This window comes from Manis javanica, chromosome 4 (assembly GCF_040802235.1).
Source record: "Manis javanica isolate MJ-LG chromosome 4, MJ_LKY, whole genome shotgun sequence".
In the NCBI taxonomy this organism is placed as follows: domain Eukaryota; kingdom Metazoa; phylum Chordata; class Mammalia; order Pholidota; family Manidae; genus Manis; species Manis javanica.
In genome coordinates this window covers 8,659,920-8,897,783 of record NC_133159.1, presented here as the reverse complement: position 1 = coordinate 8,897,783, position 237,864 = coordinate 8,659,920, and the positions used below count along the sequence as shown (strand labels likewise).

Sequence of the window (237,864 nt, the reverse complement as noted above, 5' to 3'; positions counted from 1 at the left end):
CCAAGTGGGAACAGAGGAGGCCCCCTTAACTGTCTGGGTTAAAATGCTTTGATTCCAGGTAGCCTACTAGTGACTAGGCCAACCCAACCCATAGAGGCATTTTTGTTTTTAACTTTCTTGACGATGTTTAGGAATCAGGAGAATTCACCTTAAAATCCAGATTTCCAGTTTTTCTTTCAAAACTACAATGTCTGGCAATACTGGGCCAGCATTCCTTGGTGACAGTTGGGCTGGAGGAACTTCCTAGGATGCCCAAGTTCCCACCCACCAGCCCACTGACGCAGTAGGTCAGCATAGCGGGAAGCCTCTAAAATGGTGCCCAAGAATCCCCACTGCCAACTGGGCTCCGAGGGTGCCACGACTCAGTGCTGAGACCCCTGACTCCTGAAGGCCAGCCGTGAGAGATGAAGATGAAGGTGAAAATGCTAATGGTGGTAAATCTCCTGGGAGCTGGTTCTGAGCCAAGCACTTTGCATGGATGGTCTCGCAGAAACCACACAATCACCCTATGTTGGGGGAACTGCTGTGAGCCCCATTTTACAGATGAGCAAGCTGAGACTCAGAGAGGTTAAGTCGCTCATTTATAAGGCCCACACACCCAGAGAATGGAACAGCAGGGATGTGAGCCCAAGATCACAGTGTCCACACCCCCAGGTTCTGCCCTGCCTCCCCAGCCTGGGCTCTGTCCTGTGGGGCACCATCACTGGACTGTGTGCTGGAGGACACAGAATCTGGTTCTCCCTGAAGGACCCTGGCCTCCCCTCACCCTCAGTGCCCCTGACCCAGTTCCTGACTCACTCTGCCAGCAGGAGTGCCAGTGGCGCAGGGCACCTCGCACCAGTCTCCGCCATTGCCCTGAGCCCACTGCTCCGCCTTGTACCACTGCACCCACCGCTGCCGCCACAAGCCCAGTGCAGCCCTGCAGCTCCAACCCCAGGCCCAGTAGGCAGCCTGCTCTCTCTGGGCCCCTCTGTAGCCCAGAAGGATGCTGGGAAGGGGAATGTCTGCCCTGAGGGTGGTCACTGCCACCCCAGGCCAGCCCAACCCTCCCCTCCCCTAGCAGCAGAAAGGGGCTTGAGGTTACTCCTGTTTCCATCACGGGAGAGGGTGGGTTGATGGGGGCTGAACATTTCAAATGCTACTCTGAGGATCACAGTGACAGGTGGTGGGGATAAGATGGGACCTCAATGTCAAGTCCTGTGCTCAGCCACCAGTGATAAACATTGCTATGAACTGAGTGTTTACTATGTGCCAGGCACTCTGCTGGTATTACTTGCCCTGACCTTGTTGATTTCCACTGGAGCACACAAATCGGGAAATAGGGACAAGGACAGCTTGTAACCCAGGCAGAATGACTCTTAAGCATTGTGCTATGAATGAATAAATGAATGAGCCCAGCTGTGAATCTCTGAGAAGAAAGATAAGCCTGCAGGGCAGTGTGGGAGGGTAGGAGGAGCTGAGAGGGTCTGAGTCTGGAACCAACTCACTGGGCAGGAGGTGGGAGCCCTCTGGGATGCAGACCCCCGGTGGGGGGGGTGCTGCTGGAGGCCTGGGGAAGGAGGTGCGGAGCTCTGGATTCCCTGGGCCCTCTCCTCCCGCCTGCCCCCGGTGCATCCGCACGCCTAGCCCTCGCCTGCTCCAGTGAGCTGCAGGGTGTGCTGTGGCCCCGCCAGGCTTCCCCTCCCGGCTGCTGTGTGGCAGAGGTGGTCCTGGCACTGTCTGATGGGGTGCCTGGATCCCTCACCCTCAAGTCCACCCTCTCAGGCACACCCCAGAAGAAGGAGCCGGAAGAAGGGGCAGGAAAGAGAGCTGAGCTGGGAGGGTGCCACCTTGTGCCAAACACAGGCTGGAGCACTGCCTCCCAAACTGGCCACACACTAGGACCACTGGGGGCTCTAAGAAATACCCATGCCCCCTGGGATCACACACCCGGAGATTCTGATTTAATGGTCTGGGTGGCCTGGGCTGCCAGACTTTTCCAAAGCTCCCAGAGTGACCTGTGATCAGCTAAGGCCGAGACCACTGTGCTGCCTGTATCACCTGGCTGATCCCTGTCACATTCCCTGGGTGGGTGGGGGCCACACAGCTGATGAGGGCTGGGGCTGGTCCCCAGGCCCAAGGACCCCAGCAAGAGACCACATGTAAAACCACACCAGTTCTTCTGCTTCTGCTCAGTTATAATTATAGGCTGATATCTGGCAGAACTCCAAACAGTAGAAGACCTGGGATCCAAACAGTCCTTTCCGTCCCTAGGGCAGCCCGGGCTTGCTGCAACGAAGAATCAACTGTGTTCCGATGCCCAAAGGCCAGAGGATGAATCGGGAGTGCGACGGCTGCGTTCTGAAGGATCCTGGTGAACTGACTTTCCCTGGAGTTCCAGGGGTGAGGTTAAAGAGACTGAGGGTCCAAGTGGACCAGGTGGGTGTGAGATGATGGATGCAAGTATGTGGCTTTCAAGGACAGAATTCTTAACCCTGCCTATGCCTCTTGACATCCCTCACCGGCCCCTCCCCTCGCCCGCAGCCTTGGGCCTGGCTCTGAATCCCAGCGATGAGGCTTGTGTGAAAGAAACACCAGGAAGCTCTCATTACGGGGATCTTCTTGCTCCTGATTCAGAGTGTGATTTAGAGCAAGCTGCTCAGTCCCTCTGAGCCTCAGTTTCTCTAGCTGTATAGTGAGGCAGATGGGGACAGAGGGATAAGTGACTCCTTCACTTCTTCATTTATAGTATCTACCCCGAGCCTGTGCCATGCCAGGCACCTACCTGCAAGGGGCTGGGAGACATGGTTCCTGCCACCAGGAGGCTCCCACCCAGGGAGGAGATGGGCAAGCGGTGGTTCCAGATTCCCGGGAGGGAGATGAGCATGAAACCAGCCTCCTGATGGTTCCAGCCATTTGGGTAGAGCTCTGTGTCTGGGCCCCGGCCGCCCACGGCTCCCACGGCTCTCTGCTCAATCACTGTCGCAGTGCCCCTGCACCATCCCCTGGCCCCATACCTGCTGGGGCCACACGGAGGAGCAGGGCATGACCCACTGCCTATGGGACACCCCTCCCGTGCACCCTGTGCCCCCACGCCTACAGGACACCCCTCCCAGTGCACCCTGTGCTCCCACGCCTACAGGCCTAACCCCAGGTCACATGCTCACGGCCACCTACTCAGCCCACGGGTGCATCGGTGTCCTCCAGAGCAGCAGTGCCCGGAGGCCTTGTTCCCCTGGCAGCAGCTGGGCCTGGGCTGTGGCCCTCCAGGAACTGAGCTGCAGGTGGCCACATTCCCTGAGAAGCAATCAAGGAATAAATCAACAACATCCCCAGGGGCTTCCCTCTGCTTAAAGCCACTGGTGGCTGCTGCCTCAGGGCCTCTTGGGGCCTCTCCCCAAACAGGTACTGCCCCCTCCCACAGCCTCCAAACCCTCTCCTCCAGGTCATGTCAAAGATCCCATCTTCCCCATCAGGTTTTGGGGGCAGAGGCTGCATGTTCCCCACAGACCAGGAGCTTCCCAGAAGCAGGGACCACATCCCTTCTGGGTGGAAGATGGAATGAAGTCTCTTGCCTTGAGAATCTCACAAATGGGGGTAAGGATGGGGCCCAGCCAAGGCCTGCCTGCTCCAGGGATCCTCCCCAGATCCTCCCAGGCCAATCAGCCTGTAACCCTAGAAAGCTCCCAATCCATCGCCTTCCATCACAATTCATGTGGGGCCCGCTGCAGGAGCCTGAGGGGCACCATTTGCTGGGGTGGGCGGGACGGGGAGCCCCACAGCTCAACACCCACTCACCTTCCTTCTGCCAGGGGAGGGACAGCTGGGTCTCCTTTGCCCCATTTGAGGCCCGGAGCTGCTTCGTCCGCACCCACTGTTGCAGGCATATCTTCAGGGTCCCTGCCCAGTGGTCAGCCAGGTGGTCCCGGTGCAGGGCTCCTCTTTGCACAAACTGCTGCCAGGCCCCAAAACACCTGGGAGGACCGAGAGAAAGAGCTGGTGCTACAGTAGCAACTGCAGCCCCAGCCGCCTGCCTCATGCCAGACACACCACTGAGTCCTTGGGCAGGTGACTTCCCCTCTTGGAGCCTCGGTTTTCTCATGTGTAAAATGGGGCTGCAGTAAGGATGGCATGCCACCTGCTCAGGCCACAACACCATCACCTCTGGGTGCCTGGATGGCCTCAGCAGCCTCCCACCTGGCCTCCCGCACTCACTCTTGGCCCCCCCCTCCAGCCAGTTCCTCCTCAGTTACAGAGTTATTTCCTTTTTCAAATCTCAAATCAAATCATCTTACTCCCCCACTGAGATCTCCCAGTGGCAGTCCTCTTGCTGTTGTTATGATAAAATTTCAACTCCTCCCCACAATCTGCAAGACTGTGTATGACCTGGCCCCTCACATCCCTTTCCAATGTCATCTTAAACCTGCCTGGGCCTATACCCCGTGCTAACAGGGCTCCAATTCGACCATAGTGCTTTGAGTTTTCCACCCATTACAGGGTCTTTGCACATGCTGTCGCCTCTGCCTGGTGCCCTCCTGTCTGCTTCCTCTGTTGGTCAACCATACCCTCTTCACACTTCCACCGAACCATGGTCTAGGTCAGCTCCATTTGTTCAAAGTTCTTACAGAAAACTACCCCAGGGGGATGCAATCGGAAAGAGGCAGACCTTAGGAAACTACTGGACAAGCAACTCTTCAATGGATAAATTGCAAGGAAAACAGAAATAGAGGGAAGGTCGTAACATAAAGAGACTTAATGACTTATCAGACAGTCACAACAGGTGGACCTTATTTAATCCTCAAACAAGCTATAACGAAATACATTCTTGTAAAACACTGGAAATTTGCTGACCAGGTATTCATTGATATTAAGGAATTGCTCATCTTTTAGGTGTGATCACAGCATTGTGGTTATGTTGTTTAAAAGAACCCTTACCTTTAAAAGAGATGCTATAGAAATATTTATGGATGGAATGGTATGATGTACGGGATTTGCCTTAAAATAATGTGGAGGGGGAAATAGTTGTATAGATGAAATGGGTTTTCTCAGGAGGTGATCTTCTTGAAGCTGGATAATGGGGACACTGGGGTTTATATCCTCTTTTACTTTTGTGTAAGATTTAAATGCCCCATAATAAAAAGTTAGTAGAAACAAGGAAAACAAAACAAGGGGAAAAAAACCTCATAGATGTATGATCTGTGTTCCTTCCCTTTGCAACACTCAGCTTGGGCAGTATTTGCAAATGCCTTTTGTGATGGCTCATCTCCTCTGCCCTCTCCCAGGCCTTGGTTTCCTTGAGGGCAGGCAGGAGCTGGCACTAAGCTTGGCTCATAACCAAATCCCAGCCCCGGGGCAGTTTCTTAGGCTCTCAGCAAACGGCAGCTGTTTTCCCTTATTTTCATCGTTGTTTCAATACTACAAGGAGTCAGAACCAATTTAAAGGGCATCTCCCAGCTGCATCCCACCCTCACTTCAGGGCAGAGGTTCCCCACACCCACATCCTTCCACGCCCCCTACCTGCAGAGCCAGGCTCGCTGGGGCCGGATGTCCAGTGGGGCCATGCAGGCTGCATGTGCAGCATGACGGCACCAGGCCTGTCAGCGCCTCCGCGTCCTCCGAGCCCTCAGTGTGGCCCTCAGAGCCTCTCCTGCCGGGCCCACCGCCTCTGATGGCACTCCAGGAGGAAGGCTGGAAAGGGAAGGAGCAAGAAAAAGGGGTTGGCGGAGGGGAGGCTCAGGACAGGGGAAGCCTGGGATGCCAGGCTGTGTCACTCCCCATTCCTGGGCCTCAGTTTCCCCATGAGTGAGTGATGTTTAAAGGACCTGACACTCAAACTTCTGCTGGGCCTGTACCCTCGTCAATGGCACACAAATTCAGGCTGTGCACCTCTCATCCTGTGTGCCCTCAAGTTGGCCATGTAATTTCTCCGTGCTTCAGTTTCCCATCAGTAAAATGGGCACAATGCCTTGCCTAGGTCACTGTGGAGCTCAGTGGGATCATGTCTGGGAAGTTGCCAGAGTAGATGCTCAATAAACGATCGCTCGGGACCCCTTGCCCTCTGCGGGGGCTTGGGCCCTGACCAGCTCCGTCTCCCCTGCTTTCCCAGCGCCCCACAGCTCATCGACGAGTTGTTGCAGGGCATGCTGGGTCTGGACTCCCCCGACTCCTCCATCTGGTCTGGGCCTAGAATGTGATGGAGTCAGCCGGGCACCCATCTCCCCGCCTCAGACTTCCTGGACTGAGAGTGAAGCTGCTCAGAGAGAATCTGATGCCTGGGCCGCGGGAGAATGCATGGTCCCGCCCTGCCCACCCCAGCCTGAGGCAGGTGCTGCCCATCCACAGGAGCAAGGGGCACGGAGCCACCCCTGTTCCCTTCCAGACAGTTCATTATATTCCTGATTCTATACTTGATTTGGGGAGGGGGTCCTGCTTTCACATTGTTCTCTTCAGTACTATTATTTGGATTTTTACAACAAACACATATTAAGATAGATATTATTTAAATAATTATTTTAGATGTATTTGCCTAATTTAAAAATAAGAACAAAAACAATGCATTGCTATAGTTGAAAATTGAGGAGGTGAAGAAGAAAATAGCCAACTGTAATCCCACTGGTCCAGAAATAAGTGTTATTTGCATTTTAGTATTTTTTTGGAGGAAATACTTATTTTTATTTTTAAGAGTAACACACATAACATGACATTTACAATCTTAACCATTTTTAGGTGAAGAGTTTAGTTGTAGTAATTTGTAATTTATACTGTTGTGCAATATTTTAGTATTTTTCCTCCTGGTCCTTTTTCTATGCATTGTTTAACATGCATAGAAAAAAATGTTTTAGCTACTATTTTTTTATCCTCCTTTTCTTTCCATTTAATACTATCATAACCATTTTTCCCTATCATTAAAACCTCTATGCAAATACCCATAAAACTACATCCAGGAAGGAGGATACATGGGGAGAAGGGTGAAACTTTCAACTATTTTGAATGTTTTTTCAAACCAAGCATCCATTTGTGTTATAGAAATAACACCAATAATGATATTGAAATGAAAAACAAAGAAAAAAAAGAACGGGGAGAATTTTTAAAGTCTTGTATCGAATAGTTGTCAAATGTTTATCACATGGTTAAATGTTACTTTTCTCACTCCCTGTTGGGCATTCAAGCTGCTGGGAAGTTTTGACAAGTATAAGTAATGCTGTGATGGACACTTTGCATGAGTCTTTGTCCACAACTGCGGTTACACCCTCATTCCTGTGGGGGGCAGGGGCAGTGGGGGACGCGGAGGCAGGAAGAGGGTGAGGGAAGGCCGCCAGCACTGCGCAGGCCACACTGGCCAGCCTGGGCTGTCCCAGACTACCTGTTTCTCCAGGCGGGATCCTCCACTGGCTTCCTTCCTGGGGTGCCTCGGCCTTGGCCTCCCCCAGAGGATGGGGGTCCTGGCCCAGCCTGGATGTGGGGCTACCCTTGTTTCTGCTGCAAAGGCAGATTTCTCCACTGGGTCAGTAGAGAAGGGCAAGAGGGATGCTGGGTGCAGCCTCAAATGTACCCCGAGAGGGGCACCAGGAAAGGGCAGGGACAGGAGTCAAACATTCTGTCAGAGTCCAGAGCCTGGGGCTGTAACCATTAGACTGCCCTGCCTCTTCGGGAATGGAGAAATGAATGGAGAGATGGGGCCCAAGAGGCAGGGCTTTCCTTGGGAGGCGCGACCTGGAGCTGGGCCCCCCTGGAGCCCTTCTTGCCCAAGGAGGGAGAAACACAGGCGTGCCCTTCCAGGCCTGGTACACAAACCACTAGTAAAAAATAGCAACTTCTATGGTAGAGAGCTTGTTATGTGCTAGGCAGGGTTCTGAGGTGCTTATATTTATTAATTCAACCTCACAACAACCCTGAGATGTACTATTATTGTCCCATTCTAGAGCTAGAGATTAAGGCACAGAGAGGTTAGGTGACTTGCCTAAGGCTACACAGTGAGAAAGTGTGAACAAAGGAAAGTAGCAGAGGCAGGATTTGAACTCAGGAAGAGCTGGTTCAGGCATCTGGGCTGAATACCACCAGCTCTACTGCTGATCACTCAGGGGGTAAACTCATGCCCTGGAAGAACCTCCTGTCTAGACAAAACAGCCCTTCATCCCTCCCCATGGACCAAACTGGAGGCTGCTGACCTTATGGAAGCTCTGGGCCAGCAGGGCCTGAGTGTGTCGCCCCCATGCCACCTCCAGCTGGGCCTCCCGGGGCCACAGTGCCCAGGGCAGCACCTGCTGGCAGCCCAGCACTGCTGCCGTTGATGCGGCCCACTGCCCCAGTGTCAAGTGCCTCCAGGCTCTGAAACATCTGGACAGCCGCTGCTGGCTGGGGACAGACCAGTGCCGATCGGGGGTGGGCCTGGCCCCTCAGCCCTGGGAGCAGCTGGGCGCTCGGCACCCCATCACCTTTCTGACCTTGATGAGGGTGCAGAAGGACAGACCAGCTGCAGATGGGAAGCACGTCCCGCTGTTGAGGCTAGCCTAGGGGATCCCAGCCAGGAAAGCTCCGAGAGGCCGGAGCACGCCCCACCGGACTGCAGCGAGCTCAGGGCAGCCACAGAGGTTTAAGATCCCAAGCAGTCTCCATGTTCCTGTCCTTGGTGCCCAGAGGCCCCCTGTTTCCCTGCAGGGACAGTGTGAAGGAGTTTCCGTTTCCCCTAAATCCTGCACGAATCTGCCATCAAGGCCTTCTCTTTATCAGGGCCTCGTCCCCATTCACCCAGGCAAATGCGACAGGTGCCGTCCTAGGAGTAAGGCCTCGCCTGGCTCTCCTGGGCTCCCGGCTCCCGATGTTTGGGGCTTTGTTCTTAGAAAGCAAAAGGACATGACACAGTTCTCAGGCTGAGAAGCAAGCAGGACAGGACCGCCCCTGCCACACCTGCCTGCCCAAGGCCTGCCTTTCTGGGAGAAGAGGGCTGACAGGGTAGTGACGGCCAGCTTGCAGTGAGAATTCTGGGGAGGGAAGAACGGGGGCCCTGCAGCCACCCAGGTCCCACCCCAGCCTCCTCTGGCCCGTACCTGCAGGGCACTCCTCGCTGGGGCTGTGTCTGGGGGACCGGAAGCCATCCTCTCTTCCTCCCCGCTGACCTGCTCCTGCGGGGCCACCGCCCCTCCTCGCTGTCCAGGTAGGACACCCGGGGCTGCACTAGAGCAGGCTGAAGAGCGGAGTCTGGCCTCCCTGCTACTCGCCCCTTGAGGGAGCTGGGGGTCCCCCACTGTCCTCTGCCATACATAGGCCCTGGGGAACAGTTCTCTCCTCACCTCAGGTCAAGGAAATCCCCAGCCAGCACCCCCAAAATGGTCTCTGCCATGTGGGCTTGCTGCTCGCCTGAGGATGTGACAGACCAGCGCGTCCCCCTGGTGTCTCTGGGAAATCCACAGTTTCCCTGACACCTCGGGGGTGTTTCTTCCGCTTGTGCCAGGAAGCAAGTACCAACTGGCTGGGTGGGGGGTGGGCAGTGAGTGCCTGGCTATTGCTGGTTCAGGGGTCCTGCTGCACAGGGCCGGGGGGTTCCCAGGATGCCTGGCACCCAAGATAGACTACCTGGTGCTCCAGGTGCCACACAGAGGCCAGGAGCCAGTGGATGGCAGCTTGGGATGGGGCCCACGCCTGGCTCTGGGCAGGCCCTGCCAGGTCCTCCAGGGTGAGGGGCTCCCCCACAAGCCTGGAGGCCCCGCTCTCCAGGCCACACCATGATCTGGGGCCTGGCTGTGTGTGCCTGTCAAGAGGGGCAAAGCATGCAGAGGGCTTGAAGTCTGGGCAGAGCGTATCTGTGACCAGCAGCCAGGACTGTCTCAGTCTAGAGGATGTGTAAGCCAGGGGCCCTTGGGGTAGGGGGCTTCCCTGGTGCATTGGATGGGGCCAGAGGCTTTCCTGAAGCTCTGAGCAGAGGCTGGGGCTGGTGTGACTTCCATCCCTGGCCAAGCTGGTCTCCCTATGTTCAGGTTACTCTGCTGGGCAGCGACCTCTTGGGCTTTCTCCCGGGGCCTCTTGGCCGGGGTCTTCAGGTTGCTCTGCTGCCAGAAACCCGAGCTGAGCAGCCGGCCAGTCATGTCCTTCAGGGTGGGGTTCAGGCCAGGGCCGGGGCTGGCCAGGTTGGTCTGGACTCGGCAGTGCTCCTGGCACAGCACTGCTCCTGGGGAAGGGGTGAGAGCAGGCCCTCCCCTCTCGGCCTGGCACACAGGCACCCACTGGCCATGTCCACTGACCAGGCTAACAGGCAGGCTCTTCAGGAATCTCTGTTGTGGTAAATGGAGGAAAGACAGTCATGCCCTGGGGGAGGACTTGGTGGTCAGTGCTTGGGCGGGACAGGTGCGGCCAATCAGGACACAGAGGGAAGGGACCAGGCCCTGGGCTGGAGGGAGCCAGGATTCCCCTGGGGGACAGAGGGGCCTGGAGCAGAGCAGAGCAAGGGTCTGCCTGGGTGCCTGGCTGCATGGGGCAGGGAAAGGGCAGGGGCAGGGAGGAGGGTAGATGGAGGCAGGGAGACAGTGATGATGCTGCTGAGGGGGTCGCAAGTGAGAGGTGACAGGCTGGACTTGGGGTGGCAGGGAGGGCAGGGACAAAGAGACAGACTCGGATCTGCTGGGGAGGTGGAGGCTTAGAAGGGGGCGGAGGCAAGAGGAGGGAGAGGGAACACTCTGATTTCCAACTCGAGCAAAGACGGGTGGAGGGCAGCAGCTGGGGGTGAGGGCAGGACCCCACGTACCAAACAGCCAACAGTGAGCTGCTCTAGGGAGCGTGGGGCGGGACTCAGGGCCCCTTCCTTCCCCCCAGTCTCCCCACCCCCAAGGCCATTTCACAGCGGGAGGCAAGACTTCCTGGGCGCTGGCAGAATGCCTGGGAGGACTACCAGGTAGAGTGGCCATAAAAGTTGCCTCCCTTGTCGATAGGAACTAAAGCTCAGAGAGGTCAAGCAACTTGCCCCATGGTCACACAGCTAGAATGAGGAGAAACTAGCAAGTGAATCAGAATCTGGCTTTGTTCTTGGGCTGCCTCCACCCTTGGCTGGTTCAGCTCTGTGGCCTTCTTGAAGCCTCAGGTGCCCGGGCAGGGAGGTTCCTCAGCTATTCCCTCTGGCACAGACTGACTATGGGGTCCCCTTCTTAGCCAGGGGGCCCAGCCAGGCCCACTCCTGGCCTCTCCTCTTCCTGACCTCACTTCCTGCCTTCCTGACCTTCCCCTGGGCCCCAGGCCAGGAAGACTATGTCTTGGCCCCGCAGGCCCTATATAGTTAATCTGTGGGATTAAGGACACTGGGCTGGGACCTAGAGGGGCTGGAGTTCCGCCTCCTCTGACCCAGATTCACAAAGCCTCTTGTCTGGCCTCAGGGGTGCCACAGGTCGGCGGGGCACATGCTCCCTGTGGCTGGCACGAGGTCTCAGCTCCACGGGCTCCCGAGCAAAGCCAGGGCGGCAGCATCCTTGGTCCACACCACAGCCAGCGGCGTGGCCGGTTTGCCTGGACAGGCTCTGAGGAGCAAGGACAGGGCGCCCCGGTTCCCCCAGGCCATCTCCCAGCCCTGGTGCCCATCCCCACCCAGCATCCCTGGTTCCCTGGGACCTAGCCCCAGATGTCCTGGTTGGCCTCCTGGGGCTCCCTCCCTGCCCCCCAGAGCACCCCTTTCCCTGGGGATTTTCTCATGTGTCCAGAGCCTGCTCCATCAGTGACTACAGGCCACTCTGTGGACCTGCCTCCCGGCAGCCCTGTCCAGGGCGCTGAGGAGCAGTAGGGCTCTTTGCTCCCCAAGGTCACCCCCACTGGCTGCCTCCCTCCGCTCTAAAGCACACCAGCCCTCAGCTCCAGGCAGACGCTGAAGAAGTCCAGGTCATGTTCCCTCATTCCTGGAAGAGTTCAGCTCCTGGCTCACCGCCATTGTCTCCATCACACAGCTGTCTAAATCCGCAGTGATGTCACCACTCAGATGGCTGACCCCTCCCACTGAGGGGCCTTGACCTCCTTCCCTCCCACCATCTTGCCCTTTGCCCCACCTCAGCCAGCTGCTCCCCAGTCCCCCTAGACTTTGCATTCTAAGTCACTGTATCCCCTCCACAATTTCAGCTTCAGGGCCCACCCCCACCTTTCCAGAACACTCCATCAAGTGCCCCAATCCCAACAATCTTTCCCCCAGGTGGACCCCCATTCTTTGCCCCTGCCACCCTTGGTCTCTTGCCCGGGGTGTCTCTCTCCCCTCCCTGCACAGTCTGCCACCAGCCCAGTCGGCGCCCCCGCAGCGCACCATCAGCCCCTGGCTGGCTTACAGAGGTTTTCTCCCTATAGCCGCTCTGACCTTGGTCCAGATCTACCACCATCAATCTCCTGTGGGCGCAAAAGGCTGCTGGACAGTCAGACCCTAGTCCCTGTCCCCTCCCTCCTAGATGCTAATTCACCAGTTCTGTCCTCAGACCTCTGCCATCTCTTCTCTGCTCATGCCCTCCAACAAACCCAGCTCCCTATTTCACTCACAAAATAGGGCAATCAGAAGGGAAATCCCTCAAGCTCCCCCCGATTCCCCCCAGCTTCCTGCCCATAGTGTGGTCCCACCTCTCCTCCATTCCATGTGGTCCCATCCCCAGCCTGATCTGGGGGCCATCCGTGACCCAAGGCTCACCCCTGGCCTCTGACGTGCCACTCCGGGAATCATGAAAAGCACCCATGACCCCACGGCCCCACAGCGGACTCAGCCCCGCACCAGGACGCAGCTTGGGGAGGCAGGCTATGAAGTGTCAGGGTGTCCCTGCTCCAGACGTCCCCTCCCCCGTCATCAACACTTCCCCCTGCTTCACTGGGCCATTCCCAGCAGCACCTAAGCAGGTGGACAGTTCTCCATCTTTAAAAAACACAAAGCAAGACCACCAGACCGAGCCAGATCAAACCAAACCACTTGGGCCTCCAGGCCCCAGGCCATTTGCCCCCTTCTCCACACACCAAACCCCAATTCCTCCCCTACCTCCAGCTCTGCAGACCTCAGTGCAACTAGGGTCTCCTACCACCACCCACACAAAGCTGCGTTCCTCAGGGTGACCACCGAGATGCCCTGGCCAGTTCCCAGCCCCGAGTTTCCTTGCAGTAACGGCAGCAGGACTGTGGACATGACCTGGTCCCCCTTTGAGCCCTTGCTCCCCTGACTCCAGGATGAACCAAACTACAACGGAGTCACTTATGTCAAGGACAAAAGGGAGCCAGTCGATAGGCACAAAGAAGAGACTTAACCTAACCTTACAGGAATGTTCAGCTCCTCTCAGAAATCAGGAGAGGACACCAGCCAGTCCCTAAACGCCAAGTCCGTCCGTGCCATCTCTGGACTTCCTGTCCCCCTGACTCAGCTACCCGGACCCAAATACGAAGGGAGACTGCTGGGCAACCAATCAGCTGAAAAAGCCAAACGCTCCTGCATCTGTCCCATAAAAACCCCTTAGTCGGTAAGCAACTCAGAACTCCTTGCTGCTACAGCCTGGAGTGTCCAGCTTGCAGGTCAAAAGCCTTGCAATGTGCCCATCCTCCTGCTTTGTTTTATTCCATTGGCAGAGTTTTTGCCCCGGGTTTCCTTCCAGCCTTTTCCGTCTCCTCTGCTGGTTGCTCCTCTGCTCCCGGCTCCTAGTGATGGAGGCCCCAGCGCCCAGCCTCACCCCCATGCCCTCACCCCGGGTGATCTTCCTTCAGACACTCCTGATGCTGACTCCTATCTTCCCTCCTCTGGGAATGGTGGCTCCAGCCTCCCGGTGGCTCAGGGGACAATCCTGGAGCCACCCTGACTCCCCATTCCCTCACACCGCATGTGAACCCCATCTGTTCTGCCTTCCTCCGAAGAGATCCAGAACGTGACCCCAACTCACCACCTCCATCCCCACCACCCAGGTCAAGTGACCATCACTTCTCGCCTCCTAACAGGACTCCTCACTTCTGCCCTGGTCCCTACACCCGACAGCCTACTCCCCACAGAGGCCAGAGTGTCCCTATGAACACTGAAATCAGAACATAACCTGACTCAACTCAAACACCTCCAAAGCACCCCCAGCCCACTCAGCCACAACTGCAGCCCTAGATCAGCCTGTTATGTAAATGAGTTATATTGGAACCCAGCTGGGGCTACTCGTCTACAGTTTGTCCAGGGCTGCTATCTCACGGCAGCTTCCTCCTTAAAAAGGCAGAGCCGTTGCTGCAGAGGCCCTATGGCCCACAAAGCCTGAAGTATTTAATCTCTAGCCTTTAAGAAAGTTTGCTGACCCTTGCCCTCCGCTACCTGGTCCCTGGTTACTTTACTGACCTCACTCCTACTTCTCTTCCTGCTCCAAACACACCAGCGTCCTCGCTCTTCTTCAAAAATGCTGAGGGGTCCCAGCCTCAGGGCCTTTGCACTTGCTGTTCCCTCTGCCTGGAACTCTGTCTCCCTTTCTCCCTATTCCCTTCCCGTCCCGCCTCAGGCAGCACAGGCGCCCTTCCCTGACCCTCTTCTCTCCCTGCCTGATTTTTCTCCAGGACTTATTCCACCTACCAGACAGAAGGAATGAGTTGCTTTCCTCCCTCTAGTGGACTCTGAGCCGCTGTCTCTTTATTCCCTGCTGTGTTTGGACTAGTCCCTGCCGTGTAACAGGGGCTTGGACACCCTCACACGGATGCCTGGACCATGGTGAGCATGTCTGCTGTTACTTTACCTGCACCACGGCCCTGAGAATTAGGTCCCTTGTTTTAGAAATGAGAAAACTGGAACTTAAAGAGGCTTAAACGGGAGGTGCAGAGGGGTCACCCAGGGACTGACTGCACAGCACATGCTCCTAACCAGGACCACCCCGACCCCCTCTCTTTCCAAAGGAGGCTTGAGACAGCTCACTCCACAGTAGCCCTTCCTACCCCAGTGCCCCCCAGCCCATCTACCTGCTCCTCGTTCCCCACCTCTGTCTGCCCCCTGCCCACTTCACCCCCATCCCTGTGCAGCTAAGGACATCAGAGCCTCCCTCCTCTTCCCACCGAAAGAATTGGCGGTCAGTTTTCCCGCCCTGCGGACCTGTCCACTCTCGGGTGTTCCGTCACTTAGTCAGTTTGAACCTGGAGGGAACCTTGGTGCGGACCGCTAACGACCAGGCAGGTGGGGTGGGGGGAAGTCAGAGAACAGCGCCCCGTGTCCCGCAGCGTCCTGAGTGGGGCCGGCGTGGGTAGCTGCGCGGAGCTGCAGGGTGGAGGCGGGGGCGTCCGCCGCAGTGCACGGTCCTCCGCGCGGGTTCTGGCCTGGCGCCGCGCCTGCGCCTGCGGTGGTGGCCCTCTGCCTTGTGCAAACTTCTTGCACCTGCAAGGTGCGCAGAGGTCTGCCGGCCTTCAGGTCGCTCGGAAACTGGCCATGATCCGCCCCGTCCACTCCTCTCCTTGCAGTCCGCTTGGCCCAGCCACACTTCCCTCTAGGCATTTCCCACCGGCAAGTCTTTGCCCTTGCTGTTCCCCACCGAGCCCCTGCTGTGCCCTGCCCTTTCCTTCCTCTGTCCAGGTGGCTTGCATTCTCCCTTCCAAACCCCCGCCCGAAGAGGGAAGAGCACTGTGCCCAGAGTCAGGCCGGGGCTCAACATCGGTTCTGCTGCTGTGTGACCTTGGGCAAGTTCCTAACTTCTCAGAACCTCAGGCTTCCCATCTGTCAAAGTGGGTGGTAACACCTCTTCTACTATCTCATTGGGTTGACAATGAGAGTTTAACCAATAAAGGCCAAAGAGCCTTTTAAATTCTAAAGCAATTCTTGAAGAAGGGGTTAATTATTACTTCTTTAAGCCAATGTGTCTAACATCTCCTAAACCTGGTGGATTGACCCTTTTGTTATTTATGTCTTGGCCCTTTTTTGTCTCTAGTGATACTTTTTGCTTTAAGGCCCTCTTGGTCTGATACTAAGAGAGCTACACCAGCTCTAGTTGGGTAGTTATTCGCCTGGTTTAACTTTTTCAACCTTTTGCTTTCAGCCCTCTTGTGTCCATATATTGTACATGTGTCTTTCAAACACAATATGGCTGGAAAAATCTAAATCTAAAAAATCACCTGCAAATGTATGACTATGACATATTTATATAAACCATCTCATATTGGGGCTTGCTAATGGTCAGACTTCATGTTTCCTTTTTCTTTTGTCTTTTCTAGAACTGATCAAGGCTTCCCTCCTGCCTTCAGATCTCCTGCTGGCTTGGAAATAACAGTCTATTTCTGTTCTTGCAGTGGTTATCCAAGACATTTTAATACGTATACTTAATTTGACAAAGTCTAAAGTTAATCCAGTGTTTACCCTCCTTTCAGACAAAAAAGGGCTTTATAGCACTTTGTGTCTGGTCAGCTCCTCCCTAAATACATCATTGTCTGGAACACTGAGTAAGCCACATGTTCCCTCTTTCCTTTGTGTACATCAGATCTTCCTTATGGAAAAATTTCCTTCTTCCACTTCCACAAAAAGATTCTTCAGACGTTTCTGTATCAAAGGTCTGTTGGTGACCAACTTTATTGTCATTTCTCCGAATATGTCTTTATTTCACTCTGATTGCTGAAACGTAAATCGCTAGACCTAATTTTAGGCTGACGATTTTTCTCACTACTTTGAAGGTATCGTTCCTCTGTGTTCTCTGATTTCTTTTGAGGCATCAGTTGCTAGTGTAATTGTCATTCCTTTTAGAACATTATCTTTTCTACCTGGCTGCTTTGGAGATCTTAATGTTTGTCTTTGAGATTCTGCAGTTTTCGTTTTTCCATTCATCCCACACCTTTTCTGAATGAAGCACCTATTCTTTTTTACTGGGTGCCAACCCTGTTCTAGGTGCTGAAGGCACAGTAACAGAGCTCCACTGTGAGGATATAAATGTGCATGTCTCCTTTATTCTGTGTGATGATTGCTTAGCTTCCTCAGTTTGGAGTTTGGTGGGTCTCTTTTTAGGAAACTTCTCTGCAGTTGGTCCTTTGGATGACCGTCTCCTGGCTCTTTTTGCTGCATTCTGAGTAATTCCTTCAAATTTGTCTTCAAGGCTACGGATTCTCTTTTCCAGTGTGTCTATTTTATGAATTAACTGATTTCTAATTTCTTATTTCAGTCACTGCGTCTTTCATTTGTAGGAGTCCTATTTATTTTCTTTTATCTTTACCTGGCATCCCAGTCTTCACACTGTCACATCCTGGCTCTAAAATCCAGAAGTCTCTGGGTGCCCTTGTCCAAGTCTTCTCTTTCTGGGCCTCTGTCCTGAGCTGTAAAATAAAGAGGATCTAGGACATCAGTTTTTCACGTTGTGCCCTGGGGTCCTGTCTTAGAGCAGCGGTGGTGCTGGGAGGCCTCATTGGATTAGCCCTGTTTTATATACTGGATATGATTTCTTTGGAACCAAGAGTTTGAAATAAAATATTTTTCAAACCACTGGGCTAGGGGAGCTCTAAGCTCCTTTCAAATTCAGATCTGTAATTCTGAATTTAGAGCTCCTATATGATAATGTGTGTGGGGTTGTTTTTTTTTTTGTTTTTTTTGGGGGGGTGAAAGGGTTATTCCCAACTTTATTCCCAGGTGACAGGTCATCCCTAAAGTCCCGTTCACTCAGAGTGAGTCTGCATGCAGCAAGTCAGTCTCTGCCTCTGAGCCTCTCAGCCTGTGCAGCCATCCTCTGGGCCTGTCTGTCCACACAGCCATCCTCTGGGCCCCTCTGTCCACACAGCTGTCCTCTGGGCCTCTCTGCATAGTCGTCCCACACAGCCATCTTCTGGGCCTCTGTCCTCAGCGCTGCCACCACTCCAGCCTCTGCTCGGCTCTCCTGCAGCCTTGCATATGATAATGTTTTATAACAACCCACTGACTCTGGAATTTCTGCCGATAGTCTCCCGACGGGCAGCTGTGAACACAAGTCCCCGAGATCCGGAGAGCCAGACGCTCGGAGTTCTGCTGCTACCAGTGAGGAAAGCCTCTTTTATTGTCTGACAATTTTTCAATCTTTTGAAAACTTGTAGAAAACATTCAGTAAATGTTTATAGAATTAATTATAAATGAATACATGAAGGGGTGGTGACAGACTGGTGATGGGGTTCAGGACACGCTACCTCCAAAACCTCAGCATTTTAAATATCTGAACCCAAAGGAACTTGAGGAAATGGAAACAGGAAAGTCACTCTGACACTCCCCACCGCTGCCCTCCTTTCCTGAAACAAGTCATACATCTCCTGTGTGAAAGGTGCCCTCCTGTACTGGGAGGAAAGAAGTTCTTATCACCGGAGACAGAGAAGTTACGGCCAGGAAATCTGTATAAACAGACCTGTTAACTAGCCCTTATCTTCCTAGTTATTCTCTACCATTTACTACTCCTAGCCCAAACCCCCTTTGTCTTGTCAGCTCTTCACAAAGTTGCCGGTTATTTGTCTAAAAGATATAAAAGCTTCCTGAGCTGGTCAATTGGTCAGGTCTTCATTCTTTTGTGAGGCTCCCATAGACCAATAAGAATTCAATAAAATGCACGTCCTTTTCTCCCATCAACCTTTGTCAGTTCAAATTTCAGGGCCCAGCCAGCGACCCCAGGAGGGTTGAAGAAAACTTCTTCTTCCCCTGCTCTGGTAGCCCCTTCCCTCCCTCTGAATAATTAACATGATGACACAGGTAATGAGGCCTAATACTTATTAAACCCTTGTTGTGCATTCCAGACCTCACTCATCTCTCAGCAGGCACTTTTATTACCCCCCTTTTATAGATGTAGAAATGGAGGCACCATGAGGCTGAGACCGTCCAGTCTCTTACACAGCCAGTCACAAGGTACCCCTGGGATTTAACCAAGTGGTTTGGAAGGAGGCTGTGAGATTTGGGGTTTCCCGACTGTTCTGGAGACCGTAAGGACAGGCCTGAGGCGGCTGGCTCTGGTCCAGTTTGGGCCAACAGCGACTTCCCCCCAGGGCAATGTCTCTGGCTTCATCTGGAGTTTTGTGAAAACAAGAAATACAGGATTTGTAAACTAGACAAGTGGCTTTAGCCTTCACCAGTAGGGGACCAGATCCAAGAGGAATTGGCTCATGTGGTTGACAGTTTCTAGAATGTCAGACACTATAGACTAAAACATAGACTATTTCCAAGTTCCCACAGAAGCTGGCCTTTTTAAAAGACCACAGTGCTGGGAAGGTCTGGTGGGAAGCCCTGCTACTTCAAGTGTGGCCGGTCAGGACTGAGCTCTGGCCTTTCTTTGAATCTGGGCTCCCTCCCAGTCAGTGGGAGCTCCAGCCTCCAGCTGTTCAGCCCCAAAGCCTTGCAATCAGAGTTCTCTTTTTCTCCTACATTCAGTCTGTGAGCAAATCCTGCTGCTCTGCTTTCAAAACGTATCCAAGAGCTGCCCTGTTGGGAACAGCAGGCTCCTGCATGCGGTCTTTCAGCTCCCCTCCCTACGTAACAGTGAGCCTTAGGCCTGGAATACTGCCCCTCTTGCCTTCCATCTTGCTCTTTTGTTCTGGCGAAGCATGTGCATCATACGGCACTTGGCCAGTGTGCCATTACTGTATCTGTCCTCCTTGGGGCAGGGACAGTGCCCTTCCACTGTGGCACAAGAGGGCTGAGAGTAAGCAAACCGCCCTGTTACAGCTACTGGGAGAGACCACTAGCCATGAGGGATGGACGCCCCCAGCTGAAGCTGGTCTTGCTATCTCTTCTCGACATGATTAAAACATCATCCATCCGGTGCTTGACCATGTTGTTTTCCTTGGATCCTCAGATACCAAGATGCAGTGGGCAGAAGTGCCAGGAGTCCCCCCCTGGGACTGATAACCAGTGCATAGTGTTCTGCTCAACACGACCGCCTGTCACCGCCCCCCCACCTCCACCTCCCAGGCTGAGCCACCAACACTGTCCTTCCGGAACCTAAGTCAGACCACGTCCCACTGCCCAGGGCCCTCCAGTGGCTCCCATTCCCTTAGGAAAGGACGAAGTCCTCAAAATGACCTACTAACCCTGCACCATCTGGGCCTGCTGCCTTCCTGACCTCAGTCCTTCTTCCCTCCCTCGGCTCCAGCTACTCTGGCCTCCTGACTATGTTCCCAAGCAGGCCAGGCAGGCATATGCCCACTTAGGTCTTCCTACAAGCTGCTCTCTGCCTTCAGCGTCTCATGGGAAAGGAAATCTCCAGATATTAGGGGCTTTTTGTCTCTGCTCTGGTATCTCCAGCACCTAGAACACCGCCTAGCTTCCATCACCTCTAGACTGCTTGTTGAATGAATTTTATTAGTTCTCCTTATGAGACCTGCTGTGTGGAAAGGGGGCAGCCATCCTGGTGGCCCCCTCAGTTTCTATGTACCTCTGATGGCCCTCTCCTTACAGGATGGCCCTTGGGGTCCTGGAGCCACTTTGCACGGTCAAGAAGCCAGGGTAGCCTGGAAGTTTAAGTCACCATCCCCCCAACCCCAGAACCCCTTGGCCAATGGCCAAGAAAGCCCAGCTCACTTGCTTTGTACCAAGCCACACACTTCATTTCAGGGTCTGCTTCTGGGGAACCCCACCTAAGACAGGGACCTTCCTCTGCCCCTACCCCCAAGATCCTATCAGACTTGGGGGTCTGGGTCTATGAGGGACAGGGTCTCTGAATATACTACCCCCTCTGCTTGGCACAGGCTCTATTCTCCATCCCCCTACCGCACCTCTCCCTTTTCACTCCCCTTGGAATCTGACATGTTCACGACAGAGATGCAAGAACACACGCACCACATGCCTCCCAAATGCCAGGAACTGTATATATAAACAAGGGAACCGGAACATGAGTTTTAGGTTCATTCCCAAAGGCCACACCCCTCACCTACCCAAGGCCACCACAATCACAAATTTGACATGTTCTTCCAGTCCACACTTCGTATTTTACCGTATATACACCCATGAACGATATGTGGCATTGCTGTGAGGTTCCTAAATTCACACTAACACTCTCATTGTACACTCTGCAGTCTGCTTTGTGACATTTATCGCAACATTGATAGAAATAGGTCTGGTTTATTCACTTGAACTGCTGAACAGTGTTCCATAGAAGGAATGTATCATGGAGTATTCGCATATCCCCTTCTGAAGGGCTGTTTCTGCTTTCCACAGCTGCAGCCACCCAGCCTCCCCCGGCCCCAGAGCACCAGACCCTTCCCAAAGGCCTGTGTTCTCTTATTTCAGGGCTCCGCTCTCCTCACAGAGGACTCGTAACATCCGTCCCCCGACAGCAGGCACTGGAGCTCACTCCTGCACCCCTAGGCTCTGGTCCAGCAGTGGCAGGTTCTCAGCCTCTCTGGAGAGTTGGATACAGGAGGATGGTGGGGGCTGTGCCCATGGCCTTGACCTCTTCATGCTGGAGTCAAGCCAGGATGGCCTGGGAAAGCCCAGACACCTGCGGTTCAGTAGTCAGTGGGCTAGGGCCCTGGCCATGGGACCTTCAGAACCCTGAACAGGTGTCAGTTCCAGTCAGCCCTGAGGCCAGACACAGGGTCCGCCAGGAAGAGGATGTCTCTTGCCTACTGACCAACACACTTAACAACTTTGCTGTCATTTAGGGACCCCTTCAGAGGGGTCAGGCCCTGTGTATTTCATTTACATCATCCTCTGGGCAGACATCAGCTCTTCTCCAAAGACACTGTGGTCAGAGGTTGAGCTGTCCACGGCCACATGGCCATGCAGAGCAGGATCCAAGCAAATACCCTGGTTCAGTGACATGGACACCCACCTGACATTCTGAACAGCACCCCCGCCCTGCTGGGGCCTCGCCCCGGCAGAGCTGAGTGCAGAGCAGGCCCAGCTGGTCCCGAGCCCCTGCTTCCTTCTGCCACAGCAGAATGGGCAGCTAAGCCCAGGCTCCCTGGGGATTCCAAGGAGCAATATTCCCAGGAATGGCAGGTCTGGACCCCAGCGCAGCCGGGAGATTAAGCATGGCTCAAAACACACCCAGCTACAGAATTCCCCAAACTTTAATGCATGGCTCTGAGAGGGGCCGGTAGAGGCCGAGGTGGGTCTCAGGTGCTGCAGAAACTCCTGCCTCCAGCCCCGGGGTCGTCAGGCAACAAGAAGCACAGGGACCCACCCACACACCAGAGGGCTCCCAGGCTGAGCAAAGCTCTCAGAGCTTTTGCGAGGGGAGATGAACAAACCAGGCCTGGGGCAGGGGCTGGGGCAGGGGGTGTCACTGGCCCTCAGAGGCCTGACCCTGCATTGAGCAGCTAAGGGTGGAGGGGAGGAAGGAGGCCATGGATCCCAGCCTGGGACCAGTGGGGTACTCTGAAGGGAGGGGAGGCCTCAGGAAGTTTGGCACAGGTGTGCCCAGGGCTCCTGGCCTCTCAGGTTCTTGATTCACGAAGCCCCTGAGATGGGGAACAGGAGGACACGTGCCATGTTAGGTCTGAGAAAGGGGGTCAGGAACCCCTCTAACACATGTCCAAGGCACAAGGAAAGCGATGCAGCCTGGGCCTCCACAGCAGTTTGTCAAACTGGCCCCTGGGTGCGGCTGAAGTGGGGCTGGCTTCAGTACCCATAGGGGGCATGACCCTTGCCCTCTGAGCTTGCAAAGGGGTCTGTGGGTACCTCTGGGGGGTCAATCGTCTGGTAGGCACTGCGCTCCTGTGAAGATCCAAGAAAACCTGGGGGGCAAGGGAGATGGAGGGGAAGAAAAATGAAGGGTGAGGACTCAGGATATTCTACTGAGTCTAAGCCAAGATTCACCTACCACCCACCAGTAAGGCCAGAGCTGGGCATCTGGGCACCCAGGACAGTGAGGGTGGCAGCAGCCCCAGGCAATAAGCCTTTAGCATGCATTTTTCACTCAATCCTCCCCAAACCCTGTACAACAGGTATTTTTATTGCCTCCACTTAACAGATGAGAAAACTGAGGGTCAAAGAGGTGAAATGACTTGCCTGGGCTTGAAGCTGAGGACACAAGGACTCAAACACAGGAGCACGTGCCCAAAGCTAGTGCTCTTAGCCATTGGCTCTGCGTGTCCCCAGTTTGACTCTGATGCCCAGGCCGGGCCCACAGGCTCCTCCCCAGCTCTTCCCCCAGGCAGACAGACGCTGTGCTACTGTACCCAGAAGGCCCAGAGCTGGGCACAGTGACAGAGAGCTGGGGGCAGGTGCAAAGCAGGCAAAGGGCTCTCAGTGCCCACATTCCTCACTGCCATCTTTTCTCTGCACATTTGTCTTATGATCCTGAATAAGTCTTGCAGGCTCTGGGCCTCAATTTTCTCATCTGTCCAATGGGAGGAACGCTGCTGGCTCCCTGTACACCAGGACAGACCTGGGCAGTGCTGAGGATGGTTGGGCAGGTGGGCAGCCCCAGGCCACTCCTGCCCGTGGCCCAGCTGCTCCCCAAGGTGGGTCGTGGGCCACTCTGGGCCTCTTCTCAGGAGGGAAAGGCAGATGACCACAGCCCGCCTCCCCACCTCTCTCAGGAGAGAGAGATAAAAGGAAATAATTTGTATCAGAGAGAGCAGGAAAAACGGTTCAGCCACTGTTGGGAGGGCACAGCTCCTATGGGGAGTGGGCCGGTCAGCAGGGAAAGCACCTGTGGGCCAGTGCTGTCTTTGGCCAAGGTTCCCATGGTCCATGCCAGCAACACTGCTCCCCTGGCACCCAGGCTCCCATGGCAGGAGAGGGGAGCTCTAGGGGTAGGGCTGGCAGGAGCCAAGAGGAGAAGGTGGGCCTGCAGGTACCCCGTTGCCTCAAGAGTACAGATTGCCCAGAGCTGCTGTGGACCTGGATCACAGCCCCAGCAGCATCCGTGCCCAGGCTGAGGGGTGACCTGCCTGCCACCCCCAACTCTGCCTGTAGCCTGGTGCCAGCAAAAAGGCTGCAGGGGCCTGGGACAGTCAGCAGACCACTGGGCTCCTACAGCAGAGACCAGAAGCTGGCACACCTTGTGTGGTGCTAAGAGCCTATGCCATGCTGCACCCTGTACTTTGAGCCCTCGTTGGGGCAAGGTTGGCTCAATGGGGCAGGGGCTGTGGGTCAGGCAAGACACGGGCAGAGGAGACGTGGGAGGTGGCAGTTGCCAGCACCTGGCCCCGTGAGGGGTGTGGGAAGCTGGCCGGAGGTGGTGGCCTCACCAGTGTAGAGCAGCTCACCCCCGCGCTCCCGGTACATGTGGTAGACGAGGCAGCAGGAGAAGGGCTTGAGCAGCAGGCTGAGGATGGCCATACCGGCACTGAAGCGCCCCGTGTCAGAGAGGCTGTCCCGCGGGTAGAAGATGCTGATGTGGATGATGTCCAAGAAGATGGTGGTCGCCAAGCCACCCAGAAACTGCAAGACAGGCCCCGCCCAGGGCCCGCTTGTCATCAGAGGTAAGCACACACTGGTGGCCCACCACACCGCATGGTCTCCAGCCAGATACCCCAGAGCAGAAGCTCCTCTGTGCCCTGCTGCACCCTGGGGCTTGCTGGAAATCAGATCAGTGCACAGGCCGGCCCCTGTGCCTGAGGCTCCTGACCGGGGACTACCAGGCAGGGAGCAGGACTCGGGGGCCCAGGGCTGGACCCAGCCCACCGGCCCCACCAGAGCCCCCAGCCACCACTCTTCTCCTGTTACCCTGAGGCCATGATGGGGTGCAGGAAGGGGTTCCAGAACTTCCAAGATGGAAAGTCCCCTGGAGGTTCACCCACTCTACCACGACCACCGGGAAAATCCCTCCTCAGTCATCCAGGGCGCTCACTGCCCTGAGGGGCTCGGGGGTGCTGGGAGCTCCCCCGTGGGAGATCCTGTAGGGCTGTGTCCACTCTGACTCCCAAGTAGTACAGGTCCCTCTTCCCGGGCCTCCCTACTAAAGGTGGGTTATTGGGTACATGCTCCACTGTCCTCAGGGAGGGGCCACTGGTAGCCCCCACCTCATGCCTTTCCTGGGGAAGACAGTGAGCAGGCTCTGGGCTCTCAGAGCCAGGCAAGCAGAGAAGCAGGCCAGGCTAGGGGAGATTTGGACTGGTAGCCTGAATGGGCTTATTTAATTGACAAGGCTTTAGAAAATGGAAAACATACGCATGAGGAAGAAAGAGGAGACTGGGATGGGCGAGGTGAAGACAGAGCGGGGGTCATGGGTCACCCTGAAGTCAGCTCCCCAGTCGCCCCCAGCTCACCATACTGACGGCGTCAATGGAGTCCCGCTGAGCAACAGCCCACACGCCCAGGGCCAGGATAGTGAAGTTGGCCCAGACATAGGGGCCCGAGAACACCATGCAGCCCCTGTGGGAAGAGGCACCCAAGTCAAGTCACAGGGTGACAGGCCCTGAGGCACCCACCCCCTCCCGCAGGTCACCTCCCTCATGTTCCCGGGTCTCAGTGCCCCTCTGAGAAAAGGCCACAGTCTGCCAGGCCACTGGGCACTGGTCTCCTCCCCAGGTGCGTACCAGGAATGTCAGCAAATCTCACTGGCTCTAGTTCCCAAAGAGATCCTGCAGCTGGCCAAAATGCAGGTCCCAACCTTTCCTTTCCTGCCAGGATTTATGGCCGCCTCTGCCCACTGACCTCTCTATTCCTCTCCTGCCCCCTCCAGGCCATTCTCTAAACAGCAGGCAGTAAGGCAAACCAAGTGGTGTCGCCCTGCTGGAAATCCTTCAAGTCTTCCTTTCCACTTGGAATAAAATACACTCTTCCCCATGGCCGAAGGGGCCCTGCAGGATCTGGCCCGTGACACAGTCGCCCCTTTACTTCACAGCTACTGCTCATGCTCTTTCTTCTACCTTGAACACTCGGCCCCTATTTGTCATTTAAGTCTTAGCTCAAATGTTAACTCCTTCCCTGACCACCAATTTTAAGTACAGGCATATCTCAGAGATATTGTGGGTTCAGTCCCAGACCACCACAATAAAGTGAATGCCACAATAAAGTGAGTCAAATTTTTTGGTTTCCCAGTCAATATAAAAGTCATGTTTACACTATAAAGTATACAATAGCATTGTCTTAAAAAAAAGATGTACATACCTTAATTAATAAATATTTTATTGCTAAAGAGTGCTGACCATTTTCTGAGTCATAACCTTTTTGCTTGTGGAGGGTCTTGCCTCCATGTTGGCAGCTGCTGACTGATCGGGCGGTGGGTGCTGAAGGCTGGGGTGGTCTTGGCCATTTCTAAGAATAACAAAGCAATGAAGTCGCCACATTGATAGGCTCCTCCTTTCATGAGCGATTTCCTTGTAGCACGCAAGGCTGTTTGGTAGCATTTTACCCACAGAACTTCTTGTGAAATAGAATCGATCCTCTCAAACCCTGCTGTTCCTTCCTCCACTCAGTTTATGGAATATTCTAAATCCTTTGTGGTCATCTCAGCAGTCTACACAGCATCTTCACTAGGAGGAGATCCCATCTCAAGAAGCCACCTTCTTTGCTCATCTGTAAGAAGCAACATTAAAGTTTCATCGTAAGATTGCAGCAATTTAGTCCCATCTCCAGGCTCACTTTTGAATCTAGTTCTCTGGCTCTCTCCACTACCATCTGCAGTGACTTCCTCTTTTGAGTTCTTGAACTCCTCAAAGTCATCCAAACTCCTCTTAATGTTGATATTTTGACCCCTTTCCGTGAATCCCGAATATTCTTTAATGGCATCTGGAAGGTGAGCCATTTCCAGGTTTTCAATTTACTTGACCAGATCCATCAGAGGAGTCACGATCTGTAGCAGCTATATAGCCTTATGAAATGAATTTCTGAAATAAGACTTGAAAGTTAAAATTACTCCTTGATCCATGCGCCGCAGAATGGATGCTGTGTCAGCAGGCGTGAAAACATTAATCTCATCCATCTCCTCCAGAGCTCTTGGGTGATCAGGTGCACTGTCAAAGAGCAATAATATTTTGAAAACAATCTTTTTTTCTGAGCAGTAGGTCTCTGTGGGATCTTACACTATTCAGTAAACGATGTTATAAGTAGATGTGCTGTCATCCTGGCTTTGTTGTTCTGTTGATAGAGCACAAGCAGAGCAGATTTACCATAATTCTTAACAGCCTTAGAATTTTCAGAATGGTCAGTAAGCACTGGCTGCAATTCAAAGTCACAACTGTATTACCCCTAACGAGAGTGTCTGGGGCAGCTTTGAAGCCAGGCATTGACTTCTCCTCTCCAGCTATGGAAGTCCTAGATGGCATCTTCTTCCAACAGAAGGCTGTTCCATCTACATTGAAAATCTGTTGTTCAGGGCAGCCACCTTCATCTCGGTAGATCTGGGTGACCTGCTGCAGCTTCTCCGTCAGCACTTTTCATCTTCCACTTGTATGTTATGGAGACGCTTCTTTCCCAGACCTCATGAACCAGCCGCTGCTGGCTTCCAACTTTTCTTCTGCAGCTTCCTCATCTCTTTCACACTTCACAGAATTGAAGGCAGGGCCTTACTCTGGATTAGGCTTTGGCTTAAGGGAATGTTGTTACTGGTTTGATCTTCTCTCCAGAACACTGAACTGTCTCCATATCTGTAATAAGGCTGTTTTGCTTTCTAATCATTCATGAGCTCACTGAAGTACCATTTTTAATGTTCTTCAAGAACTTTTTCTTTGCGTTCACGACTTGGCTAACTGTTCCGTTCAAGAAACCTGACTTTTGGCCTATCTTGGCTTTCGATATGCCTTCCTCACTTACCTTAATTATTTCTAGCTTTTGACTTAAAGCGAGAAATACAGGAGTCTTCCTTTCACTTGAACACTTAGAGGCCACAGTCGGATTACTAATGGGCCTAATTTCAATACTGTTGTGTCTCAGGGAATAGGGAGGCCTGAGCAGAGGGAGAGAGACGGCGGGTTGGCAGGTCGGTGGTGCAGTCAGACACACCCCTAAGTTTGCCGCCTTACTGGGTGTGGTGCATGGCATCCCCAATTTCAATAGTAACATCAAAGATCACTGATCACAGATCACATAACGAATACAGTAACAATGAAAAAGGTTGAAACTTTCCAAGAATTACTCAAATGTAATAGTGACATGAAGTGAGCAAATGCTATTGGAAAATGGTGCCAAGAGAGTTGCTGGATGCAGGGTTGCCACAACCTTCAATTTGTTAAAAAAAAAAAACAAAAAACAGTATCTACAAAGCACAATACAGGGAAGAGCAATAAAATGAGGTCTGCCTATATTACCTTGTCACTTTCTAACACAATGCCCACCTCATTTTATTTTTTAGGATCTTGCTGCTAATATGCTTACTTATTTGCCAACCCTATGAAAGTAGGAGTTAACACAGAGCTCTAACTAGTACCTGGCCCAGGTCTAAGGTTTTAAGTTAACTCGTGTATTTATGTTAACAACTCTAGGAAAAAAGCACTGTTATTATCCTTTTACAGATGAAGAAACTGAGGCATAGAGAGGGCAAATAATTGCCTAAGGCCACACAGCTGCTAAGTGGTGGAGCTGGGATTGGAACTCAGGCAGTCTGGCTCCAGAGGTCATGCTCTTACCCACGATATTCACTGGGCCTAGACCGCCCTGGCATGCGTGGGGTGCTTCATAAAATTTAAAATTTGGAATAAAAAACTCTAAAGTGCACCATACAGAAAACATGTGCAGAGGAGTTAAGTGTAGAGTGTAACTAGGCCCAGTAGTCTTTGAATAAGTAATCTCGTTTTTGGTTTTAAGAAAGCAACTGCTGCGGCCCCAGCCCAGACTTACCAACTCAGAATCTTGGGGAGTGTGACTGAGAAATCTGTATTTTGACCTTACTTCCCAAGACCAATAACTATGACTATCACTGTGAACACTACTCACACCCATTTATATGTGCACTGCCCTTCAAGTCTACAAAATGCACACGTGAGCGCTCGATGGCCCCAATCTTGGTTTGGCGGAGAAATCTCCCCAGAAGCTCAACCATTAAAATAGACAGTAATAAAGAAACTCAGTCCTGCAATCCTCGCGCCTCCCTTGGGGTGGGCCCTGGGCAGTATCTGACGGGCACTCCTCCATCACAGTTCTGGAAGCTGAGCCGTCCTTACAACCATCTTACAGATGAAAACCAAGGCCTTGAGAAGAGGAGTCACCTGCTCAAGATGACCCAGGTGGAACCTGGCAGCGCCAGGACCTGACCAGGGTCTTGTCTGAATCCTGAGTCTGCCGTCTCTGGGCAGGGGTGTTGCAAGAGGGAGGGTCCACCCCTAAGTGCGAGTCACCCCATGTCTTGGGTTCATAGTGCGTTTACTTGCTGAGCCGCTGGTCTAACCCACAGAAGGTGCTCAGTCTTGTGCATGGCAGCTGGACCCTCTCAGTAAATGTTACTGGCTATTACAGTTTCTAAGGCAAGCTTTCACCTTCTAGTGACCTTACTAGGTAAGTGGGCGGGTCAGTAATGCACTCATTCTAGAGAGGAGAAGATGACTCAGGGAGTTGAAGGGACTCACCTAAGATCACAGAATCCTATCTGATGTCCACCCGCAGCTGCCTCAGGGAACCTAGCTTGGTATGTGAGGCCGGCCCCCTGGCTTCAACACACAGACATCCCAGATGCAAAGGCCTTGGGGAGGAACCAGAGTTGGTTAAGCCCCAGAGCAACTTGGGAAGTGTCTGGAGAAGCCAAGCTGTGGGCACTGCCCGGGGCCAGCCACCTCCTCCAGGATGAGGGCTTGAAGCTCCTACGAGGCATGGATGGCAAAGGCCTCTGGGAACTACCCTCTGCCATTCTTGGAAGCTTGCTGAGGACGCTCTCAACAAAAGTGCTGTTTAGTTTTGGAACTGGCCAGGAGACAGTGGACAAGACCCCATAGACATGGGCAAGATGCTGGAGACACGTGGACTCAGATGAATTGGACACCCATTGAGTCACTCACCAGGTCGTCAGCAGCCAGTGAATCAGGAGGATCACCTGTGGTACAAAATGGGGGGAAGGGGAAAGGCAGATCTGTAAATGCGACCACCATGGTGGGGGGGGAGCTTTTGCATCCAGGAAACACAGGAAGCCCCTGCCTAGCACCCAAGAGGGCTTCACAAAAGTCTGCTGAAAAGAAACCCCAGCAACAGTGAGTGAACCAGGGCTGCGGGAGGACAAGCACGGGCCAGGGGAGCTGCCGCGTCACTCCTCACTGCTCCTTGGCACGCAGCTGGCACCCATACCCCTTCCTGCTTCCAGAGACAGGAGGCTCCTCTGGGGAACCTGGGAATCTATTCGGAATCAGAGAACAGGGGTGGGGCTCAAAGGAGTCTGATTTCTTGGGACACAGCAACTGGGTGCTGTGCGGGGCAGAGAGGGTGCCTGGTGCATCAGAGCGGCGGGGGAGCAGCCCAGATGGCAGGAGGGGAAGAGCAAGGGAAGGTGCATTGCCTACTAGGAACCTAAAAGCACTGAGGGAAGCCAGTGGGGGCTTTTCTGCAAGGAAGTTTCACAGTATGACTTATGTTAAGAAAAAGAAATCCCTCTGGCTTTTTTCTAGATTTCTACCCCCTTCCACCCTTTTTACTGCCCCAAATGTCCTTTAAACAACAGTCTCCTTTACTGGAACTAGTCTCAACTCCTGGTAATCAAAAGGCCCTGCTTGGAAAACAAATGAGGCAGGAAAGAGCAGATGCTATGTGGAGGGCAGGGCAGCTGTCAGCTTCTAACAGAGGAGGGAAGTCAGGCGCTGGTGCTGAAGGATAAGCAGGGGTCGGCCAGGCAGAGGGGAAGGAGAGCAAGGTGTTCCAGAGTGGGTGCTGGAAACGCAGGCGGGGAGGCAGAAGCCAGAGCCCTGAGGAGGAGGGGGGTGGGGCACTGACACTTCGGGGGGTGGGGCAGCAGCTTTGGTGGGGCCCCGCGGTCCATGGGGCCCTTGGAGTTTACTCAAAGAATGGAGGGGTCAAGCTGGGAGGGGGATGCTGAGAGCCTGGGACGGGGGCAGCACACAAGGCCCAGAGGACAAGGGCAGAAGGAGAGGTTGCCACCTGCAGTGAGGGACTGGCTGAGGAGGGAAAAGCACTTCTAGAAGTTACTACACACCTACTGTGTGCCAGACCCTGTGCCAAACACCTCACATGACCTTCTCTGGGCCTCATAACAGCCTCTGAAACAGATCCACTATCATTCCCATTTTACAGATGAGAAAACTAGGCTCAGAGGTCCATCAAGGTGATCAAGATTCCACCGACGGCAAGCGGCCAAACTAGAATCGAAACTAAGTCTGGCTCCAGAATCGCGCTCCTTCCTGATCTTTATGCTCTGGGCCTTGGGCTCGCGACAAATGAACAAACCTGGACATTTTGCACACGTGGTGGGAGATGAAATCTGGAGCAGTTGGCTGGGGTACCCTCCCCCCAGTGCCCAGTGTGAGTGAACCAAAAGGGTCTGGCTGTAAAGCCCAAGAGAAACTCGAAGGCCAGGCAAACAGTTCTGTGATGACCACTGTGCCGGGCTTCACGGAGGTCCTGAGACTGAGAAGGCGGAGTCTGTGCAAGCAGAAGGCTGGCTCAAGAAGGAGTCTTTGAGGTCATCTACCTCGACTTGTTTTTGAGCGCTTCCTATGTGTCGGGCACCATCCTACGTACTTTCTGTGTATGAATGCATTTAATCCTTACAATCCTCTGAGGTTTCATTTCATAGGTGAGAAAACTGAGGCTCAGAAGTAAGTCGCTTGTCTGTGGTCATACAGCTGGTTCAGCGGCAGAGCCAGGATTCAACCCCAACCATTAGCCAAGCGTTGTCTGACCTCTCTGGATCTCGGGTGTGTGTGCTCTCCCCATTACAAAGATGGGGAAACTGAGGCACAGGAGGCCTAGCTTTCCATGGATTTCTTTTCCCCGAGGCTTAAGAGAAGCGAAAGAGTGGTGCTAAGTTTCTTAAATAAGCAGAGTGTAGCCAGGCACCGACCCTGAGGATCTGACAGTGAGCACAGGTAGCGCCACCCTGCCAGCCCAGAACTTTTATCTAGCACAGACACTCGCTAATCAGACAATCACCTTAGGAATGAGGGATCCGAGGAGACGCCCATTCTGAAGGAAAGTTACAGCCAAGGGAAAGGAACCTCATTCTCTAAGACGGTTGGGTGGGGGAGTGGGATGGTCAGGAGGCTTCTCTGAGGACATGGAAGCAGTGAGCAGGGAGCTCACTAGGGGCAGAAGAAAGAAGAGTAGTTTCAGTCAGAAGGGTCTGTAGCAGAAGGGAGCATGGAACATTCTGGAAACTGAAAAGCACCCAGTGTGTCTGGAATAGAAGATAAGAAGATAGTGGAGGCAGGACAGGAAGCTGGAGGATGGGCAGAGTGGGCCTGGTGGGGGTTTGGAGAATTCTGACCTTTGTCCTAAGAGCCAACCATGGTCCCCTCTAACAAGAAACCCTGCTCACAGAGGGTAGGGGCCTGAAAAGGCCACCTGTGACCAGCCACAGTGGCCCTGGCTTTTAGACTAAGGGAAGACACCAAGGAAGGAGGCACAGGGGAAGCATCTCCCATCACCACCTTCCTCCTGACAATCAACACCTAATCCTTCCCACTGCTGGCTTCTGTTCAGTCCTCACGTCCAAGTGCCTTGGTGTCCACATCTAGACTGTGCACACAGTAGGTCTTTAACAGATGGGAGCTTCCTGGCCCTGCAGCGACCTGCTTTACTACTGTAAGATGAAAGGGGGCCGCTTGGGAGGGCAGCTGATCCACAGGGAAGCCTATGGGGACACCACCGTGTATAACGTGTGCGATAAAGTCTCTTCCTAGAGCCAGAAAGGCCTGTAACGTGGACTGAGCACCTGGCTGAGGTCCAAAACGATGCCCTCTCTTGTGAGAAGAAAAGAGTAATACCTGGAAACACTTCAGGTTTTCAAAAGACATGAAGTCCCCTCCATGACATCGCTTTTGTTTTATAATTATTTAGGAAACGTAGCACCTTTTGATCATTGCGCTTAAGCCCCTGGGAAAAGAAACACATGGGAAGCTCCGTTTCCCATCTTTGTACTGGGGGGCACACCCACTCATGGCCAGGGGGGCCCAATGTCCAGGGAAGCTCCAACCAGAAGCTGAGCCAAACCGGCCTTCCTGACAGGCCTGGAGGAGGAGCAGTGACTCATCTCAGCAAGAGAGAGCCGCCTGCCCACTCTGGGGGAGGTTTCCGGGAACCAAGGGGACACACTGGACTTTTAGGTACCGTGTTACAGAATGAGGGAGGAAGGGGCCAGGATCTGAGGATGTGCCTGGGCAGCTCGACCTTTCCCAGCAGGGCAGAAGCAGAGACCTGAGCTCCTGGACTACATAGTGCCTGGCCCAGAGGGCTGTCTGGCGCTTTCCCAGACAGTGTCCAATGTGTCAGAAGCCCAGGAAGGGAGGGCCAATGGGCCAAGGCAGCAAGGGGTCCTAGGGTGCTGGATCGGGGATGGGAGACCTAGGTTCTTGTCCAGCAATCATGTCCCTTTGTGTCTGAGCCCCAGGTTCCTTCTCGGTGAAATGGAGGCAATACCTAAACCCGTATGTCCCAAGGGGGGCGCCTCAACCACAGCGAGACAGGCATCTGACAGTTACCATGTGTATTCACTGGATAACTGTCAGCACTCGGTGGAACAGGTGTCCTGTCACAGCATTAACAGCAGCTACTGCTACTGATGAGGACCTGCCTGCCATATGTCTACATTGCCCCAAATGAACGCTTGGCTCACGCCATCCCTGCAACAGTATGGGGGAGAGTATCAGCCCTCTTTTACTTATGAAGGAAATGAAGCTGTGAGAGATTAAGTAACTGGCACAAATTGTAACACATAAACAAGAGAGTCCAGATGCAAATCTTAGAATCAGTCTATCTGGTCTGGGTTTCTACACTAATAAACATGTAATGCTACACCACCTCCTGGACCACTGGAACCTCCTCTTATCACCCTAGAAGGTTGGGTTTATCTTTTTACAGTGAGGAAATTGATGCTCAGAGAGGTTAAGAAACCTGCTGAAGGTTACACAGCTAATAAGTAGCAAAGCCTGGCCTTGAATACAGGTCTGCCTGGCCCCAAGAGCTGTGCTCTGGCCCTACTGCTACTGTCAGGATCCAAAAGAGCAAGGGAAGGGTGGATGGAAATGAGGAGGTTTGACCTGGAGAAGGGAAGGCTAAGGGGAAACCAAGGGGTCATGTGGACCAGGAGCTGGACCCTTTGTTTGCCACTGGAGAGCCCATGGGGTAGTGGCAGGGGAAGAAATGGAACTTCCCGTACAGGTGGTGAACTGACCTGAGGTCAACACACAGATCAATATATGGAATATATTCCCACCAGTCCTAGGCAAACAGTCAGTGGCCTGTTATGTGAGGCAGTGAAATCCCTGAGGGCGGCTGAAGCTAAGGGACCCCGGTCAGGAATGCCATGGATGGGAGGCAGAGTCAGGCAGTGGCTAACTGCACAGGCTCTGGAGCCAAATATGGGGAGCTGATCCTGGCTCCATGATGTGTGACCTTGGGCAAGTCACCTGACTTCTCGGACCTGTTGCTTTTTCTTCTGTAAAGTAAGGACAATAATGCCCATTTTAGAGAGTTGTTGTGTGGATCTACTAGGAGAGGGAGATGGAGGGGTGTGTGAAACTATCTATACAGTGTCAGCCTCGATACGTGGCCGTCCACATTACTATTAGGAAGTTGGCTTCCTGAGTTTTTAACCCTAATGCTATGCTACTCCCTGGACCCTCCTCCCAAGGGTCTTTTCTCTTAAGATTTCATGTTTCCAAGTCTAAGCCTTTCTAAGCTTGTTGCAGTGCCATTCCTCTAGCTCAGGACTTGCCTCATGGATAGGTTAGGGACTGCCCCTTGTGCAAAGGGTCTGGGGCAGATGGCACCATTGCCCACTCTGGCTGGGCTGGGCACAAGCAGGCATTCAGTTGATGCCCAAGAAATATCTGGGGAGTGGGGAGGGAGTGCAGGATCATGGAGTAAAGTTCCCCAGCTCTCAAGGGGCTGTGACTTCAGAACATCCTACTTAAGTGACTTACGGAGTCAACAGCTGCCCTCCATAGGGTGACCAGATTTAACAACAAAAATACTGAATATCCAGTTAATTTTAAATTTCAGATAATGAATAACTTGTCAGTATGTCCCAATATTTTAAAGACATATTTATCTTAAAAAACTATTCATTGTCGATCTGAAATTCAAATTCAACTGTATGTCTTGCATGCTACCTGGCAACCCTAGCCCCTTGGGGCCTCCTGGCACTTACAGTCTGTGACTGGTAGCAGCTGATACCCTTGGAAACATGGGTCTCATTTCCCAAATCAAGGGAAGAACCAGCTGTTTCATTCTGGGCACTGAAAGCCAGCACAGTGCACACCTGTGGCTCTCCTTGGCCCATAAAGTTGCTCAAAAAAAGCCCCAAACAGACTACACACTTCCAGTGGACATAAACTGTCAAGGCAGTAACCAGCCCTAACTAACTGGTGGCCAGGAAAGGACATGGCTTTGAAGTCTGACCCCGGTGGGTTCAAATCCTGACTCTGCCACTTAATCCCTGTGGAACTTTGGCAAGTTACTTCCCTGACCTGAGCCGAAGCTTGCTCATCTGTAAAATGATGACAGTATCAGCTTTCTCAGAAGGCTGTTGTGATTAAAGCCTGGCACACCACAAATGCCCCATGAGTAAAAGCTCTCTGCCCTCGATTCTTGCAGCCTTGTCCCTCACCTGATTCTTAGCAATTATTTTAGACAAATCTCTAATCAGAGGAAAGGCAGTCAGCATTCACCCCCAACTGCCTGGACAGAGTGAGTATTGATACCAAAAAAGCTTAGTTGCCTTCATGTAAGTTTCTTCTACGCTTAAACACTCAAACCCAGGCCCTTGCTCCAGCCATCTCTCCCCTGCGGTGTTGACTGCAGGGTTCAGAGAGGTTTGTCCAATCAAGTGTGAGTAAGGGAAATCTGCCTAGGTGAAGTCAGAGCATCAGAGCACAGACCACATCTGATAATCCAAATACGGAGGGTGTGTTGTTTTGTACTCATTTCTCTCCAGGCTCCTTTCCTACTGGACACCACGTGTGCTAAATGCTTTGTCACACATGAGTAAGAGGGCATTTCTGGACGAGTCTCAAAGGAGCCAGCACCCAGACCCAAAAGGCAGGTTTGGTCCAAGGTTCACACCTTCCTAGACCAAAGCGAAATGCTGCAGCCCCGGGTCACAAACAGCCAAGAAGCACAGCAAGCTGGGGGTGGGCGGGGAGAAAAAGCAGCAGCTGCTGGCGCCCTAAGGAGCTGAGGATAGGGCTCAGGAAGTGAAGACACTGGGAAGCTCAGCAGTGCTTTCCTAAGAGCGCAAAGGTGGGGTTTTCTGCTTTTAAGCAGCTTCTGCAGGAGTTCATGTTTCTTATGAAATACGGACGGGGGGCTTAAAAACGTTGGAAAACCACTTGTCTGGGAACATCTGATTTTCTTAACCTGATTTACCAACAGAAGAGGCTGCCAGGGCGGAGCTGGGAGTCCAGGTGAAAGGTGCAGCCCCTCTCCCTCGGTGGGCGGGGCGTGTCCTGATTTTAGGTCCCTCGGGCCCCTGCCCGGCTGCCGTGCCTTCCCCTTCCTCCAGGGCAATTTTGGGAGCTCAGGCCGAAGCCACCCCCGGGGCCGCCTCCCCGCCGGAAGGCTCAGCCCTCTCCCCTCCCTGCGGGGCCTTTTCCTCTCCCCCTCTCCCTGCTGGGGTCGTCGGCTCACCTCCTCCGCACCTGGATGCGAGCCTTCCCCTTCTCCCTCCCCCCTCCTCTTTCCCCAAAGTCTCGCTCCTCTCACCTCTAAGATCCACCTTCAAAAAAACCAAACGCCCAACACACTCCGCGAGGCCCGCCCCACCCCGCGCCCGCCCGCCCGTCGCCACCTTCAAGTTCACGGCGGGCAGCTCCATCCCGACGCCGGCGGAGGGTACCGGCGCCACAGCCGCGGGGGCTCCTGGGCTCGCCGCACGGGAAACGAACTGGCCCGGCCCCGCCCTGCCCGCGGCGGCCGCGCCAATCCCAGCCGGGCTCGCGTCCACATGAGGCGGGTCTTGTGACCGAGGCCCGGTTGCTAGGAGACGGCGCCTCCTGCAGGCTCCCAGCCCCGGGGCGCCCAGGCTGTGGCCGTGGGCGGCTGGAGAACGTCTAGGGTTTGTGTCGCAAAGGGCGCGCTGTCTTGCTTGGTTACTATCCCAGGAGGTGGATTGATGGGACCACCTGCAAGGAGCAAACTTGGGGGAACGTCCCGGTGCAAACAGCGGAGGTGGCAACCACTGCTATCTCCTCCCTGAAGACACCTTCTTTCCTCCCTCCTTCCCGTGTTCAAGTGGAGACATTACCGCCACCCACCTCACAGGATCCTTGTGGGGAGATAAATGAACCAATTCATGTTTTTGAGAAAGCAATTACGCAGGACTTTTGCAATAGGGGTACTGCAACAGGGGAGAGAGATTAAGCTCAACTCTGAATCCAGCAAGGACAGGAGGGCATTTAGAGCCATGGCACAAAGTGACGGGTCAGTGGATGGAAAATACTAAGAGGAGACACGGAGGCTCTTGCTAAACGATCCTACAGGATTCTACCTAAAGGCAGGCGAAGGACTTAGACATCAACGTGGGGGATGGGAACTCAATCAGTTAAGAAGGAGGATCAGATGTCAAGGGTGGTGGATTCCGCTGAACGGACTTAGCAGGAATTCTTGCTAAGACTGAGCTATGCAGGCCCAGGAAGGAAGGGTGGGCACAGAAGGCCAGGTCCGGTCGAGAAGAGGCCTCCGAGAAGCTTAACTAAAGTTTAGCCACGGATAGGTCCTTGTCAGGGCAAAGTGCCTAGAACGGTGCCTGCCACTTAGTAAGAGGGGCAATACACATATCATATGGGTATTATCGACAGGGGAGGGGCCTCCTGACTGGTGCTCACTTGAGTCTACTTACCAAAAGCTTCAGAAACATATAGTTGGAAAACCTAGAGGACACACCCGTGTCCAGAAGGAAGAAGACTGGAGAAGAAAAAGATTCTATCGAAACACTGTCTGCCCCCCACTTATGTATGAAAGCACCTGAGGAAGGCCTGGCATTTCTCACTGTTGGCCGCCCTCCCCCTGCCAATAAACAAGGTCGATTATTCTCACTACCTCCACCCTCTCCCCAGCCCCATCCTTCACCAGAGAAACCTTCCGTATGGAGTACACCAGCTTTCATTCAGAGTCCCCTGGCTGAGGGTCGCCTTGGGGTCTTCTGAGCGCTGTTCTCGTTTCCAGGAGAGAAAGCACATGGGACCCTGTGACAATGCTTGCAGGGGACAGTGTGGGTAGTGTTCTGAGAGTGTATCAGGACACTACTCTCTCCAGCTACTAAGAAAGGATTTTTCTGGATGGACAAGGGAGGGGACTTTTGCAGGGCTGCCAGGCCCACTGGCTTTAACAACATTTGGAGACACGGCCCTCTGGCCCAGGAGACAGCAACTCAACATTTGCCACTTTGAGAGCTGAGAAGTCTTTGAAACCAGCCAACTGGCTACATCCGGTTTGATGTAGATTCGGGGTTGATGTAGATTTGGGGCTGAGAGCAGAGGGGACTAACTCTATTCCAGAGCCACAGGAGTTTGAGTCCTGGCTTCGCCAGCTCATGGTTGAACTTGGGCAGGTTGCTTTGACTCTTGTGATTCAGTTTTCTCATCTGTAAAATGATGATAATAATAGTGTATTTCTTAAAGTGTTAGGATTTGTTAACACATGATGAAAAGCATTTAAAACAGTGCCTGGTAGACACCAAGCACTAAATCAGGATTGACTACGATTGTTATTGTTATTAGTTCATTATTGTTAATTAATTATTATCAGAGTACCTAGAAAAGAGTAATCCTTCAATAAGTGTGGGTATTACAACATCATTCTTTTATTATTATTTATCAACTTCCTTCTAAGAAACAATCCCATCCACCTCAGACTCTAGAGGCATTTTATCCAAGCTCGTAGGTGTATAACAACACCGGGATCACCTTGTAAGCAGACAATGCAAAACAGCTCCTAGGATTGGAGCTGACATTTATTCAGTAGTTATTGTGTGAAAAGCCATCCCCAGGAAAAGTTCATGACAACCCCACGGTGTAGGCTCCTTTCTTATCTTTATTTACAGTAAAATGATTGAGGTTTAGAGAAGTTAAAAGGATTGTCACATCACTGGTTTGTATGACGTTGCGCTGGAGGCTGGGGAGGTCTGGCTCTAGGATCCTGACGTTTAGCGGCTTAGCTCCAGGGAAATACAGGCCAGACTGAGAGGTAAAGGAATGAGTGAGGTGAGGAGGCGAAGACAGATCGGAGGCAGGTGAAGCATAAGGCTGGGTCTGTGGAGTGTCCCTGCAGCTCACACAGTGACAGTGCTTTCATCCCCACCAGCTGGGGCTAGAGGCACGAGAGAGGGGGCGCAAGACCTAGCTAGGGGGGTTGGGGGGTTGCCCCAAGGGACAAAGGAAAATGAAACTATTCTCAAAGGAGCCAGAGTTCCATGACCCAGTCCTGACTATGTAAGGACAAATGGACCCCCACAACGCATGTTCCACGTGGCTTTGGGGGGCCCTATTTTTAGTGAATACGCTTGTGGAATTTAAGTTTAAACTTTTCGTGGCCCTCACCAATCCTGTCTGCCTCAGCCAAGTTTTATCTTTGTACCTTCCCCCGAAGAAACTGATATGCAGAATAGATTCATTCATTCATTCATTCACTCATTCAGGGAATAATTGAGCACCTACTTGGGTAAATACCTAGGAGCAGAACATATGGGCAGGCATATAATAATTAACTTCTTAAAAATTACCAAACTGTTTTCCAAAATGACTGTAGCATCCTCTTTAATTTTCTTCATAACATTTATCAATATCTGAAGATACTGTCCTATTGATTTACTTGTTTACCTGTTTACCGTCTATCCCCTACACTAGACCGTAAGTCCTAGGAGGGTCCCCCGTCCTCAGCACTTAGCCTCATGCCTGGTGCATTGTAGGTGCTCAGGGAACAAGCCAACACACACCAGCTAAACAAATATGTGTGCACCTCTTCCTCCCATCCCAGGCACCCGGAAGACCGGCCACCCCACCCTCTGCTCGTCCCCAGGGTGCCGTAACAGCCCAGGCTCTGCCCAGGAAGTCACTCACTCGGTGCCGTTGGTTATGCAGTTAGCTGATGAAGCAACCACAGTTCTTTCCTTCCCACAGTTGCTCGGTCCTTTAGGTGAAAGGGTTTTTTGGATCCCCCCACTTGCCTCCTTCTAGCAAAGTGATTTGGGCAAATTTTTAGCCATGCTGTGTCTCGGAGTGATTGTGGGGACCGTGTGAGATAATGTACATAGCACGCCTGGCACTTCTTACATGCTCAGCAAGCAAATTGCTGCCCTGTTGCTATGAAAAGTACACTGCTTCTTTCGTGCCTCTCAGTGTCTTCTGACCCACGATAAATGTCTGGGGAACTGAAGTGGCAGGGAAAGATTCCCCTCTGACGGAGCGAAGATGCCCACACCCCTTTCCCACTAGCACATTTGTTTTGGTGACTAGTCCAAACAAAGAGGTACTGATTCTGAAATATTTGTCTCAATGGCACAGAATTCAAACATAACAGCATCCATGACCAACTTTTATGCGCCCCAGTTAGGCTCCTTGAATACTCCCCCTCAAGCCTTAAAATTCAGCAGTAATTCTTAATGTTCCTTTTGCTTTACTACCTCATCGGGTTCCTATGAAAATTACTGCTGGGTAAGCCCCATCCTGGCAAGGCCTCACCAGACCTTTAGTGATATAACCCAGTCCCTGTAGAGCCCCATGTGCTCAACTCAGGCATCAGAGAACACAGAACACCCTACGGAACTCTTGGCGAGCATAGAAAAGGCAGGAAGGAAATTGCCTGTGTCCCACTGTGTTCCAGGAAACAGCAGTTGTGTTAGGCACCAGCCAGAGAGAAAGTGGACAAAGAGGCTGGAAGACAAAGTCAGTCAAAGTCAGTCCCCCGCCCCAAAAGCGCCTTTCTAACTCTGTCCCATGGCATTTTCTTCTTTCTCCCTATCCGTTGTACACTAGCAATCCTCTTTACCATTATTTGTGTGTGTGCACGTGCATGCATGTGGCACCTGTGCATGCGTGTGCACGCAGGCCCTCAACGTGTGTGGCTGCTTCTCACCTCCCTCTGCCTGTCTTGGTTCTGTTCCATTTCTTTCTGGGTTCAGGCTGCAGCCTCCTGCCCTCTGTCAGGCCTCCCATCTCTGCATATGGCTGGTTTGGAATACCAAGGGAGGCATCTGAGGGCTGCGGCTGTGCCTTACTGACAGCTGAGAGACACAAACAAGGGCAGCTGTGGCCGCTGAGCCCTGGCGCCCTAGATGCCTGTCTGCTCCGGGGTTTATCTCGGTGTTGGCTTTCATCCTCTTCTGCTGTGCCAGCTCAGTGCCGCTGGCTTTTGTGATCAGCTCTGAAGCAGGCTCTGTGAGGTGCCACCTTGCTTGCTGGGGGCAGTAAGGGAACCTGTGCCCACGCAGGGGAAGAGAGGAGAATGAGGAAGCAGAGGGTGGAGTCACGGGTTCCGCCAATTGGGAATAATCCTGGCCCCTTGCACCCAAGGGCCTCCGGGTGGAGGGCCTCAGGGTGAGTGTGTGACCCAGGCAGCCCAGGGCTGGGGCCTGCCCAACAGAGCTCCTGAGCTACCCAACCCTGACAGCAGCCTTGGTGATCCTGGTATCAGGGACCAGCTCCCAGCAGGTACACAGTAAGTGCTTGAAGGGCAATGTGAGGTTGGTGGACATAATCAGGTTTTGGATTCAGAGAGTTGGGTGGGCTCCTGGCCCTGCCACTAAGTAGCTACACCATTTGGACAAGTGGCCTTTATTTTTCAGTGCCTCAGTTTCCTCCTCTGCAAAATGGGCTCAACAACTTCTGGCTGCACAAGAGGATGGGTGCCTCTTGCAGTGGGCACAGCTCAATCAATGGAGGCCAGGGCTGTGTTTGGACGAATATATTCCCTCTCCAAACCTGTGTTTTGCTCTGTGTCGAGCACTGAGGACACAGAGATAGTTTAGGACCACAATGTGCAGAGCTACCAATGTGGCCTGCCCTGACCAGTCACCAGTGTGGAAGGAGCCCAGTTTCCTGCCCTGGTCCCCCAGGCACAAATATGCGGATTTCAGGATATATCATTGTGGGGGAAGGGGCACTGAAGGGAAAGGGGCACCTCTGTTTAGCTGCTTGCTTTCCCAGTCACGTGTCCATCACATCACCCTCCCCCACCTGGACTACACACTTGTCTAGGCACACCAGGTTAGGTGTGCCCACATACATGACAGACGGTGGCCTCAGCTGCCACCTGACACTGAAGCTGCAAAGGAGTGGGGAGGCCCAGAGATGCATGACATGCCACAGACAACTGCCACATGCCCGGCGCCGTGCTGCAGGACTGGGGGGCCGAGCTTGTGAAGCCCCCCATGGTGGTCTGCTTTCTGTGTCAGCTTGGCCAGCTGTAGCACCTGAGGATTTACTCCCACGCCAATCGAGGTGCTGCTGCGAAGGCACTGTGCAAATTTGGCCAACGTCTACACGCAGCTGACATCAAGGAAAGGCGGTTATGCTCAAGAATGTGGGAGGGCCACATCTGATCAGTTGAAGGCCTTACAAGCAAAAACTGAGGTCTCAGAAAAGGATAGTCTCGAGATTGCAGTCAAGTTCTGCCTGAGTTCCTGGCCTGCTGGCCTGCTCTACAGGTTGCAGACCTGCTGGCCCTGACAATAGTGTGAGCCAGCTCCTTGATGTGAATCTATGCAAATACATGTTTAAGAAGAAATAGATGACTATATAGACATTTAAAAATATATAAATGTAAATATCCTATTGGTTCATTTTTTCTGGAGAACTCTGGCGGGTACACCCCTGATCCAGCCGCTGGACACCCTGAGGTCAGCACCCAGGTCGCCAGTATGGAAAGCCGAAATCCCTGGGGTCTTGGGTTCGACGGGTCTCGACCCATCGCTTCAGCACAGCTCTGACTCTCGTTAGTAGAAGTGGGTTTGAGTTGACATCCCAGGACAGAAGGGGTTTTTATTTATTATTTTTATTTTGGTATCATTAATATACAATCACATGAGCAACATTGTGGTTACTAGATTCCCCCCATTATCAAGTCAGAAGGGGTTTTTAGAAGCCCAGCTTGCCTTTCTGCAACCATGACCCAGGGGTCAGCAGCACAGATTAAGGGGTGGCAAACTGCAGACCATGGGCAGATCCAGCCTGCTGCCCTTTCCCATAAAAGGAGTTTTACTGGAACACAGCTATGTTCAATCATTTGTGGAATCATCCACTTCCGTGTTGTCTGTGGCTGCTTTTGCACGACAGTGGCAGAGCTGAGCAGTTGGGACAAAGAGGGGGACCATCTGGGCTTGATTCCTCAGAACCATCCCAGTGAAAGATTCATCAGCTACCAGGGGCCTGAGCAGGGGGGCAGTTCTAAGGAAGGTTTCATGCAGCAGTTCTCAGACCTGGATGGGGGACTTATCAAACATGCAGATTCCCAAGCCCACCCTGGCAGATCCTGAGACAGGGTTCCGAATCCTGAGATCCTGAGGCTGGGAATCTCAGGCCCACATTTTAGGAACCCTGGATTTAGGGAGCTTGTCCATCAGGCTGCAGGGGCACAGAGATTCCTGCAGGGACACCAGGCCCTTACTTGCATCTCATGTCTGTGATTACCCAGCTCCCATGGGAATCTGGACCCTGCTTTGGCTTTAGGATGCAGAGACACTTAGGATAAGAGTCACACAGCACAGCTTTGCTCCTATCAGCAGGCCTTGCAGGGCCTGGTCAACAGAGACAGGCAGTGCTGACCAGAGCTGCCACTGAGAGAAGAGACAAGCCAGGCCCGCCCTCACAGTTCACACCCCTTCCCAAGATGGCATCTGAGCCTGCCCAGGCCCAGCTTCGGGAAGTGGCAATTTTTTCTTCCCCTTCCTGCTGAAGCTGGCATTTGCTTTTCCCTGCACTTGGCCACCCAGGCTGGAATAAGGTTGCCAGAGGCTGGCCTGCCGTGACCAGCTTTGTAATCTCTTTGGGACCTTAGCTGCTGCAACCCTAAAATAGGGAGGGAGATCTATACGGAACTCCCACCAGGCGGTCTGGTTAAAGGACCACGTTGAGGTCCCAGTGAGGGCAGAGACCCTGTCTGCCTGTTTACTGCTTAGCTTAGAGCAAATGCTCCATTAGAGCAAACAGTGTGGAGTGAATGAGAAGGGGCAGCAGACATACTAGGCTGAGAGTCCCCTTCAAATGCCCAGAAAACTGCTCGCTGCCTGCACAGACAAACTAACTCCTGGCAAGGCAGAGAGACACCAGAAGTCAGCATATTAACTGTCTTCTCTTTATTTACAGCTCAAGAGAGTGCATGCAACACGCCATCACAGGACCACAAGGGCGTAGCACCTCTCTCCTCCCTGTTGCCCCCACACTTCAAAGAGGAACCACAACCCCCCAGGGAAGTTCCTAAGAGTCAGAAAACACGACAGTAGAGTGCCCCAGGCCCCGGGGCTCCACCTGGTTTCCTCTAAAAATAAAGAGCAGCTCCAGCCCAGGAGGCAGGACCTCAGAGCCCACACATTTGTCACTGCTGGCCATTAATTAGGCAAACTGGATCTCAGATTTGCCATTTCACACCCAAATGCAAGTGCCCCCAAATCACCCAAATGGCCCTGACTATTCAAAGTTTCAGTTGCCCTATCTGTGTTCTAGACCTGTGCCTCTCAAACTTTATTGTGCACAAGAATGGCCGGGAGAACTTGTTAAAACCCAGGTGGCTGGGCCCCACATGCTGAGATTCTGGCTCAGCAGGTCCGGGGTGGGGCCTAGGATCCCACAGTTTCCACCAAGCTCCCAGGTGGTGCCATGCTGCTGGTGCAGGACCACACTGTAGGGAGGGACCAGGAAGCTTCTCTCACCCAAAGGAGGCCAAGGATCCTATATCAGACCATCCATCTTGACTTAGGATTCAGAAAATACACTCCCTGCAATGTAAGCTCCTGGTTCTGCAGGCTTCCAATTCCTGCTGCCCCTATCCCATCAAACACACACACACACACACACACACACACACACACACACACACACACACACACACACACACATGCATGCACGCACGCACGCACTCCTGTCTCCCATGAGAGAAAAGATCACAAAGGAGGTGATGGTGCCCTATCCCAGCCCCACAAAACCCCCAGTGAGAAGCCTAAATGGCTTGCTTTTCTGGCTCTTTCCACTGTCTCTCAGCACCCATTTTTCCTTGCTTCTGTTTTATAAACATCTTCCTTACAGGTTACATATATGTTTACCATCTTTCCCACTGCAAATCGAATCTCATTCCAGGAAGTGTGTACCTAACATTCCAAAGTTAAAGTTTATTCGATGTGTTGAATATGGCTTAAAGTAAGGATACTCCTGCAGCGTCCCCACGGGTGGAAGGAGTTGTGGCTCTGGGATCTGACCTGGGGTTCAGTCACTGCTCAAGGGTTAAGCGGAGCTGTCATTTCCCCCTGAGGCTTGGCTCTCATGACCTCGGGCCCTCAGCCCACTCTCAGCAGGCTCACTGTGGCATCACCAGATAAATCCCAGAAAGGCAGCCCCGTGGGAACCTCAGGTATCGGGACTGTGGGGGGTGGGATGGCATAAGAGTCTCGCAGAAGGAATGCAGAAGGGCACAGGTGACTGTCCCAGCCACTATTGGTTTCCACTTGGTTTCCTGCTCAGCTCTGCCCGGGGTTTTATTTTTAGGAACTCATGAATCTTCTATTGCAAAGCCACTTTCACTTCCAGCTCTGACTCAGTCTCCAGAATGTGTACTTGCTGCCACGGGGTGGGTCCTGAGCAGTTTTCCAAACCTCTCTTGACCACAGAACCCCACCCTCTTTTTTCTAATGGAGCATCTCATGGCTACGGTGTTCCAGATGACACAGTCTGGACAAGGAGCCTGAATAAGACCTTGAAAATGATCTTTCAATATGTGATGGATCCATTGTCAAAAGAACAGAACACCTACTAAAATTATCCTAGAAAATAAAGGAGCTAATGCTGGGGCCTTATATGTGCCAGGCACTGTTCTAAAGGATTTTGTTTATTTCTAGCAGCATGCCTATGCTGGAAGAGTTATTATCCCCATTTTATGGATGGAGAAACTAAGAGTCAGAAACCTTAACTTTCCCAAGGTCACCATGGTGGTGAGAGGTGGAGCAGGCCATTTGTCACCAGCTGTGTTCCATGGTCAGATGAGGCAGAGTCCTTGGGCTCAGCTGTACATCAGAGTCAGCTTTGAAAACACATAAAGCCCAGATATAATCCAGACCAATTAAAGTAGGATCTTTGAGACTGGGCCCAGGCATCGGTTAATCTTTGAAAGATTGTTCTAATGTGCAGCCAAGGTAGAGCAGAGCAGGGGATCGCAAACCCTGGCCATTGGCCCAAATTCAACCCACAGCCTGCTTTTGTGTAGTCTGCAAGTTAAGAGGGTTTTTACATTTTAAAATGTGTTTTAGAACATCAGAAGAGGAATAGTAGTTTGCGACATGTGACAATTATATGAAATTCAAATCTCAGTGTCCCTAAATAGTTTATTGGAACACAGCCTAACCTATTTCTGTGGCCTTTTATGGTAAAAGTTTGCTGAACCCTGGATCAGAAGAGATAGGTTTCTGTACTAGCAAAAGAAACTGAAGTTAGACCTAAGGGAGAACTTCCCGGCAGAGAGGTTTGTTAAACACTGAGGGGGACTTGGGATCCCTAACTCCAGCATTAAGAGGATTCTACCCTCTCTGCTTTGCAAATGCAAACCAGAGGTATTTAGGGCAAAGAGACAGGTCCTGAATTTCTAATCATGCAACTCCCCTGATAGGGAATGATAGCTCTGGGGGCCTTTTAGCTTTGCCTGACCTTTTGTTTTCCATTGCTGATGCCCCAGGGCCATCCTAACTGCTGCCCCCTCCCCGGCCCCATAAACAGTGCTGGGTTCCCTGCCTGCGGCCACCTTCTCAGGGTTCTATCAGGGTCTCCAATCAGCCGCCCCCTGTGAGGCTCACAGAGCCTGGGTGTTGTTGTCCGATCTCAAACTGACAAAACTGCAGGCAGTTTGATTTCCAAACAGCCACTTTGATCTTTTTCAGTTCCCCTGCCCCACCCCTCAGATTCCCATGCCCGTTGAACCTGAACAGGGAGAAAAGAGAAAGAGTATTTGGTTTATCTGAGATCCCTCTGCTTTCCTTGGTGCCAGACCCCTGACCCCTACTGATTCTCCCAGGGGAGTAAACAGCCCTGGCATCCTGTGGGCATGGTTCCTCCACAGGTGTCCAGCCAGCCAGGAATTTGGATGGGGAAGGCTTTTGTCATTTGCAACTTGGTTTGCCCTGGACCGGAGCCCGGTGGGCAGATCTAAGAGGCTCTCCTGAGATGGCCCGTAAAGCCAGACTGGCTGGGAGAGATGTTCTGTGTGGGCATCATGGGTCTGGCCTGTTTAGGGGGTGCAGCGGGAGCAGTTGGCTCCAGACAGCACCTCAGCCTCAGAAGTGCCCCAACTCCCCAGTGGGCTGTGTTGCAGAAGTGTGGGACTGTGTGTGAGTGTGCTCCAGGGATGGTTGGTGGGAGGCCCGGGAACCACTAAGACAGTATGCAAAGGGGTGCACATAACTTTTGAATCTGTGCTTGTATTACATTCTCCAAGGGCATGAACTAAAGAACCCCTAAAGCTAAAGAAACCCCTAGGTTAGAAGCTATCAGGACAACTCCAAAGTGCGTGTCCCAGGACGGTGCTAACAGGGCCCTAGAAACAGAAGGAACAGCATTATTGATCCCCTCAAGCATGTCTTATCTCACAATAGCAACTCCCAGAGGGCAAGGCCAGCCCTCCCAAATCATGCCTTACAAGCAAGCAGGTGCTTAATGCGCGTATTGTTTTGTTTTTAAGATGATACACCTTTACCCTGGGAACTTGGAGAACAGTCAGTAATTGCAGCCTTCACCACAGAGAACGGAGCTACTGGGCAGCATCTCTCGCTCGAGGAAGGTTGCAGAGAACCTGGAACAAGCCCTTGGTTGTGGAGAAGCAGGGATGTGGGCCATGGAGCCTGAAAGGCTGGGCCCAGGTTCGGATCCCAGCTCCAGGCTTCACTCCCTAGACCAGGGTGCTCTCACTAGGGGCCCCACAAGCAGAATCAGCGAGCCCCAGGAGCTTGTTAGAAATGCAGAAGCAACTGAGTCGGCATCTGCCTTTTAACCAGATCCCAGGGATTCTTACACAGGTTAAGGTTTTGAGAAACATTGATCTGAGACCTTGGACAAGTCATATAACTAACCCTGCCTCAGTTTCCTCACCTGTAAAATGGTGATAACGCCTACCTTAAAAGGTCATTGTGATAAGTAAATGAGAAACATACGCCAAAGCCATGCGTTTAGCACAGTGCGTGGTACATAGGAGGTGTTATGAATTCATCTCCTGCCCTTGGGTTTCCCTCCTCTCAGGGAGTTTCCATTTCTTTCCCACTCAGAAATCTCTTCGTGTTTAAGCTTGCATCCGTTGTAGTGCTGTTGTCGGACAGTAGAGGGCACTCTCGACCTTGCCATCGGGGCACGGGGAGGCGCAGGCCAGGCGGTGGTGGGCGCGGGTGGGCTGCTGCTGGGCTCCTGGGTTTAGGGCAGCGGGGCTCCCGTTCCCGGCTGCGTGTGCTGGGCCTGGGGCTGCAGCCTCAGTCATCTGGTCCACCATCTGAGCGCCCCCAACCCACTGCTAGTTGCAAGCAAACTGCCCGGTTTCTCCAAACCTCCCGCTCAGTCCCCAGGCCGGCGGGGAGGCGCCTCGCGTGGGCCGCTAGACGTTGATGAAGGATCCCTGGTCGCCGTTGGCCGTCTCGGGCTCCACGCAGCGCCCCTTCCTCCGCGTGACCCTGCGGTTCCGGTGGAATTTGGCGTAGCAGCGGAGCCCTGAGCCAGAGAGGCAAAGGGGTCAGGGTGCGAGCGGCCAGTCCCCTCCCCCGCTCGCCCCCATTCCTGCACCCCCTCTCACCACCACCCCCTTCTTTGTTCGGCCCTGCAACCAGTCCAGCCTCCGCACAGCAGCCTGAACGGGCTTGAAAAGGAGAATGATCAGAGGGAGGGAGGAAGGATGAGCAGCTGGAGCACAGGGATAACGGGCCGAGAGACGATTCTGCGGGATGCTGTGATGGGGGATACGTGTCACTGTGCGTCTATCAAAACCCACAGAATGCACAACCCAAGGACTGAGCCCTAATGTAAACGATGGGCTCTAGTTAATGATAATCGTCAGTACTGGGTCCTCGATTTCAGCGTGTACCACACTCAGGCAGGGTGATGTTCGGGAAACAGCGCGGGGGAGGGGAGGGTATCCGCGAACTCTTATTTTCTGTGCAGTTTTTCTGCAGACCTAAAACTGCTCTAAAAAATAGTCTATTAGAAAAAATTAAAAAAAAAATTTTTGCCCTCCCTTATAAAGCCTCCTACTGTTCCCCACTGTACTCAGACGAAATCTAAACTTCCTGCTCTGGCTTACAAGACCCTGTGGGATCTAGACCTGCCTCCCGCCTGCACTCTTCACCTCCCACTGTCCCCACCCTCTGACCCCAGCCCCACCCACGCTTCTTACCTTTCCTCTTCTCCTCAGCCATGTCCTGCCTCAGGACCTCTGCACTGCGCTGTTCTCTCAGCCAGAAATCCCTTCCCCAAGCTCTTCCCTAGCTGGCTCCTTCAAGGCCTTGGGGTCTCAAAGAGCCCCTCCCTGACCACGGTGATTAAAGTAGGTGTGGCCCTCGGGGCTTGCCAGTGGGAGGGTTTCCTGGCTGCACCTCTGCCGTGGCCTCAGACATGCCCTGAGATACAGGGGTGGACACATTGTTCATTTATGGCCACAGAAGGCCACATCCCCCTGATGGTGCAGGAGATACCGGTGCGGCCTCAGCAATCCTTACATTTCAGGTCAGGAGGGACCACAGGGAGAGAGGACGTTGATAATTTAAGATCAACTATGTGACTGTCAATAGAACACAGGCATGTGGGTGAAGTTTGTCCTCAGGAGCCTCACACCTGGGTCGCTGGGCTTTTAGACCTGTGGCCACATGAACGGCACTTGGGAGGTGCAGGGTATTTATAAGTAGGAGCAGTTGGTAGCCGAGGAAGCCATTCTGGAACCCTCCAGAACCCAGGCAGGCCCTGGCTGCTGCACGTCAGCCCTGGACCCTATGTTCAACGCTTCAGGATTTGTCAGAAGTCCTCAGGACTCCTGGTCCTCAAGAGGATCCTTGGAGTCACCTAGAGCCCTCTGGTGTGGCATCTTGGTGACGGCCTCCTCCTGGAACATCTTTAATGAGCTGCCTGAGTTGTTATTTACACTCTTTTTTCTGGAGCCTGAGTCTCCAGGGAGAAAGCAGGAGTTGTGGTGGGACCGGCCAGAAGGAGAGGAATCAGAGGAAATGAGTGAATGGGGCACGGGATGCAGGCAGGGCTTTTGGAGCTGGGAGAGCGGTCCTCCCCCCGCCCCCCTACCTGAGGCCCAGGGGAGGGAGGAAGGATTCCTGGGCAGAGGCACCATCCCCTGAGCATCCAGCCAGCTACCAACCGGGCCTGTGCACTCAGTAGGGCCACATCTGCCTAACCCGGGCAGGCTGGACCTGGAGGCCAGGGACCGAAATTCAGCCCCAACGCTGTCCTGGACTCGCTGGACTTGGAGGGCTCTCCTGTATGCTCAGTCTCCTCCTCTGTGAAAGGGGGCTCTGGGATTGCACACCGGTAACAGAAAGAAGCTTCCCAGCATCCCCCTGCCCACCCCCACCCCTGCCTCACCTCCCGGTTGGTCCCCTCTGTCTCCTCTCCTGCCCCGCACAGTCCTGCAGCCAAGCGAGCTTTTAAACTAGAAAGTCAGGCCATGTCCGCCCCCTGCTTAAAACCTGCCGAGGACTTCCAATTATAAATCAAAGCCGACAAGGTCTAGTGAGCCTCTCCACCATTTTCTCCCCTCTTCGTGCCATTTTCCCCATTGGCCACTGTGTGCCAGGCTCACCTACCTGCCAACCTTGTTCATGCCCAAGGTCTTGCCTTTGCTCTGCCTCTTGCCTGCCACTATTCCTGCCTCTCCCCAGCCCTGCCCCTTGTTCAGGTGGCTGGTTCGGCTGTCCCTCCTGCACCCATCCTTTCTAAAAGAACTCCCAGACCCCTTGCCAGACCATCCTCGATTTTTTTCTTTACAGCCTTTATTACTTTCTAGAGACACCTGATCTATTTATTTGTTTATTGTCCGCTTCTCTCACTAGAATGGAATCCATGGGTGAAGATGGCTGGGTCTTTTCACCGCTGAACCTCGAGTGTCCAGAATCGTACCTGATACTCGATAAATATTTCTTGACCGACTGGATGAATGAATAGCTGAACCTAAGTAGCTTTATTGCTTTCACAGCAGATAATTTTTTAGGCTAATGTGAGCAAAACCAGGACATGTATCTCTGGATGGCTAACAGAGGAACTGAAGCCAAATTGCCCTGCTCAGGAGATGGGAGCCCTGATTGGATATTGAACCATTTGGGAAATGATTATTCATTTTTGGTATTTTGTTTTTAAAAGAGTTCTTATCTTTTAGAGATATATACTGAAATATTCACAGCTGAAATATCTGTAAACTCCCAGGAGTTGTTCAAAAATCATACCGGAATAGGGGAACTGGGTTGGGCAGAGATGACACAGACTGGCTGTGGGTTGGTAATTACTGAAGTGGGGTGATGGAAAATGGGGGTTCGTTATCCTGACTGCGTTTCTGATGACTTTAGTATGTATATGTATGAAATTTTCCAGAATACACAATTAAAAATATTCCCCTATTTCTAGCTGTGTGAGTTTGGGCAAATCCCTTAACCTTCTCTGTGCCTCAGTGTGCTTATGTGTAAAATGGGGATCATAATAGCTCCCTTCCTGGAATGGTTAGGAAGATTACAGGAGAGAGTGTGAGTAAAGTGCTTAGCACAGAGCCCCGCACACTGGGGCACACATGGGCAGCAGGGGACATTCTGCCCTGGCTGAGAGCTCAGAGGAGTTAAAGAGGCAGCCAGCCTAGTTCACCCTTCCCTGGGACAGCGCTGGGAACCCCAGCCCCCACCCCTTTGGGAATGCCTCCCCTCTGATAGAATCCTGGTGTGAAAGCACCAGCCTTCTCAGATTTGATCTTATTTGAAGAGATGGGCTCCTCTCTTCTCCTTCTCCAGCCGCCAGATCATAGGAGATCCTGCCAGCTTGCATTTCAAGGGGTGAGAAAAGCAAATCTGAGAGACGACGCCAGGAATCAAAACTAAATGAGTTCACAGATTGGGAAGGCACCGAGCAAAGCTGTTCCCGCTCACGTTTTCGGCTCCCATGGGATTCTCCCACCCCCTGCTTTGCCACAGGCCCCTCAGCACGCCCTCTGCAGGAAGTCTCGCCCCCTACCTAGTGCAGAACCAGCTTCCAGGAGAAAGGGAGGTTTCCTGGTTCTCTGAGCGCAGGGGAACCCCTCCCCTGAGAAGTCTGGGCTCACCTTCCACACACATGCAGTCATCAAAGCATTTGTTGTTCAGGCCTCGGTTGTGGGGCGTGCAGAGATGCTCCCGAAGGTCGCAGCAGGTTCCTGCCAACACAGCAAACTCGCGTGGTCAGCCAAGCTGAGCGGGCCCTCCCCACCGCCAGGCACACGGTCCCACTGGACAGGAGATCCATCATCTCAGTGGCAGGGCTGTGTCCTGGCAGGGTGGGCCATCTGGTGCGAGGGGCTCCCAGCCGGGACCACCAAACATGGATGTATGGCTGAGGCCCCCCAGGGGTCAGGGGGCAGAGACCTCAGCTGCCCCAGATGGCAATTTGATTGATTGTGGGGGGAGCGAAGATGGTGTGGGATCACCTCCCGGACTGAGTGGGTGGAATCAGCTCAGAGCTGGGAGGGGCCTCAGGGGCCATTGACGCCACTATCCTTTTTGACAGATGGTGAAACTGGAGCCCTAGGGAAGCAGCCGATCGCCCAAGGCAGCCCTGGGCTCGGCCCCATCCACCAAAGAGCCAGCTTTCACAGTGACTGTCCATTTGGCCCAAACTCAAGTCTTTTCTTTCTGTTCAGGGTGAATGCAATGATTTGGAAAGGAAACAGCCTGCCAGGGAGCTGGTGGCCTGGCATATACAATGCCAAATTGCTGTTTCCGTTGCTGTTTTATAGAATATTCTGGTCAATGAGTCAACAAGTGTGGTGCCATGGAGGTGTGCCATTTGGATTTCCCATCCTTGCCATCCAGCAGCAAGGACAGGAGTGAGCTGAGAGCTTCCAGCTGTTGGCACCTTCAAGGGCCACTTGGGCTGATGTCCCTCTGTTCCCAAGTGGCCCAGCCAGTGATTGGTGGGGTGGGGGCGGGGGTCCCAGGGCCCGGCCAGTTCTGCCCAGCGTGGGCCTCTAGTGGATGATAAAAATAAAGTATGGCAGCAGCTCTCAGGAAAGTGGTAGCTGTGTTGGCTATTTACCATCCCTCAAGGGTCATGGACCTGCAGGCCCTGCTCACCCCACCGCCACCCCCACACAGGCTCCCCAGCACCCAGCCTAGTGCCTTGAGCATGGGTGCAGGCTCGGTACCTGGCAGGCAGTCCTGGTGGTGGTCGCACGGCTCCCCTTCCGTGGGTGATGTTTCATTACCGTCAGTGGAGAGTTTACCCCCGTGTTTCTCTGGGAACAAGAAAAGCTGTCATCAGAGGCCGAGGCCAGCCGAGCAGAGAGATCCAACACGGGGTGTTGGTGTCAGAGCGTTCACGCCGCCACGCCCACAGTGTGGTTTGCATAAGACTCCGCCTCTCTCTGCCTCGGTCTTCTCTTTTCTAAAATGGGGCCAACAACAGTACAGACCCAACAGTTCTTTCGGGGTCACATGAATTGATCCACGGCAACTTTCGGCGTGTGATAAACACTTGATAGCAGCATTTGCACTTTGGGTGTGAGTCCCAGTGTAGACTCTGTGTCCACCCAGTTTGGACATCTGTAGGTTAGGTTGACTCACCGGGGCTCCCTCCCCAACAGATGAGGGGAGGGGAGGGCAGGGAGCCCAGGCATGGGGGTGGCAGGGTAGGTGGTCATACCTTTCTTGTTTGCAGAGGGCCAAACCTCAGGTTTTAAGTCTTCATAATCGGTCCAGTCGAACAAGGCCATGTCCAGCGTGGGCATCACCTCCCCATCAGGCCGGGGCTGAGCCTGGAGAAGCAGGTGGAGAGGAGGGAACCTGGGGCTCTCAACAGGCATGGGGGGGCCCCTCCTGAGGGCAAAGGAGGGTCTCCCCAGAGGCCAGCTCATTGGGAATCCGAGCCCGAGGACCTGGAGACAACCGAACAAGGCTCCTGCTCTGGCGGCCTCTTGAGCAGTTTCTTCACTGTGCTGCCTCCACCCAAGGGGGTGGTGCCCACAGGCAACGGAGGCAGACAGGGGAGGTATTTTCCAGGCCCTCTGAGGGAGAGGCTGGGGAGGCAGGGCGCCCTGTCAGGGTTTCTACATGCACATGGAGGGAGGCGGGCAAAGCCTAGCTGCTCCCTTTCTGGCCCTTTCTCTCCCCTGCAGGAGTTGTTAGCGATCCCTGGCATCATTCAGGGCAAGGCTCATTTCCACTCGCAGCCCAGGCGGTCTTGGGCGGGATCTGCATATGGTAGGACATGGGCAATAATGGCATCTTTTAGGGCTGGGTTCTCAGTGCCTGGGCTCCAGGAGCCTGTGACAGCATGGGTAACCATGTATTTCTCAGGGATGGTCTGTAGGTCAAGGGGGTGCAAGACCCAAAAAGAGAATGAGAAAGATCTGCAAAAAAAAAAAAATGCTTTCTATTTCTTCTCCATATATATTTTATTGGTCATTTTAAGTGGTTTTATTTTGAAAAAACTTCAAAGCCACAAAAGAGGGGTAAGAATGATGCACGTCTTGTTAATTGCAAGAAGGATGCAAGAAACTCCTACATGCCCTCCATCGAGAATCACCAATTGTTAGCATATTGCTACAATTTCTCTGTATATCTTGTTTAAAGATCTGAAGCAGATAGGTCAAAGTGTTAACTAATGTTTGTTAAGTCTGGGTCGTGGGGGCATGGTTTATAAAGTTGTTATTATTCTCTGTACTTTTCAGTATGTATAAAATCCTTCCCCAAGGTCCCTGCTCTTCTCGATGCAGGGACCAGTGTCCGGAGCTGGCACTTGCTTCCTTGGCTGTCTCTGGAGTGAGCCCCCAGGACCACTTTCCCCGGGGCAGTGGCAGCCCTTCAACCCACCGGGCTGCAGCTGGGCTGGACAGGTGTCAGAGCACCTGGTTTCCATCTGGCTCCAGCAGCCTTAACCAACTCCCTTCTGATCCTGTACCTCAGTTTCTGTACATGTATTAAAAGGGGCTTGTACAATATGGTGTCAAGGACCTTTCCAGCTCCAAGGTCATTCTGAGGGACACCTTACCTGGGGCCACAAGGATGTGACAGGCAGGATCAAGGTCTCTTCTGTGGCAGGTGCTGCCTCAAAGGTGGTTAGGTAGAGGATGGTGGGGGCCAGGCTGGTGGAAGATTCCTCCATTGTGGTGTCTGGTATCTGGTCTTCAGAGAGCTCTGCCTTCTTCTTCAGGGAGCTGGGACCTCGGACTAATGCTCGGCCTGAGACATGGAGTGAGAAACAGGAGTTCATCTCCTTGCCACCTCTTATGGGACCACAGCGAAACCCACATTTCCTGCTGCAAACAAGGGGGTGGCAGGGATCATGTGACAAACCATTGGTCAGCCAGTATCCCTGCTGCCCCTCTCCTGGGGAGGTGGAAATGGAGACGGTATGGGAGGGGAGAGGGCATGTCTCAAATGAACTTGCAGTGATGCTGAGGAGACAGCCCAAGGATTCCCTCTAAAATAAGTCCAGGTGGCTGGGTGCAGCCAGAGATGTAAGTGCAACAAATGGGAACTCGTAGGATTAACCTGGCTTCCTGGAGGAGGTGAAGTTTAGGTAGGGGAGCAGCATGATGAGGCTGAGAGGCATTGCAATGGGGAGAAGCCTTTGAGGAGGCTGAAAGTTAAGAACTGGGCCCACTGCTTACAAGCAGGTGCTTCCTGTGGTGATAATCATCACCCTGCTTACTGAGCACCTGCTGTGTGCCTGGACCCCATTGTATGCAGGGTCCTGCTTGCGAGCATGATTTCATCTGATCGTTAGAGGAGCTCTTAGGAGGTGGGTGCTCCTTCAGCCTCATCTGCAGGGGAGGAAACTGCAGCACAGAGAGGTTAGGCAGTTTGCCCAATGGCACATGGGTAGTGAATACAGAGCTTGGATTTGAACCCAGGTCCACCTGAGTGCAAAGTCGATGCTTTAACCTCAGATGCCACCTTCTGAGACTCATGGGCACAGGGTGGGTGAGTGTGAGGGGGGAGTGTGAGGGGAGAGTGTGAGGGGCTTGTGGTGGTCAGGAACAAAGGGGCTTTAAGAGAAGCTGGAGGGCCTGGCCTCGTCCTTGCTTCTTGTCTCAGGCGGGATCTGACTTTAAGGTTGGTTCGGTCAGTTGGGGTCACCCTGTTCCCCAGAAATGCGCCTCAGGGAGTAGAAAGGAGACTGAAGGTCAATTGAACCTATTCCATTCATTTTACAGACAAGGAACCTGAGGCTCAGTCAGCCTGAGGCTTCACAGCTGGTCACCTCCAGACGGCCATTCTCCCCACCTTCCCTCACCCAGCACACCAGTGCAACTAGGAGGGTCCTGCTGGCCCCCTGGAGCAGGGGCTGGAGCTGAGCTGGTATGAGTGACACCCCATGTGTGCCCTCTGGCTTGTCCTCAAGGGTCCAGCATCCCCTCTCCAGCCTGACACACGACCTCCAGGAGTAAGGGGCTGAGAGTCTAAGCTGGGTCCAAAAACTGTGTTCTGCCCACTGGGGGGGTCTCAGTGGGCCTGGCAGGGAAGCAAGGCCAGCTGTTTGTACAAGGGGAGCTAAGGCCATCCTCCTCCGCCCGCAAATCCCCTGCCCCAGGCTTGTGGCACTCGGTCTGCCCTGAGAGGCAGTCTTGTCCTATGAAGAAACTTGTAAGCCAGGGTTGCCTGCTGCCTGTGTGGGCGTGGGACCAGCTGAGACTGGGAGGAGCCATCTGGGGGGAGCTGCCCTACGTGTTTGTTCAGAGACTGCTGGGCAAAGCTGGGGAGCCAGGGCCAGCAGGTGGCTCCCCTCGGTGCTGACAGGGACATTGGAATTTGGAGGAAACTTCAGGAAGGTGAGGAGGGCTGCTGGGGTGCACCGCACGAGACACACGGGGCAGAGGCAGGAGGGGTGAGGATATGTCACCTCTCCTTGGCTCACCTGTGTTAGGTCAGAGGACACTGACTGCATCAAGAGCAAACAGAATTGAGTAGGACCAGCTACTGCGTGTTGCCCCTGACACTTGCAGGGATCTGTTCTGAACATTCTACACATCATCTCTGAGTTTACATGGAGGATGAATAGGGCCATTTTCCTCATTTAGCAGAGGGAGAAACTGAGGCCCAAAAAGGTGACTCATTCAGGGCTGTGCAGCTAATAAGTGGTGGAGGCGGGACTAGGGCTTGGGCAGATCTGGCTTCAGAGTCTAAGCCCTTAACTCCTGCTCTTTGCTTCGGTGGTGAGCTCAGGGGGCACCGAACGGCTCCATCTCTACTCAGGACTTACAGTAGCATGGATTTAAGCCAGACACAAGGCAGAACTTCCTGACTTACAGCATCATCCATTGATAAGACTGAGCTTCTATTGCCACATATCTCTCTCCTCCTCCCGTGCTTCACCCCAAGGACTCTCCCAGCCTCCTTTCCTTGCCAGATCCCTCTGATTTTAGTAAGGCCCCTCCCCACCTCTGGGTGTCCACTCCCTGTCCCATTCGGGGCCTCTGGATGTCCTCCCAGGAACCTCATGCCACCTCCTTCCCAGACTCCCCCTCCTGCCCCTGGAGTCCCCTTGGCCAGTTGGTTCTGATCCTCAACTTGTCCCCCACTGTTCCATTGCAGGACCCGACCCCCTCAGAGAGTTCTAGCTACCTCTGTGTAGTTTCGATCTCTCCCTGCGTCTCTTGTGTTCCCTGCCGCGTTTCTTGACCCTTTCCGACCAGGGTGAATGGTTCTCCTTCTCAGGGTAGGGCAGTGCCAGCCCCAGGAACAGGTCCTTGTCCTGCAGCAGGCCTGCAGGACTCTGCCCAGGCAGCAGCTCCCCTGTCCCTGGCAGCCTAGAGGTCTGCCTGGTGGCGGTGACCATGGCCCCACCCTGGGCCCGGCCAGGCATGCCTGGGCCCCGTTCCTTCTTGCCCAGGCCCCGCTGGCGGTGGTGGCTGGCTTGAGGCGTCCACAGTGCTGGGCCTGGGAGGCTGATGTGATTCTCAGGGAGGTTCCGAACAGGGGTTCCGGGTCCCAGGGAGACTGCTGGGCTCAGCTCCAGGAGTACCAGGAGGGCCAGGAACAGCATGGGGACAGTGCGGGTGGGGGGCCCAGCCATGGGCTCTTCCCTGCAAGAAAACAGCACTGTGAGTGCGCAGCTGGGCAGGCCTCCCACCCTGGTCCCCCTCCTCCACGTCCCCTCACTCCCATTATTATAGCCCTGTGTTTCTCAGTGGGTACGGACTTTGCCCCAGGGGACAACTGGCAATGTCTGGAGACATTTTTGGTTGTTGGAACTACTCAGTACTACTGACTGTCATGGGGGCAGGCCAGGGCTGCTGCCAAACACCCTAAAGGGCAGAGGACAGTCCCCAAAACAGACTCACGGGCCCGGAAAGGCCACAGTGCCAAGGCTGAGAACCCCGGGTTAAGTAATTTAAGCAGCAGCCAGGTTCCAGACTGATCTAGAATTCCTTTCTCTGCACCAACTTCTACCCTTTCCCAAGTCCCCTGGAATGAGCTGAGAACTTCCAAGCTCAGAAATAGGCCTGTCATCCCTGAGGCGTGACTGGAAGCCGAAATTCAAACAAAAGAAACAGCCTCCTAGAGGACAAGCTTTGGGCAGGAGCCCTGTTGGGCACTTTACGTGGATTTGTGTCACTTAGTCCTTTCAACAACTCTCTGAAGGGGCTGCTATTATTTTGTGAAGCAGACATTAAGGCTCAGGGAGGCTCGGTCACATCCCTAGTAAGTGGCATTTATGTAAGTGCTGTACCTGGGCTCTGACCATGCCCCCTGCCCCCCAACCCATGGCTGCCTGGCTCCGGCCCTGCCGTCTCCCCTCTGAGGTCTGGCAGGTTCTGACATGGCCTTGACTCTGCTGGTGCTCTGGAATATTGGAGGCTTGACTGACTCCCTCAGCTCGGGTGGGCTGACCCCGACCTACTCTAGGGATAGGCCTCCTGTCCCCACCAGAAGTGGTGCCTCCTCAGGGGACCTGATGCTGTGTCCCCACGTGGAAGGAAGAGGCCAACCCCTGGATGCTCTAGAGGATCTCAGAGCTAAGGCTCAGGCAGCCTGTGGCTGCAGGATACTGGGGTGTCTATGAACTTTGGAGAGCACGGCTTGTGGCCCCACCCCCACAGCCGCCCCTCCAACCAGTCTCACTGCACCCAGCAGGCTGGGCACCACGTTAGCCAGGCTGATTGGATTTCTATGGCCTCCTGGGCCTCCTGAGGGTTCCGTTAGGCTTGCAAAGGTGCTTACACAACCATTTCCTTGTGATTTATGGCCACGGAATTGCCAGGGTTGAGGAAACAGTGGTGGGCTGGATGCCTCCTAGCATCTCTCCCTCCAGCCCTCTCTGTTCTGGGGCCCCTGCCCTGGCTATCCCATGCCAGGCTCGCCTTGAGCCAACCCTGAGTGAGCTGCCCTTGAAATGGGCAGAGAGGGCAAGAGGGACAGGGTGGCTGGAGCGTGACCAGGCCGACCCACTCGGAGGGGTCGGGGCTGAAGGGAAGTAAATAGCTCCTCCCTCCTGGTCCATCTTGGCTGCCCTTTACCCAGCCCTTCCTTCACTCGCCTGGCCCTGGAGTGTCCTGGTGCCCTGGGAGCCTGGCCCTAGCCTGCACTGCTCTAGGCCCTTCTCTTCCGGGAACCATGCACTGAGAGACAGAGGCTGTCTCACCACTGCCCGTCTCATCCCCAACCGTGGGAGCCCCCGGGGATCCCGGCTGAGCCTCGCTGAGCTGCGGGGGCCACGGGGATGGGCCTGTTGTGACAACCCCATTTTAACCCCCATCCTTCCATTCTGAAGATTATAAACTGCAGCCTTGGCCAGCTTTCCTGTCTATCTCTCTGGTGACGAGGGGACTGTGCCCTGTCAGCATTACCTCCAGCCTTTCCATAATGAAGGCTCTGGGGGCTGGCTCTGGGGGCTGCGTTCCCCAACTCCTGAGGCAGCGAGCGAGCAGGAGGAGCGGCCCATTTCAAAGGCTTGTCAGTCAAGCATTGTTCTGCTCCCAGGGACCCTCCAGCCCTGTTTCTAGGCCTGAGGCAGATGCAGTCATTTGCCAGCTTCACCCTCTGCTTTCCATGCTGCTGAAGAAAGGCCCTGAGTCTGTGTTGGATGCTATCCCTGCCATTCTGTCCTGCAGAGACAGCGGGAGCCCGGGAGAAGCCCACAGAGCACCCCCATCAACAGGGAACCTTTGGGACATTGGCCAGTGAGCGGCATTGCTACCCCCTCCATGCTGGGGGTAGACAGTAATGAGACAGACACCCAAAAAGTGTGGGAGGAGGCCAGATGAGGCTGGCAGAGGGATGGGTGGTGGGTGGGCCCATAGGCACAGAACAGCCCACTTGCTTGACTCCATGTAGGTTAATGATTCTCAGAGCCAGACTCTAAGCTCAGTGACCGGTCTGGGCCCTGGACTCAGAGAAGCTCCTTCCCTGCAGAGCCAGGAGATGAAGCCCATCCCCGTGCCCCCATGCATCGTGACCCACCCACAGTGCCATCTGTCTCTCTCGTCGAAGTCCTGTTTGCAAGACCCTGCCAATGGCTGTTCACTGTACCCAAGAACTCCAACTTCAGAGCTGTCTTTGTTTCCTCCTGCTCTTTTTTCCCCACAAATCACACACACACAGCCAGCCTGAGGCGGGAGGAGGGGATTTCAGTGTGCACTGCTGATGACCCTTGGGGGGCCTCCCTCTCCCCAGGCCTGAACAGCCCTGTCCTGCCCCAAGACCCAGCCTGTCCTGCTACCAGTTACGCTGATCGCGACCATCACCTCTCAAACTGACCTTGGCCCCTCCCTATTGCCTTCCCATTTAACCACACACGCCTCACTCTGCACTCAAGACCTTGCATAATGTGTACCAGGTACTTTCGTCCCCTCCACAGCCAACAGAGACTATTCCCTGGGCTCCAAACACACCCATCTTCCCTGTCTCTGGTTTCCTTAGGCTGTTCCCTTTGCCTGGAACATCTGCTCTCTACCCCCACCTCTCTCTCTCCAAATCTGCGCATCCTCGGGACCCATCCCCAGTGTCCTCTCCTCCAGGAAGCCCTGCTCCATCCCCAGTCGGGTGTGTGCCCTGCTCTGTGCCCCCACACAGCTTTGCCCAGCACTTGAAGACCATACATACCATTTTGTACTGGGACAATCAACCTTTTTTAAAGCCCTGACTAAACAGGATGGTCCTGCCTAGGATATGGGGGGCTCTGTCCCACTTTCTCTTCCTATCAAATCTATGGGACCCTGCAAATGATAGGCACTGATAACATGGATTGGGATGGAAGTGGATCGAACACAATTGAACTCACCCCTGAGCAAAGGATCATAGATCAATTCTCAGGGTGTCTAGAAGAGAGAGAGGGAGGGAGGGAGCTGGAGTGAGGCTGGGGTCCTGGCACCACTTTGTCTTGATGACGGCATTGCGCTCTCTCCAAGCCCACAGGATTTGCATGAGGATGTTGGCACAGCCCAGCAGCCAAGATGCCAGCCTGGCAAAGCGCCACTCAGGAAACGTGGGCTGCTACAGAAGTCGTGCCAAGAATCCACAGTGATGAAGGGGTCCAATCCATTTCTGTCACTCTGGAAGCCAGTTGGAGGTTGACTCACAAAGCACCAAGCATCCAGGCGAAAAGGGGTGGCAGGTGCCCACCTCCCCCATCCCCGCCAGCCTTGGATGGTTCTGCCTGTGGCTTGCTCACTACTAAGCCTGCCCTTCTGGGCCTGGGTCAGGTCTCTTCCCACCCCTAGATTGTGACAATCAACAGCCTGGAGTTGCTCTGGATAAGAGTTGTTGAAGGTACGTCAGGTCCATCCACAACCCAGAGATGTCCCTCTCCCAACTGAGATCTAATAATGACTCATTAAAAGCAAAACAAAACAAAACAAAAGCAACCGTCCTTGAACTGCTGTGAAGCCCAGGCTCTCACAGGCTGATTTTGTCCATTTCTCACTACGTCCTTTCAACTGCCTGTGCACCAGGTCATTTTCCACATTTTTAAAATGAGAAGACCAGGGTTCTGGGAAGGTAAGCCACAAATCCAGATGACAGGACTGGTAAGTGGCAAAGCTCCCCCTGAAGGCCCAGGTTCTCTTTGTGCCCAGTGGACATGGGACAGCCCTTGCAAGCCACTGCAGGAGCACCGAGCTTCATCCCGGCTCATCACCTGCCTCCTCCACATAATCTCCTATCATTGCTGTGAATGCAGTCAGGCCCAGGAGGGGGCACCTGGCATCTGCAGCTTTGAAGAGGAAACTGACATGGGGCTTATTCCTGCCCTTATCCTGTCTCTACATGTGGGGAGAGTTGAGCTGGGAGCTGTCTCCATCTAGGAGGCTGCAGGGTAGGAGTGTCACATGCAAATGAAGGCAATTAATTCAGTCCTAAGGGGCTTTGATTCCTGAGCCTTCTCCCCACCCTAACAGCTTTGCATTTGGAAGCCAGGAGACTAGCCAGCTGCCTGGCAGACAGCTGTGGAACTGGGCTGCCACAGGGTGGCCCAGAATAGCTGTAAAGCCTGTATTCCTGCCTTGCTGAGCAGCTCACCCACTACATGGCGGGTTGGGGGACAGCAGGGGTGGGAGTGGAGATGGGGGTAGGGCTGGCTAAGGAGGGTCCGATTGACTGGAATCCTGGGCCAGGATATCAGTAAGGCTCTGAAGGAGCTGAGGGCTTGTGGTGCTCAGTCCTGTGAGCCAGACAATCACCCACTGGGAGAACTTGGTCCATCGACCACCAACCCCCCTGCTCCAATCCTGAGTCCCCTCCTCCTGTGAAAGTGACACATCTGAGCCACCGTATTTGGCAGAGATGTTTCAAGGGTTCTCTAAGCATTTGATTCTAACCTTGCTTTTTAAAAATATATTTTAAACTATTTTGAAAACTGTAGTAACAGCAAAAGACTCTCAAATGCATACGTTCTCTACCCAAATGTGACACAGGCACAGCCTCATCATAACTTGGGCTTCTCCTGGGTCAGTGAAGAGTGTTCCAGGGATGCAAGGTAAGGAGTTTAAAAGTAGAAGACCTGTTGCCACTGCAGCTATTTATTTACATGCTCCAGGACTTTCTGGACATGAATGACAAAGCCAGTTAGAGGCCCAGTCTCATGTTGACAAGTGCACCTGACATCCACTGCATTCTTTTTTATAGTTCGGGACAGCTTCTTTTTTTTTCCTCATTGATTCACTTTACAACAAGGCAGCATTGGAAATTGGGGGCATACGAGTGGTTGCACAGCATCTCTGTGTAGAAGAGGCTGAAGAGAGTCTGACAGCAAGCAGGGCTTGAAGTGGTGTCTGCTAAAATAGAGACAATTTTGATTTGGGGCAAGGATAATTGGTGTGGGAGGGCATGCTCCATTGCTCCGAAAACACTGTCTTTACTGGTTTCACGTACTGGGATCATGGATAAGATTTCATGGGAAATGATTATTAGCACTGCTCACACAAATTGGAGTGGGGTAATAGGGGAAGAAAACCATGGTGTCATTGCGTTAGGTGGTCTCTGTCTGCCAAGGGGGACCTGGGAATTTCTGATCCAAAGTGACAAGATTCCTCCATCTGCCTGTCTGTCCAACTGACAGTCCCCTGTGGGGAGAGATGACAAATAACATCCTCCAGGGTCTGGAATGAACCTCCAGGGAGAAGGAACATGTACCGAGGCAGCATAAATTCAGAGAATACCTTAAACATGAAACAAAACACAATATGTGATCATAGCAACCCCATTCCAGGGCCAACCCCTCCCCTCCCTCGCTTCTGGAGGAGCCCTGCCTTGCCCTGTCCTCCTTTGTAACTGGGGGTGACCCTCCACAAACTTTTGTGCTGACCCAGCCTTGTGCAGAGAGCCCTGCCTCTCAGCCTGCGGAGCACCAAGGGCTTCTTTGCAGTGGAGACTTTCAGGGAGCGTGGCACTGGGTGGTCCTGCTTGCTGAGCCCCTCTGTGCGGGACCTGGATGCCATGCAAAGGAATCTGTTCCAGCCTGAAGGGGGGAGACCTGGTCCCTGATCCTGAAAATTGCCAGTCCTATTAGGAACAATAGCCCTGGCCCCAGGGAGCTCCCGGTGGGACAGGGGGGATCCAGGTCCTGCCTCGGATCCTACACTGATGAGATAGACACAGCTCCCGTCCCCAGGGAGCTCTCCGTGGAAGCAAGGAAAGCAGCTCCTGCCCCAGGGAAGCCTCCAGTCTAAAAGGGAGATCAAGCCTCTGCCGTTAGGGATTTCCCAGTCTGATAGGAGAGACACAGCTTTGGCCTTGGAATTTCCAGAATTTGGAGAAAAGTTACTCTTTGCTGGAGAGGGCTTCTAATTTTCGGGGTAAGGACACAGTCCCTGTCCTCCAGGTGTCCCCACTCTGGCCTGGGGGAGAGGCCACAAGTCTAATGGGAGGTTGAGGCACAGACAGAACTAGGACGGGTCAAACACAGATGTCAGCTTAAACCCATCAGGCCAACACAGGAAAGCCCCACTGAGCAGAGTGGGAAGAGCTGTGTGACCTTGGACAAGTCATTTGACCCCTCTCAGCCTCAGTGGGTGTGAGGATTAGGTGAGGTGAAGATATATAAAGTGACACCCAGTAAGGCCATTGTTATTATGGGGAGGGGACTGAGGTTGGGGTGTTCCTGGAGGCATTTGTGCATCTGTGCCAATGTGTGCAGGAGGGCAGGCGCAAGTGGCCATGTCCTTCTTCCCCTGTGGGTGATCGATGGCCTGCATAGGGCGGGGCAGGACCCGCCCAGGCCATCCTGGAGAGAACCATTGTCTTGGCAAATGATGTTTGGCTTCCCCGCAGGGGCAGCCCATCTGCTTTTATTGTTTCCATCAACAGCAGGCTTGGGAATCCACCCCCACCCAAGCCTCACACCTCAAAAACCTGTGTAGGGGTGTTGTTTGGGGGATCCTCAGAGCCCCCCACCCTTGCCCCAACCTGGAGGCTTCCATCTTTGTGCTCCTCTATCCCAGTATCCCACACTTAACCTCTTAAACGGGAGTCCTACCTGTTACATTACAGGTACTCACCACCCCTCCTCCTCCTTTCCTAAGCAATCCTCCTGGCCCCCTGTTCCCCAAATTCCATTATTTTAGTGCCCAATTTAACACCACTTGCTGTTTGGTCAAACCCATCACTTAATCATCAACTGACAAAATGCCTGCTGTGGGCTCTGGCAGAGGCCAGTGTTGAGTGGAAAGACACCAGTAGTCAGACAAGCCTGGGTATGAATTCTGGCTCCTGCACTTAATAGCTGTGTGACTCTGGGCAAGTCAATTAACTTCTCTGGGCTTCAGTCCCATATGTGAAAGATGAATGTTTATTTGGGTATCATTTATTGGGCATTTACTAATCTATGCCTAGAGCTTTATATGCACAATCTACTTCAGCCCTTTGGAGGGGGCAACATTTTTCAGATTTGAACCCGTGGCCATCTTACTCTAAAGGCAGGGTTCTGACCACTCTTCAGTTATACTCAGTGGCCAATACTAGTGCAGATATGCTGTGACTCTCAGAGATGAGCCTGGCACACAAAGGGCCCCTAAAAACTCCTAAATTCTACAATTACTTCATCCCAACTGCTCTAGATTCTAGTAGGGGTCTCATCCCTTGTACCCCCACACCCATCCATATGTTCCAGATGGCCCATGCCAGGCCATCATGCTGCAGTGTGGAGGCTGCCCAAGTTGGGACTGTCTAGACTGTTTCGTCTACTATAATCAGGCACAGAAATCATCCTCACCTTCCAGAGGGATGCGGAGTGCCCAGTACCAGAGGGATTTACCAGAAAGCTTGCTTCCCCTCCAACCTCACCAGTCATGGTCCTTTGCTCCAGGGCCAGCTCTTACCCTGGGCTGGCCAGCAGGACCTAGGGATAACCTGTGTCTTGCAATTTCCAGGTCATTCCTGTCCCCTTGACCAAGATTTCCACTCAATAGAACAAGTATGCACAGAACACCTACTGTGCATCAGGCCCTGGGACCACAAATGAATATGACCCAGCTCTGCCCAGGGACGTGCAGACCGCAAGAGACAGTGGGGGAAGGGGGGGATCAGGAGGCTTCCTACAAGAGGGGACATCTGACCTTGACCTGCAAGGCTGGGAAGGCTTTGACTGAACACCGAACAGGGACGCACTTCAGATGGAGAGAAGGAGGCCTAAACAAAGCTCAGAGAAGTCAGGGCATAGAAATGCTCAACCCTCCGTCATGGCAGATGAGGTTGGGGATGTGGTGGGAGGCAGGTAGAATAGTTAATTGAGCGGCAACAGGGATGCACTGAGGGGTTTAGGGCTGGGGAGAGGGAGCTGTCTGAATGGTGAAGAGGAAGGCAGAGAAAACGCCGTCATTTTCATGTGGATGAAGGGGAAGGAGGCTTGGAGCAAGGTTGGTAGAGGCCACAGGGCCTGCTGAGCTGGCCTTCCTGAGGAAGGCGGTGGCCAGAGAAGGCAGGGGGCAGAGACGGTAGGAAGGCCCTGGGGTCACCAAGGCATGATCGTGCAGGATCATGAGCAGGAGGCCGGAGGGAGTGTGCGTGTGTCCTCCGTCCCATTCTTGGGTCTCTAAAGAGACAGCCTATAGTTGCTTGCCCTGGCTGTGCCTGAGAACAAAAACTCAGCCAGGGCAGCCCAGAACTTGCCAGCCAGGAGGTTTTCCTCTTCTGACGTGGCCCTCATTAAGCCACTTGGCACATATCATGGCTGGACTCCTGAGGTGGCATGTGTGTCACCTGTTAAGATGACATAGATGGTGGCTAGAGGGTTTGGGCAATGACACAGCCCAGGTCCAGGATCCAGCAGAACCATCACCCAGAGGAAAAGAAATGGCTTGTGAGCTAGTGCCATTAAAAAAAAAAAATCACTGCAAGACAGAGGTTTGGAATTGGGAGTAAGTCACATGGATGCCTCATGATGAATGAGTGGCTCTTGGCAAAATCAGCACAGCCACACTTGTCTCATTTTGAAAGCAGAGACCCTTTACCCTTAAAAAAAAAAAAAACTCTGACTTTAGGACAAGAAGAGAGGAGGAGTCAGAGAAGGTGCCTGTAAAAGTGTGACTCCTGTATGGGTAGGAGGAGGTGCGGTGATGTGGGGCAGGGCCAGAGTCAGGTTTCTCTGCAGGGTCTCTAAGCCCTGAGTTTTTGATCCATTTTCTCCTTGTTGTGGAGCCGCATCCCGACCCCATCTGGGGATGTACACTCCCCCTTGGCACCGAGGGTATACACCATGCTGGCATCCAGCAGGCATTATTGACTGTCGCACCCACACCCCTACAGGCAGGTGTATTCTCTCGGTTTTTTGAAGGGCACATTGAACTCAGAGAAGTGTGTTCCTTTGTCCAGGATCACTCCCAGATCCTCTCAGCCTGCCCGCAGAGGGGTGGTACTGAACGCAGGCCGGGACAATTCTGCGTGCCAGCAGCCTGGGAGGTGGGGACAGCGTGGAGTGCGCTGTCCAGGAGAGACCAGAGGGAGGCGAGGCTGCGGGAGCACCGAGTGGAGGACGGGAGCAGACTTGGCGGGAAACCCAAGATCCCTCTGGTCTCAAACCGCCGCCGCCACAGGCGGCTGAAACCCTCTTGCCAGCAAAGAGAAAAGCGGGCAGTGGGGACGAAGAGGGACTGAGCTGGACGTCAGAGGGCAGCCCGGTGCCATCGGGGTTGCTGGGGCAAGGCGCTGGCCTGGGGTCGGATAGGAGGGCACGGGGCCACTGGCGGTGCTGGCGTGGGCGCCCTGAGCTCCCCATTCCCCGCAACACACCCCAGCCCCCTGGGCATAACGGAAAGGGGCATGAGGGCATGAGGGCACTCGGAGTGAGTCTTCGAGGCTTCTTCCAACGGCGGCGGACTCCCCAGTCCATTTTCCAGATCTGAGAGGCCACCCAGAGACTCAGAGACAGAGAGACAAAGAGAGACCGGGTCCCAGAAGGAGAAAGCTAGGGCGGAGGACAGCGGACGAGGGTAGACCCCGGAGAGGGCGGCCAGGGCGCGCGCGGGCACAGTGTCAGCGCGCAGGAAAGTGCGCGGCCGGCGGGAGGTGGGCGGACGAGGAGGCGGGGAGCCCCGCCGGGGGCCGGGGTGGGACGCGGAGGGAGCGAAGGCGGCTGACCGACGGGTCCGACGGCAGGGAGGCGGAGAAGAGAGAGGCCTCCTCACCTCCAGCCTCTGCGCCCCGCGTGCCCCGTCCCTGAGCGCGCCAGGTTGCCCACCTTTGTCCGGGCGCGGAGCCAGGTGAGGCTGGAGGGCGGGGCCAGGGGCGGGCCAAGGCCAAGCCTTACCTGTCCTGCCGGCGGGGCGGGGGTCGAGAGGCGCGAGGCGGACGCCTGAGGGAGCCGAGGGCAGCCGGGGCCCGAGCCGCGAAGCGGGGACTGTGCGGAGAGGTGCGCGGGCGGTGGGAGGATGTGCCCAGGCTGAGCTGGGCTGGAGGGAAGGGGGAGGCGGCAGGCGGGGCGGGGCAGAGCGGGGCGGGAGCGCGGGGAGGGGGTGGGGAGGGCGGCGAGCGGCGGGCTCCGCCGCCCCCCAGCGGAGGGGCAGCCCTGGCCAGGCCGGGCCCCGCGCGCTCCCGGCCAGCGCGCCCTCGCCAGCTGCGCTCGGCGTTCCGGGTCCGCTCCCCAGAGGCCCGGCCGCCGCCGCCGCCGCGAGGGCGCGGGGCAGACAAAGGAGGCAGACAAAGGCGGGCGCAGCCGGGCGGCCGTGCGGGCACCGGGCAAGGCGCGCCCACTCCTCCCGGTGCGTATGAGGAGCCTTGGAGTTGCCAGAGGGGCGCGGGACGGGAGGGGCGCGGGCAGCGGCGGCGCATCAGGAGCGGCCCCGCCGGGAGCGGGCAACAAAGGGCTGCGGCAGGGGGTCCCTGGTGGACCCCAACAATGGATCGGAGCTGAGCTCAGCTGCCGCCACGTCTGGCCATGCAGGGGCCCGCTGGTCCCCAAAAGGATTATTCCGCCTAGGCTGTCAAATGGGACGGAAAAATGCCCGGTGTGCGGGAGGCGGAACGGGGCACGGCGGGGCCTTTGTAGCCTCGGAAAGTGTTCAGATTGTGAGGCAGATTCTAGGAGAGAGCGCTCTTCCATGTGGGGGTATAGGGGGAATTAAAAGCGCTACCAGGTGAGAATTGGGGGCGCTTATAGCCGCACTACTGCCCCCCTCTACCAACACACACTGCGAGGAAAGAAAGACAGTGCCCCTACCCAACGCACACACACACACACAAACACACAGGGAAAGGATAAAGACAATCCCCTACCCAGTGCGCACACACAGGCACACACACGGTCCGCCTCTTGCCACGCCCCGTCCAAAGTCAGTCTGACGCTTCCCAGCGTGGCCCACTCCTGACAAAGTCAGCGCCTAGGGCCCGCTCATCAATCACCGTGCAGGGCGCCACGTCCCGCGGACCCTGGGAGTTCGGGAATGCTGTGTTACGGGTCCCGCGGCCCCCATAACTCATGGCAGGGTCAATGGGGCCACAGGCACTGCAAAGATCAAAGAGCAGTGGGGCGGGACCCAGGCTCGGGAAGCAGCAGCCTCTCCAGGCACTCGGAGCTCTCCCGGTGGCTTCCATTTCTACTGTTGTTTCTTGAAATTATGGCTCAGAGGTTTAAGAGCTCCATTCTTAATCAGGCTAGATGCCTGGGCTCCTCTTCTGATGCCATTCACCATCCCCTTGGGCAAGTCACCTAACCTCTCAGAACTCATCATTATCCCTAACTCTCAGGGTTCAAGGATTAAGTGCCATGGCTTGTGTAAGAAGATAATGTTTCTAAGGTCCTGATCCCATAGGAAAAGCTCTAGAAAAATTAACTGCTACTGTTAGTATAAGATCAGTCTGACGGGTACCAGGATAGACTGAATTATGAGCAGAGCAGAGACATGATCTGATTTGGGTTTTAGCAAATATACTCTGATTCCTAGAAGTTGAGAATAGACTACAGTGGGGCAAGGACAAAAGCAAGGAGACCAGTTAGGGACTGTGACAGAGAAGAGGTAATGGTGGCTTGGGTCTGGGAGGAGGACAGAGGGCATAATTCTCCATTTTAAGGATGAAGCTGTGGCCAGGCATTCACTGAACTGGAAGCAAAATAGCAGACTCTGGTTTAAATGTTGCTGCTATGGCTCTTCCCCAGGGCTGGTAATCTTTTGCCTTGTTTGGACTCTGTTCTCTGGGTTCTTCCAGATTAATGCAGTAGGAAAAAGTGGATGTTAGGAGAGGCCTGAACTCCTACCCCATCCAGGTTATGGTGACTTTAGGCCTCACTTTCCCTACAGCTGAATGGCCAAAATGGAAATAAATATCCATCAGCTGATGAATGGGTGAACAAAATGTAGTATATACCCACAATGAAATATTATTTGGCCATTAAAAGCAATGAAGTACCAATACATGCTACAATCTGGACAAGTCTTGAAAATACTGTGCTAAGTGAAACAAGCCAGACATAAAAGGCCACATAGTTTCTGATTTATGTGAAATGTTCAGGTCTGTAGAGACGGAAAGTAGACTAGTGGCTGCCAGGGGAAGGGGACAGGGGAGGCTGGGAGTGACTGTTCATATGTGGGGTTTTTCTTTCTGGGATGATGAAAGTGTTGTGGAATTAATAGCGGTGATTGATGCATAACTTTGTGAACACACTAAAACCACTGAATTGCACACTTTAAAAGGGTGAACTTTATGGTTTGTGAATTGTATTTCAGTTATTTTTTTTTAAAGTGGCAGTTGAGCTAGATCCAGGGTTCTTATCCTGTGGACTAGGATGACTTCTGAGGGCCCAGAAACCTCTGAAATTGTGGAAGACATGTAGCGTCTCTGCATTTCTGTGGGTAGAAGTTCAAAGTTTAAGAAGAGACGATCTGTAAAGTGCCACAGACCAACAAGAGTTCAAAGACACTGGAGAGTCAGCAGAACCCCGGAGGGAGGGACTGGTGTGTGTGGGCTCTATCGTGGCTGAAGTGTTGGGAGCCATCAAATATTACTGGCCTGAGGTCAGGGCTCTGGTTTGGGTCTGAGGTCAGCAGTGGACTCCGGGATCTGGGGCAGGTGTATAGGCCAGGCCTCATACCAGAAGATCAGAGGAGGGAGGAGGAGCGGAGCTGTCTGTCTGCTGCATTCTCCTGTCTGTTAGGCATCTCTGGCCATGAGGATGCATGTCCTCCCTTAGGGCATCTTGGGGGCTGCCAGCTTCCCTGGGAAATGGAAATGGGGAGGCGGCACAGCTAAGGGTGTTCTGGATGGGGTTTTGAAGAGCATGATGGCTGGTCCAGATTGTTTGCTCTAGGGGCTTAGATGCTGTGTTAGATCTTAATATCATTGTCATAAATAACAGCCATTAACTGAGCATTTATGTGCCAGTCATGTGCACTTCATATTTTCACACACATTATCTCATTCCTTGCTCAATCCTATGAAACTGGTGCTACCATTATTCTGTTTTACAGATGGGGAAACTGAGATTCAGAGAGGGAAGGGCCTCACAGCTGGTTAAGGGGCAGCAGTGGGCAAAGAAGTAGCAGGTTGGGCACATGAACAGCCTGGTGGGTGCAGGGGTAACTGCAATGAGCATCCCACAGCCTTTGCTCCATTTTCAAAAGCAACTTTTCTCTGTGCACCGGCACCTGTGGTCCAAGCACTGAAACAGAAGCCCTTTGCTCCTCATTCAGACTAAGTTAGGATTCAAGTCAGGTAAGTGGCAATGAGCCCTTGTCAGCTGTCATTTCATTCCTCCATTCTTTCATCCACTCAGTTATACACACTCATTGAGAACCTGGATTTGGCCAGGCACTGGGTGACGTGCTAGACTAACGAATGAATGAGGCTGAGTCTCTGCCCAGGGGGTGTCCCGGCTGGCTGGGTCACTGAGCGTCGGGGTGTCAGTGGGATTGTCACCAGGCTATCTGTGGCTGACTCTCTGTGGCTCCCCCACCCCTGTGTTTGGTGTCCTGGGAACCCTAGGCAGTGATAGATGATATGTCTCTTGACTAGTTGGGTGGGTATAGGAGGGCCTTTAAAAGCATCTTTGGGAGCTGGACACCTCATTGCCTGTTGTTTTACTCAGGTCACTCAGTGTGTGTTTGTTCCATGAACCCTAGGAATCCTCCTTTGCCCATGCAGGCCCCAGCCTTTGCAAAACTTTCTTGCATCTCATCTTCTAGTTTCAATTTAAATGTCTCTCGGGAGTGATTTCTCTCTGTCCCCATTGCAGACCCTCAAGGGACCTGCTCCAGTTGGCAAAAGAGCTCTCTCTCCTAAACATCCATCCTTCCTTCCCAGATGCCCTCCTACATATTGTCATTACGGCGAAAAATATGCAAATAACTTTGAAAACACTCTCCTAGCAAATGGGTATTCAAAAATGTAATAAATTAACCCCATAATGTAATCTGGGTCCTACAACCATCCATCATGTTGATGCGATTAAGCTATGAAGACCTAGATACAGCAGAGCCGTGTAGATGGAAATGACAGATGAGTCTTTACACCTCCCCCATGGCCCCATGCTACCCCTACTCCCAGCCCCAGCTCCTGGTTCCCATGGAACTCAAGGCCATCAGAGCTTTAGGGAACATCTGTCCAGCCTGTTCACTTCACAAATGAGGAGACAGAGGCCTTTTTGATGTTAGGAGTTAGATCAGTTTGAATCCCTCCTCTTTTGTCTACCAGCCCACCTTCCTCTGTGTATTGTTAGCTCTGAATCCAAAGCCCCAAACTCAGGAATTTTTATCCGTGGGTTTCTAGCTGATAAGGTAGGTACCCCAGAGTCAAACAAAGGCTGCTGGGACCTCAGTGTCCCCATTGGAAAAATGGGAGTGTTGGGTTGTGTGTCCACCAAGGTTTCCCTGAAGTTCTCCTGTGTGTCAGGAGACCAATGGATGGCTTGCACTGTGTCTTCTCAGGGCGGGGGGCTGGGGCCATGGAAGGAATGCCTGGCATGAGCCCCCTTGTTGCTCACACTGTGTCCCCACAGACTCCTGTGGGCTGGACTTCCTCTTCCCCAGGGCCCAATCCCAAGGGACCCGTTACAAGGGCCTCCCCTCCTCCCCAAGACTGCCACTACCTGTCATCAATGAAAAAGCTGCTTGAGCAGCCTCCAGAGAGGGACCAGGGAGGACCCTGCTTTCCCCAGTGGCCAAAGTATCTGCAGTGATTAAATCCTAAGGAGCCAGGGGACATTGTCTATAAGCCAGCGAGCTGCTTTGCTGGCTCTGTGTGAAAACGGTCCTCTGCTATATGGCAGGACGTGCGGAGGGTCCCCAAGTCTTGAGAAAGGTTGCTGTGCCCAAAATATGCCATCAGGTGGATCAATTCCTGAAATAAATTATCCATCCCTTAGGGTTAAGCACTGCAATTGTATGAAATGCCCTTCCTTGGGAACAGCTCAAACTGCTGTGTGGATTTCTTGGGCATTAGGGTCCCTGGGGAGCTTGTTAAAGGGCCGATACCTTGCTGTGCACCCAGACTGAGCCCTACATCTTGGAGGCCCGGATTCCAGGTGTTTAACTGGCTCCCTAGGGATTCTGATGCAGATTTATAAAGACTGCTTTTGAGAAATGCTTTGCTGGCATTCCTGACTCAGTGGGCCAAGTTACTTATTATTGCCCCTGCCCCAACGCCATCAGAAGTGGATAAATGCAGGTCTGAAGGCATCTGGGTGAAGGGCCAGTGCAGGTTTCCACTACTGAGCTGTAAATAGTAAGCATTTCTGGTTAGATCTGTGTACAAAGATGTGTGTGACTCCTAACAAGCTGTTACATCTCTGGAGATCAGAGACAAGGCCCGCCCACCCCCTGGCTTCTGATCCTGACTTGTGCCCATAACTCTGAAGCCACTTCTCTGCCCTTAGTTTTCCCACCTGTAAAATAAAGGGGCTGAAAATAAGCTGAAGCCTTGGAGTCAGACTGGGAGTCAGAACTAGGTTTGTATTCCAACTGTGTAATTTTGGCAAATAACATCTCTGAGCCTGTTTTACCATCTATAATGTGGGGCTGTAAAATGGGTGGTTAATGAGGGAATTAAAGAAATCAGTGCTTGATCTTACTAGCTGATGGACTGTGACTGTAATGGGGATGTGGGGGGGACTTGGTGATGGGGGGTCTAGTAAACATGTTCCTCATGTAATTGTAGATTAATGATACCAAAAAAAAAGAAATCAGTGCTTCATATATAATAAGTGCTCAATCCATGTTAGTAATTATTTTAATATTAATCTGATTATCTCCCAGGGGATTCTCAGCCCTTCCAGAGTCCATGCCTCTGGGAGACTACAGAGCTATAAAACGTAGTGGCAGAAGACACCTCCGCCGGCCCCCCTCCCTCAGTAGCTGTGTGATTCGGATATAGGTTCACCCCTATGAATCTCCTTTGGCTCATCTGTAAAATGGGACAATCTTAGTAATGGAATCATTTTCAAGATTTGTGTCCGTGAGATAATCCACGGACACACTTAGCCCAGTGCCTGGCACAGGGCTGGAGCCCTTAAAAGGTCAGTTATTGTTATGATACTCAGGCCGGAGGTTCTATCTTCTTGGGAAGGAAAGCCAGGCTGCATTTAGGTTCTGGGTGCGGGCGGGGGAGGGGGAATGTCCCCGGTGCACCCCCAATCCTCTCTTGTCTCCGCCCCGGAGCCGGCGGATTCGCTTTCGGTTGGGCAGTTGAGGATCCCGGGATGGTGACTCCGAAGCTAGCAGTAGATGTCGCTGTCCTTAGTCCCTAGCTGTGCCCTCCACCTGGTCCCCACCAGCAACACGTGCCCGCTTCCTCCCAGAGCTTCCTAAGGCGAGGGAAATGCCTTGAGGAGGAAAATACGTGGCGATCCGATGTGGAGACCAAAGTTATCTTTTTTCGCGCGCACCCCAAATTGAAACGCCGCGCGGTCTTAGCGCGCTTGGGCCCGGAGATCCCCGCGCCGAGCCCGGGTCCCGCCCCCGCCCGAGCCCCGCCCCCCGGCTGCCGCTCCCTTCTGTCCCCGCGGTTGGCTGCGCGCTGGAGTGGGCGTGGTTGCCGGAGGGCGTTAGGACCCTTCGGAGCGCCGGCGAGTCACCGAGCTGCGCCCAGGTCGTGGGTAGAGCGGGAGGCTCGAGTGGTCTGGCCGGTGGCTTCCCGCGCGGGGGCCGGACCCCAGCCCAGGCACCGAGGCCGGAGCCGGTACCGGGGGCGGGGGAGAGGGGCGGGATTCCTTCCGGGGAGGGATCTAGCCAGCAGGGGGTGGAGTCTTATCAGCCTAGTTTCGCTCTTCTAGTGTCCGGCTTTACGCTCCCAGGCCTGCTCATCCAGTTGTTCCTTCTGCGGCAGCGGCCATGCCCTCTTCGCGGGCACAGCTCTGGCCTCTCCTACCCACGAGACGGCAGGGCGAAGCGGCCACTGGACAGGCTGATCGGGGCGCAGCTTATGACCCCGACCTGTGACGCCAGCGCGGTGGGGGGGCCCTTCCCGGCTGCCCGGATTCTGTGTGCAGGGAGGGTCCCGACCCTATCACCCCCGCACCGAGGAGAGGGGTCATGGAAGCAGGTGGGCCCTGCGGTTGCATTGGTCTTTGGAACTAGCCCCTACTCCTGCCCCATCTCCTAGGTGGCTGGAAGGATGACCACGCTCACGCGACAGGACCTCAACTTTGGTCAAGGTAGGGAGGCTGGACTTGCGGACCCGAGGTGGGATTGAGGGACGGCCTGGGCGGACGGGCTTCACCCAGCGCACCGGATTTTGCCCCCTCGCAGTGGTGGCCGACGTGCTCTGCGAGTTCCTGGAGGTGGCCGTGCACCTAATTCTCTATGTGCGTGAGGTCTACCCGGTGGGCATCTTTCAGAAGCGTAAGAAGTACAACGTGCCTGTCCAGGTGAGCCCCCACAGCCACCTGGGGCCACTGGCTCACCCCCCAGTTACAGAGTGCGTAGAGGATGGATTTTTAAAATTCTTCCACCTTCAGGCCAGCGCTCTCATTCCCCACGGCCTGGCCTTGCCTTCTAGTTTCCGACAGCTGCTGGTAGCCTGGTAGTTTCCCCGCCCTCACTGCTGTGGCAATTCCCTTTCCCAGAAGTTAGGGACCCAGACTTTAGATTAGAGTTGCACCCCTGCCCCCACTCCACGTAGTTGCATTTTAAAGAGTTCCTGAAGCTGGTGAAAGTTTGGTTTGGGGAGGGGTTCCTGTAAGTTCAGGCACCTTCTTTCACCCCTCGTTTACCCTAATTGTGATGGGGTGTTTTAGGTTAAAAGGCAGACAAAGCAGCAAACATGCTACTCTATCTCTGGTCTCTAGAAGTGCCTGCCTCTTAGAAGGCACTCAGTAAACATCAAAATAAAAGACTGACTACTGGAAGGTGTTGGAGGCTTAAAGGTTATCCAGGGAAAAGGAAAAAGAATTGGCAATTACTGAGCACCCATTGTGTACTAGGTACTTATCTTAATCCTCACTTTTTCTTTATGAGATTTTCTACAGATGAAGTAATTAAAGCTCAGAGAAGTTAAGTAATTTGCCTGAGGCCACACAGCTCCTTAGTTACAGATTCTTAACTTCTGAAAATTGATTAAATTTCTGGATCCCCGTTCTGGAAAAATGCCTGAATGCCCAAATACTCATAATTTTGGTACTTATCAGATTGGAGGACCCTATGGACCCCACATTAGGAACCCCTAATGCTGTATTACATGCTGATGTTGAGATTGAATCTTATCCTCTAACTTATCTTCTTCTGTGGATAATTCAGTTCTTTGCCTATGATGGGAAGTCAGTGTCTTGAGTAGGGTGCCCTAGGGAACTGCTGGGCCTCTCTCCAAAGGCAGATAGGGCCGTGGGCTCCAGGAGGGGGTGTCAGGTGGTTTCACTACTGGAGCTGTGGGCCTCACCAGCCATCACGGGATTATGTGCAGATGTCCTGCCACCCAGAGCTGAACCAGTACATCCAGGACACGCTGCACTGTGTGAAGCCACTGCTGGAGAAGGTGAGGGCACCAGGCGCCCTGACCTGTCTTACCCCCAGTCTGCTCCTCTATGCTTCAGGATGAGGTGATGCTGGGACCATGTGGGGTCCCCATGGCTCCCAGAATCCTGCCTCTTCCATGCACCCCGGACGCCACCCCTGCTCAAGGATAGGCCCCAGGTCACGTGAGCCATGTTGAGGGTGTGCTGGGCCTGGGAGTCCTGGTTGGTGGAGCTGGCTCTCTGACGGGCTGGCCCTGGAAGGTTCTGAGTTTTGCTCACATTTGCTTTTCTCCCCTCTGCCCCCGGTTGTCTGGGCTCGGCCCCTTCCAGTTTCCTTCTATCTTGCTGTGCTCTCTGAGACAATCTGATACCTCCATGGGGCCCAGGCAGCCCCTCCTCTCAGCCAGTGCGGCTCATGTCTGGGGGTGCTTATGTGTACTTCTTAAACCTCTCTCTGGGCTCTCAAGGACCCTTGGCCCAGAAGCTGAGCAGGGCTACTATGTGCCCTTTCCCATCCTTTCTTGGACAGGAAGGGTGTGGTGGCAGCAGGGTGGGGTGTCGGGTTCTGGAGCAGGGGATTCCTGTCCCTGCAGAATGATGTGGAGAAAGTGGTGGTGGTGATTTTGGACAAAGAGCACCGCCCAGTGGAGAAATTCGTCTTTGAAATCACCCAGCCTCCGCTGCTGTCCATCAGGTGAGCTGCCTCTCCCTAATCCACCTGCTAGCTGGTGTGAGGACCCTAGCAGTACGCCCAACCTTGACCACCTTCAGGCAGGCCCTGGAGGCTTTGGTAAAATCTGAGAGGAGAGACGGTAACATGTGCAATATAGTTAGTGGCTGAGTCACAGCTGGCTATCCAGAGGTCTCTGTGGATATGACGCAGGTTACACAGAGACCCTTCTTTCACATCTGGACAGTCATAGCTTTGGTGAATGGCTAGTCACAACCCCATTTTAAATGGAGAAACCAAGGTCCAGAGAGATGACATGAGCTACGTAAGGTCACCCAGATGGTGGCAGAACCAGGGCACAGACCCAGTTTCTTGGCTTCCCAAATGTCCAGGTCATAGTGGACCTTGGGCAGGTATATTGGCTGGTAAGCTGCTGGCTGCCTGTGGTGTCAGGTCACTGGAATCTCCACTTAGTGTGTGGCCTCAGGCAAGCCCCTTTTCTTCCTGGCTTGGTGACCCTGGGGATGAAGAGGCTTGTGCTATGTCCTGGTTCTGATTCTTCTGATTCTGGGCTGCACATTAGAACCACCTGCAGGGGCTCTCTACACTCGCTTTCACCCATTCTGACTTAATTTGGCTGGGATGGAACTCAACGCTGGTTTTAAACTTCCCCGATGACTTTAACGGAGATAGGTGGTCGGGCCCTTACACACTCAGGCCAACACACTCAAAAGCACTGGAGGGGCTGGATCCCCAGGTCAGCTTCCAGAGTTGACTGTGTGCTGGGGGAAAGGGGCAGCAGTGTGACAGGAGAACCTCCCCTGTCCTTCCCAGCTCAGACTCCTTGCTGTCTCACGTGGAGCAGCTGCTCCGAGCTTTCATCCTGAAGATCAGTGTGTGTGATGCTGTCCTGGACCACAACCCCCCAGGTGTGCTCTCACCCCACTCCCTCTTCCCTAGGTAGCCACAGATTGGACTGTGGTCTCAGGTCCCTGTGTGGCTGCACAGAGCCTCTTCCCTCCCTTCCTGCCTTTTAGAACCCCTCTAAAAGTCCACTTCCTCCCGGAAGTTTCCCTGATTGACTCCACCTGGCTTCAGTCTCCCAGATGACTGTGTCTTATCCTAGCACTTGGTATACACTCTGCCCTGTGGGGTTGCTGGGCCAGCTAGGGAGACAGGAACAGGCTGTGCCCATGGCAGGCATGGGGTGGCCCAGCCTTGACTAAACTCTTCCTTCCTTAGGCTGTACCTTCACAGTCTTAGTGCACACAAGAGAAGCTGCCACTCGCAACATGGAAAAGATCCAGGTCATCAAGGTGAGGGGACCTTGGTCTAGGGATGGGCAGGGAGATTGCTGGGAGGCTTTGAAAACCACATGCCCCAATTCTGAGAGAGCAGAGGTGCGGCTTATGGCAGTGCCTGGCCTCCAGTAAGCTCTCACCATGTCTTACCCATGTGGCCACATTCCTGTCACTGCCCCACCTGTACATTCAGCCCTGACGGGGGGGGGCGGGGTGCAGCCACATGCTGGGGCTGCCGGTCAGTAGGGGCTCTCAAGGGAGGGGGTTCTTGCCTATCAGTTTCAGAAGCGGTGCTTGGGGCTTGTTAGATCACTTGGGTTCCTGACTCTACAGACTCGGCCTCTCTGGCAGAGGGACCTGGAATCTGTGCTGTCAGCAGTTCCCTGGTGATGCTATGTTCCCTGAAGTCTGAGGACCCCAGCCCTGGATGGGGAGGGAGTAGTTGAGTGAGGGCAGGCCATGGCCCGGCCTCCTTCCACCCCCTTACCGTGGTCCCCTCCCTAGGACTTCCCCTGGATCCTGGCAGATGAGCAGGATGTCCACATGCATGACCCCCGGCTGATACCCCTAAAAACCATGACCTCAGACATTTTAAAGGTGAGCTGCAGGAAATCGGGTAAGCTTTATTTAGGGTGTGCTTAGGCCTTGCCAGAGGGCTTGGTCTAGGTCAAGGTTTGGGCTAGATGACCAGTGGATGCCCAACTCCCTCTTTCCCTTAACCCCTGGCTATGACCACCCAACCCCACCCTAGGCAGAGATCTGCCTGCCGGGGCTCATGGGCCCTCCAGAGTAGGTGCCCTTGCTGTCCACCTGACCACAGCTGTTGTTCCTGTCCATCAGATGCAGCTCTACGTGGAAGAACGAGCTCATAAAAGCAGCTGAGAGTGCGCCTTCCCCCCACGGATACCACAACTGTAGGACTTTGGGGGCCCCAGCCTAGGGCAATGCTGCAGGGCCACCCTGATTCCAAGTGCTCTTATTGCCTCTACGTATAGACCACCCACCTCCAGCCCACGGCTGCCCAGGTCTGGTTGCTTCATGGAGAAATCACCCCCAGGAGGGCAGTGAACGGTGCTGGGACCTTGAATTCTTAGCCTCCTGGGGTTTGGCTGGCCGACACCGTCTCAACTACTGTGTTGTGAGTTGTTTCAATAAAGGGGCCCCAAGGGCTGAGCCAAGCTGTCACTACCTGAAGTGGGAGGGAATGGGTGCAGCCAAAGTAACCTGGAGGGAGAGGCTGCTTCTCTACCTCAGTGCCAAGGACCCTGTACCCAACCCCAGGTGGGTTTTACTGAAAACATTTATTACCACAAAATGTTGGAGGTACATGACAGTAAGTTGCCACAAACTGGTGGGTTTGCCGGAGGTTGGAACAGGGGCGGGAGCTCCCAGGGCAGGGGACCTTGTTGTCCGCTATAGGCTCAGCTATTGCCTGGAGGGGACCGGCTGGGCCAGAGGCTGGATGACTGGCTGTTGGGGGACACACGGTCAGGAGGGCCTGCGAGGATGAAGTGGGGAAGGCAGGTGGGCAGCCTCGTCCTGCCGCTGCTTGGCCTCAGGCTGGGCAGTGGAAGGGGCCGGGCTCCTGGTCATCATGTGGCTGACAATGATGCTGCTGTTGGTGACGCGGGGCCCATACCAGCCTGCCCAGAACTGGGTGTCTTTGCCTCCGTGCTGGAAGAGGATGTGGCGCACACCAGGAGGATAATCTGAAAAGGTGTGGGAGACCTGGAGGAGGGGAGGAGAAGTGACCACTGGCACTGGGGAGGGACGAGATGAGGTTAACTACTTGGCTGGAGAGGGGATAGGAGGAGCCAGGTCTTCAGGGGAGAGCCACCCTAGTTGGAAGGTGAGAGCGGGGAGCATTCTGAGCCCTGGGACTGTCCCTTGTTTCCTGCCCTCCTGGCCCTGGGAGAAGTGGGTATTGAGGGGCAAGCAGGTGAGACCTCACCTCTGTCCACCTGGCATCATTCCACTGAAGGACGGTCACAGGCGGGGGCTCGAAGGAGGCCAAGACAATGTAGTCTGCCGAGACCAGCTGTACTCGGATGCGGTAGGTGCAGCCACAGTCTGCTCTGGCGGCGAACCTAGGGGAGGGTGGAGCTCAAGACTGCTTACGCCAGAGCATGGTGGGGCACAGGGAGCCCTGAAGCCAGCTGGACCTCACAGGCAGAGCAGGGAAATGAAACTCCGAGCTCCAATTTGTGGGCCTGCTGTCTGTGTGCCTCTAGAGCCAACCCTGTCTTGGGGTATCTGAGCAGGGCCTCAGTAACCCCAGTGAAGAAAAGTGCAGTCCTTCTGGGTGTTCCAGTGAAGATGTGACCTTGGTTGTCTACAGAGATAAAGGCCCAGGCTGCTGCAGCTCTGCCACCTGTACATTTTAATGGACTAGACTGTGGATTGAGTGGGAGATCCAAGGGGTGGCCTGTGTGATGGGGCTGGTGCAGCTACTGGCCCCCTGCAGCGCTGTACACCGCTCAACCCCCATCTTCAGACCCTGGGGCCTGGCTGGAACTGGGGTCCTGCTGTCATGGGCCAAACTGGGCCTTGGCACGGCTCTGTGCCCAGAGCAGGAGCCTGGGACACAGCTGAGGGACAGATAGTGAAAGGCGTGGAGAGGCAGATAGGCAAGAGGCCATGAGTCTGTGAGGTCCAGGGAGGCTGGGCCTGGTGTCTCGTGTTCCAGTGTCTGTTGATAACAACTCATCTGTAGGCCTCAGTCTCCCCATCTGTAAATGGGTTAATGTGTCCTGCTGACGCAGGGTGGTGGGGAGGCCAGGAGGTGCCGCTGGATGAGGAAATGCTGGGTCTGTCAGCAGTGGGGACAGGCTGGGTTGGCTCGGCTCTTGGCGCAGCCCTTGGTCCAGAACACTGCTGGGCACAGTGTTCTCAGGAAGAGAAGAGGGAAGGATGCAGAGTGTGGGCCTCATGCCACAGGTCCCACTCACCAGTCCTGAACCATGATGTCGGGCCGGAATGTGTCCAGGAGCTCCTCCCAGTAGCCCTCAGCTTTGAGGTCCACCAGCTGGGACTTGAGGCACATGCTGCAGAGCAGAGGGAGAGGCTTATGGTTCCAGGCATGCTGTGAATGGCTCGGCCCTGGGGAGGTAGTTCAGGAGACCAGCAGTGTTCCCTGACCGCTGCAGGACCTCCACTAGCTGGTGCTGACTTTGGCTCCTACCTTGGTGTAGGCCCAGGGGAAACATGCAGGGAGTCTGACCTACTTGTGCCTGGGTGGCATCTGATCCCAATGACAAGTCTCTCAGGGTCCCAAGAAGGGTGCTGCTGTGATTAGGGGCAGCCTATAGACACCTGATTTAACCTAACTGCCCAACAGGCTCCTAGGCCCCTTAAATTGCTCTCCACCCCTCCATCCCTCCACCACTGTCTATTAACCCAGCCACTGAGGTTACTCCTGTTCTAGGAAATAGTAGATTTTGAGATGGTTTTGGAACCTCCTTCTTTGAGCTTCACAGAGTACCTCACTTAAGCTTGAGTTTGGCAAAAGGCATCCTGACCCTCTTCCCCTTGAACACAGCCTGCTTGGTTCAGTTTGTCTTACCCATAGGATGTAACAAAGTACTTTTTGACTCTGGAGTCAGGAAAATCTGTTCCATGCTCTCCAGGGAGGCTCTCTACCTTCCAGTGGTCCCCCCCATTGGAGTCAATTTGCCAGGATGTCATATCCTCTAGGACAAACAGAGGCCAAGGTCAGATTCCCTGGGTAAATGCACAGTCCGGTCCTCCCCACCTGGTCCCTGGGGAAAGGAGGCAGGGAGGGATTGTTCTTGCTCAGATCTCAAGGCATGTACCCCGTGCAGTGGAGTGCCGCTAGAAGCACCCCTCTGACACATCCTCATCACAGCAGCTCTGATCTGGGGCCCACTCCCTCCCACTTTGTCCCTGACTGGCTTGACTCCTAACATGAAAATGGGAAAAAAAGTATTACCAGAAATTCTAAACCAACCTTTCCTCACTTTCATGTTGCCGAAGGACTCTGGGAAATACCCAAGTTTCAGTTCTCAAAATGTTAAATTATGAAGGGCCTGTGTTAGTATTTCTGTTCTTAATAAGCTAACGTGAGTTTGTGCCAATGTGGACCACTTACGTGATAACTGACATTCCCCCAGACACTGACTGATGTAACAGAGACCCAAGGTGACCCGAGCACTGATTTGCAGGTTTGTTGGTGGGTCATGGAAACCTACTGTGCTGACTTGGGCCCTTTCTGTCCAGACGAGAGGGACAGCTGGGAGCATGGGCATTGTCTAGGTTGGTGGCACACAGTAACCTATATTTGTGGAAGGATTCCCACCACGCTGGCTTGGCAGATTCTGGTCTCAACTTCAGACTGAGCTGAGAGGAGCCTAGAAAACAACAATTTCTCTACCAAGGGTTTACAGGACAGTGATGAGGGAACTTTTCCAAATTTCTCCCTTGCTCTCTCTACTGGGTGCCAACACCTACTCCCCCGGTGCTCTGGAGGTCGCTGAGTAGAGAACCAGAGGAGAAAGCCAGCAGCTGGGCTGCACTGAGAATAGGCCCAAGGGGAGATCTGAGCAAGTCTGGGCTGACCGCTGCTGGGCCTGGGCTGGTGCAGGGCAAGCCTACAGGTTGGCTTTGGAGAGCTGTGTGGGCTGAGCCAGCAGCCTGGCTGCGCAGCTTCTGAGTGGAATCTGGGGCAGGCAGAGAGATTGAGTGTCTGGGGCACTGTCTGTCGGGCTTCTGAGAGGGGCCTGAAGGCTTTGGCAGGACCAGCCCTATCAGCTGGAGAGTTCTAGATCTTTGGGCAAGACACTCATCTTGGGTCCTAATGCTCCCCATCTGTAAAATAGAGCCAACACTACTTATCTGCTTATCTGGCTACTCCTCAGATCCTTGGAAGGACAACGAAAGAAAATAGACATGAAAAGGATTCTAAATGTACAAACTATGCCTCTTACTTCACTGCTGCTGAAGTTCCAACAAGAAGCATGGTGCCTGGTACTAGCAGCTTAATGAAGGAAAAAAAGCCCTAGCAAATATAAGAGCATTATAAGCTAAACGGTGCTTTAAATTATGTGACTGCAGTCACCTTTCAAAAGTCCTCATTTTCTTCATCTGTACAATGGGGATAATGGGAGGATAATTACATTTGGAGGGACCTCAAGACAAATGCCTGGCATTCAGGAAGCCCTCAATAAATGTTAGGCAGCTAGGACTGAACTACTAGGGGTGAGAGGTGGATCTAGTTTGTTCATTCATTCTTGAGTACATGCTATGTGAGGGCATCATTGTGGACACGGGGTGTCGAATGGCAAGCAAGATCCATTAGGCCCCTAGAACTTGAATTTGTGGCAGAGAAAAAAACCCACAGAGATAACTAAAGGTTATGAAACTATAGGTTATGAAAAGTATTATGAGCTACATGGGGTGATATAATAGAAGTAGGGAGCACTTTTTAGATGGGGGGCCAGGGCAGGGCTCTGAACTGAGACCTGAAGGAGAAAGAGGAGGAACCAAGGGAGTGTGGCAGGTGTTTGGGGTGTGACAGACCATCCCAGGTATTGTGGCAAAGTAAGTGCAACGGCCATGGGGTTCAGGAAGGGAAGGAAACCAGCCCAGGGGAAGCTCTCCGCCCACCTTCAGCACATGGGTTACGGAGGAGATTCCTGCGAAGGCTGCAAAGAAAGAAGAAGATCTTCCAGTCGGCCACAGGCTGGTCCCAGTCCTCGGTGATGAAGCCTGCCAGCAGGCTCTTGCGCTTCCAGAGGGTGACAACGTCAATGAGGTCACGCCAGAGGCTGCAGACAGGGCGGCAGTGCAGCAGCAGCTGGCGGGCGGGCACGTGTGTGAACACCTCCAGCAGGATGTTCTCCGGGAGCTCGTTGATGCTGACCAGGGCCATGGCCGGGTGGGGTGGCGTGCACACAGGCCTGTGGGGGCAACAGTGATTATGAGCCCTTACCAAAGAGGTCGACTCCTCGGATTCCCAGGGATCTCAGACCCCAGATCCTAGGGACTCTTAATCGTGTCTGCTTGTGAAATGAGGGGTTAAGGGGCACTTGAGCATCCTTCTGGTACATAGCAGGCCCTCAAAATACAGAGTGATCGCATGTTACATGCATTTGAAAATGCAATAAAAATAGTAATAAAGTCATTAGGGAATAATATTTTAAGAGGACCCTCCCCCCATTACAAAAATAATTGGTTAATTTTAAGTTGGTGGGCCTGGTGAACTGTTCAGATTTGTAGAGGCCACACGATTTGCCTGCGAGCTCTGCGAGGGTTTGTGATGATGTTATTTCAGTGCTGTGAATTCACTGTTAGGATATAAAAGCTTTACTATATCCTCAGATTATGTCACAACCTCATTAAGTGGTTGGGCTAGTTCTGAGAAGCCAACTTCCTCTCCTAAAATAGCTCACTTTGACTTGGAAGTCAGATGTGATAAAACACCCCAATGAGGAGCCCCCCAAACAGTTCTGGGTAGGCATCAGGCCAGAACTCACTTTGAAATGCCCAGTGCCGAAGAGCAGATTTAGGGCATTGGAGCAAGACTGCCTGGCTTGCAGTGACTAGCTGGGAAGCTGTAAAAAGGAGGTGATAACTGCCCCAACCTCAGAAAGGCTGGGAGGCCTGAGTTAGTACAAAGCAAAGCATTCAGCACAGGGCCACAGAGGTGTGCTCCACAGCATCTTCCCAGTGCTGCTATCAGAGCAAAAACACTTCCCAGTAGTAGCTACCTGCCCCTAAGAACACCTTCCTCTACATCTGAACTGCAAGACATTAGGGGAATTTAACAGTCCCACTACCCTGGCGTGATTCTTGCCTGGGGGTCCTAGTTATCCAGATCTCTTAAGGGATTTACCCCAGAGCCGTTGGGGCAGGCAAGCCACTGTCACTCAGATGGGCCCTCTCTGCTTACAGGGGGGACAGGGCAGGTATAGTTTCCCATACGTAGAGACATGGGGGATACTACTCATTTTCTATAAAGATACGGCCAAAGACAGTCCCCGTATTTTCCTCATGAAATATTAAGAAAAGAGGTAGATTTGGGGGATATCTTGAATATGTAAGGTTGTAGATGAGAAACAGTTCATAGTCTTTTCAAAGCTCCTATCCCATAAATGTAAGGGTGGGCATATAGACTCTGGCCCTTGCCCAGGGAGGAGCATTTTAGCATGGCAAAGAAAAAAAAAAAACATAAATAAGGTATGTTGTGCAAAAAGGTCCGACTGAAAACTACTCTGTGAGGCCAGGTCTTCTGATTTTACAGGAGGAACGCTAAACATTAAAAAAAAAAATTTAGTTTTTAGATGTTGGCAACTTCTAAATGCACTGCTAGGCAAATAAAAGTCGCTGGGTTCCGAGTTAGAGGTGTCTTAGGTTCGAAGTGCCCTTCATCCGGGCACCCAGGGTCTGACCTTTGGCTCTGGTTACTACTTGCTATCCCCCGCCTTTCATTTCTGTTGCGGGCGTAGGGCAAAGCTTGGCTGCGCAGGGTGGGGTAAGCGGGGAAGGCCCTCCTGGTGTTCTGGGGACGGAATCACCCACGCCACCCTCGCACCCGTCGGGCTTCCCACGTGCCCTCCTGGAGCCGCACCCTAGCCTTTTCTCCGTCGACTCCCCTGCCCCCAACGACCTTTCGAGGTACTGCTACTTTGCCTATTTCTCGAAAGCTGACGCTGAGGCTTGGGCAGCTAGGCGCCCGTCCCGGCCCCCGCGGGGAATGCCGGCGGGTCCTAGATCATCCCCGGTCCCGGGCGCCGCCCTCAAAGTGTGGCCGGGTGGCCGCGGACGCCGCGCCTGCTCCCAGGCGGCCGGCCCGGAGTCCAAGTCAGAGACCCGCGGCGCGGAATCCGGCCCCGACCCCTGTCCCGCGGGTCCCGCCCCGCCTGGCGCCCACCCCGCGGCCCCGGCCAGCCCGGGACAGCATCCGTGGGCTCGGCTCACGCCCCGGCCCCCCCGGCGCGCGGCACCCAAGCCCCCTTCCACGCCTGTCGCCCGCTCCCCGCCCGTCCCCGGCTGGACGGCGACCTGGGCTCGGAGCAGGGGGCCCCAGTCTGGGTCGACCGGCGGCCTTGGCGGCGCCTTCCGCTCTCGCCCCGCCCCGCGCTCCCGTCACGCGCCGCGCTCGGGCCGTAAGCGCGGCGCCCGCTGCCTCCAGGGCCGCTGCCGCCGCCGCCGGGACCCCCGCCCAGCCTCCGGAGAGGAGTCTGGGGCCCGCACGGACGGGGCCGCGCTTCTGGGACCCCCGCACCTCGCTTCCGACTCGTCCTCCCCTCCAGGCGGCGGGCGGCCCAGCAGCCGGCACCCGTTGTCCCTCGGCTTCCTCCTCCCTCAGGCCCCGCCCCCGCGCAGGCCACTTGCGGACCTGCTCGCCCGTCCCTCGGCTCCTTGGGAGGGAGGCGGCACCCCGCCCAGGGTGATCGCCGATACTGGCTCTCACCTTCTCTAGGGCGTGACCATGGGCAGGCCTCTACTTACTCATAAGTGAAAATCTGTGTTTCTTGTCGGGCTAAAGTTCATTAATTACTTTATTCATTCAACAAATAACTATCAAGCACCTACTTCAGGCAACCAGGAAGAGTTGTCCAGGCTGTGCACTGCCCAAGGTAACCTGGCCCCAGGCCATGTTAATAAGTGGCCAGGACTGCATCTTCTGCAAGGAAGGGTGTCTTTTACTAACTTGCCATACAGCTAGTGAGTTGGGGCTCCTGCCCTAGTTGAGGCGCTAATCTAAACTCACTGTAGAATGAGATGATAAAATTTACCAGTACTTTATGAGCACCTACTGTGTGCCATGCACCATTCTATATGATTTGGCTTCATCTGAGGTCAATAAAGCCCTTGGCAGACGAAATAAAATACCAGTAAGCAGTGCCTGGGGAGGCAGTGCCCATCTAGCATGAGATGTAAGCAAGGTTTCCCCAGAAATGTCCATCAACTCCAGAGGATGAGAGCAGGACTGGAGGGTAAGAGGCTTGCAGCTCTTGAGGGGTCTGTCCCATGACCCTGGTTACTCAATGAAACATAAACCGCTTTCTGTACCTTGGACAGAAGCCATGTATGTTGCTTCTTCTGCACGTCCAGGGCAGGACCTCCCATGCAACTTGCCTGGCCCCCAGAAACCACAGAACACAAGTTGGGCTGGGAACACCTTTTATTTGGCTGCATGCAGCAGGGGCTGCATCAGAGCACAGCTTCCCTTCCAGCAGAAGGAGAGGCAGGAGTGTGGTCAGGCAGGGTGGGGAGGTCCTGGGAATGGCAGTCTCTAGGGTGGAGTGGGGGCTTGGAATGCTCTCTGAGCCAGCCACAGGGAGCCCGGCCTAGGCATGGAGGTAGACAAGTGGTCCTTGAAAAACTCCTACCACCACTCATCTGGGGCTCACATGGCCCAGAATCAGGGCCCAATCTGCCCCCAACGGCCCTGGGTTGCCATGCACAGGGTTCCAGGGGTCTTTTGGAGATCCTGCCCCCACCTGGTACCCATCTAGCTTCCAGAGCTTCAGTGACAGTGAGGACAGTCTTAGACTAGGCCTGAGCCTCTGGGTCAAAGCCATCTCTCTGAGAAGGTGGGCAAAGCAAGAGAGTGTGAGAGTGGCAAAATGGGGCAGAGCACAGGCCAGCCGAGCTCTCCTTACACTGCCTGATCTATAAACCACATGGTCCCTCCCAGCATGAGCACTACCCAGGGCAGCCACAGGTCAGCCTCCTAACCACCCCTGCCAGAGGACCTCCAAAGTAGACAGGGAGAAAGGGCCCTGGAGGGGAAGGTAGGGACATGGATCTAGACTGCCATCTGAGCTTGGAGACCACTCAGAGGAGCCTGGGGAACACCCTGCACGTCCCTAACCTCAGGGCCCCCAGCTTACAGGGGCCCATGTAGGACTCCCCTGCCATCATTCAGGTTGAGACTCTGGGTGGAGAGCTGGTCTCTCATAGCATCTGAGGGCTGCACAAACCAAGAGGCTCTGCAAAGAAGAGGTCACTGGGGGGCGACGATGAACTAGGAGGTCTGGGAGAGCCTGGTCTACCTCCCTGCCCAAGCCCAGCCCTGCTCTGGCAGCAGTTCACCAGTCGGGGATTGGCAGATGGGGTGTCAGGGCAGAGGGGGCCTGATGGTGATGCTGCTGTTCGTGACCCTCGGGCCGTACCAGCCGGCCCAGTAGTGAGTGTCCACGCCACCATGCTGAAACCAGATGTAGCGGACGCCGGGCGGGTAGTTGGAGAAAGTGTGGGAGACCTGGCAGGGCAGGGTTGGGGGTGGGGAGGACAGGTGGAGGGAGAGGTCAGGGATGCACACCCTGAGGGTGGCCCTGCCTGAGGGGGCAGGGAAGCAAGGAAGGGTCAAAGTCTTCATGCTGGACTAGAAGTAATCAGAAATGGGTTTTATTCCTCACTCTGTGATTTGGGGCAGATCACCTCCCTTCTCTAGGCCTCCGTTTCATCATCTGTAAAATGGACAAAACCTCCCACGTCCACTCTGCAGGATTATGTAAATGCAACTCAAAGGAACTGAAGGTAACTGCAAGCTACCAAAGGAAGTCCAGTACAGTCATCACTGGGCATGTGTGGATATTTAAGATTAATTAAAATTAGATAAAATATTCAGTTCCTCATTCACACTAGGAACTGGCTCTTATTAAGTAAGTGTTCAATAATCACATGTGGCTATGGGCTACCCTAATGGACAATGCCGACACAAAGCATTTTTTTCACTGTGGAAAGGTCTACTGGACAGCACTGATCTAGATCAGGCAAACTATGGCCTAGGGGCCCACTGCCTGTTTTTTAAATAAAGTTTTATTGGAACACAGCCATGTCCATTTGCTAAAGCTGCTTTCACAACACAACCACAGAGCTGAAGAGCTGACGAGTCATGACAAAGGCAGCATGGTTTGCACTGCCTAAAATAGTGGTATTCTAGCTTTTAAAGAAAATGTTTGTTGCCCCCTGGTCTAGAGAACAGTAATAACCGAAAGTAATTAAGAACAGTCAACATATTCGAACCTGGTTTTACAATGTCTTTCAGAGTTCAGAGCAGCTGAAGCCCAGGTGAGAAGCAGCAGAGCTGGGATCTTAACCCAGGACTGTCTGACTACAGCCTCAGCCTCGGACACTGTGCCCCCGCCCTCTTCCCCATTCACACACCTCCCTCCACTTGGCGTCGCTCTTCTGCTGGATTGTTGCTGGATCTGGCTGGAAGGTCCCCAGAGGCGCATGTGCCGATGACAGGAGCTGAACACACAGCTGGTACTTGGAACCGCAGTCTGGTCTGGCTGCGAACCTACAAGCAGAGGGAGAGCCAATCAGGGCCTCAGAGATGGGGGGCAGGGTGGGGGTGGGGTGCCTGAATGGCAGGCCCCCCCCACCCAGACCCTTGCCCCGGGCACTCACCAGTCCTTGACCTCGATGTCCGGCCGTGTGGTGTCCATCAGCTCCTCCCAATACCCTTCGGCCTTGAGGTCCACCACCTGGGACTTGAGGCAGGTGCTAGGGGCAGGCAGAAGGGTGGGAGGGGCTGGGGCTCACCACTAGGGCACTGGGGAGCTAGGGCTGCCCCTCTCAGAGCAGGAGAGAACCCAGGGTGAAGTGACTTGGGCTTCCCCCCACCTTGAGACCCGTGGTCTTGGATCTTACTAATAAGAAGTCACGAAGTATTTCTTGACCTGGTCATTGGGGAATTCCTTCCTTTGGTCTCCAGAGAGATCTTCCACCTTCCATTCATCACCTCCATTCACGTCCAGGCTCCAGAATTCAAATCCCTCTGGTGGGAAAGCAGAGTTCCTGTCAAAGGGAAGCCCCTCAGTGTTTACGTCCCCCAGGCCCCTTCCTCCCAGCTCTGCTCTCTGGATCTGGCAGCTGCCCTCAAGCCTTATGCAGTGGGACAACACAGATCAATTATGCCCACCTTGTATTAGGTACTTCCTGTGTGCCAGGCACCATGGTCAGTGATCTCTACTGGGAATCCCAAGACGTATGATGATGAGAATAACCAGACCCCTTCTGTGAAGGAGAACACTCTGACCCAGGCAGATCTGGGGCTAGTTTGAGCTCTACCAATACTGGACTGTGTGACCTTAAGGAAGCTGCTTTCCCTCTTTGAGCCTTGTTTTTGTCCTCTGTGAACCAGGATCAAGAATAGGGACTAACAAACATTTTCTGGAATGGAAAGGGCCAAAACATTTTAGGTTTTGGGGGCTACATACTCTCTCTATTGCATAGTCTTTTTAAAAATAACCCTTTAAAACCACAAAAACTATTCTTAGCCTCCTGAGCCAGATCTGGTACATGGACTGTGGCGTGCCAACTGGTGGTCAAGAACATGGCTAGTGGAGAATTATGTGAGGTAAGCATCTGAAAGCTTTGGGAAGTGTGGAGTTGTTTTATTATCAATTTGCTCCAGAATATGGCCACATAATGGAGAATGAGGTTCCCAACCCATCTCAGAGTCTAGCCGATGAGTTACTTCATAGCAAGGGATAAAAGGGGTCTCTGGATGACTATAGCACTCTTGTTTTACCTGTTGTTGTAATGTGCTGGAAAAAAAACTGGGTCCCTCATTCTTCCATAAGCAAAGCCCCCTTTGCTCTCTGGGACAGTCTAGTAGGCCTAGTCTTAGAGAGTGAACTAGGTCAACAAAATAAGGCTCTGACTTTCTGGTCTGGTGTCTTGTGCATCAGTCACAAATTGGCCAACATTCCCTCTCCTAGGGAAAGTTATTGGGGAAATAATCTTAGAAGTGGAGTAAAGAATGCTACTCTTTACCTTAGTTTGCCCAGCTGAAAAATGGGTCCATGAAACATGACCTGCCTCTTAGGAACTGTGAGACAATTAAAGGAATTAAACCAAAGTGCCTGGATTGTTAGAAGTGCTTAATAAATGTTAGCTGGCATCATGACAGTGTGTGTGTTGGGGGCATGCCAGACCCACTCTGCACCCCACCTTCAGCACATGGATTGTGCAGGAGATTCCTGTGGAGGCTGCGTAGGAAGTAGAAGATCTTCCAGTCGGCCACAGGCTGATCCCAGTCCTCAGTGATGAAGCCCTCTCGCAGGCACTTGCGCTTCCAGAGGGTCACGAGGTCGATGAGGTCGCGCCAGAGGCTACAGACAAGGCGGCAGTGCAGCAGCAGCTGGCGGGCGGGCATGTGTGTGAACAGCTCCAGCAGGATGCTCTCCGGCAGCTCGTTGATGTTTCCCACAGCCATGGCTTGAGGCTTCTGGACACCCTCCTGCCATTATTGAAAAGCTGAATTACAGGACCCAGCATCTGCAGCATTCTGCGGTGGGGGAGGTTCCCATCCCAGCTCTGACATGTTCTATCTCAGGAAATTCACTGTGCCTCTCCAAGCTTCGGTTTTCCTCTCTGTAAAATGGGGGCAGGAATAGTACTTAACTTACCTCCAGGGGAGGGTTCTAGGAGCCCAGTGACAGCAATTGCTAAATAAACGGTGACCTTTTTTTTTTTTTTTACTAGTACCTCACAACAGCCTTTAAGCAAGTCTAAGAACCCAGAGAGGTTCAAGGACCTGCTCAAGGTCATACCGACTTGGGCAGAGGGGAAAGAAGCCTGAGTCCTCTGGCTTCTAGAGCTAGCCTTTTCCAATAGGCTGGACAGTGTAACAATAGGTAGCCTTGAAGAGCACTCCAGCCTGTCCTCAAAACGTAGGACGGGGAGAGCTTGGGGGCAGTGGTATAAGTATCACTGTATGGGAAGGAAGTCCAGACGGCTCAAGGACCTTCTCAAGACCGCCCAGGAAATGATCTGCCTAACCAGGACTGGAGAAAAGGGTGGGAGAAGGGGAAAGACCCTTCCATTACTCCCAGCCCCATTCTCGTGGGTTCAGCCCCGGCTCCACTAGCGCTCCTGAGGCCGCCCATCACGCGCTGTGGCTTAAAAATATCCCCAAAGTCAGGGCTCCGCGCTGTCGCTTTAAAATATCCCCAATGTCAGGGCTCGCGCCCCCAGGCATCGATGGCGATCCCAGCCCCCGGTTCCCGCCCGCGCTGCCGCAGCCGGGGCCTTGTCCTCGCGGGGCCTCCCTCCGCCCACTGCGGTGCGGCTGGGAACAGCGAAGCCTGCCCGCCAGACCCCGACCCGCCCGCGCCCCAGCCGCAGCGCTTCCATCGCCCACTCCTGCTGGTAACCTGCGCTCGGCCACCGATGCGCGATCCCGTTCGGCCTCCGGGACCAGGTAGGCCTCGGGCCGCCGTCTCCGGAGGGTGCGGCCCCGCCCCCTCCCGCCAGGCCCCGCCCCCTCCCGCCAGGCCGCCCCGCGCGGCGTCGCGCCCCCGACCGCGACGCAGGAAAATTACCTGGGCTGCGCGGGCGGGGGTGCAAGGAGGAGAGTTCGCCCCCTCCCTCCTCTGGGGCCGCACGCTCTGCACCCCACACCCTCCTTGGCTCCTAGCTTCCTTCCAGCAGTCACCCCAGGCAGGAGCTGGGAGACGCCCCCCAAAGGATCCCCCATTAAAAAGTCCCGACTCCTGACCTTTCCCATCCCCCTGGATCTGCCGAGGAGCCGGTAGCCTGAGGCCTCGGGTCGGCCGCTCCGGACTGCGGGGCATCCGGGCGAGCGGCCAAAGGCGGGGCGGGGGCGGAGGCGGGGGCCTTTAAGAGGCGCGGCCGGCCGGGACCCGACCTAGACGCGGGCTGCGCCTGGACTCCCCGCCGCTGCACTCGGGCCGCGCCGCAGCGCTCCGGCGCCTCCTCTCGAGACCGCCCTCCGCAGCGATGGACGGAGACGGGGAACCAGGTAGCCGCCGCCGCCGGGATCCACTCGCTTAGTCCGGGAGGGGACACAGCGGCAGGCAGGCGTCAGAGGGGGCGTCAGAGAGCGACGGGAGCCCAGAGACCCTGCGCGGCAAACTTTCACCCAAGCAAAGCCCTTGAGATAATCCCAAAAGAGCACAGACCTCTGGTGTCTTGGCCTGGCGGGAGGCAAGGAGGGAGGACTCGGGGGTCCTGGTTACCCAGTAATGCCACATTCCTGCTTCCCAGCTTCCTCAGGGTCTGTCGGGTTGGGAAGCATCTGGGATGGAGGAGCCTGCAAGCCCTTTTCTTTCACCAACTTCTTCCATCTCTGGCCTGTGGGCTGCCTGAATCTCCATGGATTTCTTGGGGTTATCAGCTTCTCCCCACTCCATCCCAGCCTTCCTTCCTGGGCTCCCCTTTCTGGAGAGGCTGCCTTTCATGTGGGCAGCTTGATGCCCAGTGGAAACCAGGCCAGCAGTGAGGGAGAGTTGGGGTGCCAGCTCTCAGCTATGCTCAGGGCCTTCTGAGACTGCCCAGTCATCTTGCCTGGCACCAAAGACACCCCCTCCCCACCTCTCGAACTCCCAGCTGGGCCTTTAGGGGTTGCCTGCTGACTCAGGGTGGGAACGAGACCTGCCTGCAGATTCTGCCACCCCTTCCTCAGCAAGCCCGTCTGAGAGTGGGCATTGCTTAGAGGAGGCAATGGGAAATGATGCACGCTCCTGAGCCAAGCCTCCTTCTCCTAGCCCTGAAAATTCTAGCTTCTTCAGTCCCCATTCCCAGTATGTGGCCCCCTTACCACACCCTTTATAGGGCCCCAGAATGGACTCCTGCTTTTTCCCAGGGCCCAGCTATTCCCTGGACTCCAGGGCCCAATCCAGGTGAGTGAATCAGCCTGGGAGGCAGCTTCCAGGGGCCAGATAACTTTCCGACAGCAACAATGTGGGGAGTTGTGTGTGCTAGAGAGGGGGTGGGGGGCCTGTAATGAGATCTGAGGCTTGGAGTGCCAGGCCTGGGGCCAGGAGAGGGCACTGGGTGAGGTGCACCTTTCGGGGGAGCATCAGGTGTCCACCAGGGCCAGAGCAGGGCAGGGGGAGGGGAGAGAGGTGAGGCCGCTGGGCCCAGCTCTCCAGAGAGCTGTGGGCAGCAGAATGCGAAGGCCATGAAGCTTCAGGGCCTGGCATTGTCCTCTCTGCCTTCCCACTGTTGTATGATATGACTTAGGAGAAGCCAGCAAGCCTCTCTGGGCCCTCAGTTTCCCTCTGCAAAAGAGAAAGGGTGAATTCCCACATGGTAAAGATGTGCCAAAAAAAATCACTAATAATGAAGGTGAAATGCTGTGCTTAGTAAGATACACTGAATTATATTTACTGAGGACTCACCATGCACCTGGGCCCTGAAAAACAGGTGTTCATCTTTCAAGGGTCTGACCATGTGGGAGCGGGGAGAGAATGCTGCATGTGAGGAGATAAAGGGCTGGCAGGTGGGGTCCTGACAACACCAGAATTGGGTCTAGGCCCTGCCTGTTCCCTTACCCTAGTGCCCACCTGTTCCTACCACTGCCTTGGCTTCCCAGGCCCCAGCCCTTAGAAGCGCCATCCCCCGTCTGAGAGTGTGGCCTCCCCCCTAACCCAGAGTGGCCTCGTGTCCTCCCCACTGTCATTCCCTGCCCAGAGACACTGGACACTCAGGATCTGCTTGCTCAAGGCTTCCATGGTCCAGCTGGGTTCCAGGAGACAGTCCGGCTCGCAGCTCCTGACCCCCTCAGGGGTTTGAATATCAGCACTGTCCAAAGGGCCCGGCACTGCAGTTACCCCCATTTTATAGATGAGGAAACTGAGGGTCCAGGATAAGGAAAAGAAGGGGGTGAAGAAGCCTACTCTCTCAAGCTGTCATTACATCTCTGGTATACATGGTCTCTTCAAATGAGCCTCCCCCCACCCCACCCCTGAGACAGAGCTATGGCTGGCAGGGGTTCCAGCCCCCCTCTTCCCTTCCCTGCAGGCCTGAGCTCCCAATGTCCCCTGCCCTAATACTAACAGTGTGACCTTTGGCAAGTCACTTCACATCTCTGTCCCTGAGTATTTTCATCTGCAAAAATCAAAATCATAACGTGCCTCCAAATCCAAAACGAATTATTTTATCAAGGCTGTGGTAGGTAGTTAAAGATGGCTCTGGAGCCAGACTGCCTGGGTTCCAGTCCAGCCTCCAACCACTCATTTGCTGTGTGATCCTGGGTGGTCTCACCTCTCTCTGTCTCAGTTTCCTCAATAAAATAGGGACAGCAATAGGAACAACCTTGAAGAGATGCTGTAAGGATTTGAAGATTAAAATGCTTAGAACACAGCCTGACACTTGCTAAGTGCCTAATACACATTAGCTGCTGACAGTGTGCCAGGCAAGGTTCCAGTTGCCAGGCCCTGGGGTGGTAGGGTGTGGGGGTGAAGCAGTGAATTTTCCCAGACCTAGTTCCTGCTCTCATCTAGTCTAGGCTCCAGAGAGGTGTTTATAAACTATCACACCTTCCGGGCAAAAACTAGGAAGCATGGAAGTCCAGCAGTGAGAGGATGTAATTGGGGGAAGTCAGGGAGGGCTCCCCTGAGGAGGTGAGGGAGCGGGAATCTGGGAGGCTGGTGGACTGAAGGAGTTCATGTGTGAAACGTTAAGGCAGCCCTACAGATGGATGCCGTTAATGATATTATCAATTGCTGTTATCTGTTCAGGAGTTTACTGGCCCTGCAGGGAAACACTCTTAGGACTTGGGGCCGGTCTGTGGCCCTGTCCACCTTTAGGCCATCTCCACTGGGCACCAGTCTGGTCACAGAATCTCCAGCCCCAGCTGCAGTTTGTCCCAGGGTGGATGGCGGGAGGGTATCCGGCACATCGCAGTTCTGGGGCGTGGAGGGGAACTGGGGGAAGTCACAGCACTGCCCCCCATCCCGCTCCACCCTCCGCCGCAGAGAGCGTGGGCCAGCCGGAGGAGGTGGGCCCCGAGGAGCAGCCGGAGGAGGGGTGCGCGGAGGAGTCGATCGCCGGGGAGGAGCGCCCCGAGGAAGAGGAGGAGGCGGCGGCGGCGTCCCTGGACGAGCTGCCCGAGCCGCTGCTGCTGCGTGTGCTGGCCGAGCTGCCGGCCGCCCAGCTGGTGCAGGCCTGCCGCCTGGTGTGTCTGCGCTGGAAGGAGCTCGTGGACGGCGCCCCGCTGTGGCTGCTCAAGTGTCAGCAGGAGGGGCTGGTGCCCGAGGGCGGCGCGGAGGACGGGCGCGACCACTGGCAGCAATTCTACTTCCTGAGCCAGCGGCGGCGCAACCTGCTGCGCAACCCGTGCGGGGAAGGTGAGGGGCCGTGCCTGGGGACCTCTGCTGCCCCTCTGCAAAATGGGCCATAACGATGCCAGCCTGTTTTGAGGATTAAATGAGAGAAAGCTCGGCACAGTGCCCGGCGCAGAGTAGCACCAGTAAATAAGGTATTATCTCCTCTGCCACCTGCGCCCTGGGGGTCGTCTCTTTCCCAGGTCCCTCCACCCTCAGTGAGCCTGGGGCAAGGCAGGCTCTGTGTAGGAGCCTCCCAGGAGGGGGAGAGGATCTGGAGACGAGAAATGCATCCCTCCAGCATCTGCCTACCCCGTAACCATTAAAGCACCACGTTCATCCCCGACCCCCGGTCTAGGGGCAAGAACCGGCCCTTCCACACTCACTCTCAGCAGGGAATGGGTGACCAGGGTGGGGCTGTTGTGTTCCTACAGAGGACTTAGAGGGCTGGAGCGACGTGGAGCACGGTGGGGACGGCTGGAGGGTGGAGGAGCTGCCCGGAGACAGTGGAGTGGAATTCGTCCACGATGAGAACGTCAAGAAGTACTTCGCTTCTTCCTTTGAGTAAGGAGAAGGGGGATAGAGGGCAAGGGGGCCGGCGGGGTGGGGTGGGGGCTTCACCCTCTTCCAACCCCATTTCCCCAGGTGGTGTCGCAAAGCGCAGGTCATTGATCTGCAGGCTGAGGGCTACTGGGAGGAGCTGCTGGACACCACGCAGCCGGCCATCGTGGCGAAGGACTGGTGAGCGGCATGGGGGTGGGCGCAAACTGGAGCCGGCTGCCCTGTCTCAGGGCCACTGCGTCCCAGCTCTAGTGGTTGTGGCCACAGGTTTCAGAAGAAGGTGGAAATCCACTTCTCTTCCTGAGTTTTAAATCTTAGCAAATTAAAAAAAAATCTGTGGTCCAAACAAAACGTGGACAGGCTTTGGCCTGGGGGTTTAGTCCTTGGGTTCAGACTTTGGGTGAGAACTTTTTGTGTCTGGTCTCAGTTTCCTTATATGTAAAATGGGGGCGTTGGTAGTACCCGCCGGCGGGGTAGTAGAGCAGGGCTGTAGAGGGACCGGCCGGCAGGACGCAATCAGCAGGGCTGAGGCCGGCCCCTGGCGCCCTCTCCCTCTTGTGGGGCAGGTACTCGGGCCGCAGCGACGCCGGCTGCCTGTATGAGCTCACGGTGAAGCTGCTGTCGGAGCACGAGGACGTGCTGGCCGAGTTTAACAGCGGGCAGGTAGCAGTGCCCGCAGATGGCGATGACGCAGAATGGACGGAGGTGAGCCAGAGGCGGGGCGGAGGCGGCGGGGCGGTGCCTGGGTGCGAGGGGGCGGGGCTCGTGAAAACCTCGCCCCCAGCGCGGGTGGCCGGGGCAGGAGCTGGTGTGGCTGAGAGGTGTGGAGGGACGTGGGTCTGAGAAACTGAGGGGGGCTCGAAGCGGGTCGGTACGCCAGCGTGGGATGGCTGAAGGAGGCCTCAGGGCCTCAGCCTGACCCGCCCAATCCCTCGACCCCCTCCTGTGCCCCTCCCTGGCCCCACCGCCAGATCTCCCACACCTTCACCGACTACGGGCCCGGCGTCCGCTTCGTCCGCTTCGAACACGCGGGGCAGGACTCGGTCTACTGGAAGGGCTGGTTCGGGGCCCGGGTGACCAACAGCAGCGTGTGGGTGGAGCCCTGAGTGACCCCTCCCCCAGCTGCCCGGGAGGGGCAAGAGCCCGGGGTTAGATAGCTTTAGTGGTCAGCAGCCTCACCTCCCCACCCCTTGTGCACCCGCCCGCTGCTTCTCCAGCCCAGCCCCCACACCAAGGAGAAAGGGGTTTTGTTGGTGTATATTTGCATCTGGAAAAATAAGCCGGATGACGGTGGGGGCCTGCGCTGGGCCCACCGCCGAATCCCCCGCACCTAGCACAGTGCCTTCCACAAAGTGGGCGCTCAATAAATATTATTTGTCCAAGAAGGAATGAATGAACAAACGGATGAATGAACTCCCCTCCCTCTGCATCCCTGTCTGTCTTCTGAGGGCCCCTGGCCCAGCCTGGAAAAATACTTGGTGGGGCTCCAGCTGCTCTGGTTTCCAGGCGCCCTTGGGCCAGGGCAGAGCCTGCCGGGCCTGGGCCGGGTGGACAAAGGCTGGGATTGTGAGGCCAGGGCACGGGGGAGTGGGGGCCTGGCGCCTGACTGACACCCAAGCTGCCTGAGCCCAGAACAGGGTGTGTGGGGCTGCCTTTCAGGCCTCTCTTGATCGCCTCCCCATTCCCTCTGAAGGCAGGGTGCTGGGTGGTGGCAGCCCCTCATCTAGGGTTCTGGACCCGGGGAGGACTCCAGGGAGGTGGGTGGGGTAGGGAGGAGCACAGAAGGGGTCAGTCTGGTGACTCTTCAGTTCATGCCCGCTTCTTGCTGTCCTTCCCTGGCTGGTATTGGATTGAAAAGGAGTCATTAGCATGTAGTCACATCAGTCGTTTTCCAAGCCCTGTCCAGAGGCTGGCCCCTGGCACTGGTTTGAGGGGAGGGGAGGAGGGAAGGGGGTTGGTGTCAGGCTCTGGGCCAGGCACTCTTTTTCTGGCCTCCCTAGCAGCTCTCAAGCCTGGCCCTTCCCCGGGATGCTCAGCTGCTGGTCCTGGGGGTGGTTGAGGGTCTTGAAACATCTGTTCTCCTGTCTGAAATGATGACCAATAAAATCTCCATGCCCCTCCAGCTTTCCTTTGATTCTGAGCCCTGATGCCACCTGCTGATCAGCGGGATTTCAGGGTTTAAGCTGGGGCCTGCCTGCATTTGTTCATTGGTTCATTCACTCACTCACAATTCCTGAAGCCCTAGCCCCGAGCCAGGCCCTGATCAGGGGCCTGAAGTTACAGAGGTGAGTAAGACACTCCTTGTGCCAGGAAGGGTCATCATCCTGGTCACATCCTGGATGGGGCACCCTGGGAAGGGATATATCCAGGTCCTGGGGGGGCCTCCAGTCTAACGGCAGATGCATAGTCCCTGCTTTGGGAGCATCCTAGGTCTGCCAGAGGAGGCAATGCTTTGACCTCAGAGAATGCCCAGCTTGAAGGTAGAGGCACAGCTCCTGCCCCATGGGCACCCTCAGTCCTTTCTAGGGGATCTCACAGTCCTGTGGGGAAAATGCCATCAGCATCCATCTGAGTTGCCAGTAGGGGGAGGCTATGCCTTGCCCTGGGGGCCTGGTTTGATGAGCCTGAAGGAAGAGGGTCACCCCTGTGAGCTCCCATAGGTAAGGTGATAGCTCAGGGTGAGAGACTAGGCTGGGGGTGTGGGCAGCTGGGTGAGGCTAAGTTGGGAGAGGACCGGAGCCCACACCAGGGCCATGGGGGAGGCTGGATGGAGAGATGCAGTGGGCGTGAGAGGCCCGGAGTCGGGTCTGGGGCTTGTGAGGCCTGGATGTCAGGCAGGAATACGGAGGCATGGAAGGTGCTGCAGTGAGGTGGGGGGGGAGCTTCCCCGACTATGGGGCATTCAGGAAAGAGGCTGAAGATACAGGATTGGCAGCGTATGTAGCCATTAGACAAAGCCAAGAGCACTGGTGAGAAGTGGGAACAAATGTGGAGTGAGGCAGGAGAAGGCTGAGGGGAGACAGAAAAGCTGGAGAGGTGCGGAGGGAGTGGGTAGGAGGGCACAAGCCCAGCGAGGCCATCCCCAGCCAACTGCCTGTTCTCAGAGGAAGGAGCTGGAAGCTCAGAGGCCAAACTCTCTGCCTGAGGCCCCAGGGCTGGAATAATGGAGTGCTCTAGACCACTGTTCCTGGGTGCCTGTCACTGGAGGGGCAGTGGGACACACTGGTGGGATTTAGCTCAGGAAGACAAGACAGTTGCTCCTAAGTTGTCAGAGGGCTGATGCTGCCAAGGTTGGTGGGTGGGGGGGCTTCAAGGCTCCCTGTGCACAGGACACATCCTGTCACAACACCCCCTGTAACCCAGGGAGATGGGGAAGGGGGAGAGGGCATCATTATCCCTGTTCTACACACGAGGAGACTGAGGACCAGAGACTTTCCTGGCAGATGACACACAGTAAACAGAGAAGCTCAAGTTCTAATCCAGGTGCATGTGGCTCCAAAGATTGTGCTCTTAACCCCTCAGCTTCATCGTCCCCTATTCTAGACAGCAGAGCCAGACCAGTGCCCAAACAGTAGTTAGAGGACAGAGGCCATCAACTTCTTTCAAGGGCAAACCTACACACTGTCCAGCAGGGGGCACCTGAGGTATAGAAGCCAGGATGGTAGATTAGCTACATTTCTCAGTGGCACCTGAACTTTGGTTAAGGAGAGGCCTGCATGTCCCCTAAGATTCTTTACTAAACAATCAATGCTTATGGAGTACCTATTATTTGCCAGACAGGGATGAAACAGACAAAGATTCTGTCCCTCTGGAATACACAGTCTAAAAGGAGAAACATAAACACAAGCATCTAAATAAATGAATAGGATAATTACATGATATAGCACTTAATATATCAGGCTGCACTTTAAGGGCTTTGATGCATCATAATAACCTTATGGAGTGGAAACTATTATTATTTTCAGATGAGAAAACTGAAAAGCACAGAAAAGTTAAGCAACTTGCCTTCAACCACACAGCTGATAAGTGGTGGCCCTGGAATTCTGCTCAGCCACTTCGGTACTTGACCTCTATTGTAGCAAATAAAATAGAGAGTGAGGGCGACCACTCACTCTGGTCAGAGTGGTCAGGGAGGACCTTTCTGAGGAACTGACATTTGAATGATGAAGAGAAACCAGACATGCAGATATCTAGGGGAAGAACATTGCAGGAGCAGTAAGTGCAAAGGCCCTGAGGTGGGAATGAACTTAGCTACAGATCAGAAAGGCAGCCAGTATGGCTGGAGCTCCCTAAGCAAGTGGGCAAATAGTTCAACATGAGGTTGGAGATGTAGGCAGGCAATCCTCAGAGTTCTGGAGGGCAGAATTGAGTTGCCTGAGTTCCTGCCATGTGTTCTGTCATAAGGTATACATTCTACAGGAAGCAGATATCAGTGTCTTTAAGGAAAAACCTTTGCCCTGTCTACCAGGAGAGGGGCGTGGGAAGTTGGACATCAGCAGCTTACAGTCTAGTTGATGAAACCAAATTTCTGAAGAGAAACAGGATGAACGGGATGACGATTACGAGGAGGAGGGCGGCAATGACAGACATTTGCTGAGGCCTTACAGGTGCCAATTCCCGTGCTAAGCACACGCAGGTCAGTTTAATCTGCTCAACGGCCCTCTCTGGTAGATACAGACATTTTAAATTTGCAGATGAACTAGGTAAGACTCCAAGATTTTAGATAACTTGTCATACAGTGAGTAATTAGTTGGGGATTTCCAGTTTCAGCTCCAGTTGACCCGGGTTTTCAGCTCAAGTCCTAGCCAACTCACTATGGTACAGGGTCAGAGATGGGCACCTGCCAGGGCACAGAGCCGGGGTAGGAGGTAGGGACTCAGAGGTGAAGAGGCAGGAGATGACAAGGCCCAGGGCTCCACGGCTTTCATCACTGCCCCAGGCAGAGGAACGGGGTGCTAAGTATTGGCCATTTTGGTTAAGGGGTCAGGGCAGGAAAAATGAGTTTTCTTTTATATTTCTTGGTGGAGCCATAAGTTCAGCCACTTTTCCGTATAAAAAAGTCCACCTGCTCCTTCTGACTGACTGACTAAGTCTGGATTTTTACAAAATCAGAGAGGGAGGGAAGGACCAGTTCCTCCAATGACCAGTAGGTGTCAGCATTGCCAAGGTAGTGCCCAGACTGGGCTCGTCTGCAGAGGAAGGGGCCTCAGAAGGCAGGATTTGAATCCAAAGCCTGATTTTTTCCCGTTGCCTGGGGCCGAGTTTGGGTCTGAGAGGCTGCTGCCCCTTCCTGCTTTGGGGCTGCTCCTACTCCAGAAGCTCCTGAGAAGCATTTAGGAGGGCTGGATCCTCAGAGGCCCAAGTCCGATAAGACTACCAAGGATCAGTGGTCTCCAGAGGTCCAGCCCCCAAATAGGTCTGGGGACCTGGACTCTCCAGTCCGTCCCAACTCGGCAGAGCCCTGTGCTTTCCTCAGAGCCCTTTGCCTGCAGTGAACACAGAACACCCAGGCAGATCCAATCCCCATCTCCTGGTGAGTAATGACTTTGCTATTTTTTTCCCCGTAAATTAAACCTAATCTTGTGTTGACTCTGCTGAACAAGGAGAATAATGAAGAAGATTAAGATGAGATGGTATTCATTCTCCTCCAACAAAAGCCAATTAATTGTGAGCAGGATTACTGCCCTGAGCCAGGAGCCACCGCCAGCTCTGCAGACAGGATGGCAGGGCTGGGGGCTGTCTCCTAGTGGTTCAGCAGAGGGGTCTTGGTGATGCAGTAGGAAAAATGCCAGTTAGATGCAAGAAAGAACTGCCTGGATGAAGGGAGGGGCTGAAGCCAGGCAGGGGGATCTGAAGAGTGTGAGACCACCCACCCATGTGATGTTTGTAAGACATGGAAGGGGCCCCTGGGAGTTCCTGGACCCCTGCATATACAGGGCATTTGCTCCCTGAGGCCCCCAACCACTCACCCATCTGCGTCCGGAGCAACCTGGCACCCTCCCTCGCCTTTCCTCCCTCAGGTATCTCTTTGTAAGCTGTTGCAGCCTCATGGACCCCATTCTGAGACCACCTCTGAAAAATAAACGTGCACGCAGTGGTCTCCAGCCTCCTCTCCATCCCGTGTTCCCTTCTCCCTTCCCGTCCCAGGAATCAGGGAGGCGCCTTGTCAGGGGTTAAGAGCATGGATTTAGAAACAGAAACGTTTGGGTTTCACCTGGCTTTGCCCCTCTCCTCATCTGCAAAATGGGACCCACCAGCCCCACCTCTAAGCTGCTTCGAGGAGCGAAAGCACCCAAGGCTCTAGATCCGACTCTGGGTCTGGGCCTACCAGGTTCTAAGCCCAAGTCGGGAGGCGAATGGATCAGGCCAACTTCGGCACCTCCCATGGGGCCGGTGTGGTGGACAGGCGGGAGGCAACTAACGTCTGTGGATCTCCCACACTGTCTACATGATCTCACTGACTCCCTACAGCAGCGCCTGGGGGAGGCTTCATCTGTCATTCCAATTTACGGGAGAGGAAGCTGAGGCTCCGAGAAGTGGGTTTTGTGGTTGCGGTCACAAAACTGTACCTTGCAGAGCTAGCTGGGATGGGGCCTGGGTCCGAGAGGTCCCCAGGCTTGTGCCCCTCTCCAGCTCCGAGTTGCTTCAAGGCCCTTGAAAGGCATTCAGTACACACTTGCTGAAGGGATGACACACTCATCAAGTGCTATTTCTGGTCCAGTAAGTCTCTGTTTCAGACTCTCCCACGTCTTGGTAACTCCCAGAAGCAAATGGATTGTGTGTGATTGGCAAAATTCCTCTTTGTAAGTCTTGGCAAGTCACCCATCTTACTACTATTAAGAAAAATCTGCCCTTCCATCCAGATTTCAGAGCTTGCTTCATTTATTTGGGTTGATAAGGCTTTTGTTATTTTTCTGAGTGAGGGAAAAGTATTCCCAAAGCCCACATTTTATAGCCTGTGAGATTTCATACCATCTGAGTGCTCACTATGTGCTAGGCGTGTTCACCGCAGCATTGGTGCATGGCTTTATTTAATCCGTCCAGCACACCCATATGCCATTTCATTCCTAACTGAGAGACTGTGACAAAACGAAGGCTCAGAGAAGTGCTTCTCCTCCAGGGTCACACAGTGGGATGGATTCCAGATGAGGTCTGTCTCACTCCGCAGCTGGAATTCTTCCCACACCCACACCAAGGGGCTTTTCCACATGATGTGACTTCCAGGGGTATTCCAGTCCCGTAGGTGGTGGGATTGGAGGGCATGAGCTTCAGGGTTCAGTGAACTAATGAGGTCCTTGTGCCCTGGGAGCTCACAGACCAAAGGGGAGACACCTGGGTTCCCAGTTGACCCTCCCTGCCTGTGTGACCCTGGCCAAGTCAATAAATCCATGCCTCAGTTCCCTTATCTATAAAATAGATCATAGTTCCTATCTCATAGAGTCGTTATGAAGATGAAATGAATCGTTATTTGTAAAGCCCGTACATCAGGGCCTGCACATAGCAGATGCTATATACGAGCTTGCTAAATAAATAAAATAAACAAGCCTGACAGCTATAGTCTGATAGTAAAGGGCTGCGAGGGGAAAGCCCGCTGTATTTAGGGAGCCCAGAAGAGGGCCAATTAACTTGAACTTTCATCAGGGAAGGCTTCCTGGAGGAGGCAGTGCGTGGACTCGATCTGAGAAGCAGTAGGAAGGTAATTACTTTCCTAGCCAGCCCTTAGTTTCCTGTCCTGTCAGTTGGAGCTGTGGTACCAACATTTTTTTCTGGGGCTTTTTGTCATTATTTACCAATGTGCTAAGCACCACAGTCTCATCTGAACTCGAATAGAAATCTCTGTCCTAGGTACCCATGACTGATGGGGACGGGCACAGAGGGTGCTGAATCTTCTTTAAGACAGGAGAAGAGGGCCCTGGAAGGGATGGGCAGGCTCGGGAAAGTCTCTGGTGGTGCAAGGTGTAGCAAGGCCCTCGGAGCTGCATAAAGACGAAGACATCTTTGAAAAAAAAATAAAAGGAAAGGGGGAAAAAAAAAGAAAGGGGAAGCAGGCAGGGAAATGATTTTCTCGGCTGGCGTTTCTCCAGGAATTAAATCTTGTTTTTCGTCACCACCGAGTGGAATAATCCAATATATTAAAGCAGAAGTCCCCCTCCTATTTATTGCTATGACTTTGACCTAATAGTCTCGGGGTGCATTTAGAATCAGATGATCCCGGGGAGGGAGAGAGGGAGGGAGGCGTCAGCCCCGTGGATCAATTCCTCTCCTCGCCGACACGGGAAAAATGAATTATTCCCCGAAAAGCAGGCTCCTCATCCGATGGATTCTGCGCTGCAGAGCCGGTGGAGTTATACTAAATTGAATTTGGTCTCTGAGAGACATTTAGAACCAGGTGGAGTGTGTGTGTTGGTGGGGAGTTTCTGATAGCTCCCGAGGCTTCTGTTGTCTGTTTCAGGAAGCCCCCAGCTCATAGTCCTCCGGGATGGGGTGCAAGAGGCACCTACCCTTGGGGCCACTGCACCCTGCAAGGGTGAGACATTTTGTTTCCAGCCTGAGGCTCAGAGAGGTGAGCTTGCTTGTCTGAGGCCACACAGTGAGCTGGTAACCATGGCAACTGGTTACCTTTTTGTCCTTTGTTCTCTGGGTGCTTCTGGAAATGGTCTCAGAGTCTCTTCTCTGCCCCGAACCTCAGGTGCAACAAGTTGTGGAGGGGAGGTGGTGAAACTGTTCACTCTAGAGCAGTGGTTTTGTCCGCCCATAGCTGTGCAGCCTGAGACAAGTAGCTTAACCTCTCTGGTCCTCAGTTTCCTGATCCAAAAAATGGAGTTCACTAAAATCCTTGTGTCAGCTACAAATGACAGAAATGTAAAGTGGTTTAATTAATAAGCAAATTTTGTGGCTCGCACTGTAGATTTTTTCAGATATAGCTGGATTCATAGCTGCAATGGTATATTCAGAACTCAGTTTTTCTCTTTGCTCCTTATGTCTGTGTGGCTTCATCCAGGGCAGGCTCACTCCAGAAGGGGCCAGGCAACCCCAGGTCTGTGTCTTTCCAGCATTAAGTCTGGTGGGTTCACAGGCCCACCTCTGAGCCAGTTACTGTGCTGAGAGGGATGGTGCCCTTCTGGGCAAGGTCTGGGGTGGAGTCACCCAGTGAGAACCACAAGGCTAGAGAAGGGGGCAGACACTGCGGGGCTCGAAGTAGGGGAGCTGGGTGCAGGGTCCACCCCTCAGAGGCCCTGGGCAAGGATGCTGGTGGAGACTTCCAGTTCGCACTGTGAGCATAGGGCACGGTGTTCTCCCGGGCAGGGTATGGGACTGGCCCAGACCCCTTTTACCTCCCCCATAGTCTCCCACTTCAGCTACTTCCCCAGCTCACCCCCAGCCAGATATCAGCCTCTGGCCCTCTGCCTGGCCAGGGGTCTCCAGGGAGTGTGTGTGTGGGGGTCCTTGCTCACCACACAGAGCCTGGGAGCTCAGAAGCTGCATGTTCATTAATGATGAAGAGGGGAGAGGAAAAAACCTAGCTTGAGATGGAGCTATTTTGGCTGAAAAACCCTCCGCCTGGATTTGAGCAGCTTTTCAGGGCTAATGAGCTGGGCTGAGGGATTTGGTGGGGAGGGGGCTGCATCTGGTCCAGGCTGGAGTTCTGCAGGTGCTGGAGGCCTGGCCAGGGGGAGAGGAGTGGGGGGCCTGGGGAGGAGGCGGTGGGGCTCTGCTCTGTGTCCCTGAGCTGAGAAGAGCTTACCCTGAGGTGCCACTGCCCACATTTTGGCTTCCCCTGCCCTCCTCATGCCCACCGTCTGATCCACCTCATGTAGGAAACATCCCTAAAGGCCAAGATAATTTTGCCCAGCTTGATTATCTTTAGCCTGTGTTGTGAAAACACAGGTTATTCATTTTATTTCCCCCAAATAGTAAGTCATGTTATAATATTACAGGTGCCTTTTTACATTACAACGTCCACCTCCCAACCCCATCTGGAGAGACTCTGATCCACTCCATTGATTGGCATCAAGTCCGGGGCAGGAGGAAGAGGATGGAGAAGGGGCGTGTCCTCTTCCCTCTCCCCACAGAGGAGCCACTGCACATTCCGCCTTCAGGGTTTCACTCAAGGCACCCCTACCCTGCATCTTTCCAGTTGCGCAGGAGGAAACTGAGGCCATTTTGGGGGAGGGGATGAATGTGCCTCTCTTGAGAGTCAGCCTTCTCCTGGGCCCTACCACCCCAGTCCTGGGATCAGGTGTGTGGCTAAGGGGAGAGAGGTCAGCAGCCCTTCCCCTGTTTCCTTTGGGTGGACGGGAAGGGGTAGGAGGAGATTCCAGGCTGGGGAGGGGGGTGCAGGCATCGGGAAGGCAGAGCCAGGAGAGGAAATGAGGTAGGAAGTGGGCAGAGCTGGCAGAGAACTGGCTTCTAAGGGGTTTTCAGGTGGCTGCTCTGACAACCTGGCTCCTGCCCACCAGGGACGTGGGATGTCAGGAGCCAGAGGGAGAGGTGCTGATAAGCACAGAGCAACTGACTTGGACTCAGGTTCTGAGAGGTGGCAGAGTCCCAAGGTCCTCAGTTCAGGCCTGGGTACGGCATGGCCAGCTCCATCCTTTTCTGGCTGTGTGACTCTGAGAAAGGCTCCAGAACTTTCTGGGCTTGTTTTCTCATCTGTCAAATAAGGAGAAAGATCGGGCCTACCTAGTTGCGCAATCATGAGAATGAAATTGGCTGCTGTGCGAAAAGCACAGTGCAGCCCTTGGCACAGTCAGTGCTCAAAACAGAGATTGTATTAGTATTTATCCCTAAGACATAAAGTCTACTCCAGTCCTCTGGAGGGGGGCCGTGGCAAGAGGCCCTATGAAGGACAGGAGTGGGGGCATCCAGAACTTAATCCTGCAGCCCCCAGGGTTTTGGGGAAGGGGCCACAGTGGGGTGTGGGAGATCAAAGCAGGTGGGGGCACTTGGTACAGAGTGGGGGCTGGGTCTGGGGGAATTCAGAAGTGATCCTCTTCCAGGAAGGCTTTCCAGAATTCCCTCATTCTTCTCTGCCCACCTCACCTCATGGCCACCAGCCTAGAACAGTGGGAATGGTTGGAAAAAGCACGGGCCGGCCTTGGGTTTAAATATAATTTCCACTAGCAAGCTGGGTGGCCTCAGGCAAGTTATTTACCTCTCTGAATCTCCATACAATTTATTTTTTCTTTATTGTATTTAATAATGTCTACTCCATAGAGTTAAGTTTATTCTTTATAAAGCATTGAGCACACATGAGGTGCTCACTGAAAACTTTGGTATTGATCTGGTTTTGATATGCACAGGGTGGGGGTCAAATTCCCTACTAGGTCCAGCACGTGGTAGAGAAGTGGTGGGCCTGAAAACAGGGCCTCGCTGGTGATAGTTGCCCCTAAAGCCTGTGGCTTGGAGGGCAGAGGGCAGAGGGCAGATTAGAAATGCTGGAAAGGACAACAAGAAAGTGGAAGTAGATGAGTTGCCTGGGAAGATGGCGTTTCAGCCTTACCTGAGGCCAGGTGTGCCACTTCTTGAAGGCACCAATTGCAGGCATGTAGGTGTGCGTGTGTGTGTGTGCATGAGTGTGCATGTGTATACACATACCCATCTGCCTTTGAATATGACCTGAATCCCTGTAGCATTGGCCCTCCTTGCCTTCTGCCAGCTCCCCTTCCTTCCTGAGTAAGTAGCTGGGGCATGAGGACAAGGAGAATGGAACTTCCAAGTTCGGAGTTCAGGTCTGTATGCTGCTGCTTTTTCCCAGCAGCCTTGAGGAAGGGATTCCACTTCTCTGAACCTCAGCTTCTTTCTCTGTGAAATGGGGTAGTAGTTCTGACCACATGGAGCTGCTGCCAAAGCCCATGAGGTGTGTGACTGAGAAAGTGCTTTGCGAACTGCAAATGCGAACAAGCTTCTGCCAGAGTCAGAGTTTTCCCTCTTATAAAACCCTCTCTTGGTGACTGTTTTAGTGAGATTCTAGGCTGCAGCCTCCTGTCCCCCACCCCACTCCCAACTTCTAATGTCCTTGGGAGGACATTCACCCAGTCTGCTGGTCGTGGGGTGGACTGGAGTGCTAGACCAGACCTGACACGGTGGGTAGATTTCTGGTTTTCTCTGGGCCCTTGTTAGCTGGAATGTAAAGTGGGGGTGAAAACCTCTGCCTGCTCCTCCCCTCAGCCCTAATTCTACTCTATCAGAAGTTGGTTTGGAGATGAGGGGACAGGCAGTCCATGCAAATACATCCTAACTGGCCACTGGCAGCTTCTCCAAAGCTAGTTTCTCCCTGAATATTGGAACCAGCTCACACTGTGGGCAGAGAAGGTGGTCCATTCAAACTCTGTCCAGAACCCAAAAGGAGAGCAGGGATCAGCCTGGAACAACAAAACCCTCAGACGCAACCCGCTTGAGCACAGCAGCTGGACTATTGCTTGGCTGAAGCTGGGAATTTTCTGTGTCAACATGGATTGGAGGCCAGGGACCAGTCATGCTGTTCTTTTGGGGGCCTGAGCAACCCACCCTTCCCCTGCCCCCGGGTTTTAGTCACACTGGGATATGGGAAGGCAGAACCTTAGGTGGGAATCTGGGCCTTTGCCAGCCAGGTCACTTGCAGTCCACTTTGTAGGGGTGAGATTCTCAGCACAAGATGCCCCAGTTTAGGAAAAGGAGATAATTCACATGGAACTGAGCAAGCTGCAGGTGTGGTTCAGCACCGAGGACAGCGCCCTGCTGCACAAAACCAGACTCCTAGAGTGGAAATCTTGCATGGGAGAGCTCTAACTTGACAGGGGTGACAGTCTAAGGGGAGGGGAGAGGAGAGGCAGAGGACTATTGGGCACTTATATCAGTCAGCACCAGTGCTGACTTTGATAAATTATTCCAACCTGGCCTTATCTTCATTCTCATCTTACGGCTGAGAAAACTGTGGCTTGGCAAGTTTAAGTAAGTTGTCCCCCGTCACGCAGCTAGTTAGCAGGACAGCGTGGACCTCAACCCAAGTTTGGCTCCAGAATCTCTTACTGTTTCTCTGACCAGTCAGGAGAGGCACAGCCTCTGCAAACTTGTGGCAACAATGCCCCCAAAAGCTGCTGGGTTTGTAGCTGGGAAGCTGGGTCTGTGTTTGTGTGTGTGACTTTATGAGTACCTCTGGGTGTGCATGAGGGTGGCTTCAGTGGAGTGTGACTGTTTACAGGAGGCTGTGTGTGTCCTCGTGGGAGCTGGAAGAGGAGAGCTGGTGTCACATCTTGGAGACCCCTCCTCCTCCTGGAAGGAGACCTAGAATTCACTGCTGGCCTTTTTTTTTTTTTTAAAGCACTTAAAGAACAGACCAGAACTGATAGCTAAATTGAACCTGCTGAGAATGCCTGTTTAATTGAAAATGCCATCTGTAATTTAAATGTCAGAATCAGGATGGTTATTATGGCCGCCTTGAAGACTGGGACTCATTTCACAGTTTCAAAACAGACCAAGAAAAGCAGCAAATGGACCATGGCCTGTGGCATCGTGGAGCGATTAATAACTACTCTGGTTCCACTGAGTTCCAGCTCTCACCACAGCCTCCACAGAGGGAGTCTGGCTGGGAGCTGGGAACTGGGAATCTGGGGCTTAGGCTCCAGGACTCAGACTCCTGCCGCACCCCCTCCACACCTCTGCCTCAGCCTCCACTCAACTGCAGGCAGCCCTTCCAAAGTATGAGGCTCGTCTTGTTCCTCTTAACGGTCTCCCTGGCATTTCTGGGATGAAATCCCAACCACATACCCCGGCTTTCAAGACCTCTAGAAATGCCTGCTGCAGATATCCTGAATGCCTCCAGGCCTTTGCACAGGCTGAGCCCTCTGCCTGCAAAGCCATTGCTTCTGTTGTCTGACTGGTGAGAACCACTCATCATTCATGACTCAGCCTCAGTGTCACCACCCCTGGGAAGCCTTCCCTGACTGCTGAATGACTCCCCAAAGTTCAGGAACCAGGCTTCCTTCTTCACCCCCATGGCCCCTTCACTCACCTCCATAACTGACTCACCGCACTGCTTTCCCCCATTCTCCTTATACCATGAGCTCCTCAAGGACAGAGCTGGTGCTTTATTCATCTAGAGACCTGGTGCTCTGCCCTGAACAATCTGATAGCTGACAGTTTATTGTGTTCCTACTATGTATCAAGCACCACCGTCAGTCCCATTTTAGGTAAACTGAGGCACAGAGAGTACCTTGTTATATGTCGGATGGCTATCAGCAGCAGAGCTGAGACTTGGGGTGGAGGTGGTCTGCCTCCAGAGGCCGGCCTCCTAGTCACTATGCTATGGGGCCTCATGCTGGGCCCTCAGCTTACAGAATGTTTGTTCATTGAACATAAGAAGAGCTCATCAGCTGTCTTCCAATCTCTGCCTGAGGATGAGATGTCACAACAAAGCAAGTCCATAAATTCCAAAGGGAGTTAAGCCAGCCCCCATGATGACACTCTGGTTCCTGGAGCTCAGGCCCTGGTACGTCCTCCTTGCATAAGGGGCCTGCAAGAGGGGGTCACTGTGCCCAATGCCCCCATGGCTTCAAAGTGGGAGCCCTTGTCTCCTCTTTCATCCCTCCATAGGCAGCTCTCTGCCTGCCCACACTCTGCCTATGATCCCCCAGTTGCATTTAATGAAACAGTGGGTGCAGTGGGACACCAGGGTTGGTGTCCCAGCCTTCTACTTACAGCCATGGGAACTTGGCAAGATATTGCACCTGTCTGACATCACTATCTTCATCTTTGAAATGGGGTCATAGTAGTATCTAACTCAGAGTGTTGAGGATTAAATGAAAGCAGGGAGGTACAGTGCTAGTAGAGACCTACAGCACAAGTCCTCGGTATGATAGCCATCACCCCTCCTTCCCTCCTTCCTTCCCTCCTTCTTCCTCTCTCCTCTCCTCTCCTCTCCTCTCCTCTCCTCTCCTCTCCTCTCCTCTTCTCTCCTCTCTCCCCTTCTTTCTCTTTCTTTCCTTTTTAGCTCATGTAAGAGACGATGTCTGCTCTGTGTTCCTAGGTCCCCAACTCCCAACTTTGAGGCATTTTAAACTGCTTAGTAGAAAGCGAATCTCTAAGATCACATTTTTGTTCTGGGACTGGTAATCCCCCCGTTACACTCTCAGCATGGCCCCATCCCCCGGCCCCTCCAGCCCACACCCCATCTTCATGTTCTGTCTGCTGCCTGTCCTGCTCTGTCCCCTGACCTTCTCTGGGGTTGTCATGCAGCCATTTATTCCCTCATCCAATAGAAAAACAGAGAAACTCACTCCCAATTAGATGGGTTTCTGTCTCTCCAGGTCTTCACTTCTTGCATGTTCTTGACTTGTTAGAGGAAACAGTGTATTGACATTGGTATTGATTTGCATGATTCAGATATAATTAGGAGAAAGATTTGCCAGAGTGGTAGCGGTGGGGCTGACACTGCTCTATCCTGCTGACCTTGGGGAAGCTCGGAACCAGGCCTTTTACCCTCACCAAGTTCATGGCTCCTGTTCTCTGCAGTGTCCCACAGGCACTTGTCCTCAGAAATGTACTTCTCCATGAGAGAAAGGAAATCTGTCTTGCCCCCAAGTATCTCCTTGCCTGGCCTATCATCTGGAATTCTGATGGTAAAGGCTACACTGTGGGGGTCTCTTGGGGATGTAGGAAGCCATTATGCTGACCAGGAGGTCAGCAGATGTGGTGGCCAGCTTGCTTGTGATACCCACCATCTGGAGCAAACAGGAAGACGTTAGGGTGGTGTCATTTTGACAGTAGGAGGAAAGGAAGCAAAACCGAGCAGTGCTGGAAGCCAGAGACTAGAAATTAGTGTGACCCAGTGCATTATATTGCTCCTGTGATAAAAAGTGGTGGAGCATCCTTGGAAAGATTAGGGACATAACAAGGCAGAGAAATAGATGAAAAATGCACACCCATGCCTGCTCTGTTTTGTTACCATTTCTTCGCACCTTCAATTACTCATCTATTCATTCAACAAATACTTATTGAGGGGCTACTGTGTGCCAGGCAAACAGTAAATAATGAGGTGTTGACTCTGGGAAGACAGATGAGATCTCTTATGTCTGTAATTGGTGGATTTGGTTCCCATCCACCCAGTCCAGCCTAGGAGGGTGGATTTTGGTCCAGGATTTGGGGTGTGTGGAGCAGGTTCTGGAAAGGACTGACATCCAAAATGCCATATGATGCTTCCTTTGATTTGTGCCTCTATTTCACCTATGAGCTGGTCTGTTCCGGGAAGGCAAGTGAGAGCACAAGGGCCAGGTGGGGGTGCTCCCAATCAGGTGAACCTGGGCAGGGACAGCACAGGTATCGGGGAATGGAGCGGGCTCCCCAGTCAGGTGAGTGTCTTGCGAAGCAGGCAGATGGGCAGGGAGTTTCTCTCCATATCCAGCCCCTGGCCCCTCTCCTGTCCAGTGTGACCCCTCCTACTCCCACACAGCCCCTGCTGAGTGGCTGTCATCGGAAGCCACATCCAATTTTCCCAAGGAGCAATCTCCAGGCCACTGATTTACTTGTTAGCTGTCACCACGGGCACTGAATAATAAGGCCTCTTTCCGTGGAAAGGATATTAGAGGCTGAGATGGGAAGGGCTAGGGCAGTGTGATATCTATTTCCCAGGCAATCGCTGCGATGAATCAAGGGCTGTCTATAACTTGCTCTCACACAGCACCTCAGACCCCTTCGAAGGCCCCCAGCCCCTGATTCAGGCTGCCTCTTGAGCATACGTGTGGGCTGAGAGAGGGAGGCTACCCTCTCCATGTGGAGAAGACACTGATTCATTCATTCACTCATTTGGCAAACATTTATTCAACATCTGCTGTCTCTGTGTGTTGGGCTGGGGGCTGAGCATATGGGGTGAACCAGCCCAGCCTGGCCCCTGTCCTGGGAGCAGCATTACATGTTCCATCCCTCTGCTGCCCCCCAGTAGGCAAGATTCTACTGGTTGGGGGCAGGAATTGATTCCGACATTCTCTATCTTGCCCTCTCCCCACACCATCTCTGCCCGGATGGCTGAACGAGAAATCCCAGTGGTATTTCCCAACTCTGTGCTAGGACTTCTGTGTACCCCTCAAGTGGAAGAAGGAAACCCTTCATCAGCACCAGCTTTTGTCAGGTTGCCTTCCTGATGGTGAGGGTTACTTACCTTACTTCACTTAGTCTTCACTTTGCAGATGAGGACCTTGCCCAAGAAGTAGTGTGCCAGGGCCGACTTGGGTCAGTCTGCTCCCTTCCCAACTTGTCCTTTGGTAACAGCATGCGGGTAGCTTGATATTGGCCATGGTGAACGTATTTATTACCATGGAAATGACAGAGCAGGACTTTCCCCCTTTGGAGAGCTGGTTGTCAAGCAGTTACCAGCACACCACTGCACCGAAGCGCTTTGACCAATACTGCCCTCTGGAGTAGCAGCAGAGGATGGGGTCAGATGGCAGCGACCAAGGACGTCCCCCCTGCTGCTGAGAGGCAGCTTCATCCCGGGAGAGCCGAGGAAGAGCAGAAGGAGTTCCCACTGAGGAGCCAGGGGTTTCCAGCCTCCGTGTGGCTGCTTTTCAACATCACAGGTCATTTTGGGAATCACATGTGGTCCCCACTCCCCTTCCCTCCCCTCGCCTCCCACACCCAGGCTAAGGATGGAGTTAGGACCTTGCAGCTAATTGAGGTCCCACTCAAGGTTAACTGGTGCTTTTATTGGTGTGAATGATAGCTTTCTGCTGGGCCCTGCGGACGAGGCAGGAATCTGACTGGAGGGAGTGCATTGAGGGCCCTGCTGAGAGAGAAACACAGACCCAAATACCCCTTCCATCCTTGTGATCTCAGCTTAAATGTCGACTCCTCCAGGAGACCCTGACTACCTCCTATCTACAATATGATCCTCTGCCCCCACAGTTCTTCTCTTTTAGTTTATTTTCTGTTTACTTATTTGTTTCTTTGACTAGAATGCCAGCTCTGTGAAGATTGGAAACTGAGGCAGGAGGGGCTTAGTGATTCTGGATATTTCTTATTCGTCATCTCGCGATTGTGGCCTTCTAAGTCCTGGTCTGGGAAGACATTTCTTCCAGCTGTTTTCTTTTTGTGACTCAGCACGGGTCAGCGTGAGGGTTGTGTAAGCATTAGGTCCCTGGGTTGTTCAGGGTCAGAGCCCTGATCTTGCCTGTTGGCGCTTACTAGCCGTGAGGCCATGGGGCAGGGAACAGAAAGGACAGCCTGGAACAGAAGCTGTAGGAGCAAAGGGTGCCCACTCCCTCCTGGCCTATGCCTGTACTTTGTGGCCCCATTCTCTGGCACAATTTCCCAAGGCACTCTAAGGCCTCCCCTGCCCTTTTCTCTTTCTTTTTACTTTTGATATTAGAAAAGCAATGGTTCCCATTGCAGAAAAATTTGGAAAATGCAGAACCACATTAAGACAACTATAAAGTCATCTTTTAAATAATATGTCACCTGTACTCCGTCCTTTCCCAGAATTCACCCCTCCCACCTAAGCCCAAGACCCCACCTCCTCCAGCAGTTGTAAGTAACATTAAACTGCCTCCTGGACCAAGTTATTACTTCCAAGAATAATAGTCTCTGTTACTACAAGAAACTAATTAACAGCATGCAATGAGGGGGAAAAATTCAATTAATTAGTGGCTTAATAAGCACTAGCAACGACTCTGGGCTTGGCTTGGGAGTTGGGATGGGTGGAGACCCCCAGAGGGTGAGGGATGGGGGCTTGAGAGGTGGGGGTGAGCACCTGGCTCAGGAGGGGGGGGGTCCTGAGGGAGCCTGAGGAGCCGCAAGAGCACCGCCCACGAGGAAAGGACCCCGTTTCCTCCGGGGCCCAGGCACTTGGGAGCAGAGTAGCAGGGTGGGACGTTCTCAGTCTTGTCTCAGTGTGGTGGCGTGGCTGCTGCAGGTAAAGTGGGAAAGATTGTCTTTTCTCTGGGCTGTGGGCTGGGCACATAGGGACCCCTCTTCTCCCTCACAGCCCCTCCTCCTGTAGCCCCCATCCCACCCCTTTGAGTCCTGCCATCTCTCAGCAGAACCTTGCAGTCACCCCTGCCAGTGCCCCTTCCTCAAGCCCCGCCTTCAGTCTGTTCTGGGGTCTTGTGTCTGCTACCTTCCCCCACACTCTCTCCCTCCCCAGGCCCCACCCTGCTCTTCCAGAACTTCGTGCAGTGACCTTTCCAGTGCCTCTCCTCCTCCTCCAGCCTGCTCACCGCCCAGCAGCTGCTGAGATCTCATCTGACACTGTCCCGCTCACCCCTGATGAATCGGATGGGCTCCGGGCTCTGCCGGGAGCCCCAGGACTGCCTGGTCTGGCTCTGGACCCCTGGCTTGCCTGGTGCCCCCATGATCCCGGCAGGCTCTCTGTGCCCCAGGCACCACACCTGCTTTGAGCTACTTGGACAGGGCAAATGCCATAAGCTCTGGCATTCAGGGCTCAGGGTCCTTCTGTCGCACAGCTCCCTTCCCCCAGCATTGTGTCCTCATGCTCAGGTGTGTTTGTAAAATTTGCTAATGTACAGACGTTAAGTGCAATCCATCAAGACCACTCTCTCTTCCAGGGGGTGCTGGAGTAGCCCGGGCAGTCTTAGAGTCCACCGAAGGCAAAACTGAGTGGGGGGTTGGTTTAATGGGGGTTCAATCAGACCCATGTATGTGGTCCCAGTCTCTGAGTCTAGCTAAGGAATACTCCGACCCCGAGGTTGTGACATGAAGACCAGGGCCAGGGCTCAATGTGCCAGGTGAAAGGTGCCCGGCCCAGAATTTTGCCATGCGTGGAGTGGGAAGCCAGTCATTGGATGTGGACGTTTTTAAGTGGAGGATTTGGTTCTTATCAAGGCCTCATCAAAACAGCTTCCCTCCAGTCAGGAATTTACCTGAGGATGCACCATATCCAAGCATAAATGCAGGGTGTGCAGATCTCTTTTTCAGTGAGAATCACGTGACGTGGACCAGCTTAGAATGCCTGTGACTGTAGGCATGCTGGTTGCCCGTCACTGCTGTAACACAGTGTACCACAAATGTAGTGACTTAGAAAATGCTGCTTTATTCTCTTATAGTTCTGGAGGTCAGAAGCCCAGTATGGGTCTCAAATCATTGGCTAAAACCAAGGTATCAGCAGGACTGCTTCCTTTCTGGAAGCTTTAAGGAAAAACATCTCTTTCCTTGCCTTTTCCAGTTTCCCGAGGCTGCTTACATTCCTTGGCTGGTGGCCCCTGCCCTGGACTATGCTGGGCTGCGTCTGAACGCCTCCGTCTCCCTCGTCTCCCTCTCCCTCTTCCTAAGTCCCTTGTGGTTACATTGGGCCCACTTGGATGATGCAGGATAATCTCCCTACTTTAAGGTCAGTTGATCAGCAGTTTAATTCCATCTGCTGCCTTAGTTCCCTTTGCCATGTAACCTAACAGTTCACAGGTTATGGAGGCCATAGACATCTTCGGCGGTGGGGTCAGGGGCACATTATTATACCAACTGCAGCCTGTAGCAGCTCTACAGACAGTGAGTGTGTCTGTGTGTGAAGCCACATGTTTTATGTATCCATATAACAACATATATTTATTATGTCTCAGGGTAGGAGCGATTTATTATATATGTATGTAGATTGATGTGTGTGTGTGTATTCTACTCAATCACCCTGGAGGAATTATCTATCTTTTCTCTGGAAAATGGCATTATAAAATCTTGACATATGACGAAAGAATCCAAGAGTATGCAGCCAAAAAGGTGAGAAGAAACATATTATAGAGTTGTGTTAGACAGTTAATAAAAATATTTCCCCCCTGGAGTTTGTGATGTTTGTGGTATTTGTTAGCTTTAAAAGATGTATAACTTGTAACACTTTCCCATTCTAAATAAACATTGACTTTATTTTTTTAATCCTAACCTTTCTTAGGACTTTATTTCATTCTAAATAAACATTAATTTTCATGACTAATACTGAATTCTTTTTTTAAAAGCCCCTGCCTCCCACCCAAGTTGTATAAACTTCAGGTCCCACAAAACCAGGAGTCCCTGCTGCTCCCTCCCCAGGGCCTTTGCACATGCTCTTTCCAATGTTGAGAGCTCTTTATGCTTCCCCAACCTTCTCTCTGTTCATCCTTTAGACCTCAGCTCCAGCTTTAGTTCTTCACAAAAATCTTCTCTCACCGCATGTTCTCCTCCCAACTTGGTTGGGTCTCCTGGGCTCCCCCTTTGCAGTCCATCTGGAATTACAATCAGCTATTCATGAAACTGTCTGCTTGTCTCTCTCCCACTTTGGAATGTTAAGTCTGTGATCCTGTGTGTGTGTGTGTGTGTGTGTGTTGCTCATTGCCTCTCTCCCAGAGGTTAACATGATCTGCACTCAGTTGGAACTCTGTAACTATGTGCAGAATTCAAGGATGAATGGAGGGGCCAATGGATGGTGCTCTCAGGGTGGGAGGGAAGGCGAATTCCCTCAGTGCAGATGCCTGTCCAAAGCCGTGCTGCTCGCATGTGCTGGAGCCGAGACTCAAACCCAGAACTTTGCTGTGTTGAAGTATGTCCTTCCACCACACCACACATTTGAGGCCAAAAGTCATTTTATGGGTGCTCGTGTGGTGGGTGGCAGAGGCATGTGCCAGCAGATTCTAAGGCAGGGAGCTGGTGAAGAGTGAGGCTAGATTCAATCGTGGGGGTGAAGGGGAGCCACTGCTGGCTCTGGAGCACTGTTGACTGTCATGGTCTGCCCTTGCTGAGAGTATTCTCTGGGGAAGGGCCCCCTGATCTGGCCCTGTCCGCATGGGCTGGCAGACTGGCCAGAATCTGTCCTGCCTGCAGCCTGCCTGGTCACACTGGCCTATCTCCCCACAGCCCCTCCCTTGTGCCTATCAAAGCCAGCGCTGTGGGCCCACTGTTGCCAGAGGGAGGCTGATAAGGCATTTATCGAATTCATGATTTTAATTTATGACAATTCTAATCCCATTATAGGTTCTGTTTTGTCCACAGCCTCCTCAGAGATGGAGTTTAATTACGGCCAAGCAAGATTTCCCTTGCTCAAGGAACCTTTCCTGCCAGTCCTGGAGGTCCACCCCAGTTGCTTGAGGGAGTTTAGTGGTCCAGGGGTGGGAGGCATGGTGGAGGGGAAGGGGAGGCTCCCCGGTTTGGGAGTGGCGGGCCACCGCAGCCCTTCCCACAGTTGGCAGCTGCACTGTAGGATGTACGGCGATGCCTAGGGAGTGACAGTGAGGACTGCAGCAGGTGGCAGAACTGGGGCAGCAGTGTGCAATCTGCACAGCTGTGTGGGCAACCCTGGGGCTATCCAGAGATAGGCAGGAGCCTGGGGACCGGGAGGAAGTGGGAGCTCCGGGATCTGCTAGCGCCTGGATATCAGAGGCTCAGGGAAAATGGCTATCTTGGGGTGGGTCCAAGACTCCACTGCCCACCCCAGAAAAGGGGTATCTCCCAAGTGGCCCTGGCTCCCAGAGGGAGGTCCAAGCCAGGGGAACGGTCACCGTGATGTTGTGGAGTCACCTCTTGGCTTCTGTGGAGGGCAATGCAGAGCGGAGAGGGAAGCATGGTGAAACAGGGGTCAGGGTTCAGAGGCTGCTCCCCAGCTCTGCTGACCTCAGCTGTGACCTTTGGTCACTTTTCATCTCTTTGTGATGTTCCTTCTTCAGCTAGGAAGTTAGAGGCGGAATCAGGCCCTGCGTCAGCCTGGAAAGAGGGCATAGTGGGCTGAGTGTGAGATGAGATGGAAGGGCTCGGATATCGGGAGGAGGGTCACCAGGCTTGGGGGTCCTGAGGCTTGCGCCCAGCTGAGGGCAAGGGGGGCCCAGACCTGGTCCCAGAGCTTGGGGACTAACAGAAGAGTCAGGAATCATGAGAGGGCAAGCAGCCTTGGCCTGCGATCAGTGCGCCCTGGGAGGGGGAGCAGCCTCAGGTGCTGCAAAGAGAGGAGCATCCTGCCTGCTCCTTCTTCTGTAACATGAGCATGAGAATGACACCAGCTGGACTCCCCCCACAGGGAAGAACAGGAGTGGGGACCTCCACGGGACAGGGCTTGGTGATCAGGCAGGGCGGTCGCAGCGATTCATGGCTCTCTGAGCCTCAGTCTCTTGTCTTGGGTTAGGACCAGATGACTTCCAAGAATCCTTTAAGTTCAGACATTTGCAGAGTTGATGATGGAACAAGGAAGTCTGCTTGGAGGAGTTGGCCTGCAGGAAGGAGAAGGGTGGAGATTTTTGCAGACCTGTGCCCTGGATACTGATTCCTTAAGAACCAGATGCAGGTGGAGGAAGACCAGGGGGCAGGAGGCAGTGTGGTGTAAGGGATTGAAAACAGACGCCTGCATGGGTGGAGCAAGTGACTTCAGGGAGTCGGGCAGATAGGGTATAATGCAACTGGGGGTGGTGGGGACTGTGGTAAATCGGAGTGTTTATGTCCCTCCCAAAGAGGCAGCCGTTTCTCTGCTCCAGTGATCATTGCCATGTGAGGATGCTGATCCTGGGTTGTCAGATGGTCTCAGTCTTTCCAAGCATCCCCATCTGTAAAATGGGCACAATAATAATATCTATCTCATGCAGATGGTGTGAGCGCTATGAGCTAATAAATGCAAAGTATTAGAAGAGTGCTTGGCATATAGCAAGTGGCAATTACTTGCATTGCCAATTATTATTAGATCGTTGTGTTATTCTCTATCTGCACAAGACACCAGATGTCTTCCTTTCCTCGACCTCCAACACACTCCAGGTGGGAAGGTAGGGGAGTCTAGTCATTGTGACCCAGTCGCTTGGGGTCTTCGGCACAAGGGGCTTGCCTGGCTGTCCGTGGCTTTGGTCTGAATGTAGTTGGGAAATGTTTGTGGGCTGGGGAAAAAGCAGATGCTGGAAATACTACTGGGAACAGGACCCTTTGAGTTCCCTGGCATCACTTCACAGGATTTTTATTTTATTTTGGGAGCTTATGCTGAGCCTGAGACGTACACTTTCACAGGAAGCATTTGTCAGGCTTCGCTGGGCTGAGAGGGCTGTGGCTGAAAAGTGTGTGAGAGGGGAAATCACGTGGGGAGGCGCGGAAACAATGCCAGCTGCAGAGGGGGCCTAATTGTGAACCTGAAAGAGATTCCCAATTGCGTCCGCTGACAAGGAGGGAGAAATTAAGAGCAGGACTGACAGAGTAATTGTCTTCCCAGTTCTCCACACTGCACGCATTCTTGATTCAGCTGGCAGGGAGGGAGGGTGTGAAGATGTGGTGTGCACGGGTGCCATGCTGCCAAGTGTCTACCAGCTGCACCACCTCCTGCAAGGCGCAGTCCTTGGTTAACCCCAGCTGGCCTGGATTACACTTCCTCCCATTTCTTGAACTCCAGCCCTGGATCTTAGGGGAATCCTTTGTGTGTTCTTGGGTAAGTCATCTACCTTGCCATGCCTCAGTTTACCTGCCTAGAAAGAGGGGTCATTCTGGACTTCCTCACTTCAAAAAGGTATCTGAGGAAGCACTGGGATGATGGTGACCTCAAAGGACTGCCTTTGGGTTCGGATTTGCCTTCCCTTGTCTGCCGAGCTGCTGGAGTTTTAAGGCCTTTTCCAGCATTATCACATTTGATTCCTGCTGAGCACCGCGCGGCCCAGTGAGTGGATAAATCCCGAGGTATAAGCAGGGAAATTGAGACTCAGAGGGCATTCTAATGTACAGTTTTATTATTTAGGTGTGACGAGCCTAGTAGGCCATGAGGGCCCCGGACCCAGAGGCTGCCTCCAGCGGCTCAGCTGAACTCGGAGTGTTTGGCTCAGCCACCACCTTTCCTGATGCTTGCACCCAGCTGGGAGGCAGGCGCTGGACTTTGAGTCCAAGGCCTGGGTTCCAGTCCCAGCCTCAGCTCGGGCCAGAACTTCCTTGACAAGTCCCAGTCTCGGTTTCTAAACCTGTGAGGGGTGATGGTGAGGTCTACTTTACCAGGATCCGGAAGCTTTAAAAAAGAGGGGAGAAGGAGAAAGAACCCAGCAGATGCAGCTGTGCAAAAGGAAGGAGCTGCTGGCTGTGGAAGCTCAGCCTGGCATGCAATTAAAGGGACTTGACTTTGCTTCATTGCTCTGCCAGTCACTGGCTGGGCAACTCCAGCGCAAGTTGCTTAACCTCTCTGAGCCTCATGTTCTCACCTGTACAAAAATGTGGGTTATTTTGTGAGGCTTGAAGGTTATTGTGAGGCTAAATGTGGAACTGCATATGCCAAGTGTCCGGTACATGGGATGAGGTGGCTAGATGGGAGTGAGCCACAGGGCTGGGTCCTCAGCATTGGAGGAAGGACACAGTTCTCTCCTCTTCCTCCCCCGATCTCAGATCCTCCCTCCCGCAAGCCTCTAATCTCGCCTCTGCTCTCTCCCTTCCAGCTCCCCTATAGTTTAAGATGACACTTTATCGCTTGTGTCTTGAAAACATGGATATGACACACTGCATATTTTTCCCCTGCCAGCCTCAGCCTCGGACGTGACTGCAAGCGCTGGATTCTCTTGCTACAGTAGATGCACAGACACCAGGTCTTGCTCCTCACACAGCTGCGTAGACCTGCCGCTACAAGGGAGCTATTCTTCTCCTTTCTGTTGGTACTTTGTGCCTCCCAATTCCTGTGCTAGATATAGTCTCCCCTCTGCCTGTGTTGTTCAAGATTCTAATTAACTGAAAAAGGCTTTCACTCCTTACTATCCTCCCATTATGAATAATGATACTGGCTCATAAATGAGAATTGCTTTTCTATTTTAATTCTGTGTGTGTGTGTGTGTGTGTGTGTGTGTGTTTTGTTAAAAAAAAAAGAAGGTATGAAACCAGGGCTCTTGGGTCATTTGCAAATTATTAATTTCAAGCAGAGCTCTTAGCTAGCTTATTAACAGTGAGGGTGTTACAGCCCAGTTAAGTGGCTGGGATATTAACTCCCTTGCAGGCTTTTATGTATAGAGAAGTGGCTAATTTCCACGTTGGTGGGGGGTCTAGGTGGGAAAACATGGTTCTCCTTCTGGGAGGCATGAGAGGAAATAGGTCTGTGTGAGTTGCTATTTGGTAAATACTGGATCCCAAGAAGTAGTGCTTTCCTCCAGGGCCTATGGGATTCTGGGGCAAGGTGGCTGGAAAGCCAGGTGAGTCAAAGCCAGACAAAGGTAGGAGAGTGGACACTGCTTCCCAACACACAGAACTATGTGCCCTTGACCTTCACCTCCACTGAGAACAGGTCAAGTGGAGGTGGGTTGACAAGGTGGCCGGACACATTTCGATTAGTCCGTCAATTCTAAAAACCTCAGTCTTTTCATCTCTGTTTTGATCATATTGATGTACTGCCTGTTCTATTATTTCCTTACTATTTTTATGTCCATTGACTCACTTTTAAAAAAACTTGAATTTAGCTTATAGGGAAACTTTATATCACCACCATAAAAGGGAAACCGGCATCCCTAGTCATAAATTCAAAGGCACATAAAAATGAATACATGACTATTAAAATAAAAAATGCCTGTTCGTGTACCACCTGAAAGAACTCCCACCTGGGCAGTGGTGCATTTACCACATGGAGGAAAAAAATGAATCAGTCGAAGAAAGGCCTTCTGACCCCATGGCCTGTGCAGCCTGACTCGGGGTCAGGAGAGGAGGGGAGGGGAAAAGTGACCAACCCAGAAGAACCTATGCTTTCTGGGGTCCTTCCAGACAGACCCCACTGAAGCTGGGAGGCTGTTTGGAAAAAGGGAAATCTCAGGAATTTCTGTATATTTTGAACATTAGGGAGCAATATGTACATGATATGCAGATTCCATGCCAGCCAGTGTTGGTTACTCAGGTGTATTGCGTTGGCAGTGTGGCTAGCTTGCTGCGGCTCCTGCTCCCACCTGATCCCTGGGGTCCCAGGGGCCACAACAGGAGTGAGGGGACTGTCCAGAGAGTACTGGCGTGAGAGTCAGGATGGAGGCAGCCCGGCTCTGCTGCTATGTAGCTGTGCGACCTTAGGCAGACCACTGGGCCTCTCTGGACCTCTGTCTCTTTGTCTATACATAAGAGGGTTAAACAAGATGCTTCTGGGAACCCTATGATAGTTTATTTTATGTGTCAACTTGGCTGAGACACTGTGTTCAGCCCAGATATAAGTTAAACATTATTCTGGATGTTCCTGTGAGGATAGTTTGGATGAAATAACATTTAAACCAGTGGATTTTGAGTAAAGCAGATTCCCTCTGTAATGTGGGTGGGCCTCATCCAACAGGTTGAAGGCCAGAATAGAAAAAAAGACGATCTCCTCCAAGCAAGGGGAAATTCTGCTCTTCTCTGGGTCTCCAGCCTGCTGGCCCATCCTGCAGGGTCCCAGCTTCCATAATCATGTGAGTCCTTAAATAAATCTTCCTTTCTACACACACACACACACACACACACACACACACCACACACACACACACACACACGCACACACACACACACACACACACCACACACACACACACACACACCACACACCACACACACACACACACACACACACACCACACACACACACACACACACCACACACCACACACACACACACACACACACACCACACACCACACACACACACACACACACACACCACACACCACACACACACACACACACACACACACCACACACACACACACCCCAGTTGCTTGAGGGAGTTTAGTGGTCCAGGGGTGGGAGGCATGGTGGAGGGGAAGGGGAGGCTCCCCGGTTTGGGAGTGGCGGGCCACCGCAGCCCTTCCCACAGTTGGCAGCTGCACTGTAGGATGTACGGCGATGCCTAGGGAGTGACAGTGAGGACTGCAGCAGGTGGCAGAACTGGGGCAGCAGTGTGCAATCTGCACAGCTGTGTGGGCAACCCTGGGGCTATCCAGAGATAGGCAGGAGCCTGGGGACCGGGAGGAAGTGGGAGCTCCGGGATCTGCTAGCGCCTGGATATCAGAGGCTCAGGGAAAATGGCTATCTTGGGGTGGGTCCAAGACTCCACTGCCCACCCCAGAAAAGGGGTATCTCCCAAGTGGCCCTGGCTCCCAGAGGGAGGTCCAAGCCAGGGGAACGGTCACCGTGATGTTGTGGAGTCACCTCTTGGCTTCTGTGGAGGGCAATGCAGAGCGGAGAGGGAAGCATGGTGAAACAGGGGTCAGGGTTCAGAGGCTGCTCCCCAGCTCTGCTGACCTCAGCTGTGACCTTTGGTCACTTTTCATCTCTTTGTGATGTTCCTTCTTCAGCTAGGAAATTAGAGGCGGAATCAGGCCCTGCGTCAGCCTGGAAAGAGGGCATAGTGGGCTGAGTGTGAGATGAGATGGAAGGGCTCGGATATCGGGAGGAGGGTCACCAGGCTTGGGGGTCCTGAGGCTTGCGCCCAGCTGAGGGCAAGGGGGGCCCAGACCTGGTCCCAGAGCTTGGGGACTAACAGAAGAGTCAGGAATCATGAGAGTGCAAGCAGCCTTGGCCTGCGATCAGTGCGCTCTGGGAGGGGGAGCAGCCTCAGGTGCTGCAAAGAGAGGAGCATCCTGCCTGCTCCTTCTTCTGTAACATGAGCATGAGAATGACACCAGCTGGACTCCCCCCACAGGGAAGAACAGGAGTGGGGACCTCCACGGGACAGGGCTTGGTGATCAGGCAGGGCGGTCGCAGCGATTCGTGGCTCTCTGAGCCTCAGTCTCTTGTCTTGGGTTAGGACCAGATGACTTACAAGAATCCTTTAAGTTCAGACATTTGCAGAGTTGATGATGGAACAAGGAAGTCTGCTTGGAGGAGTTGGCCTGCAGGAAGGAGAAGGGTGGAGATTTTTGCAGACCTGTGCCCTGGATACTGATTCCTTAAGAACCAGATGCAGGTGGAGGAAGACCGGGGGGCAGGAGGCAGTGTGGTGTAAGGGATTGAAAACAGACGCCTGCATGGGTGGAGCAAGTGACTTCAGGGAGTCGGGCAGATAGGGTATAATGCAACTGGGGGTGGTGGGGACTGTGGTAAATCGGAGTGTTTATGTCCCTCCCAAAGAGGCAGCCGTTTCTCTGCTCCAGTGATCATTGCCATGTGAGGATGCTGATCCTGGGTTGTCAGATGGTCTCAGTCTTTCCAAGCATCCCCATCTGTAAAATGGGTACAATAATAATATCTATCTCATGCAGACGGTGTGAGCGCTATGAGCTAATAAATGCAAAGTATTAGAAGAGTGCTTGGCATATAGCAAGTGGCAATTACTTGCATTGCCAATTATTATTAGATCGTTGTGTTATTCTCTATCTGCACAAGACACCAGATGTCTTCCTTTCCTCGACCTCCAACACACTCCAGGTGGGAAGGTAGGGGAGTCTAGTCATTGTGACCCAGTCGCTTGGGGTCTTCGGCACAAGGGGCTTGCCTGGCTGTCCATGGCTTTGGTCTGAATGTAGTTGGGAAATGTTTGTGGGCTGGGGAAAAAGCAGATGCTGGAAATACTACTGGGAACAGGACCCTTTGAGTTCCCTGGCATCACTTCACAGGATTTTTATTTTATTTTGGGAGCTTATGCTGAGCCTGAGACGTACACTTTCACAGGAAGCATTTGTCAGGCTTCGCTGGGCTGAGAGGGCTGTGGCTGAAAAGTGTGGTGAGGGGAAATCACGTGGGGAGGCACGGAAACAATGCCAGCTGCAGAGGGGGCCTAATTGTGAACCTGAAAGAGATTCCCAATTGCGTCCGCTGACAAGGAGGGAGAAATTAAGAGCAGGACTGACAGGGTAATTGTCTTCCCAGTTCTCCACACTGCACGCATTCTTGATTCGGCTGGCAGGGAGGGAGGGTGTGAAGATGTGGTGTGCACGGGTGCCATGCTGCCATGTGTCTACCAGCTGCACCACCTCCTGCAAGGCGCAGTCCTTGGTTAACCCCAGCTGGCCTGTATTACACTTCCTCCCATTTCTTGAACTCCAGCCCTGGATCTTAGGGGAATCCTTTGTGTGTTCTTGGGTAAGTCATCTACCTTGCCATGCCTCAGTTTACCTGCCTAGAAAGAGGGGTCATTCTGGACTTCCTCACTTCAAAAAGGTATCTGAGGAAGCGCTGGGATGATGGTGACCTCAAAGGACTGCCTTTGGGTTCGGATTTGCCTTCCCTTGTCTGCCGAGCTGCTGGAGTTTTAAGGCCTTTTCCAGCATTATCACATTTGATTCCTGCTGAGCACCGCGCGGCCCAGTGAGTGGATAAATCCCCAGGTATAAGCAGGGAAATTGAGACTCGTGTCTGCTTAGTCCAGTGGTACGTCAGCCTCTAGCGTTGTTGTGCTCAGCAGCTCAATAGTGTCATCAGTGCCCAGTTATTTTCCATCTCTCCACTCTCTTCTATTCCTTGTGCTAGTTTTGACTAGAGGATGGCTTTCCTCATGGTGGCAAAGGAGCTGCACATTTCCAACCATGCCTCCTAGTACAGAAGAAGAGACTGTCTGCCCAGAATTCTAGCAAAAGTCCTCAGCCTTGAGATTGCTGACTGGACAACACCTATGGCCAGGGGAATGACATGAATAGATTGGAACAAACCTGTTTTATCTCAATCAACCACTGTGGCAAGGGACACTGGGGCTAGCGTGGGGTTAGCCTCATGCAAACAGGCCTGTGTAGATGCCAAGCTCAGAGGTGCAACCCAGTGTAGTCCAGACATGCCCCTTCCATTCCCTTTCATCCCTCCCACTCCCTTCTCCTCTCTTCCCCTGTCTTGTTCCTCTCCCCATCCCCCATATTCCCCATTTCCCCTCTTTCCTATACCCTTTCCTCCCTGGTGGTCCAGGCTGCACCCTCCCCTCCCCTCCCACCCCCTGCCCTGGCCAGCTGCCCAGTTGCCCTGTTGGGAGTCCTGACACCTCCACCTGGCTCGTGTCTGCTCAGCACCGCTCTCCCTCTTCTGTCAATGGAATCTCCTCCTTTGGGGAAACTGACCCTCATCCAGCTGTGGGCACTCTTCAGCACTGGACTACTTTTGGCTTCCACAAGGGGCCATGAGATCCAGACTGGGCTAGACTTCCTTTCTGGGATTTTTTTTTTCACTGAAGGATAGTTGATATATAACCAATAGAGTTATATTGGTTTCAAGTACACAACACAGTGGTCAACAGTTCTCCACATTATTAAATCCTCACCCCAACTAGTGCAGTTACTATCTGTCAACATAGAATAATGTCACAGAATCGTTGGTTATATTCTCCGTGCTGTACTACCATCCCCGTGAACAACTTATATTATGATTGAGAATTTTTGTGCCCCTTTATCTTCCTCACCTCACCACCCACCCACCCTAATCCCTCTCTCACACTAACCACCAGTCACTTCTTAGTGTCTCTGAGTCTGCTGTTTTGTTCATCTTGTTTTCAGATTCCACAAATAAGTGAAATCATATGGCATTTGTCTTTCTCCACCTGGCTTATTTCACTTAGCATAATACCCTCTAGGTCCATCCATGTTGTTGCAAATGGCAGGATTTCTTTCTTTTTCATGGCCAAATAATATTCCACTGTGTATATGTACCACCTTTTATTTATCCATTCACCTATTGATGGACACTTTGGTTGCTTCTATATCCTGGCTGTTGTAAATAACATGGAAATAAACATAGGGGTGCATATATCTTTTTGAATCAGGGATTTCATTTTCTTTGGGTAAATTCCTAGAAGTGGAATTACTGGGTCATATGGTATTTCTATTTTTAGTGTTTTGAGGTACCTCCATACTAATTTCCACAGTGGCTACACCAATTTACATTCCCACCAACAGTGTAGGAGGGTTCCCTTTTCTCCACATTCTTGCTAACACTTATTATTTTCTTATCTTTTGGATAGTGGCCATTCTACTGGTGTGAGGTGATATCTCATTGTGGTTTTGATTTGCATTTCCCTAATCATTAGCAATAGGTAGCATCTTTTGACGTACCTGTTGGTCATATGTATTTCTTCTTTGGAAAAATATCTGTTCAGGTCCTCTGCCCATTTTTTAATTGGATTATTTATTTTTTTTGGTGTTGAGTCATGAGTTCTTCATATATTTTGGATGCTAATCTCTTATTGGATAAATCATTTATGAATATATTCTCCCATACTGTAGGTTGCCTTTTTATTCAGTTAATTGTGTCCTTTGCTGTACAGAAGCTTTTTAGTTTGATGTAGTCCCACTTGTTCATCACTGATTTTGTTTCCTTTGTCTAGGGAGATGTGTCCAGAAAAAATTGCTCATGCTTATATTCAAGAGATTTTTGCCTGTTTTTTCCTAAGAGTTTTATGGTTTCATGTCTTATATTTAGGTCGTTAATCTATTTTGAGTTTACTTGCATGTATGGAGTTAGTAATCCAGTTTCATTTCTTGCATGTAGCTGTCCAGTTTTCCCAACACTAGTTACTGAAGAGATTATCTTTCCCCATTGTATATTCATGGATCCTTTATTATATATTACTTGACCATATATGTGTGGGTTTATATTGGGGCTCTCTATTCTGTTTCACTGATCTATGGATCTGTTCTTGTGCTGGTACCATACTGTTTTGCTTACTGTAGCTTTGTAGTATGGCTTGAAGCCGGGGAGCATAATGTCCCCAGTTTTGTCCTTCTTTCTCAAGATTTCTTTGGCTATTTGGGGTCTTTGGGGTTCCATATGAATTTGGAACCACAAATTATTTGCTCTAGTTAATTAAAAAATACTACCAATATTTTGATAGGGATTGCATCGAATCAGGAATTTGCTTTGGGCAGAATGACCATTTTAACAATATTAATTCTTCCTATCTATGGGCATGGTTTAGATTTCCATTTATTTCTGTCTTCTTTAATTTCTCTCACCAGTGTCTTATAGTTTTCAGAGTACAGGTCTTTCACTTCCTTGGCTAGGTTATTTCTAGGTATTTTATTCTTTTTGATGCAATTGTAAATGGAATTGTTTTCCTGATTTCCCTTTCTGTTAGTTTGTTGTTAGTATATAGGAATACAATGGATTTCTGTATGTTGATATTGTATCCTGCAACTTTGCTGAATTGAGTTATTACTTCTAATAGTTTTTTGGTGGAGTCTTTAGGGTTTTCAATATATTATATCATGTTATCTGCAAATAGTGACAGTTTTACTTCTTCATTACCAGTGTGCATGCCTTTTATTTCTCTATCTTGTTTGACTGTCATGGTTGGGGCTTCCAGTACTATGTTGAATGAAGTGGTGGGAGTGGACATCTTGTTTTGTTCCTTATCTTAGAGGAAAAGCTTTTAGCTTTTTGCATTGAGTATGATGTTAGCTGTGGGTTTGTCATATATGGCCTTTATTATGTTGACATACATTCCCTCTATACCCATGTTGTTGAGAGTTTTCATCATGAATAGATGTTGAATTTTGTCAAATGCTTTTTTAGCATCTATTGATATGATCATATGATTTTTATCTTTCATTTTGTTAAGGTGGTATATGGTATTGATTAATTTACAAACATTGTACTATCCTTGTATCCCTGAAATAAATCTCACTTGGTGGTGATGGATGATCCTTTTGATGTATATTTTAATTCAGTTTGCTACTATTTTACTGAGGGTTTTTGCATCAATGTTCATCAGGGATATGGTTTATAATTTTCTTTTTTTGTGGTGTCTTTGGTTTTGGTATTAGAGTGATGCTGTCCTCATATAAAGAGTTTGGAAGTATTCCTTCCTCTTCTACTTTTTGAAATACTTTAAGAAGGATGGGTATTACCTCTTCAAATGCTTAGTAGAATTCAGCTGTGAAGCCATCTGGTTCCAGATTTTTGTTTGTTGGGAGTTTTTTGATTACCAATTCAATTTTGATACTTGTAATTTCTTTTTACAAATTTTCTGTTCCTTCCTGGAACAGTCTTGGAAAGTTGCACTTTTTAGAAATTTGTCTGTTTTTTCTAGGTTGTCCAAATTTATTGACATAATTTTTCATAGAATTATCTAATATTTCTTTGTATTTCTGTGGTGTCTGTTGTAACTATTTCTTTTTCATTTCTGATTTTGTTTATTTGTGTCCTCTCTTTTTTTTCTTGGTAAGTTTGGCTAGGGATTTGTCTATTTTCTTTACCTTCTCAAAAAACCAGTTCTTGGTTCATTGATTTTTTTTCTATTGTTCTATTCTTCCTATTTTATTTATTTCTGCTCCAATTTTTATTATGTCGCTCCTTCTAACTTTGGGTTTCAGTTATTCTTTTTCTAGTTTCTTTAAGTGTGAGTTTAGACTTTATTTGGGAATGTTCTGGTTTCCTGAGGTAGCCTGCATTGCTATGTACTTCCCTCTTAGAACCACTTTTGTGGCATCCCACATATTTTGAACTGCTGTATTTTTGTTTTCAGTCTCCATGTGTTGCTTGATTTCTTCTTTGATTTGTTCATTGACCCATTGATTATTTAGAAGCATGTTGTTTAACCTCCATGTGTTTTGTGAGGTTTTTTTTGTTTTCTTCATGTAATTTATTTCCAGTTTCATACCATTATGATCTGAAAAGAAGCCTGATACAACTTCAACCTTTTTGAATTTATTGAGGCTCTTTTTGTGCCCTAAAATGTGATCTATCATGGAGAATATTCCATGTTCACTTGAGAAAAATGTGCATCCTGATTCTTTTGGGTGGAATGTTTTGTATATATATATCTGTTAAGTCCATCTGTTCTAGGGTGGTTTTCAGTGCCTCTATTTCCTTCCTTATTTTCTGCTGATTGATCTGTAAGTCTCTCTGGGATTTTGAGTCCTCACTTTCCTCTAAAGTAACTTGTTGGGATGACGTAAGCTGGAGCTGTCTGTAGCCTTACTCTGTCTGCCCTTGGAGAAAGCTGTGTGCAGAAGACAATGAGAAAGAGAGACCCAAGAGGTCAAAGGACGTTGTTCAGTCCTTGGACACATCTGGATGCGTCTGAAGGCAGCTCTATCAGGCTTGGACTTTTCAGTTACTGTGGCTGCTGAATACCTTTCCCCATGAACTAGCCTGGGTCAGGTTTTGTTGCTCAAGACCAAAAGCACCCAACTGGCATACCAGTTTTCATTCTTTTATTAATTTAATTAACAGTATTCTATATTTCCTTCAGGTCAGGTTATTCTGGAAGATAGTAGGATTATTTCTATTTCATAGGTGGGAATGGAGCTGTGGTGAATTTAAGCAACTTCCCCAGGTCACTCACTTAGTAATGGTGGAGCTGGGATTTCAACCTGCTCTGTCTATTTCCAAACAATCAGCCAGCTCCAGCTAGGAACTGCTGTAAAGCCATCCATCTGGGGTCTGTAGCTAGAAAGTGGTGGGGTTGGGATTTTCTCATGGCAACAATTTCCACTTAAGGGTCAGAGCCTTGGGCTGGGATTGGATCTCTTCTATTCCTGAAGGGTGGCAAAGCCACCCTGTTGATATGCACTGATATTAAATGCTCAACAAACTGGACCCATGCCTCCCTCCCTTCCTGCATTCAGAGCTCCTGGGCCCCAAGCCTGGCTGGTTTCCCAGGAGCAGAGTGGGTCATGCAGAGGGTTCAGTAAAAGTGTTGGTTTGTGTGTGGCTGACCGCAATGGTGGTCGGGGTGGGTGTGAGTGATGGAGGAAGGGGAAGAATGTAGTCTTAAGGAAGCTTCTCTGTTCCAGCTGAAGGCAAATTTGTTCATTCGTGCATTGGTGGCAGAACCTCCCCATCACCTGCTCTCTCCAGGGTCTTGGTCTCTGCTGTGTTGAGAAGGGTGGGAGGCTAATCTTAGTGCCAAACACTCTGTCCCTCTTGGTAAAAACTGTGCATTGTAATAGGGGCCTTCTAGAGCCAAGGTCTTGCCCCACAGATGAGGAGGAGCAGTGCTGAAGCCACCTTTCTGGGGCTCCGTACAGGGGCCAAGTCCATGGCAGACCCCAGGGAGTTCTTGCAGGGATGTGGGGAGTCCTGTTCCCCACTCTCAACCCCCTGCCCCCACCCCCATGCTGCTGCCTCCCTGCTGTCACCTGATCAGGAGGACACCTGCTGCCTCCTCTGGGATGCCTTCCTGGATGGGACCAGTCCCCCCTGCCGTCCATCCACCTGCAGCTGCCGTTGTCAACAACACTGCACATGTTCAGCGACAGTTGATTATATTTGACTGAGACTTGGTTAAGCACTGTTATTTACTTTTTCTTAAAGTGCTTTACCTTTTCCACCTGATTTCAACCCACCTCCCCCTCACTCTGGTACCACCCATTTGATTGCATACACAAACACTTTGGGGTCCCTCCTAGGTACCTGGCCCCAAGTTTCTTGGGTACAGAAGGGCCCAGACTAACCAATCAAATGGATGGCTTGAAGAAGGTCTCTTCCTGCCTCAGCTCAGGGCTCAGTGCCGTCCTGCAGCGGTGGGTGGGAGGCCAGGGGGAAACTGGCTGAATGTCTCCTGACAGCACGGGGGGCAGGGAGGGCAGGTTGCGTTGTGATAGCAGCAGCCTCAGCGTCTCAGCGGTTTACACCATCGGAGTATTTCTCACTTGCTAAATATCCATCTTGGGTCTGCTGCAGGCTTTGCTCATGTCTTCTCACCCCAGGACCCAGGTTGACGGAATAGCCACTGCTTGAACGTCATTGGCCACCCAGCAGAGTGCTGGAAGGTCTCCTTATGCACTTCACTCCAGCTTACAACTCGTTGGCCAGAACTGGCCATGGCCTCACCTTCCACAGGGGGCTTGGAAGAGAAGGGTTGGAACTCTGGGGAATGGCACTAATGACCTCCCTAGAACCTAGGGCCTAAGGACTATACAGCAGAAGCCTGCTCCTCCCCAGATGCCAGCCCCCAGCCTTCCCCACCCTGGTGGATGGTGGTACTTCCGCCTGCATGTTCCTGCTCAAACCTAGGAGTCATCCACAGCCCCTTCCCCTCCTCCCGATCCAGCCCCTGGGGAGTGTTTGGTGGTACATTTCCATTGCCACTGCTGGTACCACCACAGGACTGTTCTTCCTGCTTCCTGGCTCCCTTCCTGTTGCTTACCCTCCAGAGCAGTCCAAGTATCTTTTGTTTTTTTTTTTTTTTAAATATAACTTATATAACATAAAAATAATCATTTAAAAATGTATAATTCCATGTTTTTTATAGTCACTATGTGGTACAACCATCACCACTGTCTAATTCCAGAACATCCCATCTCCCAGAAAGAGACCCTGTAACTCATCAGCAGTTCGTCCCAATTCTCCCCCACCCCCAGCCCTTGACAACCACGAATCTGCTTTCTATCTCTATGGATCTGACTTTTCTGGATATTGCATATAAATAGAATCATGATATGCAGACTTTGGGGTCTGGTTTCTTTCACTCAGCATGTTTTCGTGGTTCATCTGTGTTGTAAAGTGCAGCAGGACTTCTTCCCTTCTTATGGCTGAGACACGTTCTCTTGTGTGGCTAGAACACATGCTGTTAATTGAAAGGACCTTTTAGAGGCACGGATCAGATCTACCACGTGCCTGCCCGTAGCTCTCTAATGGCTCCTTCAGCGATTAGAGTAAACCCCCCACCCCACCACCTGCCCCAAGGCTCTGCACGTCAGCCCCTCCTGTGTCTCTGTCCTGGTCTGGCTTTCCTACCATCATCCACAGGCTCCAGCCACACTGGCCTCCTTGCCTCCCCTTGAACTGGCCAAACTCACACCAGCCTCAGGGCCTTAGCAATGGCTGATCAGCTCTGCCTAGGAAGTTCTCACAAATCCTGGTTTGTTTGTTTTTACTTTTTATTGTGGAAAACTTTCAAACAGATGGAATAGAAAAGACAATATTAATAATGAACCTCCCTTCTATCTATCATCCAGATCCAAAAATTATTCATTCATAACCAATCTTGTTTATTTATAACCCTACCCACGTCTCCCCTCCTATATTATTGTGAAACAAAACCCAGACATGTTGTCGTTTAATCTGTAGATGCTTTAGCATTGTCTCTAAAAGATAAAGACTGTTCTCCAAAACATAACCCAATACCATTATCACACCTAAGAAATAAACTCTATTCCCTTAATATCACCCAAAGTCTAGTCAGTGTGCAAATTTCCCCCATCGGATCATACTTTTTTTTAACGGCAATGTTTCCATTCATTTTCATTGAGTTTTTACTTGGAACACAGTGGGTTTCTGCCTGTGTCCAGATACAGGTGGCTTTTTAACCTCAGCTGCGTATTCTTTTATTTTACCATTGATTATGGCTTCTGCCCCATGTGTTTCATTTCTCTGGGACCACACGTCCTATTGAAGTTAACGTCTTAATGGTTTACATCATCACTCCCATCCCTCGTTATTCCCTTCCCGATCTTTTCCTCTGGTGTTGGGAGGGCCTTCTCCAGAGTTTGATTTCCAATTTGATTTCCTGAAGTGACTAGTCTGCTGTATTCCCTCCCATCCAACCTTTGGTCAGACATTTTTTAATAATTGATTTTCAGTTCATCTGAACATTGCAATTTGTTGATATGTCTCTTAAGTCTTACTTAATCTATAGGCAGACCTGTCATCTCTCTTTCTCCTGCTCCATCCTCTCTCTCTCTCTCTCTCCTTCCTTCCTTCCTGCAATTGGTGTGGTGAAGAAACTGAGTTATTTCTTTAGAGTTTCCTGCTCTCTGGAGTTGGCTGATTGCATCTTTCATTGGACCTGTTCCCTTGTCCCTATAAAATGGCAGTTCAATCTATAGGTTTGGTCTGAGTCAGGTGAGCTGTCTAGGCAAGAAGACATTAAAGGCAGCGCTGCCTGTTGTCGCCAGGAGGCCCACAGCAGCATGTCTTCTCTCTTGTGAGTTTTGCTGCCGCAGGTGATTGTTGTAGTGGAGCGTTAACTTGGTAGAGCTTTGTCACCATGGTTCTAAACCAGTGGTCCTCAGCTGGGGTGGTTTTGTCCCCCAGGGACACTTATCAATGACTGGAGACATTTTTGGTTGTCACATCTGGAGAGCTGCTCCTGGCATCAGCTGGATAGAGGCCAGGGATGCTGCTAACCACCCACAATGCATGGGACAGCCTTCCCCGGCAGTTATCCAGCCAGTATTGCCAAAGTTGAGAAGTCCTGTCCTAATCTAGCAACTTCTTTGTGCGGATTGAATTTTTGGTCCCAATTCTTCATTTTTCTGCAATAAAAGTCTGTATGCACACAGGCGCGTGGTGACACACATGGTGAGTGGAGAGGACTTCTCACCTGTTGACTTTGGGATTGTTGGGGCCAAAGGGGCATCAGCAGATCGCATGTGAGCAAAGACTTGAACTGTATCCTTCCTGTGCTTGTTCGTCTTTAAATGTTAGTGCACACAGGCATGAGCATGCACACACACACACAATTTCTTAGATAAATACAACCCCTTTTTCCAGCTCAACTTTCCACTGAATATATCCTTGACACCAGGTCACTGCACAGCAGCAGTGTACAGAGATCCTCATTCCTTCTCACACTGTGGCGCACTCCACCGCGTGGCTGTGCCATTGTTCATTCACCCACCCACTTGCCTATTGATATTATCTGGTCGTTTCCAGGCTTGTTTTTATGACCAGAGCTGCAGTGAATAGCTTGTGCAGGCAGCTTTTCACATTTTGCCACTGTGTCTTTGTTACTGTAGATATTTTTCTCAACTGTCTTCTTATCACTCCGGATTCAGACTAAATAAATGATACCTCCTCAGAGTGGTCCTTTCTGATCGCACTTGCCAATGTGGCCACCCCCAGCCCTGAGTCACCATGGAATCTATCCATTGTCTGCAGGATTTTCTGCTGTCTTGTCCTGGCGATGTGAGTATCGTCTCTTCTTACCATAGCATGTGCTCCTCCAGGGTGCGGACTTCGTCTATTGCTCCCTCTAGACCCAAAATTGTTTTCTGGCTAAGGGATAAGGAGGTTCCCAGGATGTGCGACTTTCAGTCTTTAAACCAGGACAGCCTTGGGCACCCCGGGATGACTCAGTCACCCTACCCGTCTCATAGTAGGCACTCATTAAATAGTTATTGAAAGAATTCATACAAACTGGGGGTAGATATGTCTTGTTTGACCTACACGGCATCAAATTGCCTTAATTAGATAACTCTTACAAACCAGAGTATTTCATATAAAAATCTGGATTCCTGCTTTCTGGAAAATCAGATGATCTCCTGTCACAGGGCCTTTGTTCCCACACAGCAGCCTTCAACTGGGGCAGAATTTTGGCCCCCTGTGTAGATGGGGCTTGTGCCTGCCGACTCCCGTCAGAGCCCACCACTCACACCCCTCTCATGTCCCAACCTGCTCAGCTCCAGCAGGTGATTGAGGGTTTTGTGGCCGAATGGTCTATCAGCTGGCTGCACATGCATCTGAACCAGGTAGACTGGGTTCAGGTCGGGGCCAGGACGCCTGCTAGGTCTGCAGCCTTAGCCAGTCCCCCCAGCTCACTGGGCTTCAGTTTCTTCTGCTTCACCTCCTTTCTCCTGTGGTCAAGTCGTTCCTACGTCATTGCTGTTAAGTCATTGTTACAATGTGACAGTCTTCCCAGGTTGGAGGGGTATTGGTCCATCATCCCTTCTTTTTCTTTCCTCCAAATTGGAAAGCTGAGGTCTGGAGGATCTGGTGTCCCCTCCTTTCCCTCATGGCCTCGGGGACACTGAGCTCAGTACCTGGCTCAGCCAAGGCTGGGGGTTGCTTTGTGAGACTCAGTGTGCTCCCGGCTGTGGTGGTCATCACCCCACAAGATGGGAGCCGGGAGTGGAGTCTGCAACCAGAGCGGGACGGCTTAGGGTAAAGGGCTCTCTGGGGCTGAGGCAGGGGAGCGGGGGTTTGAAGCAGGGGATGGTCTTTTGTTCCAGGCTCTGATCTTAAAATGCAAAACTCCCAAGAGGGGCAGGCACTGGTTATTTTTGATTTCTGGTGCTGCTGTGTTAAGTGGAATATTCGAGGCCTTGGCAGTCTAAAATCAGAGGCTTAGACGTGCTCTCCTCATTTCCCTCCTCATGCTGGTAATCGTGTGGGTGGTGCCACTCGAGGCAGGCCTCAGGGGCTGACATCCCCCTTGCTGTCCATATGGGGTGGCCTCCACCCACCCAGGCTCTGGTGGATCTGAAAGATGCCCCATTCTGTGCCCCAGGCTCCCTTTCAGAATCCCTGCCTCCCATTCTGGATGAGCTGCCACCTCTTCCAGGAAGTCTTCCCTGAACATTCCCTTCCCAGTCCCGGCGAGGTGTCCCACTGTGCTCCCTGAGCCTGTATTTCCTCTGCCAAAGCTTGGGTCATTCTGAGTGGCTGTCATGTTAGTCTGTTTCTCCAAGAGTGCTATGAATTCCAAGGGCACAGGAGCTGGGGTCTGCCTTGTTGGCCTGCATAGAGTAGATGTGAAGAAAAGAGTGTGAATAAATGAATGAAGCCACGATTCAGTCTGCCTGTTTAGCCAGGCCTGTGGTGAAGGCAAGAGGGGCACAAAGGTAGAAATGGAGGAAGAGGGAGAGGGGACAGGAGCTTGCCTGCTGAAGCCCACCCCAGGAGCAGCCTTGCAAAGTCACCTTCTGTTGGCTGCCCTTGCCGTGAATGACTGGTGTGAGCAGGGATGTCCCCAGAGGCTGGGGCCTTGAGGACCTGGAAGGTGGCCCAGGGAGTGTTGCTAGGCTATGGGAAGGAGAGGGGACATGTGTGTGTGTGTGTGTGTGTGTGTGTGTGTGTGTGTGTAGCCAAAGTCACCCATACCACCTGTCATGGATTATTCAGGACCCAATCACGGCGTCCCTCAGGGGTGGGCAATATTCCAGGCTGTCCGTTCCTCTCTTCTCCCCTGGGCATGTCCCAGCCTCTTTGGCATTTTCTCCAAAATCTACTTAACAAGGGTGGAGGGCACTGGTTGGTTGGCATCCTGTAGCTTGCCTGGCAGAGGAAGATGGCAAACTCAGTCACCTTTACCCAGATATCTAGAGGTGGGGGTTGGGGGTTTGGTAGGGGGCTTCCCTGCTGCAAGCACCATTCTAGAAACTTCTCCCTGAGGTCTAATCCAGATGGCTTATACTTCACATGCAAATGCCTCCCTGGTGAGCTTGCCCTTGACCAGACTTTCAGGTCCACAGCTGTGCAGCCCCGCCCTGTCCAGACCTGCGGCTGTCAGCCAGCCAGCTGAATAGGGGAAATATTGTATCCTTTCCCTGTTTTCCCCCTTTCTCTCTGTTTTATTGAAAAAGGGAGGTCATAAATATTGCAGATTCATTAACTAGAAAATGTACTCCAAACCACACAAATGAAATTCAACCGACTAGCAAAATAACATAATTTATTGCTTTGTTCTTCATGGGTGAGAGGGAGGTCTGTGTCTCTGTCTTCCTGTGGCTCAGAACATCTCTCCGTTGTGGGTCTGGCAGCCCCTGCTGGTCTTGGCCTTTTTGACCAAAGTTCTAAAATGTCACTCCTTGGGGCAGGTCAGTCCTGCAGGATTCACCCATGGCCCGCAGGGCCCCTGGAGAGCAGGACAGGGAAACTGAGGTCCAGGGAGGTTCAGTCCATTTTTCAAGGTCACACTAGCTCTTTGGGCCTATGAAGATCTGCAGAAAATATCTGAGACCTTAAAATATTTATTAGCTACGAAGTGGGAAAAGAAAACTGCGAAATCGAAATTAATAAATGTTAAATGTCTACAAATGTAACATTAGGTCAGCTGCATTAATTACTACATTTGGTATTCATAAAAGTGTCATTATGTATGAAAGCAATTTGTCAGCTACATTTTCTCACTGGGTAGGAAATCCCGGGCAGGAGAGAGAGTGGATGAGAAGACAAAGCCAGCCGCCAGTTAAATCAGTGTCTGGTAACCAAACAAGTTCAAGTGCAAAATTATGAAAGTATTTTTTAAATTATTGGCAAAGATATTACATTTAACAAGAGCTATTGGTGCACTTTGTTCTGACAGAGGGGAGGGCTTTAGAAGTCTTCTTGTCTTGGGTTGGAGCCTGCCTTTGGCATCTGTGAGGCCCCAGCCAGGGCCTTCTCCAGCACCCTCACAGCAAGTGACCCCTTGGCATGGCTGAGGGGGGTTTATAGTAGACTGGAAGGAGCTGGAAGGAACCCCTCCTGCCCTCTGATTCTGTCACTCCTTCACTTGGCAACGCATCCCTTCGATGTTTGAGAGCAGGGACAGGTCTGTTAATGAAATCTCCCCATTTTACAGCTGAAAAGAATGAGGCTCAGTGAAGGAAAGGGATCCATCCAGGGTCACACGGGGAGATAGGGTGGAAGTGAGGCAGGAACCCCCTCCTAACTGCCTCCAGGCCACCCCATCTCCTATTTGTGTCTCCACTTCCCCATCGGGGGCCTTCCTGCAGGGAAGACTGAGGGACTCAGCCCCTGGGGTGACAAAGTATCCAGGGCCTCAGGCCACCAAGAGCAGATGACCAAATCATTCCTCTGAGAGACCCTCTCTCCATTCCTCCCCTCACCCTGAGAGAGCACTGGTCTTGGAGTCTGAACACTGGGCTTCAGACCCTTTCACCCCCATGTAACAGATGTGCTACCTTGGGTGAGCCACTCAACCTTCCCGAGTCTCAGTTTCTGAACCTATATAATGGGGCAGAGACAGGCTCTGCCTACCCCGTGGGGTGGCGACAGCTCCTGGCAGCCATTTCCCCAGGCCTGGACGTCCTCTGGAGATACCTCTGCCCACCCAGGAGAGAGGTCATGAAGTCTGTGCTTTATCTCATAGAAACCGGCCCGCCTGGACAGAGGGGAGAGCAGAGCTTGTCCCTTTCAGAGGCTGTGAAGGGAGGGGTGGCCTGGTGCCAGGAGTGACAGACACCCTCCTGTAGGACTCCCCCACCAGAGGCCCAGGGAGATCCGGGGGGGCCCAGGCTCGAGGTGGCACCTGCTGCTGCTGGTAGCCGGCTGCCCCTCCCGCCCTGAGCAGAGCCCAAAGGGTCCTGAGTCCCTGAATGCGGCCAAGAGCCTCCCGACTGGGGTCTTTGCTAGAGTGAGGTCCTGGCTCCCTGGAGGAGGTGCTGCTGAGGGGCGGGGCTTCCGGGCCGGCCCCCCACCCGGCGTACCTTTCGTGGGTGGGGGCTTGCAGTGAGCAGCGGTGTGTTTCCAGCCTTTGGTCAGCTGACTCTGGAGAATGTTCTGGATAACACTGAACACAGGCTTCCCTGAGGCAAACAATTTGGGAGGAAATGAAACTGGGAATTATTCACTGGGGGAACCTGGGGCCCTCTTTCCTCCATCTCTAACTCATTCAAAAAAGGACTGAAAGATGAAAGCATAATGCATATTGATATTTCTCGAGCACGTGTTACACGGCGAGCACTGCACTGAGCATTTAACATGTCTGTCTGATCGAGCCTCACCACAGCCCTACAGGGGTCAGTACTATTTATTATCCCCATTTTACGGGTGGAGAGGCTGAGGACAGGTGACTGGCCGAAGGCCCTGCAGCTGGAATATAGCAGGGCAGGGATTTGAAGGAGGATCTTGAGAGCCCGAGCTGATACCCACTAGGCAGGCACCCTTGCTGGCACTTTGGCCATCAGTACACTGGAACTGAGGCTCTTACTGGGGCCCTTGGGACAGCCACCTCCTCTCCTGGCTCCTGAAACTGGGTCCGACTGGCAGGGGGCCCCCAGCTGCCCTCCTCTTGTCTCTGTTTTCTGCCAGAGTGTCAGCCTTCGAGTCCTTCGTGCTGGACCCTTGACACCTGCCCCAGTGTGCCTCCAGGTCAGCTGTCACCAGCAGGGAGCCAGGGACAAGGAGAGGTTAGGAACCAGAAGCCGGTGGGCTGAGGCCAAGTGGGGAGGCCCCAGGGGACCCATCAGGCCAATGAAACATCTGTCCCCACAGGTTTTGGTGGCACCAGGACTGTGGTGATCTCTCCGCCTGAGGCCGTTGGCCCTGCCCTGTTGACTCAACTCAGTGTCATTGATGGGCAGGGACCTTTTAAGAGCCAAGGGGCAAGAAAATTGATGTCCCAGGGTCTGGTGGGGTGGTGCCTGTGGAGCAGGGCAAACGGTGGCTTCAGCCGGGGTGCCAGCTGAGGTTCTGATGACATTTTAGACCTCTCTCTGCAGAAGGGAAGGAGCCGCCCTCCTAGGAGACCATGTTATGGGGCCCTGCTTCCGTGCTTTCCCCTCTATCCTCCTTTACAAGGACCGCCAGGGCAGGTTTCCCAGGGCACAGGTTCTATTGGCCTGTCCAGCCCCTTCTCTCTAGCTTTCTCTACCTCTTGCTCGAAACCTGCTGCGGCTCCCAACACCTCTTGTGTTAACCTACCGCCCCTTCTCACTCTTCACCCCCTTCTCGGGGAGCTTATCCAGATTCCCATCTCTAACTCTAAACACGTCCCTGAGTTCTGAATCCACAAGTCATCCTGGCCATTGGGCACCTCCGTCTGGACAGCCCAGCCCCCTCAGGTCTTGCCATCTTCCTTCTACCACCTGATTTCTCTGGCCCAAGGTTCCCCATTCCAGCAAGTGGCAGAGACACACTCTTTACAAACACCAGGTGAACGTGAGCATTTCAGATGTAAAACATGGGATTAGGGGCCACAGGGTAAGTAGAAGAGACTGGGAGTCAAGGGCAGCCTCTGAGAAAGCAGCATTTGACCTGAGAGCTGAATGATGGGACAGAGCTGGCTTTGCAAAGACCTGGAAGAAGAGTTTGCAGGGCAGGGGAAATAGCAAGTGCAAAGGCCCTGTGGTTTGGGAAGCAACAGGAGAGCCAGTGCAGGGTGAGGGTGGCGGGTGATGTGGAATGTTATACGGGGTGAAGCCTCAGAAATCAGCAGGCAGAGAGTTTGATTTTTTTTCTAAATGTGGGAGCCACTGGAGGCTTTTAAGCAAGAGGTGGGGTGGGGTCACCTCATCAGATTTGTTTTTTTTTTTTTTGAGAGGGCATCTCTCAGAGATTTGTTTTTTTAAAGGATCTCTCTGGCTGTTGGGTGGGCAGGGAAGCTGGAGGCATTTAGGGAGTTGACTTGGAAAATAAATTTAGGGACAGGGATGTATGAAGGAGCGGGGGGTGGGGTGGGGCAAAGAGAACTACCTGGGCTTCTAGTCTTGCCTGGGCTGTTGGCCTGAGACACCGAGATGGGGACCAAGGAGCAGCAGGGGAGAGGGAAGAGGAGATTGCTGTTCCGCATTCCCACCCTAGTGAAAATGTTAGGTAGGCAGCTGGATATATGAGACTGGCATTCAAGAGAGACGTCAGGGCTGGAGAGACGAATATTAGCTGACAAATGAGGCCAGCCTCTGCTTTACTGCTAACATCCCTGCTTCCTGTTGGACTGTGAACTCCCTGAGGTCAGGACTACGTCTTATTGTCACTATAACTCCAGTGCTTTGGGGCAGAAGCCACTCAGGAAGCTGTAGAGGAATGAATAAAAAGCATAGGTATCTACGTCACGTATTCATTAAAAAATGCTTGCTGAGTGCTTGCAATGTGCCCGGCTCTGTTCTTGATGCTGGAAATAGTCCTAGGGAGACAACTCCCTGCTCCCTGTGAACTTGGACTTCAGTGGCTGAGATGGGCCATAACCACACCGGTGAATGTTTACACTGTAATGAGCAACAGTGACAAGAACTGGGAAGAAAAATGAAGCAGGATGAGGGGATACAGAGCAGTGCAGATGGTCTTCAGGAGGGTCTAAGGAGAGGACATTTGAATGGAGGCCTGAGTGAATGAGAGATAGGCTATGGAGCTATCTCAGGGGAAGAGCATGAAGGCTGAAGGAACATCATGTGCAAAGGCCTTGAGGTCTGAATACAGAGGTTCTCTGTTTTGGAGGCTCAGGACGGGAACACTTGGGGCCTAATGAGAGTAGGTGAGGGTCTTCCTGTTTCCCACACTCATGCAAAGTAAATTCCCTTGACCAGCAGCTGGAGATAGAGGCTTGAGAATCTGCTAGCAGGAACATTTTTTCTGACAGTTTCTAGGTTCAAGAAGGAGCCATTTGAGTAGAGAGGTCAAGAGCCTCTTTTAGGCAAAGAGAAAAGGAGACTCGCACCATACAACTGTCAGCCCCGCAAGGGTTTGGTCTGGAATCCCTTCCTATCATCAAGGGGAAGGGGGGGGAGTTTAATTCAGTGATGCAGAGTAACTTTAGAATCGTGCTGTATAATAACCCAAGGCCTTCGCGGGGCTGTAATCTATAATCACAGAAGTTGCCTCAACGCTGCACTGCCTAAGTGCTGGAACGCCTTGGCGCTGGAAAGTCTTCACCCTGATTATGTTATTTTAGCCTCTCGATGTTCCCATTTAGAGGTGGGGAGCAGGACCAGCACCCCCAGTTTAACAATGTTGACTTTAAGGTGGAGATAGACCTACAGCCGGAGGCTCCAAACTCCCCACCCTGGCCTTTCCTCCTTCCCCAGCAACCTCCAGGAGTTTTGGGGGTAAACTGAGGAACAGCCAGAATGGCTCTCAGGGGCGTTGACTGCTGCCTCTTGTTGGCCACCTCTGGACGTCGTTGTTCTGTACAGGAGTCCCTGGCACTGGTTTCCCATGGCAGGCAGGCCGGCCTCTCCCTGTTGATGGGGTGGAAGCCTGGCCTCCAGGGCAGGGGAGCAAGGTAGGCACCCCTCCCTGCTGGCTTCTCCTTCACAAGGGGCCTTCCTGCCAGCTGTTTTCTGGGAACACCTGGAACGGCAGACAGGTGGTTCCTGGCAGGACAGGCCTCACTCCTGCGTAACCCAGGCCCTGAAGGCCCAGAGCCGGCAAGGCCCCTTCTGCAGGAGGCAAGGAGAGGCTAGGGAATTTCAGATGCCCTGGGCATTGAGTGGGGACCAGGGGGGCTCTCTGCTCTCTTCCCCTTCCCTGTGTCTGCTTCCTCCTGCCCTCCCTCTCATCTCCTTAGACATTTAATTGCTTAACCTCCACTAGGAGGCCAGGAGGCCAAGGAGCAGCACGTCTGCTGCCACGCTCCTTCTGCGGTTGGTGGCTCGCAGAGCCTGCTCACACCCCTCCCTGCCAGAAGCCCTGCGAGGCAGGTAGGGACATCCACGGCCCACCCAAGGGATCCGAGGCTCAGGCAGGTGAAGTGCCCAAGAATGCTTGTGGGCGTTTGGGGGGGTATTCAGGGAGTATGATGGGGATATCTCTGGGGTTGTGTCACCAGTGTTCTTGTTGTCTCTTGCTGCATGCAAAAACACCCCAAAATGTAGTGGCCTAAAACAAGAGCATTTATTTTGCTGAATATGGGCAGGCTTTGGGGGCAACATTTCATCTCTGCTCCATGTGGCATCAGCTGGGGAGGCTGCACTGGGGCTGGCACATCTTTATACAAGGTGGGCTGTTCACATGCTGCCCGAGAAGCTGGGGTGGGTTAAGAGCCTCATTATTTCCCCATGTGGGCCTCTCTGCAGCCTGCTTGGGCTTCCTCTGGGCATGCTGGCTGGATTCTCCGCCCAGGCACCCCAAGAGAACCAGGTGGAGACTCTCTCCCCTTTGAGGACCTAGACTTGGAAGTCACATAACATCACTTCCATCAAAGCAGTCACAAGTGTTCTCGGGACTCAAGGGAGGGACATACGACCCATTACTCAGTGGGAGGAGTGTCAGAGTCACATCATAAGAAGACCATGTGGGATGGGAGATTTTATTTAATCCATTTTTGGAAAATAAGCTCTCCCACACTTGCCTGCCGGTCTGTTTTATTAGTCAAGATGTGTGAGGCTCAGCCTTGAATCTCAGTAGCTTAACACAAGGAAGCCATATTTCTCACTCTAGTTGTACTCCATGTAGGTTGGCTGACAGCCATCCCCTGCCCTCCTACCTGTAGGATCCTGGCTCTATCGCCTTTATGAAACTGTCATCTTAAACTTGTGCCTTTGAAGTCAGTCTAAAGCAGGGAGAGAAAATGTAGATGAAAGTACAGGGGATTTTAATGGCCAGACCCAGAAGTGGTACCCAACACTCACTGTGGGCCAGAACCCAGCAGATGGCCCCACCCAACTGCAGGGGATGCTGGGAAGTGTAGTTTTCCCATGTACCCAGGGAAAGGAAGGGGATGGTGAGCACTACCTGGGTTCTGCCACACTCATCTCCTAAGACCTCACGTAGAAAGCACAGGGGTCAAGTTGCTCCCTGCTGTATTCGCAGTACCCATCACATTGCCTGACATGTCGTAGGTGCTCAGCAAATGTGTCTGAAATGAATGAATGAACAAGGAGATGGCTGAGCTTTGGGGTCAGGCTCCTGAGGCTGACTACATCTTCCTGTTGATGAAGTTTGGACAGTGGTGGTTCTCATGGTTTGTTCTAGAGTTCAAGTTTAACCTCGCCTTCACTGACACAGCAAAGATCCCTTGTGGGAGCTGTGCCCAGGGTGCAGCTGGCATGGCTGGCATGTCAGGCAGCACCCATGTTTCCAGGACCCAGGGAATGACCTGCAGCTTCAGTGTGCAGAGGTGAGTGCTGAGGGGCGTGGGTGGGGCACCAACAGCATCTGTCACCTGGGAGTAGCCACAAGGGAGGGGTAAGGATTAGGTTTCTAGGGCGAAGAAGCTTCAGAAGAGTGAGAGTCATCCTCCGAATGGAAGGGATCGTGGTTAAAAACCATGGATACCCACCCACTCCTGCCCCAATGCAGAAATCCTGGGGCTGCCTCAACTCCTATAGCAAAGAGCAGCCAATGCCCAGTGCATCCGTCTGGCTGCCCCTTCTGGCAAAATGGCAAGTGAGGGTTTGCTTGATTTCCAAGTAAGAAACTGTTTTTTCCTGCTTAGGAAATGTGGGTGTTGTTAGACCCTGAAGGGTAGTATGGGGTGTCCCCCAGTCCTCCTGGGGTTGGAAGCCTACTCTTCCTACTCCCCCATGAGATCCCTCCCACCCTGTCCCAAACCCCCCCTTAGGGTCCCCAAGCCATGGATGCTGAAGCCCCTGACAGAGCTAGGAAGCCAGGTTATGTAGCATTGGGGGAAAAAAAGAGGAGAGGGATCCGGGGGCATCCACTTGCAGGCATGTCACAAAGTAGGCAGTGTGACGATGCGAAGATACTCCATAGGTGCTCCATTCATTTGGAAAAAAATACAAGAACTTTGCATCTCTACTTTCATTGATGAAAATGGTAGTAATGAAAATAGAAACAACAGCGGTCAGTTGTTGAGTGCGAGGTGCCAGCTGCTTGTAGTGAGTATCATGTGAACATTTTTGTTAGTTAATCCCCTCATCCCACAGAGGCCAGAGGTGAGGCACACAGAGGTCTCCCCAGGGAGCTGTCGCATGGCATTGCCTTGGAGGTAATCAGGGCTGGGTAGGCCTGTGGGAGGGTGGCCTGTGCCCTTTTCGCTGAACCCTGGTTTTTCCAGTCAGAGCACTTGTCTCTGTTACTCAGCCCTCAGGATAACTTGATTAGTATCTGTTTTTCCTGACGAACTGTAAATCCCAGGAGAAAAACTGTTTCCTAACAGCTGTGTCTTTACTGCTCACATTGTGGAATCAAATTGATATTCCTTGAATAAATGAATAAAGACCAAAGAGTCAGTTTCTTCAGGACTTCTGACAGGCTCCCTCTGACCCCTAGGAGCGATAGTGCTCATGGAAGGTCTAGCATTCGAGTGTAACCCGCATTAAACTCAGAGAGACGGGCCTAAGAACCTTGGTCTCCCACTGCTATAGCCTTCTGACAACTCCTTCTCCTTCTTTTTGAAGTCAGTTATCTGCTGATTACCAAGCACTGGGTAACAAATGGAATTACTGGATCGAATGGTATTTCTATTTGTAGTTTTTTGAGGAAACACCATACTGCTTTCCACAGTGGCTGCACCAATTTACATTCCCACCAACAGTGTAGGAGAGTTCCCAGTTCTTCACATCCTCACCAGCGTTTGTTATTTCTTGTCTTTTGGTTAGTGGCCATTCTAACTGGTGTGAGGTGATATCTCATTGTGGGTTCGATTTGCATTTTCCTGATGATTAGCGATGTGGAGCATCTCTTCACATGTACTACTTGCATTTGATGCTGGAGCATTGCTGTGGGTCAGATAACACCCAGGAATAATGTTTTACCAGCTATCTGGGCATCCTGTAACCCAGTCAAGTTGGCACATAAATTAACCATCACGATAGCTTAAAACAACACATTTCTGAGAGTGGACTAGATGCAGGTGGGTGGATCTCCCTTGGGACCTCTCACGGGCGGCTGGGGCTGGAGTCCTCAGAAAGCTTCACAGGCTGGATTCCAAGGTGACTTCGTGCACGTGTCCGGTGCCTCATTGGAGATGCTTGAGCAGCTGTGGGCTGCCCAGCAGTCTCTCCCTTTCTCTGCAGCCCTTCTAAGTGGATTGCTTGGGTCTCCTTGCAGCATGGAGGACACTTGGACTTCTTACACGGTGACTGACTTTCCCTGGAGTGAGAGCTCCCAGAGTCCTAGGGAGAAGTTACAAGGCTTCCTGCAACCTGCCTTCAGAGTCCTGCAGCATCGCTTCCTTCGTGTTCTTTCGGTCAGCAGCGAGCCACAGCCCAGCGCAGAGGTAAGAAGAGGCGCTGCACCAGGATGTGAATATCTGGAAGGGTGGCTTACAGCGGCGGGGCGGGGGGTCATCTCTGAAGACCAGCTAATGCAAGGCTGAAGAGGACGTGCGGTGTAGTAGGTAGGTACCTGTCCTGAGGGTCAGAAGATTCAGGTCCTGGCTCTGCTGGTCACCCCTGGACAAGTCTCTTGACCTTCCTGGGTCTCAGCTTCTCAAGGTATAAAATGACAGGAGTAGACGAGATGAACCGCAAGGTTCCCTTGCTCTTGGCCCCCGAAAGCACAAGCCTGGCCCCGCTCTGCAGGCTGAGTTCCGGGTGGAGCGGTGGGGGGGGGAGGGGGCAGCTGAGTTGCCCACCTCCAGCTCCCAGAGCGCATGACCCTCAGCTCTGCTCCTAGACGTGAGAACTGAGTACAGCTGGGACTCGAAGGCCTCGGCGTCAGAAACAAATGGCCCTCCCCAGCCGGCTCCAGGCACATTATTCACGAGTTCATTATTGTTTAACTTAATCACCAAATGTCATCCGAATGCCATTTATTCTGCCTTCTCACCAGAGATTTACCTATTTATTTTACATTTCAAATGAATTGTTTATTATTCTGTCATTTGGGGCTTTATTTTGTAATTCATTTGGCAAGTTCCAATGAGTTGGAAATAATGCTGTACTGAACACAGTACCTTCTGGGTGCCCTTGGGAGGTCTGCTCAGGCACTTTCCACCTTCCTGAGGGGTAATGATGAGGGAGATGCAAAATTCTGCTCCTCCGTCAGTCCAGACCCTGATTCCATGAGACTCTCCGGTGCACGCCAAGGGCTGGGGCAGGTCAGTAAGAAGGCTCAGGATGGGCTCTGCAGTGGACACACCTTGACTGAGTTCTGACTTTGCCGCGTAGTTATCAGCCTTGGGCCTTAATTCCTTTGGGCAAGTGGCTTACCTTCACTCAGCCAGTTTCCTCATCTGTAAAATGGGACAATTAGGCATCAGTATCTACACCGTGGTTGTGAAATTCAGTGGGAGGTGGCACGTCCAGTGCTTCCCCAGTGTTTGGCACATAGTTACCACTCCCTAAATTAGTTGTGAATTCATTTCATCCTGAACTCCAAGTAGAACAGGATGACCCAGATCAGCCTGTACAGGAAGCAGGGGATTAACGGCCAGAGGGCTTGAGGAATTTAAGTACAGGCCGTTCCAGGCACAGGTGGAGCGCAGGGCCCTGCTGGGTGTGGCTGACCCTCTCCCTCAGCCTCAGTCCTGGCTGGGAGGCTCCCAGGCCCACTTGACTTAACCAGCCGCCCTCCCAGGCTTCCTTGCTGCTGCCGAGACCTGGTTGCTGAGCCAGCAGCCCCGGAGCGGCCACTGATCTAAGAGACAGACAGCCCCTGGCCTGCCACCAGAGCCCACAGCTGCAGCACAAGGCCTCACTGTGCCTCCAGGCAGCTTTATGGTTGTGCCGCAAAGCCGGGAAGGTTCTGAGCTGGGCTCCCTTCAAAACCGATGGGGAGCCCCCGCCCCCAGATTCTGATTCTTAAGCCTGGGGTGCATCCCAAGGGACTCAGGACAACTGCCTTCTGTGTATCCTTCTCCAACCCAGAAGCTTCCCAGCCCTCTTGGATTCTTAAAAAAATTAAATTATTTGCTTTTTATATTACAAGATCGATATCCTTAACATTGAAGGAGACCAGGAAAACACAGAAGAACCCATTTGAGGGGACACGGCGATCCTATTCCCCAGAGTGCTAACATTTTGGGGGATTTATGTCCTGTCTTTTGTCTGTACATCTATTACAGCTAACATGTTTTGCACTGTGCTGGTCCAGCTTGTCTTTCCAATTAACGGAATAATGCTCATAAATGTCCCTCCTCAGTAAGTTTCAGTGAGTGCCCGTCTTCCGTGCCCACTCTGGGACTGGCTCACTCTGTTATTTCTCTCTCTGGCAGATTTGCCTTCCCTCTTCCGGACCCTGCCTTTTGGCCAGCATCCTAAGATGCTAAAATACGTTCCTCTTCACCTCTTTCCTCCTCAGGCCTCCATGTTCCCTTTTCACTGCCATTGTCTGAAAAAGCTACCTTTTCTTCCCACCCTCTTCATCTGCCCAGCGCCCGAATTCTCATTCTTGCCCCTCCCTGTCCCCCAAGAGCTCTAGGGCAGCACCTGATAGACATAGAATGTCAGCCACTTATGGAATTTAAAATTTTCTAATAGCCACAATCAAAAAGTAGAAAGAGATAGGTAAAATTAGTTTTAAGACTGTATTTCATTTAACTTAATATACCCAAACTATTATCGTTTCAACCCGTAACATGTAATCAGTATCAAAGTTAATAATGGGATATTTCACATAAGAAAAATTTTTTTTAGTACTAACCCTTTGAAATCTGGTGTGTATATTGCATTTACTGTGCATCTTGATTCAGACTAACTTCATTTCAAATGCTCAGAAGCCACGTGTGGCCAGGGACTATTGTATTGGATGACACATATCTAGGGGGCTCACCAAGGGACCAATGGTTAAACCCAATCACTCTTTTTCAGGGAAGCAGTTCCTAGAGTTTGTTCTGTCCAGCTTGCCCTCCCATGAGGCTTGTATTTCGCTCTTGTTATATATTTGTTTCTGAAACCTCTTTTATGATAACACTAATACATGGTCATTTCTAAGTATCAGACAAATCCAGATACAGTGATTTAGATTTTTGAAATAAGATGTTTGTGACTTTCCCCTGCCAAGGCCATTACAGACACCCCGTCCGGGTCAGGCAGGAGGGTCACCTTGCGTTGGGATTAATTATGGCAAGAGCCCAGAGAGGTTGCAATAGTCACTGCTGAGACTTTCTGAGAATCAAAGGGAAGGGCAAAGGGAAGAAATCTGGAGTTTGTGCCAGAACAGGGCCGAGGAGAAAGGGAGCCCAACTCTGTCTCTCCTCTGCCAAGTGTAACGAGAGGACACTCACGCGGGCTGGTTTCAGCACAGAGAAGGGAATGTTTCAGAGAGTCTTCAACAGCCTACAGATTCGCTGGGCTGGGGACTCTGAGCTCTTCACACTGATTCCTATGGCCACACAGCAGACCTTGGCCACCAACAGGAGGCTGTCATTTCCACAGTCAGGAAGCCTCTTGTGGAGTTTTTTTTCCAATTTAATAGTGAAAGGCCTTCCCACCTCTCTGACCCCCACATCGTTGATGTTTTTCTTCTTCCTCTGAATTTACTGGTGGTCTGTCTTCCTCCCTCCCACTCCCACTACAGATGTCTGTGCTGCCAGCTGTCTGTCCAGACACCTTCTTTTCTTCCTCCACGTTCCCTTATGAATCCGAGTGAAACCAGCCTTTACAATCTCACTCTGGCTGACACCCACTCAAAAAGCTCCCAGCTCCAATTCTATCCCCTCCTTGGCCCCAAATAAATGTGATAAATAAGTGAATAAGAAATAACACTCCTACTTGAGACTTGTGATCAGAAATGGGGCACCATCCTCAGAGATTTTTGAAACCTCAGTGACCTTAAGGGGAAATTGCTCACAGTCAGCACAGTCAAGATTTTACCAGCAAGAAGAAAACTGAAAGCCTTATCTTAGAGAATCTGCCTTCAAATGCCTCCCTGCAGTATCCTGGGAGCACAAGACAGATTAAGAACTGAACTAGGTCGTGGTTTTTAGGAACCATATTCTCCAAAAGATGGAGGAAAAAGGTTGTCTGCAGATCTCCTTATAAAGATCTCATGAGAAACAGTACTTTCAAGGGATACGCTTTGGTTCACTCTAAAGCAGGTGGTTCCACCTCCAACTGGGGTCTGACCAACTGACTGCTTCTATAAATTTTTGGAAAAATAAAAACTAAACAACAACAAAACTCCTATCTCATCTCTGGGGGCAATGCCCCATTGTCTCATCCAGCCTTCCCTCGTGAGCCTTAGACTGGACATGAGGTACATGTTCCACTGGGATCTCAGACTCAAGATGTTACCATATTATTACCTGATTTTCCTTTCTTTTCTTTTTTGAGCAGTGAGAAGTCTTTAAGGCAAAAAGTATACACTTGAAGAAAGGGGAGTGCGGGCAGTGTCAGAAAGGAGGCACCCTCAAAGGCTTAGGGTTCTGTCTTTTAATATTGCCCAATTTTCTTACTATTTTAGTAACTGGCATTAACTGACTGCTGTCTGAGGATGCTGAGTTTCCACAGAGACAGGCCCAGGGACACGAGTGCAAGCAGTTTATTTGCGAGGCGATCCCAGGAAACGCTGGTTGAATGAAGGGAAGTTAAGTTGCAAGAGGTAAAGGGAAGGAAGCCACTGCAGGATGTGTTAATGAACAGGTGAGCGCTGTGAGCAACTGGCCTCACTCCCCTGGGGACCTCTCAGAGCCTTCGCAGAGCAGGCTTCAGAGTTGCCCCAGCAGAGGGGCAAAGAAGCCAGGTATTTACCCACCCCCTGATGTCCATCATCCCTGTGAGAGAGCAGGAGTGCTTACATGGTGAGTGGAGCCCTGGAGAGGACCCACAGAGGCCTGCTGTAGGAAGCAGGCTTTTGCAGGAAGGGTGAGTGCCTGTGGGCCTGGGGGGCACCCACAGCAGCTACTACAGGAGCATCTTACATGCCAGGCGTTTGCTGCTTGGTTGACACACACCACCTCATTGAGTCTCCCGCAGCAACCCAGGGAGTAGACACTCTTATGACTGGGGCTTAGAAGTGGCAAAGGATTGACTCAGGGTCACATTCGCCCAGGAGGTGAGGGGGCTGTGCTTTGGGCTACAGAGCCCATGCTGTCCCCTCTGTCACGGGGCTGTGCTGCCCCATGTCAGGCAGCTCTTTTGAGGGTAGCACCTGGTGAAGAAATGGGAGGCAGACAGAATTCAGGGGCTCATTTCCCTCCCACGCTGTGTGTTTCCTTAAATCACAGGGTTCTTGCAATTTTCTGAGCTGTCGGTTCCTCACTTGGTGGGATTTTTAGACTCCGAGGCGGGAGTTCTGCCTGTGAAGGCCTGGGAGGGAAAATGAACCAGAAACAGCACTTGGAGGCTCGGTAATCACATTAGCTTGATTTTGATTGAAGAAAATATGTTTGTGTGTAATATGCTATAATGATTTTTTTTTTTTCTGAGAACAGTCATTTTCTTGGGCTTTGAATGATATGTTCCAAAGAAGGTTCCCTCTCCATTTACTGGGTTCAAAACCTTGGTTAAGCACATGAGAAGAAAATTATTTTCACTCTGATTTCTTTTACCTCTTCACTTTGTTATGCTCTTTAATAAAATAATAATAGCAGTAGTAGTAATAATAACAGCAGCGATCACCAACAGAGAGCTAACTGCAGATGCAAAATGATATGTGTACATATGCTAAATTGTGTATATATATATACTATTATATCTAAATATCTAAATGTAAATATGTAAGTATTATATTATTTAATCTCCTCAATAACTTTGTGAGATGCATATCCCCATTTTGCTAAAGCTGAAACTGAGGCTCAGAGAGGTTAAGTACGTTGCCCAAAGTCACCCAGCCAGGAGTCGGGGGCTGAGATCCATTGTCTGGTGCCAAAGCCCCGCCTCCATCCCAGGCTTGCCCTGCCTCCCCCTCACCGTACACCAGCACCACCCCACCTTCCTGAATGGGTCCCCTCTTTGTTTTTCAGGCTCCACTTTCCAGATGGGACCTATGTGGAAGCTGGCCCTCCTTCTGCTCTTGTTCCTTTTGTACATCAGCAGCGAGGCTGGGAAACTGCGAACATGGTCCCCTGCCCTGTGTTCCTGGAACCACTGCCCACAGCTTCTGCCCAGGGCCTCTCATCACAAATAAATGCGTCACAGCATGATTTGTGAAGGGTGTCAGGACTGTGGGTGATTTTTTTTACCTTCTGTTTCGACTTCCATTATTCTTGCTCTAGTGTAGGTGCCATGAAAAATAACAAAGGCATTTGTCTTCTCTTTTTCTGTTCTCTCTCCTGGCTGTCTCTCTTCCATCTTTTCTCTTTCCATGGCTTGTCTTGGATGTGAATGACCTTTCATGGGCCCCAGCAGTGGCAGGGAGCAGCTCCCCACCCCACGAGCACCGCTCCATTTGGGGACTGTGGTTCTGTCTCTACCAGTTGACAGGTGTTCCAAGAAAATCTAAAAGGAAATCCTTCAGAAAAGATGCTCTGAACATCTAGCCAGCCACAGAATGAAAGGCAGCGGGACCTGGATCTCATGCCCACTTACTCAGCTGCAGCTGTGGCCACATTATGGACATAATCCGGGGGTGAGATGAGACAAGGGACCAAGCTGAACTCCCTCCAAGCTCTGCCAGGTCATTCACTCATTCAACAAACACTGAGCACTTGCGGTGCTCCAGGCACGGTTTTAAGCACTGGGAATATAGTAGGCAGGTGTTACTGCCCTCATGGAGCTTAGATTCTAGCAGAGAAAAAAAAAAACAATAAGATAAATAAGTAAATGGGAAATAATCATAGTTTGTGAGATAGTAACAAAGTAAAGCAGGAGGTGAAGCTTGTTTGAGGGTGTTCTGAAATTTTAACCAGAGTGGCCAGTGAAGGCCTCCCTGAGGAGGTGGCTTATGAACAGACCTGACGCAGGGGTAGGGTGAGCCACATGGTCTATGGGGGAGGGCATTCCGGGTAGAGGGAGTGGAGCAGGTGTTGATTTTGAAGGACATCAGGAAGCCAGTGGGGTTGGTGCAGAGTGAGGAAGGGTGGGAAGAAGGTTGGACAAGAGAACCTGCCCAGAACCTGCAGGAACCTGGGGCCACCAGAAGGACTTTGGCTTTGACCTGGATGGGATGGGCGCCATCAGAGGGTCTTATGCAGAACAGGTTTTAAGCAGAGTATGGGATCCCTCTGGCCACTGTTTCTGGAGAGGAGTTCCAGGGTCCAGAGGGGAGTATGCTGCAGGCCAGTGGGCACACACTGGCCCACTCCAGGTTTGGGTCAGCACGGCAGCAGAGGTGGTGGGGAGCTGGCAGCTTCTGGGTTTTTGGAAGTTGGCACCAATGGGACCTGTGGATGGGTTGGTTGAAGTGTGTGTGAGTCAGAGGTAAGTCAAGGATGACATCTAGGTTTTTGGCCTGAGCATCTGGAAGGATGGAGTTGCCCTTGACTGAGAGGGGGCAGGCTGTGGGGGCTGCAGGCTTGGGGAGAAGACGGGGCAGCTCCACTGAAGCAGGACAAGCCTCTAGGTGGGTAGTAAGACAGCCGAGCCCGGATCTCCATCCAGCCACTTCCCTGCTCGCGTGTGTAACTCTCTGACCTTAGCTCCTCATCAGGAACACAGGGCTTCAGTCTCTTCCCAGGGGCTCTCATGGGAATAATAAAAATTGCTAGCATCTATCATGGGCCTACTGTGTGCCAGAGACCCCATTATGTGCTTTATATGCCTTAACTCACTCTTCACAGCAACCCTGTGGGGAGGTATAAGTTCATCCCCACTTCACAGTTGAGGAAATTGAGGTTCAGAAAGGTTAAATAGCTTGCCCGAGGTCACACAGCAAGTGAGCTTCAGAGGCAGGGCTCAAACCCCGGCAATCCAGCTCCAGAAACACTTTTTACCTCCTTCCCTGCCTCTGGCATTGATAAGACGATGGCTGAGAGCGCCTGCACCCAGTGGAAACCCCTTCTCTCTGTTCCTGTCCCTTCTGACGCCCTCAACCCTCTTTCCTAGGTTCCCACATCTCAGATGGAGCTCGGACCTGGGGAGTGTGTGGGCAGGAGTAGGAGTGGAGCAGGCCGATCAGGGTCTGTCAGCAGGACTGTGTGCGCCCGCGTGTGTGTGGTTGTTGCCCACTGCTGCCAAGGGGACAGCTGCGTCAGGCAGAGCTCCCTCGGCCGATGTGTCAGACAGCTCGCTGTGTCTGTCCTGTAATGAGGGAGGGAGTCAGACTGCTTACGAGTCAGCTGACAAAAGGTCTCAGATTACCCCGACGTGGCAGGTGTGCGGGTGAGCGTCTGTACCTGGGTGTGTATGTGAGTGTGCGCACAAGCACAAGGGTGTACTGTGGGTCCATGTGTGTGTGCACATGGAGAGGGTATGGGGGGCTGGAGCAGAATTGAATATGGGATTCTCTCTTTTGTAGAGAAAAATCACCACCTGACAATTCCAATATCAAAAATTATTTTGCTGTTTCCCCTTCTTTTTCTTTAGAGCCTGAACTCAAGAACTGATAATAATGATAGTGTCCATCATTCATGGATTGCTTCCTTAGGGCCAGTTACTGTGCTGAGCACCATGCATGCATCACCTCACTCGTGTGTCCCAGCATGTCCTGTCTTTATGCCCATTTTATGGATGAGGAGGGTATAGAAGTTAGGCAGCTTGACCCAGGTTGCCCGCCAGTGGTGAGATGCTGGGATGTGGCTGACTATAGGGCCTGCTGGGTTTCAGTGGGGTCTCAGGGGGTGTGCGGAAACAGTGAGACCCAGACAGCTAGCAGACCTGAGCCCTACCATGGAGAAGCACCTGCCCACACGCTCACTGGGTCAGAGGGGGAAGCAAGCCGATGTGTCAGTGACTTGGCTCCTATTTCCCTTCCTGGCTCTGAGGCAGTCGTGTGCAGGGCACCAAGCCTAGGGCAGCAGGGCTGAAGGTGGTGTCTGGACCAGCTGCATCAGCCTCACTTAGAAAGGCATAGCTGTGATTAAGACGTCTGCTCAGGGTCACATAGTTGGAAGCAGGGGCAGCCAGGACTCAACACAGGTCTGCTGGACTTCAGGGGCCATATTCTGGACATCACATGGGCTGCGTCCCACACTATGAGCAGGGAATGTCTCCCAGATCTCTTCCCCTTGTCACTGCTTTTTCTTCCACCCCAGCTCCCAGGGGTCCCCTGGGGGTGGTGAGATCTCCCGTTCTTAAGCAGTTCCAAATGTAACCGGCTAAGGTTAGCCCCAAAACTCTTGAAAGGCCAAGTCCTAGCTGAAAGCCAAAGGATAGAAGGCATCTGTAACATGTAGATCCCACCAAGGGTGCATATCTAGAATAAGTGAAGAAGTCCCTACAAAGCAATATGAAGAAAGAGGCCACCAAAATGGCTAAGGAAAATATGACAAGGTCCTCAGCTTCATGAATTATCAGGGAAATGCAAATTAAAACCATAAGATCCCACTACACACACACACCACAATGATGATAATGAAAAAAAGACAATACCGAGTGTTGGTGAGGGTGTGGAGCAACAGGAACGCTCATAAACTGCTGGTGGGAGTGTAATGGTAGAACTACTTAGGGAAATCGGCAGCATCCTGAAACGGAACCTGTGTGACCCAGCAATTCTACTACTAGGTGCGAGGTCCCTCTGGTGTGTGGGGCCCCAGGCAAATTTCTTTTTTTTGCAGGACCCTTGTTTAGACAAACAATTTTATTAAAAATGTGTTACAAAGGCCATGGGTCCACATGAGGCATGGGGATTCATTGATGAAGATTTAGAATAATGCACAAGGAAGAGCTACTGATGTATTCGTTTACTCTATAGTCAGTTTCTTTCTTGTCTGGTAAAATTCTTGATAGTATCTGGGTACCACCTCTTCTGTTTAGATCACCCTCTCCTCCTGTGCTCTGTCATCAAACATGCCATTCTTGGCTAATTTTATTTCTCCCACTGGGAGGAAAAGACAGCAATGCTGTGAGAATTCACAGCGCTGTGGCTCTCTGGATCCCGTTGCTATTGAAAAAACCCAGATCTCATCTCTGCAGGTTCCCTGGCGCCATTTTCTCAGCACTGCTGACAGCATCTCTTCCTGCCTCTGAATCTGACGTCTGGTGACGGCCAGAGGTTGTTTCTGAGCGCTGGTGATCACGACCACAAGGGCAAGTCTTACCCAGCATGTGAGTGAGAATACGTTTTCAGAAACGTGAGGTCTCCTGTTTGGACTTTTCCAGTGGACACATGGAACAACACACCTTCATGTCTTGTCTTGAATTTTTGGGTTGTCATCATTGCATTCGCAGAATGCAATCTCTTTCAATGTTGACTGTACCCCCGCCTTCCAAACATCACCAGCAGAGAGAAAGGCAGGGGCCCTGGGACCAAGCAATAAGAGAGACCCCTTTCAGGCAAGGAGTGTTATCTTTTGTCCAGCATGGCCTAAGACGGATTGAGCACAAGGCCCCACACTGATAGCAAAGGGGAGGCCACCAACCAGGAGGGTCTGCCTGACATGCGGAGTCCTGTGGAAGGGGGTGGGTGACTGATTGGGGTGTAGGGCGGGAAGGACACAGGGTCCAATACACTTGCTGCCAGCCCGGCTGCCCTTGTTGCTGCAGACCGGAGATGTCACTGCAGCCAGAAGGCAGATGGGCAAGAGCTGATGCACAGCTCAAGCCCAAGGGTCGGCAACGGACCGACCAATGGTAGCCCAGAGCCCTGAGCTTGTCGTCCTGTGTTCTGAGCAAGTGAGTCATGCTGAATCAGCGTGTTGGCACCATTCTAGTGGCCTGATCTTGAACAATCTCACAAAAGAAATGCCACACTGGCCAGCAGAAATGGTCTGTATAGTGGGCCACCCTCCTGGAATCAAGGCCCCCCCCCCCGGTCCCAGGACAATCCATAGGTATGAGCCCTAGAGCCCCACAGGGCATCTGCTGGCCCATGTGTGGGGTAGGAGGCCAGAGAGAACACCGAAGGAGAAATAGGGACCTGGGACCAGCCCAGTCCTGGTCTGGCTGTGGGGTGTCATGTCCAGAAAACACTCCTCACCCTGACCATCCCAGCCACCAGAGGGGGACTGAGGAATTCCGAGGGAAGTTCTCTGAAGTGCGGGCCCCCGAGGCCCAGGACCCTTGCATGGGTCTAAGAGTGGTGGTGCCAGGGTTTCCCTTTGGGAGACAGGGACTAGAAGGAGGCCTGAGAGGGCCCCCGGTGCTGCTAGTCTCCTGTATGTTGATCGGGGTACTGCTGGTCTGGGTCTGTCACTTTGAGAAAGTCCATTGAGCTGAACTCTGAGAATGTGTGCTTTTCCACATGTATTTTAAACTTCAATAAGAAGTTTATCAAAGTTAAAAAAAAAATGAATCCCAGCCGAGCATCTTCTGCCCATCCCACCCTGAGCTCACCCACCTTACACAGGCTGTCCTTTCTGAGACCTCTCCCTACCTCCCACCTCCCTGGTACCAGCAGAGACACCAAGCTGGAGACGGTCAGGCTGCGAGAGTCACAGGCCCCTGCCTCACACCTGGGGAGAAGCTGGGAGCCAGGGCGAACTGCGTGGGGGTCCGGGCACCCAGGGAGGGGAAAAGCCAGATGTGGCTGGGGTTGCAAAGTTGCGTCTTCCCTGTAAGAAAGCATTTATAAGCGGTCTGTTTATCTATTAAACAACTCATTAGAGGAGGACCTTTTTTTTAAAAAAAACAACTCACTTGTACGGGTGGAAGAAGAGGACTTTCTTTCCAAGGGGAGAGTTTGGGGAGGGCAAAGAGGAAAAATAAGAGGCCTTGAATTAGCATTCTCTCTGACCCTGAACACAGTTGGGAATGTGACCCAGGAAGGTTGCCCTTTGGGGTTTCTGCTCAAACACTGCTTTAGTGTTTTGGAGCTGCTGTAACAAAGGTCCAGGGGTGGCTGAAGCCACAGGAATGTATTCTCTTACAATCTGGGGGCTCCGAGTCCAAGATCAAGGTGTTGGCAGTGTGGTTCCCGCCCTCCCCACCCGAGGCCTATCTCCTTGGCTTGTAAATGGCTGTTAGGTCCCTCTGTCTTCAGATGGGGTGAGTGGGCATGTGGCTGAAAGGCGTGAGCAATCGCTTGCAAAGCCCAGAGACGGGCTGTCCTATTTTTGGGAGGCGGTGTGGAGGAGTGGTCTGGGGCGTGGAGTCTATAGCCAGTCTCTGTCACTTCTTAGCTGTGTGATTCCGGGCAAGTTCTTCAGCCTCTGGGAACCTCAGCTCTCTTATCTGCATGGTTCCTGCAGAGATCTGTTGTGAACATTTCAAGGATTAATATCTGTAGAGTGTGTGGCACATGGTAAGGGCTATGTAAGTGTTAGCTATGATGATTTTCAGAGTAACACAAACAGCTAAAGAAAATGTTGGAAATCCAGAAAAACTTAAGCCCCATTAGCCTACACTATTAGCAGAATTGATATGCTTTTTAATTGTGAGACATGCCCAACTAAACAGTGTCTCAGGACTGGATAGGTTTGGAGGCCCCTGGTCACTTGACATGAAAAAGCCTGAAATTGGACATGACAAGGGCAGGAGGGGAAGCCTGGAGCTCCTCGCCTTGGCCTGAGCTTCCCAAGCATGCTGGGGTGGAAGGTTAGCTCCAGGTCTTTTAGAAGAAAGCTGATTTCTCACTGTACCCCTCTACCCCCACCCCCTGCAGGCTCCTAATCTTTTTGAGCTTGTAATTTCCCACTGTTTCCACGGTAACCTGCATTGCAAGGAGCTCTTTTAAGGATCTTTTTGATTCTGTGTGGCCCTGGCTTCGGCTCCTGAGCAAATGTGGCCTCCACTGGGGCCACCTGGATTCGGCTAAACGGTATTCTCAGGACCTCACATGCAACCCTACACCCACCATTAGTGGTTCTGAAAAGCATGGCGGCAAGGGTCACATCTGCCCCAAGGATGTCTGCCGTCTCCACTGCAGCCAGTTCTCTGCTACGTCTGAAGAGGAGATCAGCAGGAGGTTGTGTGTGTGTGAGTGTGTGTGTGTGTGTTAGTGTGCATGCATTTGTATGGGAGAGAAAGCAGGGGTTTATATCCTAATAAATTCAACTCACTAACTATATGAATCTAACTCTTATGAATTTAACACTTACTGAGAACACACTGAATTCCACTCCAAAACCCTAAGGTCCAGGTGCTTTTCTTCATTCCCACTCTACATGTGAGTAAACTGAGGCATGGGGCGAAGCAGTGAATAGCCCAGGGTCCCACAGCCTGTAAGCAGCAGAACTGGGATCCAGACCCAAGGAGGCTGGCTTTGGAGCCAGCGGGCTGAGCCGTTACACCCCACTGCCTGGCTATTTCTCAGTCTCTTGCAACACCTCTGGCATCACCCACAGTCTGATCGCTTCTGCCTGGTGTCCCCAGGCCGGGGGTGGCCTGTGTGTGACACGTGCACTCCTGTCTTCTCCTTTTGACGTGTATGCTAGACCCAGATACCTGTTCACAGAGGTCCTCCTTCTGGCCCCAGACACACCTCAGCATCCTTCCCAACCCCGGGCTGCAGGGAGCCGCCCCCCACCAGGGAGAGAAAATCCTGTTCTATCAGGCTTATACCAAAAGGGACCGGATTGGACCCTGTAACCCGTAAAGTCTAGGGGTACACCTGGCTTCCAGGTCCTGTGTTTTCTCCTCTTGCTGGCACTTTGTACTGCGTTGGCTCCAAACGGGCTTCCCTCCCGGGTGGCAACATGGCTGTCAGCAGCCTCAGCCTCACCTCCTCAAGGCCTGGGCCCAGAAGCTGCCCTCCAGTCCACGGACCACTGGGGTCAAGGGGATGGAATTCACCCCCAGGCCAGCCTGGGTCACGTGTTTACCCCGGACTGGTGCTGACCTTCTGGCTCCAGGCAGGGCCTGTTCAGGGCCTATGGCCTGAGAGCGCAGGAGGAGGGGTCCCTGCGGATCTCCATCCCTTTCCCCTCTGGGGGAGGGGCATCACCTTCCTCTCTTTGGGTCTCAAAGTCCTGGCTCCCATTTCTTTGGGGGCATCATATCTGCAAAGGACTGAAGCCTTCCCCCAAAGTGTGAGGGCTTTTTTCTCCTAGGTAAACCCTCCACCCACCCAGACTAGGAAAATGAATAAGCTCAGCTACCTGGTGTGTGCGCATGTGTGTGATACACACATGCCTCAGCATCCCAATGAATGGTGCTGGCACCCTGCTGGTGAATCAACGAGGGAATTTCCCATCAGGAGCTGAGGCTCTGCCATCTCTCAGCCTTCCCCATGGATCTTCAGGCCTTAGCCCAGGGCAGCCAAGTTTGCTCTTCATGGCACTGATGGGCTGGAACCTTTCCACTTATGCTGGCTGCCCCCAGATTGGCCGCCGCCCCTGCCTCTGTCTGGGCAGCAAACTGATAGAAGATGAAAGTAGTCACGAAGATCATCACGAGGCCTCCTATGAACTAGGCTCTGGGCTGCACCCTGAGGGTGGATTTGCTTACTAGACTTTTGTAAGACACCTGATGGTAAATTCTGTGACAGCAGGGTTCCTGTTATGTTGCCCACAACAGACACTCTGTTAGTAATTGTTGAATGAATGAATGACCTTATGACGTAGGTACTCTTATTACGCCATTGACAGATGAGGAGACAGGGGATCAGAGGGGTTTAGTAACTTGCCCAGAGTCACACAGCCCAGAGATGGCAGAGGTGAGATCCAAACACAGGCCACCTCTGCTCTGAAGTACTACCCTGGCCTAGCCTGCTGCTCAGCTGTGAAGAGACCCAGGGTGTGGTGGGGCTGGACCTCGGGGCCCCTGCCCTGGCCCCCGTGGGGGCAGCAGCCTGTTGATGCTGGGCTCCTGGGCTGCATCTGGTTCAGTCTGTGCCTGGCCGCATGGCTGAGCTGCCTGCTAAGCCATGCTCCCTTCCTACATCTAGTCTCCCAGACACAGTATGTTCTGGGTCACGGGTGCCTGTGATTGAGCCTGAAGCACCAAGTGTACTGCCGGTTGGCCCTGTTCCACCAGGCAGGTCATCACCATGGAACAGCTGAAACCTTCTGCCTGCTCCTTTCATCAAGGTGTGACACACAGCTCCTTCTCTCAGGGATGGTCAGGGGACAGGGCACAGCTCTCCTTTAATGAGGCAGCAGCCTGGCTGTGCTGAGGAAGTGAGTCAGCTCCAACCCTCTTTTAGAGAGAAGTCCATGCCGTCTACTACCTCCAGGACTTTACACATAGTGTTCCCTGGCCTGGAACATTCTACAACCTCCCTTCCCTCACCCCATCACCTAGCTGATTCCTACCCACCCCACTCCCCCAATCAGATTCCCCAGAATGCCCCCATATCCCTTTCCTTTCACTGTCACCCATGTCATTTCCTCTTCACTATCTGCTTTTCTTACTGGACTGTGAGCTCCATGAAGATGGTGACACCAGGTGTAGCATTTACAGATGTTTACTTAGAACCCAGCTCAGGGGTCTCGGTGAAAATTCAGAAAAGGAGCCCTTTCTTGAAGATATTCTACTACTATCTGATAGACAGTCATCCTCCTCATTCATACACAAATCTAATAATGGAAGTGTGACCAGTTGCTCCTACATTTTTGCAGTGCACAGCCTGAGCAACTGTATGTGGCAACCTCAGTACACCTTATATTTGTTAACTGACTACAGTTGTAAATAAAATGTAACTCAAATTGCTCAAATATGTAAACCAAATAATTTAAATAACAAACTGTGTGTCTGTTTAGGGCCAAAGGGAGTTCAACCTCTGGAACACAGGGAACTGGGTTGATGACAGAGATCCATAAAGAGGCTATTTAGAAAGACAAGACCCAGAAGTGGGTCAGGGCTTTTAATGTGCAAATTAGTGACTATTTATTTAGCAACTTTTCTCCATTGTGTGTGGCTACATAGTTGGAGATTTAACTCATTTAGGGATTTAATTTTAATAGAATAACAAAATTCCTTGTTAAAAATAGCTTTAAAGTGAAACATTTTCCCCTGAGCAAAGCTGGGACTCCATATAATTGGCACACTGGTGTAGTGTGGGCAAGATGGGAGACAGGAGAAACCTTTGTCTGGATTCCGTGATGTCCTGGAGTCACTAAGCTCAGTTCAGCCTCCTGGGGTTTGTATCTAGGCTCTGCAGGAAGGATGTGGGGAGCTTGGTGACCTGTGTGGTGGGTACAGGCAGGGGCAGTCAAGGTGTGTATGGGGCAGTGAGCAGAGTGGTGGGAGAAGAAAGGGAGTCCCCTCTGCTGAGCCTGGCTGTGTTTGGGGCACTCTCTGGGCCTGTAGGCAGATGATCTCACGTCACCCATATGTCATCCGCGTCAAGATCAGGTCTTGCTGCTGCCGCCATTGCACAGATGAGAACACTGAGGCTCAGGATCAGGGTGGACAAACCTTTTCTGTAAAAAGTCTGATACCAAATAGTTCAGGCTTTACAGGCATAAAGTCTCCATTGCAACTTCTCAACTCTGCGCAGATAGCATGAAAGAGGTCAGAGATATGTGTAAACAGATGGGCGTGACCATGTTCCAGTAAAACTCCATTTACAAATGTAAAATGATGCGTGAATGCTCAGGATGATTAATTGGCCACCTTGAGGCTTAATAGAGGAGCCGTTATAGTGGCTGAGAATACGGAGTATGCTTGGGTTTGAGTCCCATCTCCCTCATTTACCTGCTGACCCTTGGCAGATTTCCTAAGCTCTTTGTGCCTCAGTTTCCTCTTCTGCAGAATAGGGACCGTACCAATACATGCCTACCGCGTAGGATTATGTGAGGACGGGGTAAGCACGGCAAGCAAAGTGCCTGGCTGTGCTCTGCAAGAGCGGATTTGAGTTTGGGGGCAGCTTGACCCCAGAGCCGGCACTCTCCGTCCTGCAGAGGGTGGGGCGGTGAGCTTCTCTCAGCCCCTCCTCCAGGGATCCGCCCTCGAGGCCGCTCCACCCCCAGGCCCCATGCAGTCCGTCAAAAATGTACATGCTGCTGCTGAATCCTCAGCGCAGCTCCTATTTCTCCTGGTGAGGCCGGGTGCAGAGGGTGGGGGTCTGTTGGGGGCGTACAGGTTTGCACTAAAAAGAGTCCAGGGTCTGGCCTCCCAGGCCAGAGTGCTTTATCTCCCACTGTTCCCAGCTCCGGGTGACCCCTGGGAAGGGCAGGGCCTGTGCTTTTTGGGAAGTTGACTGGACAAGGGGCAGCCCCCACCCAGTCGCGGCTGCGTCATTGTGTCATCGGCAGGTGTCTGTGATGCGGCAACTGCAAGACAAGGATTTATGGGGTGAAGTGAGAGGGAGCCGCGCTGGCGGATTAGCCACGCTTGGCGCCATTTAGCAAAGGGAGAAGAAAACGTAACGAATGAGATGCGGTCCTGGAGAGTCAGCTTCCACAGCCCATAGATTTCTGCCTAAAAGAGTTTTTATACAGTGAGGCACTTGCTCAGCAGGGCTACTGTGTGTTTACAGACAGGGTTTTTAAAGGAATGTCTACTCCTGGTCTATTAAGTCACAATTAGCCGAACTCTAATTTACGAGCATAATTTGCTGTTGCCGTCAGACTGGGGCTGCCCGGCTTGCTGGAAGCTGTGAGCCTCTGGCGTGTGCTAGGGGGCTAACGGGAGGGAGGCTGCGCTTGTGCTGGCCATTGGCAGGGTTCCTTGGGAGCAGACTGGGTATGGAAGGTATCCCCAACCTGGGGCGGTTATTTGGTGCAAAGCTTCACACTAGTTTTCAAATCATTATGACAATTCTGGGATAGCTTTGGATATTCTAATTTGTGACTGAGGAAGTGGAAGCTCAGAGATGTTAAGTAACTTGTGTGAGGTCACACAGCCCCTAAGTGAGGGAGCTAAAGGCTTAGTCTACAGCTGGGACCGTGGGAGTAAAGTCTTAGGACGGTCCCTGGCACTGCTTTGACCTTGGAAAGATGACAGATTTGGGCCCCAGCCCCAGCCTCCTGGCTCACTGCTGTCCCTCAGGACAGTTATGGAACCTCATTTTCCCTACCTGTCAGATGGGCATGATAGCAGAGCCCATCTCATTAGACAAATGATGGGTACAAAGGCTTAGCCTTGGATTGGTTTTCCAGGGCTGCCAAAGCAAACTGACCACTAACTGGGTGGCTTAAGCAGTAAAATGTACTATCTCATGCTTCTGAAGGCAAGAAGCCTGAAATCAAGGTGTGGGCAGGCTTGGTTTATTCTGCAGGTTCCAAGGAGGAACCATCCCAGGCTTCCCTCCTGCCTCCGCCTGGCCGCCCACAATCCTCGGTGTTCTTGAGCTTGTGGACGCATCACGCAGATCTCTGCGTCCATCTTCACGTACCGCCACCTCCTGTGTCTGTATGTCTCTCTTCTCTTGGTTATAAGACACTTGTCATTGGATGTAGGGCACAGCCAGTTATTCCAGGATGATCTCCTTTCAAGGTTCTTATTTAATTATAACTGCAGACACTCTTTTCCCAAGTAAATCCATAGTCACATGTTCTAGGTGATAGTAATAATGAACAATCCATAATAAATAATAATAATAAATCCATAGTCACATATTCTGGGTGGACATATCTTTTGGGGCATAGTCAATAGAGTACAGCCCATGAAAAGAGGTCAGAAATGCTCTTTTCAATCATCAACAAGGACTTGCTGAAAATCCTCCCCAGCAGCCTCCCAGCCCTCCCACCCACCCTTCCATTCCTGAAAACTCAGACCTGAGCTCCGTCCCTTCCCACCTCTGGATCTCAGGGGCTAGAGAAGGATGCTTTACCCCCGTCAAAAGCCACTGACAGGCTCTGCCCCTCTGGTGAGTGTGGGGTACAGGCAGCTTGTTCTTGGGTGTGAGGCGATGGGCTGGGAGGAGCCCTTCCAGCTCTCAGGAGCCCTCTTGACCCCAAACTGTGGCTGGAGGGGTAGCTGTGGGAGCTGGGACCCTGGCTTCTGCCTTGGCCTTCCAGGGTGACTGGTGGGCTCAGACCCCCAGGGCAGGGGAAGGGGGACTTGGTGAGTTCCCTGTTCCTACCCCCGGCCTGCCCTCGTCCTGTGGATGGCAGGATGAAACAAGCTAAGATGGAAAAGAGACTTAAAGTCTTCTTTTAAAAATAACGTTGGTTGCTGCCTTTACAAAAGAAATGTTATTCAGCATGGAAAATTTGGGAAATGTGGAAAAGAGGGAAGCAGAGAAGTTCACACGGTACCCAGAGGCCACTGTCATTTCTGGAGTATTTCCTTCCAGCTTTTTGCCTTCTATGTGCAGTTTTCACCTCACAGTGCTGGTACTGTTCATGCAATTTCTGTCTTGCCTACTCTCCTAGCATACAAGTATTTTCCCATGTAATGACAAGTTCCTTGTAAATATAATTTTTAATGGCCAGATAATATTCCCTGGAGGGACTGTGGTGTCACTTCCCTGGCCCATCCCCTCTTAGACATCTTGGTTGGTTCTGGGACTTGAGTAGTGATGGGAGCCAGCAGACCAGGCCGCAGGGGAACACGGGAGGCCAGGAATGAGGTCTCAGCCAGCCGGGCAGGCCTGAGGCGGGTGCATCTGAGAGTCAGCTGAGCTGTGTTCGCCATCCCCTCCCGAGGGCAGGGTCTGGCTGGGCTGCTCTCACCACTGTCAGACTCTTCATCTGCGAGCAGCTTTATCTTCATTTCTGATGGATCTGCAGGGGGCGCAGGCCCCGACACTTCTCCCTTTATGTCTCTCACTCTTGGAGCCTCTCTGTCAAGTAGCTAATGAACTGTAAACAGACACTTCAGTGCTCCAGGGGAGCCCTCAAGGAGCTCGAAGCTGCTGCGTCTGTACAGCAAACAAGCCCTCATGGAGGCAGATAACGCCATCCCCACACCAGCCAGAGAGCGCGTGTCACCTGTGTGCACTCTCCCTGTGGGAGGAGCGTGGAGGTACACTCCAGGCAGCCTCAGCCCCCTCGCACCTTTCCTTGTTAAAGCCTCAGTGTCCCACTTCCTTCTTCTCCTGCCCTTCCGGTTCAGATGTCTCCAAATCTGGCTCATGACAAAGCTCAGCTCATGAGGAGAGCTTTATGGAAAATGCAGACACCTAGGTCCCCACAACTTAAAAGATGAGAACCCAGCAGGTCCAGTGGGGCCCCCGCTTGCTTGGATGACCAGATGGGAGCCCCTGGGTCAGGCTGGGGACACCCTCAAAACTCTGCTCAGAAGCTCCCTCCACCTGATTTTGAGGCTGGCGCTCTGTGCTAGGGAGCTTCCTTGATGCCACTCCACTCTGGGAGAGGTGTGTCCTTTAAGCTCCGTCTTGAAATTCTATGATTGAATCCAATTCCTTCATTTTACAGCTGAGCAAACTAAGTCCAGAGAAGGAGGGGACTCATCCAAGGTCACGAGACCAGAACCGAACTAGAACACAGCTCCCCATTTCCTAATTTGTGGCCCCGCATTCCTGGAGGCTTTCGGTCCTCACTCCTATCCCCAGTTCTCCAGCCCCGGCTGGGCTGTGCTTTAGGACGGGACAGAGTGAGACCCCTGCTCCTGCCTGCCCCTTGCACTGTTAGGCTGATTCCCCCGTCTCCCTGCCTGTCTATGGCCAAGCTAATGAAATCCTGCAGTTTCTGTAGACTGGCCAAGCCCTCCGGCTGCTCTAGTTTCTAGTTGATTCTGCCAAGAAGGGAGACAAAAGGCAAATGCCGATTACTCTGCTGGCAGAGGGAGAAAATGAATAACAGCTCCCTTATCTCCGAGTCCTTTTCATGCTTGAAAATCCCTGATCTTGTCCCAGATCTGCCTGCCGGGACTCGAGATGGGCTCCTTGACCCCTGTGCTGATTTGCTGATGCCGGCAGGTTTGTGGCAAACACGAGGACCAGGTTCCTTGGGGCAAGTGGGGACACCGAGGTTGGGGGGATATGAAGGAGCAGAGGTGTCCTTCCTGCTGAGGGGGGTGAATAACTCTTCTTCCGGCCCTTGGGAAGGGACAGAAGGTGGGGACTGGGCTCCGAGAGGGACCTGAGCCCATCATAGAACGTGTTTTGGGGAGGGGGAAGACTTTGGGCAAATGGGCCGTCAGCTCAGGGTCTGTGTGTCCCATTGGTCCGGGGCCTCCTCTGAAGCAGGGAGGCGTGAAATGGGCCCAAGGAGGGAAGGAATGGCAGTTGATGGAGCGAAGAGCCTGAAATGAAATATGAATGAGCCTTTTTCATCCCAGTAAATTGGTAGCTGGGGCTGTGGGCGGTGCTGGCTAGAGGCCATTGGGTTTGTCTAATCGGGTAATGGCCATTTTCAGTGGCACTCACTCCCTCACCTCTGGTCTCTCATCTTGTGAGGCTCCTGGGGGAAGGCAGGCGGGGTGGGTGGTGGCCTGGGGAGAGCTGGCTCCCTGGAGTGGAGGCCCAGGAGGCCTGAGGGGCAGCAGCGACGTCCTGCTGTCAAGCCAGGATGCTCCATTCATCCCTGCAGAGACAGGGACAGTTGCTGCCCTGCTGCCCTGCAACCCAGGGCCTAGCACAGGGCCTGGCACACGGACCTGCTAGTATTTGTCTAGGGGATGAATGATAACCTCTGTGTACCTGCCCTTCCAGAACTTGCTCTCTGCCAGGTGTCAGTGAGTAACATGACCTAATCTCACCTCTGCTCTCGTATTATTGAGCACTAACTTATTCACTCAGTCCATGTTGACTGAGCACCTACTATGTGCCAAACAAGTTCCTGTGGTGAGGAAGCTCACACCCCGGGCCAAAGGGTCCCTGCTCGCAGGGAATGTTTCAGAGGCAATTTCTTAAAACTAAAGAAGTAAGCTGAATGGTGGGCGTATTGGACACTGTGGTAGGCCAGAGAGATCTCTGGCTGGGGAAAGGGAAAGGGGGGCCTCCAAAGCTGCACCTTGTCTGAGCCGCTCATTGATCTGGGCCAGGCTGGGCAGTCAGGAGTGACCCAGGTGACTCATTCCAATCTGCACTGGGAGTTGGCGGCAGGGCCAGGATGCCAGCCGTGGATCAAGACTAAAGGCATCACCAGGCTGTTTCCCAATATTCTAGGCCAGGTGCCGTGAACAGAAGCACAACCTTCTCCCTCCTGCACCAGCCCCAACTCTGAGATTTGCTGCAGTCCTGGTGGATGGGAGTCCGAATGACCTAAAAGAAATGTCAAGTCAGAAATGCTGATGTTGCTGGGAAGAAGAGATACTAGCCCCCGAGGGTCCTTATCACGCTAATGGGGGTGTGACAGTGACAGGACAAAATGGATTAACCTGGGAGCGTCCCCAGCCTGTCCCTACCCCTGCTGGATAAAGAGTGTTCTGGCTTTGTCTACTTGGTTTATTCCACCCCAGTTGGCCCCCCACCCATCTCCAGGGAGGCCCTAGTGTTACTAGAAGGGTTGGCTTTTTGAGATGCAGAGTCAGGGAGAATAGGGAGGGGTAGCTGGAGCTAGAGCCAGGGCCAGGGGGCTTTGGGAGGAAGGTGGCCCCTGGGGAATCAAATGCTCTAGGGACATAGGGCTGTAGGTGGGAGAGACAAGGGAACTGGCAAGTTCTGACTATGCACCCCCTTCCAAAGACCCAGAAATGCAACTGAACAATTTGAATCATGGTAAATAACTTTTTCATTGCCAGACCATGTGTCTTCATCATGGACACTGGCCATCTGGATGATGGGTTTCACAGGGTTGTATATCATAAAAACAAAGACAAAAATGATGCCTAACATTACTGAAGGTTATTATGCACTATGCATGAACTAAAATGATCAAATACCCCACCTTTCATTTAACAACACTATTCTGCCATTTCTGATTTATATTTTAAGTTTTGACTTCTTCAAGTGTGCTTTTTAAAGAAATTCGTGCTAATAGAATGTCAATATTGAGTCTTGAAACCATATAGGTCCTTATAATTGCCGGTGAAAGAAATCTCAGAAAAATAAGGTGGGGAAAAAAGGGTTCCACTTTCCCTGCACTTATAGGAAAGCAGATTCTAGTCTGCATCAAAAATCCATCTTGGCAAGTGTTATTTCTAACAAAAGGGTTTCATATGGTACCCTGACTTCAGAGATGGTTGTAATGCTTTGTAGCAAGCAGTTTTCATTCTTAAAGAAAAATCTCTACAATTCTGATTGTCTTACTTAATAATTTATTCCCTTGGTAATGATGTTTAAACGGATCTTTCTGTTTTCTGAAAGGAATACGTACCTGTGAGCTGTCTTTGTGAAGCCAGACTGCCTGTTCTCTGGCGTGAATGGGCTTGAGCAGGCCCGGGGGCTGCTGAGATTTGTATTTAAACAAGGAGTTTAGGAGCCCTTGGCTCATTTCAATTAGGGCAGAAGAGCAGAGTCTTTCATCTGGGGTAACTTGTTTACTCCTCATGGAGCCCCATGAGATGGGCGCCATTGTCATCTCTCTTTTACAGACAATGAGGCTGACAGTGTGCCCAAGGACACACAGCTGGCAGGTGGCAGAGCCAGGCAGCCTGACCTAGACCCCTCTCTTAGCCTCCAGGATGTGACATCTGGGGGAGGGCAGTATCATTTCCACCTGTGGACTAATGACGCTGGGAAGTACAGAATGAAGAAACTGGGCCTTCTTTTGAATCTGAGCGTTCAGAAAAAGGAGAGAAAACCTCAGAGGCAGGGCAGCTTTGCAGAGCCTGGAAGCATAGAAAAGAGAGAAGAGGAGCAATATTTAGAGTGTTCCTAAGTCAGGATCCAGGAGGCTGCAGGGGAGCAGGGGATTCTAAGGGGGATCTGAAGGGGCTGCAAGAATGACTGGCCTGGTTCTGGTGAGTGAAAGGGACAAGGACCTCAAGGTCAATGCTGCTGACGTGGCACAACTCAGATGGTACAAGTTACAAAGAAGGCAAGGTGAGCGTTCAAACCTGGGCTTGGACAAAGTGGAGGCCCTGGTTGGGGACACTTTGCTGAGAGGAGCAGTCAGCTCAGGGGATAGAAGAGGAGGGGATATACAGAAGTGCATCTAGTGGTGGAGGCAGTCACGAAGTCGGCCCAGATTCAAGGGGAGGGGACGTAAACTTGAGCAGGAGATGAGAGGAGTGTCCATGCCACATTATAAGAGAGCCTGTGGGATGGGAGATACTGTGGGGGCCATGTGGGGAAAACGCAATACACATGTACTCTATCTCGGTGTGGTTGTCAGTTACAGTGTCCCTCTTGTCCCTGCAGGAGTGGTCACCTGGTCTGTGCTGGTCCACAGTGGACAGTGGCAACAGTGAAATGCTCAGGGGTAACATGCAACCCAAACAAGGCCACTAGAGTTTTCCCTGGTGTTGATGTATGGATTTAGGAGAGGACTTTTCTGGGAGCATGAGATTCTGGACCTGCTGGCACCCCTCTTGGCTGCTGGCTGGGGCAAGTCTACCTGCAGAAGGACTCCAAGCAGACGCATGCAGAACCGAGAGTTGGAAAGAGACAGAGTTCTAACATTGCTTGAGTTTCTGGGTAGGGTCACGCTGTCAACAAGTCTTGTCTGGAATTTTCATGTTTCTGACCCACCTGAGACCATGGAGAGAGGGGTGACCGAACCACCAAAATAAGGGAGGGGTCAAGCTTTTGAGTCCCAAGGCTCATTGTGTGGGGGAGACACTTTCTCCAGAGCAGGGCAGAACATCTTCCAGTGGAGAAATAGTGAAGTCTGCAATGAGGGATCCCCACCTTCCACGGAGAATATCACCCTAATTCCTTCTTCTCCCTGCCAGCATGATTTTATCCCCTAAAGAATCCAAAAATCATGGAGATGACCATGGAGTTGGGTAAGGAAGGGTAGCTGCTTTCCATTCCTGTGATATTGAGCAGGTCCTTTAAATTTCTCCTAGCCTCAGTATTCTCATCTCAGATATGGAGGTCACAGGGTTAATGTGAGGATTATATGAGATGACACACGGGAAACCCTGAGCGCAGTGCTGGGCACTCTGTGAACTCTTGACTGGAAAGTGTTACAGGAGCTCTTTGGGTCAAGACTCCTCTGATGTCAGCACAAAGATGGAAGTCTCAGCATCTCCGAAATAGCCTCAGCTCTGCCCTGGCTTCTTTCAGTGCAGCAGTGGAACAATTAGACAGGACAAGAGGCTCTCTTGCAGATTTATAGGTATGGGTGAGTGGTAATTTCCATAACAAACACACATGCACATAGACGGGGCACAGATTCCTCTAAGGCCACGAGCTGCAAAGCGAACACCTACTAAATCAGGACTGGTGAATGTCTTCCTCCCATCCCCATGCTAATGAGCTGACATATTCCAGTAATGAGCCCAGGGGAAGGACCTGGTCATGATGGGATTTTCCAATGGCCTTGAAATAGAAATAGCAATACATACCAAGAGGCTGCAAGGAGCATAGACATCTTTGTAGACACAGCTTACAGCCCAATGATGAGCAGAGAAGTTGCAGGAGAGCCAGGGCCCAGTAGGGGCTTGGAGGGGCTGGGAGGAGGGAAGGGGATATCTGGAGACTGAGGTATGGAAGGCCTTGCAGAACGTGCTGCTGTCAGTTCCATCTGAATGAGTTATGATTTACCTGGGAGAGTTATAATGGAACCTAAGCGCCTTCTAGCTCAGTTTGTACATTTGTGAATAGTCCTAGGAACCTTGAGGTCTCAGTTTTCCCATCCTGAAAAATGGGCACAATGATACTTTTTTGCTCTCTATACTTTTTTGGGATTTTGGAAGCACCAGAGGAGATACAAAATAATGTGAGAAGTGCAGGTCCTAGGGCCACTTACAGATTCACAGACTGCTTGAGCTAAGGATCATGGAGTTCAAACACCCCCCCACCCCCTATTTTACAGTTGAGAAAAATGAGGCCCAGGGAAAGGAAGGAATTTATCCAGAATCTTCAAGTTAGGGAATGAGATGAGACCAAGTGCCAGGGGCCCTGATGTGAAGCCAAGCGATCTTTGCTTTTTCCCTCCTTGTTCAGTTTGCTCCTTTTCTCATGGTCATACTGGGTGAAAAGGAAAATTCTCGATGCATCTATGGCTGATGAGCCTACTTGGACAGAGCACGCTTGCACACTATCCATCTGTGGTCTCCCTGGGTCCTCTGCCTGGTATGGGAAGTGATATGCCTATTGTATTAGTGCTTTAAATATCATATCTATTGATGCTTTTATTCACTGTATAGTTGATAGTGTATAGTTTCCCCTGTCTGCATCCCATCAGCAGGAGCCCATACTTCCCACTGGCTGTGGTGAGGTTTATTTCTTGGATGCTGAACCCTGAGGTGTGGATTAAGGGCTCTGCATGCCCTTCCTCACCAAGTGGTAGCGCGTAAGTTGAAAGACTTTGACGAGAACTGGCATAAAAAGGCAACAGATTCTATTTCTAGATGATCCAGGAAGTTCGGAAGCCACCATTCATTCATTCTTTCCACAATAAATAAGCCATAATATGTGACCCTGTGCATGTTCTACCATAAGGAACTAGAGGAAGGGGGCATGGATGACTCAGAGAAATGCATCCCTAATTTTGGAGATAAAATTGTACATGGTGGCAGGTGAGGAGGGGTTAACATCATATTGTCTCTCAAAGACCACTGCAAACAGCTTGACTTGGCTTCCCAGCCACCTCCCCAGTCCATTCTTTACATAGCAGCTTAAACAAAAAAACAGGTTGTTTTAAACATGAATTGATCATATCACCCTCATGTTTAAGATCCAAACTCCTTCTATGACCCACCAGGCCCATGGGATCAGGTCCCCGCTTACTTCTCCAGCCTTATTTCCTCCCTGTCTTCCCCTCACATACTATATACCCCATCCACACTGGGCTCCTTTCCATCCCTTGAGTATGCCACATGTGTTTCCACCTCAGCACCTTTGCAGTTACTGCACCACTTTCCTGGAAGGCATTTCTGCTAGATCTTCACACGTTTGGCTCCTTCTCATTGTTCAAGTCTCAATTGAAACATCATCTCTTTAGAGTCACCTTCCCTGACCATCCTGGCCTGAGTAGCTCTCATCCAGTCACTGTGAAGTCCATTAGTCTACTTATTTTCTTCATACAACTTACAACCAACTAAAATTATCCTAGTGATTGATATGTTTCTGTGTCTATTGTCTTTTTCTTCCACTAGAATGTAAACTCCATGAAAGTGTGGAATTTATATGGCCCATAACTGTATTTCCAGTGCTTAGCACAAAGCCTGGCACACAGTAGGCTCTCAATAAATATTAGTTGAATGAATGAATTCATTTATGGTGCACATATTTTAAGGGAAAGATTTCTAAATAACCTCCCCTTTCACCCTCTCAGAGAGGAAGTTATTCTTGCATCTAGGTTTCAGAGGGAAAATAAGTTGAGTCCCAGGGGTTCTGTTCTTCTACCATGTACTCCTCTGACAATTCTAAATATGAGAAACCCCATCTACCCGGGCATTCCCTGAAGTGTGAGTCTCTTGGGAAACACCTGAATTGAAAGAAAGAGGTGGAGGTAGAAGGGAGGTAAATGTTGGGTGTTTTCCAAACCAATCTTCTCATCACACATACATTTTTAATGCTGACAGAATTTAATTTGTTATACAAAGTTGGAAGCAGTAGCCTTTTGTGGGTAAATAGAAAACCATGGGAAGATTGCTTTCCGCAGATACGTTTTGCTTACGCATTCTTTTTCCATTCCCATTTAATGCATGAGTCACTGTCCCTAGTGCTGAAAAAATAGACTCAGTCAGGCTCCTGGGCTTCACGAAGGGGCACCTATGTCCGAAGTGCTGAAATAGCCTCCGGGAGCTGCCTGGCAGTGTGTGGTCACCGCGCCCTGCCATAGTTGGGTCACACTGCAATGATAGTTGCTGGAAATCACAAGGCTGGACTATAATTCAACCCTAATTTTGTATCTCTGTAAGTTCATCCGGGAGCTGCTGCAACAGCCATCCTATTCTGCTCTAGGTAGAGTGGCAGGGCAATGGCTGATGGACTCTTTGAGCAGCTTGAGGAGTGTGTCCAGTACCAGGGATTGTGAACCACATCAATAATGCCACGAGAAAGGACATGATAATGCCATGAGAGGTGATCGTGGTTCACAGTCTGCACGCATCATGACACCTGTCAGTCCCGTCTTAGACTGCATGGACTGCAGTAGTGGCTCTGCTTGATGATCCCATGCTTCAGTATCCACATTTGTATGATGTTCCCATTTCCCTCAATATGGAAAGTAAAGCACAATCTCTGTGAGTCTCATAGCCTTTGAGAAATGGATGATAGATGATGATTTGAATTTTGAGGTGACAGTGACCATTTAAAAATATTTGTTAAACAGAGGTGAGGCTTAGAACCTCACCCTCCCCTGTTTTGAGAGAAATCTTCTGCATCCGTGGATGTTTTGCTGCCCTTGTCTAGCTTGGATTAATACTTAGTCCATAGGCACACACCTGATCATCTACATTTGCCCTCTTACAGCACTAAATTATATTTTCTACCTTTATCTTGCATCTACCTACCACTTCAGCATTTTATTAAAAAAAGTAATAATAATAATAAGGGAGAAATGTGGGATTCACATATAAATCAAGTATAAAAATCAAACAAATAATCATATCTGACTTGATTGTTTATAGTTCATGATGCGTGATCAAAACCGGAAGTTTCTGTGATATGACTGCCCTTGCACCGTTCACCATCTAAGAACTTATTCACTATGTAAGACCTTGTTCACCATGTAAGAACTTGTTCGTTATGCTTCAGAAGATTGGAGACTGTTGAGAATTAGGCTTGGGGTTGATTAATGATTGTGTGTTGAGTCCCCTATGCAGAATTTTATTGTTGTTAACAACCATTTGATAAATAAATATGAGAGATGCCCTCTCAAAAAAAAAAAAGGAAAAAAAAATTTGTTAAAAATTTTGAGGTGTAACATATAAAGTACACAAATCTTAACTGTGAAGTTTAAAAATGTGTGTGTCTGTGTGTAACCAGTATCCAGATAAAAATACATAGCATTTCCAGCACCACCTCTTCATGCCACGTTCCATCACAGTAACCACTTTTCTGACATCTATCACCACAGATCAGTTTTCTTGTTTTTGGATTTCATATAGATGGGATCATTCACTATGTACTCTTCTGTGTTTGACTTCTTTCATTCAACATTATGTCTTAAAGATTCATTCATGTTGTTGCATATCAGTAGTTCATTCTTTTTGATTGCTGTATAATACTCTTTTGTGTGAATAAATCACAGTTTATTGATCCATTCTACTGTTGGTGGACGTTTGGGTCTTTTCCAGTTTGAGACTGTTATAAATAAAACTTTGAACATTTTTTTTTTGCATGCCTTTTGATGGACAAAGCACTTGTTTATGTTGGGTATATACGAGGAAGTGGAATTGCTGGTCATTGTATATGTACATTTTCCAAAGTCAATTTAAAGTAATTTGTTGAAAAAATTAATTCCTCCTTCCTGATTTTGCCTTTTATGCATTCTCTTGATGATGTTCTGGGGAAGGTGCTGTTTAAATAATGTGGCTTTAGATTTTTCTGGGACACCTTATTGAGCAATTGATGAGATGATTATTCCCTACTAATCTCTTGCTAGAAAACATTTTCCTCTCAGACCTTCTTCTCTGGTTATCAACATGACTGACTCCTGTAATGGAATCTGAATGAGATGATGCAGAGTTTAGAAATGATTAATCTCCCCTTTCTTCTTTCACACCCCAGGATACAACACATCTGAGAGAAGAATCTGGCCAAGAAGAGCTAGGAGCATGGTATTTAACCCCAGTGCCATGGAGAAATTCTGGGAGCTCCACACACTCAAAGGCCAATTAAAAATCTGCAAGGGGCTTTATGCTCCAAGAATGGGAGGGGGCAGGTAGCAAGGGAAATAGCAAGCTCCTTTGTTCTTCTCCTGTCTTGCCTTTTCTCCAGATTTTATGAGATTTGATATATCTACAGCTAATACACAGTGTTTAGATAATTTTAGAGTTCACATTTGGATTGCATTATAGAAAGCTCAAGAATTTCAAGGGTACGCATAGAGTATTTTACAGATTGCCCTAAACATGATCCATTCATTAGGAGACCCAGTGTCCATAGCCTGGCTCATCCCGCTGGCTGTCCCTGACCTTGGGGTCATGAGATTTCCCATTATACTTTTACTCCTCTGTAAAATCTTTCTCTCTCCCTCTCTCTCTCCTCCTCCTAAACACTAGGACTCTGTCACGTTCTCCTCACTCCTTTCTTCTGGAATTCCCTTTCTCCCTCTCTATTTCTTGTCTCATTTTCACTTGGAGAAAAGGTCTCTGGATTCAGAACAGCCGAAGTGGCTGGTGAAGAAGGAAACGGGCTCTGATGTTCTCCTGAGATGGAGCTGAAGGCTCCTATAGCCCCATTTAGGGATAGCAATAGAGATGGGTAATGGTTTGTGCTTCTTAAAAGGAAAGCAATCAGGTCTATGCCAACAAGAACCAAAGATCTTCCACCCTGTCTTGAGTTGGGGTTGGAGAAGGTCTTGTCCGGGTTGAGGGTTAAAGGACTTGAAACTTAGGGTGAGGATGGAAAGTAGAACACGTGCAGTGCCCCTTGGATTGGATTCCTTTGGTCTGGAGAATTGGGGGGTCAGATAGGCATGGTGGGACAATAGAGGGTATAGTGTTCACCAGGGGTCCTGGGAATCTGGGCAGGGAGCTCATGTGGATCCTTGATATGCCTTTAGGGAGGCCCTGCCTGTCTCAAGTTTATTTAAGTTCTCCATCAGCCATCCAGACTACCCGCAGGTCGTAACAGGAAGTGATCTCCAAATCTGCCACAGCTGCAGGATTCTCCTCTGGCCCACCCCGCCCCTCTGGCGTGAACATGGTCATTGTCAGCACTTTCCCTCTCTATGCAGATCAATAGGGCCCTTGGCTATGACCTCAAGTTCAATTATGGCTTCAATTAGGGAATAAAGAGGCTGTTATTGCACACCTACCTCTTATTAAAGACTGTGTAGTGGGGGCTGGCAGAGACCAGACCTGGGGGAAATCATTAGTCCGCTAATTTGAAATCAATTTAAAGTGCATTTGCTTAATGGTATGAGCATAGTGAATTATCTACAAATTGTTAACTTAGTTGAATGTCACACCACATTTTCATTTTATAAATTGGCAAATGTGTGTGTCCTTCCATTCCCCTCCACCTTGCTTTCTCTCTTTTTCTAAAACAAAGCTTGATAATCCATCTTCTGGGATTCAACCCATAACAGGAAGCCTTGAGCACTCCCACTCATTCTCCAGGAACCCTGGCACTGCCATGAGAGCAAGCCTGGGAAGTGACACGTGGCCCTGTGACCCCCCTGTTCCCCCAGCCTGACAGCGAGCCAAGCCCCCACAGTAAAACAGTCAGCTAACCTACAGCTGACTGCAGACACATGAGGGAGCCCTCTAGGATCGGATTTAATTAGCTCACAGAATCATGAGCTAAATAAATGGTTGTTGTTTTAAGCCACTAGGTTTTCAAGTGGTTTGTTAGGCAGTAATAAGTAACTGGTGTGATGGGGCTCAGAGAGATCATGTGGCTTGCACAAGGTCTCAAAGCTGTAGGTGGAACTCAGGCAGCCTGATGGTCTCATTACCACACCACAGGGAAAAGATGGGGCCCAAGGCATCAGATTTGTCAAAGTCTCCGTGGGGTCAGAGCCCCAGAGCCCCAGGGTGGGACCTCTGGAGTTCCGTGATCTAGGGGACAAGAGGGGGCTTGCCTCCGCTTCACCACTTGCTGTGAGGCCCTGGAAGGGGCTTCATCTGGACGAAGTCACTTCATCTTGCCAAGCCTCCATTTTCTTCTCTGTAAAATGAGCAGTAATAAGCCTGCCTCCAAAGTTGTGAGGAGCTGGTGAGATAGCATCCTGGGGATTGCATTGTGCTGTACTCATTTTAGGGCATCTTTTTTGTAATAATGCCATTGATGCTCTCTGTCCCCTTTGATACTCCCTGCACCATTGGGCTTCCCGGGTAATTGCTCCCTGTGAGGGCAGTTGTATGGAGTGGACACTGACCTTGGAGTCAGCCAGCCTGGGTTAGAATGCCACCAGTGGGGGGAAATGGGCAAGTCACTTTGCCCTCTGAGAAATGGGGAACACCTTCCTTCCAGGGAAGGCGGTAGGGATGAAGTGATTTCATGGGTGGAGAAAAGGCGAATGGAAGGGACTCAGTTACACCTCAGTCTTCTTTCCTCCCTGCCTCTCTCCCTTGCCTGCCTTGCAGAATCTCCCTGTTCTCATGAAGGCAGGACAGATCCACCCTGAAGATGCTCTGGCAGGCAGAGTGCAGTGACGATTTGGTGACAGTCTGGTCAGCAGCCCTTCCTCTCTCCCCACACAAGCCGGGTAAAGACACGCAGCGTCTCGATCAGGAAGGACACGCACATCTGCCAGCCAGTGCTGGACAAGGGGTCCACTGATCTGCTGATAATCCCGTCCTTCCCCACAAGTTCCCTTGAGAAGCGGCAGCGGAGGAGGCTGAGGGCAGGTGGGGGGCCAGAGCTGCAGGAGGAGGGAAAGGCACCTGCTAACTCCTCCCCCTGCTGTGAAGCATGGCAACAGCATCCCTGCCCCACTTCTGGCGAGATGGTTCCCATTTTATAGATGGGCAGATGGAGGCTCGAAGGCATAGGAAATCCATTCAGTCCATAAGTATTTACAGTGCATATACTCTATGCCAGGAACTGGGGATACCCAATCTGCCTTCATGGGGCATGCCCTTGTGGGAAGAGAGGGACAAGTAGCAGGTCACTAAAAACACAGGGCAGAGGAAGTACAAAGTGCTGTGGGGTCACGTTCCAGGGCAACTAACCCAACTTGGGGCACCAATGAAGCTTCCTGGAGGAAGCTGCATCCTGAGGATAAGGAGGAGCTATGCGGGGGCAGTGGGGAAAGGAAGGGTGTTCAAACAGGAAGAAGAGCCTGCGTGCAGGCTGGAGGTGAGCTGCAGTACTGCGGGCAGCAGGAGGCTGCAGAAGTTTGGTTCAGCTGCAGCCTAAGCGGAGGAAGGGGAGGGAGTATCCTGAGAGGCAAAGGGGGAAAGTGTCAGTGAGATCCTAACAGGCCTTGTATAAAGGACCTTCGACTTTATTCTGGAAGTAATGGACAATGCTTTAGTCAGCTACTGCCCCATCAGTGCTGCATAACAAATTTCCCCAAACTCAGTGGCTCAAAACAATAATCATTTATTGGTGCCAGTTGGGAGTCAGGTGATCGATGCTAGGAACACCTAGGCTTGGCTCCACAGTTTGAGTCAAGTCTGTTTCAAGTGACTCTCAACCTTCTGGAACCAGTGGGGCCTCTGGGCATGTTCTTCCCAAAGAAGTAGAAGCTTGAGGGCAAGTCCCCTTGGACAGGCATATTTCAAGCCTTTGCTTGCTTCAGTCTTGCTAACATCCCAATGGACGATGCAAGTCACAGGGGCAGACCCAACATCAATGGGACAAGGAAACATATTCCACCCAAAATCAGAGAGAAATTAGTCCGGGAAGGCCTACTTCCTCCTTACTGAAGTGCTTTGCAACTTCAAGCACTTAAATGCTGTCCTGAATTAGGTGGAATCTGTTTTATAACAATGATGATGGTTTAGTGGGTGTCACCGTGGGCAAGCCCTTGGCCTTATATTCAAAATACAACAACCAGGCATGATGGAAATTATTATTCTACATAATGGCTCAGCAAATAGATTAAGATCGAGCGAATGACTTGCCCAAATGACTTTGCCTCTCAGAATAGTCCACGTAGTCACTGGAGGCAGAATGGGGACCCAAACCATGATTTCTGTGGCTCCACACCAGCATGGCCACACCAGCCTCTTTCTGTCATCCTGTGCTGCTGCTTCCAAGCATTCCCTCTGCCTGCTCAACTGCAATGAGGCGAGGGCGCAGCGTCGGGCAAAGCTGCCCTACTGATCATTCCAAGGGCTCTTGATTGGAACTCTGGCTTCACAGCAGGTGGCAGTCCCAAGTTTATGCTCAGAGACAGCAGCAGGGAGGCTGCCCCCCAGCTCCGGGCAGTGCCCTGGTTAGAGCATTTCAGCTGACATCTGTTGATGCCGTCTCTGGGTGAAGGGTGCACTCCCTCCCTCTTTCCCACTGCTGTCCCCACCTCCCTCCACCCTCTTTCAGTCCATCCTCTGCCCCACAAGCCAGAGTGAACTTCCTAAGGAGCAAATGAAAGCCACAACTCTCCTCTGCTTAAAAAAAAAAAAAAATCCAGATAATACATTTCTGCAATCAAAAAATCCAAGACTGAAAAGATTTATAACAAAGTCTTTCTGCCCTTGCTGTCTGCCATCCACCTGGTACTCCCATCCGCAAGGGCAACCACTGGTACATGCGAACTAGTGCACTTTACACACAGTTTGACAACGTTTTCTCCCCATTTAATGTAGCTTTGTGATATTCCACATGTCAGCACTCAGCCTCCCCTTTTCTTTATACCTGCGGAGCACCCCATTGTCTGAATGGCCCGTAATTTAACTCATCAGTCCCTGTGCTGATGGACATTTCAGGCTATATCAGGCAAGGCTTCAGTGAATAACTCCACACCTGGCCAGTGTAAGTTTATCTGCTGGATAAATTCTCAGAAGTGGGATTGTGGAATCAAAAGGAGTGTGCAAATGTGGTTTTGATAGTTACTGCCAAACTACCCTCCATTAAGATTGAACCAGTTTACACGTCCACCAGCAACGCATGAGAGCCTGTTTCCCCAGGGCCTTGCCAACAGAGTATATTATCAAACACTTAGATTTTGACTGATGGGATAGACATTAAAAATGCTTTTTAAAACCCTTCATTGTATCCATATTCCCTGTGAAGAGTCCAGCTTCCTTGGGCAGTCATGGGGTTGGGCACAGTCCTGTCCTTCCTCAGGGAGGTAGATGTGGACACAACTCACTATATCATGGGAGCTGGTGTGCCAGCAAAGAGCCTCAGACCTCATGGAGGAGGTGGCATCTGAGCTGAGTCTGGAGGGGAGGTCAGAGTTTGACAGGTGTTAATTGGGGGAAGAGAGAGGGGAACATGTGTATGTAGTTCAGAAGGGAATGGGGTATGTCTGAGGAGGGTGAAGAGCCCAGGATGGCAGAAGGACCTAGGAGATGAGCCTGGAGGGGTGCTGGGGCCAGGTCATCATAGGCTGTGAATGTTATTTGAAAGAATTGGGGATTTAACCTATAAAAGATAGGAATACAATGAGACCTTGTGAGAAGGTGTGTGAAGTGGGTGGGTGGGGGAGATGTTTAGTTAGGACTCTTGATTTAAAGTGAAAGAGAACCTAATTAAAAATGGCTTAAGAAAAAGGGTATTCTTTGTCTTGTTTAAGAAAAAAGCTTAGAGGTATTAGCTTCAGGCATGGCTGGATCCAGGGGCTTAAGTGATGACATCAGAAATCTCTTTCACCCTTGGCTCTGCTTTTCTCTGTGTTGGCTTCATTCCCAGGCAAGCTCTAGGCTTTACTCTCACTGCCTAGAAATATCAGTCAGACAAGAGTGCACCTTTCCCATAATTCCAGCAAGTCCCCAGGAAGACACTCATTGGACCACTTTGGGTGAGGAGCCTATCACGCAACCAATCACTACGGCCAGGAAGACAGAATGCACTGATCAGCCAGCACTATATCCCACAGCCTACCCAGCTGGTGGGGGAGGAGCAGGTAATACAAAGGGGTAATGGCTTCACCTGCGCCACAAGGTCTGGGGTGAAGGATCCTCAAAGAAAAATCAAGGGGCAGTGACCAGAAAAGGGAAGAATAAGCTTGTGTGGGGGACAGATTAAAGGTGGAGGAGACTGGAATGTTCAGGAAGAGAATGAGGGATCTAGAATGGTGTCCCTTTGAGGTCCTCCCCTAAAGGTGTGGTCTGGGGACGTGAGCGCCTCCTTGTGGTGGGGAGGCCCCACCCGCTGCTGCATACTGGTCCCATCTTGAAAACTGCAGACTTTGTCTCTAAGGCAAGTCCAGGCAGCCTTGGAGGAGAGCAGAGCTGGGAGACATCAGGCCCTATGCTAGCCTGAGGCCCCTAGGCGCGGTGCTGTGTGGCTGGCATTTTGCTGGATTCCTCTGACCCTAAATGACAAAGGCAGCGGTACTTAGCCTGCTAGAGCAGGCATCAGTGCCACTCTGAACTCCTCAGGAGGCCCCGGGGGCGGGGTAAGGAGACTCAGCTCTTCCCAGGCAACATTCTCCGCAGTGACCGAGGCTGGTCCGAGAACCCTGTGCCGAGGCCATCCCACGTGCTTGGCTCACCTCTCTCTTGACTTACTTGGTAGGTTGTGTGTGGACTGAGCTCCTGAAACAGCCAGATGCCTTCTCCTGGTCCGGCGAGTCACCCTGTCCCCTGTCCACTGTCCCAAGAAGTCTCCAGCCTTGTCCCCTCCAAGATACAAAGAATCCCTTCTTTTATGTCTTAACATCAGCCTGCAATAGGCTGTCCTTTGGGTTAAGGAGGCCTGGGTCTATGGGATCAACTGTGGCAGGCAAGTTGTCATACTTGTCTGTGCCAAGCCACTTCTCCAGCCCCTGCCACAGGCTTTGTTCCCTTATCCCTCCCTCTTCTCCCTCACAGCCCCCTGGTTTGTGGTGATACACTTGAGGGCTCTTTGATGGAAGTTATTTTCCCCACCTCGACTACAAGGGCCCCGAGGTCAAGGTCTGTTTGCCTTCCCTTGCATCACCGAGGCCTGGAATGGTGCCTGGGACACAGTAGGTGCTCAATAGTTGCTGAGCACATGTACGAAGCAGCAACAGCTCCAACAGGCATTCTCCTGCTTCCTGGATGTGAACAATGATGAAAACAAGAGAGACTCATACGAGGATGACCACCGATGGTGGGCAGTGGGGGCAGCTTGATTTTGGGGGTCTGAGATCCTGGCAGCATAGCAGTGGAGGGAGTCAGAGCTCTGAACATCATTTTGCCTCATTTTCCAGGGGATTAAATCAGTGTTCAGTGGCTCGCTCAAGGTCACCAAGGCAGTGCTGGAGCTGGGCCTCTGGACTTGGGACTCTAGGTCTGGAGGTCCTTCCTCTCAGCACAGCATGCAGGTGGGTGATAGAGACAGCAGGGGGGTGGGGGCAGGGGAGCCCTGGCTGCAGCTGTGTCTGGTCTGTGACAGATCTGGCTGCATGCTGAGAAGCTACAGGGGAGACAGCACACACCCAGGAGCCATCAGCCCCGGCTGGGGATCCCAGATTGATCACTCACAAGCTGTGTGACCTCAGTCCAGTTACTTCATGTCTCTGGGCTTCAGTTACCCTAGCAGTGAAACAGGACAAAAACATTCTCTTCTGAGGGATGCTGTGAACATTCTGGCGAATGCATGGGTAAGGCCTGGGATACAGTAGGCACTCTCAAAAAGCTGGGTCTCACTGAAATCTCCTGGCCTCCAAGGGGAGAGAGGCAGGGGCTCAGGGAACCTGTACAGGTGGCAGGGGTCCCTCTCCCTTGGGTTCCCCTTGTGTCCTCTGCTCCTCCGTAGCCCTCCAATGCCTGCACATCCTTGCAGACCCCAGGATAACTGCTGTGCCCAAGTTAATGAAGGGCATCTCATTAGCGCTCAGCAAAAGCTCATTAAGACCATGAGCTGTGCCTCAGCAGCGAAAGATGGTCAAGGTTCTTTTCATGGTAGTTAGTGCCTCTGGGACCTCGTGGCACCAATAGTCACAAATAAGATGAAGGGGGATTTATCTGTAGGCAAGTAGGCAGCCAGGCATGTGGCCACAAGTTCCCTGGAGCTCCAAAGTCGCCCACATCCTTGACCTGGATCCTCCTCCTGGGAGGAAAAGCATTACTGGCCAGGAGCTGGACAGAGGGACCAGGATGGGAGTTTTGAGGAGGAGGTAGATGTGAGGCTGAGCTCAGAGGGTGAGCCTGGCAGGGAGGCAGAGTTGGGCAGGGACCCCGGGTCAGGAAAAGCAGCCTGGGGTGTGCCGCACGCGATTGCCTTCCCCTCTCTGGGCCCCGGGGTGTTCATCTCCAAGATGGAAACTCAGTTAGCAGGAATTATGGGGGGTCACAAGAGAGTTACTTTGATATGGGGAAGCCTGAGTCACCTGGGGAGGGGGAGATGACAGTTTCACCAAGGCCTGGCCTTCTCCCCGCTGACCTGCCTGCCCAACATCCCACAACACTCTGAAAAGCCAGAGGCCAAAGGGAGGGAAGAGGAACTATTTCTTAAAAGCAATAAAACACGTTAAGGGTTTCTGTACAAATAATTATTATTTGGGTTACATGCAAATGATATGCAGATGACTGCTTCCACACAAAAACTAGGTTACTGAGAAGGTCTGGGGACATGGTCTTGGGCTGTTCTTTTTCTGAGCACCTCCTGGGACGTCTTGTCAGCTTGCCAGCCACCTCCCCTGTCTCACCCCCTCCTACCTGGCCTCTTCCATGAGCAGCGGTCACTGGAAGAGATGCAAGCCCTCAGTCGCCCTGCTCCTTGACGCAAGGGCAGCCACAGCCCTGGGTTGAACTGCCTGAATTCCTGATGCCCCCCCAGCAGGACCCTCCCCTCAGCCTCCGAGGGCTCAGGTTTCACATAAAGCGGACAGGAGAATACTTCAATGTGAAGTACTGTACAAATTCAAGGGTTTCCATTCCAGAATTTCTAAGAACAGCCCTCTTGATTTGACCACCAACCTCAAATGTCCCTGTAATGTCATCACCCTTTGTTACAATCCCCTGAGATACACATACTGGTTGACACCCTGTGACAGGCTGGCTGGGGTCAGAATCTGGCTGCACCATCAGTGTGACCTGAGCAAGGCGATCTCCTGGAGACTTGGTTTCCCCACGTGTAAGAGGGTATGACAGCACCCACTCATTAAGGTTAACAAATAAGCTGATGCCTGTTGAACCCTCCTCTGGGTTGATTGTGTCCTGCAGAAAGACATGTGGAAGTCCCATACCCGGTGCTTGTGAACATGAACTTACTTGGAAATGGGGTCTTTGCAGATGACCAAGTCAAGCTGAGCTCATCAAGGCCAACCCTAGGGAAGACAATGTGAATGTTGCCAAGAAAAGAGGGGCACATGAAGACGGAGGCAGAAACTGGACTGGCGCACCTACAAATCAGGGAACACCAAGGGCTGCTGGCCACCAGGAGAAACTGTCATCTCCCTCAGAGCCTCCAGAGGGAATCACCTGCTAGGTGATCAAGGACTTGATTCTGGACTCTAACCTCTCGAACCATGGAGAATAAATTTCCATTATGAGCCACCCAGTTTGTGTCACTTTGTTATGGCTGCCCTAGCAGACCAGTACAAACCCGGAGAAGAGCGTCTGGCACAGCTTCTACATGTCAACTAGTACCATTAATTGCTTGTTTGGTGTTGTTTTCACCATAGATGGTGGGTCCAAAGATCTGCTATTCCTTCAATAAATGCTGAGTGCCCCTGGGTCCCAGGCGCCCACTAGGAGGGTCTGTCTAGTGTCTCCAAAGCCCAGTTAATATTTAGATGCCAGCCTGGAGGCTACCCTGATGATGCCTCTCCCAGGCTCAGGGACCAGCCCAGCTCAGTCTGTGTCCAGCTTCCTAAAGGGGACAACGCCTTCCCCAAGGAAGGTCAGTGCCCAGCTCAGGGCCATGTACACCAAAGGTGCTCAACAATGTCCCACCTGGGGAACCAGATGAACCCCTAAAGAAGGAGCACCTACAGGGTTCCAATTCCACAGTGCTACCCCAGAGCCCCTCCCACTGTGCCCTGTCCTCGAGGATCCAGAACCCTCCACCCACCCCATCTCCTTCCAGGGGCAGCCTTAACCCTTGTGCCAGGTTCTGGCTGGACAGCATGCAAACACTCAGTTCTTTCAATTTTAAGAATATGATGGAGCCGGCAATGCTGAAATGCATGTGTGAATGGTGGTGGTCTGCAGTTTCATTCCAGTTTAATAGGAGCTGTCTGCTGCAATAGGTGGCAGGTGCAGCCAGCTCCCCAACCCTGGGGGCTGCCCCCCACCCCAAATTCTACCCCAGAGTCACGTGAGGGAGGTGGGGGTCCAGATCAATGAGGAAGGCTGTGCTGGGGCCCCCCAGCCCATGGGGAGGAGGAACCCCATGAGGCTGGGCCAGGGCTAGGACATGCAAAATCCCAGGCCAATCCCTCTGTCCTCTCCGGCCAGGACCAAAAGGCCTGGGAAGGAGCACAGGACCAGCACTGGCCTCTGCCACAAAGCTGCAGGGAAGGGGAGGAGGGGCAGGCGGAGCCAGGCCCCTGCCCTTGAACTCACTGTGCTCTTCCTGCAAAGTCCCTAGGGCAGCACAGCCCTGGCAGGGGTGAGGTGGGGAGGGGGGCAGCTCTGGCTCTGCCACTGACCCAGCTAGGCCTTCAGTCGGCCTCCTAGTGCCTCGGCTGTGGCATCTGTAGAATGGGGGCTCTTCAGAAGGTTGCTGTGAGCCTTGAGGCAGTGTGAGAGGGACACTCCTTGCAAAAATAACCAGACCAGGCGTGGGAGGAGAGCTGCTCTCTTCTGCTGTCTGGGGACATCCTGGGCGGCTGCTAGCAGCCAGGTGGGATGGGGTGGGGTGGCAGCCAGCCCCACCACCCTGCTCTGGCTCAGTGCTGTGATGAAGGCAGTGTGGGCTACACAGGCAGGTGTCAGCTCCCAAGCTGGGCCGAAGGGCACCTTCCAGCACAGGCCTAGGACATACAGGTTGGAGCCGGGCTGGGAAACAGTACCTCTGGGGTCTCAGAGAACAAGGTCTCATCCCCCATGTGCTGGACCAAGGTGTGCAAGAGTTAGGACCCAGGTGCCAGGGCTATAGAGAGGTCCCGCTGGGCAGGGGGATTTTAAAGCCACTCTGGAGCAGCACAAGGCAGGCACCCAGCCCCAGGGCCCCCGCCAGGAGCACGGCACCCAGGGCTTTGAGGAATGAAGTCCTGGTCCGGGTGAAGGAGCTTGGCGCCATGATGCCCAGCAGGGCCGTGCTGACGGTGAGCGTGTAGAGGATGGAGACGCCTGTGTTGAGTGCGACGATCTTGCCAAACTTGGCGAATGGGGCGATGATGCAGAAGAAGAGGGGCACCGTGGCAATGACGGTGGTGAGGGCACTCGACACAATGGCCACGCCCACATGCCGCACAGCCTCCAGCGTCCGCCACTGGCGCTGCGAGTGGGCATCCTGGGTGCAGGATAAGAGCAAAGCTGGGGTTGGGGACCAGATGCCCACAGGGATTCCTGCATTCCTGGGTCCATACAGCACACCCTGCCCAAGCCCAGCCTGGCCCCTGGAGGCCCCTGATTCTGCCTCCGTAAGTGGGGATAATAACAGCAGCTACCCCCAGGGTTGGGGTGAAGATGAAAATGATTCCCTTACAACAGCGCACAGTGCACAGTAGTAACTGTTGCTATGACGACCAGGATGCTGATGACTGGCTGGCATAGTAGGTCCTCATTAATGGGAGTTCCTTATTAGTGGCCCTGATTGGAATGGATTTCTTACTTTGGACCAAAAGCATCTAAATGTATAACTGATTTAACTTACATATTTATGAACATTTTCACACTAATACAATTCCAAACTAGGAAAAAACAAAACCTTTAAGAGATCAAGAGCTGGTTTTAGCACTGACTACATGGGCAGGTCCTCCTAAGCCACAGAGGGCTGCAGGGAGGGCTGGCAGCCTCCGGGGCAGGACTAGAATGGCCCTTCTCTGATCCCTGGGCTGGAGAACAAGCCCTGGACTCAGGGAATCGAAGAACCGCAAAGGCCCTCGGCCATCACCTGGTCCAGCCCCTCATGCTCACCTGGAGAGGCAGAGGCTGGGGGAGTGGCCTGCCCAAGGCCCACAGCACTGCTTCCGTGGGGCTAGCTGCCTTGGCGCTTGAGCCCCTGGGGTGGAGATGGCCATGGAAACCTCAGCCCCCAGGACGCAGCCTGGGTGGAGTCAGGTACTGGGGGTCCCTCAGCTGCACAGAGGCAGGGGAAGATTTCCTGGGGGGGCAGGGCAGGCAGGGTGCTTACCTCAGCCTGGTGGGGGGGCAGGTTCTCTCCCGCCAGCAAGTAGCCCTCAACCAGATGGACGCAGTAATCCACGGAGGAGCCAACGAGGATGGACAGGGAGATCGCTTCCACGGCGCCCATTTCCCAGCCGCTCCAGTACATGATGGTCACCACCAGGCAGACGATGCCTGCAGGGGGCGGGGACGGCAGGGAGGCAGCTTGGACCCCACCTCACACACACAGTCCTGGAGAGGTGCTGAATGAATTCAGAGGACCCTGGGGAATAGGGTGAAGTCTGGAGTGGAGCCCCCACCTCTACTGACAGGAGGGATGAACAGAGACAGGACAGGGGGCTCAAGGGAGGGGACAGGTGCAGTACTTCACTGGGCCCAGAGCTCCTACCCATCAGGGGGCCCACAGATCAGCGGGGCACAATCCTGAGACAGCACCTCACCAGGGTCTTTGTGCCAGGGGGTGGGGTCGGGGGAGGCCTTCCCTGAGCAGCTGCGGCAGGTAAGGGTTGGGAGAGACCTGCTGACTCCATCAGTGAGAACCCTGCCTGTGTCTGGCCCCCAGATGATGCCCACCCACCCCCAGCTACCTACCCAAGATGCTCAGGAGCACAGGCAGCAGGAGCAGTATGTGCGTGGTGAACACAGCCACCGCGGCCACACAGATGAGTAGGGAGAGGGCCAGGCCATACAGGGCGCTCTGCACCCCTGCAATGTGGAACAGCGGGGCCTCAGTCGGCCTGGAAGAGCAGGGTGCCTACAGACCCCCCAAACCCACTGTTCAGAGGTCACTGGGGCCACCCAGATGGGCACGGTCACAGCCAGCTGTGTCACTCTAGATGAGCCCCTGACCTCTGGAGCCTCCACTGCCTCATCTGTAGAGTGGGGTTATCATAGCACCTACCCTACAGGCCTCCTTTAAAGAAAGGACACAGGTGAGGCCCTGAGCACAGGGCCCAGCACTGAGAAGGGTCCATAGTGACGGAGAGCTGCCATAATGGCCATTGGGGTTACTTTTTAGGTGGGGAAGTTCAAGATCAGAGAATGTGGCCAGGTGGCCCCCAGCAGGAGACTGAAGCTCTGGCCTCTGACTGGTGTTCCTGGACTGTGTCATTCCAGTCCTCCAGGCTTCCTGGCCAGGACGGAGAAGACGACAAGCTGTGACTCAGACAGGCCACACGGGGCCCTCCCTGCCCCAGGTCACCTCCCCATCCCACTGTGATCCTGGGGTGAGGGGCTGGGCTGCGCTCGCCTATGATCTCCATGAAGATCTGCTTCCAGTGCTCGCAGGTCTGGAAGCCATGGCGCAGGGCCGAGCCCTCGGGGAACACCTGCAGCTGCTGCTGCAAGAAGCTCTCCCAGCGCAGGTAGTCTGAGTAGGTCTGGAAGGAAGACTTGCCCCTGTACGTGGTCTGTGGGGGACACAAGGCAGTGAGACAGGTGGGCAGCTGTGGCCCAGTCACCCTTCCCGGTGACGGCTGGTCCAGATGCGGCCAGCCTTGCCTACCTGCAGAGGGTGTGTCATGGGGGTGAAGGGTGACCCAATCCAAGGTTACCCCCCACCAGCCTCTGGGTGCATGTGTGATTCTTACAGTGGCAGCAGGTTCTGATGCAACCAAAGTCCCTGTCACTTTTGAACAGAACCCGCAGCTCCCGGAGCCCCCATGCTTTGAGTCACACCCTCTGCCCGCATAGCCAGTTCCCTCTCAGCCTAGGGAACTCATCGCTACCTCCTCCAGGAAGCCTTCCTTGATGCCCCAAGACAGCCCCTGCTGGGCTCTAGAAGCCCTTGGTGCTTCCTCCCCATGCTCTTGTCACTGCCCAGCTCAGTGCCTTTCTCCGGGCTAAACTGAGTCAGGGGTTCCCAGCACCCAGCCGAGGAGCTGTCCAGGGAATGCGGAAGGAAAAAGACAGGCCCTCACCCTGCTCTGAACCTTCACATAAGTTACCTCACTCCCCGAGGCTGCTCTCCCCCAGCACAAGGCAGCCTGCAGTGTGTCTGTGTGCATGTGAGTGTCTGAGTGCTGGTGGGGGTCAGCATGGAAGTGACGTCCAGGCGTAGGGAGCCTGAGCAGGGATTCACTCCTCGCTCAAACTGTCTGGGGCTTCGACTATAAAAAGGACATTCTGACATTCTGACACGTTACAACATGCGTGAACCTGGAGGACTTCATGCTAAGTGAAAAGAGTCAGTCACAAAAAGACAAATACTATGATTCTGCTTATCTGAGGGACTTAGAGGAGTCACATCCACAGAGACAGAAAATAGAAGGGTGGGTGCTGGGGGCTTGGGGGGTGCTGGGGGGTTAGTATTTAATGGGGACAGAGCTTCAGTTTTGCAAGATAAGTTCTAGAGCTAGATGGTACTGATAGTTGCACAACTATGTGAATGTACTTATTATTACCGAACTGTACATTTAAAAATTAATAAGATAGTTGATTTTATTATCTATATTTTATTACAATTAAAAAATACTGCCCAGGGCTTTAAACTGGCGTCTGCCTCTTCACGGGGCTCCTTGACACTCTGGAGTGTCCCGGGGGCCTCCGTGCTGGTGGCCAGTGATGTGGCTGCTTGTGTGGGGTGGCAGATGGTGGGAGGGACAGCGGGGCTGGGAGCCAGAAAAGAAGAACTGGCTTCTCCTTACAACCTTGTCATCATTATTTTCGTTCCTCAACACCTTCATGTGACCTCTCTGTTGCTTCTCAGTCCTGCCAGGTGGAGGGCAGGGCGCCGTCACCCAGCTCCTTAGAGGAGGAACCGGAGGCTGAAGGGGATGAGTGATTTGCTCAAGGACACAGTATACCAGGGTCAGAGCCAGGACGGACCTGGGTCTCAGCACAGAGGCAGCAGGCACAGACTTGGCAAGCCTCGTTTACCGAGTGCCAGAGCCAAGAGGCCCGTGGATGCCCAGGTCAGGTGAGTGCGCGCATGCGCGGTGCCCTGGGGGGCGGAGCCCAGGAGCCCAGGTGACAGAGGAGGCAGCGCAGTGTGTGGATGGTTAGTCCCAGGCTTCCGAGCTCTCCCGGGGAAGGCCCAGCATGGGGGTCTGGGGCCCAAATCCTGGCTCTCAACAATACAGAGGGGAGTGTCCTGGACTGTACGGGCCCTTTCCCCCATGCGGCCCTCCAGCTTAGCGGATGTGAAGGATGATGTGGCCCCTGGGCAGGTAGGGAGGGAGTCACACAGGAACTGGCTGGCATCCTCCGTGGTGGGAAGGGTAGAGCTCTGTGGCCGGGTGGCTTGGATTAGCCCTTGATGCTGACACTAACTGGGTGACCATGGGCAAGCACGTTCACCCCTCTGGGCCTTAGCATCCCCCTCTGAAGGGCAGCCCCTCTGACCCGGGACGGGGGCCAGGAATCAAAGGTGACACATGCGGGACAGGTGCTCCACACTGTGCCTGGCGAGGCTGCTGGGGGGCTCACCGATTCGAAGGCCATGGAGATCCACTGCACACGGCCCTCCTTGACGCCCACTGCCCCGTGTGACAGCTGGCCTGGGAGCAGGTTGGGCTCGGGCAGCTCCTTGCACTCAGGGTGCAACATCTGCAGGAAGGAGGAGATGCTGTAGCCTGTGGGGAGAAGCGGGACGTGTCGGGTGGGGACCAGAAAGAGCAGCTTCCCCCATCCCACCCGTGCACATGGACTTCACCCAACGTGTCAGTGTGGCAGGAGCACATACGCTTCCCCCAACGTCCCCGGTTTAGAAGTGTCTGTAACCACAGGTGATGCCCCTCACTGGCCACAGGGGTGGAAAAGGACTTCTGCATCCACTTGTGGGAGCCCTGGCCTGACCTCACCAGGTCCTTCATGGCCCATCCTTACCCTTGTGCCCAATTTTTTGGAAAAGCTACTCCTACAGGTGTGCAGGCATGCTGCACCCCACCCCTCCACACCTGCACCTCTGTGCAGAGTCATGTTCACACACCAGCCTGCCCTCAGCTGGAAAATTCACACCCCTACCCCCACCCATCCCCGGCCCTGGGCAGACACACTCCAGTGCAGACGTGTGTGTGCTGAGATACCCACATGCCAGGCATATGTGTCCTTGGGGCTGTCCACCCTCGGACCATCGCCTTCCCAGTGCACCTCCCTCTGAGAAACTGGTTCCTCACGCACCTGAGGGCAGGCACTGGGCCCCGCCTGGCTTCACCAGCTCCAAGTTACCCGCAATAGCCTTGCAGAGGCGACACAGGTGCCCAATTTCTTTGAAGAGATCAAAGCTGCTGTCATAGATGACACTGCCCTTTCCCAGGGAGACACAAGCCGGCAGGGGCCACTCAGTGAGTCGGGAACTCTGTCCTGGGTCCCACCCCGGGGACTGCTGCCTTTGCGCTGAGCCCTCTATGTGGCTGCCCCCATCCGGCCTGAACCTGCTCTGCCTGCCCCGACCAGCACCTCCTGCACAGGCCCCTCAGCTCCCCCCTTTGCTGTCCTCATGGCACTCTCACCCTGCTTTCTCTTTGCCCTCTGCAGAGCAAATCCGACCTGCCCTCCATCCTCGGCCCCGTCTCCTCCGGGCCTCCCCACCCCTCCTCTGACCACCTGCGGACTCACGGTCTGGACTGAACAGACAGATCCCTCCTGACTCTACCTGGCTCCCGAATTACTTCATATACCCAGACTGACTTCTCCAGGCAGGAGTTACCACCATACCTCCATGCACAGTCCTTCCTACCATGTGCTCAGAACCCATTGTGGGCCAGGCAGACCTAACCACAGCTCCTCTCCTACAAAATGTCCAAGAGCCCAGCACAGGGCACAACACGGACAACAGGAGGAGACCACAGAGAGCAGAGGGCATGCAGCAAGGGCTGTGGGCCCAGGGAAGGGCCTCCTGCAGAAGGAAAAGGGCAGGGAGGCTTTACACTTGTGTATTTCCCTTATTTCTGTTCCAGTTCCTAATAGTGAGGGCCAGCCAGCTTAGGCCCAAAATATACTCAGGTTCCTGGGTGATTCTGAGAGCTCAACCAGGCTCAGTCCTCAGGAGAAATGGTGCCCAAGGGGTCCCTGGGGGTCCTGTCTGGACTGCATGAGTGGTCAAGGATCCAAGAGGGAATGTGGGGAGCTGGGGCCCGGTGGGCCCCTAGGCTGGTACTGTCGGGCCCTCTGGCATCTGCCCTAAGTGGGCCCATGTACCGGGTCTCCGATGACATGGTTGTCCACCTGCCGCGTGCGGTTGATGCCAGTAATGCCAAAGACCACGAAGACCATGGCCCCTGTATCCACCAGCGGCCGCACTGCTGGCTTCCCGCAGCCAGTGTTCACGCAGGGGTTGAAGCCAAAGGTAGCAGAGAAACGGGCCTTGGGCACTGCAGAGGGAGTGACATCTGTACAGGCAGGCAGGGCCCCACCTCCTGAGGCCCCACTGCAGCCTCCCCCATGTACCTTTCTCACTGGGCACATAGAAGAAGCCTTTGGTCGGTCCGTCAAGGCTGGAGCTGAGCAGGCAGCCGGGAGGTGCCATGCACACACGCCCATGGAAAGGGGGCTTGTGAGACTGGGCAAAGTAGAGTTTCCTGTGGAGGCAAAGGAGGCCAGACTGAAGCCAGAAAGGCTAGAAGGAGCTGGGGAAGCGAGGCAGGTGAGGCCATGTACAGGGGCTAGAAGACTGCCAGGGATGGCCTTGGGCTTCTGCAGCACAGGGACTTGGTCTCAGGCTGGGAGCTGAGGTTTGGAGGCCTCTGCCAAGGCCCACCATATGGCCCTGCTCGATGCTCTTCCCCTCTGTGTGCCCATCTTCCACCTGTGGCATGAGGGGTGGAGACCAGTGGCTTCCAAACTGCCCCTCCAGGGGGTGCAAGAGTTTGCAGAGAGGCCCCAGGACCAGCTTTGGGGGTCCCTACTCAGAAGCCCCTGCCCTGACTTAATCTGAAGAGTTACGAACCTCAAGATTCTGTTTGAGAAAAGGGTTCCAGGGTCAGGTTGTTCACTGTTGGCTCTGATGTAACTCAAGGTTCCTTCTAGAATGTTCTAAGTTCATCCAGGAAGCCTGACCCCCCAGTTGCTACTGTGTAGGCAGAGTGATCCCCAGCCTGGGCTCAGGAGAGGACAAGTAGAGGGACCCCCCCATCACCTGAGCTAAGATGCACCAGGCTGGAAGGGCCCAGGATGCCTGTCTTGGTCATGCCCCCGCCTCCACACCACACACTCTGCCCCGAGAGTTCAGTCTCACGTGGTGCTTGACCAAGTGAGTCCAGGCCCTGTCAGAGATCACAGCCCCATGTGTCACCTGTGCAAGGCCCGCACTGCCATTCTCTGGATACGGCAGTGGGCCCTTTCCTTCCGAGCATGTGTGGTAATTTGTATGGACACTGCGGTTGACTTGTTAGCTGCTGTCTCCTGCGAGGGGGCCTGAGGCCAGGAGCCACATCTGTCTTGATTCCCACTGTATCCATAGCACTAGCATGGTGCTGGCACACAGTGGGTACCCAATGTGTGTTACATGAATGAATGGATAGAAGAGCAGTCCCTCAGCTAATACAACCTCAGTGGATAAATGAACGTAGGGCCTGGTCAGAACACAGAGGACAAACCCTGGGCAAGGATGCCCAGCTGCTTGGAGGCCCCCAAGGCATAGAGTGCAGTCACTCATTAAGTATTCTTAAGTACCTGGGGCACTTATTTCATGCCAGGCGCTCGGCAGGCCCTGAGTATATATAGTAAAACAGACACGTTCTCTCTTCTGTCACCCTACAGTCTAAGGGAGGGGGGACATTAAAAATTATTTTTCAATATATTATATATATTGCAAACATGGATAGTGCCTTGGAGAGGAAGTAAAGCACATACACACTCATTCAGCAAGTGGTTACTGAACACCTACTGCGTGCCAGACACTGAGCGAGGGGCTGGAGATACAGCATGGATAGTCAGGGTGCCCACCACTGCAGGATGCCCATGTGCTCCTGAGGAAAGGCAGGCTGCAAACCAGACCAGAACGATTCCAGGTGGTGATGGGGCCAGTAGGCTGATAAGCGCAGAGACTGGGTGTGGCTGTTTTAGACAGGGGAGGGAGTTCTGGCCAGGGTCAGCCTCTCCCGGGAGGGGACATCGGGGCAGAGACCTGAAGAAGACATCTTGAGAAGAAGTCAATCACACAGGAGCTAGGAAGAACATTCTAGGCAGAGGGAACAGCAAACGTGAAAGCCCTGAGCCTCCGGATGGCCACTGTGCCTCCCGTGGAGCCATCAGGAGCCAGCGGCAGGGGAGGGAGCAGACTGCAGGCCTTTGCCAGGGCTCCCACTCCCTGGTCCTGGGCAGAGAAACATCAGAACAGATGTATGGAAACGGACGGGCCTCCTACGGGTGCCTGCTGACATCTCGTGACTATGGGGATGCGGGCACACAAGTGGGCCTGGCTGGTGGCAGCCGGCTTGTCTGCAAGGCTCTGTTACCTGGTGTGCTGCTGCTCCTTGGTGGCCACATAGAAACTGAAGTCAAACTTCCAGCCCCGCTTGGCATCACAGGCCAAGGCTGTCACCATCCACTTGCGGGAGGGGCTCGCCGCCTGGAGCAGCCCTACTGTAGACATACAAGCGGTCAGCTTCTTGGTGAAGTTACCAAAAGGCGCTCTATACACCTAAGCAGTGGATCGACAGAGACAAGACACGTGACTCCGGGAGGCTGCCTCTGCCTGGGCCCCGCCTCAGGCTCCAGCCCCTCCCCGCTGGGCGTGTCCTACTCTGTCCCAGCCCCCAGAGGGGGGGCTAGAGCCCCGGGCAGAGGCTCCGGGGGCCTGGGTTCGAGTATGAGAGTTGGGCAAATCCTTCCCTCCCTCTCTGAGCCTCAGTCCTTCCTTCAACGGAGCATCTATGGCCATGCCGGGCTGAGCTGGGCTCTGAGGCTCCAGCAGTGAGAAGACGGGTTTGGTCCCGGCTCTCGCAGAGCTGCAAATTACGATGGCTTCAGGTTCTTTTAAGAGCCATGAATCAAATAATCGGGACGATAAGACACGGCGTAGATGGGCAGGGGACGTGGAGGCCACCTGAGGGGTGAGCCAGCGCCGAGACCTACTGAGGAGTTGGCCGAGTGCATGTTGGAAGGAAAGCGCCTAGGCAGCGGGCACAGCCACGCAAAGGCTCAGGAAATGCCTCTGTCACCTCCTCTTCTGAATGGAAATATAAACCCCGAGCGAGTGAGTTGACACCTGTTCCCATCACCCTGGAAGGCGTAACGTGATAGAGAAACAAGTGACTTGCATGAAGGAAACACTGACAGGGGCTTGGCCTCGGAGGCTCTTTCCTGGGGCGTGGGAGCAGCCGCCAGCGACATCACTACCACCTGCTGTTTACTGAGCACTTACTATGTCCTGCACAGGCCTTACCTCATGTACCTCCAACTCCTGGCTGGCACTTTTCATACCATTTCACAGATGAGGAAACTGAGGCTCAGAAAGATGAAGTAATCTGCCCAAAGACTCACAGATTATAAATGGCAGAGCCAGGATTCGAACCCAGGTCTGCTGACTTGGAAGCCCATGATCTCACCACTCTGGGGGGGTCCCTGCCACAGACCTGGCTGAGGGCGGGGAGGGTCCTCACTTGCTTGCAGTAGCAGCTTCATCCTCATAGACCCTGTTCCCCGCCCTGCCCTGTGGGTGGCACTGAGGGCCACCCCCGCCCCCACAGGGGCATGGTGGTTCATGTCATGACAGACTGGGCTCACCTGGAAGGAGGACACCTCCCCGTCCCCGGGGGACACCGTCTGCCAAGGGGAAGGCAGGCTGGCGTTGAGGGAGAACCTGTAGACAGCTGGGCGGCCTTTACTCTTTGCCTTGGAGACGTACACAGTGCCTGGGGAGTCTGGGGGAAAAGCGAGGGGTGGAGGGGTGGAGAGTCACCTCGCCTGGCTTCCCGTGACCCTGGAGCTGCCCACCCGCGGCTCTGCTGGCTGAGGGGCTGAGCCCTGACTTCAGGCTCATCTCCCAATGTTGGCTCTGCTCCTATCGGACTGAGCCCATGGAAATCATGGAGGTAGGGGGCTGCTGGTGGGGGGCACCTGGATGGGGTGGTAGCATAGATGGAAGGAGAGGTGGTGGCAGCAGTGACCACGATGGGGTAGTGGCACGGGGGGTCACCAAAATGGGGTGGCAGCATGGGTGGGGTGACTGCGATGGCCAAAGTCATGCTGAAGGTGTCCCGAATGGAGCAGCAGTGATGCCAACAATGGGGTGCCCAGTGTGTGAATGGTGGGGTCGGTGCTGATAGTGACAGTGGCGGTCACAAGGTGACAATGGCCATGGGGTGACATGGACATAGAGAACTGCCCCACGGAGGGAGGTGATTCCCACAGGTGTCCCCGCATCCCACTCTGCTGGCTGGAGCTCCCTGCCAGGGTGTGCCAGCATCCAGGGCTCAGGGTGCCCCTGTCCTCCCTGAGAGCCGCAGGATGGTTTGCTGCACAGGGAAGGAGCACAGGGCAGCACCGGGCAGGCTGGGGTGGTGCAGGAGGGGACCGCACTGTTCTGTCCCGGGAGAGCTGGGGGTCAGGGGGTGAGGGCCCCAAGTTCACCCCCCACCAATCTCTCCATAGTGGCGCAAGAGCACAGACTCTTGTCTTCCCAGGCGAATCCGAGAAGGAACTCACCTGCCTTCCCCACAGGGCCCAGTACCCCAGCACAGGTGGGATCTCCCCGTACGCCCCACCCCAGCCACACCACACTCCCCACTGACCCAGCAGTGTAGCCTCGGGCCTGCTGATCCAGGGGACGCCTGAGCCCCTCTTCTTCTTCTCCAGGGATGCCCGGATGTTGTTCTGCAGGCTGTGGGGCTTCTCCTGGAACAGACCTACCCCCCACGCTGTGTCAGGGACAGCAGGGCCTCCCGGGCTGTGCCTGGCAGGGGAGGCCAGAGGCTGGAATACGTGAGAGCCCCAGGGACAGGGACAGGGCCCTCAGCTGGGGTGGGTGGTGTCAGGGGTCTGAAAGATACTAGATGGAACTGAAAAAAACACCAAATATTGTATTTATAGGAATCTTTAGGCAAAAGAAAGGCATCTGCCGGTTCTACCCAAAGATACTCTGAGGTCTGCCGCCCACCCTCGCCATACCCCACTCCCCTCCTGTCGACAGGGGTGACACTGCCCCCCCCAGAGGGGGCTGAGGGGCCAGTGCGATGCTGCATCTCACACTAGGCAGCACATCTGGCTGTGATAAATGTTCAATAAACAGGAGCAATTAGAAAAGGAACACCATCAACTAGCAGAGAGGACGGGCACTGTGCCTGTTCTGCCCCAGGTATTGGGTTGAAGTTTTTGCTTTTTGTTTTTTAAGGACAGAGATTTTACACCTTCAAAAATTTAACCCTTGCAATCATCTTAGAAGGTCATTCTTATTAACCCTATTTGATGAAGAAGAAAGCAGAGGCTTGGGGAGGTCATGTGACCTCAGAAAGTGAGACGCAGAGCCCATTGGGATCCGGTCCCTGTCCACCCCTAAAGGCGAAGCTCTTTTTGCTATGACCTGAAGGGGTGGGTCCCTTTAAGACGCAGTTCAGAGAGCTGAGAGACACAAGAGGCTGGGGGCTGGACTTGGGCTGGGGTCCTGGCCCTTATCCAGATGATTCCAGGAACCCGGGACCATCCTGAGGTCTGTCCATCTGTGAAATGGGAGTGGATGCAGCTTTTTGCCTCCAGGCACTGACGGGTGGCAGGAGGCCCTGTAGCAGGAGTGGTAATGGAGTGCTAATTCTCGTGCCCAGACAGGCAGGAGGGAGAGAAGCCAGGACTGTGGCAGGGGCTGGCTCCAATTTAGGAGGGGCTCCTCAGGCGCCTCTCTGAGCTGCAGTCCATTATGCTTTTGGCTAATGCCATTACCAAGGGGAAGGACAGGTTAATCTGAACACCACCCTAATTAAATGAAGTCAATTACAGCAGTCAGTGGGACTTCTCCCAGGAGCTGGAAGCACTCGCCCAAGCATCTTCTCGTTTGGTCTTTAACCACCCTGGCAAAGCTGGGTGACCTTGGGATGACCCCTCCCCCGCCATCCCCAACCTCAGGCTCCTCTGTAGAATGAGGGCCTGGACCAGATTACCTGAACGACAAGGAGACATCTTAATCTCACCTCCCTGCTCATCCCTGACACCCACTCTGTCACCAAGTCCTATGGATTCTGCCTCCTAGAGCCTCTTGACTCCACTGCCACCCTCACCATGCTGGCGCAGCCCCCGCGGTCTCTGGTCCAGATTGCCAGCCTCCTACCCAGCCTCCTGGGCAGCTTCCACCCTGGCTCTCTACTCCACCTCTGCACAGCACATGGGGGACTTTGTCATAGCCCACCTCTGCTTAAAAAACGCCCCCAGTAGCTTCCAAGGGCAACTAGAATAAAATCCAGACTCCTCCCTTTAGCCCGAGGGCCCCGGCCCAGCCCACCTGGCTAGCCTTAGCTCCTGCCACTGCCTCTTTCAAACTTGGCCCTGGTCTTGCCCACCTCCACTGCTTCCTTCTACCTGGACCCCTTTCCTTCCCTCTCTCCCAGCCTGGCTAATCCCTTCCCGTTCTTTGAGCCTCAGCTTAGACAATACCTCCTCCAGGAAGCCTGCCGTGATGCTGAACTACCTGGCAGCATGCTCTTCCTCCTGTAGCTCCCATCTCCTACTACAATGCTGGCCCTTGGCCATGGAATGAACTCCCTGGGCTCAGGAAGCCTGTCCTGCCTACTGCGGTCTCCCCAGCGCGGGCAGAGCTGACACGGAACCATTTCACAGTTAATGAAATGGGGAAACTCTGAGGCCCAGAGGTGGAGTGGTTTGCTGAGGTCACACAGCGGTGGGGAGCCCAGATCTTGTATCTCTCAGGCCAATAGTCCTTGAGCCCTGGACTCCAAACAGAGCAGGAGCCTGCAGTGGACACCCCAGCAGAAACCCTCACCTGAACAGGTGATGCAGGAGATGCCCTCTGCGCTCAGGTTGTACTTGAGGTCCAGCAGCACCTGGATGTTGGTATCGGGCCGGAAGAGCAGGGGGGCCCGGCTGGCAGGGCGCAGCCGGCTGGCGAACACCAGGGACAGTATGAGGATAGACACAAAGAGCCCTGGGAGGAAAGGACACAACGCTGGGTGTGGCTGGGGCCCAGGTGGCCATTCACCATGGGGCCTCCAGAGCTCTGGGCAACAGCTGCTCCCTTTATGGGGAGGAGGAGGCCCCAAGGGAGGGAACAGAGGCCCAGCACACCTGTCTGTGGGTGAAGCTGGCTAGGGGCTGGTCCTCCAGCAGTTGGAGGTGGTTGCTCTGCGGGTCACTTGGGGGTCAGACTCTAAGCTCCAAGCACACACTCCTGGGCAAGAACCAGCCAACATCATACGGCACTTTACAGTTTATAAAGAGCCAGCACACTCACCTGACTGGACACAACCCTAAGTATTGTCAGTGATGATAATAACAGCACTTAATGTTTATTGGGCACTTAACTGTGCACCACGTATTGGACTGAGTTCTTTACATGCACTATGGCGTTCCTTACACCTAACTACTTGTTAGATAGATGCTCTTCTTATCCTCAGTTAGAGGATAGGAAACTGAGGCTCAGACTGACTGGCACAGCCGAAGTTACATGGCTAGTAGGATCAAGACTCCAACTCAGCCGGGCTGGTCTAGGCCAGAGCCCAAGAATTACGCACTGTGCCGACTGCCCAGCGAGAAGGCTGGTATAGGTACACAGCAGGTGCTCAACGAGCCGTAGGTATTGCAGGACCCACCTCATCCTACACGGGAAGGAGGTGCAGCTCAGAGGATGTGAGGGCCGCCAGTCTGATTCTGACCTCGGGCTCATTTGTGGGACAGGGTGGGCTCCCAGTGCCCATATGTTCTTTGGGAAAGTCTGTCCCTACGCCTCAGGCCCAAGCCAGAGGGGAGGGCTGGAGGGGAGCTCACTTACCCACAATCACCCAGCGGCTCTTGACAGCCGACCACAGGACCCAGTGGTGCAGTAGCTCCTGCAGCTGAGCAATGAGCTGCCCCCTGCTTCCCCAATCTGGGGCCAGCTGCAAGCCTTCCGGGGGCACAGACACCAGCGACACGTCTCCCAGCTCCAGTGACACTGGCAGGGCAGAGTAGTGGCCTGTCAGAGAGCTGGCCCAGACTTGGTGCAAAGTCCAACCCCGGTGTCCTCCTTTCCACGGAAGCCCAAATGCTTGATGGGGATCCCACAGGCCATCAGGACCAGCCTGTGCTGAAAACATCCTGCCAAGGGCGCATCCCCTGGCAGAGGCAGCCGGGTCCTGCCATGGTCAGCAGGGCAGGCCTGAGCCAGCTCTCACCTGGCTCCTCCTCTACATTCAGCAGGGGGATGTCGTCATCCAGGTAGGGCATGGGGCCCTGGGCAGGGCTGCCCCCGGCCCGCTCAGGAGCGGCAAACACGTCCCCAGGGAAGTGTAGGGCGCTCCTGTGTCCACACTTCTGGTGGCAGCTATGGAGAGAGTTGGGGAGAAGCATGAGCCCTGAGGGACCTGGGCACCCAGGGGGGCGGGGCAAGGCCCCGGCTAGCACATGAACCCAGGCATCACACTGCGGCTGGCCTCTCACACAGGACTCTCATTACAGACTTCCAGGAGCCTGCCTCCTGCTTGCTTTCCAGTGCCATCTCCCCCAGGTGCCAGTCTTCCTCTGGGGAGACAAATGGTGACAGCAGCCATTACCCAGGGAGATGGGACCCTTGACATTCCTGCCTTTGGGTGCCCTGCCCCAAGGCCAGAGACCCTCTGTCATTCCTCAGTACCCCTGACCCAGGCCTGAATCCATGTGGACAAGCCCCTACCTTTCCAGACCACCTGGCCTGCAAGACCCCAACCGTTCAACCTCTGGCAGTAACTTGGAACTGACCCATCCAATTCCGCACAGTTGGCTGAGTCTAAATGCCATTTCTGCACCGAGATGAGAACCTGAGGACATTCAACATGGCGGCTAGTGGGAGTCAGATTACAGGTTTAAATTCTGGCTCTGCTGCCTACAAACAGTGATCTTGAGTGAGCTGCCCAACCTCTCTGAGCCCTTGTTTCCTCATCTGTAAAATGGGCACAAAAGAGAACCCAGCTCCCAGGGTCCTTTGCGGGGTGGGGAGTGGCAACAGGTATAAAGCACTTTGCCCACTTTCTGGCAAGTAGCAGGGGATCACAGATGGTAACCACTGGACAGGATTCTCCTGTTCCTGCAGCAGTGCCCCCCTGAGGAGGTGCCCACACAGAAGGTGCTCCACAAAGAATCAGGAAGCTTTTGGATGATAGGAGGGTGTGCTGAGGGCCGCGAGGGCCTGCTGAGGATATTCAGGGAGGGGAGGACACAGCCCCTCCACCTGTGCCTGTCGGCTCACCTGGTCTGGCAGGCGCTCTCTAGTGGTGCCATGTAAAGATTCCAGATGCCCAGGGCAGCAGGCATAGTGAAGAGCACGGCCAGCCAGCAGCAGGACACGATGAGAGACATGAACAGGCCAAAGTCATGGACAGCCGGGATCTGGTGATGGAGAAGTAGAGGAGGCTATGGGGCCGGTTAGGCCTGGGGCCCAGGGAGCCCGGGGACTCTGCAGCCAAAGGCACTCAGGACCCCAGACCACTCCCAGAATGAGGCAGGACGAGGAGGCCCGGGCTGCTGGGACGCCAGCCTCTGGCCCAGGAGGACATCAGAAGGCCAGGGCTGGGACCAGGGGAACAGCAGGGGAGGAAGCGTCCCACTCGGGAGGGAAGGCGCCTGTCTGTGCTGCAGCCCACTGCATGGAACAGTGCCTGGCACACAGTAAGTGCTTGCTAAGTGGCAGTACACGGATGACTGGGGTCAGAGGGAGACACAAACCCTTTGGCCTGGCCACGTGTTGGTGAAGGGGAAGGGAGAGAATGCTGCCCCCGATTGGAACGGAGCCTGGGGCCTAGGAACAGTGGGTGTGCCCCAGAAGTGTCGCAACAAGCAGACAAGCCTTCACTGTTGTGAAGAACTCACAATCATCCCATTTCAGTCCATGAAAAATCCACACGAGGACAGGGAGGCTCAGAGAGGTGAGCCAAGCTCTGTCATGTGACCAGCAGCTGTCAACAGCAGAGGTGGTGTCTGGACCCAGCTCTGTCTGATTTCTGAGTGTAGTTCTCCAGGAAGGCCTGGATAACCCCAAACCATCTAGTGGTCTCTAGACAGGAGACTCAGCCCAGGTCACAGCATCTTCCCAAGACACAGACAGGCTCACTGCCTTTCAGCGTCAGCACCCAAGGACCTGCCCCAAACTAAGATCCTTCTTCTGAGACCAACTCAGAGGCCTGAAGGAGCGTGGGGCCAGCGAGAGGCAAGTCAGTGTGAGGCAGGTGGGTGGAAAGAGCTCAGGACCAGGAGTCAGGAGACTCGGCCAGGGTAACCACTGCCAGCCGTGTGACCTTGGGGAAGTCACCGTACCTCTCTGAGCCTCCATGTCTGTATTAGGAAAACAGGGATGTAATTATGCCTTTGTCACAACAATGTCAAGAAGACTAAATGTGAAAGAGTTTTGTAAACTGCCAAACACCCTACAGGGCGGAGGCTGGATTATGATTAATGAGCATTAGTAATAAATACTATTGTATCGTGATTATTTTCCCATTTGTTAAGCTCTGGTAATGTTAACTAGCACCAAACATGGGCTCTAGGGAAATGGCAAGTGCCTTGAGGCAAAGGCTGTGTAGCTGCAGAGACGGGGCAGGTGTGCTGGAAGGGATGGGGAGCCTGGGGCAGGGGCAGAAGGCAGTGTCCCACCTGGGAGAAGACGTTGGCTGCGTAGGCGGCGGCCGTGGTCAGGGAGGTGAAGAAGGTGGCCTTGCCCGCCGTCTGGATGGTGTGGATCATCCGCAGCTGAGGGTCCTCCAGGTGGGTGGCCTGCCGGTAGGTGTTGATGAACACGAACACATCATCCACACCTATGGGAGGGAGCCCCGGGCCGGCCGGGGCAGGCTCAGACCCAAGCTGGGCCTAGACCAACCCTGAGCAGCCCTCTGAGAGGTCAGGCTCCAGGGGAGGCCTGCTTCTCAGCCTGGAGTTTGGAAAGACCATCTAACTCTGGCCCCCCCCATCAGGAACCCAAGCCCCACCCTCTTGCTCCCTGTTCCCGTGCCCCAGAACTAGGCCCCTTCTTCCAGATCTTAGCCTCTTTCTGACCCTTCTCACTCTCCTTAACCCCCACTCAGCTCACCTGCCTGCTCCTTCCATCCCTTGGGGGCTCCACCCACCATACGCCCAGGACCCACCCAGCACTCATACTCTAGCCCCCACCAAGCTCCAAGGCCTACGGGGAACTTTTCGGAGGCCCCAGGGAAGCCAGGTTTTGCATCCCGGGAGAAGGCTCTCTCTGGGTTCCCAAGTGGGAGGCCCATACCAACAGAGGCAACTCACCAATGCCCACTATCACGAAGGCGGCCACCCCATTGAGGATGCCCAGGTACTGGACACCAAAGACCACGTGGTACAGGAAGAGGGCCACCAGGCAGCTGAGGCCGATGCTGGCGATCCCAAAGAAGGACAGGAACACTGGGCAGGGCAAGAGGCAGAGGGGACAGCGTGGCAGGACCCAGCGGATCACAAACCCCTTCCGGGTCCCCGACGCCGGCTGGGTCCTGCCTTACCCCCACCCCCACAGTGGAGCACACTTCACCACCCCATCTACGCCCAGCACAGTTGTCCAGAGAAGGGACCGGGCAGGAGGCCCGAGTGGCAGATGAAGCTCCTATGGAGGAAGTGGGGTTGCTCATGGGCCCCCACCTTTGTAGAACTCACCTCTAGTGCTAGTAGGGAATTACTATATGCTTCACATGTGTCACCCCAGTAGACTAGAGGTTCCATGGGGGTAGGAAGTGTATCTGTGATGTTCACCACCAGATCCCTGGCACCTTAGAGCATCTGGCACATAGCTGTTGCCCAATTAATATTTGTTATGTAGATGAAAGAATGTCTTTTCCCTTTTCGGAGGTATTACCAATCTCTTACTCACTTGGGCAAAAATATTTGTTACATAGATGAAAGAATGTCTTTTCCCTTTTTGGAGGTATTTCCAATCTCTTATTCACTTGGGCAATAAAGAGTACCTACCATATATGCCGTAGAGACAGTGAGAGTACACGGGAAGGTGGTGGTGGAAAAAAGAACTGAGGGGTGGGTAAAAGGGCACCTGACCTGGGACTGTAAAACAGGTCACAGAATAATCCATAAAGGAGGCTACCCCAAAACAGGGTTATCAGCCAGCAAAATATGGCCAAAGGGCAGAAAGTTAAACTATGTGAGGCTCTGGGAGTGCGCCACTTAATATGGCCCAAGCTGCCTCTGGGCCTCAGTCTCCCTGCCTGGGGTTGAAGGTGACTTCTGAGTACCCTCCCCACCAGTTCCGACATGACGGATTCAAGATTATCTCTGGCATTCTAGAGAAAGAAGGCTGTGGCCAGACAGGAGGGCTCTGAGAGGAGAGAGGGGGCGGCTCCGTGCTGGGCCTTCAGAGCCCCTACCTGAGCAGGAGGTGAGGATGTAGACAAGGGCAGCAATGCAGCTGCTGCTGACGAAGGCGAGGAGCATGTCATTGTTGAAGGTTCTGCGCACCTCATAATCAAAGAGGTCCGTTCCCCCGTATAGAACCTGTACTTTGCTGGGGGAAGGAAGAACATGGAGACAGGAGAGATGGGAGTGGATAGGCCGATGGCTGGTAACACTTGGAGGAGGACAGGAGCTATTTACCTTGGCTGCACATTACAGGGTCCTGGGAGGTCCCCCGAATTCTGATGTCCAGGCCATATTCTAGCCAAATTCAATCAGAATTTCTGGGGTGGGGCTGAATCATCAGTGTTTAAAAATCCCCCAGGTGATTCAAATGTATGGCCAAGGTTGAGACCTCGGCTCTACACAGATAATAATAACTTACAGTCAAATCCTATGTTACCTCCCAATTCTCAACTATTTACGCCAACATTCTAAATTCAAACCAGTTTCTATATATACAGTTTTACACTGCTATTCAGGGTTCACGTAACACAACTTATTCTTAATAAAAAAAAAAACATAACCAGGCTGGTCAAGCTGAGTTTTAAAATGCAGTCAGGAGTGACACTTGCTTCTGGTCAAGGTGGAGTAACAAGATGAAATCTATCTAGACTTACCTTCACAGGTGAACTAACACACAAAAAATGAGATAATATATGAAACAGGACTGGACGTGGGACAACAAAGGATGATGATTCCTGAGGGATGAGAACAAAATGGGCCCTGTGGTTACCCTGACTTACTGCCTTGAGAGAGATTCCAGGCCTCGGTGCAGTCTACGACAGGGGCTAGTGGACTCCCCAGAGGAGGCAGAAAAATGTTCAAACTTGAAAAAACTGTAAAACCAGCTGCCTTTAAACACAGACACACGGAGGTTAAAAGCAAAAAGAAAAAGATGCCATGCTAATGTAAAGCCAAAGAAAGCTGGAGTGGTTAGATGTACAATAAATGCAGTAAATTTCAAAGTAAAGAATATTACTAGGGATAAAGAAGGTCATTTCATAATAATAAAGGGGTCAGGTCATCAAAAGGCTACAATGATCCTAAAGTTTTTGCACCTAATAACAGAGCTTTAAAATATGTGAAGCAAAAAACTGATAGAAATGAAAAAAGAAATAGACAAATTCACAATGGACATTTCAAAACCCCATTTTCAAAAACTGCTAGAACAATTAGACAAAATCAGTAAGATAGAGAAGACCTCAACAACACAATCAGCAGACGACTTAACTGCATTTACAGAACACCCCACCCAGTGACAGCAGAATACATATTCTTTTCAAGGGCACCAGAAACACTTAGTGAGACAGACTGCACCATAAAACAAGACTCAGTAAATTTAAAAGGACTGAAGACACACCAAGTATGTTCTCTGACCACAACAGAATTAAATTAAAATCAGCCACAAAACAATATTTGGAAAATTCTCAAATATCTGAAAACTAAGTTACACACTTTTAATTCACATATGGATCGAGAAGAGCTCAAAAGGGAAAAAGTATTTTGAATGGCATGCAAGTGAAAACACAACATGTGAAAATTTATGGGATGCATTAAAACAGTACTTAAGGGGAATTTTACAGCTATAAACACCTGCATTAGAAATGAAGAAGGTTTCAAATCAATGACCTTAGCTTCTACTTCAAGGAAGTGAAACAAGAGAAAATTACATGTAAAGTAAGCAGAAGAAAGGAAATAATAAAGGTCAGAGCAGAAATCAATGATATAGAAAACAGAAAAAACAGAGAAAAATCAATGAAACCAAAAGCTAGTTCTTTGAGAAGATCAATAAAATTGATAAACCTCTTGCCAGACTGGTCATGAAAAAAAGAGAGAAGATAAACTTGAAACAGGTATCACTACAGTTTCTAAATACATTAAATAGATATTTGGGAATATTATGAATCACTTTGTACCAATAAATTCAACAATTTAAATGAAATGGACAAGTTTCATGAAAGACTCAAACTACTAAAGCTCAAACAAGATACCTTTAATAGCTCTCTCTATATATATTTAAATTGTACTTTGCAGTTAAAACCTTCCAAAAGGAAAACATCAGGTCCAGTGTCATTGGCAAATTCTATAAAACATTTAAAGAAAAAAGAGTACCAGTTCTGTACAAATTCTCTAGAAAACTAAAGAGAAGAAAACACTTTGCAACTCATTCTATACCAGAATTACCCTGATATTACAACACAGGGTAACTGCAGTCCAATAACTATTTTGAACATTTGTGCCCATGAACACAAAATACAAAAGAATCTAACACTATATAAAAAGGATACTGTATCGTGACAAATGGGGTTTACTCCAGGAATGCAAGGTTGGTTTAACATTAGAAACTCAATCAATGTAATTCATTCTATTAAAGTAAAAAAGATAAACTGTGAGACTTCTCTAGATGCAGAAAAAAAAATCTGACAAATCCAATATTCATTACTACTAAAAAAAAACCTATTACCAAATTAGGACTAGAAGGAACTTCCTTAACTTGATAAAGGACATCTACAAAAAACCTACGTGCTTTGGTTAGGAAAAAGACAACTTTGTCTACATTCATTACTTTTATTTAACCTTATACTGGAGTTCCTAGCCAGTGCAATCAGGCAAGAAAAGTAAGAAAATGCATCCACACTGGAAAAGAACTAAAACTGTCTTTATTAGCAGAAGACATAACTAATGTATAGAAAAGCCCCCCAAATTTCTAGAACTAATACGGGAGTTTAGTAAGGTTATATAGGATACAAAATCAATTATATACTCACACTAGCAAATTGGAAATTGAAATTTTAAAATACCACTTATAATACTGTAAAATATGAAATAGGAACACATCTGACAAAAGATGTCAGATTTACTGTGTTCACGGGTCAGAAAACTCAATATTGTTAAGATATCAGCTCTCCTCAAATTGATCTATGGATTCAGCACAATCATAATCAAGATCCCAGCAGATACTTTTTTTTTTGAGAAAGGGGCAAACAGATTCTAAAATTCACATGGAAATGAAAAAGACCTAGAATAACTAAAACAACTTTGAAAAAGAACAAAGTTGGAAGATTCACGCTTGGACAAGAGATAGTATAAAGTTAACGTATTTAAGACAGTATAGTACTAGTGTGTAAATAAAGAAATAGATTGATGGAACAGAATAGAGTTCAGAAATAGACCCATACATATGTGGACAATAGATTTTTGTCCTATATACAAAGGCAATTCAATGGAGAAAGAATAATATTTTTGACAAATAATACTGGAATAATCAGGTATTGTATAAAACTATAAATCTCAATCCATACCTTGTACCATATACAAAGATGAACTCAAAATGGAGCATCAGAGAACTAAAACCCAGTTTTAAAACAGACAAGAGATCTGAATAAACAGGTCACTAGATAAATGGATGTCAAATAATCACATGAAAATATGCTCAACCTCACTACTACCTAGGGAAATGCAAATTAAAATCACATAATATACTACTATCCAGCTATTAGAATGGCTAAGAGTTTTTAAACTGACCACACTGAGTGTTAGAGAAGATGTGGATGAATTGAAATTCTCAGATACTACTGGTGGGAATTTAAAATGGTACAGAAAGTAGTATGACATTTTCTTAAAAAGTTAAAACACATACCTAATATATGACCCAGACATTTCACTCCTAGGTATTTATCTAAGACAAGTGAAAGTATATGTCTACACATATACATGAAGGTTCATAGCAGCTTTATCTGTAACAGCCAAACCTGAATACAACCCAAAGTAAGTAAAAACATCCAAGTAAGTGGATGAACAAAATGTGGCATCTCCATACACTGGACTACTACTCAGCATTTTAAAAGAGTAAACTTTTTATTCTTACATGCAAATGAACTTTTTATTTGATACATGCAACAACATGGATATAACGCAAAATAATTAGGCTGAAAGAAGTCAGTTAAAAAGACTGCACACTGTGTGATGTCATGGATATAAAATTCTGGAGAATAAAGATGAATATTTAGTGATAGGCAGCAAAGTGGTGCCTGGGGTGGGGGTGAAGAGAAAGGAGAGACCACTAGCAATTAGCAAGGAAACATTTGGGGGTGAAGAATGTCTTCACTATCTTGATTATGGTAAAGGTTTTATGGTATGTACATGTATCAACACTAATCAAGCTGTAAACTTTAAGTATGTGCAGTTGGTTGTATGTCAATTACACCTCAATAAAGCTGTTTAAAAGCCAAGTAGAAAAGACCTTTGGTTTATCTACTTTGTTGAATTAAAGGGGCAATTGATCTTTCATTAGAATAGGAAGTTGAAAGTTCAAGCAATCATTTATTTATTCGTTCATTTGTACATCGTTTATAGAGTGCCTTCTAGGTTCCAGGCCCTGTTTTAGTTGCTCGCTACAAAAATACAAAGGCTCAAATTTTTACTCTCAGGTGTAAAGGAATAGCTCACAAAAGATCAGTATTCCTGCCTAGAATTACTAAAAAGTCAGATAAAATTCAGAAATCATCTGTTTGACAGTAGAGAGTTCCTGAAGTAATGTGATGACCTAAAGGGCTGAGGCCCCAGAAAGGGAAGAACCTAGGAAAGGTAAGCTGCCCTTCCACAGTCATTTTTATGCTGGAGGCATTTGCTGACTCTGAACACAGGCAGGGGTGGGGGCTGAGAATCGAGGCCTGGAGTCAGATAAACTAGCAGAACTTTGGGCAGAGACTTGCAGACTAGGAGAGCACATGGCCAGGTTTCTCCTCGGTACTCCTGCAGAATACTGGGGCTGCATGGGGCTAAAAACCTAAGCAAAAGCCTCTGAAAAACCAGAGTGAAGGTTTCTGTTTTTTGTTTTGTTGTTATTGTTTTTAACTCTTTTGAAGGAGACAAAGATTAGAGTTTGGATCCTGTCAGGGGAAGGGGTTCTGCAGAATGCTCCAGGCTCTTAGCTGAAAATCCTGGGGAACCAAAGGCAAACTAGAGGCAGACGGAGACTTTTCAGGGCTGTAAACCAGTCTTGACTCAGTATAACTGCTGGGTGTTTAAGGTCATCAGCCACAACTGTATCTACCTAGTGGGGGAAAGATAAACTTTTTCTCCGGAGGAAATAGCATCTGGATCGCTATGGTTTTTATACACAATGTTGATTACTCAATAAAAATTACCAGGCACACTCATAGGCAGGACCACACGACAAAAAAACAGGTGAAAAAACAAACTATAGGTTTTCCCTATATTGAAAGTTAGCTAAGAATTTTAAGATAACAATAATTAATATGTTTATAAACAGAGAGAATAATATGGGCAAAATATATATAATGATTAAGAACCTCACAGGGATTTAGATCAATAACAAAGAATCAAATAGAAATTATCAACAGAAAAATACAACATGAACATTAAAATATCAATAGACATTAAGAGGCAGATAAGATACAGCAGAAGATAGGATCAGTGAACAGGAATATCTATAACTTAAAGAAACAACACATAGAGAAAGAAACATAAACCGAAACATAGGGAAAGAAAAACCTAGAAAAGAGCATTTAGAATACACAGGACTGAGTTAAACGATATAATATTTGTATAATTAGAATCCTAAAAGGAAAAGGCGCAGGGAATGAGGTAGAAGCAGCAATTGAGAAGATAACAGCCAGGGAATTCCTAAAACTGATGAAAGATATAAACCCAAGATTCAAGTTCTGCGCATCCCAAGCAAAACAAAGAAAACCACACCAATATAGATCACAGTAAGACTGGTGAAAACAAAGACAAAAAGAAGAGAAATCTTAAAAGCAGCCCCAAGAAAAAAGATAAAGGGCAAAAAAAATGATTTATAGCTGACTTTTCAATAAAAATGATGGAGTCAGAATACAGCAAACTGACATCTTTAAAACATTAACAGAAAATAACAGCCAATGTATAATTCCATACCTGCAGGAATACACTTCAAAAATTAAAGTAAAATAAAGATGTTTTCTAGGCAAAGAAAAGAGGGAGATTATCAGCAAATCGGCACTAAAAAAAAAATACTAAAGAGAGTTCTTCAGATATGAAGAAAATGAACCCAGAGAGAAACATGAAATTGAAGAAAGTAATGAAGAGCAACAGAAAAGGTAAATATGTGAGTAAATATAAATGGACATTGACTCAGAAAAATAAAAATGTAATGTCTTATGGAGCTTAAAAATGTATATAGAATTAATATGCATGCAACAAAAATGCAAAAGGCTGAAGGGGTATAAATGCAGTGGTCATATTCTGAGATTCTAGTATTATCGGGGAAGTAGTGAAAGTGATCATTTGTATTATTCTGTAATAAATCAAGGTGAATGTTGCCATCTCTTGGGCCACCAATAATAGAGTAATAAAAAAGATTTTATTAATCCAAAAGAAGGTACCAAAATCAAGTCTATAGGGACCTTGATCGTCACCACTCCTATGAAGGGTCTGGAGGGACAGGAAGGGGAAGAGCGGCTTTTTCACCCAGGGCAGGGGTTTTCCCTCAGCAGCTGAACATACGGTAGAGGTAACTGTTAGTATCTGAAACCCTGAAGATCCTTCCACAGCCAGCTCCTCCCCGCTTCCCAACCCAGCCATGTACCTTTCCCTGGGGCACCTCCATCCATGAATCCATTCATTCCCCCCAGACAAATCCCTACTAAGGGGATCCTAGCACTGTGCTAGGGGCTAGGCCTACAGAAACAAGCCAGGAACAATCTCAGTCCTCAACAAACTCCTATTCTATTGAGACATAATTAAACCAGACCTTCCTCAAACTTAAATGTACAAACAAGTCACCTGGAAATCCTGTCAGTCCGGGAAAGGCCTTGAGATTCTGCATTTCTAACAAGCCCCCAGGGATGCTCATGCTGCTGATTCGAGGACTGTACTTTGAGTGACAAGCAATTAAACAACTAAAATATAGAGAGACAAGTGCTATGATGAAATTATGGCTCAGAGAGGTGAAAAAGCTCACTGAAACTCCCACAGCTAAGTGGAGTAACTGGGATCTGATGCCAGGTCTGTCTAGCTCCAAAGCCTGTGCATGTTCCTTTCTGCTGTCTTTAGGGAGAAGGAAGCAGACAGTGGACATGGAAGTGGGTAGGGTGGGCATTTAAACCAGCCATCCTACAGAAAAGCTGCCCAGACTGGGTCTTAGAGGATGAATAGGAGTTTGCCTGGCAAAGAAGCAGGGCTGGCAGAAGGCTCCTGGGCAGCAACTGGCATAAAAACACAAGGGATGAGGCCTCTGGATAAGGCAGTGTGGATTTTAATCCCATTTCACCACTTAGGAGTTCTGTAATTTTGGACAACTTACTTAGTTGTGCTGTGCCTCTGAATGAAGATAATCACAATAGTACCTACCTCAGTGGGTTGGCATGAGAATGAAATGAGATGCATATAAAGGAGTTAGAACAGTGTGTGGCACAGAGTAAGCAGCTGATAAATGTTAGCTCTGATTACTACAGGAGTTGCTCGATGTAATGGACGAGTAATGGAAGAAACGTGGGTATTTCAGGGAGAATGATTCCTCCCGTATCGAGGGATGGCCTGCCAGGACAGGGGACTGAGAGGCACTGGAGTTCCTGCCCAGCAGGACTGACTGATAAACTATCTAATGCCCTTTCGTTGTGCAGAGGGGCTCAGTTGTATTCTGGGACTCACAACTCAAGACTTGGGGAACAAATAAAGTACCCACTCCCCCAAATCACCTTTATATCTCAGCTCATCTCTTCCAAATGACCCCAGAAGGGTAGCAGGATTCACCATCCTCATTTTACAAGTAGGGAAACTGAGGCCCAGAGAAGTGAAGTGACCTGCCAACTATCTCCCTGGGTAGCAGAAGCAGAGGTCTCCTTACTCCCTGGTCCATACTCTTTCCAGAGCCTTCTAGCACCATCCCAGGAGAAAATCAATATCTAAGACCTCCAGGGCAAGAGTTCTTAGATTTCCTACCTCTTCCAAAGCTGTCCTGTTCACTAGCCATTAGCACCGATCAGGAAAAGGGGCCTTTCACCTATCAGAGTGACAGCGACAAAGTATCCCGCTCTGCCCGATTTGGAAAGACTTCCTAGAGAAAAGGCTGCAGGAAGGGAATCTGGGATTTATGAGAAAGAAGCACCTGGAAACCAACTCCCTACCCTAACACAGCCCTTTCCTGCTCCAAACAAGGGCAGACACCCACAGGCACAGACGGATCTCCTACCTAGTAGACTGCTTGGCCAGCATGGCCACATAGGTGACCACAAAGCTCTGGAACTTGGCCCGCTGCTCCTCCCAGCGATCATCCACTGAGTAGTAGTTGGGCAGGGGTGCTCCAAACAGGATCTCGCTGCGCAGAAGAGAGCTCTTGAGGTTTTCTGCAGAAAGGCCCTCGTCGACGTACCAGTAGAACTCAGGGTGCGTCATGGCCAACTCAAGGGAACCTGCAGGGGTGGGGAACCCAAGAAGGGTGCTCAGTGGGTCAGCTCCCTCCAGCCCGCCACCAAGGTCACCCTGCTCTCTTTTTCCTTTCTACAGGGCTGGGAAACTTGCCCTCGGGCTGCCTCTGTCCCCGACAGAACAGAGATGGTTAGAGAACTCACAGCTGTCAGAGGAAGTGGTCCCCCAGATCTGCTCAGGTGGCTCCCAGTAAGTTCACATTATCATTTCCTCACCTCTATTAGATGAACCTCACCTAATTCCAAGGCCCAGTCTCTGCAGTCCTGTAACTCCACATTCCCATTACAGTCCTGCCTTCATCTTCCTGGAATCACCCCCATGGCCCCTTACAAGGCACACTCAGGCCTCACCCTACAATTCTCTGGCCTGCCCCACCCATCCTCACACTAACTTCACCCTGATCTCTCCCAGATCTTCCTCTGACTGGATGCCTGGTCTCTGTAACCACAACTGAGCTTCCCTCTAGCCAGCCCCACCCCCATACTTTCTCTAACTCTGGCCACAGCGTGGCTCCCAATAGCCCTCAGTCCGTGCCTGTGTCTCCCTCCTTCCTGGTCTCCCGGGATCCGGCCTCACCCCCAGCTCTGCTTGCAGCCTCTCCTCACACGTCCTGCCCAGTCAACTCCTACCCGACTCCACCTCACCGCTGAGCCCCACCCCGTCCACCCAGGGCCATGTCTCTCACAAGCCGCTAAAGTACTGAACCCAAGAGTCGAGCCTTCCTCCAGCCCCATTGAACCCTGCCCCAGCCTCATTCAGGCCCTGTGCCTTACAAGCCCCTCCCGCCCCTCAGATTCCACCCCTTACAAGGCTCTCCTCCTTCAGACCTCACCGCTAAGGCCCACCCCATCCGCAGACTCCCTCAATCAAGGCCCTCCCCACTGCAGACCAGCCCCTACAAGGCCAGCTCCCGGGCACCGGCAGGTCTGCTCACCCCGGATGTCGGCCAGGTCCTGGCCCATGCCATCGTAGTAGATCTTGCCGCCCCTCTCGGTGGGGAAGAAGTAGGTCATGAGCGAGCTGGGCGGGGAGCAGTAGGAGTAGGACCCCAGAGGCAAGTCCTTAAGCACCTCATGGGGCTTCCAGCAGAACTCCCGGAAGCCTGGGTGGTCCATGATCTTGCGCTCAATCTCGTGGATTGTGACCAGCCGCTCACTTGTGAAAATGTTGCGCTCTGTGTCACCACGTGCCAGGAAGATGAGCTCGATGCGCCAGTGCGCGTGCGTCTGGGTATTGGCACTGACGTACGAGCGTGAGTAGTCCCAGTGAGAAGCGCCTCGGCGGGCACGGCTCTGATTGGCTGCGCTCTCGGGCAGTGGTGCATTGGGTTGGCGCCGCCCATTCTTCTCCAGGCCCTGTTTCACGGGGGCTTCACTCTGGTTGGCTGCCAGATCCACCAGGGGCGGGGTCTCGCGCCAAACACTCCCACTCGGATTGGCTGCTGGTTTCTGGTCCCTAGAAGGGTCCCCCAACTGGCCTGGGCCGTGCTTTGGGGCTCCAGGGGCAGCGCGTGGGGTCCTGGAGGCCGGCCGCGAGTGGTTGCCGAGGTGCAGCTGCTGCAACTGTTCCGAGATAAGGCGCTGGAGCGTTTCAGAGGTGAAGTCTGCCAAATCGCGTCGGTTGCGTCCCCAGGACCCAAACTGGGACTTGAGCGCCAGCGCGAGGGCGTCGAAACGCTGGGAGGCCTCGTGGTTGCGGATCTCGAAGGCGTTGTAGGAGATGTCAATGTCCAGTGGTGGGTAGTAGAGGAACATGAAGGCTGCCAGGGCCATGGGGATGCTGCAGCCCAGGAAGAGCACCAGCCCTGCACAGCACGGATTGGTGAAGGCCCAGCCCAGGGTACTCCAGAAGCCCAGGGCTGGGGGCCGGGAGGGCAAGGTCCAGCGCCTCCAGCAACACTGCCCTCCTGTCCCAATTTGGGGCCCCCACTTCTGGGCCCTCCTAAAGGCCTCCCCCGTTGCTTCCTCCTCCTCCTCTTGCTCCTCCTCTAGCCACATATCCTGAAGCAAGGGGTCATCCTCCGAGTCCATAGCGTACAGGAGAGGGAGTTCAGCCGGCTGGAGAGAGGAAGAGAGGGAGAGAATGGTGCCCTGTGGCTGCAGTCGCCCGGCCCTGGGTATTAACACTGTCCACTCATAACCAAATATGAGCACTGCAGTGGTATTGCATCAAGTAGGCATTTAATTTGACTGAATTCAATCACGTGTGCACAAAACAGCAAGAAAAACCTGTTATTTGCCCATCACCTCCCCCAGTTAGATCTTGGCTTTTGAGGCCACAAAAAAAAGGAGAATCACAGCCCAATTGCAAAAAGATACTCCTCCCCAAGTGAGGAATGTGTGAGGGGACTCTGACTATGCATGAGTTGCCAATTTTTTGCCGCATTCTCTGATTTTAGAGCTCAAGGCCAGTGTGAGGTGTTACTCCACTGCAAACACTTTTATTTAATGAGCAGCTATAAAGTACCTTCCAGAAGTATTAAGGTAGAAGAGAAACAGCATGATTTTTGGAATCAGATGGACCCTGGCAGTGTGAACATTGGCAAGGCAGTGAAGCTCTCTGAACCTCAGGGTCTTCATCTGTAAAACAGAGGTGGCTGTTCTGCATATGACTGTGGGGAGTGTCAAGGGTGGAAGAACTCTGCAATCTGTGTAGTACCTTAGTCATTATCTGTCACATAAACAGATTTCTTTGCTCCCCTCGGGACTCAGCCATTGCCCATGGGGCTGCGCCAGGACTAGGTGCCTGTCATATCTCTCCCCAAGAACTCTCAGTAGCTCCCCACCCCCTCTTTGGGACACTGCAGCTGCAGCCACTGTTTGTCAGGCTCAGACCACTTAACATGCAGCTCCAGCAACGTCAAACCTTTGAGCACAAGCAGGGCCCAGGCATCTGTCTCCCCAAGACTTGGGTGCAGCAGCAGGAGGGCCTGGCAGGAGAGGGCAGGCTGGGCAGCCTGAGGACTCCAGCAGGGTGGCCCAAAGGCAGGAGGCCTCCCAGCACCCCCAGGCATGGCCTATCCCTCTTGTACCCCTTGCCCTCTGCTTGGACAGAGAGAGACTCATTATCCAGTTAGACGCCAGGCAGTGAGAAAGAGGAAGCTAATTATGCTAGAGCTGGCTAATTAATGCTGCCTTTCCTATTAACATTCTCTAGAGTGCTCCATTTCAATTAGATGGTCTGTCCAGGAAGAGAGGGGGCTGCCCTCAGCCCAGAGAAAGTGGGGAGGAGAGGACGAGGGAAGGAGGGAAACAGAAACAGAGAGACAAGACACGGGAGAAATGAGAGACCCAGACAGGTGGGAAGAGGAGAGAGACACCGGAGAGTGAAACTTGGGGGAGGGGAGGGGCGCAGATGCAAATAGGGAAATGGAGAGAAACGGAAAGAGGGAGTGAGGGGGCCAAGGAGGGGTGGGAGAGGAGGGCAGGGCAGACGACTTGAAAGGGAGAGAAGCCTAGAAGGGATGGAGGCTGCTCCTGTAATATGCAAGATTCCTATGATAAAATACTCAAACTTCCCATTCGCGCCTACCAGGGGGACGCTAACGGCTCCAAGGCCCAGTTTGTATTAGTAGAAACTCCTGAGTGTGAACCAGAGGCGGGTCAGACTCACTCCATCTCCAAAGGGCAAAACCAAACCTGCCCGTGGGTATGGGGGCACGTGGGAGCCTCTGCCCCCTTTCCAGCCTTGGAAGGAGAAAACTGATGGTGATACGGTAGAGAGGGGCAGGGGCCACTTTTGCATATTTTCTGGGGACTGAGTCCATCCACCCTGTCCCCAGCTTCAGCCTGCTTTTCAGGGTGTACAGTTGACGACGTGTTGGTGTGTGAGGGGGTAAAGGCCAGGATTCCGGGTCACAGAAGCACTCCCTGGGTGATTTGGAGACCTTCCAGCCCATGGCTACTCCACCAGGAATGCCAAGTTCCTTCCCCAGGTGTCCAGGTCTACAGCATCTTCCAAAGCCTTGCTCAGGGGTGTCACCTCTGCCAGGAAGCCTTCGCAGATCCCAACACCCACCCAGCTGCCTGTCTGAACTGCTCACCACACTTTGGGGGTAAAAATTACTTCGTGCCAGCAAGGGAGAGGCAGTGTAGCAGAATGGTAAGAGCTATGGCTTGGAAACAGATAGACTTGGGTGCAAACCCCAGCTGTATGACATGGGGCAGACAATGTAACTTTTCTGAGCTTTAGTTTTTCCATCTGCAAAATGGGGCTGACAATATTCAAAACAGAGGTTGTTAGATGCTGTGCACAGCAGGCTGACTGCAGTGCCTGACAGGTATAAGTGACCGGGAAATGACGGCTGCTATTCTTTTAGGCTCTGCTTCTCCCCAAAGGCTGTGAGCTTCTAAAAGACTTGTGACACATTGTAATTGCCAAAGATGGTCCTAGCAACCTGTCCCATCTCACATGCTTGTCTCATGATGTGATTTTGAGACCTCCTCGATCAAGTAGTAATGTTTGCATTCCTTCCCCTTGAATCAAGGTGGGCTTGTGACTCCAGCAGAGGTGGCACTCTGTGACTTCTGAGGTTTGGGAGAGGCAGCTTCCACCTGGCTTGCTTAGGTCATTTGTCCCTGGAGTCCAGCTATGCTGTGAGGAAGACCAGACTAGGCCAGGCAGAGACACCACATGGAGGAGCTCCTGCTGACAACAGTTGATAGCCAGCATAATCATACAACCAGGATGTGAGTAAGGCCTCCTGCAGATGAATCCAGCTCCCTGGTCATGGTGTAAGCTCTAGCCTTCAGTCTTCCCAGCTGAGGCCCAGACGCCGTGGAGTAGAGCTCAGCCACCCTCTCCTGTGCCCTGTCCTGACCCAGAGTACATAAGCATGATACATTAGTTGTCATGCATCACTAAGTTTTGGGGTGACTGGTTACACTGGCACAATTTGTCCCACATGTGCGACTCTGCTCCCTGCAGACGGCATTTGCTAGATTTAAGTGGCCAGAAAATTGGGCACAGCCATCTGCCTCCCAGTGAGAGCTCCACAATGGGGTGGACATGAATTCCACAGGAGCAGGGACTCGGTTGTCATGTTTCCTGCTGGGTTCCCATGGCCTAAAGTACTCCTGGAGTGTCAGTGCTTAGTAGATTCTTGTTGAAGGAAGGAAGGAAAAGGAACCTCTGGATCTATGTTGGATAGATGGACCTTTTCCCTGGACAGAAGACAGTTGACACCAAAAAATGTAAGCGCACTGCAGAGTATGGTTTCTCCTGCCTGGGTGGAAAGGATCTTGAAGAGTATGAAAGAGAGAAGCAGGAAGTAGACTGGCTCATCCACCAATTCTGGGTGGCCCTGGGCATGTGCATCTTCTCTTGGGACCCTGTCTCCCCCACCTGGCAGTGGAATGGTAAAGGCCTGGATCCCTCCAACTGTGCACCCCCAGAGTCTCTGAGATGCCCTGGTCTGCAGGTCAAGGAGGATGGGTGGGATCTAAGAAATCCCCCCCAACCAAGGAGGGCCTGGCTGGCAGGTGGGGTCTGACACCAGTGCCTCCTTGAGCAGCCACCTCCTCAGACCCCTCCAAAGTATGGGCAGCAAATTGCAAATCTGTTTTCCTATCTCAAATGATGGGAAATGGTTAGCTTAGTGAAGAGCTGCATCTGCTCCAGGGAAAGGAGAGAAGGGTGGTTCCTGCGGTGTCTGTCATTGGCTCAGACAGAGAGCACAAAGTGGGGCTGTGACCAAGGGGACGTGAGCCGTTGTGATCTCCTGTAGGGTGGGCCCTCTGAGTGCATTCCTGCTCAGTGACCACTCTCTCTCTTGATCCCTCCCCTCTGTCACACACTCTCTCCCTTGATCCCTCCCCTCTGTCACACACACACACACACACACACACACACACACACACACACACACACACTCTGAGGGGTCAAAATTAAAGTCAGGGTCTCCCAGGGGCCCATGACCAGAGGTGGACACATATGCGCAAAGCAAGTCTCCCTCCCCCTGGGAAAAGCAAGTGCAGCAGCCGCCTACGAGGAAACAGGACTCTCTGAGGAGCCTCCCAAGGAAGGACCCAGCCCAGTTCTAAGGGCCAGGTGTGGGGCGACCCACAGCCACATGGGAAGCATAATCTTAATTTTATAACAGATGAAATTCACATATACATACTTAAAAAAACCATTTATAGCGGTTATCTATGTCTGGGAGGATTGCGGGTAATTTTTATTTCCTTGTTTTTACTTGTCCATTTCCAATTTTTCTGCATTGATCAGGTATAGCCTTTTAGAATCAGAAATAAATGTTATTTAAAAATAGAATGTCTGTGTATGTATGTGGAAGGGATTTTGCTAACAGCCTTCAACTCTTTGAGGAGTTACTCTAATAGGTGAGGGAGGAGGGCTCTGTCCCCCAAGGAGAGGAACCTCGGAGACTGGCTCAGGCTGCAGCCAGAGAGATCCTGGCTAGAAAGCAGAAGGACCTGGGGTGAGGGGCCCAGTGGGTGAGCAAATGTGGACTCTCCCACCCCCTGAGATGGAAAGAGGGGTCTTTAATAAAAGCAGGAAGTAGATCATGGTTCATTGAACCCAGCAGGGACATCAGAGCACACCTAATCCAACTTTTTCCTTTTACAGGTGGGGAAACTGAGGCCCAGCAAGAGAAGGGACTTGCCCAAGGTCAAGTCTCAGTGGTAGAGCCAGGACTCTTGGCTCAGAGGAGGGCTCAGTCTGCTCTACCACCAGATTCTGAGGAGAGTTGCCGGCAGTCCCTGGGAACAACCAGGCCCAGAGAAGTTGACATACGGACCCAAAGAACCAAATTAGGGAAGCTATTTTTAAGGTCTCAGGAAAATGGCATTCTTCAAGTCACAAGCCAGATGGACTTCCCCATCTGTACAGAATGAGGCTTTGGTGGGAAGTGGTGTGGCCTCAGAGACACCCCCAGCCCCCTTCTGGGTCTTGCTCTTCTCCACAGTGGCTCCACCTCTCAGCCTGCCTGCGACCCTGTTTACACCTTCCCTCCTTCCAGCGATGGGTGACAGAGCCCTTCCTTCTTCATTCCCCCATCCCAGCCAGACTATTAAAATGCAATAAAAAAATCACATTAGACATGCAGAGTCAACTTAAAATATGTACAAGTATATATAATTTAACAGCAATTAGGAGATAATCAGCTTTTTATTCCTGTCTCAGGGTGTTTTGCCTCCCTGGTTCAGCTCTGGTCCCTGCAAACATTTTGGGGTCTCGGATTTTCCTCCCCTTGGGCAGAGATCTGGGCAGAAGTTCAAAATGAGGCATTTTGAGCTGATGAGTTCCATTTACCTCTGATAAGCTGAAGTGGGGACATGGTGCCCTTCACTTGGTTATAGGTCTGCCCGCCTCATCTGAGTGAAGGGAGGAAAGAAAGGAGGGCTCAGTCCTAAATCCTAATACCCCATCTTCTGAGAGTCTGCCACCCCCCAGGTACCCTGGCTATGTGCCTGCCACCCAGAATCTCAAGCCCTTCTCCAGGGCCCGGGCACTCCATCTCAGGCCAGGAGGCTGCAGAAGTATTGAAGACATGGCGGTAAAACTGGGGCAAAATCAGACAGATGGGGTGAAGCTAAAAGCCCAACTAGCTCAATGCAGAAACTGACACCTATTAAGGTTATCATAGCATAATTAGCTGTGGGTCTACCACATTCTGTCCACCCTTACATCACCCCTGAAATGGAGGCTTTATCTGTGTCTCCATTTTACAGAAGAAGAAACAGAGAGGTTAAGTGACTCCCTTGTGTCACACAGCTAATAAAGGATGAACTAGAGTTGGGAGCTCAGAGCTTCAGATGCTGAAGCCCATGCTCTTTTCTCCATTTCAACCAGCCTTTAAGTTCCTTGGAAGCTGAGACATCAATATACCCACTGAAGAAACCCACTGCCCTTTAGCAAGCCTGCACCATTCGCCTAAGACTTGAAATCCCTCAGGTCTCAGCAATTTTGTTTTCAACAGGGGACAGCCTAAGGCATCATTTAAAGGAAGTCTCCACCAGTCTTGGAAGCCTGGCCTTTCCTTCAATGAGAGTGTGGGTGTGATGGTTAATTTTATGTGGCTAGGCCATGGGATGCCCAGACCTTGACAAACATGATTCTGGGTGTGGAGACTGAGTAAAGCAGGTTGCCCTCCCTAAAGTGGGCCTTATCCCATCAACCTGAAGATCTGAATAGGCTGGGTAAGGGGGAACTCCTCCTGCAGCTGCTGGAGCTGGGGCATTGGCCTTTTCCAGCCTTCACGCTCAGACTGAAACATTGCGTCTTCCCGGGTCTTGAGCCTGCTGGCTTTTGGACAGGAATTTAGATCACTGGCTCTGCTGGTTCTCAGGCCTCCAGACTCAGACAGGAACTACACCATCAGCTCGCCTGCGTCTCCAGCTGGCCACCTGCAGATCTTGGGACTTCTCAGTCTCCACAATCATGTGAACCAATTTCTTAAAATCTATCATCTATTTACCTACCTGTCTACCTATCTATCACTTCCATTCATTGCTTCTGCTTCTCTGAAGAACCCTAACACAATTTCCTGAGGGAAACTTGGGGTGTAGCAGTGAGTCCCATCCCAGCAGCTGCATTATTGGGCCCTCCTAGAAGCTCCTTCCAAGTCCTCCCCAGAATCTGAAACGAAAAAAAGCAGCAGAGCCAGGACTGCCCTCTAGATCTGTAGAGGAAGGGGTGTGGTGAGGTGACTTTCAGCCGATGTCTGAGCCCTTCCCAGAGCAAGAAGATCTTACATCTACTGCCCCTGTCCTTCCTGCCCCAGCCCTGAGGAAACCTGGCTCTAGCTGCAGCCAACACCCATGCCTAGTCCCCAGCACACCTCCTGCCCCTCCCCACCAGAGACACGTAGCACAGGCTAAATATGCCAGCAGAGGGCAGGAAGTTCACAGGGTGGCACATGACCACTCCTCCCAGCAAAGAAAATCTGGGTTTATTTCCTGGGAGCCCAGGTGGGATGAAAGGGGGAAGGAGCTGGTGGTGGGGGTAGTGAGGGGGAGGGATGGTGCTCTGTGGTGAGCCCAGTGGGACCCCTTGTATCTCAGAGAGGGGCGGGCTGCGGAGATAAAGCACATGAGGGACAGCTGGCCTCCCCGGGCTGACAGCTGGTGAGGAAACTGTGGGCACTGACTTGCAAGCCCAACAGCTCAATATATATCAAGCAAACAAGCTTTGCTCGGGTCGATATGTCACCCGGGAAACGTCCCAGCCAGCACCAGAGGAACCCAGGATTAATGGTCACAACAGCCAATGTCACATTTCCCTGTTCTGTGTTTTCTGTCCAGTGGTCCCCCCCCAACACTAAGAGGGATATCAGGTTCTGAGAGCACCAGGGCCTGATTTTCCAGGGGGTGTGGGGAGCATGGATGCTGCAGTTAGATGGACCTGGGCTCAAACCCTGGCTCTGCCACTAGCTGGATGCCTTGGGCCAGTCTCAGTTTCCTTGTCTGTAAAATGGGACAGTGATACCCTGATGCTGAGTCACAGCAGCTAGTATGATCATTGGGAACTTTGAAGATGGCTAGAGCCTCAAATCTTCCCTTGCTCATGATCTGGTCTACAAGTTGGCCTGAGTTGACTCTTATTCTCTCAGAGTTTAATATGGATCAGTCACCTGGTACCCTTGTTAAAATGCAAACTCCTGGGCACCCAGGAATCTGTATTTACACCACCTCTCCAGGTGATTCTGTGCTAGGTGTTCCAGGACCATTCTTTGAAAGAATCTGTTGCTCAGGTCTGGGCCCTTTGCAAGACTGGAAAGATCTGCTCCTTTGAAAGGTCCTCCCAAGTTCCCAGTGCCTCCTCCAACAGTGATCTAGCTTTCAGCCTTCCCACCGCTGAGGCTCATACTCGCCTCTCTGCAGGCTTGTCCCACTCCTGGCTGTGGGGACTCAGGCTCCTGGATCTTTGGCCAGGACTCATTCCTCAAAGCACCACTTCCTCCAGCCATGGGGAGGGAAGAAATGATGACATTTGGGCTGGGAACAGGACTTTCCTGTCCAGAGAGGGGAACACAAACAGGTTGCCAAGATCTGCCCATCAGCTCTTCCTGGTGTGGCCAGGCAACAGAAGAAATAGAAGGCCAGGAACTTACTATCTGGCAGACCCCATGCAAGGGGCTTGGGCTGGACCTTCCCACTCACTGGGTGCTGCTGCGTGCCCACTGTGTGCTTTACTTATTTATGGCATCTCCGATCCAGCCCCAGCGCTACAAGGCAGCTTGGGGGGTAGGGCTGGATCCGAGCCTCTGCAGGCCCATGTCAGAACCCATCCTTTTGGCTTCTGTGCTCTACTGTCAAATGGAATTCCACCCCAACTGACTCTTGTCCCCCACCATGCCCCCCACCCCTTTCTTCCTGCACAGCTCAGGCCTCATGGCCCAGATCCATCAGGTCTGGCTCCTGGAGCCCACCAAGCAGCCTCAGCACCTCTGAGAAAAGGCAGTAAAAGCTTAATAAAACCAGCAACACTTACAGAACCCATGAAATACAGCCAGGCTCCCAGATACCCTCTGCCTGAAGGGTCAAGAAGGTTCTGAAAGCTCTCACTGCATGCCGTGGGCAACCTGTCCAGGCCCCCCCACCCCCAGTCCCAAGTCCCGGCCTGCAGCCTAGAGTTCTGTGAGCCCAGTGACCCACTGGGCCCAGCACCCAGTCAGTTCCCTGGTTCCCAGACTCCTGGGTTAATAAACAAATAAAAAGTTCCCCACAAAAATACGACCAATAACCACGGCCATAAAAGCCAAATTGGATTCCTTCCTGGCTGATGAGCTCCGGGTCCTTCTCTCTCTCTGAGACCTGATTAACAAATATGTAAAACAATTTCCCTTTGCATTTCTGGCTGCAGCCAGCTCCTCCTCTGCTGACAAGGGACAAGGGAAAGGCTGAAGCAGGGGATGGGTGCCTGGGGCAGGAGAAGTGGCCCTGGGGACTCGGAGTAGGGACCTGCTGTGTGACCCAAAACAAGTTACTTAACATCTCTGGATGGGTGGTCCCCAATCTGGGAAGAGATGCTCTCTAAACCCACAGCTTCTTGTTCCCAGTTGCTGCCCAAGATGGGGAAGCAGAAGAAGGGGAGTGGGTTCCCCATCACCCCGATTCAGAACTATGTACAACTGGTGGAGACGAGGCATGCAGGGTTGGTCTTACTATAATGTTATTCCAAGAGGCAGGCACCTCCAAATAGCACAAGCTGGGTGACATCAGCTTTGCTGGGACACAGCAGGTGGCCACCTGCCAGTATTTAGCTCTGGGGAAAGCTTGGGGTCTGCTATCCCTCAGCTCCCCTCACCCAGCACACCCAGAGCACATCTATGCAAGATTCTTTCCATCCTATACCCCAAAGAGAAGCTTGAGGATAAACTGGAAGATAAAAGATAAAAAGCATATAATGCAAAATGCTCAGACCCACCAAGCGGTCACCACGACTGGCTTGGGATGGAGCTGTAGGAAGGGGCTGAACCCCCGGCCTCACTGTGGGAAAGACAGGGAGAGACCTTTGGGCAAATCCCCTTTCTGAGAACCCGGGGCTTCCGCAACCCCTGCTGCCTGCGCTTGGGGAGGGACAAGGAGGCCAGCAGCCGATGAAAGAAGCACAGCAGAGAGATGCTGGAGGCTGCCCAGGCCCGCATGTCCCCAAGCCAGAGCCATTTCTCTTCCTGTCCTTGATCCTCTCATCCAGGGGACTGGATGATTCTGCATCTGTGCAGCAACTTACAGCTTGTAGATCATTTCCATATAGGTTTTCACATCCTAGGAATTATTTCCAATTTGCAAATAAGAAAACTGAGGCTAAAAGAAGTAAAGGGATTTATTTGACTGGATTTCTGATAAGCTCAGTACTCTTCTCACTATATTAGATTTTATTTGAATCTTACATGTTTGGAAACTCTCAGGGTTTTGGAGTCGGCCCTCCAAATCCCCACTGGTGCACACACATGTGAGTGTGCACACAGACATACATACACATACACTCACTCTCCCTCAGTGTCTGCTCCCAGAGTCATTCTGGCCACGGTCTAGGCACAGCCCTGCCTCCAAGGAAGGAGGAGAGAAGCAGTAACTTCCTCCTCTTGGGTGTCCAGGTGGAAAACACCTGCCCAAAAGGTAAGTGGTCCTGGGGAAGGGCTTCCTGGCTACACTGATGATTGACAGCCCAGGTGCACAAGGTGGGCCCAGGGGTTCAGTCCAGGAGGTGTACTCAGTACCCCTCTACAGCTGGGGCCAGCACAGAGGCCCCTGACAGAGTGGGGAGTCTGACCGTGGCCCTCAGCCTCAGCCTACCCCTCATGATGCCGCAGCTGCCCACAGAGACATGAGTCAAGGATCGGTGCTCAGCAGCCAGAGCAGAGGGCCCAGGGGGAGAGTAGATCCTCAAGTGCCTCCCCTCCTCAACTCTGCTGCCTTACCCATGGAATGCTTGGGAGATTCAGGGCCCAGAACCAAAAAATGCTGCTTGGTTCTCCAGGCCTCCCCCAGAGACCAGGAGAGACCCAGTGAAGCTACCTGGGCTCAACAATTCCAGGCCCCTTCTGTCTCACCCCTACTCTGCTCAGTGGTGCTGTGTTATCCTAAGAACAGTGGAACCCCCCCACCTCCCAATCCTTCCACAGTAATGGGGCCGTCTCCTATGGGCTTTAACCTCAAGCTAGTCTTGCTTCCTCCCTGGGCCTCAGTTTACCCTTCTGTCAAATGGGAGGGCTGGACTCAAAGGGCTTTCAGGTATCTCCCAGTTTCATCATTTGGAGCCCTAAAAGGCCAGAACACAGGAGTGTGACAAGCAAGAAGATGGGGTGGCTTAGGTCTACAGGGGTAGCTGGGAAGGTGAAGAGGGTTGCAGATTGCTCAGGGTGCTGGGACTGCAGCCTCATCGGCTTTATACCCTCCTGTATTCCACTCCCTACGGCAGCCAGATGCCAGAGGAGCCCAGTGACCAGAGGGTCCTGCAGAACAGAGTTGGGGGGTATGCAGGGGGAGGGCAAGGTTCAAGGATTCAGACTACCTCTCCCTGACCCTGAGCTGAAGGACTCCTGGGGATAAGAACTGGGCCCTTACCCTTGTCGGTACTGTAGGTCAGACCCTCCAAATCAAGGCTGTCAGTTTATCAGCCCCATTCACCAATTCTATTTACCCATCCATTCATTCATTCATCATCTTAATTTATTCACTTGTTGATGCTTACTATATAAAATTAGGAATTTCTGTGAAATCACATTATTTTAGCTTCATGATATCTTGAACTCCTTTCCTCCTAAAGGCTCAGTGAACCTTCCCACTCTGGATCTATTCTTACGCTCATTAATGCCCAAGAATGCCTCTGGGCTGACACATCCCTGTTCATTACAAATTCCTGGCTCTGTTACTCTGGGACCACTTGCTCAAAGCCTCTGGAAGAGCAGGTTGGAAAGTCAAGAACCCTTGCGGGAACATGCAGCAGCTACTAGCTTGAAATGCTCTTCACCAGCCAGCCTCTTCCCAGCTTCTCTGGTTGAATAAGGGAAGGAGAGGTTTCTCCTCTGGCTTCTGACACTTTTCCAAAGTCTGATTTCTTTCTAGCTTAACCTAATTGCCTCAGGCCTGGATTGCAAAGAGGAACCCGAACCAACCTCCTGCCTTTGTGCAGTCACAAGATGATGCCTTAAAAAACCAGCAAATACTTTTCAACCAGGAATTTCACACACACAATCAAATCCAGAGGGATGCAAGTGTCTATATGGCACGAAATGGGGGGAAACATCTGGATGAATGCTAGAAAATCCTGCCAGGCTGCCAGATGTTGCCCATATCTGGACATCTGAAAAGTGATCTGTTCAGTTGCTTGGCTGTCAAGAAGCAAATGGTCAGTCCGTGTCACCCTGTCAACCAGGACACAGCCCAAGTCCATATGTGTAAATCACCCAGATCACTGAAGGATCCAAATTTTGGTTTCAATCATGCTGATCTTTAAAGACCCAAATCAAGTTAATATACAGGCCAAAGTGTGGGCCTCAATCATCATATGGCGGCTGTGTCTGTGGCGCCTGAGGCTGGCTTGCCTAGGTCTGAGTCCTATCTCCATTGCTTCCTAGTAAACTGCTTCACATTTCTCATCCTTAAAATGGAATAATAAAGGGTAATTCTCTCCTAAGGCAGGTATGAGGATGAAATTATAATTCCTGTAAAGTTCTAAGCCCAGTGCCTGGTGGGTAGTAAACAGTCAAAATATGTTGGCCATTATAATCATGCAAACTCTCTTAAACTCTCTCACATAAGAACATGAGAAATCCCTCAGGACAGTGCAAAGGCCAATATGTGTGTTGGGGGGAAACATACTCCTCCCCAAACACCCCAGGAACACCAGTTTGCCAGAACTGTCTTAACTCTGAGCCCCATTTAAGCTGCTCTCCCCAGAGACAAGATCACCGCGGCTCCTTCATGGCAGGAGCGGCCTCCAGCTGGCAGGCATGTCTCCTCTATTAACAAGATCTGGCAGAGGACACATTGTCCAGGTGCCAGTATGTGTGTCGAATGCCTCAGGCAGCTGGCTGGGTGTGGGAGAGCCTCCTCTCCACATCCGCTGTCCGGCCAAGACATCAAGCTCGGGAGAGCACCCAACTGTACTGCAGGTACTGCGCCTAGGAAACTTTGCTCCGGATCCTGGAGTGACTTGCCTGGTGATATCCTCTGAGTCCCAGAGGACACCTGGGCCCTTCTTCTACTTCCAGGGGAGGACTGGGTGAGCAATCACTTTGACCCAACACCTGTGCTCCAGGCAGGAGGTGCTGCGGGGTGGGGATGGGACACTCTGGTGGGCTCTACAAGGACAGAGACCAAGGCTTTTCCCCGTTCGCAGGCCCAGGGGCTGGCACTCGGTGGGATGGGGAATTAAGGAGAAGACTGTCTGGTAGATAAGTTTTAGGCCTGTGGACACTGTCTTTCAGGACACCACTCTCTGGTTCCATAGAGCGCCCCCTATGAGCACCCCTATGGGTGGTGCCTACAGGCATCCGAATCCAAGCCAGTCCTTTTCATTGTCCCCACCGACTCACGGTCAAGCTCACTGCATACGGCAAGACCTTGATCTGCCTCCTGACAGCTCTTTGCAATTTGCCCGGGTTCCCAGTCTGATTCCCTCAGAAGAAGGAGCAAAGGGAGAGAGTGGGAGGCCAGAATCAAGGGCATGCCCTAGGGTTCTGCATACCCAGTGGGTTCTCTCCTGAGTTCAGGGAGAACTACACCCAGATGCTATGCTTCGGTAACATCCCCCAGCGCCTGGTCCCAGGACCCTGCACTGCGCTTCTTCCCTCCAGGATTTGGCGGAGACACAGTTTCTTGCACAAATGCCAGCAGGTGTGACAAGGCCTGGAGGTGTACTATAAATAACCTGCCACTGCCATCAGTTCCTCCTTCCCTTGGACTTTGGTTCCAAACCTTTCCCTTCCTCACCCCCAGATTAAACTTGCTAGAGGGGGCTCTGTGGGCTTCACTTGCGTCCTTACGAGCTGTGTAACCTTGGGCAGGCGAGTACACCTCTCCAGCCTCAGTTACTTAAGCTGTGAAGGAGAATATGGAGAACACCTACCTCTGGGTTGTTGTGGGGATTACAACAGTGCATATATGTAAAGCGTTTAGCACAGTGCCTGGCGTGTGGCAAATGTTTCGTATTTGTTAGCGTTTTTGTTCATGATGATGAATAGGTGGACACCTGGGGCAGATCAGCAGGATCAGGCCTGACCTGGGGGGTTGAGGGGATGCAGAGGAGAGCCCACTCAGTGAAAGCCAGCTGCATCTCACCTCTGCACGCAGAAGGGAAGGGAGGTGTTCGGTTTACTGCCTACATCGATCCAGTCCCCGTCACTAGGCCGTCTGAATGCTTTCCACACCCTCAAGGAGGCCAACCTGGACTACATGGCAGGCTGGCCTGGGATTCTGAGCTTCAGGCTCTGCACCGATGTGCTGTGTGGTGCTGGATAACTAACTTGCTCTCTCTGAAGTAACTTCCCCACTTGCAGAGGCCTCCAGTAGCCCTGACCTCTTATGGAGTTAAATTGTTTTTCATAGTCCAAGCCTTAAGTGGGGCTTGAGCCCATTCAGACAGGTCTGGGCTCTTGTGCTTCAGGACAGAGCCCCAGGTGCAGAGGTGACGCACCCAGTCCAAGGCCACAAGCCCTAGGTACCCGTCCTAAGGAACTGAGAGATGGCCAGAGGTAAATTCAGGTGACAGTACTGCCTTTCACCCTGGCCCAGCCAGCAGAGGAATTTATGTTCTTTTGAGAAGCATCACGTAAATGAGTTTCTTTAGAAAAAATATTTATTGAGTGAATGAATGAATGAATACAGAAACAGTGCAAAATACTGGACAAAATGGGGGCTCCTGATTCATTCAAATCAAAATCTGATCCCAACTTGGCCTCTTCTAGGTACCTGGCCTTGCACAAGCCTCTTCATTTCTCTGAACTTGGGTTTTCCCATATAGTAAATGGGGATAACAATCCATCTGCCATGAGATGGTTGCAAGGTTAAATGAGGCAGGATGTGTAAATGCTTAGTACGTGGCACATAATAGGTACTCAACCAACAGCAGTTATTCTTGTCAATATGCCATGACCAGTCTGCTGCTGCTATGGAAAGGTGGAGGACCCAAGGCCATCCCCCTTGTCTGGTGCCCATTTCCAAAGAGCTGTGACTGTCACACAGACATATTGATCATGGTCCTCCCACCCATGTACCTTCCAGATGGCGAGTGGGAGTGGCCATCTGGTCCCCCCGTGAGCCGGGAGTGAGCTTGCAGGGGGGAGCCTCTGCCCCCTTCCCTGGACCAGTCCTGCAGCATCCATCCCTCCTGTCTTTGTCAAGCAGCTGGAGGGTGAGCTGCACTGCCTGCCCATAAAATGCGACTTTTGGAGAACATGAATATTTGTGAGTTGGTGCAAGCTTCTATTTTGGGCCAACACTGTCCTCTTTATTTATTTTCTCTGGGCTTTGCATTTGGAGCCCAGCTTAGAAGGGTGTTTTGACAGACTTTGACATCACTCCTGGCTCCTCTGGTAGGAGACATGCTAGGGTTGCGGAAGGCTGGCCAGGGGGAAGGAATTCAAATGACGACCCTTTGCCTCAGCTGGGACACACCAGCAATCAGACATCCCTGCCTCACTGGCCCAGCCCTCAGTTTCTCCACATTTGGGTAAGGGGAGGAGCATAGAGGTTCAGGTGGGGAAATAATTTCAAAGAGGAAAAGGAAATCAAAGAGGCCAACCATTAAGGTTTCAATCACAATAATGCTGCCATCATCATCAACACCAATGACGTTATTATCAGCCACTGCAGCCACCACCACCATGTTTTGGGTATCTGTATTACTGACAGTGGGCTGGCGGTTGCCGTTAGGGAAACCACCGCATCCTTCAGCATTTCATGTTACTTATCTGTAAAGGTGATTTTTGCAGCTCAGGGGCATAAGAAATGGCTGCTCAGCTACATGGTAGCTATGACTGTCTTCCCTCCCCGTCTCAGATCCTGGCTATCTGCCCAGGAACAACCTACTTGGTTGAGTTTTAGGGACTTGGGGCTCGTTGCCAAGCTTCTGCCTACCAGGCAGTCCTTTAAAGCTGCTCATCTAGCCCTTTCTCTGTAGTCATTTACAACCAGCCCAGGGTGGCCTTAAAGGAGAAAAAGGCCTTCACTCAGACAACTTCATCTGCCTTTGAATGACCAGATGAGTGAAAGGGGAGATGAGGACACAAGAAAAACATGTCTAAACTGTCAGAGAAAAGGCTTAAACCATAATTCCAAGGCTCAGGGGGAGTCAAGAGATCCAGGGTTAAGTCCCTGCTCTTCTGCTCATTCATTCATTCATTCATGCATGCATTCATTCACCAGAACCAGTGTTTCATGCAGAGGATATACTGACAGCAGCATCAGTGCCTGCCCTGGTGGAGATTGCATTTCAGTGACATAACCTCAAGAAAATAACTTGACGTCTCTGGTCCTATAAAGGAAATCATCTGAACATCTCACATTCAGAGAAGATAGGATGGATTCACCAACTGTGTGTGCTATGAGGAAGGAGAAAGGCATGACCACCTTTGGGGTTAAAACCACAGTTTTCACCCACACTCAAGAGACTCACAAGAGAGTCCATGTTGCCCATTATTAGGGCCAAACAGGGACCCCTGAAGGTCACTCACCCAACCCTGTACTTGTACAGAGGGGAAGCATGAGGCTCAGAGAAGGGAAATAATTTGCGTAGGGACACACTGGGCTTCTATGGCCAAGCTGAGACAGGACTGACGTCTCTTCACTTCCACACCAGTCCTTTCACCCCTTCCTGCTCAGATGCTTCCTCTTTCAACACTGTTTAGATTTTAAGGGAACAGCAATAAGGTATCAAAGGGCAAGCTAGGACTTGAGTACCAGATCTTTCAAAATCCCCAGGGGCTCGCTGAGATCCCAGAACAGAGGAATCCTGGCCCCTTAGAGAACCTGTGAGGCTCTGGGGCATCTGGAAATCTCAGGGAGGGGGCATAAACTGCTGAGGTCACGGTGGAGAGGGGCGTGGTGTCAGACTTCCAAAGAGAGGAGTAGAGATATGGAATCTGCCAGGAGATTGGAGTCAACTTCCCCTAAGGGTCAGCTGTGCCCTCACTGGAGAAAAGACTGACTGGGTCAGATCCAGGCTGAAGAAAAGTTGGGGAGAGAGTAAAGGCAGTTGGGGAGAGAGCAAAGATGGCTGGGAAGGAGGAATTGGGAAAGACAACGCGTGTATGTGGAATAAACATGGGGGAGAAGAACAGAGCAAGGAAACAAAGAGGAAGTGCAAGCAAAGAATGATGCCGAGAGAGAGAGGTGTGGACCTTGGCTGTGGATTTGTCTGGAGTGAGATCTGAGGAAGGGGAGCAGGCCTGGGGGTGGGAACTGAGGGAAATGAACTCAGCCTAAAACGGAGATTCTGTAGGGCCAGGCTTCTGCAGTCTGCACTGGGCCACAGCCTCCTCCCTCCATTTGGCAGATGCCCTGCTTCCTGCCCAGGTCTGCACTGTGGGGGCAGAGGGTGGAGTGGGGTCAGGAGGAGTGTTTCTCTGTGACCCACTGCTTCCCCGGAAGGAAGTGTGTGTGTGTGTATATGTATGTGTGTGTGTGTGTGTGTGTGTGCCCTTGTGCAGGTGCCTGTGTGGTGTGGGGTTGTGTCTGTGTGTGTGTGTGTGTGGTGGGGGAGAGGGCTGAGTGGCTCCGTGAATCACTGGGCACCCCTGTGAGCATCCCTGGTGAGATCTGGGGTCTGGGATTTTTACTCAGATGTCTGGAGAAAGCAGGCCCTGGAGTGAAGATGCTGCAGGGATAGCAAGTGCTTGTACGAAGATCTATGTTTGTTCACGTGTGTGTGCATCTACCCTCTTGTGTGTGGATTGTGAGGACTGTGGGTGGATATATATTTGTGTGAGTGGGCTATGAATATGCGCGGGAATTGGTTGCGGTTGGGCTATAAATCAGCGTGTGTGTGTCTGCGTGGGCCAGTGGACGCGCGCGGGGGCTTGTGAATCTCAAAGGCCGCCTCAAGGAGCTCTCCGCGGTGCTGACCCAGGTCATGGACGGGAGGGGACCTGCGCCCAGATTCAGGAGGGACAGCGGAAAGCTGGCGCCGGCTGGGGAGCAGAGGGACCAAGGGAAGGAAGCCTCCAAGAAGGCACCTTCCTAGCTCAGCTGCGCCCCGCCTCCCGGGGAGTTAGGAAAACTTCTCCCAGCTGCTGGGTTGGCTCATGGGACTCCGGGCTACTTGTGCCAGAAATCTTCCCCCTGACCCTCAGCGCCATTACTGACCGGCTGCCCATCCCACCTCCACTCTCACTCGCGTTCTCGGCAGGACTCAGGGACCCTTCTGCGCTCGGGTTCCATCACCCGCCCGCGCCCGCGCCCGCGCAGTCTACCCCAGAGCTCCTACGCGCCCGGCTGCACCTGCAGCCAGGTTAGTTGGGCCCCAGGACATAGGTATGTCCCGCCGAAATCATGAGTGCGCTAAGGTAGGGAGTGGATGTTGAGGTCATTCACCTTTCCTGTTCCCTCCCTCCGCTCTAGCCGGGCCCGATCCGGGGCTGCTTCAAACCGACACTCAACTTTTACAGAATCAGTCATCTACAAGCAGGGACGGGCAGGAGGCCAATCAGAAGCCTCCCCCGGAGGTAGGAAGCCTCGCCGTTTGTGGACATCAAATTGGCCCATGCAGAATGAGGCTGATCCGATCCCGCTGGGAGATGGTGCGGAACTGGGGCCCGGCCACCGGGGGCAATGCTTTGCCCTCCGCCAGCCGTCTTTCCCCGGGTGGAGAGTGAGAGCCCCGCATCCCAGGCTGTCGGGAGAGCGGGAGAACTTCACACACAGCAGGGCGCAGGCCGAGGAGGGGCAGCGCGGAGGGAGGACCTGCCCCCGCCGCTGAGCAATGCACCCCTCCGTCCCGACTCGGATGGCACCCAGCGGCCGTCGCACTCACCTCGGCTTTCCAAGCTGAGCTGGCTGAGCTGTGGGTGCAGGAGGGAAGCGCGCCGTAGGGGCCGGATGCTGCGGCCACCCAGCCCTGTGGACTTGTCCCCTCGAGGGAGTCGCAGGGAGAGCTCTTTGGAGCTGCAGGAGGCCGAGGTTCGCCGCTCCGCTCCAGAGCGCACGGACAGCCCGCAGCCTGGTCAGGATCTCGGTCCCCTGCGCGCAACCGGGAGCACTCGGCGCCGCCGCCGCCTTTTATTCGCCGCCCGCCTTTGTTTGGGTCCCGGCTCCTACCATGGGGCGTGGGGGTGTCCGGAGCAGGCTCTGGAGCCGCGCTGCCCCACAGCCCGTGGCGCCTCCGGCCTCCGTGCCGCCTGACCTTGCGTTAGTGGTGGGCGAGGGCCCGCGCTCCGCGGAGCACTGCTGTCTTCGGAGCCCGCCGCTAGGCGCCACCGTGGCCGCCGCTCCCCCTGCGGGAGCCGCTCGGTGGTACAACCAGGCTCCCATTGCCGGCGGGTGGGGGCTGCGAGCGGCGCAGCGACCCCTGGGGGTCAGTCCCCTCCTGTGCGAATGGCCCACGCCAGGCCCTCTGCCCTGCCCCCGAGTTTCCTAGGTTCCCTTGTTTCTCCCCCGCTTGAGAGCCTTGGCAGGTCGCCAGCCTCCTGGACACTCGAGAGCATCACCGATCCCCTCCGGAGGAGCTGCCAAGCCAGGGCTCCTGGCGCTGTCCCTTCCTCCTCCTTCCCCACTCACCTCTCTGGCACCAGAGCCCGGAGCTGTGCCAGCCCGTGGGACCAGACATCCCTCCAGCTGTGGCATATGGTTTGTCTGGCACCGCTGGCCAGAGGGCCACATGGGGGAGGGGCTGGGGAGCCAAGGCTGGTGGCCGGCCCATGTCTCTTCATCAGGGTTCGGGTGGCATTGGCTTTGGCGTCCCCCAGGGAGAGTCAAGGCAGACACCTCCAAAGAGGACCAACGGCAGGTTCCCAGCTGCGGAATGGAGGGGTTTTACTTATGGTAGCCATTGCCACTCTTGTGTGAGAGGCGAGCCAGGAGTTTCTCAAACACCCTCAAGTG

General features: G+C 52.3%; 9 protein-coding genes and 1 long non-coding RNA gene across 34 annotated transcripts; 3 read left to right on the top strand and 7 right to left on the bottom strand.

Moving 5' to 3' along the window:
- Positions 1–2,156: 2,156 nt before the first annotated feature.
- Positions 2,157–5,663, bottom strand: LOC108385716 (uncharacterized protein C1orf167). Its single transcript, XM_073233212.1, has 4 exons — positions 5,497–5,663; positions 3,778–3,953; positions 3,157–3,276; positions 2,157–2,996 (listed from the first exon to the last, which is right to left on the bottom strand). Exons 1-4 carry the CDS (start codon positions 5,538–5,540, stop codon positions 2,956–2,958), a joined length of 381 nt encoding a protein of 126 aa, XP_073089313.1. The 5' UTR covers positions 5,541–5,663; the 3' UTR covers positions 2,157–2,955.
- A 2,485-nt stretch (positions 5,664–8,148) lies between these two features.
- LOC140849248 (uncharacterized protein C1orf167-like) lies at positions 8,149–11,884 on the bottom strand. Its single transcript, XM_073236226.1, is given in 8 exon segments — positions 8,149–8,334; positions 8,424–8,489; positions 9,027–9,153; positions 9,270–9,336; positions 9,402–9,944; positions 9,947–10,254; positions 11,329–11,480; positions 11,879–11,884. Coding segments are annotated over 8 exon segments (1,455 nt in total).
- Positions 11,885–16,327: 4,443 nt separating this feature from the next.
- On the bottom strand, positions 16,328–36,811 carry AGTRAP (angiotensin II receptor associated protein). Of its 12 annotated transcripts, none has more exons than XM_073233200.1 (6): positions 36,672–36,811; positions 29,719–29,753; positions 25,057–25,162; positions 23,989–24,229; positions 22,520–22,575; positions 16,328–17,208 (listed from the first exon to the last, which is right to left on the bottom strand). In XM_073233200.1, exons 1-6 carry the CDS (start codon positions 36,696–36,698, stop codon positions 17,089–17,091), a joined length of 585 nt encoding a protein of 194 aa, XP_073089301.1. In that variant the 5' UTR covers positions 36,699–36,811; the 3' UTR covers positions 16,328–17,088. The 12 variants fall into 12 exon arrangements, with proteins under 12 accessions (XP_073089301.1, XP_073089304.1, XP_073089302.1 ...); XM_073233203.1 differs by having other exon boundaries at positions 16,334–17,208; positions 24,055–24,229; positions 36,672–36,809; XM_073233201.1 differs by having other exon boundaries at positions 16,353–17,208; positions 24,037–24,229; positions 36,672–36,807.
- A 6,067-nt stretch (positions 36,812–42,878) lies between these two features.
- DRAXIN (dorsal inhibitory axon guidance protein) lies at positions 42,879–68,604 on the bottom strand. The gene is made up of 7 exons (XM_037000185.2): positions 68,467–68,604; positions 57,852–58,312; positions 55,276–55,466; positions 53,929–54,040; positions 53,432–53,521; positions 52,355–52,444; positions 42,879–48,765 (listed from the first exon to the last, which is right to left on the bottom strand). Exons 2-7 carry the CDS (start codon positions 58,300–58,302, stop codon positions 48,653–48,655), a joined length of 1,047 nt encoding a protein of 348 aa, XP_036856080.2. The 5' UTR covers positions 58,303–58,312; positions 68,467–68,604; the 3' UTR covers positions 42,879–48,652.
- A 6,578-nt stretch (positions 68,605–75,182) lies between these two features.
- MAD2L2 (mitotic arrest deficient 2 like 2) lies at positions 75,183–80,238 on the top strand. 4 transcript variants are annotated; one of them, XM_017643268.3, is made up of 10 exons: positions 75,183–75,323; positions 75,418–75,593; positions 75,747–75,798; positions 75,893–76,011; positions 77,043–77,114; positions 77,688–77,788; positions 78,599–78,693; positions 79,007–79,080; positions 79,570–79,662; positions 79,906–80,238. In XM_017643268.3, exons 2-10 carry the CDS (start codon positions 75,567–75,569, stop codon positions 79,945–79,947), a joined length of 675 nt encoding a protein of 224 aa, XP_017498757.1. In that variant the 5' UTR covers positions 75,183–75,323; positions 75,418–75,566; the 3' UTR covers positions 79,948–80,238. The 4 variants fall into 4 exon arrangements, with proteins under 4 accessions (XP_017498757.1, XP_036855894.1, XP_036855892.1 ...); XM_036999997.2 differs by having other exon boundaries at positions 75,189–75,323; positions 75,439–75,593; XM_036999999.2 differs by lacking the exon at positions 77,043–77,114.
- Positions 80,239–80,347: 109 nt separating this feature from the next.
- Positions 80,348–87,447, bottom strand: LOC108385725 (F-box only protein 6). Of its 3 annotated transcripts, XM_036999996.2 has the most exons (7): positions 87,308–87,378; positions 85,557–85,634; positions 84,688–84,980; positions 82,628–82,754; positions 82,014–82,109; positions 81,017–81,152; positions 80,348–80,793 (listed from the first exon to the last, which is right to left on the bottom strand). In XM_036999996.2, the coding sequence occupies exons 3-7, from the start codon at positions 84,950–84,952 to the stop codon at positions 80,554–80,556; spliced, it is 864 nt and encodes a 287-aa protein (XP_036855891.1). In that variant the 5' UTR covers positions 84,953–84,980; positions 85,557–85,634; positions 87,308–87,378; the 3' UTR covers positions 80,348–80,553. The 3 variants fall into 3 exon arrangements, with proteins under 3 accessions (XP_036855891.1, XP_017498756.1, XP_036855890.1); XM_017643267.3 differs by lacking the exon at positions 85,557–85,634 and having other exon boundaries at positions 87,308–87,447; XM_036999995.2 differs by lacking the exons at positions 85,557–85,634; positions 87,308–87,378 and adding an exon at positions 87,085–87,301.
- A 745-nt stretch (positions 87,448–88,192) lies between these two features.
- On the bottom strand, positions 88,193–93,679 carry FBXO44 (F-box protein 44). Of its 6 annotated transcripts, none has more exons than XM_037000034.2 (6): positions 93,545–93,679; positions 91,996–92,418; positions 90,691–90,817; positions 90,448–90,543; positions 90,202–90,337; positions 88,193–89,293 (listed from the first exon to the last, which is right to left on the bottom strand). In XM_037000034.2, exons 2-6 carry the CDS (start codon positions 92,258–92,260, stop codon positions 89,150–89,152), a joined length of 768 nt encoding a protein of 255 aa, XP_036855929.1. In that variant the 5' UTR covers positions 92,261–92,418; positions 93,545–93,679; the 3' UTR covers positions 88,193–89,149. The 6 variants fall into 6 exon arrangements, with proteins under 6 accessions (XP_036855929.1, XP_036855927.1, XP_017498753.2 ...); XM_037000032.2 differs by having other exon boundaries at positions 91,996–92,284; positions 93,545–93,670; XM_017643264.3 differs by having other exon boundaries at positions 90,720–90,817; positions 91,996–92,284; positions 93,545–93,670.
- FBXO2 (F-box protein 2) lies at positions 93,653–118,408 on the top strand. 2 transcript variants are annotated; one of them, XM_037000031.2, is made up of 6 exons: positions 93,653–93,808; positions 96,768–97,139; positions 97,550–97,679; positions 97,761–97,856; positions 98,243–98,381; positions 117,829–118,408. In XM_037000031.2, the coding sequence occupies exons 1-6, from the start codon at positions 93,787–93,789 to the stop codon at positions 117,976–117,978; spliced, it is 909 nt and encodes a 302-aa protein (XP_036855926.2). In that variant the 5' UTR covers positions 93,653–93,786; the 3' UTR covers positions 117,979–118,408. The 2 variants fall into 2 exon arrangements, with proteins under 2 accessions (XP_036855926.2, XP_017498752.1); XM_017643263.3 differs by lacking the exon at positions 117,829–118,408 and adding an exon at positions 98,648–99,061 and having other exon boundaries at positions 93,656–93,808.
- A 6,408-nt stretch (positions 118,409–124,816) lies between these two features.
- On the top strand, positions 124,817–154,788 carry LOC140848647 (uncharacterized). Of its 2 annotated transcripts, none has more exons than XR_012129739.1 (3): positions 124,817–124,966; positions 148,812–148,980; positions 154,609–154,788. It is a non-coding gene; the product is annotated as an uncharacterized lncRNA (long non-coding RNA). The 2 variants fall into 2 exon arrangements; XR_012129738.1 differs by lacking the exon at positions 124,817–124,966 and adding an exon at positions 146,291–146,916.
- A 30,846-nt stretch (positions 154,789–185,634) lies between these two features.
- Positions 185,635–237,110, bottom strand: DISP3 (dispatched RND transporter family member 3). 2 transcript variants are annotated; one of them, XM_037000183.2, is made up of 21 exons: positions 236,798–237,110; positions 217,293–218,415; positions 216,123–216,342; positions 207,901–208,037; positions 206,798–206,932; positions 206,165–206,325; positions 204,765–204,928; positions 203,716–203,864; positions 203,334–203,495; positions 202,329–202,490; positions 200,134–200,247; positions 199,127–199,263; positions 197,857–198,041; positions 195,848–195,978; positions 195,599–195,771; positions 194,579–194,705; positions 193,886–194,031; positions 191,709–191,868; positions 191,051–191,164; positions 190,467–190,633; positions 185,635–189,623 (listed from the first exon to the last, which is right to left on the bottom strand). In XM_037000183.2, exons 2-21 carry the CDS (start codon positions 218,386–218,388, stop codon positions 189,261–189,263), a joined length of 4,203 nt encoding a protein of 1,400 aa, XP_036856078.2. In that variant the 5' UTR covers positions 218,389–218,415; positions 236,798–237,110; the 3' UTR covers positions 185,635–189,260. The 2 variants fall into 2 exon arrangements, with proteins under 2 accessions (XP_036856078.2, XP_017519314.3); XM_017663825.3 differs by having other exon boundaries at positions 204,765–204,904.
- Between the last annotated feature and the right edge of the window lie 754 nt (positions 237,111–237,864).

Excerpts from the sequence above, each read along its gene's own strand:
- LOC108385716 (XM_073233212.1), bottom strand. The coding sequence starts at position 5,540 with ATGGCCCCACTGGACATCCGGCCCCAGCGAGCCTGGCTCTGCAG. Across the intron at positions 3,954-5,496 it reads CAGCGAGCCTGGCTCTGCAG|GTGTTTTGGGGCCTGGCAGC; the intron begins GTAGGGGGCGTG and ends CGGTCCTCCCAG. Across the intron at positions 2,997-3,156 it reads CCGATGCACCCGTGGGCTGA|GTATGGGGCCAGGGGATGGT; the intron begins GTAGGTGGCCGT and ends TGGCCCCAGCAG.
- AGTRAP (XM_073233200.1), bottom strand. The coding sequence starts at position 36,698 with ATGGAGCTGCCCGCCGTGAACTTGAAG. Across the intron at positions 24,230-25,056 it reads CCATTGACGCCGTCAGTATG|TTTCTGGGTGGCTTGGCGAC; the intron begins GTGAGCTGGGGG and ends CCTGTCTTGCAG. Across the intron at positions 22,576-23,988 it reads CACACCCCTCACGGGGCCAG|GTTTTCTTGGATCTTCACAG; the intron begins GTGCTGGCAACT and ends CTTGCCCCCCAG.
- DRAXIN (XM_037000185.2), bottom strand. The coding sequence starts at position 58,302 with ATGGCTGGGCCCCCCACCCGCACTGTCCCCATGCTGTTCCTGGCCCTC. Across the intron at positions 54,041-55,275 it reads TCACATCCTTGTGGCCCCAG|GCTCAGCCCCGGCCTGATGG; the intron begins GTAAGGTGTCCC and ends CTGCTTCTCCAG. Across the intron at positions 48,766-52,354 it reads TGACTGCATGTGTGTGGAAG|GGCTCCGCTGCTACGCCAAA; the intron begins GTGAGCCCAGAC and ends TCTCTGGCTCAG.
- MAD2L2 (XM_017643268.3), top strand. The coding sequence starts at position 75,567 with ATGACCCCGACCTGTGACGCCAGCGCG. Across the intron at positions 77,115-77,687 it reads TGAAGCCACTGCTGGAGAAG|AATGATGTGGAGAAAGTGGT; the intron begins GTGAGGGCACCA and ends CTGTCCCTGCAG. Across the intron at positions 79,081-79,569 it reads AAAAGATCCAGGTCATCAAG|GACTTCCCCTGGATCCTGGC; the intron begins GTGAGGGGACCT and ends TCCCCTCCCTAG.
- LOC108385725 (XM_017643267.3), bottom strand. The coding sequence starts at position 84,952 with ATGGCCCTGGTCAGCATCAACGAGCTCCCGGAGAACATCCTGCTGGAG. Across the intron at positions 82,755-84,687 it reads CCGTAACCCATGTGCTGAAG|AGGATATGACATCCTGGCAA; the intron begins GTGGGCGGAGAG and ends TGTTTGTCCTAG. Across the intron at positions 82,110-82,627 it reads TACTTTGTTACATCCTATGG|CATGTGCCTCAAGTCCCAGC; the intron begins GTAAGACAAACT and ends TCTGCTCTGCAG.
- FBXO44 (XM_037000032.2), bottom strand. Across the intron at positions 90,818-91,995 it reads GCACAATCCATGTGCTGAAG|AGGGATTTGAATTCTGGAGC; the intron begins GTGGGGTGCAGA and ends CTTTCCCACCAG. Across the intron at positions 90,544-90,690 it reads TACTTCGTGACTTCTTATTA|CACCTGCCTCAAGTCCCAGG; the intron begins GTAAGATCCAAG and ends GCCTGCCCCTAG.
- FBXO2 (XM_037000031.2), top strand. The coding sequence starts at position 93,787 with ATGGACGGAGACGGGGAACCAG. Across the intron at positions 97,857-98,242 it reads GCCATCGTGGCGAAGGACTG|GTACTCGGGCCGCAGCGACG; the intron begins GTGAGCGGCATG and ends CTTGTGGGGCAG. Across the intron at positions 98,382-117,828 it reads ATGACGCAGAATGGACGGAG|TTTCCCGAGGCTGCTTACAT; the intron begins GTGAGCCAGAGG and ends TGCCTTTTCCAG.
- DISP3 (XM_037000183.2), bottom strand. The coding sequence starts at position 218,388 with ATGGACTCGGAGGATGACCCCTTGCTTCAGGATATGTGGCTAGAGGAG. Across the intron at positions 203,496-203,715 it reads GAATGTAGAGGAGGAGCCAG|TGTCACTGGAGCTGGGAGAC; the intron begins GTGAGAGCTGGC and ends CTGCCCTGCCAG. Across the intron at positions 190,634-191,050 it reads TGTGCTCCTGAGCATCTTGG|GCATCGTCTGCCTGGTGGTG; the intron begins GTAGGTAGCTGG and ends CGCCCCCTGCAG.